This window comes from Phyllobates terribilis, unplaced genomic scaffold (genome assembly GCF_046119375.1).
Source record: "Phyllobates terribilis strain yellow unplaced genomic scaffold, ASM4611937v1 Scaffold_1__5_contigs__length_1240528914, whole genome shotgun sequence".
Taxonomy (NCBI): domain Eukaryota; kingdom Metazoa; phylum Chordata; class Amphibia; order Anura; family Dendrobatidae; genus Phyllobates; species Phyllobates terribilis.
In genome coordinates, this window is record NW_027362761.1 from 599,821,828 (window position 1) to 600,110,185 (window position 288,358).

Genomic DNA, 288,358 nt, shown 5'->3' on the forward strand with positions numbered 1-288,358 from the left:
AGAGGAGGCGTACGCGCTGTACATAGAGGAAGTGTACACGCTGTATATAGAGGAGGTGTTTACAGAGGAGGTGTACACGCTGTATATAGAGGAGGTGTATATAGAGGAGGTGTAAGCGCTGTATATAGAGGAGGAGGTGTACACGCTGTATATAGAGGAGGTAACACACTGTGTATAGAGGAGGTGTACACGCTGTATATAGAGGAGGTGTACACGCTGTATATAGAGGAGGAGGTGTACACGCTGTATATAGAGGAGGTGTATATAGAGGAGGCGTATGCGCTGTATATAGAGGAGGTGTACACGCTGTATATAGAGGAGGTGTATATAGAGGAGGCGTAGGCGCTGTATATAGAGGAGGCGTACACGCTGTATATAGAGGAGGTGTATACACTGTATATAGAGGAGGCGTACACGCTGTATATAGAGGAGGTGTATACACTGTATATAGAGGAGGTGTACACGCTGTAAATAGAGGAGGTGTATACGCTGTAAATAGAGGAGGTGTATACACTGTATATAGAGGAGGTGTAAACGCTGTATATAGAGGAGGTGTATATAGAGGAGGTGTACACGCTGTATATAGAGGAGGCGTACGCGCTGTATATAGAGGAGGCGTACGCGCTGTATATAGAGCAGGTGTTTACAGAGGAGGTGTATATAGAGGAGGCGTCCGCGCTGTATATAGAGGAGGTGTATATAGAGGAGGTGTACACGCTGTATATAGAGGAGGTGTACACGCCGTATATAGAGGAGGTGTATATAGAGGAGGCGTACGCGCTGTATATAGAGGAGGAGGTGTACACGCTGTATATAGAGGAGGTGTACATAGAGCAGGCGTACGCGCTGTATATAGAGGAGGAGGTGTACACGCTGTATATAGAGGAGGTGTATATAGAGGAGGCGTAGGCGCTGTATATAGAGGAGGCGTACATGCTGTATATAGAGGAGGTGTACACGCTGTAAATAGAGGAGGCGTACGCGCTGTATATAGAGGAGGTGTACACGCTGTAAATAGAGGAGGTGTAAACGCTGAATATAGAGGAGGTGTATATAGAGGAGGTGTACACGCTGTATATAGAGGAGGTGTATATAGAGGAGGTGTACACGCTGTATATAGAGGAGGTGTACACGCTGTATATAGAGGAGGTGTACGCGCTGTATATAGAGGAGGCGTACGCGCTGTACATAGAGGAGGTGTACACGCTGTATATAGAGGAGGTGTACACGCTGTATATAGAGCAGGTGTTTACAGAGGAGGTGTATATAGAGGAGGTGTACGTGCTGTATATAGAGGAGGCGTACGCGCTGTATATAGAGGTGTATGTAGAGGAGGAGTACGCGCTGTATATAGAGGAGGTGTACACGCTGTATATAGAGGAGGTGTATATAGAGGAGGCGTACGCGCTGTATATAGAGGAGGAGGTGTACACGCTGTATATAGAGGAGGCGTACGCGCTGTATATAGAGGAGGCGTACACGCTGTATATAGAGGAGGCGTATACACTGTATATAGAGGAGGCGTACACGCTGTATATAGAGGAGGCGTATACACTGTATTTAGAGGAGGTGTACGCGCTGTAGATAGAGGAGGCGTACGCGCTGTAGATAGAGGAGGCGTACGCGCTGTATATAGAGGAGGCGTACGCGCTGTATATAGAGGAGGCGTACGCGCTGTATATAGAGGAGGCGTACGCGCTGTAGATAGAGGAGGCGTACGCGCTGTAGATAGAGGAGGCGTACGCGCTGTAGATAGAGGAGGCGTACGCGCTGTAGATAGAGGAGGCGTACACGCTGTATATAGAGGAGGTGTACGCGCTGTAGATAGAGGAGGCGTACGCGCTGTAGATAGAGGAGGCGTACGCGCTGTAGATAGAGGAGGAGTACACGCTGTATATAGAGGAGGCGTACACGCTGTATATAGAGGAGGCGTACGCGCTGTATATAGAGGAGGCGTACGCGCTGTATATAGAGGAGGCGTACACGCTGTATATAGAGGCGTACGCGCTGTATATAGAGGAGGCGTACACGCTGTATATAGAGGAGGCGTACACGCTGTATATAGAGGAGGTGTACGCGCTGTAGAGGAGGCGTACGCGCTGTATATAGAGGAGGCGTACGCGCTGTAGATAGAGGAGGCGTACGCGCTGTAGATAGAGGAGGTGTACGCGCTGTAGATAGAGGAGGCGTACGCGCTGTATATAGAGGAGGTGTACGCGCTGTAGATAGAGGTGTACACGCTGTATATAGAGGTGTACGTGCTGTATATAGAGGAGGCGTACACGCTGTATATAGAGGTGTACACGCTGTATATAGAGGAGGCGGTGTACGCGCTGTATATAGAGGAGGCGGTGTACGCGCTGTATATAGAGGAGGCGGTGTATGCGCTGTATATAGAGGAGGTGTACGCGCTGTAGAGGAGGCGTACGCGCTGTATATAGAGGAGGCGTACGCGCTGTAGATAGAGGAGGCGTACGCGCTGTATAGAGGAGGCGTACGCGCTGTAGATAGAGGTGTACACGCTGTATATAGAGGTGTACGTGCTGTATATAGAGGAGGCGTACACGCTGTATATAGAGGTGTACACGCTGTATATAGAGGAGGCGGTGTACGCGCTGTATATAGAGGAGGCGGTGTATGCGCTGTATATAGAGGAGGCGTACACGCTGTATATATTTGCGCTCGCAGTGTGTGGAGCTCCGGCCGCTGCCGTCACTGCTCTCTCCTCCCTGCACACAGGAGCAATGTTTCCCTCTAGTGGACGATCCCTCTCAGCACTGATCACCGCTCTGCACCAGCACAGCCGTCAGCTGCCCCGTTATACGGCGCTGAGGAGCGGACACGTGGATCCGGCAGATGAGAGAAAAGGAAGAGAAGACGGAGCGCGCATAACGCCGTGTGCATGGTAACCGCTCTCACCAATCAGGACGTGCATGTTCTGTCATGTGATCATCGCCCCGCCCTCAGGTGGTGTTTACCTTTTCGTCTGGACAGCGCTGGAGTCGCCGTATCCTAGCAACCAGACATCAACTTCCGGCAGCTGCGCAGGGGGACCAGGTGAGTGATCCTCGTTTTATCGTGATGTCATATTGTGATATGTCAGCGGAATGTGCTGTTATCTGTGTATTATGTGTCCATGGCCGTGTGATGTGTTAGCCGAGAAAGGCACAGTAAATGTGTGGTCACCACACAGCGAAGTCAGGAGGTAGATGGGGAGGGTAGAGGTACTAGTACATGTTCTCCTACACCCCCCTATACAGACACCGCCCCCCCACTACACCCCACTATACACACAGCGCCCCCCCACTACACCCCCCTATACACACAGCGCCCCCCCACCACACCCCCCATACACACAGCGCCCCCCCACTACACCCCCCTATACACACAGCGCCCCCCCACCACACCCCCCATACACACAGCGCCCCCCCACTACACCCCCCTATACACACAGCGCCCCCCCACCACACCCCCCTATACACACAGCGCCCCCCCACCACACCCCCCATACACACAGCGCCCCCCCACCACACCCCCCTATACACACAGCGCCCCCCCACCACACCCCCCATACACACAGCGCCCCCCCACTACACCCCCCTATACACACAGCGCCCCCCCACCACACCCCCCATACACACAGCGCCCCCCCACTACACCCCCCTATACACACAGCGCCCCCCCACCACACCCCCCTATACACACAGCGCCCCCCCACCACACCCCCCATACACACAGCGCCCCCCCACTACACCCCCCTATACACACAGCGCCCCCCCACTACACCCCCTATACACACAGCGCCCCCCCACTACACCCCCTATACACACAGCGCCCCCCCACTAAACCCCCCTATACACACAGCGCCCCCCCACTACACCCCACTATACACACAGCGCCCCCCCACTACACCCCACTATACACACAGCGCCCCCCCACCACACCCCCCTATACACACAGCGCCCCCCCCACCACACCCCCCTATACACACAGCGCACCTCCACCACACCCCCCTATACACACAGCGCCCCCCCACTACACACCCCTATACACACAGCGCCCCTCCACCACACCCCCATTTACACGCAGCGCCCCTCCACCACACCCCCCATACACACAGCGCCCCCCCACTACACCCCCCTATACACACAGCGCCCCCCCACCACACCCCCCATACACACAGCGCCCCCCCACTACACCCCCCTATACACACAGCGCCCCCCCACCACACCCCCCTATACACACAGCGCCCCCCCACCACACCCCCCATACACACAGCGCCCCCCCACTACACCCCCCTATACACACAGCGCCCCCCCACTACACCCCCTATACACACAGCGCCCCTCCACCACACCCCCATTTACACGCAGCGCCCCTCCACCACACCCCACTATACACACAGCGCCCCCCCACTACACCCCCCTATACACACAGCGCCCCTCATACACACAGCGCCCCTCCACCACACCCCACTATACACACAGCGCCCCTCCACCACACCCCTCTATACACACAGCGCCCCCCCACTACACCCCCCTATACACACAGCGCCCCCCCACTACACCCCCCTATACACACAGCGCCCCCCCACTACACCCCCCTATACACACAGCGCCCCCCCACTACACCCCCCTATACACACAGCGCCCCCCCACTACACCCCCCTATACACACAGCGCCCTCCTCACTACACCCCACTATACACACAGCGCCCCCCCACTACACCCCCCTATACACACAGCGCCCCCCCACTAAACCCCCCTATACACACAGCGCCCCCCCACCACACCCCCCATACACACACAGCCCCCCCACTACACCCCCCTATACACGCAGCGCCCCTCCACTAAACCCCCCTATACACACAGCGCCCCTCCATTATACCCCCCTATACACACAGCGCCCTCCTCACTACACACAGCGCCCCCCCCACTACACCCCCCCATACACACAGCGCCCCTCCACCACATCCCCCTATACACGCAGCGCCCCTCCACCACACCCCCTGTACACACAGTGCCCCTCCACCACACCCCTCATACACACAGCGCTCCCCCACCACACCCCCCGTACACACAGTGCCCCACCACCACACCCCTCATACACACAGCGCCCCCAACTACACCCCCCTATACACACAGCGCCCCTCCACCACATCCCCCTATACACACAGCGCCCCTCCACCACACCCCTCATACACACAGTGCCCCTCCACCACACCCCTCATACACATAGCGCTCCCCCACCACACCCCCCGTACACACAGTGCCCCTCCACCACACCCCTCATACACAGCGCCCCCCAACCACACACCCCTATACACACAGCGCCCCTCCACCACACCCCCCTATACACGCAGCGCCCCTCCACCACACCCCCCTATACACGCAGCGCCCCTCCACCACACCCCCCTATACACGCAGCGCCCCTCCACCACACCCCCTATACACGCAGCGCCCCTCCACCACACCCCCCTATACACGCAGCGCCCCTCCACCCCATCCCCCTATACACGCAGCGCCCCTCCACCACATCCCCCTATACACGCAGCGCCCCTCCACCACATCCCCCTATACACGCAGCGCCCCTCCACCACACCCCTCTATACACGCAGCGCCCCTCCACCACATCCCCCTATACACACAGCGCACCTCCACCACACCCCCCTATACACACAGCGCCCCCCCACTACACACCCCTATACACACAGCGCCCCTCCACCACACCCCCATTTACACGCAGCGCCCCTCCACCACACCCCCCATACACACAGCGCCCCCCCACTACACCCCCCTATACACACAGCGCCCCCCCACCACACCCCCCATACACACAGCGCCCCCCCACTACACCCCCCTATACACACAGCGCCCCCCCACCACACCCCCCTATACACACAGCGCCCCCCCACCACACCCCCCATACACACAGCGCCCCCCCACTACACCCCCCTATACACACAGCGCCCCCCCACTACACCCCCTATACACACAGCGCCCCTCCACCACACCCCCATTTACACGCAGCGCCCCTCCACCACACCCCACTATACACACAGCGCCCCCCCACTACACCCCCCTATACACACAGCGCCCCTCATACACACAGCGCCCCTCCACCACACCCCACTATACACACAGCGCCCCTCCACCACACCCCTCTATACACACAGCGCCCCCCCACTACACCCCCCTATACACACAGCGCCCCCCCACTACACCCCCCTATACACACAGCGCCCCCCCACTACACCCCCCTATACACACAGCGCCCCCCCACTACACCCCCCTATACACACAGCGCCCCCCCACTACACCCCCCTATACACACAGCGCCCTCCTCACTACACCCCACTATACACACAGCGCCCCCCCACTACACCCCCCTATACACACAGCGCCCCCCCACTAAACCCCCCTATACACACAGCGCCCCCCCACCACACCCCCCATACACACACAGCCCCCCCACTACACCCCCCTATACACGCAGCGCCCCTCCACTAAACCCCCCTATACACACAGCGCCCCTCCATTATACCCCCCTATACACACAGCGCCCTCCTCACTACACACAGCGCCCCCCCCACTACACCCCCCCATACACACAGCGCCCCTCCACCACATCCCCCTATACACGCAGCGCCCCTCCACCACACCCCCTGTACACACAGTGCCCCTCCACCACACCCCTCATACACACAGCGCTCCCCCACCACACCCCCCGTACACACAGTGCCCCACCACCACACCCCTCATACACACAGCGCCCCCAACTACACCCCCCTATACACACAGCGCCCCTCCACCACATCCCCCTATACACACAGCGCCCCTCCACCACACCCCTCATACACACAGTGCCCCTCCACCACACCCCTCATACACATAGCGCTCCCCCACCACACCCCCCGTACACACAGTGCCCCTCCACCACACCCCTCATACACAGCGCCCCCCAACCACACACCCCTATACACACAGCGCCCCTCCACCACACCCCCCTATACACGCAGCGCCCCTCCACCACACCCCCCTATACACGCAGCGCCCCTCCACCACACCCCCCTATACACGCAGCGCCCCTCCACCACACCCCCTATACACGCAGCGCCCCTCCACCACACCCCCCTATACACGCAGCGCCCCTCCACCCCATCCCCCTATACACGCAGCGCCCCTCCACCACATCCCCCTATACACGCAGCGCCCCTCCACCACATCCCCCTATACATGCAGCGCCCCTCCACCACACCCCTCTATACACGCAGCGCCCCTCCACCACATCCCCCTGTACACACAGCGCCCCTCCACCACACACCCCTATACACACAGCGCCCCTCCACCACACCCCCCTATAAACACAGCGCCCCCCACTACACCCCCCTATACACACAGCGCCCCTCCACCACACACCCCCATACACACAGCGCCCCCCCACCAGACCCCCCATACACACACACAGCGCACCTCCATCACACCCCCTATACACAGCGCCCCTCCACCACATCCCCCTATACACACAGCGTCCCTCCACCATAACCCCCTATACACACAGCGTCCCTCCACCACAACCCCCTATACACACACAGCACCCCCCCACCAGACCCCCCTATACACACACAGCGCCCCCCCACCAGACCCCCCATACACACACACACAGCGCCCCCCCACCACACACCCCTATACACACTGCGCCCCCCCACCACACCCCCTATACACACACAGCTCCCCCCCACCACACCCCCCTATACACGCAGCGCCCCTCCACCACACCCCCCTATACATGCAGCGCCCCTCCACCACATCCCCCTATACACGCAGCGCCCCTCCACCACACCCCCTATACACGCAGCGCCCCTCCACCACACCCCCTATACACACAGCGCCCCTCCACCACACCCCCCTATACACACAGCGCACCTCCACCACACCCCCTATACACGCAGCGCCCCTCCACCACACCCCCCTATACACGCAGCGCCCCTCCACCACATCCCCCTATACACACAGCGCCCCTCCACCACACCCCCCTATACAGACAGCGCCCCTCCACCACACCCCCTATACACGCAGCGCCCCTCCACCACACCCCTATACACGCAGCGCCCCTCCACCACATCCCCCTATACACGCAGCGCCCCTCCACCACATCCCCCTATACATGCAGCGCCCCCCACTACACCCCCCTATACACACAGCGCCCCTCCACCACATCCCCCTATACACACAGCGTCCCTCCACCACAACCCCCTATACACACACAGCGCCCCCCTATACACACAGCGCCCCTCCACCACACCCCCCTATACACACACAGCACCCCCCCACCAGACCCCCCTATACACACACAGCGCCCCCCCACCAGACCCCCCATACACACACACAGCGCCCCTCCACCACACCCCCATACACAGTGCCCCTCCACCACACCCCCCCGTACACACAGCACCCCCCCACCACACCCCCCTATACACACAGCGCCCCTCCACCACACCCCCTATACACACAGCGCCCCTCCACCACACACCCCTATACACACAGCGCCCCCCCATACACACAGCGCCCCTCCACCACATACCCCTATACACACAGCGCCCCTCCACCACACCCCCCTATACACACAGCACCCCTCCACCACACCCCTCATACACACACAAAGCGCCCCCGACCACACCCACCCATACACACAGCGCCCCCCACCACACCCCCCTATGCACACAGCGCCCCCCCACCACACCCCCCTATACACACAGCGCCCCCCCATACACACAGCTCCCCTCCACCACACCCCCTATACACACATCACCCCTCCACCACACCCCTCACACACACAGTGCCCCTCCACCACACCCCCCATACACACACAAAGCGCCCCCGACCACACCCACCCATACACACAGCGCCCCCCCACCACACACCCCCATACACACAGCACACCTCCACCACACCCCCCCGTACACACAGCACCCCCCCACCACACCCCCCTATACACACAGCGCCCCTCCACCACACACCCCTATACACACAGCGCCCCCCATACACACAGCGCCCCTCCACCACACCCCCCTATACACACAGCGCCCCTCCACCACACCCCTCATACACACAGCGCCCCTCCACCACACCCCCCATACACACACAAAGCGCCCCCGACCACACCCACCCATACACACACAGCGCCCCTCCACCACACACCCCCATACACACAGCACACCTCCACCACACCCCCCCGTACACACAGCGCCCCTCCACCACACCCCCTATGCACACAGCGCCCCCCCACCACACCCCCCTATACACACAGAGCCCCTCCACCACACACCCCTATACACACAGCGCCCCCCATACACACAGCGCCCCTCCACCACATACCCCTATACACACAGCGCCCCTCCACCACACCCCTCATACACACACAAAGCGCCCCCGACCACACCCACCCATACACACAGCGCCCCCACCACACCCCCCTATGCACACAGCGCCCCCCCACCACACCCCCCTATACACACACAGCGCCCCCCCACCACACCCCCTATACACACTCAGCCCCCCCACCAGACCCCCCTATACACACAGCGCCCCCCACCAGACCCCCCCATACACAGCGCCCCTCTACCACACCCCCCATACACAGCGTCCCTCCACCACACCCCCTATACACACACAGCGTCCCTCCACCACACCCCCCTATACACACAGCGTCCCTCCACCACAACCCCCTATACATACACCGCCCCCCCACCACACACCCCTATACACACTGCGCCCTTCCACCACTCTCCCCATACACACAGCGCCCCCCCACTACACCCCCTATACACTCAGCTCCCCCCAACCACACCCCCCTATACACACACAGCGTCCCTCCACCACAACCCCCTATACACACACCGCCCCCCCACCACACCCCCCTATACACACTGCGCCCTTCCACCACTCTCCCCATACACACAGCGCCCCCCCACTACACCCCCTATACACACTCAGCTCCCCCCCACCACATTCCCCTATACACACAGTGCCCCTCCACCACACCCCCTATACACACAGCGCCCCCACCACATCCCCTGTACACACAGCGCCCCTCCACTACACCCCCTATACACACACAGCGCCCCCCCACTACACCCCCCTATTACACACAGCGCCCCCCAACTACACCCCCCTATACACACACAGCGCCCCTCCACCACACCCCCCTATACACACACAGCACCCCCCCACCAGACCCCCCTATACACACACAGCGCCCCCCCACCAGACCCCCCATACACACACACAGCGCCCCTCCACCACACCCCCATACACAGTGCCCCTCCACCACACCCCCCCGTACACACAGCACCCCCCCACCACACCCCCCTATACACACAGCGCCCCTCCACCACACCCCCTATACACACAGCGCCCCTCCACCACACACCCCTATACACACAGCGCCCCCCCATACACACAGCGCCCCTCCACCACATACCCCTATACACACAGCGCCCCTCCACCACACCCCCCTATACACACAGCACCCCTCCACCACACCCCTCATACACACACAAAGCGCCCCCGACCACACCCACCCATACACACAGCGCCCCCCACCACACCCCCCTATGCACACAGCGCCCCCCCACCACACCCCCCTATACACACAGCGCCCCCCCATACACACAGCTCCCCTCCACCACACCCCCTATACACACATCACCCCTCCACCACACCCCTCACACACACAGTGCCCCTCCACCACACCCCCCATACACACACAAAGCGCCCCCGACCACACCCACCCATACACACAGCGCCCCCCCACCACACACCCCCATACACACAGCACACCTCCACCACACCCCCCCGTACACACAGCACCCCCCCACCACACCCCCCTATACACACAGCGCCCCTCCACCACACACCCCTATACACACAGCGCCCCCCATACACACAGCGCCCCTCCACCACACCCCCCTATACACACAGCGCCCCTCCACCACACCCCTCATACACACAGCGCCCCTCCACCACACCCCCCATACACACACAAAGCGCCCCCGACCACACCCACCCATACACACACAGCGCCCCTCCACCACACACCCCCATACACACAGCACACCTCCACCACACCCCCCCGTACACACAGCGCCCCTCCACCACACCCCCTATGCACACAGCGCCCCCCCACCACACCCCCCTATACACACAGAGCCCCTCCACCACACACCCCTATACACACAGCGCCCCCCATACACACAGCGCCCCTCCACCACATACCCCTATACACACAGCGCCCCTCCACCACACCCCTCATACACACACAAAGCGCCCCCGACCACACCCACCCATACACACAGCGCCCCCACCACACCCCCCTATGCACACAGCGCCCCCCCACCACACCCCCCTATACACACACAGCGCCCCCCCACCACACCCCCTATACACACTCAGCCCCCCCACCAGACCCCCCTATACACACAGCGCCCCCCACCAGACCCCCCCATACACAGCGCCCCTCTACCACACCCCCCATACACAGCGTCCCTCCACCACACCCCCTATACACACACAGCGTCCCTCCACCACACCCCCCTATACACACAGCGTCCCTCCACCACAACCCCCTATACATACACCGCCCCCCCACCACACACCCCTATACACACTGCGCCCTTCCACCACTCTCCCCATACACACAGCGCCCCCCCACTACACCCCCTATACACTCAGCTCCCCCCAACCACACCCCCCTATACACACACAGCGTCCCTCCACCACAACCCCCTATACACACACCGCCCCCCCACCACACCCCCCTATACACACTGCGCCCTTCCACCACTCTCCCCATACACACAGCGCCCCCCCACTACACCCCCTATACACACTCAGCTCCCCCCCACCACATTCCCCTATACACACAGTGCCCCTCCACCACACCCCCTATACACACAGCGCCCCCACCACATCCCCTGTACACACAGCGCCCCTCCACTACACCCCCTATACACACACAGCGCCCCCCCACTACACCCCCCTATTACACACAGCGCCCCCCAACTACACCCCCCTATACACACACAGCGCCCCCCTATACACACAGCGCCCCTCCACCACACCCCCCTATACACACACAGTTCCCCCCCACCACACCCCCCGTACACACAGCGCCCCCCCACCACACCCCCTATACACACACACAGTGCCCCCCACCACACCCCCCTATACACACAGCGTCCCCCAACTACGCCCCCTATACACACACAGCGCCCCCCCCATACACACAGCGCCCCCCACTACACCCCCCGTGCACACAGCGCCCCCCACTACACCCCCCTGTGCACACGGCACCCCCTCACTACACCCCCCCTGTACACACAGCGCCTCCCCACTACACCCCCCCTGTACACACAGCGCCTCCCCACTACACCATCGCCCCCATACACATAGTGCCCCCAACATGCACCCCACCTGCTCACTACATGGCCCCCTCCTGTCCCACTTTCTCTGTGCTCTGCCCCCTCCCCGTGCTTTCCATTACATGTTCCCTATATAGAGGGGCTGTATATACACACACAGCACCCCCAACTATGCACCCCACCTGCTCACTACACGGCCCCTCCTGCCCCACGCACACTCACATCTCTCACTACATCCTGTATATACAGCTCCTACTACATCATACTGAGACCTCCCGTTCACCTGCTTCGGGGGGCTTGTGTAGACGGCTCTCTGGCCTGTGCCGTAATCACAGAACACATCCAGCAGACGAGATCAGAGCAGCCGAGCCATGGGGAACACGCCGCGCCATCGCTCTCCTGTGCGGCCCTGGATAGCACTAGTCAGTCCCCACTAACAACTAAAGACAACAAAGGAGACAACACGGGGGAAAGTAACTTAGCTTGAGCCGACTTCAGGGAGATTACATGTGAACAAGAAAATCAGCTCACCTGGACGGCTTGTGGTGCATGGAAGCAAGGGAAACGTGTGGCCACATGTAAACAGCAAAAAGACGAGAAAATCCAGCTTCCAAAAATCCAAAGCTTATTGATAAAAAAAGTAGCTTCACACAATTAAAAAAAACAAAAAAACCTCCATGGCCTGAGATAATCTTACATAGCAGAGCGACATGTTTCACACACACGGGTGTTTTTTCTCAAAGCTGTCTCTGATATATCTTGTGGTAGTTATATACTTGATGACAACAAATGGGAATGATCCCTGTGATCACATGGAAAACAACCTCATGAATATTTAAAACTCGTAACTTTCAAGAAAAACCTTTGTAAAAAAAAAATACACACAAAACTGAGATATACATAATCAAAGACATGCAATTAGACCAAGGGACAACATGAATATAAGTATTGAAACTTTATCTCTCGGCGCGCATTCAGACCGGCAGGAAAACGTGCCCCAAGATTATAGATCCAGAAAGCCTCTCTTGTAAGTAGCTGTCGTTACACATCTCCACCTCTAGGGGCTTTCTGTATTCTTTCTATGCCAGTTACTTGGAGAGAGTCCGTGCAGCGTTGATGGTAAGAAATGAAGTGTTTGGAGGCTTGCGATACATTGCGGGTATACGGGAAAGAGAGGGAATGTCAGATAAATGCTCAGAAATGCGAACCTTGAGTTTCCTAGTGGCACAACCCCACGTAGATCAAATCACAACTAGCACATAAAACGAAATAAACAACATTTGATGTGTTCCTTAATAATGAAATTCTGTGATTAGTTATGGAAACTACGTGTAACAAGAGATGTATGTACAGGCGCATCTCACTAAATTAGAATATCATCAAAAAGTGAATATATTTCAGTTCTTCAATACAAAAAGTGAAACTCCTATATTATATAGAAACAGAAAAAAACTGGCCAGCACTTCCAAAACAAGGTGTGAACAGGTGCTTACTAGGAGCAGCTACCTCCATGTACAACTAACAAATATATAATATATTGTTATTCATATATTATATAGAGTCATTACACACAGAGGGATCTATTATATAGAGTCATTACACACAGAGGGATCTATTATATAGTCATTACACACAGAGGGATCTATTATATAGAGTTATTACACACAGAGGGATCTATTATATAGAGTCATTACACACAGAGGGATCTATTATATAGAGTCATTACACACAGAGGGATCTATTATATAGAGTCATTACACGCAGAGGGATCTATTATATAGTCATTACACGCAGAGGGATCTATTATATAGAGTCATTACACACAGAAGGATCTATTATATAGAGTCATTACACGCAGAGGGATCTATTATATAGAGTCATTACACGCAGAGGGATCTATTATATAGAGTCATTACACGCAGAGGGATCTATTATATAGAGTCATTACACGCAGAGGGATCTATTATATAGTCATTACACACAGAGGGATCTATTATATAGAGTCATTACAGACAGAGTGATCTATTATATAGAGTCATTACACAGAGGGATCTATTATATAGAGTCATTACACACAGAGGGATCTATTTCACGTGTTTATTTCTGTTAATGTTGATGATTATGGCTTACAGCCAATGAAAACACAAAAGTCATTTATCTCAGTAAATTAGAATAATTTATAACAACACCTGCAAAGGCTTCCTACGCGTTTAAAAAGGTCCCTTAGTCTGTTTCAGTAGGCTCCACAATCACGGGGAAGACTGCTGACTTGACAGATGTCCAGAAGGCAGTCATTGACACACTCCACAAGGTCCCAGAGTCTGGAGGGAGAGTGGAGAGGACACAATTCAAGCTGCTGGAGGTCTAGTGTGAAGTCTCCACAATCAGTGATGGTTTGGGGAGCCATGTCACCTGCTGGTGTAGGTCCACTGTGTTTTATCAAGACCAAAGTCAGCGCAGCCGTCTACCAGGACATTTTACAGCACTTCATGCTTCCCTCTGCCGACAAGCTTTTTGGAGATGGAAATGTCATTCTCCAGCAGGACTTGGCCCCTGTCCACACTGCCAAAAGTACCAATACCTGGTTTAATCGCTTCCCGACCACCCACTGTATATAAACATCAGCGCTGCCTGGGCTCTGTGCAGCGCCAACGTTTATAAATGGTCGGTGGTCCCGCAGCGTTCAGGACCCCCAGGGTCCTGCAAGAACTCTGGGTGCGGTGCAGAGCAGTAGCTCTGACAGGGGACATCATCGGGACCTGATTGGATCAGGTCCCAATGATGTTAACCCTTTGCTATCTTCTAGAAGATAGTGAGAGGAGAGGGGGTGGTCCACTTACCTTTCCGACTGCCCCCGTGATGCCTGAGAGGACCTGGCGTCATGGCAGCCGGAGGTCACATGACCACCTCTGGGTCTGCCATGTACGGTGTCCTGCTAGGCTCAGCCAGCAGCTGAAGTCTAGCAGGAGACACTGTCTGCTCTCATGCAATGCAATACATGTCTATTGCATTGCATGAGACCAGTCATTAGAATAATAAAACTTGAAGTCCCATACAGGGACTAAGTCAAAATGTAAAAATAAATCACAAAATAAAAATAAAAAAAATATTAAACCAATAAATCCGTATATTTATGCAAAAACAAAAAAAGTACACATATTTGGTATCGCCGCGTCCGAAACAACCCGATCTATAAAACTGTCGCACTAATTAACCCCTTCTGTGCACACCGTAAAAAAATAAAAATAAAAAACGGAGCAAAAAACAATGCTTTTTCATCATATCGCCAAACAAAAAGTGGAATAAAATGCGATCAAAAAGCCAAATGGAAATAAATGTGGTATCGCTGTAAACGTACTGACCCAAAAAATAACGCTGCCTTATCAATTTTACCACACTAGGAACAGCATAAAAAAAAATCAAAAAACAAATCCTGAATTGCTGTTTTTTGTTCATTTTACCTCCCAAAAACAGAATAGAAGGCGATCAAAAAATGTCACGTACCCAAAAATGGTACCAATAAAAACGTCAACTTGTCCCGCAAAAAAAAAAGCTATCACATGACTGTCGGCCGAAATATGGAAAAATTATAGCTCTCAAAATATCTCGATGCAAAAACTAGATTTTGCAAAAAAAAAAAGCGTCTTTTAAGTGTGTGATCATAAAAACCCGATATGATTCTGGTATCGCTGTAATCGCACCGACCCGAAGAATAAAGTCGCCTAATCACTTATACCGCACGAGGAACGGCGTAAAAAATAAATAAAACCAATTCTTCACCTGCTGTTGATTTGTTTATTATGTCTCCCAAAGATCGCAGTAAGGCTCTACTCACATTTATCCTGCGCTCTGCGCTGAGCACTTACACCGGGGTTTCCGTGTAAATCTCTGAAATACGTGATTCAGATGGAACCCATGACGGAAGATTCCCTGTAATGAGGCAGATATAGGCCACTGTGGACGCCGTCTAGCCTGGGATCCCACGGTGTCAGTTTTTTTTAGGCGTGCATAAAAGTGCAGTTGACCACAGTTTTGTGCACTTCTGATTAAAAGGACACCGCTAAACAGAGGCCAGACGGAGTCCAGAGTAACTCTGCTGCCTCATTACAGTGAATGGATCCCGCAGGGGTTTCATCTGAATTACATCACTTGGATATTTAGATGGAAACCCCGATGTAAGTGCTCAGCCTAGAGCGCCGGATAAATGTTACGTAAAATGTTCCCAATAAAAGCTTCAACTCAGTCCTCAAAAAAAGCTAGTCCCCACTCAGGTCCGTCATCTGTTAAAAATATAAGGGACTTCCAAGTTACTGGTAGCAGAAAGGCTCTGGAAAATTGAAATGGCCCTTGTCCCCCAAAAGAAATTCAGAAGATTTTGTGCTCCCAAATCCAAATGCCCCCTCCCTTCTGAGCCCCACAATGTGCCTAAACTACATTTCGGGTCCACATGTTTTACATTCCTGTAGCGATGAGAGCTTGCCTAATTTACAGGTGCATGTCTCCAGAAGCACAATCTGGGCACAACATACTGGTCACTACAGCGTACTGGTCACTTCAACGGCAGTTTGAAATTTTCACTCCGCAACATCCAACTGCTGCTTGTTTCTGGAAAAGACCCATGGAGTCAAAATGGTCACTACACCTGTAGGTAAATTCCCAAAGGGGTATAATTTCCAAAATGGAGTCACTTGAGGGGGGATTCTGCTCTTCTAGCACTTAGGGGCTGTGTATGTGGAGTCCGCAAACTATTCTACAATAAGTTGTTCTCCAAGAGTCAAATAGCGCTCCGTCCCTCCCGGGTCTTGCCGTATGGCTAAGCGGTACGATACAGCCACATATCGGGTATTGCCACGTTTAGAAGAAATTGTGTGACACATTTCGGCACCATTTTTAGCCATTGCCCTGTGTGAAAATGTAAAATCTGAGGCTAAAACAATTTTTTTGTGGTAAAAATATAATTATTTTTTCTTCACTGCCCAATGGTATAAATTTAAAAAATAAAAAAATACTCACTACTTCCCTAGATGAGAGGTGTAGTTTACAAAACGGGGTCACTTGTGGGGGTTTCTGCTGTTTCGGCATGTCAGCGACTCTTCAAATGTGACACGGTGTCTGCTGCCTATCCCAACCAACATAGCGCTCCTTTCTCTTACAAGTCCTGCCGTACACCAAAGCAGTGGTTTTCCACCACATATGGGGTATCGGCGTACTCAGGAGAAATTGCACAACAAGTTTCATGGTGCAATTTCTCCTGTTACCCTTATGATAATGCAAAATTAGGGGATGAAGAACATTTTTGTGGGAAAAATGTGAAAATTTTATTTTTACGGCTCAATATTATAAACTTCTGTGAAGCACCTGGGGCTTCAAGGTGCTCACCACACATCTAGATAAGTTCCCTAAGGGGTCTAGTTTCCAAAATGGTGTCACTTGTGGGAGGTTTCCATTGTTTAGGCACATCAGGAGCTCTCCAAACGCAACATGGCATCTGCTAATTATTCAAACAAATTTTACATTCAAAAAGTCTAATGGCGCTCCTTCCCTTCCGAACCCTGCCGTGCGCCCAACAGTGGTTTTACCTCACATATGGGCTATCAGCATGCTCAAGAGAAATTGCACTACAAATTGTGTAGTCCATTTTTTCCTGTTACCCTTGTGAAAATAAAAAAATTGGGTCTAAAGTAACATTTTTGTGAAAAAAGTTAAATGAACATTGCTTTCTTCCACATTCCCAAAATTCCTGTGAAGCACCTAAAGGGTTAATAAACTTCTTGAATGTGGTTTTGAGCACCTTGAGGGATGCAGTTTTTAGAATGGTGTCACTTTTGGGTATTTTCTGTCATAAAGGCTCCTCAAAGTCACTTCAAATAAGATGTGGTCCCTAAAAAAATGGTTTTGTTAATTTTGTTGGAAAAATGAGAAATCGCTGGTCAACTATTAACCCTTATAACTTCCTAACAAAAAAAAAAAATTTGGTTCCAAAATTGTGCTGATGTAAAGTAGACATGTGGGAAATGTTATTTATGATCTATTTTGTGTGACATATCTCTCTGATTTAAGGGCATAAAAATTCAAAGTTTGAAAATTGCAAAATTTTCAAAATTTTTGTCCAATTTTTTTTTTTCCACAAATAAACGCAAGTGATATCGAAGAAATTTTACCACAATCATGAAGTACAATATGTCACGAAAAAACAGTCTCAGAATCAGGGGGATCCGTTGAAGCGTTCCAGAGCTATTACCTCATAAAAGGACAGTGGTTAGAATTTAAAAAATTGGCCTGGTCACAAAGGCGAAAACAGGCTGTGCCACGAAAGGGTTAAAAACAACAGTTTCACTGTGCTTGATTGTTCAGCAAACTCACCTGACCTTAACCCCATAGAGAATCTATTATAGAGAATCTATGGGGTATTGTCAAGAGGAAGATGAGAGACACCAGACGCAACAATGCTGACGAGCTGAAGGCTGCTATCAAAGCAATGGACGGGAGTGCGAAACCTTAGAACGCGTGCAAATACTACAAGCAGCTACGTGTTCAAATACATTCTGATGCAACCCCGGCCACCAAAAACGACGAGAGAGGATGTCCGCGGTTGCCTTACCACCTGGATGTCCAGCAAGCACAGAGTTGTGATGTTCCTTAATTACTTTTCAGCGCTGATTAGATGGTAGAAGCAACCTTCCTGAAGGGCAGAAGGCAGGGGCGTCCCCCTGGGCCTCCAACATCTCACCCTCCAGTTCAGGGTACAATGCCGAAATTACTACCCCCTTCTGTAATATCGGGGCAGGGTTCTCATGGTCACCGCCACCAGGGAATCTCCGAGACAAAGCATCATTCTTGACATTTTTGACCCCTGGACGGAAAGTGATAACAAAATTGAACCTAGTTAAAACAGGCACCATCTGGCTTGCCTAGGGTTGAGATGTTTAGCTGACTGGAGATATGACAGGTTCTTATGGTCAGTAATAACAGTAATAGGATGGACAGCCCCCTCCAACCAATGTCGCCATTCTTCGAATGCCAATTTGATCGCCAAAAGTTCCCTATTAGCCACGTCATAATTTCTCTCAGCCGAAGACAACTTTTTAGAAAAGAAGGCGCATGGACGCTATTTACCAGGGGAACGAAACCTGAGACAATATAGCCCCAACCCCAACATCCGACGCATCAACTTCCACAATAAAGGGTTGGGAAACATCGGGTTGACTGAGTATAGGTGCCGTAGCAAAGCAATTCTTTAAGGAAGAAAAAGCCTGGAGGGAAGCCCCCGACTATTTGGAAAAATCAGTCCCCTTCCTTGTCATGTTAGTAAGGGGTTTCACGATTACTGAGTAATTTTGGATGAATTTCCGGTAAAGATTAGTAAAGCCCAGAAAACGTTGTAGGGCCTTCAGGTTCTCGGGACGGTCCAAATCAAGGACTGCACGGATCTTCTCCGGATCCATCCGAAAACCCGAAGATGACAAGAAATACCCCTAAAACTGGTCCTCCTGAACAGCGAAAACACATTTTTCTGGTTTGGCATAAAGTTTGTTATCCCTTAATATCTGGAGCACCTGTTTGACATGCCCCCGGTGTGTCTTAAAATCAGGTGAGTAAACCAAAATATCGTCCAGATAGACCACCACAAACCTCCCCACCAAATGATGGAAAATATCATTTATGAAATGCTGGAATACCGCAGGTGCATTGGTCAGATCGAAAGGCATAACCAGACTCTCAAAATGCCCTTCATCCCCTTCTCTGATTCTAACCAGATTGTAGGCTCCCCTTAAATCCAGCTTGGAGAATACCTTAGCTCCCACAACCTGGCTGAACAAATCAGGAATCAAAGGAAAAGGGTATGGATCACGGATGGTAATTTGATTTCATTCCCAGAAATCTAAACAGGGATGTAGGCCACCATCCTTTTTCATCACAAAGAAGAACCCAGCCGCCACGGGCGAAGATGAGGGCCTGATGTGTCCCTTCTCTAGACTTTCCGCAATGAAATCCTTCATGGCTTGTCTCTCAGTGGCAGAAAGATTACACAGTCTGGACTTAGGTAGTTTAGCTCTGGGGGTCAGGTTAATAGGACAGTCATAAGCACGATGAGGAGACAAATCCTGACACCCCCTCTCAGAAAAAACATCCTCAAAACCAGACAGAAAAGCAGGTAATATTTCAGTAGAGACTGTAGCAAAGGAAATGGCTAAACAGTTCTCATGGAAGTAATCTCCCCATTCAATGATTTCCCTGGCTTGCCAATCCAACATCGGATTATGTTTCACCAACCAGGGAAGACCCAAAACAATTGGGGTGGGAAGACCCAAAACAATTGGGGTGGGGGAAGACCGTCCAGGGCGTAGCAAGGGATTATCTCACAATGAACTGACTCCACCCTCAGTTTTAAATTATGTACAATCTGGGTTAGTACTTTCTGTGCAAGTGGCGCTGAGTCGATGGCGAAGATGAGAATAGGTTCAGCTAACGTACAGCAAACAAGACAGTCTTCGCAAACTCAGCATCAACCATGCTGATTCCAGCTCCACTGCCAATCACAGAAATTTTCTCGGTTTTGCTTTCTAGCACCACCTCTGCTGTCAGGGCAAACCAGGAACTGCTGGTTGGCGATAAATGCACCCCTTGCTTATTCAACGCCAGACTACTAAGAGTTAATCGAGTCTCCTTTTGCCTTGGAATCGAAGGACGGGCCCTAATAAAATGTCCCCTTTACCCACAAAAAAAGCACACACCTATTTTTCTTGCGAATCTCCGGGAAGGTGTATGATGCAGAGGCACGCCCTAACTGCATGGGTTCCTCTACCTCTCCCAGTACTGGTTCACCACCAGACCGCTCCCCCAGCAGAGGAACACAACACCGACAAGTAGGCCCTGCAGAAGGTGGTCTCACCCGCCTTTCCCGAAGGCGTCTAACAAGACGTATGGCCAACAACATGGCTGCCTCCAAGGACTCAGGGGTTTCATATACTGCCAAAGCATCCTTCAACCTTTCAGCAAGGGCCTCACAAAATTGTCTTCTAAGGGCTGAGTCCTTCCATTTGGAATCCATTGCCCATCTGCTGAATTCAGAACTGTATGTCTCCACTGACCGATTCCCCTGTTGAGTTGAAGGTGATGTAGCCTGGACTCAGCCAAGGTGATTAGGTCAGGGACATCATAGAAGAGTTCCAGGGCCCCAAAAAAACCCTCCACAGATTGGAGACAAACCGACTACTGCGGCAAAGAGAGAGCCCACGACTAAGGATCTCCCTGCAGTAGAGAGATCACAATTCCCACACGTTGCACCTCACTTCTGGAGGAGTAAGGACGAAGTTTAAGGTACAGATTACAGGCCTCCTTGAATACAAAAAACATGTCCCTACCTCCTGAAAACCTTTCCGGGAGGGCAACCTTGGGTTCAGGCTGGACAGGCCTACCTGCAGAGACCTCCACATTGGCGACCTGTAGCTGCTGATGCTGTTGCTGAACCTCACAGCGAAGGTCATTCACCTCCAGAGACAAACAGCACAGCCGGTCTGCGAGCTCTGCAACTGAACTCATCAAAGGAGAAAGGGGAAAAAAAAAACACGCCCTAGAAAAAAAACTACACACAAATAAACCAAAGTGTCAGTTTTTTGTTTTTTATTTCTAAATGTGCACGGCTGGTGATAATGTCACGCAAGGTGAGAGAAAGACTAAGTGCAACACGAAGGGAAGAGGGGAAGGGAGCCCAGACTCTAGGGAAAGGGGTGTGTGGAGACCTCCTAAGCTGATCTGATATCACAGTGTCTCCCCTATTGTCCCTATATTGGTTCCTCACCAATTGCCGCACAGGAACCTAAACCCTGTATTTCCCTAGCGATTGGCCCTGGATAGCACTAATAAGTCCCCACTAACAACTAAAGACAACAAAGGAGACAACATGGGGGGAAAGTAGCTTGGCTTCAGCCAACTTCAGGGAGATTACACCAAACGTCCTCCTAGCACCAAAGACGAAGTAAGCAGACTGCAATAGCTCCAAGCCTTCACAAGAGAGTATGTGAATATCACCAGCGCCTCCCTATAGCAAACAGCAAGTATTTAAACACCCGGGCCTGTGTGTCAATTAGCAGGAGGGTGGTAGCCGCTGGGTCCTAGAGTGAGACAGATCTAAGAAGGTGTCTGTAATGCCAAATGAAGAGATCTTCTGCAACCAACCGCAGTGCGATTGTCACATCTGACACACCCGTGACACTTCTCCATCCACCTGGGGGTGAGGCCGGGCTGCACTGCCGCTGTGGCATCTGTCGAACGATCCATTGAACCATCGTTCACAAGGTGTTGCTGCTACATCGCAGCACAGTTCAAGTGGACGGCGTCATGTTTTTTTTACCTTGGGGTGAAATCTCTGAAATGATCTTTCGTTCTGATAAATAACTAAAATAAAACCTCTGAAATATATATTTTTTCTTCTTTTGCAGAATTGCTTGCTATTTAGAGACTGACAGGACCATGCCGACCAGAGCGAAGCAGGTAATGGTCAGTCTAGTGCGGGCAGCCGACGCCGTGGCCAAATGTGCCGCATAGCATCTGTGTGACCGGTGTGGGCATACGTGGTGTATACTGCAGTCACCCCTCACCTCCCCCGTCTGCTCCATGTGTATCCCAAATCCCTCCACTGCCCTCGGTATTTATGTCCAGACTCTTATCCTGTCTATGCAGGGTGCTGCCCCTGTCCCTCCTCTATCTGTCCCCCTACTACTCCTTACAGCTGACTCTTGTCCTGTCTCCGCAGGGCGCTGCTCTTGTCCCTCCTTCATCTGTGTCCCCCCCACTACTCCTTACAGCTGACTCTTGTCCTGTCTCTGCAGGGCGCTGCTCCTGTCCCTCCGCCGTCTGTGTCCCCACTACTCCTTACAGCTGACTCTTGTCCTGTATCTGCAGGGCGCTGCTCCTGTCCCTCCTCCGTCTGTGTCCCCCCCACTACTCCTTACAGCTGACTCTTGTCCTGTCTCTGCAGTGCGCTGCTCCTGTCCCTCCTCTATCTGTCCCCCCACTACTCCTTACAGCTGACTCTTGTCCTGTCTCTGCAGTGCGCTGCTCCTGTCCCTCCTCTATCTGTCCCCCCACTACTCCTTACAGCTGACTCTTGTCCTGTCTCTTCAGGGCGCTGCTCCTGTCCCTCCTCTATCTGTCCCCCCACTACTCCTTACAGCTGACTCTTGTCCTGTATCTGCAGGGCGCTGCTCCTGTCCCTCCTCCGTCTGTGTCCCCCCTACTACTCCTTACAGCTGACTCTTGTCCTGTCTCTGAAGTGCGCTGCTCCTGTCCCTCCTCTATCTGTCCCCCCACTACTCCTTACAGCTGACTCTTGTCCTGTCTCCGCAGGGCGCTGCTCTTGTCCCTCCTTCATCTGTGTCCCCCCCACTACTCCTTACAGCTGACTCTTGTCCTGTCTCTGCAGGGCGCTGCTCCTGTCCCTCCTCTATCTGTCCCCCCACTACTCCTTACAGCTGACTCTTGTCCTCTCTCTGCAGTGCGCTGCTCCTGTCCCTCCTCTATCTGTCCCCCCACTACTCCTTACAGCTGACTCTTGTCCTGTATCTGCAGGGCGCTGCTCCTGTCCTTCCTCCGTCTGTGCCCCCCCCACTACTCCTTACAGCTGACTCTTGTCCTGTCTCCGCAGGGCGCTGCTCCTGTCCCTCCTCTATCTGTCCCCCCCACTACTCCTTACAGCTGACTCTTGTCCTGTCTCTGCAGGGCGCTGCTCTTGTCCCTCCTTCATCTGTGTCCCCCCCACTACTCCTTACAGCTGACTCTTGTCCTGTCTCTGCAGGGCGCTGCTCCTGTCCCTCCTCTATCTGTCCCCCCACTACTCCTTACAGCTGACTCTTGTCCTCTCTCTGCAGGGCGCTGCTCCTGTCCCTCCTCCGTCTGTGCCCCCCCCACTACTCCTTACAGCTGACTCTTGTCCTGTCTCCGCAGGGCGCTGCCCCTGTCCCTCCTCTATCTGTCCCCCCACTACTCCTTACAGCTGACTCTTGTCCTGTCTCCGCAGGGCGCTGCTCTTGTCCCTCCTTCATCTGTGTCCCCCCCACTACTCCTTACAGCTGACTCTTGTCCTGTCTCTGCAGGGCGCTGCCCCTGTCCCTCCTCTATCTGTCCCCCTACTACTCCTTACAGCTGACTCTTGTCCTGTCTCTGCAGGACGCTGCTCCTGTCTCTCCTCCGTCTGTGTCCCCCCCACTACTCCTTACAGCTGACTCTTGTCCTGTCTCTGCAGGGCGCTGCCCCTGTCCCTCCTCTATCTGTCCCCCTACTACTCCTTACAGCTGACTCTTGTCCTGTCTCTGCAGGACGCTGCCCCTGTCCTTCCTCTATCTGTCCCCCCCCCACTACTCCTTACAGCTGACTCTTGTCCTGTCTCTGCAGGGCGCTGCTCCTGTCCCTCCTCTATCTGTCCCCTCCACTACTCCTTACAGCTGACTCTTGTCCTGTCTCTGCAGGGCGCTGCTCCTGTCCCTCCTCTATCTGTCCCCCCACTACTCCTTACAGCTGACTCTTGTCCTGTCTCCGCAGGGCACTGCTCTTGTCCCTCCTTAATCTGTGTCCCCCCCACTACTCCTTACAGCTGACTCTTGTCCTGTCTCTGCAGGGCGCTGCCCCTGTCCCTCCTCTATCTGTCCCCCTACTACTCCTTACAGCTGACTCTTGTCCTGTCTCTGCAGGGCGCTGCTCCTGTCCCTCCTCCGTCTGTGTCCCCCCACTACTCCTTACAGCTGACTCTTTTCCTGTCTCTGCAGGGCGCTGCCCCTGTCCCTCCTCTATCTGTCCCCCTACTACTCCTTACAGCTGACTCTTGTCCTGTCTCTGCAGGGCGCTGCTCCTGTCTCTCCTCCGTCTGTGTCCCCCCCACTACTCCTTACAGCTGACTCTTGTCCTGTCTCTGCAGGGCGCTGCTCCTGTCCCTCCTCTATCTGTCCCCCCACTACTCCTTACAGCTGACTCTTTTCCTGTCTCTGCAGGGCGCTGCCCCTGTCCCTCCTCTATCTGTCCCCCTACTACTCCTTACAGCTGACTCTTGTCCTGTCTCTGCAGGGCGCTGCTCCTGTCCCTCCTCCGTCTGTGTCCCCCCCACTACTCCTTACTGCTGACTCTTGTCCTGTCTCTGCAGGGCGCTGCTCCTGTCCCTCCTCTATCTGTCCCCCCCCCACTACTCCTTACAGCTGACTCTTGTCCTGTCTCTGCAGGGCGCTGCTCCTGTCCCTCCTCTATCTGTCCCCCCCCACTACTCCTTACAGCTGACTCTTGTCCTGTCTCTGCAGGGCGCTGCTCCTGTCCCTCCTCTATCTGTCCCCCCCACTACTCCTTACAGCTGACTCTTGTCCTCTCTCTGCAGGGCGCTGCTCCTGTCCCTCCTCTATCTGTCCCCCCACTACTCCTTACAGCTGACTCTTGTCCTGTCTCCGCAGGGTGCTGCTCTTGTCCCTCCTTAATCTGTGTCCCCCCCACTACTCCTTACAGCTGACTCTTGTCCTGTATCTGCTGGGCGCTGCTCCTGTCCCTCCTCCGTCTGTGTCCCCCCCACTACTCCTTACAGCTGACTTTTTTCCTGTCTCTGCAGGGCGCTGCTCCTGTCCCTCCTCTGTCTGTGTCCCCCCCACTACTCTTTACAGCTGACTCTTGTCCTGTCTCTGCAGGGCGCTGCTCCTGTCCCCCCTCTATCTGTCCCCCCCACTACTCCTTACAGCTGACTCTTGTCCTGTCTCTGCAGGGCGCTGCTCCTGTCCCTCCTCTATCTGTCCCCCATACTACTCCTTACAGCTGACTCTTGTCCTGTCTCTGCAGGGCGCTGCTCCTGTCCCTCCTCTATCTGTCCCCCCACTACTCCTTACAGCTGACTCTTGTCCTGTCTCTGCAGGGCGCTGCTCCTGTCCCTCCTCTATCTGTCCCCCCACTACTCCTTACAGCTGACTCTTGTCCTGTCTCTGCAGGGCGCTGCTCCTGTCCCTCCTCTATCTGTCCCCCCACTACTCTTTACAGCTGACTCTTGTCCTGTCTCCGCAGGGCGCTGCTCTTGTCCCTCCTTAATCTGTGTCCCCCCCACTACTCCTTACAGCTGACTCTTGTCCTGTCTCTGCAGGGCGCTGCTCCTGTCCCTCCTCCGTCTGTGTCCCCCCCACTACTCCTTACAGCTGACTCTTATCCTGTCTCTGCAGGGCGCTACTCCTGTCTCTCCTCTATCTGTCCCCCCCACTACTCCTTACAGCTGACTCTTGTCCTGTCTCTGCTGGGCGCTGCTCCTGTCCCTCCTCTATCTGTCCCCCGTACTACTCCTTACAGCTGACTCTTGTCCTGTCTCTGCAGGGCACTGCCCCTGTCCCTCCTCTATTTGTCCCCCCCACTACTTCTTACAGCTGACTCTTGTCCTGTCTCTGCAGGGCGCTGCTCCTGTCCCTCCTCTATCTGTCCCCCCACTACTCCTTAAAGCTGACTCTTGTCCTGTCTCCGCAGGGCGCTGCTCTTGTCCCTCCTTAATCTGTGTCCCCCCCACTACTCCTTACAGCTGACTCTTGTCCTGTATCTGCAGGGCGCTGCTCCTGTCCCTCCTCCGTCTGTGTCCCCCCCACTACTCCTTACAGCTGACTCTTGTCCTGTCTCTGCAGGGCGCTGCTACTGTCCCTCCTGTATCTGTCCCCCCACTACTCCTTACAGCTGACTCTTGTCCTGTCTCTGCAGGGCGCTGCTACTGTCCCTCCTCTATCTGTCCCCCCACTACTCCTTACAGCTGACTCTTGTCCTGTCTCTGCAGGGCGCTGCTACTGTCCCTCCTCCGTCTGTGTCCCCCCCACTACTCCTTACAGCTGACTCTTGTCCTGTCTCTGCAGGGCGCTGCTCCTGTCCCTCCTCTATCTGTCCCCCCACTACTCCTTACAGCTGACTCTTGTCCTGTTTCTGCAGGGCGCTGCCCCTGTCCCTCTTCTATCTGTCCCCCCCACTACTCCTTACAGCTGACTCTTGTCCTGTCTCTGCAGGGCGCTGCTCCTGTCCCTCCTCTATCTGTCCCCCCACTACTCCTTACAGCTGACTCTTGTCCTGTCTCTGCAGGGCGCTGCTCTTGTCCCTCCTTAATCTGTGTCCCCCCAACTACTCCTTACAGCTGACTCTTGTCCTGTATCTGCAGGGTGCTGCTCCTGTCCCTCCTTAATCTGTGTCCCCCCCACTACTCCTTACAGCTGACTCTTGTCCTGTATCTGCAGGGCGCTGCTCCTGTCCCTCCTCTATCTGTCCCCCCACTACTCCTTACAGCTGACTCTTGTCCTGTCTCCGCAGGGCGCTGCTCTTGTCCCTCCTTAATCTGTGTCCCCCCCACTACTCCTTACAGCTGACTCTTGTCCTGTATCTGCAGGGCGCTGCTCCTGTCCCTCCTCTATCTCTCCCCCCACTACTCCTTACAGCTGACTCTTGTCCTGTCTCCGCAGGGCGCTGCTCTTGTCCCTCCTTAATCTGTGTCCCCCCCACTACTCCTTACAGCTGACTCTTGTCCTGTATCTGCAGGGCGCTGCTCCTGTCCCTCCTTAATCTGTGTCCCCCTCACTACTCCTTACAGCTGACTCTTGTCCTGTATCTGCAGGGCGCTGCTCCTGTCCCTCCTTAATCTGTGTCCCCCCCACTACTCCTTACAGCTGACTCTTGTCCTGTATCTGCAGGGCGCTGCTCCTGTCCCTCCTTAATCTGTGTCCCCCCCACTACTCCTTACAGCTGACTCTTGTCCTGTCTCTGCAGGGCGCTGCTCCTGTCCCTCCTCCGTCTGTGTCCCCCCCCACTATTCTTTACAGCTGACTCTTATCCTGTCTCTGCAGGGCGCTGCTCCTGTCCCTCCTCCGTCTGTGTCCCCCCCCACTACTCCTTACAGCTGACTCTTGTCCTGTCTCTGCAGGGCGCTGCTCCTGTCCCTCCTCCGTCTGTCCCCCCACTACTCCTTACAGCTGACTCTTGTCCTGTCTCCGCAGGGCGCTGCCCCTGTCCCTCCTCTATCTGTCCCCCCACTACTCCTTACAGCTGACTCTTGTCCTGTCTCCGCAGGGCGCTGCTCCTGTCCCTCCTCTATCTGTCCCCCCCACTACTCCTTACAGCTGACTCTTGTCCTGTCTCTGCAGGGCGCTGCTCTTGTCCCTCCTTCATCTGTGTCCCCCCCACTACTCCTTACAGCTGACTCTTGTCCTGTCTCCGCAGGGCGCTGCCCCTGTCCCTCCTCTATCTGTCCCCCCCACTACTCCTTACAGCTGACTCTTGTCCTGTCTCTGCAGGGCGCTGCTCTTGTCCCTCCTTCATCTGTGTCCCCCCCACTACTCCTTACAGCTGACTCTTGTCCTGTCTCTGCAGGGTGCTGCTCCTGTCCCTCCTCTATCTGTCCCCCCACTACTCCTTACAGCTGACTCTTGTCCTCTCTCTGCAGGGCGCTGCTCCTGTCCCTCCTCCGTCTGTGCCCCCCCCCACTACTCCTTACAGCTGACTCTTGTCCTGTCTCCGCAGGGCGCTGCCCCTGTCCCTCCTCTATCTGTCCCCCCACTACTCCTTACAGCTGACTCTTGTCCTGTCTCCGCAGGGCGCTGCTCTTGTCCCTCCTTCATCTGTGTCCCCCCCACTACTCCTTACAGCTGACTCTTGTCCTGTCTCTGCAGGGCGCTGCCCCTGTCCCTCCTCTATCTGTCCCCCTACTACTCCTTACAGCTGACTCTTGTCCTGTCTCTGCAGGGCGCTGCTCCTGTCCCTCCTCCGTCTGTGTCCCCCCACTACTCCTTACAGCTGACTCTTGTCCTGTCTCTGCAGGGCGCTGCCCCTGTCCCTCCTCTATCTGTCCCCCTACTACTCCTTACAGCTGACTCTTGTCCTGTCTCTGCAGGACGCTGCTCCTGTCTCTCCTCCGTCTGTGTCCCCCCCACTACTCCTTACAGCTGACTCTTGTCCTGTCTCTGCAGGGCGCTGCTCCTGTCCCTCCTCTATCTGTCCCCCCACTACTCCTTACTGCTGACTCTTGTCCTGTCTCTGCAGGGCGCTGCTCCTGTCCCTCCTCTATCTGTCCCCCCCCACTACTCCTTACAGCTGACTCTTGTCCTGTCTCTGCAGGGCGCTGCTCCTGTCCCTCCTCTATCTGTCCCCTCCACTACTCCTTACAGCTGACTCTTGTCCTGTCTCTGCAGGGCGCTGCTCCTGTCCCTCCTCTATCTGTCCCCCCACTACTCCTTACAGCTGACTCTTGTCCTGTCTCCGCAGGGCACTGCTCTTGTCCCTCCTTAATCTGTGTCCCCCCCACTACTCCTTACAGCTGACTCTTGTCCTGTCTCTGCAGGGCGCTGCTCCTGTCCCTCCTCTATCTGTCCCCCTACTACTCCTTACAGCTGACTCTTGTCCTGCCTCTGCAGGGCGCTGCTCCTGTCCCTCCTCCGTCTGTGTCCCCCCACTACTCCTTACAGCTGACTCTTTTCCTGTCTCTGCAGGGCGCTGCCCCTGTCCCTCCTCTATCTGTCCCCCCACTACTCTTTACAGCTGACTCTTGTCCTGTCTCCGCAGGGCGCTGCTCTTGTCCCTCCTTAATCTGTGTCCCCCCCACTACTCCTTACAGCTGACTCTTGTCCTGTCTCTGCAGGGCGCTGCTCCTGTCCCTCCTCCGTCTGTGTCCCCCCCACTACTCCTTACAGCTGACTCTTGTCCTGTCTCTGCAGGGCGCTACTCCTGTCTCTCCTCTATCTGTCCCCCCCACTACTCCTTACAGCTGACTCTTGTCCTGTCTCTGCTGGGCGCTACTCCTGTCCCTCCTCTATCTGTCCCCCGTACTACTCCTTACAGCTGACTCTTGTCCTGTCTCTGCAGGGCACTGCCCCTGTCCCTCCTCTATTTGTCCCCCCCCACTACTTCTTACAGCTGACTCTTGTCCTGTCTCTGCAGGGCGCTGCTCCTGTCCCTCCTCTATCTGTCCCCCCACTACTCCTTAAAGCTGACTCTTGTCCTGTCTCCGCAGGGCGCTGCTCTTGTCCCTCCTTAATCTGTGTCCCCCCCACTACTCCTTACAGCTGACTCTTGTCCTGTATCTGCAGGGCGCTGCTTCTGTCCCTCCTCCGTCTGTGTCCCCCCCACTACTCCTTACAGCTGACTCTTGTCCTGTCTCTGCAGGGCGCTGCTACTGTCCCTCCTGTATCTGTCCCCCCACTACTCCTTACAGCTGACTCTTGTCCTGTCTCTGCAGGGCGCTGCTACTGTCCCTCCTCTATCTGTCCCCCCACTACTCCTTACAGCTGACTCTTGTCCTGTCTCTGCAGGGCGCTGCTCCTGTCCCTCCTCCGTCTGTGTCCCCCCCACTACTCCTTACAGCTGACTCTTGTCCTGTCTCTGCAGGGTGCTGCTCCTGTCCCTCCTCTATCTGTCCCCCCACTACTCCTTACAGCTGACTCTTCTCCTGTTTCTGCAGGGCGCTGCCCCTGTCCCTCTTCTATCTGTCCCCCCCACTACTCCTTACAGCTGACTCTTGTCCTGTCTCTGCAGGGCGCTGCTCCTGTCCCTCCTCTATCTGTCCCCCCCCACTACTCCTTACAGCTGACTCTTGTCCTGTCTCTGCAGGGCGCTGCTCCTGTCCCTCCTCTATCTGTCCCCTCCACTACTCCTTACAGCTGACTCTTGTCCTGTCTCTGCAGGGCGCTGCTCCTGTCCCTCCTCTATCTGTCCCCCCACTACTCCTTACAGCTGACTCTTGTCCTGTCTCCGCAGGGCACTGCTCTTGTCCCTCCTTAATCTGTGTCCCCCCCACTACTCCTTACAGCTGACTCTTGTCCTGTCTCTGCAGGGCGCTGCCCCTGTCCCTCCTCTATCTGTCCCCCTACTACTCCTTACAGCTGACTCTTGTCCTGCCTCTGCAGGGCGCTGCTCCTGTCCCTCCTCCGTCTGTGTCCCCCCACTACTCCTTACAGCTGACTCTTTTCCTGTCTCTGCAGGGCGCTGCCCCTGTCCCTCCTCTATCTGTCCCCCTACTTCTCCTTACAGCTGACTCTTGTCCTGTCTCTGCAGGGCGCTGCTCCTGTCTCTCCTCCGTCTGTGTCCCCCCCACTACTCCTTACAGCTGACTCTTGTCCTGTCTCTGCAGGGCGCTGCTCCTGTCCCTCCTCTATCTGTCCCCCCACTACTCCTTACAGCTGACTCTTTTCCTGTCTCTGCAGGGCGCTGCCCCTGTCCCTCCTCTATCTGTCCCCCTACTACTCCTTACAGCTGACTCTTGTCCTGTCTCTGCAGGGCGCTGCTCCTGTCCCTCCTCCGTCTGTGTCCCCCCCACTACTCCTTACTGCTGACTCTTGTCCTGTCTCTGCAGGGCGCTGCTCCTGTCCCTCCTCTATCTGTCCCCCCCCACTACTCCTTACAGCTGACTCTTGTCCTGTCTCTGCAGGGCGCTGCTCCTGTCCCTCCTCTATCTGTCCCCCCCACCACTCCTTACAGCTGACTCTTGTCCTGTCTCCGCAGGGTGCTGCTCTTGTCCCTCCTTAATCTGTGTCCCCCCCACTACTCCTTACAGCTGACTCTTGTCCTGTCTCTGCAGGGCGCTGCTCCTGTCCCTCCTCCGTCTGTGTCCCCCCCACTACTCCTTACAGCTGACTCTTGTCCTGTCTCTGCAGGGCGCTGCTCCTGTCCCTCCTCTATCTGTCCCCCCACTACTCCTTACAGCTGACTCTTGTCCTGTCTCTGCAGGGCGCTGCTCCTGTCCCTCCTCTATCTGTCCCCCATACTACTCCTTACAGCTGACTCTTGTCCTGTCTCTGCAGGGCGCTGCTCCTGTCCCTCCTCTATCTGTCCCCCCACTACTCCTTACAGCTGACTCTTGTCCTGTCTCTGCAGGGCGCTGCTCCTGTCCCTCCTCTATCTGTCCCCCCACTACTCCTTACAGCTGACTCTTGTCCTGTCTCTGCAGGGCGCTGTTCCTGTCCCTCCTCTATCTGTCCCCCCACTACTCTTTACAGCTGACTCTTGTCCTGTCTCCGCAGGGCGCTGCTCTTGTCCCTCCTCTATCTGTCCCCCGTACTACTCCTTACAGCTGACTCTTGTCCTGTCTCTGCAGGGCACTGCCCCTGTCCCTCCTCTATTTGTCCCCCCCACTACTTCTTACAGCTGACTCTTGTCCTGTCTCTGCAGGGCGCTGCTCCTGTCCCTCCTCTATCTGTCCCCCCACTACTCCTTAAAGCTGACTCTTGTCCTGTCTACGCAGGGCGCTGCTCTTGTCCCTCCTTAATCTGTGTCCCCCCAACTACTCCTTACAGCTGACTCTTGTCCTGTATCTGCAGGGCGCTGCTTCTGTCCCTCCTCCGTCTGTGTCCCCCCCACTACTCCTTACAGCTGACTCTTGTCCTGTCTCTGCAGGGCGCTGCTACTGTCCCTCCTGTATCTGTCCCCCCCACTACTCCTTACAGCTGACTCTTGTCCTGTCTCTGCAGGGCGCTGCTACTGTCCCTCCTCTATCTGTCCCCCCACTACTCCTTACAGCTGACTCTTGTCCTGTCTCTGCAGGGCGCTGCTACTGTCCCTCCTCTATCTGTCCCCCCACTACTCCTTACAGCTGACTCTTGTCCTGTCTCTGCAGGGCGCTGCTCCTGTCCCTCCTCCGTCTGTGTCCCCCCCACTACTCCTTACAGCTGACTCTTGTCCTGTCTCTGCAGGGCGCTGCTCCTGTCCCTCCTCTATCTGTCCCCCCACTACTCCTTACAGCTGACTCTTGTCCTGTTTCTGCAGGGCGCTGCCCCTGTCCCTCTTCTATCTGTCCCCCCCACTACTCCTTACAGCTGACTCTTGTCCTGTCTCTGCAGGGCGCTGCTCCTGTCCCTCCTCTATCTGTCCCCCCACTACTCCTTACAGCTGACTCTTGTCCTGTCTCTGCAGGGCGCTGCTCTTGTCCCTCCTTAATCTGTGTCCCCCCCACTACTCCTTACAGCTGACTCTTGTCCTGTATCTGCAGGGCGCTGCTCCTGTCCCTCCTTAATCTGTGTCCCCCCCACTACTCCTTACAGCTGACTCTTGTCCTGTATCTGCAGGGCGCTGCTCCTGTCCCTCCTTAATCTGTGTCCCCCCCACTACTCCTTACAGCTGACTCTTGTCCTGTATCTGCAGGGCGCTGCTCCTGTCCCTCCTCTATCTGTCCCCCTACTACTCCTTACAGCTGACTCTTGTCCTGTCTCCGCAGGGCGCTGCTCTTGTCCCTCCTTAATCTGTGTCCCCCCACTTCTCCTTACAGCTGACTCTTGTCCTGTATCTGCAGGGCGCTGCTCCTGTCCCTCCTCTATCTGTCCCCCCACTACTCCTTACAGCTGACTCTTGTCCTGTCTCCACAGGGCGCTGCTCTTGTCCCTCCTTAATCTGTGTCCCCCCACTACTCCTTACAGCTGACTCTTGTCCTGTATCTGCAGGGCGCTGCTCCTGTCCCTCCTTAATCTGTGTCCCCCCCACTACTCCTTACAGCTGACTCTTGTCCTGTCTCTGCAGGGCGCTGCTCCTGTCCCTTCTCCGTCTGTGTCCCCCCCACTACTCTTTACAGCTGACTCTTATCCTGTCTCTGCAGGGCGCTGCTCCTGTCCCTCCTCCGTCTGTGTCCCCCCCACTACTCCTTACAGCTGACTCTTGTCCTGTCTCTGCAGGGCGCTGCTCCTGTCCCTCCTCCGTCTGTCCCCCCACTACTCCTTACAGCTGACTCTTGTCCTGTCTCTGCAGGGCACTGCTCCTGTCCCTCCTCTATCTGTCCCCCCACTACTCTTTACAGCTGACTCTTGTCCTGTCTCTGCAGGGCGCTGCTCCTGTCCCTCCTCCGTCTGTCCCCCCACTACTCCTTACAGCTGACTCTTGTCCTGTCTCTGCAGGGCGCTGCCCCTGTCCCTCCTCTATCTGTCCCCCCACTACTCTTTACAGCTGACACTTGTCCTGTCTCTGTAGGGCGCTGCTCCTGTCACTCCTCCGTCTGTGTTCCCCCCACTACTCCTTACAGCAGACTCTTGTCCTGTCTCTGCAGGGCGCTGCTCTTGTCCCTCCTCCGTCTGTCCCCCCACTACTCCTTACAGCTGACTCTTGTCCTGTCTCTGCAGGGCGCTGCTCCTGTCCCTCCTCCGTCTGTCCCCCCACTACTCCTTACAACTGACTCTTCTCCTGTCTCTGCAGGGCGCTGCCCCTGTCCCTCCTCTATCTGTCCCCCCCACTACTCCTTACAGCAGACTCTTGTCCTGTCTCTGCAGGGCGCTGCTCCTTTCCCTCCTCCGTCTGTCCCCCACTACTCTTTACAGCTGACTCTTGTCCTGTCTCTGCAGGGCGCTGCTCCTGTCCCTCCGCCTTCTGTGTCCCCACTACTCCTTACAGCTGACTCTTGTCCTGTCTCTGCAGGGCGCTGCTCCTGTCCCTCCTCTATCTGTCCCCCCACTACTCCTTACAGCTGACTCTTGTCCTGTCTCTGCAGTGCGCTGTTCCTGTCCCTCCTCTAGCTGTCCCCCCACTACTCCTTACAGCTGACTCTTGTCCTGTCTCTGCAGGGCACTGCTCCTGTCCCTCCGCCGTCTGTGTCCCCACTACTCCTTACAGCTGACTCTTGTCCTGTCTCTGCAGGGCGCTGCTCCTTTCCCTCCTCCGTCTGTCCCCCCACTACTCTTTACAGCTGACTCTTGTCCTGTCTCTGCAAGGCACTGCTCCTGTCCCTCCTCTATATGTCCCCCCACTACTCCTTACAGCAGACTCTTGTCCTGTCTCTGCAGGGCGCTGCTCCTGTCCCTCCTCCGTCTGTCCCCCCACTACTCTTTACAGCTGACTCTTGTCCTGTCTCTGCAGGGCACTGCTCCTGTCCCTCCTCTATCTGTCCCCCCACTACTCCTTACAGCTGACTCTTGTCCTGTCTCTGCAGGGCACTGCTCCTGTCCCTCCTCTATCTGTCCCCCCCACTACTCCTTACAGCAGACTCTTGTCCTGTCTCTGCAGGGCGCTGCTCCTTTCCCTCCTCCGTCTGTCCCCCCACTACTCTTTACAGCTGACTCTTGTCCTGTCTCTGCAGGGCGCTGCTCCTGTCCCTCCGCCGTCTGTGTCCCCCCCACTACTCCTTACAGCTGACTCTTGTCCTGTCTCTGCAGGGCGCTGCTCCTGTCCCTCCTCTATCTGTCCCCCCACTACTCCTTACAGCTGACTCTTGTCCTGTCTCTTCAGTGCGCTGCTCCTGTCCCTCCTCTAGCTGTCCCCCCCACTACTCCTTACAGCTGACTCTTGTCCTGTCTCTTCAGGGCGCTGCTCCTGTCCCTCCTCTATCTGTCCCCCCACTACTCCTTACAGCTGACTCTTGTCCTGTCTCTGCAGGGCACTGCTCCTGTCCCTCCGCCGTCTGTGTCCCCACTACTCCTTACAGCAGACTCTTGTCCTGTCTCTGCAGGGCGCTGCCCCTGTCCCTCCTCTATCTGTCCCCCCACTACTCCTTACAGCAGACTCTTGTCCTGTCTCTGCAGGGCGCTGCTCCTTTCCCTCCTCTATCTGTCCCCCCACTACTCCTTACAGCTGACTCTTGTCCTGTTTCTGCAGGGCGCTGCTCCTGTCCCTCCGCCGTCTGTGTCCCCACTACTCCTTACAGCTGACTTTTGTCCTGTCTCTGCAGGGCGCTGCTCCTTTCCCTCCTCCGTCTGTCCCCCCACTACTCTTTACAGCTGACTCTTGTCCTGTCTCTGCAGGGCACTGCTCCTGTCCCTCCTCTATCTGTCCCCCCACTACTCCTTACAGCTGACTCTTGTCCTGTCTCTGCAGAGCACTGCTCCTGTCCCTCCTCTATCTGTCCCCCCACTACTCCTTACAGCTGACTCTTGTCCTGTCTCTGCAGGGCACTGCTCCTGTCCCTCCTCTATCTGTCCCCCCACTACTCCTTACAGCTGACTCTTGTCCTGTCTCTGCAGGGCGCTGCTCCTGTCCCTCCTCTATCTGTCCCCCCCACCACTCCTTACAGCTGACTCTTGTCCTGTCTCCGCAGGGTGCTGCTCTTGTCCCTCCTTAATCTGTGTCCCCCCCACTACTCCTTACAGCTGACTCTTGTCCTGTCTCTGCAGGGCGCTGCTCCTGTCCCTCCTCCGTCTGTGTTCCCCCCACTACTCCTTACAGCTGACTCTTGTCCTGTCTCTGCAGGGCGCTGCTCCTGTCCCTCCTCTATCTGTCCCCCCCACTACTCCTTACAGCTGACTCTTGTCCTGTCTCTGCAGGGCGCTGCTCCTGTCCCTCCTCTATCTGTCCCCCATACTACTCCTTACAGCTGACTCTTGTCCTGTCTCTGCAGGGCGCTGCTCCTGTCCCTCCTCTATCTGTCCCCCCACTACTCCTTACAGCTGACTCTTGTCCTGTCTCTGCAGGGCGCTGCTCCTGTCCCTCCTCTATCTGTCCCCCCACTACTCCTTACAGCTGACTCTTGTCCTGTCTCTGCAGGGCGCTGCTCCTGTCCCTCCTCTATCTGTCCCCCCACTACTCTTTACAGCTGACTCTTGTCCTGTCTCCGCAGGGCGCTGCTCTTGTCCCTCCTCTATCTGTCCCCCGTACTACTCCTTACAGCTGACTCTTGTCCTGTCTCTGCAGGGCACTGCCCCTGTCCCTCCTCTATTTGTCCCCCCCACTACTTCTTACAGCTGACTCTTGTCCTGTCTCTGCAGGGCGCTGCTCCTGTCCCTCCTCTATCTGTCCCCCCACTACTCCTTAAAGCTGACTCTTGTCCTGTCTCCGCAGGGCGCTGCTCTTGTCCCTCCTTAATCTGTGTCCCCCCCACTACTCCTTACAGCTGACTCTTGTCCTGTATCTGCAGGGCGCTGCTTCTGTCCCTCCTCCGTCTGTGTCCCCCCCACTACTCCTTACAGCTGACTCTTGTCCTGTCTCTGCAGGGCGCTGCTACTGTCCCTCCTGTATCTGTCCCCCCACTACTCCTTACAGCTGACTCTTGTCCTGTCTCTGCAGGGCGCTGCTACTGTCCCTCCTCTATCTGTCCCCCCACTACTCCTTACAGCTGACTCTTGTCCTGTCTCTGCAGGGCGCTGCTACTGTCCCTCCTCTATCTGTCCCCCCACTACTCCTTACAGCTGACTCTTGTCCTGTCTCTGCAGGGCGCTGCTCCTGTCCCTCCTCCGTCTGTGTCCCCCCCACTACTCCTTACAGCTGACTCTTGTCCTGTCTCTGCAGGGCGCTGCTCCTGTCCCTCCTCTATCTGTCCCCCCACTACTCCTTACAGCTGACTCTTGTCCTGTTTCTGCAGGGCGCTGCCCCTGTCCCTCTTCTATCTGTCCCCCCCACTACTCCTTACAGCTGACTCTTGTCCTGTCTCTGCAGGGCGCTGCTCCTGTCCCTCCTCTATCTGTCCCCCCACTACTCCTTACAGCTGACTCTTGTCCTGTCTCTGCAGGGCGCTGCTCTTGTCCCTCCTTAATCTGTGTCCCCCCCACTACTCCTTACAGCTGACTCTTGTCCTGTATCTGCAGGGCGCTGCTCCTGTCCCTCCTTAATCTGTGTCCCCCCCACTACTCCTTACAGCTGACTCTTGTCCTGTATCTGCAGGGCGCTGCTCCTGTCCCTCCTTAATCTGTGTCCCCCCCACTACTCCTTACAGCTGACTCTTGTCCTGTATCTGCAGGGCGCTGCTCCTGTCCCTCCTCTATCTGTCCCCCTACTACTCCTTACAGCTGACTCTTGTCCTGTCTCCGCAGGGCGCTGCTCTTGTCCCTCCTTAATCTGTGTCCCCCCACTACTCCTTACAGCTGACTCTTGTCCTGTATCTGCAGGGCGCTGCTCCTGTCCCTCCTCTATCTGTCCCCCATACTACTCCTTACAGCTGACTCTTGTCCTGTCTCTGCAGGGCGCTGCTCCTGTCCCTCCTCTATCTGTCCCCCCACTACTCCTTACAGCTGACTCTTGTCCTGTCTCTGCAGGGCGCTGCTCCTGTCCCTCCTCTATCTGTCCCCCCACTACTCCTTACAGCTGACTCTTGTCCTGTCTCTGCAGGGCGCTGCTCCTGTCCCTCCTCTATCTGTCCCCCCACTACTCTTTACAGCTGACTCTTGTCCTGTCTCCGCAGGGCGCTGCTCTTGTCCCTCCTCTATCTGTCCCCCGTACTACTCCTTACAGCTGACTCTTGTCCTGTCTCTGCAGGGCACTGCCCCTGTCCCTCCTCTATTTGTCCCCCCCACTACTTCTTACAGCTGACTCTTGTCCTGTCTCTGCAGGGCGCTGCTCCTGTCCCTCCTCTATCTGTCCCCCCACTACTCCTTAAAGCTGACTCTTGTCCTGTCTCCGCAGGGCGCTGCTCTTGTCCCTCCTTAATCTGTGTCCCCCCCACTACTCCTTACAGCTGACTCTTGTCCTGTATCTGCAGGGCGCTGCTTCTGTCCCTCCTCCGTCTGTGTCCCCCCCACTACTCCTTACAGCTGACTCTTGTCCTGTCTCTGCAGGGCGCTGCTACTGTCCCTCCTGTATCTGTCCCCCCACTACTCCTTACAGCTGACTCTTGTCCTGTCTCTGCAGGGCGCTGCTACTGTCCCTCCTCTATCTGTCCCCCCACTACTCCTTACAGCTGACTCTTGTCCTGTCTCTGCAGGGCGCTGCTACTGTCCCTCCTCTATCTGTCCCCCCACTACTCCTTACAGCTGACTCTTGTCCTGTCTCTGCAGGGCGCTGCTCCTGTCCCTCCTCCGTCTGTGTCCCCCCCACTACTCCTTACAGCTGACTCTTGTCCTGTCTCTGCAGGGCGCTGCTCCTGTCCCTCCTCTATCTGTCCCCCCACTACTCCTTACAGCTGACTCTTGTCCTGTTTCTGCAGGGCGCTGCCCCTGTCCCTCTTCTATCTGTCCCCCCCACTACTCCTTACAGCTGACTCTTGTCCTGTCTCTGCAGGGCGCTGCTCCTGTCCCTCCTCTATCTGTCCCCCCACTACTCCTTACAGCTGACTCTTGTCCTGTCTCTGCAGGGCGCTGCTCTTGTCCCTCCTTAATCTGTGTCCCCCCCACTACTCCTTACAGCTGACTCTTGTCCTGTATCTGCAGGGCGCTGCTCCTGTCCCTCCTTAATCTGTGTCCCCCCCACTACTCCTTACAGCTGACTCTTGTCCTGTATCTGCAGGGCGCTGCTCCTGTCCCTCCTTAATCTGTGTCCCCCCCACTACTCCTTACAGCTGACTCTTGTCCTGTATCTGCAGGGCGCTGCTCCTGTCCCTCCTCTATCTGTCCCCCTACTACTCCTTACAGCTGACTCTTGTCCTGTCTCCGCAGGGCGCTGCTCTTGTCCCTCCTTAATCTGTGTCCCCCCACTACTCCTTACAGCTGACTCTTGTCCTGTATCTGCAGAGCGCTGCTCCTGTCCCTCCTCTATCTGTCCCCCCACTACTCCTTACAGCTGACTCTTGTCCTGTCTCCACAGGGCGCTGCTCTTGTCCCTCCTTAATCTGTGTCCCCCCACTACTCCTTACAGCTGACTCTTGTCCTGTATCTGCAGGGCGCTGCTCCTGTCCCTCCTTAATCTGTGTCCCCCCCACTACTCCTTACAGCTGACTCTTGTCCTGTCTCTGCAGGGCGCTGCTCCTGTCCCTCCTCCGTCTGTGTCCCCCCCACTACTCTTTACAGCTGACTCTTATCCTGTCTCTGCAGGGCGCTGCTCCTGTCCCTCCTCCGTCTGTGTCCCCCCCACTACTCCTTACAGCTGACTCTTGTCCTGTCTCTGCAGGGCGCTGCTCCTGTCCCTCCTCCGTCTGTCCCCCCACTACTCCTTACAGCTGACTCTTGTCCTGTCTCTGCAGGGCACTGCTCCTGTCCCTCCTCTATCTGTCCCCCCACTACTCTTTACAGCTGACTCTTGTCCTGTCTCTGCAGGGCGCTGCTCCTGTCCCTCCTCCGTCTGTCCCCCCACTACTCCTTACAGCTGACTCTTGTCCTGTCTCTGCAGGGCGCTGCCCCTGTCCCTCCTCTATCTGTCCCCCCACTACTCTTTACAGCTGACACTTGTCCTGTCTCTGTAGGGCGCTGCTCCTGTCACTCCTCCGTCTGTGTTCCCCCCACTACTCCTTACAGCAGACTCTTGTCCTGTCTCTGCAGGGCGCTGCTCTTGTCCCTCCTCCGTCTGTCCCCCCACTACTCCTTACAGCTGACTCTTGTCCTGTCTCTGCAGGGCGCTGCTCCTGTCCCTCCTCCGTCTGTCCCCCCACTACTCCTTACAACTGACTCTTCTCCTGTCTCTGCAGGGCGCTGCCCCTGTCCCTCCTCTATCTGTCCCCCCCACTACTCCTTACAGCAGACTCTTGTCCTGTCTCTGCAGGGCGCTGCTCCTTTCCCTCCTCCGTCTGTCCCCCCACTACTCTTTACAGCTGACTCTTGTCCTGTCTCTGCAGGGCGCTGCTCCTGTCCCTCCGCCTTCTGTGTCCCCACTACTCCTTACAGCTGACTCTTGTCCTGTCTCTGCAGGGCGCTGCTCCTGTCCCTCCTCTATCTGTCCCCCCACTACTCCTTACAGCTGACTCTTGTCCTGTCTCTGCAGTGCGCTGTTCCTGTCCCTCCTCTAGCTGTCCCCCCACTACTCCTTACAGCTGACTCTTGTCCTGTCTCTGCAGGGCACTGCTCCTGTCCCTCCGCCGTCTGTGTCCCCACTACTCCTTACAGCTGACTCTTGTCCTGTCTCTGCAGGGCGCTGCTCCTTTCCCTCCTCCGTCTGTCCCCCCACTACTCTTTACAGCTGACTCTTGTCCTGTCTCTGCAAGGCACTGCTCCTGTCCCTCCTCTATATGTCCCCCCACTACTCCTTACAGCAGACTCTTGTCCTGTCTCTGCAGGGCGCTGCTCCTGTCCCTCCTCCGTCTGTCCCCCCACTACTCTTTACAGCTGACTCTTGTCCTGTCTCTGCAGGGCACTGCTCCTGTCCCTCCTCTATCTGTCCCCCCACTACTCCTTACAGCTGACTCTTGTCCTGTCTCTGCAGGGCACTGCTCCTGTCCCTCCTCTATCTGTCCCCCCACTACTCCTTACAGCTGACTCTTGTCCTGTCTCTGCAGGGCGCTGCCCCTGTCCCTCCTCTATCTGTCCCCCCCACTACTCCTTACAGCAGACTCTTGTCCTGTCTCTGCAGGGCGCTGCTCCTTTCCCTCCTCCGTCTGTCCCCCCACTACTCTTTACAGCTGACTCTTGTCCTGTCTCTGCAGGGCGCTGCTCCTGTCCCTCCTCTAGCTGTCCCCCCCACTACTCCTTACAGCTGACTCTTGTCCTGTCTCTTCAGGGCGCTGCTCCTGTCCCTCCTCTATCTGTCCCCCCACTACTCCTTACAGCTGACTCTTGTCCTGTCTCTGCAGGGCACTGCTCCTGTCCCTCCGCCGTCTGTGTCCCCACTACTCCTTACAGCAGACTCTTGTCCTGTCTCTGCAGGGCGCTGCCCCTGTCCCTCCTCTATCTGTCCCCCCACTACTCCTTACAGCAGACTCTTGTCCTGTCTCTGCAGGGCGCTGCTCCTTTCCCTCCTCTATCTGTCCCCCCACTACTCCTTACAGCTGACTCTTGTCCTGTTTCTGCAGGGCGCTGCTCCTGTCCCTCCGCCGTCTGTGTCCCCACTACTCCTTACAGCTGACTTTTGTCCTGTCTCTGCAGGGCGCTGCTCCTTTCCCTCCTCCGTCTGTCCCCCCACTACTCTTTACAGCTGACTCTTGTCCTGTCTCTGCAGGGCACTGCTCCTGTCCCTCCTCTATCTGTCCCCCCACTACTCCTTACAGCTGACTCTTGTCCTGTCTCTGCAGGGCACTGCTCCTGTCCCTCCTCTATCTGTCCCCCCACTACTCCTTACAGCTGACTCTTGTCCTGTCTCTGCAGGGCACTGCTCCTGTCCCTCCGCCGTCTGTGTCCCCACTACTCCTTACAGCTGACTCTTGTTCTGTCTCTGCAGGGCGCTGCTCCTGTCCCTCCTCCGTCTGTGTCCCCCCCACTACTCCTTACAGCTGACTCTTGTCCTGTCTCCGCAGGACGCTGCTCCTGTCCCTCCTCTATCTGTCCCCCCCACTACTCTTTACAGCTGACTCTTGTCCTGTCTCTGCAGGGCGCTGCTCCTGTCCCTCCTCTATCTGTCCCCCCCACTACTCTTTACAGCTGACTCTTGTCCTGTCTCTGCAGGGCGCTGCTCCTGTCCAGACTCAGAAGCCGAATGTCTCCAAGCCGACGAAGGCCATGACCAGGAGGAGGGTGAGGACAAGGGCTATAGACTCGGGTCCGGGGCTCTACAGACCCTATAGAAGCTCGATACATGATATGGAGTCTGTCTGTAAAGAGGTTCTAATAACATGGCCGCCTTCTTCCAGTAATGGCGCCAGTCCTGAGGGGTTGTGGCTAGTTTGGCAGCTTCGCTTCATTGAAGTGAATGGGACTGGGCTGCAATATCACAAGTAGCCTGGACTCCTCTTTTCCCCAATCCCCGGCCCCCACTGACGAAGCCTTCATGTGTCAGGATGAAGACGACTCCACAGATATGGGGGACGGAGCGGATGAATGGACGCAGCCCAAGACCCTTGTGAAACCCCCGGACCAGCTGGAGCTAACCGAGGCCGTGAGTATACATACTATATGTGCTCTATATACCTGGAGGAGCCGCTATAGCTAACCGAGGCCGTGAGTATATATACTATATGTGCTCTATATACCTGGAGGAGCCGCTATAGCTAACCGAGGCCGTGAGTATATATACTATATGTACTCTATATACCTGGAGGAGCCGCTATAGCTAACCGAGGCCGTGAGTATATATACTATATGTGCTCTATATACCTGGAGGAGCCGCTATAGCTAACCGAGGCCGTGAGTATATATACTATATGTGTGTATATACCTGGAGGAGCCGCTATAGCTAACCGAGGCCGTGAGTATACATACTATATGTGCTCTATATACCTGGAGGAGCCGCTATAGCTAACCGAGGCCGTGAGTATATATACTATATGTACTCTATATACCTGGAGGAGCCGCTATAGCTAACCGAGGCCGAGTATATATACTATATGTGCTCTATATACCTGGAGGAGCCGCTATAGCTAACCAAGGCCGAGTATATATACTATATGTGCTCTATATACCTGGAGGAGCCGCTATAGCTAACCGAGGCCGTGAGTATATATACTATATGTGCTCTATATACCTGGAGGAGCTGCTATACCTAACCGAGGCCGTGAGTATATATACTATATGTGCTCTATATACCTGGAGGAGCCGCTATACCTAACCGAGGCCGTGAGTATATATACTATATGTGCTCTATATACCTGGAGGAGCCGCTATAGCTAACCGAGGCCGAGTATATATACTATATGTGCTCTATATACCTGGAGGAGCCGCTATACCTAACCGAGGCCGTGAGTATATATACTATATGTGCTCTATATACCTGGAGGAGCCGCTATAGCTAACCGAGGCCGAGTATATATACTATATGTGCTCTATATACCTGGAGGAGCCGCTATAGCTAACCGAGGCCGTGAGTATATATACTATATGTGCTCTATATACCTGGAGGAGCCGCTATAGCTAACCAAGGCCGTGAGTATATATACTATATGTGCTCTATATACCTGGAGGAGCCGCTATAGCTAACCAAGGCCGTGAGTATATATACTATATGTGCTCTATATACCTGGAGGAGCTGCTATAGCTAACCGAGGCCGTGAGTATATATACTATATGTGCTCTATATACCTGGAGGAGCTGCTATACCTAACCGAGGCCGAGTATATATACTATATGTGCTCTATATACCTGGAGGAGCTGCTATAGGTAACCGAGGCCGTGAGTATATATACTATATGTACTCTATATACCTGCAGGAGCCGCTATACCTAACCGAGGCCGTGAGTATATATACTATATGTGCTCTATATACCTGGAGGAGCCGCTATACCTAACCGAGGCCGTGAGTATATATACTATATGTGCTCTATATACCTGGAGGAGCCGCTATAGCTAACCGAGGCCGAGTATATATACTATATGTGCTCTATATACCTGGAGGAGCCGCTATACCTAACCGAGGCCGTGAGTATATATACTATATGTGCTCTATATACCTGGAGGAGCCGCTATAGCTAACCGAGGCCGAGTATATATACTATATGTGCTCTATATACCTGGAGGAGCCGCTATAGCTAACCGAGGCCGTGAGTATATATACTATATGTGCTCTATATACCTGGAGGAGCCGCTATAGCTAACCAAGGCCGTGAGTATATATACTATATGTGCTCTATATACCTGGAGGAGCCGCTATAGCTAACCGAGGCCGTGAGTATATATACTATATGTGCTCTATATACCTGGAGGAGCCGCTATAGCTAACCGAGGCCGTGAGTATACATACTATATGTGCTCTATATACCTGGAGGAGCCGCTATAGCTAACCGAGGCCGTGAGTATACATCCTATATGTACTCTATATACCTGGAGGAGCCGCTATAGCTAACCGAGGCCGTGAGTATATATACTATATGTGCTCTATATACCTGGAGGAGCCGCTATAGCTAACCGAGGCCGTGAGTATATATACTATATGTACTCTATATACCTGGAGGAGCTGCTATACCTAACCGAGGCCGTGAGTATACATACTATATGTACTCTATATACCTGGAGGAGCCGCTATACCTAACAGAGGCCGTGAGTATATATACTATATGTACTCTATATACCTGGAGGAGCCGCTATACCTACCCGAGGCCGTGAGTATATATACTATATGTGCTCTATATACCTGGAGGAGCTGCTATAGCTAACCGAGGCCATGAGTATACATACTATATGTACTCTATATACCTGGAGGAGCCGCTATACCTAACAGAGGCCGTGAGTATATATACTATATGTACTCTATATACCTGGAGGAGCCGCTATACCTACCCGAGGCCGTGAGTATATATACTATATGTGCTCTATATACCTGGAGGAGCCGCTATAGCTAACCGAGGCCGTGAGTATACATACTATATGTACTCTATATACCTGGAGGAGCCGCTATAGCTAACCGAGGTCGTGAGTATATATACTATATGTGCTCTATATACCTGGAGGAGCTGCTATAGCTAACCGAGGCCATGAGTATACATCCTATAAGTGCTCTATATACCTGGAGGAGCCGCTATACCTAACCGAGGCCGTGAGTATATATACTATATGTACTCTATATACCTGGAGGAGCTGCTATAGCTAACCAAGGCCGTGAGTATATATACTATATGTGCTCTATATACCTGGAGGAGCTGCTATACCTAACCGAGGCCGTGAGTATATATACTATATGTACTCTATATACCTGGAGGAGCTGCTATAGCTAACCGAGGCCGTGAGTATATATACTATATGTGTGTATATACCTGGAGGAGCCGCTATAGCTAACCGAGGCCGTGAGTATACATCCTATATGTGCTCTATATACCTGGAGGAGCCGCTATAGCTAACCGAGGCCGAGTATATATACTATATGTGCTCTATATACCTGGAGGAGCCGCTATACCTAACCGAGGCCGTGAGTATACATCCTATATGTGCTCTATATACCTGGAGGAGCCGCTATAGCTAACCGAGGCCGTGAGTATACATCCTATATGTGCTCTATATACCTGGAGGAGCCGCTATACCTAACCGAGGCCGTGAGTATACATCCTATATGTGCTCTATATACCTGGAGGAGCCGCTATACCTAACCGAGGCCGTGAGTATACATCCTATATGTGCTCTATATACCTGGAGGAGCCGCTATAGCTAACCGAGGCCGTGAGTATATATACTATATGTGCTCTATATACCTGGAGGAGCCGCTATAGCTAACCGAGGCCGTGAGTATATATACTATATGTGCTCTATATACCTGGAGGAGCCGCTATAGCTAACCGAGGCCGAGTATATATACTATATGTGCTCTATATACCTGGAGGAGCCGCTATAGCTAACCGAGGCCGAGTATATATACTATATGTACTCTATATACCTGGAGGAGCCGCTATAGCTAACCAAGGCCGTGAGTATATATACTATATGTGCTCTATATACCTGGAGGAGCTGCTATACCTAACCGAGGCCGTGAGTATATATACTATATGTGCTCTATATACCTGGAGGAGCCGCTATAGCTAACCGAGGCCGTGAGTATACAGTTATATGAAAAAGTTTGGGCACCCCTATTAATCTTAAGCTTAATGTTTTATAAAAATTGGTGTTTTTGCAGCAGCTATTTCAGTTTGATATATGTAATAACTGTTGGACACAGTAATGTTTCTGCCTTGAAATGAGGTTTATTGTACTAACAGAAAATGTGCAATCTGCATTCAAACAAAATTTGACAGGTGCATAAGTATGGGCACCTCACCAGAAAAGTGACATTAATATTTAGTAGATCCTCCTTTTGCGATAATAACAGCCTCTAGTCGCTTCCTGTAGCTTTTAATGAGTTCCTGGATCCTGGATGAAGGTATTTTTGACCATTCCTCTTTACAAAACAATTCCAGTTCAGATAAGTTTGATGGTTGGCGAGCATGGACAGCCCTCTTCAAATGATCCCACAGATGTTCAATGATATTCAGGTCTGGGGACTGGGATGGCCGTTCCAGAACATTGTAATTGTTCCTCTGCATGAATGCCTGAGTAGATTTGGAGCGGTGGTTTGGATCATTGTCTTGCTGAAAGATCCATCCCCTGCATAACTTCAACTTTATCACTGATTCTTGAACATTATTGTCAAGAATCTGCTGATACTGAGGGGAATCCATGCGTCCCTCAACTTTAACAAGATTCCCGGTGCCGGCATTGGCCACACAGCCCCAAAGCATGATGGAACCTCCACCAAATTTTACTGTGGGTAGCAAGTGTTTTTCTTGGAATGCTGTGTTTTTTTGCCGCCATGCATAACGCCTTTTTGTATGACCAAACAACTCAATCTTGGTTTCATCAGTCCACAGGACCTTCTTCCAAAAAGAAATTGGCTTCTCCAAATGTGCTTTTGCATACCTCAACCGACTCTGTTTGTGGCGTGCTTGCAGAAACGGCTTCTTTCGCATCACTCTCCCATACAGCTTCTCCTTGTGCAAAGTGCGTTGTATAGTTGACCGATGCACAGTGAAACCATCTGCAGCAAGTTGATGCTGCAGCTCTCTGGAGGTGGTCTGAGGATTGTCCTTGACTGATCTCACCATTCTTCTTCTCTGCCTTTCTGATGTTTTTCTTGGCCTGCCACTTCTGGCCTTAACCAGAACTGTCCCTGTGTTCTTCCATTTCCTTACTATGTTCCTCACAGTGGAAACTGACAGGTTAAATCTCTGAGACAGCTTTTTGTATCCTTCCCCTGAACAACTATGTTGAATAATCTTTGTTTTCAGATCATTTGACAGTTGTTTTTAGGAGCCCATGATGCCACTCTTCAGAGGAGATTCAAACAGGAGAACAACTTGCAAGTGGCCACTTTAAGTAGCTTTTCTCATGATTGCATACACCTGGCTATGAAGTTCAAAGCTCAATGAGGTTACAAAACCAAAAAAAGTGCTTTAGTAAGTCAGTAAAAAGTAGGTAGGAGTATTTAAAACAAGAAAATGATAAGGGTGCCCATACTTATGCACCTGTCAAATGTTGTTTGAATGCAGATTGCACATTTTCTGTTAGTACAATAAACCTCATTTCAAGGCAGAAACATTACTGTGTCCAACAGTTATTACATAGATCAAACTGAAATAGCTGTTGCAAAAACACCAATTTTTATAAAACATGAAGCTTAAGATTAATAGGGGTGCCCAAACTTTTTCATATAACTGTATATACTATATGTACTCTATATACCTGGAGGAGCCGCTATAGCTAACCGAGGCCGTGAGTATACATACTATATGTGTGTATATACCTGGAGGAGCCGCTATAGCTAACCGAGGCCGTGAGTATATATACTATATGTGCTCTATATACCTGGAGGAGCTGCTATAGCTAACCGAGGCCGTGAGTATATATACTATATGTGTGTATATACCTGGAGGAGCCGCTATAGCTAACCGAGGCCGTGAGTATATATACTATATGTACTCTATATACCTGGAGGAGCCGCTATAGCTAACCGAGGCCGAGTATATATACTATATGTGCTCTATATACCTGGAGGAGCCGCTATAGCTAACCGAGGCCGTGAGTATATATACTATATGTGTGTATATACCTGGAGGAGCCGCTATAGCTAACCGAGGCCGTGAGTATATATACTATATGTGTGTATATACCTGGAGGAGCCGCTATAGCTAACCGAGGCCGTGAGTATACATCCTATATGTACTCTATATACCTGGAGGAGCCGCATGGGGATCTCTGGACCGACGGCTCATGATGAGGGTAGTAGTCCAGGTGAGACATGATCAGGAGATGGATTGTTATGTTATCATAGTAAAGAGAGTGGAGAGGAGACGCTCTCTGTATAGAGATATCGTCAGGTACACGCGGCCGGTCACCGGCAGGGACACTCGATGGAGTGTTAGCACACACAGATGTATATAAGGTCTATAAGTCAAGTGTACCAACTGTACTCCGTATATACTGCCGCCAGTGCACTCCCACACACCGGAGAAGCGGCAGGAACGCAAGTTCACACTACCACACCACTAACAAGGCCTTTGCCAAGCCAGTATTTCCATTTATCCACTAAGCTTTATCCCCTTTGGATGCAGTGCCGTGCCGCGGGAGGCCTCTGTGCCGTGCCGCGGGAGGCCGCTGTGCCGTGCCACAGGAGGCCGCTGTGCCGTGCCGCGGGAGGCCTCTGTGCCGTGCCGCGGGAGGCCTCTGTGCCGTGCCGCGGGAGGCCTCTGTGCCGTGCCGCGGGAGGCCGCTGTGCCGTGCCGCGGGAGGCCGCTGTGCCGTGCCACGGGAGGCCGCTGTGCCGTGCCGCGGGAGGCCTCTGTGCCGTGCCGCGGGAGGCCGCTGTGCCGTGCCACAGGAGGCCGCTGTGCCGTGCTGCGGGAGGCCTCTGTGCCGTGCCGCGGGAGGCCTCTGTGCCGTGCCGCGGGAGGCCTCTGTGCCGGGCCGCGGGAGGCCGCTGTGCCCGCATTCACCCCGGGCTCTTTATCTCACGTTTACAGGAGCTGAAGGAAGAATTCACCCGTATCCTGACCGCCAATAACCCGCACGCTCCGCAAAACATCGTCAGATACAGCTTCAAAGTGAGTAGTGGTGGAAAGTACAGTAATGTCCAAATCTGATGATCCAGAATGTCTGATAATCCGACACTTGGCGCTATGTACAGTATATATAGGATACAGGTGTATACGGCATATATCCCCTCCGTTGTGTGCAGGAGCGAGCCTACAAGCCCATGAGCATCGTGGACCAGCTGGCCGTACATTTCTCGCTGGACGGGAACATGTTACACAAAGACTCGGACGAGGCGCGGAGACAGCGGGCGAGGATGGGCGTCATTGACGGTAAGTGTGGCTCCATCGCCCCCGTGTGTGCCCTGGACGGGTGATGTGACAGCGCGCCGACTGCCCGTCCATGAAGATGCTGTCGCCTCCTTGTCTGTCATCCACAGGTCTGTCTATAACTGGAGGCGATTGGCGATCACCATGTATACATGTATATACTCATCCTGCACCTCTGCCCCCCACAGAGACCGCGCCGAGTGACGCCCCAGAGGCCGGAGACAGGGAGGCGGATGGGAGAGCCGAGCCTACGGTACTGTATATACATCAGGGTACATGTGCCCCCAGGGGATGACCCCACTGCCCCAATACATGCCTCAGCTGCTCCAGAACCTCATCATACACCTCAGCTGCTGCAGAACCTCATCATACACCAGCTGCTGCACAACCTCATAATACACCTCAGCTGCTGCACAACCTCCCACTACACCTCAGCTGCTGCACAACTTCCCAATACACCTCAGCTGCTGCAGAACCTCATAATACACCTCAGCTGCTGCAGAACCTCATCATACACCTCTGTTGCTGCAGAACCTCATAATACACCTCAGCTGCTGCAGAACCTCATAATACACCTCAGCTGCTGCAGAACCTCATAATACACCTCAGCTGCTGCAGAACCTCATCATCCACCTCAGCTGCTGCAGAACCTCATCATACACCTCAGCGGCTGCAGAACCTCATAATACACCTCAGCTGCTGCAGAACCTCATAATACACCTCAGCTGCTGCAGAACCTCATCATACACTTCAGCTGCTGCAGAACCTCATAATACACCTCAGCTGCTGCAGAACCTCCTAATACATCTCAGCTGCTGCAGAACCTCATACTACACCTCAGCTGCTGCAGAACCTCATCATACACTTCAGCTGCTGCAGAACCTCATACTACACCTCAGCTGCTGCAGAACCTCCTAATACATCTCAGCTGCTGCAGAACCTCATAATACACCTCAGCTGCTGCACAACCTCATCATACACCTCAGCTGCTGCAGAACCTCATCATACACCTCAGCTGCTGGAGAACCTCATCATACACCTCAGCTGCTGCAGAACCTCATAATACACCTCAGCTGCTGCAGAACCTCATCATACACCTCAGCTGCTGCACAACCTCATCATACACCTCAGCTGCTGCACAACCTCATCATACACCTCAGCTGCTGGAGAACCTCATCATACACCTCAGCTGCTGCAGAACCTCATCATACACCTCAGCTGCTGCAGAACCTCATCATACACCTCAGCTGCTGCAGAACCTCATAATACACCTCAGCTGCTGCAGAACCTCATCATACATCTCAGCTGCTGCGGAACCTCATCATACACCTCAGCTGCTGCAGAAGCTCATCATACACCTCAGCTGCTGCAGAACCTCATCATACATCTCAGCTGCTGCAGAACCTCATCATACATCTCAGCTGCTGCAGAACCTCATCATACACCTCAGCTGCTGCAGAACCTCACCATACACCTCAGCTGCTGCACAACCTCATCATACACCTCAGCTGCTGCACAACCTCATCATACACCTCAGCTGCTGCACAACCTCATCATACACCTCAGCTGCTGCACAACCTCATCATACACCTCAGCTGCTGCAGAACCTCCACATTCACCTTGTACTTCCCGCCGTCCTCAGGTCGCCGCTGATGATGGGGCTGAGGCTGAGGGACTTGTCACCAAAAGCAGAAAAGAGCGGAAACTGACCAACCAGTTCAACTTCAGCGAGAGAGCGTCACAGACGTACAACAACCCCCAGCGGGTAAGGTCGGGTTATGTGTGATATATCTGACGGGGGAGGGTAGGAGCCCCCCTAGCGCGGTCACCACATGGGTCCGGGCAGTGACCGCTTCATTATGCTCTGTTCCAGGAAAGAGCGTCACAGACAGAACCGCCACCACGAGCTTCGTTCTCCGGCACCGCCAATCAGGTACATGGTACTGACATTTGTGTGTGCTGACCGTTTGCGTGGCTGTACCGGTCATGCGGCCTCGGTGCGGCACCTCCAGACTTGGCCTCAGCGCGGCGCCTCCAGACTCGGCCTCAGCGCGGCGCCTCCTGACTCGGCCTCAGCGCGGCGCCTCCTGACTCGGCCTCAGCGCGGCGCCTCCTGACTCGGCCTCAGCGCGGCGCCTCCTGACTCGGCCTCAGCGCGGCGCTTCCTGAGTCGGCCTCAGCGCTGCGCCTCCAGACGCGGCCTCGGCGCGGCGTCTCCTGACTCGGCCTCGGCGCGGCGTCTCCTGACTCGGCCTCAGCGCAGAGCTTCCTGAGTCGGCCTCAGCGCTGCGCCTCCAGACGTGGCCTCGGCGCGGCGCCTCCTGACTCGGCCTCGGCGCGGCGTCTCCTGACTCGGCCTCGGCGCGGCGCTTCCTGAGTCGGCCTCAGCGCTGCGCCTCCAGACGCGGCCTCGGCGCGGCGTCTCCTGACTCGGCCTCGGCGCGGCTCTTCCTGACTCGGCCTCGGCGCGGCGTCTCCTGACTCGGCCTCAGCGCGGCTCTTCCTGATTCGGTCTCAGCGCGGTGCTTCCTGATTCGGCCTCAGTGCGGCGCTTCCTGATTCGGCCTCGGCCTCGGCGCGGCGCTTCCTGACTCGGCCTCGGCGCAGCGCCTCCAGACGCGGCCTCGGCGCGGCGCATCCAGACGCGGCCTCAGCTCCGTGCCTCCATCTTTCAGTGGGAGATCTACGACGCTTACATTGCGGAGCTGCAGAAGCAGGAGAAGCTGAAGGAGAAGCAGAAAGCCCCCGCGTCCAAGAAGGAGGACGAGCTCCAGTCCAGGCGGAGGGTGCCCACCTCCGAGTCTCAGGTGAGACCCTGGGGACCCCTATAAGAGGGCAGGGGTCACCCTCCTCCTTATGTAACTGAGTGGTCTCCATGTCTTGTACCGGAGCAGAGTGATGACATCACCAAGGTGGAGAAATCCAGCAAAATCCTGGAGCGGATGGTGAACCAGAATACGTACGATGACGTCACACAAGGTGAGATATATGTATACCGCACGGTGATGACATCACACAAGGTAAGATATATGTATGCCGCACAGCGATGACATCACACAAGGTGAGATATATGTATACCGCACGGCGATGACATCACACAAGGTGAGATATATGTATACCGCACAGCGATGACATCACACAAGGTGAGATATATGTATACCGCACAGCGATGACATCACACAAGGTGAGATATATGTATACCGCACAGCGATGACCTCACACAAGGTGAGATATATGTATACCGCACAGCGATGATATCACACAAGGTGAGATATATGTATACCGCACAGCGATGACATCACACAAGGTGAGATATATGTATACCGCACAGCGATGACATCACACAAGGTGAGATATATGTATACCGCACAGCGATGACCTCACACAAGGTGAGATATATGTATACCGCACAGCGATGACATCACACAAGGTGAGATATATGTATACCGCACAGCGATGACATCACACAAGGTGAGATATATGTATACCGCACAGCGATGACATCACACAAGGTGAGATATATGTATACAGCACGGTGATTACGCTCGCGCAAGGCGGGAAGCCGGTCCTTTACATATAGAGAGTTCTGCACATTTCCTTTACTCATAAAATGACGTAAACGCAACAATAAAGGGAAGTGACCTAGGATTTACAGGGAACCTGACGGCTGACACACAGCCCGAACCACGAGAGCAAGTATCAGAAGATAACTGGTGACGTCACAGCTCACCCCCTCCTCCTCCTGTACAATGACCTCTGCACAGGTCACAGGGCATGCTCACAACACTCTCATGGAGAAGATAACCTGTGATGTCTTAGCTCATCTCCTCTTCGTGTGCTGACGGACACTCTTGTGCTGACGGACGCCCGTATGCTGACAGACGCTCTTGTGCTGATGGACGCCCGTGTGCTGACGGAATCCCGTGTGCTGACGGACGCTCATGCACTTGTTTCTCTTGTTCAGACTTCAGGTACTTTGAGGATGTGGCGGATGAGTTCCGGGAGCAGGAGGGCACGCTGCTGCCGCTGTGGAGGTTCCAGTATGAGAAGGCCAAACGCCTGGCGGTGACTGCCCTCTGCTGGTGAGTGCAGGTATTACATGGTAGCAGGAGTGCGGAGGGGCAGGGAGCTCCCATGCAGCGGGTATTCGGCCATGACGCTGATTTGTGCCAACTAACATAACACAGTAAGCAGAACGGCAGCCATGCCTGGCAACGCCGCCTGTCACTGTGCTGCTCACTGGTTATCATAGTCAGGATGCTCACAGCACACACTGCCGCAGTCGGGACGCTCACAGCACACACTGCCGCAGTCGGGACGCTCACAGCACACACTGCCGCAGTCGGGACGCTCACAGCACACACTGCCGCAGTCGGGACGCTCACAGCACACACGGCCACAGTCGGGACGCTCACAGCACACACTGCCGCAGTCGGGACGCTCACAGCACACACTGCCGCAGTCGGGACGCTCACAGCACACACGGCCGCAGTCGGGACGCTCACAGCACACACTGGCGCAGTCGGGATGCTCACAGCACACACTGGCGCAGTCGGGACACTCACAGCACACACTGGCGCAGTCGGGACGCTCACAGCACACACTGGCCGCAGTCGGGATGCTCACAGCGCCCCTAAAATGAGTCCTAGACCCAATCCCTAAAATGAATCAGACCCTAGACCAACCCCTAAAATAGCATACCCCAGACCAGACCCCCAAAGTGATATCAGACCCCTGACCAGTCCTCCAAGGTCATGTCAGACCCCCAGACCGAGCCACCAGTGTGGGTCAGTTCTGTGTGCGTTGATGTCCCCTGTCCCGTTTTGGACTGATCACATGGGAACTCCTCTGTGTTGCGGCCTGGGCGCAGCCATGTTGTGGTCATTGCTGGTTTATAAGGCCTCGGATCCAGCAGGGGGCAGCAGTGCTGCAATGACCTGCAGCCTGAGAGCCAACAGTCAGGAAGCCACTGACAGGTCTGTTCTAGAGAGCCTGCATGGGTCTGATGCCACAGAAAGCAGAGTGGCCATCATTGTGCCGGCATTATGGCCGGGATTAACCCTTCTATCACCTGACCCTTGTTCTCTCCTCACAGGAGCCCCAAGTACAAGGATCTGTTTGCTGTGGGACACGGATCATGTGAGTGATATATGATGACGCACATGGTCCAGACGGGTGAGGACGCCGTGACTCCTGTCACTGACAGGAAGCAGATTACACCCAGCAGGTGGACGGAGATCACAGAGACGTCCTATAGCAGCAGGGGCCGGGCACCATTACTATTTATGGCCGGCACTGTTGTGGGGGGGGGCTCTCTGGCTGCCACTGTTGTGGGGGGGGGGGCGCTCTGGCCGGCACTGTTGTGGGGGGCGCTCTGGCCGGCACTGTTGTGGGGGGGGGGCGCTCTGGCCGCCACTGTTGTGGGGGGGGGGCGCTCTGGCCGGCACTGTTGTGGGGGGGGGGCGCTCTGGCCGGCACTGTTGTGGGGTGGGGGTTCTCTAGCAGACACTGTTGTGGGGGGGGCGCTCTGGCCGGCACTGTTGTGGGGGGGGGGGGGGCGCTCTGGCCAGCACTGTTGTGGTGGGGGGTTCTCTAGCAGACACTGTTGTGGGGGGGGCGCTCTGGCCGGCACTGTTGTGGGGGGGGGTTCTCTAGCAGACACTGTTGTGGGGGGGGGGGCGCTCTGGCCGTCACTGTTGTGGTGGGGGGTTCTCTAGCAGACACTGTTGTGGGGGGGGGGGCGCTCTGGCCGTCACTGTTGTGGTGGGGGGTTCTCTAGCAGACACTGTTGTGGGGGGGGGGGCGCTCTGGCCGTCACTGTTGTGGTGGGGGGTTCTCTAGCAGACACTGTTGTGGTGGGGGGCGCTCTGGCCGGCACTGTTGTGGTGGGGGGTTCTCTAGCAGACACTGTTGTGGGGGGGGGCGCTCTGGCCGTCACTGTTGTGGTGGGGGGTTCTCTAGCAGACACTGTTGTGGGGGGGGGGCGCTCTGGCCAGCACTGTTGTGGTGGGGGGTTCTCTAGCAGACACTGTTGTGGGGGGGGGGGGGGGCGCTCTGGCCGGCACTGTTGTGGTGGGGGGCGCTCTGGCCGGCACTGTTGTGGTGGGGGGTTCTCTAGCAGACACTGTTGTGGGGGGGGGGGGCGCTCTGGCCGTCACTGTTGTGGTGGGGGGTTCTCTAGCAGACACTGTTGTGGGGGGGGGGGCGCTCTGGCCGTCACTGTTGTGGTGGGGGGTTCTCTAGCAGACACTGTTGTGGGGGGGGGGGCGCTCTGGCCGGCACTGTTGTGGTGGGGGGTTCTCTAGCAGACACTGTTGTGGGGGGGGGGGCGCTCTGGCCGGCACTGTTGTGGTGGGGGGTTCTCTAGCAGACACTGTTGTGGGGGGGGCGCTCTGGCCGGCACTGTTGTGGGGGGGGGGTTCTCTAGCAGACACTGTTGTGGGGGGGGGGGGCGCTCTGGCCGTCACTGTTGTGGTGGGGGGTTCTCTAGCAGACACTGTTGTGGGGGGGGGGGCGCTCTGGCCGGCACTGTTGTGGTGGGGGGCTCTCTGGCCGGCACTGTTGTGGGGGGGGGGCGCTCTGGTTGGCACTGTTGTGGGGGGGGCGCTCTGGCTGGCACTGTTGTGGGGGGGGGGCGCTCTGGTTGGCACTGTTGTGGGGGGGGCGCTCTGGCCGGCACTGTTGTGGGAGCAGTAACTGTCCTATTATGTATCAGCAGGGCCCGCAGTGACGGGGTATATGTAATGAGGGTCCTGTACAGTGGGGGTCTTGCGCGGAGCAGCCTTTGTCGGGGTCACTGTCCAGTCCCATCTCTCAGCACTGGAGCAGAGCATTGCTCCGCCGCCCCCGGGACACGCAGGACTCCGCCCGCGACTTCTCCCACAATGGAGGATGATCGGGCGCTGAACCAAGAGGCTGCTCCTCCGATCCGGTCAGCGTCAAGCTGTTACACGCTGTGATCACATCAGCGCCTCATTAGTCAGGATGTGACCGCCATCTCCTGTAATGGCAGAATAGGAGGGCACCACTGTACAGGCGGCTACACAATCAGACCACGTCATGTGTATATACTGTATACAGCCTCTGAACACAGGCCATGACCATTACAGATGACCACAGGGAGTCACTGCTGTCTTTCCACTCTGATTTACTGGGTGCAGGGTAGAGGTGAGCAGCGGGTGCAGGGTAGAGGTGAGCAGCGGGTGCAGGGTAGAGGTGAGCAGCGGGTGCAGGGTAGAGGTGAGCAGCGGGTGCAGGGTAGGGGTGAGCAGCGGGTGCAGGGTAGAGGTGAGCAGCGGGTGCAGGGTAGAGGTGAGCAGCGGGTGCAGGGTAGAGGTGAGCAGCGGGTGCAGGGTAGAGGTGAGCAGCGGGTGCAGGGTAGAGGTGAGCAGCGGGTGCAGGGTAGAGGTGAGCAGCGGGTGCAGGGTAGAGGTGAGCAGCGGGTGCAGGGTAGGGGTGAGCAGCGGGTGCAGGGTAGGGGTGAGCAGCGGGTGCAGGGTAGAGGTGAGCAGTGGGTGCAGGGTAGGGGTGAGCAGCGGGTGCAGCGTAGAGGTGAGCAGCGGGTGCAGCGTAGAGGTGAGCAGCGGGTGCAGCGTAGAGGTGAGCAGCGGGTGCAGGGTAGGGGTGAGCGGCGGGTGCAGGGTAGGGGTGAGCGGCGGGTGCAGGGTAGAGGTGAGCAGTGGGTGCAGGGTAGAGGTGAGCGGCGGGTGCAGGGTAGAGGTGAGCGGCGGGTGCAGGGTAGCGTTCAGCGGCGGGTGCAGGGTAGCGTTCAGCGGCGGGTGCAGGGTAGCGTTCAGCGGCGGGTGCAGGGTAACGTTTAGCAGCGGGTGCAGGGTAGCGTTTAGCGGCGGGTGCAGGGTAGCGTTCAGCGGCGGGTGCAGGGTAGCGTTCAGCGGCGGGTGCAGGGTAACGTTTAGCGGCGGGTGCAGGGTAGCGTTTAGCGGCGGGTGCAGGGTAGCTTTCAGCAGCGGGTAGAGGTGAGCAGCGGGTGCAGCGTAGAGGTGAACGGCGGGTGCAGGGTAGCGTTCAGCGGCGGGTGCAGGGTAGCGTTCAGCGGCGGGTGCAGGGTAGCGTTCAGCGGCGGGTGCAGGGTAACGTTTAGCGGTGGGTGCAGGGTAGCGTTTAGTGGCGGGTGCAGGGTAGCGTTCAGCAGCGGGTAGAGGTGAGCGGCGGGTGCAGCGTAGAGGTGAGCTGCGGGTGCAGGGTAGAGGTGAGCAGCGGGTGCAGGGTAGAGGTGAGCAGCGGGTGCAGGGTAGAGGTGAGCAGCGGGTGCAGCGTAGAGGTGAGCGGCGGGTGCAGGGTAGGGGTGAGCGGCGGGTGCAGGGTAGGGGTGAGCGGCGGGTGCAGGGTAGCGTTCAGCGGCGGGTGCAGGGTAGCGTTCAGCGGCGGGTGCAGGGTAACGTTTAGCGGCGGGTGCAGGGTAGCGTTTAGTGGCGGGTGCAGGGTAGCGTTCAGCAGCGGGTAGAGGTGAGCGGCGGGTGCAGCGTAGAGGTGAGCTGCGGGTGCAGGGTAGAGGTGAGCAGCGGGTGCAGCGTAGAGGTGAGCTGCAGGTGCAGGGTAGAGGTGAGCGGCGGGTGCAGGGTAGAGGTGAGCGGCGGGTGCAGCGTAGAGGTGAGCAGCGGGTGCAGGGTAGAGGTGAGCAGCGGGTGCAGGGTAGCGTTCAGCTGCGGGTGCAGGGTAGCGTTCAGCTGCGGGTGCAGGGTAGCGTTCAGTGGCGGGTGCAGGGTAGCGTTCAGCGGCGGGTGCAGGGTAGCGTTTAGCGGTGGGTGCAGGGTAGCGTTCAGCAGCGGGTGCAGCGTAGAGGTGAGCAGCGGGTGTAGGGTAGAGTTCAGCAGCGGGTGCAGCGTAGAGGTGAGCAGCGGATGCAGGGTAGAGGTGAGCAGCGGGTGCAGGGTAGAGGTGAGCAGCGGGTGCAGGGTAGAGGTGAGCAGCGGGTGCAGGGTAGAGTTGAGCGGCGGGTGCAGGGTAGAGGTGAGCTGCAGGTGCAGGGTAGGGGTGAGCAGTGGGTGCAGGGTAGAGGTGAGCAGCGGGTGCAGGGTAGCGTTCAGCAGCGGGTGCAGGGTAGCGTTCAGCAGCGGGTGCAGGGTAGCGTTTAGCAGCGGGTGCAGGGTAGCGTTTAGCAGCGGGTGCAGGGTAGCGTTTAGCAGCGGGTGCAGGGTAGCGTTTAGCAGCGGGTGCAGGGTAGCGTTCAGCAGCGGGTGCAGGGTAGCGTTCAGCAGCGGGGGCAGGGTAGCGTTCAGCAGCGGGTGCAGCGTAGCGGTCCGCAGCGTAGCGGTCTGCAGGGTAGCGGTCAGGTCTAAGCTGCCCTCAGGGGCGTGGCTTATAGTGGCAGCTCTGTATTAGCCCCTCCCATCCCTCTTGTCTCCTCCAATCACTTTCTTCTGTCATACAGATGACTTCATGAAGCAGACCCGGGGGCTGCTGCTCCTTTACTCCCTGAAGAACCCCTCGTACCCCGAGTACATCTTCAGCACGGAGAGCGGCATCATGTGCCTGGACATCCACAAGGATCACCCCTACCTGGTGGCCGCCGGCTTCTATGATGGGAACGTGGCAATCTTCAACCTGAAGTCTGACTCCCCGCAGCCGAAGTGCGCGAGCTCCGCAAAGTCCGGCAAACACACCGACCCCGTGTGGCAGGTGAGGGCCCGCCACCCCCTACAGTCACAGTGCGCGGACCGTGTACCTGCTGCTGACAATCACCAAGAACATGGTGACCCTGGTCTCATCAGGGCAAGAGACCCCCCTCATGTACCAGTCGCCTGGGGGTCCCCTCTCTGTACCACCAGAATCTCAGCACATGCCCAGAAACCTCCTCAAATATCCATCCATCAATGTAAGCCAGTAACTGAGGGGGAGAAGAACGGTGTGAGAGGTTTCCAGGTATCCAGACCCCTCTCCAAAGGAAGACATCAAGCTGTCACCAACAGGGGGAGCTCCTGCTGCAGACAGTCTTATCCTGTATCTCTGTATACAGGGAGCTCCCCCTAGTGGTGGCTGCAGACAGAATCTTATCATGTATCTCTGTATACAGGGAGCTCCCCCTAGTGGTGGCTGCAGACAGGATCTTATCATGCATCTCTGTATACAGGGAGCTCCCCCTAGGGGTGGCTGCAGACAGGACCTTATCATGTATCTCTGTATACAGGGAGCTCCCCCTAGTGGTGGCTGCAGACAGAATCTTATCATGCATCTCTGTATACAGGGAGCTCCCCCTAGGGGTGGCTGCAGACAGGACCTTATCATGTATCTCTGTATACAGGGAGCTCCCCCTAGTGGTGGCTGCAGACAGAATCTTATCATGTATCTCTGTATACAGGGAGCTCCCCCTAGTGGTGGCTGCAGACAGAATCTTATCATGTATCTCTGTATACAGGGAGCTCCCCCTAGTGGTGGCTGCAGACAGAATCTTATCATGTATCTCTGTATACAGGGAGCTCCCCCTAGTGGTGGCTGCTGACAGGATCTTATCATGTATCTCTGTATACAGGGAGCTCCCCCTAGTGGTGGCTGCAGACAGAATCTTATCATGTATCTCTGTATACAGGGAGCTCCCCCTAGTGGTGGCTGCAGACAGAATCTTATCATGTATCTCTGTATACAGGGAGCTCCCCCTAGTGGTGGCTGCAGACAGGATCTTATCATGTATCTCTGTATACAGGGAACTCCCCCTGGTGGTGGCTGCAGATAGGATCTTATCATGTATCTCTGTATACAGGGAGCTCCCCCTAGTGGTGTCTGCAGACATAATCTTATCATGTATCTCTGTATACAGGGAGCTCCCCCTGGTGGTGGCTGCAGACAGAATCTTATCATGTATCTCTGTATACAGGGAGCTCCCCCTGGTGGTGGCTGCAGACAGAATCTTATCATGTATCTCTGTATACAGGGAGCTCCCCCTAGTGGTGGCTGCAGACAGAATCTTATCATGTATCTCTGTATACAGGGAACTCCCCCTGGTGGTGGCTGCAGACAGGATCTTATCATGTATCTCTGTATACAGGGAGCTCCCCCTAGTGGTGGCTGCAGACAGAATCTTATCATGTATCTCTGTATACAGGGAGCTCCCCCTAGTGGTGGCTGCAGACAGGATCTTATCATGTATCTCTGTATACAGGGAGCTCCCCCTAGTGGTGGCTGCAGACAGAATCTTATCATGTATCTCTGTATACAGGGAGCTCCCCCTAGTGGTGGCTGCTGACAGGATCTTATCATGTATCTCTGTATACAGGGAGCTCCCGCTAGTGGTGGCTGCAGACAGGATCCTATCATGTATCTCTGTATACAGGGAGCTCCCGCTAGTGGTGGCTGCAGACAGGATCTTATCATGTATCTCTGTATACAGGGAGCTCCCCCTAGTGGTGGCTGCAGACAGAATCTTATCATGTATCTCTGTATACAGGGAGCTCCCCCTAGTGGTGGCTGCTGACAGGATCTTATCATGTATCTCTGTATACAGGGAGCTCCCCCTAGTGGTGGCTGCAGACAGAATCTTATCATGTATCTCGGTATACAGGGAGCTCCCCCTAGTGGTGGCTGCAGACAGAAACTTATCATGTGTCTCTGTATACAGGGACCTCCCCCTAGTGGTGGCTGCTGACAGGATCTTATCATGTATCTCTGTATACAGGGAGCTCCCCCTAGTGGTGGCTGCAGACATGATCTTATCATGTATCTCTGTATACAGGGAGCTCCTCCTAGTGGTGGCTGCAGACAGAATCTTATCATGTATCTCTGTATACAGGGAGCTCCCCCTAGTGGTGACTGCAGACAGGATCTTATCATGTATCTCTGTATACAGGGAGCTCCTCCTAGTGGTGGCTGCAGACAGAATCTTATCATGTATCTCTGTATACAGGGAGCTCCCCCTAGTGGTGGCTGCAGACAGAATCTTATCATGTATCTCTGTATACAGGGAGCTCCTCCTAGTGGTGGCTGCAGACAGGATCTTATCATGTATCTCTGTATACAGTGAGCTCCCCCTAGTGGTGACTGCAGACAGGATCTTATCATGTATCTCTGTATACAGTGAGCTCCGCCTAGTGGTGGCTGCAGACAGAATCTTATCATGTATCTCTGTATACAGGGAGCTCCTCCTAGTGGTGGCTGCAGACAGGATCTTATCATGTATCTCTGTATACAGGGAGCTCCCCCTAGTGGTGGCTGCAGACAGAATCTTATCATGTATCTCTGTATACAGGGAGCTCCCCCTAGTGGTGGCTGCAGACAGAATCTTATCATGTATCTCTGTATACAGGGAGCTCCTCCTAGTGGTGACTGCAGACAGAATCTTATCACGTATCTCTGTATACAGTGAGCTCCCCCTAGTGGTGACTGCAGACAGAATCTTATCATGTATCTCTGTATACAGGGAGCTCCCCCTAGTGGTGGCTGCAGACAGAATCTTATCATGTATCTCTGTATACAGGGAGCTCCCCCTAGTGGTGGCTGCAGACAGAATCTTATCATGTATCTCTGTATACAGGGAGCTCCCCCTAGTGGTGGCTGCAGACAGAATTTTATCATGTATCTCTGTATACAGGGAGCTCCCGCTAGTGGTGGCTGCAGACAGGATCTTATCATGTATCTTTGTATACAGGGAGCTCCTCCTAGTGGTGACTGCAGACAGGATCTTATCATGTATCTCTGTATACAGTGAGCTCCCCCTAGTGGTGGCTGCAGACAGGATCTTATCATGTATCTCTGTAAACAGGGAGCTCCCCCTAGTGGTGGCTGCAGACAGGATATTATCATGTATCTCTGTATACAGGGAGCTCCCGCTAGTGGTGGCTGCAGACAGAATCTTATCATGTATCTCTGTATACAGGGAGCTCCCCCTAGTGGTGGCTGCAGACAGGATCTTATCATGTATCTCTGTATACAGGGAGCTCCCCCTAGTGGTGGCTGCAGACAGAATCTTATCATGTATCTCTGTATACAGGGAGCTCCCCCTAGTGGTGGCTGCAGACAGAATCTTATCATGTATCTCTGTATACAGGGAGCTCCCCCTAGTGGTGGCTGCAGACAGAATCTTATCATGTATCTCTGTATACAGGGAACTCCCCCTAGTGGTGGCTGCAGACAGAATCTTATCATGTATCTCTGTATACAGGGAGCTCCCTCTAGTGGTGGCTGCAGACAGAATCTTATCATGTATCTCTGTGTACTGGGAGCTCCCCCTAGTGGTGGCTGCAGACAGAATCTTATCATGTATCTCTGTATACAGGGAGCTCCCCCTAGTGGTGGCTGCAGACAGAATCTTATCATGTATCTCTGTATACAGGGAGCTCCCCCTAGTGGTGGCTGCAGACAGGATCTTATCATGTATCTCTGTATACAGGGAGCTCCCCCTAGTGGTGGCTGCAGACATGATCTTATCATGTATCTCTGTATACAGGGAGCTCCTCCTAGTGGTGGCTGCAGACAGGATCTTATCATGTATCTCTGTATACAGGGAGCTCCCCCTAGTGGTGGCTGCTGACAGGATCTTATCATGTATCTCTGTATACAGGGAGCTCCCCCTAGTGGTGGCTGCAGACAGCATCTTATCATGTATCTCTGTATACAGGGAGCTCCCCCTAGTGGTGGCTGCAGACAGGATCTTATCATGTGTCTCTGTATACAGGGAGCTCCCCCTAGTGGTGGCTGCTGACAGGATCTTATCATGTATCTCTGTATACAGGGAGCTCCCCCTAGTGGTGGCTGCAGACAGAATCTTATCATGTATCTCTGTATACAGGGAGCTCCCGCTAGTGGTGGCTGCAGACAGGATCTTATCATGTATCTCTGTATACAGGGAGCTCCCCCTAGTGGTGGCTACAGACAGAATCTTATCATGTATCTCTGTATACAGGGAGCTCCCCCTAGTGGTGGCTGCAGACAGGATCTTATCATGTATCTCTGTATACAGGGAGCTCCCCCTAGTGGTGGCTGCAGACATGATCTTATCATGTATCTCTGTATACAGGGAGCTCCTCCTAGTGGTGGCTGCAGACAGAATCTTATCATGTATCTCTGTATACAGGGCGCTCCCCCTAGTGGTGGCTGCAGACAGGATCTTATCATGTATCTCTGTATACAGGGAGCTCCCCCTAGTGGTGGCTGCAGACAGAATCTTATCATGTATCTCTGTATACAGGGAGCTCCCGCTAGTGGTGGCTGCAGACAGGATCTTATCATGTATCTCTGTATACAGGGAGCTCCCCCTAGTGGTGGCTGCAGACAGAATCTTATCATGTATCTCTGTATACAGGGAGCTCCTCCTAGTGGTGACTGCAGACAGAATCTTATCATGTATCTCTGTATACAGTGAGCTCCCCCTAGTGGTGGCTGCAGACAGGATCTTATCATGTATCTCTGTATACAGGGAGCTCCCCCTAGTGGTGGCTGCAGACAGGATCTTATCATGTATCTCTGTATACAGTGAGCTCCCCCTAGTGGTGACTGCAGACAGAATCTTATCATGTATCTCTGTATACAGTGAGCTCCCCCTAGTGGTGACTGCAGACAGAATCTTATCATGTATCTATGTATACAGGGAGCTCCTACTAGTGGTGGCTGCAGACAGGATCTTATCATGTATCTCTGTATACAGGGAGCTCCTCCTAGTGGTGGCTGCAGACAGGATCTTATCATGTATCTCTGTATACAGTGAGCTCCCCCTAGTGGTGACTGCAGACAGGATCTTATCATGTATCTCTGTATACAGGGAGCTCCCCCTAGTGGTGGCTGCAGACAGAATCTTATCATGTATCTCTGTATACAGGGAGCTCCCCCTAGTGGTGGCTGCAGACAGAATCTTATCATGTATCTCTGTATACAGGGATCTCCCGCTAGTGGTGGCTGCAGACAGGATCTTATCATGTATCTCTGTATACAGGGAGCTCCTCCTAATGGTGACTGCAGACAGAATCTTATCATGTATCTCTGTATACAGTGAGCTCCCCCTAGTGGTGGCTGCAGACAGGATCTTATCATGTATCTCTGTATACAGGGAGCTCCCCCTAGTGGTGGCTGCAGACAGGATCTTATCATGTATCTCTGTATACAGTGAGCTCCCCCTAGTGGTGACTGCAGACAGGATCTTATCATGTATCTCTGTATACAGTGAGCTCTCTGTAACGGGTCTGGGAGGCGGAACCTCTGGGCTACTATACAAGGGAGCGGTCCTTGTAAGGGAGCGGGTGGCGACCAGGCAGGCAGTCACAGCAGGTGACCGGGACAGTCTCTGGGTGTACGGGCAGGAGGTCACGGCAAGTGATCAGGGCAGTCTCTGGAAGAACGGGCTGGAGGTCACGGCAAGTGACCGGGGCAGTCTCTGGAAGAACGGGCTGGAGGTCACGGCAAGTGACCGGGGCAGTCTCTAGGTAAAGGGTAGGTACGACCTGTGATGGCTGAACCTCCAGGTAGGCTAGCAAGGCAGATGGAGGATGTGTGCTCCCAGGTGAGCAAGCGAGAGTCTCTGGAATAGCAGGTGGTCACAGCACGTGACGGCGGAGCCTCCAGGTAGGCAAGCAGGCAGGTAGCGGAGAAGCGCTCCCAGGTGAGCGGGCAAGCTGGTCCATAGACAGACTGACCGGAGTTCTAAGGCAGACCGTCGGACCTCAGGCAGGCAGGCAGGTAACAGGAAATCAGGCAGGATTAGGACAGCAAGCTGGCAGGAATCTGGCAGGTAACTGGCAGGTAACTGGCAACGGGACCTGAGGGCTGAAGCAGAGTAGAACAGTGCAACAACATTGCTCGGGCACCTCCATTTTGGAGGAGGTGCCTTATATATGGTAAAGTCCTCCGGCCATTGGCCGGGGACTCCTTAGGACGGCGCGCGCGGCCCCTTTAAGAGGGAGGGAGGGCGCGCGCGCGCGCGCCCTAAACACAGTGGCCGGGAAGGAGCGCGCGCTGCCAGCAGAGCGGGAGAGGGACGCCGGGCACGGAGCAGAGCGGTGAGGGGAACAGCGTCCCTGCCTAGCAGAGGGCAGGGACGCCGGCACTACACTCTCCATAGTCGTGGCTGCAGACAGGATCTTATCATGTATCTCTGTATACAGGGAGCTCCTCCTAGTGGTGGCTGCAGACAGGATCTTATCATGTATCTCTGTATACAGGGAGCTCCCCCTAGTGGTGGCTGCAGACAGAATCTTATCATGTATCTCTGTATACAGGGAGCTCCCCCTAGTGGTGGCTGCAGACAGAATCTTATCATGTATCTCTGTATACAGGGAGCTCCCGCTAGTGGTGGCTGCAGACAGGATCTTATCATGTATCTCTGTATACAGGGAGCTCCTCCTAGTGGTGACTGCAGACAGAATCTTATCATGTATCTCTGTATACAGTGAGCTCGCCCTAGTGGTGACTGCAGGCAGAATCTTATCATGTATCTCTGTATACAGGGAGCTCCCCCTAGTGGTGACTGCAGGCAGAATCTTATCATGTATCTCTGTATACAGGGAGCTCCTCCTAGTGGTGACTGCAGACAGAATCTTATCACGTATCTCTGTATACAGTGAGCTCCCCCTAGTGGTGACTGCAGGCAGAATCTTATCATGTATCTCTGTATACAGGGAGCTCCCCCTAGTGGTGGCTGCAGACAGAATCTTATCATGTATCTCTGTATACAGGGAGCTCCCCCTAGTGGTGGCTGCTGACAGGATCTTATCATGTATCTCTGTATACAGGGAGCTCCCCCTAGTGGTGGCTGCAGACAGCATCTTATCATGTATCTCTGTATACAGGGAGCTCCCCCTAGTGGTGGCTGCAGACAGGATCTTATCATGTGTCTCTGTATACAGGGAGCTCCCCCTAGTGGTGGCTGCTGACAGGATCTTATCATGTATCTCTGTATACAGTGAGCTCCCCCTAGTGGTGGCTGCAGACAGGATCTTATCATGTATCTCTGTATACAGGGAGCTCCCGCTAGTGGTGGCTGCAGACAGGATCTTATCATGTATCTCTGTATACAGGGAGCTCCCCCTAGTGGTGGCTACAGACAGAATCTTATCATGTATCTCTGTATACAGGGAGCTCCCCCTAGTGGTGGCTGCAGACAGGATCTTATCATGTATCTCTGTATACAGGGAGCTCCCCCTAGTGGTGGCTGCAGACATGATCTTATCATGTATCTCTGTATACAGGGAGCTCCCCCTAGTGGTGGCTGCAGACAGAATCTTATCATGTATCTCTGTATACAGGGAGCTCCCCCTAGTGGTGACTGCAGACAGGATCTTATCATGTATCTCTGTATACAGGGAGCTCCCCCTAGTGGTGGCTGCAGACAGGATCTTATCATGTATCTCTGTATACAGGGAGCTCCCCCTAGTGGTGGCTACAGACAGAATCTTATCATGTATCTCTGTATACAGGGAGCTCCCCCTAGTGGTGGCTGCAGACAGGATCTTATCATGTATCTCTGTATACAGGGAGCTCCCCCTAGTGGTGGCTGCAGACATGATCTTATCATGTATCTCTGTATACAGGGAGCTCCTCCTAGTGGTGGCTGCAGACATAATCTTATCATGTATCTCTGTATACAGGGAGCTCCCCCTAGTGGTGGCTGCAGACAGAATCTTATCATGTATCTCTGTATACAGGGAGCTCCCGCTAGTGGTGGCTGCAGACAGGATCTTATCATGTATCTCTGTATACAGGGAGCTCCCCCTAGTGGTGGCTGCAGACAGAATCTTATCATGTATCTCTGTATACAGGGAGCTCCCCCTAGTGGAGGCTGCAGACAGAATCTTATCATGTATCTCTGTATACAGGGAGCTCCCGCTAGTGGTGGCTGCAGACAGGATCTTATCATGTATCTCTGTATACAGGGAGCTCCTCCTAGTGGTGACTGCAGACAGAATCTTATCATGTATCTCTGTATACAGTGAGCTCACCCTAGTGGTGGCTGCAGACAGGATCTTATCATGTATCTCTGTATACAGGGAGCTCCACCTAGTGGTGACTGCAGGCAGAATCTTATCATGTATCTCTGTATACAGGGAGCTCCCCCTAGTGGTGGCTGCAGACAGAATCTTATCATGTATCTCTGTATACAGGGAGCTCCCCCTAGTGGTGGCTGCAGACAGGATCTTATCATGTATCTCTGTATACAGGGAGCTCCCCCTAGTGGTGGCTGCAGACAGGATCTTATCATGTATCTCTGTATACAGGGAGCTCCCCCTAGTGGTGACTGCAGGCAGAATCTTATCATGTATCTCTGTATACAGGGAGCTCCCCCTAGTGGTGACTGCAGGCAGATTCTTATCACGTATCTCTGTATACATGGAGCTCCTCCTAATGGTGACTGCAGACAGAATCTTATCACGTATCTCTGTATACAGTGAGCTCCCCCTAGTGGTGACTGCAGGCAGAATCTTATCATGTATCTCTGTATACAGGGAGCTCCCCCTAGTGGTGGCTGCAGACAGAATCTTATCATGTATCTCTGTATACAGGGAGCTCCCCCTAGTGGTGGCTGCAGACAGAATCTTATCATGTATCTCTGTATACAGGGAGCTCCTCCTAGTGGTGACTGCAGACAGAATCTTATCACGTATCTCTGTATACAGTGAGCTCCCCCTAGTGGTGACTGCAGGCAGAATCTTATCATGTATCTCTGTATACAGGGAGCTCCCCCTAGAGGTGGCTGCAGACAGAATCTTATCATGTATCTCTGTATACAGGGAGCTCCCCCTAGTGGTGGCTGCAGACAGAATCTTATCATGTATCTCTGTATACAGGGAGCTCCCCCTAGTGGTGGCTGCAGACAGAATTTTATCATGTATCTCTGTATACAGGGAGCTCCTGCTAGTGGTGGCTGCAGACAGGATCTTATCATGTATCTTTGTATACAGGGAGCTCCTCCTAGTGGTGACTGCAGACAGGATCTTATCATGTATCTCTGTATACAGTGAGCTCCCCCTAGTGGTGGCTGCAGACAGGATCTTATCATGTATCTCTGTAAACAGGGAGCTCCCCCTAGTGGTGGCTGCAGACAGGATATTATCATGTATCTCTGTATACAGGGAGCTCCCGCTAGTGGTGGCTGCAGACAGAATCTTATCATGTATCTCTGTATACAGGGAGCTCCCCCTAGTGGTGGCTGCAGACAGGATCTTATCATGTATCTCTGTATACAGGGAGCTCCCCCTAGTGGTGGCTGCAGACAGAATCTTATCATGTATCTCTGTATACAGGGAGCTCCCCCTAGTGGTGGCTGCAGACAGAATCTTATCATGTATCTCTGTATACAGGGAGCTCCCCCTAGTGGTGGCTGCAGACAGAATCTTATCATGTATCTATGTATAGAGGGAGCTCCCTCTAGTGGTGGCTGCAGACAGAATCTTATCATGTATCTCTGTATACTGGGAGCTCCCCCTAGTGGTGGCTGCAGACAGAATCTTATCATGTATCTCTGTATACAGGGAGCTCCCCCTAGTGGTGGCTGCAGACAGAATCTTATCATGTATCTCTGTATACAGGGAGCTCCCCCTAGTGGTGGCTGCTGACAGGATCTTATCATGTATCTCTGTATACAGGGAGCTCCCCCTAGTGGTGGCTGCAGACAGCATCTTATCATGTATCTCTGTATACAGGGAGCTCCCCCTAGTGGTGGCTGCAGACAGGATCTTATCATGTGTCTCTGTATACAGGGAGCTCCCCCTAGTGGTGGCTGCTGACATGATCTTATCATGTATCTCTGTATACAGTGAGCTCCCCCTAGTGGTGGCTGCAGACAGGATCTTATCATGTATCTCTGTATACAGGGAGCTCCCGCTAGTGGTGGCTGCAGACAGGATCTTATCATGTATCTCTGTATACAGGGAGCTCCCCCTAGTGGTGGCTACAGACAGAATCTTATCATGTATCTCTGTATACAGGGAGCTCCCCCTAGTGGTGGCTGCAGACAGGATCTTATCATGTATCTCTGTATACAGGGAGCTCCCCCTAGTGGTGGCTGCAGACAAGATCTTATCATGTATCTCTGTATACAGGGAGCTCCCCCTAGTGGTGGCTGCAGACAGAATCTTATCATGTATCTCTGTATACAGGGAGCTCCCCCTAGTGGTGACTGCAGACAGGATCTTATCATGTATCTCTGTATACAGGGAGCTCCCCCTAGTGGTGGCTGCAGACAGGATCTTATCATGTATCTCTGTATACAGGGAGCTCCCCCTAGTGGTGGCTACAGACAGAATCTTATCATGTATCTCTGTATACAGGGAGCTCCCCCTAGTGGTGGCTGCAGACAGGATCTTATCATGTATCTCTGTATACAGGGAGCTCCCCCTAGTGGTGGCTGCAGACATGATCTTATCATGTATCTCTGTATACAGGGAGCTCCTCCTAGTGGTGGCTGCAGACATAATCTTATCATGTATCTCTGTATACAGGGAGCTCCCCCTAGTGGTGGCTGCAGACAGAATCTTATCATGTATCTCTGTATACAGGGAGCTCCCGCTAGTGGTGGCTGCAGACAGGATCTTATCATGTATCTCTGTATACACTGAGCTCCCCCTAGTGGTGGCTGCAGACAGAATCTTATCATGTATCTCTGTATACAGGGAGCTCCCCCTAGTGGAGGCTGCAGACAGAATCTTATCATGTATCTCTGTATACAGGGAGCTCCCGCTAGTGGTGGCTGCAGACAGGATCTTATCATGTATCTCTGTATACAGGGAGCTCCTCCTAGTGGTGACTGCAGACAGAATCTTATCATGTATCTCTGTATACAGTGAGCTCACCCTAGTGGTGGCTGCAGACAGAATCTTATCATGTATCTCTGTATACAGGGAGCTCCACCTAGTGGTGACTGCAGGCAGAATCTTATCATGTATCTCTGTATACAGGGAGCTCCCCCTAGTGGTGGCTGCAGACAGAATCTTATCATGTATCTCTGTATACAGGGAGCTCCCCCTAGTGGTGGCTGCAGACAGGATCTTATCATGTATCTCTGTATACAGGGAGCTCCCCCTAGTGGTGACTGCAGGCAGAATCTTATCATGTATCTCTGTATACAGGGAGCTCCCCCTAGTGGTGACTGCAGGCAGAATCTTATCACGTATCTCTGTATACATGGAGCTCCTCCTAGTGGTGACTGCAGACAGAATCTTATCACGTATCTCTGTATATAGTGAGCTCCCCCTAGTGGTGACTGCAGGCAGAATCTTATCATGTATCTCTGTATACAGGGAGCTCCCCCTAGTGGTGGCTGCAGACAGAATCTTATCATGTATCTCTGTATACAGGGAGCTCCCCCTAGTGGTGGCTGCAGACAGAATCTTATCATGTATCTCTGTATACAGGGAGCTCCTCCTAGTGGTGACTGCAGACAGAATCTTATCACGTATCTCTGTATACAGTGAGCTCCCCCTAGTGGTGACTGCAGGCAGAATCTTATCATGTATCTCTGTATACAGGGAGCTCCCCCTAGTGGTGGCTGCAGACAGAATCTTATCATGTATCTCTGTATACAGGGAGCTCCCCCTAGTGGTGGCTGCAGACAGAATCTTATCATGTATCTCTGTATACAGGGAGCTCCCCCTAGTGGTGGCTGCAGACAGAATTTTATCATGTATCTCTGTATACAGGGAGCTCCTGCTAGTGGTGGCTGCAGACAGGATCTTATCATGTATCTTTGTATACAGGGAGCTCCTCCTAGTGGTGACTGCAGACAGGATCTTATCATGTATCTCTGTATACAGTGAGCTCCCCCTAGTGGTGGCTGCAGACAGGATCTTATCATGTATCTCTGTAAACAGGGAGCTCCCCCTAGTGGTGGCTGCAGACAGGATATTATCATGTATCTCTGTATACAGGGAGCTCCCGCTAGTGGTGGCTGCAGACAGAATCTTATCATGTATCTCTGTATACAGGGAGCTCCCCCTAGTGGTGGCTGCAGACAGGATCTTATCATGTATCTCTGTATACAGGGAGCTCCCCCTAGTGGTGGCTGCAGACAGAATCTTATCATGTATCTCTGTATACAGGGAGCTCCCCCTAGTGGTGGCTGCAGACAGAATCTTATCATGTATCTCTGTATACAGGGAGCTCCCCCTAGTGGTGGCTGCAGACAGAATCTTATCATGTATCTATGTATACAGGGAGCTCCCTCTAGTGGTGGCTGCAGACAGAATCTTATCATGTATCTCTGTATACTGGGAGCTCCCCCTAGTGGTGGCTGCAGACAGAATCTTATCATGTATCTCTGTATACAGGGAGCTCCCCCTAGTGGTGGCTGCAGACAGAATCTTATCATGTATCTCTGTATACAGGGAGCTCCCCCTAGTGGTGGCTGCAGACAGGATCTTATCATGTATCTCTGTATACAGGGAGCTCCCCCTAGTGGTGGCTGCAGACATGATCTTATCATGTATCTCTGTATACAGGGAGCTCCTCCTAGTGGTGGCTGCAGACAGAATCTTATCATGTATCTCTGTATACAGGGAGCTCCCCCTAGTGGTAGCTGCTGACAGGATCTTATCATGTATCTCTGTATACAGGGAGCTCCCCCTAGTGGTGGCTGCAGACAGAATCTTATCATGTATCTCTGTATACAGGGAGCTCCCCCTAGTGGTGGCTGCTGACAGGATCTTATCATGTATCTCTGTATACAGGGAGCTCCCCCTAGTGGTGGCTGCAGACAGCATCTTATCATGTATCTCTGTATACAAGGAGCTCCCCCTAGTGGTGGCTGCAGACAGGATCTTATCATGTGTCTCTGTATACAGGGAGCTCCCCCTAGTGGTGGCTGCTGACAGGATCTTATCATGTATCTCTGTATACAGTGAGCTCCCCCTAGTGGTGGCTGCAGACAGGATCTTATCATGTATCTCTGTATACAGGGAGCTCCCGCTAGTGGTGGCTGCAGACAGGATCTTATCATGTATCTCTGTATACAGGGAGCTCCCCCTAGTGGTGGCTACAGACAGAATCTTATCATGTATCTCTGTATACAGGGAGCTCCCCCTAGTGGTGGCTGCAGACAGGATCTTATCATGTATCTCTGTATACAGGGAGCTCCCCCTAGTGGTGGCTGCAGACATGATCTTATCATGTATCTCTGTATACAGGGAGCTCCTCCTAGTGGTGGCTGCAGACAGAATCTTATCATGTATCTCTGTATACAGGGAGCTCCCCCTAGTGGTGGCTGCTGACAGGATCTTATCATGTATCTCTGTATACAGGGAGCTCCCGCTAGTGGTGGCTGCAGACAGGATCTTATCATGTATCTCTGTATACAGGGAGCTCCCCCTAGTGGTGGCTGCAGACAGAATCTTATCATGTATCTCTGTATACAGGGAGCTCCCGCTAGTGGTGGCTGCAGACAGGATCTTATCATGTATCTCTGTATACAGGGAGCTCCCCCTAGTGGTGGCTACAGACAGAATCTTATCATGTATCTCTGTATACAGGGAGCTCCCCCTAGTGGTGGCTGCAGACAGGATCTTATCATGTATCTCTGTATACAGGGAGCTCCCCCTAGTGGTGGCTGCAGACATGATCTTATCATGTATCTCTGTATACAGGGAGCTCCTCCTAGTGGTGGCTGCAGACATAATCTTATCATGTATCTCTGTATACAGGGAGCTCCCCCTAGTGGTGGCTGCAGACAGAATCTTATCATGTATCTCTGTATACAGGGAGCTCCCGCTAGTGGTGGCTGCAGACAGGATCTTATCATGTATCTCTGTATACAGGGAGCTCCCCCTAGTGGTGGCTGCAGACAGAATCTTATCATGTATCTCTGTATACAGGGAGCTCCCCCTAGTGGTGGCTGCAGACAGAATCTTATCATGTATCTCTGTATACAGGGAGCTCCCCCTAGTGGTGGCTGCAGACAGAATCTTATCATGTATCTCTGTATACAGGGAGCTCCCCCTAGTGGAGGCTGCAGACAGAATCTTATCATGTATCTCTGTATACAGGGAGCTCCCGCTAGTGGTGGCTGCAGACAGGATCTTATCATGTATCTCTGTATACAGGGAGCTCCTCCTAGTGGTGACTGCAGACAGAATCTTATCATGTATCTCTGTATACAGTGAGCTCACCCTAGTGGTGGCTGCAGACAGGATCTTATCATGTATCTCTGTATACAGGGAGCTCCCCCTAGTGGTGGCTGCAGACAGGATCTTATCATGTATCTCTGTATACAGTGAGCTCCCCCTAGTGGTGACTGCAGACAGAATCTTATCATGTATCTCTGTATACAGTGAGCTCCCCCTAGTGGTGACTGCAGACAGAATCTTATCATGTATCTCTGTATACAGGGAGCTCCTCCTAGTGGTGGCTGCAGACAGAATCTTATCATGTATCTCTGTATACAGGGAGCTCCCCCTAGTGGTGGCTGCTGACAGGATCTTATCATGTATCTCTGTATACAGGGAGCTCCCCCTAGTGGTGGCTGCAGACAGAATCTTATCATGTATCTCTGTATACAGGGAGCTCCCGCTAGTGGTGGCTGCAGACAGGATCTTATCATGTATCTCTGTATACAGGGAGCTCCCCCTAGTGGTGGCTGCAGACAGGATCTTATCATGTATCTCTGTATACAGGGAGCTCCCCCTAGTGGTGGCTGCAGACAGGATCTTATCATGTATCTCTGTATACAGGGAGCTCCCGCTAGTGGTGGCTGCACACAGAATCTTATCATATATCTCTGTATACAGGGAGCTCCCCTTAGTGGTGGCTGCAGACAGGAGATTATCATGTATCTCTGTATACAGGGAGCTCCCCCTAGTGGTGGCTGCAGACAGAATCTTATCATGTATCTCTGTATACAGGAAGCTCCCCATAATGGTGGCTGCAGACAGGATCTTATCATGGATCTCTGTATACAGGGAGCTCCTCCTAGTGGTGGCTGCAGACAGGATCTTATCACGTATCTCTGTATACAGGGAGCTCCCCCTAGTGGTGGCTGCAGACAGGATCTTATCATGTATCTCTGTATACAGGGAACTCCCCCTGGTGGTGGCTGCAGACAGGATCTTATCATGTATCTCTGTATACAGGGAGCTCCCCCTAGTGGTGGCTGCAGACAGGATCTTATCATGTATCTCTGTATACAGGGAGCTCCCCCTAGTGGTGGCTGCAGACAGGATCTTATCATGTATCTCTGTATACAGGGAACTTCCCCTGGTGGTGGCTGCAGACAGGATCTTATCATATATCTCTGTATACAGGGAGCTCCCCCTAGTGGTGGCTGCAGACAGGATCTTATCATGTATCTCTGTATACAGGGAGCTCCCCCTAGTGGTGGCTGCAGACAGGATCTTATCATGTATCTCTGTATACAGGGAGCTCCCCCTAGTGGTGGCTGCAGACAGGATCTTATCTTGTATCTCTGTATACTGGGAGCTCCCCCTAGTGGTGGCTGCAGACAGGGTCTAATCATGTATCTCTGTATACAGGGAGCTCCTCCTAGTGGTGTCTGCAGACAGAATCGTATCATGTATCTCTGTATACAGGGAGCTGCCCCTAGTGGTGGCTGCAGACAGGATCTTATCATGTATCTCTGTATACAGGGAGCTCCCCCTAGTGGTGGCTGCAGACAGAATCTTATCATGTATCTCTATATACAGGGAGCTCCCCCTAGTGGTGGCTGCAGACAGGATCTTATCGTGTATCTCTGTATACAGGGAGCTCCCTCTAGTGGTGGCTGCAGACAGAATCTTATCATGTATCTCTGTATACTGGGAGCTCCCCCTAGTGGTGGCTGCAGACAGGGTCTAATCATGTATCTCTGTATACAGGGAGCTCCCCCTAGTGGTGGCTGCAGACAGAATCTTATCATGTATCTCTATATACAGGGAGCTCCCCCTAGTGGTGACTGCAGACAGAATCTTATCATGTATCTCTGTATACTGGGAGCTCCCCCTAGTGGTGGCTGCAGACAAGATCTTATCATGTATCTCTGTATACAGGGAGCTCCCCCTAGTGGTGGCTGCAGACAGGATCTTATCATGCATCTCTGTATACAGGGAGCTCCCCCTAGGGGTGGCTGCAGACAGGATCTTATCATTTATCTCTGTATACAGGGAGCTCCCCCTAGTGGTGGCGGCAGACAGAATCTTATCATGTATCTCTGTATACTGGGAGCTCCCCCTAGTGGTGGCTGCTGACAGTATCTTATCATGTATCTCTGTATACAGGGAGCTCCCCCTAGTGGTGGCTGCAGACAGAATCTTATCATGTATCTCTGTATACAGGGAGCTCCCCCTAGTGGTGGCTGCAGACAGAATCTTATCATGTATCTCTGTATGCAGGGAGATCCCCCTAGTGGTGTCTGCAGACAGGATCTTATCATGTATCTCTGTATACAGGGAGCTCCCCCTAGTGGTGGCTGCTGACAGGATCTTATCATGTATCTCTGCATACAGGGAGCTCCCCCTAGTGGTGGCTGCAGACAGAATCTTATGTATCTCTGTATACAGGGAGCTCCCGCTAGTGGTGGCTGCAGACAGGATCTTATCATGTATCTCTGTATACAGGGAGCTCCCCCTAGTGGTGACTGCAGATAGGATCTTATCATGTATCTCTGTATACAGGGAGCTCCCCCTAGTGGTGACTGCAGACAGGATCTTATCATGTATCTCTGTATACAGGGAGCTCCCCCTAGTGGTGACTGCAGACAGAATCTTATCATGTATCTCTGTATACAGGGAGCTCCCCCTGGTGTTGGCTGCAGACAGGAGATTATCATGTATCTCTGTATACAGGGAGCTCCCCCTAGTGGTGGCTGCTGACAGGAGATTATCATGTATCTCTGTATACAGGGAGCTCCCCTTAGTGGTGGCTGCAGACAGGAGATTATCATGTATCTCTGTATACAGGGAGCTCCCCTTAGTGGTGGCTGCAGACAGGATCTTATCATGTATCTCTGTATACAGGGAGCTCCCCCTAGTGGTGGCTGCTGACAGGAGATTATCATGTATCTCTGTATACAGGGAGCTACCCTTAGTGGTGGCTGCAGACAGGAGATTATCATGTATCTCTGTATACAGGGAGCTCCCCTTAGTGGTGGCTGCAGACAGTATCTTATCATGTATCTCTGTATACAGGGAGCTCCCCTTAGTGGTGGCTGCAGACAGGAGATTATCATGTATCTCTGTATACAGGGAGCTCCCCCTAGTGGTGACTGCAGACAGAATCTTATCATGAATCTCTGTATACAGGGAGCTCCTCCTAGTGGTGACTGCAGACAGAATCTTATCACGTATCTCTGTATACAGGGAGCTCCCCCTAGTGGTGGGTGCAGACAGAATCTTATCATGTATCTCTGTATACAGGGAGCTCCCCCTAGTGGTGGCTGCAGACAGAATCTTATCATGTATCTCTGTATACAGGGAGCTCCTCCTAGTGGTGGCTGCAGACAGGATCTTATCACGTATCTCTGTATACAGGGAGCTCCCCCTAGTGGTGGCTGCTGACAGGATCTTATCATGTGTCTCTGTATACAGGGAGCTCCCCCTAGTGGAGGCTGCAGACAGGATCTTATCATGTATCTCTGTATACAGGGAGCTCCCCCTAGTGGTGGCTGCAGACAGAATCTTATCATGTATCTCTGTATACAGGGAGCTCCCGCTAGTGGTGGCTGCAGACAGGATCTTATCATGTATCTCTGTATACAGGGAGCTCCCCCTAGTGGTGGCTGCAGACAGAATCTTATCATGTATCTCTGTATACAGGGAGCTCCCCCTAGTGGTGGCTGCAGACAGAATCTTATCATGTATCTCTGTATACAGGGAGTTCCCCCTAGTGGTGGCTGCAGACAGAATCTTATCATGTATCTCTGTATACAGGGAGCTCCCCCTAGTGGAGGCTGCAGACAGAATCTTATCATGTATCTCTGTATACAGGGAGCTCCCGCTAGTGGTGGCTGCAGACAGGATCTTATCATGTATCTCTGTATACAGAGAGCTCCTCCTAGTGGTGACTGCAGACAGAATCTTATCATGTATCTCTGTATACAGTGAGCTCCCCCTAGTGGTGGCTGCAGACAGGATCTTATCATGTATCTCTGTATACAGGGAGCTCCCCCTAGTGGTGGCTGCAGACAGGATCTTATCATGTATCTCTGTATACAGTGAGCTCCCCCTAGTGGTGACTGCAGACAGAATCTTATCATGTATCTCTGTATACAGTGAGCTCCCCCTAGTGGTGACTGCAGACAGAATCTTATCATGTATCTCTGTATACAGGGAGCTCCCCCTAGTGGTGGCTGCAGACAGGATATTATCATGTATCTCTGTATACAGGGAGCTCCCGCTAGTGGTGGCTGCAGACAGAATCTTATCATGTATCTCTGTATACAGGAAGCTCCCCCTAGTGGTGGTTGCAGACAGGATCTTATCATGTATCTCTGTATACAGGGAGCTCCCCCTAGTGGTGGCTGCAGACAGAATCTTATCATGTATCTCTGTATACAGGGAGCTCCCCCTAGTGGTGTCTGCAGACAGAATCTTATCATGTATCTCTGTATACAGGGAGCTCCCCCTAGTGGTGGCTGCAGACAGAATCTTATCATGTATCTCTGTATACAGGGAGCTCCCCCTAGTGGTGGCTGCAGACAGAATCTTATCATGTATCTCTGTAAACAGGGAGCTCCCCCTAGTGGTGGCTGCAGACAGAATCTTATCATGTATCTCTGTATACAGGGAGCTCCCCCTAGTGGTGGCTGCAGACAGAATCTTATCATGTATCTCTGTATACAGGGAGCTCCCCCTAGTGGTGGCTGCTGACAGGATCTTATCATGTATCTCTGTATACAGGGAGCTCCCCCTAGTGGTGGCTGCAGACAGTATCTTATCATGTATCTCTGTATACAGGGAGCTCCCGCTAGTGGTGGCTGCAGACAGGATCTTATCATGTATCTCTGTATACAGGGAGCTCCCCCTAGTGGTGGCTACAGACAGGATCTTATCATGTATCTCTGTATACAGGGAGCTCCCCCTAGTGGTGGCTGCAGACAGGATCTTATCATGTATCTCTGTATACAGGGAGCTCCCCCTCGTGGTGGCTGCAGACATGATCTTATCATGTATCTCTGTATACAGGGAGCTCCTCCTAGTGGTGGCTGCAGACAGAATCTTATCATGTATCTCTGTGTACAGGGAGCTCCCCCTAGTGGTGGCTGCTGACAGGATCTTATCATGTATCTCTGTGTACAGGGAGCTCCCCCTAGTGGTGGCTGCAGACAGAATCTTATCATGTATCTCTGTATACAGGGAGCTCCCGCTAGTGGTGGCTGCAGACAGGATCTTATCATGTATCTCTGTATACAGGGAGCTCCCCCTAGTGGTGGCTGCAGACAGGATCTTATCATGTATCTCTGTATACAGGGAGCTCCCCCTAGTGGTGACTGCAGGCAGAATCTTATCACGTATCTCTGTATACATGGAGCTCCTCCTAGTGGTGACTGCAGACAGAATCTTATCACGTATCTCTGTATATAGTGAGCTCCCCCTAGTGGTGACTGCAGGCAGAATCTTATCATGTATCTCTGTATACAGGGAGCTCCCCCTAGTGGTGGCTGCAGACAGAATCTTATCATGTATCTCTGTATACAGGGAGCTCCCCCTAGTGGTGGCTGCAGACAGAATCTTATCATGTATCTCTGTATACAGGGAGCTCCTCCTAGTGGTGACTGCAGACAGAATCTTATCACGTATCTCTGTATACAGTGAGCTCCCCCTAGTGGTGACTGCAGGCAGAATCTTATCATGTATCTCTGTATACAGGGAGCTCCCCCTAGTGGTGGCTGCAGACAGAATCTTATCATGTATCTCTGTATACAGGGAGCTCCCCCTAGTGGTGGCTGCAGACAGAATCTTATCATGTATCTCTGTATACAGGGAGCTCCCCCTAGTGGTGGCTGCAGACAGAATTTTATCATGTATCTCTGTATACAGGGAGCTCCTGCTAGTGGTGGCTGCAGACAGGATCTTATCATGTATCTTTGTATACAGGGAGCTCCTCCTAGTGGTGACTGCAGACAGGATCTTATCATGTATCTCTGTATACAGTGAGCTCCCCCTAGTGGTGGCTGCAGACAGGATCTTATCATGTATCTCTGTAAACAGGGAGCTCCCCCTAGTGGTGGCTGCAGACAGGATATTATCATGTATCTCTGTATACAGGGAGCTCCCGCTAGTGGTGGCTGCAGACAGAATCTTATCATGTATCTCTGTATACAGGGAGCTCCCCCTAGTGGTGGCTGCAGACAGGATCTTATCATGTATCTCTGTATACAGGGAGCTCACCCTAGTGGTGGCTGCAGACAGAATCTTATCATGTATCTCTGTATACAGGGAGCTCCCCCTAGTGGTGGCTGCAGACAGAATCTTATCATGTATCTCTGTATACAGGGAGCTCCCCCTAGTGGTGGCTGCAGACAGAATCTTATCATGTATCTATGTATACAGGGAGCTCCCTCTAGTGGTGGCTGCAGACAGAATCTTATCATGTATCTCTGTATACTGGGAGCTCCCCCTAGTGGTGGCTGCAGACAGAATCTTATCATGTATCTCTGTATACAGGGAGCTCCCCCTAGTGGTGGCTGCAGACAGAATCTTATCATGTATCTCTGTATACAGGGAGCTCCCCCTAGTGGTGGCTGCAGACAGGATCTTATCATGTATCTCTGTATACAGGGAGCTCCCCCTAGTGGTGGCTGCAGACATGATCTTATCATGTATCTCTGTATACAGGGAGCTCCTCCTAGTGGTGGCTGCAGACAGAATCTTATCATGTATCTCTGTATACAGGGAGCTCCCCCTAGTGGTAGCTGCTGACAGGATCTTATCATGTATCTCTGTATACAGGGAGCTCCCCCTAGTGGTGGCTGCAGACAGAATCTTATCATGTATCTCTGTATACAGGGAGCTCCCCCTAGTGGTGGCTGCTGACAGGATCTTATCATGTATCTCTGTATACAGGGAGCTCCCCCTAGTGGTGGCTGCAGACAGCATCTTATCATGTATCTCTGTATACAAGGAGCTCCCCCTAGTGGTGGCTGCAGACAGGATCTTATCATGTGTCTCTGTATACAGGGAGCTCCCCCTAGTGGTGGCTGCTGACAGGATCTTATCATGTATCTCTGTATACAGTGAGCTCCCCCTAGTGGTGGCTGCAGACAGGATCTTATCATGTATCTCTGTATACAGGGAGCTCCCGCTAGTGGTGGCTGCAGACAGGATCTTATCATGTATCTCTGTATACAGGGAGCTCCCCCTAGTGGTGGCTACAGACAGAATCTTATCATGTATCTCTGTATACAGGGAGCTCCCCCTAGTGGTGGCTGCAGACAGGATCTTATCATGTATCTCTGTATACAGGGAGCTCCCCCTAGTGGTGGCTGCAGATATGATCTTATCATGTATCTCTGTATACAGGGAGCTCCTCCTAGTGGTGGCTGCTGACAGGATCTTATCATGTATCTCTGTATACAGGGAGCTCCCGCTAGTGGTGGCTGCAGACAGGATCTTATCATGTATCTCTGTATACAGGGAGCTCCCCCTAGTGGTGGCTGCAGACAGAATCTTATCATGTATCTCTGTATACAGGGAGCTCCCGCTAGTGGTGGCTGCAGACAGGATCTTATCATGTATCTCTGTATACAGGGAGCTCCCCCTAGTGGTGGCTACAGACAGAATCTTATCATGTATCTCTGTATACAGGGAGCTCCCCCTAGTGGTGGCTGCAGACAGGATCTTATCATGTATCTCTGTATACAGGGAGCTCCCCCTAGTGGTGGCTGCAGACATGATCTTATCATGTATCTCTGTATACAGGGAGCTCCTCCTAGTGGTGGCTGCAGACATAATCTTATCATGTATCTCTGTATACAGGGAGCTCCCCCTAGTGGTGGCTGCAGACAGAATCTTATCATGTATCTCTGTATACAGGGAGCTCCCGCTAGTGGTGGCTGCAGACAGGATCTTATCATGTATCTCTGTATACAGGGAGCTCCCCCTAGTGGTGGCTGCAGACAGAATCTTATCATGTATCTCTGTATACAGGGAGCTCCCCCTAGTGGTGGCTGCAGACAGAATCTTATCATGTATCTCTGTATACAGGGAGCTCCCCCTAGTGGTGGCTGCAGACAGAATCTTATCATGTATCTCTGTATACAGGGAGCTCCCCCTAGTGGAGGCTGCAGACAGAATCTTATCATGTATCTCTGTATACAGGGAGCTCCCGCTAGTGGTGGCTGCAGACAGGATCTTATCATGTATCTCTGTATACAGGGAGCTCCTCCTAGTGGTGACTGCAGACAGAATCTTATCATGTATCTCTGTATACAGTGAGCTCACCCTAGTGGTGGCTGCAGACAGGATCTTATCATGTATCTCTGTATACAGGGAGCTCCCCCTAGTGGTGGCTGCAGACAGGATCTTATCATGTATCTCTGTATACAGTGAGCTCCCCCTAGTGGTGACTGCAGACAGAATCTTATTATGTATCTCTGTATACAGTGAGCTCCCCCTAGTGGTGACTGCAGACAGAATCTTATCATGTATCTCTGTATACAGGGAGCTCCTCCTAGTGGTGGCTGCAGACAGAATCTTATCATGTATCTCTGTATACAGGGAGCTCCCCCTAGTGGTGGCTGCTGACAGGATCTTATCATGTATCTCTGTATACAGGGAGCTCCCCCTAGTGGTGGCTGCAGACAGAATCTTATCATGTATCTCTGTATACAGGGAGCTCCCGCTAGTGGTGGCTGCAGACAGGATCTTATCATGTATCTCTGTATACAGGGAGCTCCCCCTAGTGGTGGCTGCAGACAGGATCTTATCATGTATCTCTGTATACAGGGAGCTCCCCCTAGTGGTGGCTGCAGACAGGATCTTATCATGTATCTCTGTATACAGGGAGCTCCCGCTAGTGGTGGCTGCACACAGAATCTTATCATATATCTCTGTATACAGGGAGCTCCCCTTAGTGGTGGCTGCAGACAGGAGATTATCATGTATCTCTGTATACAGGGAGCTCCCCCTAGTGGTGGCTGCAGACAGAATCTTATCATGTATCTCTGTATACAGGAAGCTCCCCATAATGGTGGCTGCAGACAGGATCTTATCATGGATCTCTGTATACAGGGAGCTCCTCCTAGTGGTGGCTGCAGACAGGATCTTATCACGTATCTCTGTATACAGGGAGCTCCCCCTAGTGGTGGCTGCAGACAGGATCTTATCATGTATCTCTGTATACAGGGAACTCCCCCTGGTGGTGGCTGCAGACAGGATCTTATCATGTATCTCTGTATACAGGGAGCTCCCCCTAGTGGTGGCTGCAGACAGGATCTTATCATGTATCTCTGTATACAGGGAGCTCCCCCTAGTGGTGGCTGCAGACAGGATCTTATCATGTATCTCTGTATACAGGGAACTTCCCCTGGTGGTGGCTGCAGACAGGATCTTATCATATATCTCTGTATACAGGGAGCTCCCCCTAGTGGTGGCTGCAGACAGGATCTTATCATGTATCTCTGTATACAGGGAGCTCCCCCTAGTGGTGGCTGCAGACAGGATCTTATCATGTATCTCTGTATACAGGGAGCTCCCCCTAGTGGTGGCTGCAGACAGGATCTTATCTTGTATCTCTGTATACTGGGAGCTCCCCCTAGTGGTGGCTGCAGACAGGGTCTAATCATGTATCTCTGTATACAGGGAGCTCCTCCTAGTGGTGTCTGCAGACAGAATCGTATCATGTATCTCTGTATACAGGGAGCTGCCCCTAGTGGTGGCTGCAGACAGGATCTTATCATGTATCTCTGTATACAGGGAGCTCCCCCTAGTGGTGGCTGCAGACAGAATCTTATCATGTATCTCTATATACAGGGAGCTCCCCCTAGTGGTGGCTGCAGACAGGATCTTATCGTGTATCTCTGTATACAGGGAGCTCCCTCTAGTGGTGGCTGCAGACAGAATCTTATCATGTATCTCTCTATACTGGGAGCTCCCCCTAGTGGTGGCTGCAGACAGGGTCTAATCATGTATCTCTGTATACAGGGAGCCCCCCCTAGTGGTGGCTGCAGACAGAATCTTATCATGTATCTCTATATACAGGGAGCTCCCCCTAGTGGTGACTGCAGACAGAATCTTATCATGTATCTCTGTATACTGGGAGCTCCCCCTAGTGGTGGCTGCAGACAAGATCTTATCATGTATCTCTGTATACAGGGAGCTCCCCCTAGTGGTGGCTGCAGACAGGATCTTATCATGCATCTCTGTATACAGGGAGCTCCCCCTAGGGGTGGCTGCAGACAGGATCTTATCATTTATCTCTGTATACAGGGAGCTCCCCCTAGTGGTGGCGGCAGACAGAATCTTATCATGTATCTCTGTATACTGGGAGCTCCCCCTAGTGGTGGCTGCTGACAGTATCTTATCATGTATCTCTGTATACAGGGAGCTCCCCCTAGTGGTGGCTGCAGACAGAATCTTATCATGTATCTCTGTATACAGGGAGCTCCCCCTAGTGGTGGCTGCAGACAGAATCTTATCATGTATCTCTGTATGCAGGGAGATCCCCCTAGTGGTGTCTGCAGACAGGATCTTATCATGTATCTCTGTATACAGGGAGCTCCCCCTAGTGGTGGCTGCTGACAGGATCTTATCATGTATCTCTGCATACAGGGAGCTCCCCCTAGTGGTGGCTGCAGACAGAATCTTATGTATCTCTGTATACAGGGAGCTCCCGCTAGTGGTGGCTGCAGACAGGATCTTATCATGTATCTCTGTATACAGGGAGCTCCCCCTAGTGGTGACTGCAGATAGGATCTTATCATGTATCTCTGTATACAGGGAGCTCCCCCTAGTGGTGACTGCAGACAGGATCTTATCATGTATCTCTGTATACAGGGAGCTCCCGCTAGTGGTGGCTGCAGACAGAATCTTATCATGTATCTCTGTATACAGGGAACTCCCCCTAGTGGTGACTGCAGACAGAATCTTATCATGTATCTCTGTATACAGGGAGCTCCCCCTGGTGTTGGCTGCAGACAGGAGATTATCATGTATCTCTGTATACAGGGAGCTCCCCCTAGTGGTGGCTGCTGACAGGAGATTATCATGTATCTCTGTATACAGGGAGCTCCCCTTAGTGGTGGCTGCAGACAGGAGATTATCATGTATCTCTGTATACAGGGAGCTCCCCTTAGTGGTGGCTGCAGACAGGATCTTATCATGTATCTCTGTATACAGGGAGCTCCCCCTAGTGGTGGCTGCTGACAGGAGATTATCATGTATCTCTGTATACAGGGAGCTACCCTTAGTGGTGGCTGCAGACAGGAGATTATCATGTATCTCTGTATACAGGGAGCTCCCCTTAGTGGTGGCTGCAGACAGTATCTTATCATGTATCTCTGTATACAGGGAGCTCCCCTTAGTGGTGGCTGCAGACAGTATCTTATCATGTATCTCTGTATACAGGGAGCTCCCCTTAGTGGTGGCTGCAGACAGTATCTTATCATGTATCTCTGTATACAGGGAGCTCCCCCTAGTGGTGACTGCAGACAGAATCTTATCATGAATCTCTGTATACAGGGAGCTCCTCCTAGTGGTGACTGCAGACAGAATCTTATCACGTATCTCTGTATACAGGGAGCTCCCCCTAGTGGTGGGTGCAGACAGAATCTTATCATGTATCTCTGTATACAGGGAGCTCCCCCTAGTGGTGGCTGCAGACAGAATCTTATCATGTATCTCTGTATACAGGGAGCTCCTCCTAGTGGTGGCTGCAGACAGGATCTTATCACGTATCTCTGTATACAGGGAGCTCCCCCTAGTGGTGGCTGCTGACAGGATCTTATCATGTGTCTCTGTATACAGGGAGCTCCCCCTAGTGGAGGCTGCAGACAGGATCTTATCATGTATCTCTGTATACAGGGAGCTCCCCCTAGTGGTGGCTGCAGACAGAATCTTATCATGTATCTCTGTATACAGGGAGCTCCCGCTAGTGGTGGCTGCAGACAGGATCTTATCATGTATCTCTGTATACAGGGAGCTCCCCCTAGTGGTGGCTGCAGACAGAATCTTATCATGTATCTCTGTATACAGGGAGCTCCCCCTAGTGGTGGCTGCAGACAGAATCTTATCATGTATCTCTGTATACAGGGAGCTCCCCCTAGTGGTGGCTGCAGACAGAATCTTATCATGTATCTCTGTATACAGGGAGCTCCCCCTAGTGGAGGCTGCAGACAGAATCTTATCATGTATCTCTGTATACAGGGAGCTCCCGCTAGTGGTGGCTGCAGACAGGATCTTATCATGTATCTCTGTATACAGAGAGCTCCTCCTAGTGGTGACTGCAGACAGAATCTTATCATGTATCTCTGTATACAGTGAGCTCCCCCTAGTGGTGGCTGCAGACAGGATCTTATCATGTATCTCTGTATACAGGGATCTCCCCCTAGTGGTGGCTGCAGACAGGATCTTATCATGTATCTCTGTATACAGTGAGCTCCCCCTAGTGGTGACTGCAGACAGAATCTTATCATGTATCTCTGTATACAGTGAGCTCCCCCTAGTGGTGACTGCAGACAGAATCTTATCATGTATCTCTGTATACAGGGAGCTCCCCCTAGTGGTGGCTGCAGACAGTATCTTATCATATATCTCTGTATACAGGGAGCTCCCCCTAGTGGTGGCTGCAGACAGGATATTATCATGTATCTCTGTATACAGGGAGCTCCCGCTAGTGGTGGCTGCAGACAGAATCTTATCATGTATCTCTGTATACAGGAAGCTCCCCCTAGTGGTGGTTGCAGACAGGATCTTATCATGTATCTCTGTATACAGGGAGCTCCCCCTAGTGGTGGCTGCAGACAGAATCTTATCATGTATCTCTGTATACAGGGAGCTCCCCCTAGTGGTGTCTGCAGACAGAATCTTATCATGTATCTCTGTATACAGGGAGCTCCCCCTAGTGGTGGCTGCAGACAGAATCTTATCATGTATCTCTGTATACAGGGAGCTCCCCCTAGTGGTGGCTGCAGACAGAATCTTATCATGTATCTCTGTAAACAGGGAGCTCCCCCTAGTGGTGGCTGCAGACAGAATCTTATCATGTATCTCTGTATACAGGGAGCTCCCCCTAGTGGTGGCTGCAGACAGAATCTTATCATGTATCTCTGTATACAGGGAGCTCCCCCTAGTGGTGGCTGCTGACAGGATCTTATCATGTATCTCTGTATACAGGGAGCTCCCCCTAGTGGTGGCTGCAGACAGTATCTTATCATGTATCTCTGTATACAGGGAGCTCCCGCTAGTGGTGGCTGCAGACAGGATCTTATCATGTATCTCTGTATACAGGGAGCTCCCCCTAGTGGTGGCTACAGACAGGATCTTATCATGTATCTCTGTATACAGGGAGCTCCCCCTAGTGGTGGCTGCAGACAGGATCTTATCATGTATCTCTGTATACAGGGAGCTCCCCCTCGTGGTGGCTGCAGACATGATCTTATCATGTATCTCTGTATACAGGGAGCTCCTCCTAGTGGTGGCTGCAGACAGAATCTTATCATGTATCTCTGTGTACAGGGAGCTCCCCCTAGTGGTGGCTGCTGACAGGATCTTGTCATGTATCTCTGTGTACAGGGAGCTCCCCCTAGTGGTGGCTGCAGACAGAATCTTATCATGTATCTCTGTATACAGGGAGCTCCCGCTAGTGGTGGCTGCAGACAGGATCTTATCATGTATCTCTGTATACAGGGAGCTCCCCCTAGTGGTGGCTGCAGACAGGATCTTATCATGTATCTCTGTATACAGGGAGCTCCCCCTAGTGGTGGCTGCAGACAGGATCTTATCATGTATCTCTGTATACAGGGAGCTCCCGCTAGTGGTGGCTGCAGACAGAATCTTATCATATATCTCTGTATACAGGGAGCTCCCCCTAGTGGTGGGTGCAGACAGAATCTTATCATGTATCTCTGTATACAGGAAGCTCCCCATAGTGCTGGCTGCAGACAGGATCTTATCATGTATCTCTGTATACAGGGAGCTCCTCCTAGTGGTGGCTGCAGACAGGATCTTATCACGTATCTCTGTATACAGGGAGCTCCCCCTAGTGGTGGCTGCAGACAGGATCTTATCATGTATCTCTGTATACAGGGAACTCCCCCTGGTGGTGGCTGCAGACAGGATCTTATCATGTATCTCTGTATACAGGGAGCTCCCCCTAGTGGTAGCTGCAGACAGTATCTTATCATGTATCTCTGTATACAGGGAGCTCCCCCTAGTGGTGGCTGCAGACAGGATCTTATCATGTATCTCTGTATACAGGGAACTTCCCCTGGTGGTGGCTGCAGACAGGATCTTATCATATATCTCTGTATACAGGGAGCTCCCCCTAGTGGTGGCTGCAGACAGGATCTTATCATGTATCTCTGTATACAGGGAGCTCCCCCTAGTGGTGGCTGCAGACAGGATCTTATCATGTATCTCTGTATACAGGGAGCTCCCCCTAGTGGTGGCTGCAGACAGGATCTTATCATGTATCTCTGTATACTGGGAGCTCCCGCTAGTGATGGCTGCAGACAGGGTCTAATCATGTATCTCTGTATACAGGGAGCTCCTCCTAGTGGTGTCTGCAGACAGAATCGTATCATGTATCTCTGTATACAGGGAGCTGCCCCTAGTGGTGGCTGCAGACAGGATCTTATCATGTATCTCTGTATACAGGGAGCTCCCCCTAGTGGTGGCTGCAGACAGGATCTTATCATGTATCTCTGTATACAGGGAGCTCCCCCTAGTGGTGGCTGCAGACAGAATCTTATCATGTATCTCTGTATACAGGGAGCTCCCCCTAGTGGTGGCTGCAGACAGTGTCTAATCATGTATGTCTGTATACAGGGAGCTCCCCCTAGTGGTGGCTGCAGACAGAATCTTATCATGTATCTCTGTATACTGGGAGCTCCCCCTAGTGGTGGCTGCAGACAGGATCTTATCATGTATCTCTGTATACAGGGAGCTCCCCCTAGTGGTGGCTGCAGACAGGATCTTATCATGCATCTCTGTATACAGGGAGCTCCCCCTAGGGGTGGCTGCAGACAGGATCTTATCATTTATCTCTGTATACAGGGAGCTCCCCATAGTGGTGGCGGCAGACAGAATCTTATCATGTATCTCTGTATACTGGGAGCTCCCCCTAGTGGTGGCTGCTGACAGTATCTTATGTATCTCTGTATACAGGGAGCTCCCCCTAGTGGTGGCTGCAGACAGAATCTTATCATGTATCTCTGTATACAGGGAGCTCCCCCTAGTGGTGGCTGCAGACAGAATCTTATCATGTATCTCTGTATGCAGGGAGATCCCCCTAGTGGTGTCTGCAGACAGGATCTTATCATGTATCTCTGTATACAGGGAGCTCCCCCTAGTGGTGGCTGCTGACAGGATCTTATCATGTATCTCTGTATACAGGGAGCTCCCCCTAGTGGTGGCTGCAGACAGAATCTTATGTATCTCTGTATACAGGGAGCTCCCGCTAGTGGTGTCTGCAGACAGGATATTATCATGTATCTCTGTATACAGGGAGCTCCCGCTAGTGGTGGCTGCAGACAGAATCTTATCATGTATCTCTGTATACAGGGAGCTCCCCCTAGTGGTGGCTGCAGACAGGATCTTATCATGTATCTCTGTATACAGGGAGCTCCCCCTAGTGGTGGCTGCAGACAGAATCTTATCATGTATCTCTGTATACAGGGAGCTCCCCCTAGTGGTGGCTGCAGACAGAATCTTATCATGTATCTCTGTATACAGGGAGCTCCCCCTAGTGGTGGCTGCAGACAGAATCTTATCATGTATCTCTGTATACAGGGAGCTCCCTCTAGTGGTGGCTGCAGACAGGATCTTATCATGTATCTCTGTATACAGGGAGCTCCCCCTAGTGGTGGCTACAGACAGAATCTTATCATGTATCTCTGTATACAGGGAGCTCCCCCTAGTGGTGGCTGCAGACAGGATCTTATCATGTATCTCTGTATACAGGGAGCTCCCCCTCGTGGTGGCTGCAGACATGATCTTATCATGTATCTCTGTATACAGGGAGCTCCTCCTAGTGGTGGCTGCAGACAGAATCTTATCATGTATCTCTGTGTACAGGGAGCTCCCCCTAGTGGTGGCTGCTGACAGGTTCTTATCATGTATCTCTGTATACAGGGAGCTCCCCCTAGTGGTGGCTGCAGACAGAATCTTATCATGTATCTCTGTATACAGGGAGCTCCCGCTAGTGGTGGCTGCAGACAGGATCTTATCATGTATCTCTGTATACAGGGAGCTCCCCCTAGTGGTGGCTGCAGACAGGATCTTATCATATATCTCTGTATACAGGGAGCTCCCCCTAGTGGTGGCTGCAGACAGGATCTTATCATGTATCTCTGTATACAGGGAGCTCCCGCTAGTGGTGGCTGCAGACAGAATCTTATCATATATCTCTGTATACAGGGAGCTCCCCCTAGTGGTGGGTGCAGACAGAATCTTATCATGTATCTCTGTATACAGGAAGCTCCCCATAGTGGTGGCTGCAGACAGGATCTTATCATGTATCTCTGTATACAGGGAGCTCCTCCTAGTGGTGGCTGCAGACAGGATCTTATCACGTATCTCTGTATACAGGGAGCTCCCCCTAGTGGTGGCTGCAGACAGGATCTTATCATGTATCTCTGTATACAGGGAACTCCCCCTGGTGGTGGCTGCAGACAGGATCTTATCATGTATCTCTGTATACAGGGAGCTCCCCCTAGTGGTAGCTGCAGACAGGATCTTATCATGTATCTCTGTATACAGGGAGCTCCCCCTAGTGGTGGCTGCAGACAGGATCTTATCATGTATCTCTGTATACAGGGAACTTCCCCTGGTGGTGGCTGCAGACAGGATCTTATCATATATCTCTGTATACAGGGAGCTCCCCCTAGTGGTGGCTGCAGACAGGATCTTATCATGTATCTCTGTATACAGGGAGCTCCCCCTAGTGGTGGCTGCAGACAGGATCTTATCATGTATCTCTGTATACAGGGAGCTCCCCCTAGTGGTGGCTGCAGACAGGATCTTATCATGTATCTCTGTATACTGGGAGCTCCCGCTAGTGGTGGCTGCAGACAGGGTCTAATCATGTATCTCTGTATACAGGGAGCTCCTCCTAGTGGTGTCTGCAGACAGAATCGTATCATGTATCTCTGTATACAGGGAGCTGCCCCTAGTGGTGGCTGCAGACAGGATCTTATCATGTATCTCTGTATACAGGGAGCTCCCCCTAGTGGTGGCTGCAGACAGGATCTTATCATGTATCTCTGTATACAGGGAGCTCCCCCTAGTGGTGGCTGCAGACAGAATCTTATCATGTATCTCTGTATACAGGGAGCTCCCCCTAGTGGTGGCTGCAGACAGGGTCTAATCATGTATGTCTGTATACAGGGAGCTCCCCCTAGTGGTGGCTGCAGACAGAATCTTATCATGTATCTCTGTATACTGGGAGCTCCCCCTAGTGGTGGCTGCAGACAGGATCTTATCATGTATCTCTGTATACAGGGAGCTCCCCCTAGTGGTGGCTGCAGACAGGATCTTATCATGCATCTCTGTATACAGGGAGCTCCCCCTAGGGGTGGCTGCAGACAGGATCTTATCATTTATCTCTGTATACAGGGAGCTCCCCCTAGTGGTGGCGGCAGACAGAATCTTATCATGTATCTCTGTATACTGGGAGCTCCCCCTAGTGGTGGCTGCTGACAGTATCTTATGTATCTCTGTATACAGGGAGCTCCCCCTAGTGGTGGCTGCAGACAGAATCTTATCATGTATCTCTGTATACAGGGAGCTCCCCCTAGGGGTGGCTGCAGACAGGATCTTATCATTTATCTCTGTATACAGGGAGCTCCCCCTAGTGGTGGCGGCAGACAGAATCTTATCATGTATCTCTGTATACTGGGAGCTCCCCCTAGTGGTGGCTGCTGACAGTATCTTATGTATCTCTGTATACAGGGAGCTCCCCCTAGTGGTGGCTGCAGACAGAATCTTATCATGTATCTCTGTATACAGGGAGCTCCCCCTAGTGGTGGCTGCTGACAGGATCTTATCATGTATCTCTGTATACAGGGAGCTCCCCCTAGTGGTGGCTGCAGACATGATCTTATCATGTATCTCTGTATACAGGGAGCTCCTCCTAGTGGTGGCTGCAGACAGAATCTTATCATGTATCTCTGTATACAGGGAGCTCCCCCTAGTGGTAGCTGCTGACAGGATCTTATCATGTATCTCTGTATACAGGGAGCTCCCCCTAGTGGTGGCTGCAGACAGAATCTTATCATGTATCTCTGTATACAGGGAGCTCCCCCTAGTGGTGGCTGCTGACAGGATCTTATCATGTATCTCTGTATACAGGGAGCTCCCCCTAGTGGTGGCTGCAGACAGCATCTTATCATGTATCTCTGTATACAAGGAGCTCCCCCTAGTGGTGGCTGCAGACAGGATCTTATCATGTGTCTCTGTATACAGGGAGCTCCCCCTAGTGGTGGCTGCTGACAGGATCTTATCATGTATCTCTGTATACAGTGAGCTCCCCCTAGTGGTGGCTGCAGACAGGATCTTATCATGTATCTCTGTATACAGGGAGCTCCCGCTAGTGGTGGCTGCAGACAGGATCTTATCATGTATCTCTGTATACAGGGAGCTCCCCCTAGTGGTGGCTACAGACAGAATCTTATCATGTATCTCTGTATACAGGGAGCTCCCCCTAGTGGTGGCTGCAGACAGGATCTTATCATGTATCTCTGTATACAGGGAGCTCCCCCTAGTGGTGGCTGCAGACATGATCTTATCATGTATCTCTGTATACAGGGAGCTCCTCCTAGTGGTGGCTGCAGACAGAATCTTATCATGTATCTCTGTATACAGGGAGCTCCCCCTAGTGGTGGCTGCTGACAGGATCTTATCATGTATCTCTGTATACAGGGAGCTCCCCCTAGTGGTGGCTGCAGACAGAATCTTATCATGTATCTCTGTATACAGGGAGCTCCCGCTAGTGGTGGCTGCAGACAGGATCTTATCATGTATCTCTGTATACAGGGAGCTCCCCCTAGTGGTGGCTGCAGACAGGATCTTATCATGTATCTCTGTATACAGGGAGCTCCCCCTAGTGGTGGCTGCAGACAGGATCTTATCATGTATCTCTGTATACAGGGAGCTCCCGCTAGTGGTGGCTGCACACAGAATCTTATCATATATCTCTGTATACAGGGAGCTCCCCTTAGTGGTGGCTGCAGACAGGAGATTATCATGTATCTCTGTATACAGGGAGCTCCCCCTAGTTGTGGCTGCAGACAGAATCTTATCATGTATCTCTGTATACAGGAAGCTCCCCATAATGGTGGCTGCAGACAGGATCTTATCATGGATCTCTGTATACAGGGAGCTCCTCCTAGTGGTGGCTGCAGACAGGATCTTATCACGTATCTCTGTATACAGGGAGCTCCCCCTAGTGGTGGCTGCAGACAGGATCTTATCATGTATCTCTGTATACAGGGAACTCCCCCTGGTGGTGGCTGCAGACAGGATCTTATCATGTATCTCTGTATACAGGGAGCTCCCCCTAGTGGTGGCTGCAGACAGGATCTTATCATGTATCTCTGTATACAGGGAGCTCCCCCTAGTGGTGGCTGCAGACAGGATCTTATCATGTATCTCTGTATACAGGGAACTTCCCCTGGTGGTGGCTGCAGACAGGATCTTATCATATATCTCTGTATACAGGGAGCTCCCCCTAGTGGTGGCTGCAGACAGGATCTTATCATGTATCTCTGTATACAGGGAGCTCCCCCTAGTGGTGGCTGCAGACAGGATCTTATCATGTATCTCTGTATACAGGGAGCTCCCCCTAGTGGTGGCTGCAGACAGGATCTTATCTTGTATCTCTGTATACTGGGAGCTCCCCCTAGTGGTGGCTGCAGACAGGGTCTAATCATGTATCTCTGTATACAGGGAGCTCCTCCTAGTGGTGTCTGCAGACAGAATCGTATCATGTATCTCTGTATACAGGGAGCTGCCCCTAGTGGTGGCTGCAGACAGGATCTTATCATGTATCTCTGTATACAGGGAGCTCCCCCTAGTGGTGGCTGCAGACAGAATCTTATCATGTATCTCTATATACAGGGAGCTCCCCCTAGTGGTGGCTGCAGACAGGATCTTATCATGTATCTCTGTATACAGGGAGCTCCCTCTAGTGGTGGCTGCAGACAGAATCTTATCATGTATCTCTGTATACTGGGAGCTCCCCCTAGTGGTGGCTGCAGACAGGGTCTAATCATGTATCTCTGTATACAGGGAGCTCCCCCTAGTGGTGGCTGCAGACAGAATCTTATCATGTATCTCTATATACAGGGAGCTCCCCCTAGTGGTGACTGCAGACAGAATCTTATCATGTATCTCTGTATACTGGGAGCTCCCCCTAGTGGTGGCTGCAGACAAGATATTATCATGTATCTCTGTATACAGGGAGCTCCCCCTAGTGGTGGCTGCAGACAGGATCTTATCATGCATCTCTGTATACAGGGAGCTCCCCCTAGGGGTGGCTGCAGACAGGATCTTATCATTTATCTCTGTATACAGGGAACTCCCCCTAGTGGTGGCGGCAGACAGAATCTTATCATGTATCTCTGTATACTGGGAGCTCCCCCTAGTGGTGGCTGCTGACAGTATCTTATCATGTATCTCTGTATACAGGGAGCTCCCCCTAGTGGTGGCTGCAGACAGAATCTTATCATGTATCTCTGTATACAGGGAGCTCCCCCTAGTGGTGGCTGCAGACAGAATCTTATCATGTATCTCTGTATGCAGGGAGATCCCCCTAGTGGTGTCTGCAGACAGGATCTTATCATGTATCTCTGTATACAGGGAGCTCCCCCTAGTGGTGGCTGCTGACAGGATCTTATCATGTATCTCTGCATACAGGGAGCTCCCCCTAGTGGTGGCTGCAGACAGAATCTTATGTATCTCTGTATACAGGGAGCTCCCGCTAGTGGTGGCTGCAGACAGGATCTTATCATGTATCTCTGTATACAGGGAGCTCCCCCTAGTGGTGACTGCAGATAGGATCTTATCATGTATCTCTGTATACAGGGAGCTCCCCCTAGTGGTGACTACAGACAGGATCTTATCATGTATCTCTGTATACAGGGAGCTCCCGCTAGTGGTGGCTGCAGACAGAATCTTATCATGTATCTCTGTATACAGGGAACTCCCCCTAGTGGTGACTGCAGACAGAATCTTATCATGTATCTCTGTATACAGGGAGCTCCCCCTGGTGGTGGCTGCAGACAGGAGATTATCATGTATCTCTGTATACAGGGAGCTCCCCCTAGTGGTGGCTGCTGACAGGAGATTATCATGTATCTCTGTATACATGGAGCTCCCCTTAGTGGTGGCTGCAGACAGGAGATTATCATGTATCTCTGTATACAGGGAGCTCCCCTTAGTGGTGGCTGCAGACAGGATCTTATCATGTATCTCTGTATACAGGGAGCTCCCCCTAGTGGTGGCTGCTGACAGGAGATTATCATGTATCTCTGTATACAGGGAGCTCCCCTTAGTGGTGGCTGCAGACAGGAGATTATCATGTATCTCTGTATACAGGGAGCTCCCCTTAGTGGTGGCTGCAGACAGTATCTTATCATGTATCTCTGTATACAGGGAGCTCCCCTTAGTGGTGGCTGCAGACAGGAGATTATCATGTATCTCTGTATACAGGGAGCTCCCCCTAGTGGTGACTGCAGACAGAATCTTATCATGAATCTCTGTATACAGGGAGCTCCTCCTAGTGGTGACTGCAGACAGAATCTTATCATGTATCTCTGTATACAGGGAGCTCCCCCTAGTGGTGGGTGCAGACAGAATCTTATCATGTATCTCTGTATACAGGGAGCTCCCCCTAGTGGTGGCTGCAGACAGAATCTTATCATGTATCTCTGTATACAGGGAGCTCCTCCTAGTGGTGGCTGCAGACAGGATCTTATCACGTATCTCTGTATACAGGGAGCTCCCCCTAGTGGTGGCTGCAGACAGGATCTTATCATGTATCTCTGTATACAGGGAGCTCCCCCTAGTGGTGGCTGCAGACAGAATCTTATCATGTATCTCTGTATACAGGGAGATCCCCCTAGTGGTGTCTGCAGACAGGATCTTATCATGTATCTCTGTATACAGGGAGCTCCCCCTAGTGGTGGCTACAGACAGGATCTTATCATGTATCTCTGTATACAGGGAGCTCCCCCTAGTGGTGGCTACAGACAGAATCTTATCATGTATCTCTGTATACAGGGAGCTCCCCCTAGTGGTGGCTGCAGACAGGATCTTATCATGTATCTCTGTATACAGGGAGCTCCCCCTAGTGGTGGCTGCAGACATGATCTTAGCATGTATCTCTGTATACAGGGAGCTCCTCCTAGTGGTGGCTGCAGACAGAATCTTATCATGTATCTCTGTATACAGGGAGCTCCCCCTAGTGGTGGCTGCTGACAGGATCTTATCATGTATCTCTGTATACAGGGAGCTCCACCTAGTGGTGGCTGCAGACAGAATTTTATCATGTATCTCTGTATACAGGGAGCTCCCCCTAGTGGTGACTGCAGACAGAATCTTATCATGTATCTCTGTATACAGGGAGCTCCCCCTAGTGGTGGATGCTGACAGGATCTTATCATGTATCTCTGTATACAGGGAGCTCCCCCTAGTGGTGGCTGCAGACAGAATCTTATCATGTATCTCTGTATACAGGGAGCTCCCCCTAGTGGTGGCTGCAGACAGGATCTTATCATGTGTCTCTGTATACAGGGAGCTCCCCCTAGTGGTGGCTGCTGACAGGATCTTATCATGTGTCTCTGTATACAGGGAGCTCCCCCTAGTGGAGGCTGCAGACAGGATCTTATCATGTATCTCTGTATACAGGGAGCTCCCCCTAGTGGTGGCTGCAGACAGAATCTTATCATGTATCTCTGTATACAGTGAGCTCCCCCTAGTGGTGACTGCAGACAGAATCTTATCATGTATCTCTGTATACAGTGATCTCCCCCTAGTGGTGACTGCAGACAGAATCTTATCATGTATCTCTGTATACAGGGAGCTCCCCCTAGTGGTGGCTGCAGACAGTATCTTATCATGTATCTCTGTATACAGGGAGCTCCCCCTAGTGGTGGCTGCAGACAGGATATTATCATGTATCTCTGTATACAGGGAGCTCCCGCTAGTGGTGGCTGCAGACAGAATCTTATCATGTATCTCTGTATACAGGAAGCTCCCCCTAGTGGTGGTTGCAGACAGGATCTTATCATGTATCTCTGTATACAGGGCGCTCCCCCTAGTGGTGGCTGCAGACAGGATCTTATCATGTATCTCTGTATACAGGGAGCTCCTCCTAGTGGTGGCTGCAGACAGGATCTTATCACGTATCTCTGTATACAGGGAGCTCCCCCTAGTGGTGGCTGCAGACAGGATCTTATCATGTATCTCTGTATACAGGGAACTCCCCCTGGTGGTGGCTGCAGACAGGATCTTATCATGTATCTCTGTATACAGGGAGCTCCCCCTAGTGGTAGCTGCAGACAGGATCTTATCATGTATCTCTGTATACAGGGAGCTCCCCCTAGTGGTGACTGCAGACAGGATCTTATCATGTATCTCTGTATACAGGGAACTTCCCCTGGTGGTGGCTGCAGACAGGATCTTATCATATATCTCTGTATACAGGGAGCTCCCCCTAGTGGTGGCTGCAGACAGGATCTTATCATGTATCTCTGTATACAGGGAGCTCCCCCTAGTGGTGGCTGCAGACAGGATCTTATCATGTATCTCTGTATACAGGGAGCTCCCCCTAGTGGTGGCTGCAGACAGGATCTTATCATGTATCTCTGTATACTGGGAGCTCCCGCTAGTGATGGCTGCAGACAGGGTCTAATCATGTATCTCTGTATACAGGGAGCTCCTCCTAGTGGTGTCTGCAGACAGAATCGTATCATGTATCTCTGTATACAGGGAGCTGCCCCTAGTGGTGGCTGCAGACAGGTTCTTATCATGTATCTCTGTATACAGGGAGCTCCCCCTAGTGGTGGCTGCAGACAGGATCTTATCATGTATCTCTGTATACAGGGAGCTCCCCCTAGTGGTGGCTGCAGACAGAATCTTATCATGTATCTCTGTATACAGGGAGCTCCCCCTAGTGGTGGCTGCAGACAGGGTCTAATCATGTATGTCTGTATACAGGGAGCTCCCCCTAGTGGTGGCTGCAGACAGAATCTTATCATGTATCTCTGTATACTGGGAGCTCCCCCTAGTGGTGGCTGCAGACAGGATCTTATCATGTATCTCTGTATACAGGGAGCTCCCCCTAGTGGTGGCTGCAGACAGGATCTTATCATGCATCTCTGTATACAGGGAGCTCCCCCTAGGGGTGGCTGCAGACAGGATCTTATCATTTATCTCTGTATACAGGGAGCTCCCCATAGTGGTGGCGGCAGACAGAATCTTATCATGTATCTCTGTATACTGGGAGCTCCCCCTAGTGGTGGCTGCTGACAGTATCTTATGTATCTCTGTATATAGGGAGCTCCCCCTAGTGGTGGCTGCAGACAGAATCTTATCATGTATCTCTGTATACAGGGAGCTCCCCCTAGTGGTGGCTGCAGACAGAATCTTATCATGTATCTCTGTATGCAGGGAGATCCCCCTAGTGGTGTCTGCAGACAGGATCTTATCATGTATCTCTGTATACAGGGAGCTCCCCCTAGTGGTGGCTGCTGACAGGATCTTATCATGTATCTCTGTATACAGGGAGCTCCCCCTAGTGGTGGCTGCAGACAGAATCTTATGTATCTCTGTATACAGGGAGCTCCCGCTAGTGGTGTCTGCAGACAGGATATTATCATGTATCTCTGTATACAGGGAGCTCCCGCTAGTGGTGGCTGCAGACAGAATCTTATCATGTATCTCTGTATACAGGGAGCTCCCGCTAGTGGTGGCTGCAGACAGAATCTTATCATGTATCTCTGTATACAGGGAGCTCCCCCTAGTGGTGGCTGCAGACAGGATCTTATCATGTATCTCTGTATACAGGGAGCTCCCCCTAGTGGTGGCTGCAGACAGAATCTTATCATGTATCTCTGTATACAGGGAGCTCCCCCTAGTGGTGGCTGCAGACAGAATCTTATCATGTATCTCTGTATACAGGGAGCTCCCCCTAGTGGTGGCTGCAGACAGAATCTTATCATGTATCTCTGTATACAGGGAGCTCCCTCTAGTGGTGGCTGCAGACAGGATCTTATCATGTATCTCTGTATACAGGGAGCTCCCCCTAGTGGTGGCTACAGACAGAATCTTATCATGTATCTCTGTATACAGGGAGCTCCCCCTAGTGGTGGCTGCAGACAGGATCTTATCATGTATCTCTGTATACAGGGAGCTCCCCCTCGTGGTGGCTGCAGACATGATCTTATCATGTATCTCTGTATACAGGGAGCTCCTCCTAGTGGTGGCTGCAGACAGAATCTTATCATGTATCTCTGTGTACAGGGAGCTCCCCCTAGTGGTGGCTGCTGACAGGATCTTATCATGTATCTCTGTATACAGGGAGCTCCCCCTAGTGGTGGCTGCAGACAGAATCTTATCATGTATCTCTGTATACAGGGAGCTCCCGCTAGTGGTGGCTGCAGACAGGATCTTATCATGTATCTCTGTATACAGGGAGCTCCCCCTAGTGGTGGCTGCAGACAGGATCTTATCATGTATCTCTGTATACAGGGAGCTCCCCCTAGTGGTGGCTGCAGACAGGATCTTATCATGTATCTCTGTATACAGGGAGCTCCCGCTAGTGGTGGCTGCAGACAGAATCTTATCATATATCTCTGTATACAGGGAGCTCCCCCTAGTGGTGGGTGCAGACAGAATCTTATCATGTATCTCTGTATACAGGAAGCTCCCCATAGTGGTGGCTGCAGACAGGATCTTATCATGTATCTCTGTATACAGGGAGCTCCTCCTAGTGGTGGCTGCAGACAGGATCTTATCACGTATCTCTGTATACAGGGAGCTCCCCCTAGTGGTGGCTGCAGACAGGATCTTATCATGTATCTCTGTATACAGGGAACTCCCCCTGGTGGTGGCTGCAGACAGGATCTTATCATGTATCTCTGTATACAGGGAGCTCCCCCTAGTGGTAGCTGCAGACAGGATCTTATCATGTATCTCTGTATACAGGGAGCTCCCCCTAGTGGTGGCAGCAGACAGGATCTTATCATGTATCTCTGTATACAGGGAACTTCCCCTGGTGGTGGCTGCAGACAGGATCTTATCATATATCTCTGTATACAGGGAGCTCCCCCTAGTGGTGGCTGCAGACAGGATCTTATCATGTATCTCTGTATACAGGGAGCTCCCCCTAGTGGTGGCTGCAGACAGGATCTTATCATGTATCTCTGTATACAGGGAGCTCCCCCTAGTGGTGGCTGCAGACAGAATCTTATCATGTATCTCTGTATACAGGGAGCTCCCCCTAGTGGTGGCTGCAGACAGGGTCTAATCATGTATGTCTGTATACAGGGAGCTCCCCCTAGTGGTGGCTGCAGACAGAATCTTATCATGTATCTCTGTATACTGGGAGCTCCCCCTAGTGGTGGCTGCAGACAGGATCTTATCATGTATCTCTGTATACAGGGAGCTCCCCCTAGTGGTGGCTGCAGACAGGATCTTATCATGCATCTCTGTATACAGGGAGCTCCCCCTAGGGGTGGCTGCAGACAGGATCTTATCATTTATCTCTGTATACAGGGAGCTCCCCCTAGTGGTGGCGGCAGACAGAATCTTATCATGTATCTCTGTATACTGGGAGCTCCCCCTAGTGGTGGCTGCTGACAGTATCTTATGTATCTCTGTATACAGGGAGCTCCCCCTAGTGGTGGCTGCAGACAGAATCTTATCATGTATCTCTGTATACAGGGAGCTCCCCCTAGTGGTGGCTGCAGACAGAATCTTATCATGTATCTCTGTATGCAGGGAGATCCCCCTAGTGGTGTCTGCAGACAGGATCTTATCATGTATCTCTGTATACAGGGAGCTCCCCCTAGTGGTGGCTGCTGACAGGATCTTATCATGTATCTCTGTATACAGGGAGCTCCCCCTAGTGGTGGCTGCAGACAGAATCTTATGTATCTCTGTATACAGGGAGCTCCCGCTAGTGGTGGCTGCAGACAGGATATTATCATGTATCTCTGTATACAGGGAGCTCCCGCTAGTGGTGGCTGCAGACAGAATCTTATCATGTATCTCTGTATACAGGGAGCTCCCCCTAGTGGTGGCTGCAGACAGGATGTTATCATGTATCTCTGTATACAGGGAGCTCCCCCTAGTGGTGGCTGCAGACAGAATCTTATCATGTATCTCTGTATACAGGGTGCTCCCCCTAGTGGTGGCTGCAGACAGAATCTTATCATGTATCTCTGTATACAGGGAGCTGCCCCTAGTGGTGGCTGCAGACAGAATCTTATCATGTATCTCTGTATACAGGGAGCTCCCTCTAGTGGTGGCTGCAGACAGAATCTTATCATGTATCTCTGTATACTGGGAGCTCCCCCTAGTGGTGGCTGCAGACAGAATCTTATCATGTATCTCTGTATACAGGGAGCTCCCCCTAGTGGTGGCTGCAGACAGAATCTTATCATGTATCTCTGTATACAGGGAGCTCCCCCTAGTGGTGGCTGCAGACAGGATCTTATCATGTATCTCTGTATACAGGGAGCTCCCCCTAGTGGTGGCTGCAGACATGATCTTATCATGTATCTCTGTATACAGGGAGCTCCTCCTAGTGGTGGCTGCAGACAGAATCTTATCATGTATCTCTGTATACAGGGAGCTCCCCCTAGTGGTAGCTGCTGACAGGATCTTATCATGTATCTCTGTATACAGGAAGCTCCCCCTAGTGGTGGCTGCAGACAGAATCTTATCATGTATCTCTGTATACAGGGAGCTCCCCCTAGTGGTGGCTGCTGACAGGATCTTATCATGTATCTCTGTATACAGGGAGCTCCCCCTAGTGGTGGCTGCAGACAGCATCTTATCATGTATCTCTGTATACAGGGAGCTCCCCCTAGTGGTGGCTGCAGACAGGATCTTATCATGTGTCTCTGTATACAGGGAGCTCCCCCTAGTGGTGGCTGCTGACAGGATCTTATCATGTATCTCTGTATACAGGGAGCTCCCCCTAGTGGTGGCTGCAGACAGAATCTTATCATGTATCTCTGTATACAGGGAGCTCCCGCTAGTGGTGGCTGCAGACAGGATCTTATCATGTATCTCTGTATACAGGGAGCTCCCCCTAGTGGTGGCTACAGACAGAATCTTATCATGTATCTCTGTATACAGGGAGCTCCCCCTAGTGGTGGCTGCAGACAGGATCTTATCATGTATCTCTGTATACAGGGAGCTCCCCCTAGTGGTGGCTGCAGACATGATCTTATCATGTATCTCTGTATACAGGGAGCTCCTCCTAGTGGTGGCTGCAGACAGAATCTTATCATGTATCTCTGTATACAGGGAGCTCCCCCTAGTGGTGGCTGCTGACAGGATCTTATCATGTATCTCTGTATACAGGGAGCTCCCCCTAGTGGTGGCTGCAGACAGAATCTTATCATGTATCTCTGTATACAGGGAGCTCCCGCTAGTGGTGGCTGCAGACAGGATCTTATCATGTATCTCTGTATACAGGGAGCTCCCCCTAGTGGTGGCTACAGACAGAATCTTATCATGTATCTCTGTATACAGGGAGCTCCCCCTAGTGGTGGCTGCAGACAGGATCTTATCATGTATCTCTGTATACAGGGAGCTCCCCCTAGTGGTGGCTGCAGACATGATCTTATCATGTATCTCTGTATACAGGGAGCTCCTCCTAGTGGTGGCTGCAGACAGAATCTTATCATGTATCTCTGTATACAGGGAGCTCCCCCTAGTGGTGGCTGCTGACAGGATCTTATCATGTATCTCTGTATACAGGGAGCTCCCCCTAGTGGTGGCTGCAGACAGAATTTTATCATGTATCTCTGTATACAGGGAGCTCCCGCTAGTGGCTGCAGACAGGTCTTATCATGTATCTCTGTATACAGGGAGCTCCCCCTAGTGGTGGCTGCAGACAGAATCTTATCATGTATCTCTGTATACAGGGAGCTCCCCCTAGTGGTGGCTGCAGACAGAATCTTATCATGTATCTCTGTATACAGGGAGCTCCCCCTAGTGGTGGCTGCAGACAGAATCTTATCATGTATCTCTGTATACAGGGAGCTCCCCCTAGTGGAGGCTGCAGACAGAATCTTATCATGTATCTCTGTATACAGGGAGCTCCCGCTAGTGGTGGCTGCAGACAGGATCTTATCATGTATCTCTGTATACAGGGAGCTCCTCCTAGTGGTGACTGCAGACAGAATCTTATCATGTATCTCTGTATACAGTGAGCTCCCCCTAGTGGTGGCTGCAGACAGGATCTTATCATGTATCTCTGTATACAGGGAGCTCCCCCTAGTGGTGGCTGCAGACAGGATCTTATCATGTATCTCTGTATACAGTGAGCTCCCCCTAGTGGTGACTGCAGACAGAATCTTATCATGTATCTCTGTATACAGGGAGCTCCCCCTAGTGGTGGCTGCTGACAGGATCTTATCATGTATCTCTGTATACAGGGAGCTCCCCCTAGTGGTGGCTGCAGACAGAATCTTATCATGTATCTCTGTATACAGGGAGCTCCCGCTAGTGGTGGCTGCAGACAGGATCTTATCATGTATCTCTGTATACAGGGAGCTCCCCCTAGTGGTGGCTGCAGACAGGATCTTATCATGTATCTCTGTATACAGGGAGCTCCCCCTAGTGGTGACTGCAGACAGGATCTTATCATGTATCTCTGTATACAGGGAGCTCCCGCTAGTGGTGGCTGCACACAGAATCTTATCATATATCTCTGTATACAGGGAGCTCCCCTTAGTGGTGGCTGCAGACAGATTATCATGTATCTCTGTATACAGGGAGCTCCCCCTAGTGGTGGGTGCAGACAGAATCTTATCATGTATCTCTGTATACAGGGAACTCCCCCTGGTGGTGGCTGCAGACAGGATCTTATCATGTATCTCTGTATACAGGGAGCTCCCCCTAGTGGTGGCTGCAGACAGGATCTTATCATGTATCTCTGTATACAGGGAGCTCCCCCTAGTGGTGGCTGCAGACAGGATCTTATCATGTATCTCTGTATACAGGGAACTTACCCTGGTGGTGGCTGCAGACAGGATCTTATCATATATCTCTGTATACAGGGAGCTCCCCCTAGTGGTGGCTGCAGACAGGATCTTATCATGTATCTCTGTATACAGGGAGCTCCCCCTAGTGGTGGCTGCAGACAGGATCTTATCATGTATCTCTGTATACAGGGAGCTCCCCCTAGTGGTGACTGCAGACAGGATCTTATCATGTATCTCTGTATACTGGGAGCTCCCCCTAGTGGTGGCTGCAGACAGGGTCTAATCATGTATCTCTGTATACAGGGAGCTCCTCCTAGTGGTGTCTGCAGACAGAATCGTATCATGTATCTCTGTATACAGGGAGCTGCCCCTAGTGGTGGCTGCAGACAGGATCTTATCATGTATCTCTGTATACAGGGAGCTCCCCCTAGTGGTGGCTGCAGACAGAATCTTATCATGTATCTCTATATACAGGGAGCTCCCCCTAGTGGTGGCTGCAGACAGGATCTTATCATGTATCTCTGTATACAGGGAACTCCCTCTAGTGTTGGCTGCAGACAGAATCTTATCATGTATCTCTGTATACTGGGAGCTCCCCCTAGTGGTGGCTTCAGACACTGTCTAATCATGTATCTCTGTATACAGGGAGCTCCCCCTAGTGGTGGCTGCAGACAGAATCTTATCATGTATCTCTATATACAGGGAGCTCCCCCTAGTGGTGACTGCAGACAGAATCTTATCATGTATCTCTGTATACTGGGAGCTCCCCCTAGTGGTGGCTGCAGACAGGATCTTATCATTTATCTCTGTATACAGGGAGCTCCCCCTAGTGGTGGCTGCAGACAGGATCTTATCATGCATCTCTGTATATAGGGAGCTCCCCCTAGGGGTGGCTGCAGATAGGATCTTTTCATTTATCTCTGTATACAGGGAGCTCCCCCTAGTGGTGGCTGCAGACAGAATCTTATCATGTATCTCTGTATACAGGGAGCTCCCCCTAGTGGTGGTTGCAGACAGAATCTTATCATGTATCTCTGTATACAGGGAGCTCCCCCTAGTGGTGTCTGCAGACAGAATCTTATCATGTATCTCTGTATACAGGGAGCTCCCCCTAGTGGTGGCTGCAGACAGAATCTTATCATGTATCTCTGTATACAGGGAGCTCCCCCTAGTGGTGGCTGCAGACAGAATCTTATCATGTATCTCTGTATACAGGGAGCTCCCCCTAGTGGTGGCTGCAGACAGAATCTTATCATGTATCTCTGTATACAGGGAGCTCCCCCTAGTGGTGGCTGCAGACAGAATCTTATCATGTATCTCTGTATACAGGGAGCTCCCCCTAGTGGTGGCTGCTGACAGGATCTTATCATGTATCTCTGTATACAGGGAGCTCCCCCTAGTGGTGGCTGCAGACAGTATCTTATCATGTATCTCTGTATACAGGGAGCTCCCGCTAGTGGTGGCTGCAGACAGGATCTTATCATGTATCTCTGTATACAGGGAGCTCCCCCTAGTGATGGATACAGACAGAATCTTATCATGTATCTCTGTATACAGGGAGCTCCCCCTAGTGGTGGCTGCAGACAGGATCTTATCATGTATCTCTGTATACAGGGAGCTCCCCCTAGTGGTGGCTGCAGACAGGATCTTATCATGTATCTCTGTATACAGGGAGCTCCTCCTAGTGGTGGCTGCAGACAGAATCTTATCATGTATCTCTGTATACAGGGAGCTCCCCCTAGTGGTGGCTGCTGACAGGATCTTATCATGTATCTCTGTATACAGGGAGCTCCCCCTAGTGGTGGCTGCAGACAGAATCTTATCATGTATCTCTGTATACAGGGAGCTCCCGCTAGTGGTGGCTGCAGACAGGATCTTATCATGTATCTCTGTATACAGGGAGCTCCCCCTAGTGGTGGCTGCAGACAGGATCTTATCATGTATCTCTGTATACAGGGAGCTCCCCCTAGTGGTGGCTGCAGACAGGATCTTATCATGTATCTCTGTATACAGGGAGCTCCCGCTAGTGGTGGCTGCAGACAGAATCTTATCATATATCTCTGTATACAGGGAGCTCCCCTTAGTGGTGGCTGCAGATAGGAGATTATCATGTATCTCTGTATACAGGGAGCTCCCCCTAGTGGTGGGTGCAGACAGAATCTTATCATGTATCTCTGTATACAGGGAGCTCCTGCTAGTGGTGGCTGCTGACAGGATCTTATCATGTATCTCTGTATACAGGGAGCTCCCCCTAGTGGTGGCTGCAGACAGAATCTTATGTATCTCTGTATACAGGGAGCTCCCGCTAGTGGTGGCTGCAGACAGGATCTTATCATGTATCTCTGTATACAGGGAGCTCCCCCTAGTGGTGACTGCAGACAGGATCTCATCATCTATCTCTGTATACAGGGAGCTCCCCCTAGTGGTGACTGCAGACAGGATCTTATCATGTATCTCTGTATACAGGGAGCTCCTGCTAGTGGTGACTGCAGACAGGATCTTATCATGTATCTCTGTATACAGGGAGCTCCCCCTAGTGGTGGCTACAGACAGAATCTTATCATGTATCTCTGTATACAGGGAGCTCCCCCTAGTGGTGGCTGCAGACAGGATCTTATCATGTATCTCTGTATACAGGGAGCTCCCCCTAGTGGTGGCTGCAGACATGATCTTATCATGTATCTCTGTATACAGGGAGCTCCTCCTAGTGGTGGCTGCAGACAGAATCTTATCATGTATCTCTGTATACAGGGAGCTCCCCCTAGTGGTGGCTGCTGACAGGATCTTATCATGTATCTCTGTATACAGGGAGCTCCCCCTAGTGGTGGCTGCAGACAGAATTTTATCATGTATCTCTGTATACAGGGAGCTCCCGCTAGTGGCTGCAGACAGGTCTTATCATGTATCTCTGTATACAGGGAGCTCCCCCTAGTGGTGGCTGCAGACAGAATCTTATCATGTATCTCTGTATACAGGGAGCTCCCCCTAGTGGTGGCTGCAGACAGAATCTTATCATGTATCTCTGTATACAGGGAGCTCCCCCTAGTGGTGGCTGCAGACAGAATCTTATCATGTATCTCTGTATACAGGGAGCTCCCCCTAGTGGAGGCTGCAGACAGAATCTTATCATGTATCTCTGTATACAGGGAGCTCCCGCTAGTGGTGGCTGCAGACAGGATCTTATCATGTATCTCTGTATACAGGGAGCTCCCCCTAGTGGTGGCTGCAGACAGAATCTTATCATGTATCTCTATATACAGGGAGCTCCCCCTAGTGGTGGCTGCAGACAGGATCTTATCATGTATCTCTGTATACAGGGAACTCCCTCTAGTGTTGGCTGCAGACAGAATCTTATCATGTATCTCTGTATACTGGGAGCTCCCCCTAGTGGTGGCTTCAGACACTGTCTAATCATGTATCTCTGTATACAGGGAGCTCCCCCTAGTGGTGGCTGCAGACAGAATCTTATCATGTATCTCTATATACAGGGAGCTCCCCCTAGTGGTGACTGCAGACAGAATCTTATCATGTATCTCTGTATACTGGGAGCTCCCCCTAGTGGTGGCTGCAGACAGGATCTTATCATTTATCTCTGTATACAGGGAGCTCCCCCTAGTGGTGGCTGCAGACAGGATCTTATCATGCATCTCTGTATATAGGGAGCTCCCCCTAGGGGTGGCTGCAGATAGGATCTTTTCATTTATCTCTGTATACAGGGAGCTCCCCCTAGTGGTGGCTGCAGACAGAATCTTATCATGTATCTCTGTATACAGGGAGCTCCCCCTAGTGGTGGTTGCAGACAGAATCTTATCATGTATCTCTGTATACAGGGAGCTCCCCCTAGTGGTGTCTGCAGACAGAATCTTATCATGTATCTCTGTATACAGGGAGCTCCCCCTAGTGGTGGCTGCAGACAGAATCTTATCATGTATCTCTGTATACAGGGAGCTCCCCCTAGTGGTGGCTGCAGACAGAATCTTATCATGTATCTCTGTATACAGGGAGCTCCCCCTAGTGGTGGCTGCAGACAGAATCTTATCATGTATCTATGTATACAGGGAGCTCCCCCTAGTGGTGGCTGCAGACAGAATCTTATCATGTATCTCTGTATACAGGGAGCTCCCCCTAGTGGTGGCTGCTGACAGGATCTTATCATGTATCTCTGTATACAGGGAGCTCCCCCTAGTGGTGGCTGCAGACAGTATCTTATCATGTATCTCTGTATACAGGGAGCTCCCGCTAGTGGTGGCTGCAGACAGGATCTTATCATGTATCTCTGTATACAGGGAGCTCCCCCTAGTGATGGATACAGACAGAATCTTATCATGTATCTCTGTATACAGGGAGCTCCCCCTAGTGGTGGCTGCAGACAGGATCTTATCATGTATCTCTGTATACAGGGAGCTCCCCCTAGTGGTGGCTGCAGACAGGATCTTATCATGTATCTCTGTATACAGGGAGCTCCTCCTAGTGGTGGCTGCAGACAGAATCTTATCATGTATCTCTGTATACAGGGAGCTCCCCCTAGTGGTGGCTGCTGACAGGATCTTATCATGTATCTCTGTATACAGGGAGCTCCCCCTAGTGGTGGCTGCAGACAGAATCTTATCATGTATCTCTGTATACAGGGAGCTCCCGCTAGTGGTGGCTGCAGACAGGATCTTATCATGTATCTCTGTATACAGGGAGCTCCCCCTAGTGGTGGCTGCAGACAGGATCTTATCATGTATCTCTGTATACAGGGAGCTCCCCCTAGTGGTGGCTGCAGACAGGATCTTATCATGTATCTCTGTATACAGGGAGCTCCCGCTAGTGGTGGCTGCAGACAGAATCTTATCATATATCTCTGTATACAGGGAGCTCCCCTTAGTGGTGGCTGCAGATAGGAGATTATCATGTATCTCTGTATACAGGGAGCTCCCCCTAGTGGTGGGTGCAGACAGAATCTTATCATGTATCTCTGTATACAGGGAGCTCCTGCTAGTGGTGGCTGCTGACAGGATCTTATCATGTATCTCTGTATACAGGGAGCTCCCCCTAGTGGTGGCTGCAGACAGAATCTTATGTATCTCTGTATACAGGGAGCTCCCGCTAGTGGTGGCTGCAGACAGGATCTTATCATGTATCTCTGTATACAGGGAGCTCCCCCTAGTGGTGACTGCAGACAGGATCTCATCATCTATCTCTGTATACAGGGAGCTCCCCCTAGTGGTGACTGCAGACAGGATCTTATCATGTATCTCTGTATACAGGGAGCTCCTGCTAGTGGTGACTGCAGACAGGATCTTATCATGTATCTCTGTATACAGGGAGCTCCCCCTAGTGGTGGCTACAGACAGAATCTTATCATGTATCTCTGTATACAGGGAGCTCCCCCTAGTGGTGGCTGCAGACAGGATCTTATCATGTATCTCTGTATACAGGGAGCTCCCCCTAGTGGTGGCTGCAGACATGATCTTATCATGTATCTCTGTATACAGGGAGCTCCTCCTAGTGGTGGCTGCAGACAGAATCTTATCATGTATCTCTGTATACAGGGAGCTCCCCCTAGTGGTGGCTGCTGACAGGATCTTATCATGTATCTCTGTATACAGGGAGCTCCCCCTAGTGGTGGCTGCAGACAGAATTTTATCATGTATCTCTGTATACAGGGAGCTCCCGCTAGTGGCTGCAGACAGGTCTTATCATGTATCTCTGTATACAGGGAGCTCCCCCTAGTGGTGGCTGCAGACAGAATCTTATCATGTATCTCTGTATACAGGGAGCTCCCCCTAGTGGTGGCTGCAGACAGAATCTTATCATGTATCTCTGTATACAGGGAGCTCCCCCTAGTGGTGGCTGCAGACAGAATCTTATCATGTATCTCTGTATACAGGGAGCTCCCCCTAGTGGAGGCTGCAGACAGAATCTTATCATGTATCTCTGTATACAGGGAGCTCCCGCTAGTGGTGGCTGCAGACAGGATCTTATCATGTATCTCTGTATACAGGGAGCTCCTCCTAGTGGTGACTGCAGACAGAATCTTATCATGTATCTCTGTATACAGTGAGCTCCCCCTAGTGGTGGCTGCAGACAGGATCTTATCATGTATCTCTGTATACAGGGAGCTCCCCCTAGTGGTGGCTGCAGACAGGATCTTATCATGTATCTCTGTATACAGCGAGCTCCCCCTAGTGGTGACTGCAGACAGAATCTTATCATGTATCTCTGTATACAGGGAGCTCCCCCTAGTGGTGGCTGCTGACAGGATCTTATCATGTATCTCTGTATACAGGGAGCTCCCCCTAGTGGTGGCTGCAGACAGAATCTTATCATGTATCTCTGTATACAGGGAGCTCCCGCTAGTGGTGGCTGCAGACAGGATCTTATCATGTATCTCTGTATACAGGGAGCTCCCCCTAGTGGTGGCTGCAGACAGGATCTTATCATGTATCTCTGTATACAGGGAGCTCCCCCTAGTGGTGACTGCAGACAGGATCTTATCATGTATCTCTGTATACAGGGAGCTCCCGCTAGTGGTGGCTGCACACAGAATCTTATCATATATCTCTGTATACAGGGAGCTCCCCTTAGTGGTGGCTGCAGACAGATTATCATGTATCTCTGTATACAGGGAGCTCCCCCTAGTGGTGGGTGCAGACAGAATCTTATCATGTATCTCTGTATACAGGGAACTCCCCCTGGTGGTGGCTGCAGACAGGATCTTATCATGTATCTCTGTATACAGGGAGCTCCCCCTAGTGGTGGCTGCAGACAGGATCTTATCATGTATCTCTGTATACAGGGAGCTCCCCCTAGTGGTGGCTGCAGACAGGATCTTATCATGTATCTCTGTATACAGGGAACTTACCCTGGTGGTGGCTGCAGACAGGATCTTATCATATATCTCTGTATACAGGGAGCTCCCCCTAGTGGTGGCTGCAGACAGGATCTTATCATGTATCTCTGTATACAGGGAGCTCCCCCTAGTGGTGGCTGCAGACAGGATCTTATCATGTATCTCTGTATACAGGGAGCTCCCCCTAGTGGTGACTGCAGACAGGATCTTATCATGTATCTCTGTATACTGGGAGCTCCCCCTAGTGGTGGCTGCAGACAGGGTCTAATCATGTATCTCTGTATACAGGGAGCTCCTCCTAGTGGTGTCTGCAGACAGAATCGTATCATGTATCTCTGTATACAGGGAGCTGCCCCTAGTGGTGGCTGCAGACAGGATCTTATCATGTATCTCTGTATACAGGGAGCTCCCCCTAGTGGTGGCTGCAGACAGAATCTTATCATGTATCTCTATATACAGGGAGCTCCCCCTAGTGGTGGCTGCAGACAGGATCTTATCATGTATCTCTGTATACAGGGAGCTCCCTCTAGTGGTGGCTGCAGACAGAATCTTATCATGTATCTCTGTATACTGGGAGCTCCCCCTAGTGGTGGCTTCAGACACTGTCTAATCATGTATCTCTGTATACAGGGAGCTCCCCCTAGTGGTGGCTGCAGACAGAATCTTATCATGTATCTCTATATACAGGGAGCTCCCCCTAGTGGTGACTGCAGACAGAATCTTATCATGTATCTCTGTATACTGGGAGCTCCCCCTAGTGGTGGCTGCAGACAGGATCTTATCATGTATCTCTGTATACAGGGAGCTCCCCCTAGTGGTGGCTGCAGACAGGATCTTATCATGCATCTCTGTATATAGGGAGCTCCCCCTAGGGGTGGCTGCAGATAGGATCTTTTCATTTATCTCTGTATACAGGGAGCTCCCCCTAGTGGTGGCTGCAGACAGAATCTTATCATGTATCTCTGTATACAGGGAGCTCCCCCTAGTGGTGGTTGCAGACAGAATCTTATCATGTATCTCTGTATACAGGGAGCTCCCCCTAGTGGTGTCTGCAGACAGAATCTTATCATGTATCTCTGTATACAGGGAGCTCCCCCTAGTGGTGGCTGCAGACAGAATCTTATCATGTATCTCTGTATACAGGGAGCTCCCCCTAGTGGTGGCTGCAGACAGAATCTTATCATGTATCTCTGTATACAGGGAGCTCCCCCTAGTGGTGGCTGCAGACAGAATCTTATCATGTATCTCTGTATACAGGGAGCTCCCCCTAGTGGTGGCTGCAGACAGAATCTTATCATGTATCTCTGTATACAGGGAGCTCCCCCTAGTGGTGGCTGCTGACAGGATCTTATCATGTATCTCTGTATACAGGGAGCTCCCCCTAGTGGTGGCTGCAGACAGTATCTTATCATGTATCTCTGTATACAGGGAGCTCCCGCTAGTGGTGGCTGCAGACAGGATCTTATCATGTATCTCTGTATACAGGGAGCTCCCCCTAGTGGTGGCTACAGACAGAATCTTATCATGTATCTCTGTATACAGGGAGCTCCCCCTAGTGGTGGCTGCAGACAGGATCTTATCATGTATCTCTGTATACAGGGAGCTCCCCCTAGTGGTGGCTGCAGACAGGATCTTATCATGTATCTCTGTATACAGGGAGCTCCTCCTAGTGGTGGCTGCAGACAGAATCTTATCATGTATCTCTGTATACAGGGAGCTCCCCCTAGTGGTGGCTGCTGACAGGATCTTATCATGTATCTCTGTATACAGGGAGCTCCCCCTAGTGGTGGCTGCAGACAGAATCTTATCATGTATCTCTGTATACAGGGAGCTCCCGCTAGTGGTGGCTGCAGACAGGATCTTATCATGTATCTCTGTATACAGGGAGCTCCCCCTAGTGGTGGCTGCAGACAGGATCTTATCATGTATCTCTGTATACAGGGAGCTCCCCCTAGTGGTGGCTGCAGACAGGATCTTATCATGTATCTCTGTATACAGGGAGCTCCCGCTAGTGGTGGCTGCAGACAGAATCTTATCATATATCTCTGTATACAGGGAGCTCCCCTTAGTGGTGGCTGCAGATAGGAGATTATCATGTATCTCTGTATACAGGGAGCTCCCCCTAGTGGTGGGTGCAGACAGAATCTTATCATGTATCTCTGTATACAGGGAGCTCCTGCTAGTGGTGGCTGCTGACAGGATCTTATCATGTATCTCTGTATACAGGGAGCTCCCCCTAGTGGTGGCTGCAGACAGAATCTTATGTATCTCTGTATACAGGGAGCTCCCGCTAGTGGTGGCTGCAGACAGGATCTTATCATGTATCTCTGTATACAGGGAGCTCCCCCTAGTGGTGACTGCAGACAGGATCTCATCATCTATCTCTGTATACAGGGAGCTCCCCCTAGTGGTGACTGCAGACAGGATCTTATCATGTATCTCTGTATACAGGGAGCTCCTGCTAGTGGTGACTGCAGACAGAATCTTATCATGTATCTCTGTATACAGGGAACTCCCCCTAGTGGTGACTGCAGACAGAATCTTATCATGTATCTCTGTATATAGGGAGCTCCCCCTGGTGGTGGCTGCAGACAGGAGATTATCATGTATCTCTGTATACAGGGAGCTCCCCTTAGTGGTGGCTGCAGACAGGAGATTTTCATGTATCTCTGTATACAGGGAGCTCCTCCTAGTGGTGACTGCAGACAGAATCTTATCATGTATCTCTGTATACAGGGAGCTCCCCGTAGTGATGACTGCAGACAGAATCTTATCATGTATCTCTGTATACAGGGAGCTCCCCTTAGTGGTGGCTGCAGACAGGATCTTATCATGTATCTCTGTATACAGGGAGCTCCCCTTAGTGGTGGATGCAGACAGGAGATTATCATGTATCTCTGTATACAGGGAGCTCCCCCTAGTGGTGACTGCAGACAGAATCTTATCATGAATCTCTGTATACAGGGAGCTCCTCCTAGTGGTGACTGCAGACAGAATCTTATCATGTATCTCTGTATACAGGGAGCTCTTCCTAGTGGTGGCTGCAGACAGGATCTTATCACGTATCTCTGTATACAGGGAGCTCCCCCTAGTGGTGGCTGCAGACAGGATCTTATCATGTATCTCTGTATACAGGGAACTCCCCCTGGTGGTGGCTGCAGACAGGATCTTGTCATGTATCTCTGTATACAGGGAGCTCCCCCTAGTGGTGGCTGCAGACAGAATCTTATCATGTATCTTTGTATACAGGGAGCTCCCCCTAGTGGTGGCTGCAGACAGAATCTTATCATGTATCTCTGTATACAGGGAGATCCCCCTAGTGGTGTCTGCAGACAGGATCTTATCATGTATCTCTGTATACAGGGAGCTCCCCCTAGTGGTGGCTGCTGACAGGATCTTATCATGTATCTCTGTATACAGGGAGCTCCCCCTCGTGGTGGCTGCAGACAGAATCTTATCATGTATCTCTCTTTACAGGGAGCTCCCGCTAGTGGTGGCTGCAGACAGGATCTTATCATGTATCTCTGTATACAGGGAACTCCCCCTGGTGGTGGCTGCAGACAGGATCTTATCATGTATCTCTGTATACAGGGAGCTCCCCCTAGTGGTGGCTGCAGACAGGATCTTATCATGTATCTCTGTATACAGGGAGCTCCCCCTAGTGGTGGCTGCAGACAGGATGTTATCATGTATCTCTGTATACAGGAAGCTCCCCCTAGTGGTGGCTGCAGACAGAAACTTATCATGTATCTCTGTATACAGGGAGCTCCCCCTAGTGGTGGCTGCTGACAGGATCTTATCATGTATCTCTGTATACAGGGAGCTCCCCCTAGTGGTGGCTGCAGACAGAATCTTATCATGTACCTCTGTATACAGGGAGCTCCCGCTAGTGGTGACTGCAGACAGGAGATTATCATGTATCTCTGTATACAGGGAGCTCCCCTTAGTGGTGGCTGCCGACAGGAGATTATCATGTATCTCTGTATACAGGGAGCTTCTCCTAGTGGTGACTGCAGACAGGATCTTATCATGTATCTCTGTATACAGGGAGCTACCCTTAGTGGTGGCTGCAGACAGGAGATTATCATGTATCTCTGTATACAGGGAGCTCCCCCTAGTGGTGACTGCAGACAGAATCTTATCATGAATCTCTGTATAGAGTGAGCTCCTCCTAGTGGTGACTGCAGACAGAATCTTATCATGTATCTCTTTATACAGGGAGCTCCCCCTAGTGGTGGCTGCAGACAGAATCTTATCATGTACCTCTGTATACAGGGAGCTCCCGCTAGTGGTGGCTGCAGACAGGAGATTATCATGTATCTCTGTATACAGGGAGCTCCCCTTAGTGGTGGGTGCAGACAGGAAATTATCATGTATCTCTCTATACAGGGAGCTCCCCCTAGTGGTGGCTGCAGACAGAATCTTATCATGTACCTCTGTATACAGGGAGCTCCCGCTAGTGGTGGCTGCAGACAGGAAATTATCATGTATCTCTCTATACAGGGAGCTCCCCCTAGTGGTGGCTGCAGACAGAATCTTATCATGTACCTCTGTATACAGGGAGCTCCCGCTAGTGGTGGCTGCAGACAGGAAATTATCATGTATCTCTCTATACAGGGAGCTCCCCCTAGTGGTGGCTGCAGACAGAATCTTATCATGTATCTCTGTATACTGGGAGCTCCCCCTAGTGGTGGCTGCAGACAGGATCTTATCATGTATCTCTGTATACAGGGAGCTCCCCCTAGTGGTGGCTGCAGACAGTTTCTTATCATGTATCTCTGTATACTGGGAGCTCCCGCTAGTGGTGGCTGCAGACAGGGTCTAATCATGTATCTCTGTATACAGGGAGCTCCTCCTAGTGGTGTCTGCAGACAGAATCGTATCATGTATCTCTGTATACAGGGAGCTGCCCCTAGTGGTGGCTGCAGACAGGATATTATCATGTATCTCTGTATACAGGGAGCTCCCCCTAGTGGTGGCTGCAGACAGGATCTTATCATGTATCTCTGTATACAGGGAGCTCCCCCTAGTGGTGGCTGCAGACAGAATCTTATCATGTATCTCTGTATACTGGGAGCTCCCCCTAGTGGTGGCTGCAGACAGGGTCTAATCATGTATCTCTGTATACAGGGAGCTCCCCCTAGTGGTGGCTGCAGACAGAATCTTATCATGTATCTCTGTATACTGGGAGCTCCCCCTAGTGGTGGCTGCAGACAGGATCTTATCATGTATCTCTGTATACAGGGAGCTCCCCCTAGTGGTGGCTGCAGACAGGATCTTATCATGCATCTCTGTATACAGGGTGCTCCCCCTAGGGGTGGCTGCAGACAGGATCTTATCATTTATCTCTGTATACAGGGAGCTCCCCCTAGTGGTGGCGGCAAACAGAATCTTATCATGTATCTCTGTATACTGGGAGCTCCCCCTAGTGGTGGCTGCTGACAGTATCTTATCATGTATCTCTGTATACAGGGAGCTCCCCCTAGTGGTGGCTGCAGACAGAATCTTATCATGTATCTCTGTATACAGGGAGCTCCCCCTAGTGGTGGCTGCAGACAGGATCTTATCATGTATCTCTGTATACAGGGAGCTCCCCCTAGTGGTGACTGCAGACAGGATCTTATCATGTATCTCTGTATACAGGGAGCTCCCCCTAGTGGTGACTGCAGACAGGATCTTATCATGTATCTCTGTATACAGGGAGCTCCCGCTAGTGGTGGCTGCAGACAGAATCTTATCATGTATCTCTGTATACAGGGAACTCCCCCTAGTGGTGACTGCAGACAGAATTTTATCATGTATCTCTGTATATAGGGAGCTCCCCCTGGTGGTGGCTGCAGACAGGAGATTATCATGTATCTCTGTATACAGGGAGCTCCCCTTAGTGGTGGCTGCAGACAGGAGATTTTCATGTATCTCTGTATACAGGGAGCTCCTCCTAGTGGTGACTGCAGACAGAATCTTATCATGTATCTCTGTATACAGGGAGCTCCCCGTAGTGATGACTGCAGACAGAATCTTATCATGTATCTCTGTATACAGGGAGCTCCCCTTAGTGGTGGCTGCAGACAGGATCTTATCATGTATCTCTGTATACAGGGAGCTCCCCTTAGTGGTGGCTGCAGACAGGAGATTATCATGTATCTCTGTATACAGGGAGCTCCCCCTAGTGGTGACTGCAGACAGAATCTTATCATGAATCTCTGTATACAGGGAGCTCCTCCTAGTGGTGACTGCAGACAGAATCTTATCATGTATCTCTGTATACAGGGAGCTCCCCCTAGTGGTGGGTGCAGACAGAATCTTATCATGTATCTCTGTATACAGGGAGCTCCCCCTAGTGGTGACTGCAGACAGAATCTTATCATGTATCTCTGTATACTGGGAGCTCCCCCTAGTGGTGGCTGCAGACAGGATCTTATCATGTATCTCTGTATACAGGGAGCTCCCCCTAGTGGTGGCTGCAGACAGGATCTTATCATGCATCTCTGTATACAGGGAGCTCCCCCTAGTGGTGGCGGCAGACAGAATCTTATCACGTATCTCTGTATATTGGGAGCTCCCCCTAGTGGTGGCTGCTGACAGTATCTTATCATGTATCTCTGTATACAGGGAGCTCCCCCTAGTGGTGGCTGCAGACAGAATCTTATCATGTATCTCTGTATACAGGGAGCTCCCCCTAGTGGTGGCTGCAGACAGAATCTTATCATGTATCTCTGTATGCAGGGAGATCCCCCTAGTGGTGTCTGCAGACAGGATCTTATCATGTATCTCTGTATACAGGGAGCTCCCCCTAGTGGTGGCTGCTGACAGGATCTTATCATGTATCTCTGTATACAGGGAGCTCCCCCTAGTGGTGGCTGCAGACAGAATCTTATGTATCTCTGTATACAGGGAGCTCCCGCTAGTGGTGGCTGCAGACAGGATCTTATCATGTATCTCTGTATACAGGGAGCTCCCCCTAGTGGTGACTGCAGACAGGATCTTATCATGTATCTCTGTATACAGGGAGCTCCCCCTAGTGGTGACTGCAGACAGGATCTTATCATGTATCTCTGTATACAGGGAGCTCCCGCTAGTGGTGGCTGCAGACAGAATCTTATCATGTATCTCTGTATACAGGGAACTCACCCTAGTGGTGACTGCAGACAGAATCTTATCATGTATCTCTGTATATAGGGAGCTCCCCCTGGTGGTGGCTGCAGACCGGAGATTATCATGTATCTCTGTATACAGGGAGCTCCCCTTAGTGGTGGCTGCAGACAGGAGATTTTCATGTATCTCTGTATACAGGGAGCTCCTCCTAGTGGTGACTGCAGACAGAATCTTATCATGTATCTCTGTATACAGGGAGCTCCCCTTAGTGGTGGCTGCAGACAGGATCTTATCATGTATCTCTGTATACAGGGAGCTCCCCTTAGTGGTGGCTGCAGACAGGAGATTTTCATGTATCTCTGTATACAGGGAGCTCCCCGTAGTGATGACTGCAGACAGAATCTTATCATGTATCTCTGTATACAGGGAGCTCCCCTTAGTGGTGGCTGCAGACAGGATCTTATCATGTATCTCTGTATACAGGGAGCTCCCCTTAGTGGTGGCTGCAGACAGGAGATTATCATGTATCTCTGTATACAGGGAGCTCCCCCTAGTGGTGACTGCAGACAGAATCTTATCATGAATCTCTGTATACAGGGAGCTCCCCCTAGTGGTGGGTGCAGACAGAATCTTATCATGTATCTCTGTATACAGGGAGCTCCCCCTAGTGGTGGCTGCAGACAGAATCTTATCATGTATCTCTGTATACAGGGAGCTCTTCCTAGTGGTGGCTGCAGACAGGATCTTATCACGTATCTCTGTATACAGGGAGCTCCCCCTAGTGGTGGCTGCAGACAGGATCTTATCATGTATCTCTGTATACAGGGAACTCCCCCTGGTGGTGGCTGCAGACAGGATCTTGTCATGTATCTCTGTATACAGGGAGCTCCCCCTAGTGGTGGCTGCAGACAGAATCTTATCATGTATCTCTGTATACAGGGAGCTCCCCCTAGTGGTGGCTGCAGACAGAATCTTATCATGTATCTCTGTATACAGGGAGATCCCCCTAGTGGTGTCTGCAGACAGGATCTTATCATGTATCTCTGTATACAGGGAGCTCCCCCTAGTGGTGGCTGCTGACAGGATCTTATCATGTATCTCTGTATACAAGGAGCTCCCCCTCGTGGTGGCTGCAGACAGAATCTTATCATGTATCTCTGTTTACAGGGAGCTCCCGCTAGTGGTGGCTGCAGACAGGATCTTATCATGTATCTCTGTATACAGGGAACTCCCCCTGGTGGTGGCTGCAGATAGGATCTTATCATGTATCTCTGTATACAGGGAGCTCCCCCTAGTGGTGGCTGCAGACAGGATCTTATCATGTATCTCTGTATACAGGGAGCTCCCCCTAGTGGTGGCTGCAGACAGGATGTTATCATGTATCTCTGTATACAGGAAGCTCCCCCTAGTGGTGGCGGCAGACAGAAACTTATCATGTATCTCTGTATACAGGGAGCTCCCCCTAGTGGTGGCTGCTGACAGGATCTTATCATGTATCTCTGTATACAGGGAGCTCCCCCTAGTGGTGGCTGCAGACAGAATCTTATCATGTACCTCTGTATACAGGGAGCTCCCGCTAGTGGTGACTGCAGACAGGAGATTATCATGTATCTCTGTATACAGGGAGCTCCCCTTAGTGGTGGCTGCCGACAGGAGATTATCATGTATCTCTGTATACAGGGAGCTCCTGCTAGTGGTGACTGCAGACAGGATCTTATCATGTATCTCTGTATACAGGGAGCTCCCCTTAGTGGTGGCTGCAGACAGGAGATTATCATGTATCTCTGTATACAGGGAGCTCCCCCTAGTGGTGACTGCAGACAGAATCTTATCATGAATCTCTGTATAGAGGGAGCTCCTCCTAGTGGTGACTGCAGACAGAATCTTATCATGTATCTCTGTATACAGGGAGCTCCCCCTAGTGGTGGCTGCAGACAGAATCTTATCATGTACCTCTGTATACAGGGAGCTCCCGCTAGTGGTGGCTGCAGACAGGAGATTATCATGTATCTCTGTATACAGGGAGCTCCCCTTAGTGGTGGCTGCAGACAGGAAATTATCATGTATCTCTCTATACAGGGAGCTCCCCCTAGTGGTGGCTGCAGACAGAATCTTATCATGTACCTCTGTATACAGGGAGCTCCCGCTAGTGGTGGCTGCAGACAGGAGATTATCATGTATCTCTGTATACAGGGAGCTCCCCTTAGTGGTGGGTGCAGACAGGAAATTATCATGTATCTCTCTATACAGGGAGCTCCCCCTAGTGGTGGCTGCAGACAGAATCTTATAATGTACCTCTGTATACAGGGAGCTCCCGCTAGTGGTGGCTGCAGACAGGAAATTATCATGTATCTCTCTATACAGGGAGCTCCCCCTAGTGGTGGCTGCAGACACAATCTTATCATGTACCTCTGTATACAGGGAGCTCCCGCTAGTGGTGGCTGCAGACAGGAAATTATCATGTATCTCTCTATACAGGGAGCTCCCCCTAGTGTTGGCTGCAGACAGAATCTTATCATGTACCTCTGTATACATGGAACTCCCCTTAGTGGTGGCTGCAGACAGGAAATTATCATGTATCTCTCTATACAGGGAGCTCCCCCTAGTGGTGGCTGCAGACAGAATCTTATCATGTATCTCTGTATACTGGGAGCTCCCGCTAGTGGTGGCTGCAGACAGGAAATTATCATGTATCTCTGTATACAGGGAGCTCCCCCTAGTGGTGGCTGCAGACAGAATCTTATCATGTATCTCTATATACAGGGAGCTCCCCCTAGTGGTGGCTGCAGACAGGATCTTATCATGTATCTCTGTATACAGGGAGCTCCCCCTAGTGGTGGCTGCAGACAGAATCTTATCATGTATCTCTGTATAATGGGAGCTCCCCCTAGTGGTGGCTGCAGACAGGGTCTAATCATGTATCTCTGTATACAGGGAGCTCCCCCTAGTGGTGGCTGCAGACAGAATCTTATCATGTATCTCTGTATACTGGGAGCTCCCCCTAGTGGTTTCTGCAGACAGGATCTTATCATGTATCTCTGTATACAGGGAGCTCCCCCTAGGGGTGGCTGCAGACAGGATCTTATCATGTATCTCTGTATATAGGGAGCTCCCCCTAGTGGTGGCTGCAGACAGAATCTTATCATGTATCTCTGTATACTGGGAGCTCCCCCTAGTGGTGGCTGCTGACAATATCTTATCATGTATCTCTGTATACAGGGAGCTCCCCCTAGTGGTGGCTGCAGACAGAATCTTATCATGTATCTCTGTATACAGGGAGCTTCCCCTAGTGGTGGCTGCAGACAGAATCTTATCATGTATCTCTGCATACAGGGAGCTCCCCCTAGTGGTGGCTGCAGACAGAATCTTATCATGTATCTCTGTATAGAGGGAGCTCCCCCTAGTGGTGTCTGCAGACAGGATCTTATCATGTATCTCTGTATACAGGGAGCTCCCCCTAGTGGTGGCTGCTGACAGGATCTTATCATGTATCTCTGTATACAGGGAGCTCCCCCTAGTGGTGGCTGCAGACAGAATCTTATCATGTATCTCTGTATACAGGGAGCTCCCGCTAGTGGTGGCTGCAGACAGGATCTTATCATGTATCTCTGTATACAGGGAGCTCCCCCTAGTGGTGACTGCAGACAGGATCTTATCATGTATCTCTGTATACAGGGAGCTCCCGCTAGTGGTGGCTGCAGACAGAATCTTATCATGTATCTCTGTATACAGGGAGCTCCCCTTAGTGGTGACTGCAGACAGAATCTTATCATGTATCTCTGTATACAGGGAGCTCCTCCTAGTGGTGGCTGCAGACAGGATCTTATCATGTATATCTCTACACAGGGAGCTCCTCCTAGTGGTGGCTGCAGACAGGATCTTATCATGTATCTCTGTATACAGGGAGCTCCTCCTAGTGGTGGCTGCAGACAGGATCTTATCATGTATCTCTGTATACAGGGAGCTCCCCCTAGTGGTGTCTGTAGACAGGATCTTATCATGTATCTCTGTATACAGGAAGCTCCCCCTATTGGTGGCTGCAGACAGGATCTTATCATGTATCTCTGTATACAGTGACCTCCCCCTAGTGGTGTCTGTAGACAGGATCTTATCATGTATCTCTGTATACAGGGAGCTCCCCCTAGTGGTGGCTGCAGACAGAATCATATCATGTATCTGTGTATACAGGGAGCTCCCCCTAGTGGTGGCTGCAGACAGAATCATAGCATGTATCTCTGTATACCGGGAGCTCCCCCTAGTGGTGGCTGCAGACAGGATCTTATCATGTATCTCTGTATACAGGGAGCTCCCCCTAGTGGTGGCTGCAGACAGAATCATAGCATGTATCTGTGTATACAGGGAGCTCCCCCTAGTGGTGGCTGCAGACAGAATCATAGCATGTATCTTTGTATACCGGGAGCTCCCCCTAGTGGTGACTGCAGACAGAATCTTATCATGTATCTCTGTATACAGGGAGCTCTCCCTAGTGGTGGTTGTAGGCAGAATCTTATCATGTATCTCTGTATACAGGGAGCTCCTCCTAGTGGTGGCTGCAGACAGGATCTTATCACGTATCTCTGTATACAGGGAGCTCCCCCTAGTGGTGGCTGCAGACAGAATCTTATCATGTATCTCTGTATACAGGGAGCTCCCCCTAGTGGTGGCTGCAGACAGAATCTTATGATGTATCTCTGTATACAGGGAGATCCCCCTAGTGGTGTCTGCAGACAGGATCTTATCATGTATCTCTGTATACAGAGTCCCCTTAGTGGTGGCTGCTGACAGGATCTTATCATGTATCTCTGTATACAGGGAGCTCCCCCTAGTGGTGGCTGCAGACAGAATCTTATCATGTATCTCTGTATACAGGGAACTCCCCCTGGTGGTGGCTGCAGACAGGATCTTATCATGTATCTCTGTATACAGGGAACTCCCCCTGGTGGTGGCTGCAGACAGGATCTTATCATGTATCTCTGTATACAGGGAGCTCCCCCTAGTGGTGGCTGCAGACAGGATCTTATCATGTATCTCTGTATACAGGGAGCTCCCCCTAGTGGTGTCTGCAGACAGGATCGTATCATGTATCTCTGTATACTGGGAGCTGCCCCTAGTGGTGGCTGCAGACAGGATCTTATCATGTATCTCTGTATACTGGGAGCTCCCCCTAGTGGTGACTGCAGACAGGATCTTATCATGTATCTCTGTATACAGGGAGCTCCTCCTAGTGGTGGCTGCAGACAGGATCTTATCATGTATCTCTGTATACTGGGAGCTCCCCCTTGTGGTGACTGCTGACAGGATCTTATCATGTAGCTCTGTATACAGGGAGCTCCCCCTAGTGGTGGCTGCAGACAGGGTCTAATCATGTATCTCTGTATAGAGGGAGCTCCTCCTAGTGGTGTCTGCAGACAGAATCGTATCATGTATCTCTGTATACTGGGAGCTGCCCCTAGTGGTGGCTGCAGACAGGATCTTATCATGTATCTCTGTATACTGGGAGCTCCCCCTAGTGGTGACTGCAGACAGGATCTTATCATGTATCTCTGTGTACAGGGAGCTCCCCCTAGTGGTGGCTGCAGACAGGATCTTGTCATGTATCTCTGTATACAGTGAGCTCCCCCTGGTGGTGGCTGCAGACAGGATCTTATCATGTATCTCTGTATACAGGGAGCTCCCCCTAGTTGTGGCTGCAGACAGGATCTTATCATGTATCTCTGTATACAGGGAGCTCCCCCTAGTGGTGGCTGCAGACAGGATCTTATCATGTATCTCTGTATACAGGGAGCTCCTCCTAGTGGTGGCTGCAGACAGGATCTTATCATGTATCTCTGTATACAGTGAGCTCCCCCTAGTGGTGTCTGTAGACAGGATCTTATCATGTATCTCTGTATACAGGGAGCTCCCCCTAGTGGTGGCTGCAGACAGGATCTTATCATGTATCTCTGTATACAGGGAGCTCCTCCTAGTGGTGGCTGCAGACAGGATCTTATCATGTATCTCTGTATACAGGGAGCTCCCCCTAGTGGTGGCTGCAGACAGAATCATATCATGTATCTGTGTATACAGGGAGCTCCCCCTAGTGGTGGCTGCATACAGAATCATAGCATGTATCTCTGTATACCGGGAGCTCCCCCTAGTGGTGGCTGCAGACAGAATCATAACATGTATCTGTGTATACAGGGAGCTCCCCCTAGTGGTGGCTGCAGACAGAATCATAGCATGTATCTTTGTATACCGGGAGCTCCCCCTAGTGGTGGCTGCAGACAGGATCTTATCATGTATCTCTGTATACAGAGAGCTGCCCCTAGTGGTGACTGCAGACATGATCTTCTCAGGTATCTCTGTATACAGGGAGCTCTCCCTAGTGGTGGTTGTAGGCAGAATCTTATCATGTATCTCTGTATACAGGGAGCTCCCCCTAGTGGAGACTGCAGACAGAATCTTATCATGTATCTCTGTATATAGGGAGCTCCCCCTAGTGGTGGCTGTAGACAGGATCTTATCATGTATCTCTGTATACAGGGAGCTCCCCCTTGTGGTGGCTGCAGACAGGATCTTATCATGTATCTCTGTATACAGGGAGCTCCCCCTAGTGGAGACTGCAGACAGAATCTTATCATGTATCTCTGTATACAGGGAGCTCCCCCTAGTGATGGCTGCAGACAGGATCTTATCATGTGTCTCTGTATACAGGGAGCTCCCCCTTGTGGTGGCTGCAGACAGGATCTTATCATGTATCTCTGTATACAGGGAGCTCCCCCTACTGGTGGCTGCAGACAGGATCTTATCATGTATCTCTGTATACAGGGAGCTCCTCCTAGTGGAGACTGCAGACAGAATCTTATCATGTATCTCTGTATACAGGGAGCTCCCCCTACTGGTGGCTGCAGACAGGATCTTATCATGTATCTCTGTATACAGGGAGCTCCTCCTAGTGGTGACTGCAGACAGAATCTTATCATGTTTCTCTGTATACAGGGAGCTCCCCCTACTGGTGGCTGCAGACAGGATTTTATCATGTGTCTCTGTATACAGGGAGCTCCCCCTTGTGGTGGCTGCAGAGAGGATCTTATCATGTATCTCTGTATACAGGGAGCTCCCCCTAGTGGTGGCTGTAGACAGGATCTTATCATGTATCTCTGTATACAGGGAGCTCCCCCTTGTGGTGGCTGTAGAGAGAAACAGTAGATTTGTACTGAAAAGAAAAGAATACGTTGTCACTTTTAACCCTTCACCGTTGAACAATAGGAATACTAGAAATGAATCTGAATCCTTAAACCGCTCCAGTCTGTCATGGATATAAGTGACCCCAGAATCGTGGTTCTCATTATTAAAGGAGTTGTCCACTGCTTTTTAAGAGACCCCCAGTGATTATAAGACGTATTGTATAAACGTTTGGTTGTCCTTCTTGCCTGTGAGAGGCGCTATCACTGGCCGCTCACAGGCATCACGTGACCCCCGGCTGCAGCTGATGTAACGTCATGTTCCGGATTCAGCCGGGGGTCTCTCACTTCTGCGATCCACAGTGGATGTTGGGTTGTGGACGGGGTCACAACGCGCGTCACACCCGGCATCCACCGCGCGCTCTCCCTCTCCTCATTCATCGTGAAAGCTCGTGGTGGATGCCGGGTGTGACGCGCAGGGTAACTCCGCCAACAGCCCAGTAGCCGCCGCGGGGACCGCCACACTTGACGTGGCATCAGCGGGGGGTCACGTGATGCCACTGAGCGGCCAAGGATAGCGCCGCTCACAGGCAAGAAGGACACAGCAAGGTATTTACAAAACATCTTATAATCACTGGGGTAATACATTGGGGGACTCTTAAAAAGTTGTCGACAACTTCTTTAACTTCTTTCTTACTATCGACCACCAGAGACGCTGGGAGTTAGGTAGTGAAGCAGTTTAATACCAGTCTGCTGTAATCCGGGTTCACTGTGATGCCTGTTACCTATCAGACCAGGTGAGACGTAGGAGGCGCAGATTCCTTCATACATTTTGGGATACCCCAGCCCTGATTATGGAGAGTAACCCGTTATTTCGGGGTCACGCTGGGCTATTCCCTTCATGGCTGCAGTCTCTGTGGTGACCACTGGGTGGATCTTGGAGATGATAATAATATCCCCCGTATTCGCTGCCGGGTCTTCTGGATCTGATTATCTCATGTTTCGGTTCTGGGTAACGTCTCGTGCTCATCTGTCTCCGGCTCAGTGAGAACGTGTCCCCCCTGTTTCTCACGCTCAATGATTTCTGGATGTTAAAAAATGTAGAAATAGAGAATTACAGGACTGGAGCTGCTACTAAGCTTTATTAGTGACCGGGAGACACAGGAGCCATGTGCAAAAGTAAGTGCCCCCCCCAGGGCTGAAGTGGTGATATCTGCTGAGAGTTACCTTCCTCAATGTTATTATATCTTCTCCTTCAAGGTGGGGTGGGGGGTATCTGAGGTCAGCGACCCCCAGCCTGGCCGGATTATGTATGTGGGGTGTGAAGACTTCTGCACAGTCCCGGGGATATTGCGGTTATCTCCTGTGGTGATGACGGCGGCCGCGCTGATTAACATCCTCGCAGGCGCTGATTGGTAATTTCAGTTAATGTTCAGCCTGTTTATGGCGGCTGAGATAATGCTGTCTGTACACGCTGCCTGCGCTGACATCACCCAGACGGAGGCGGCCGCCGCTCACATGTGTGATATTAATATTACGGTCACACGTCTCATAAACGGAAGAAATACTAATGTGTGACGTGGAGAAGACCCTCACCCACTCCCCGCTTATCCCACCCTGTATCCTGCATATTGTCCCTGTATCCTCCGTATCTCTCCCCTGTATCCTCCATATCGCCCCCTGTATCCTCCGTATCTCTCCCCTGTGTCCTCCGTATCTCTCCCCTGTGTCCTCCGTATCTCTCCCCTGTGTCCTCCGTATCTCTCCCCTGTGTCCTCCGTATCTCTCCCCTGTGTCCTCCGTATCTCTCCCCTGTGTCCTCCGTATCTCTCCCCTGTGTCCTCCGTATCTCTCCCCTGTGTCCTCCGTATCTCTCCCCTGTGTCCTCCGTATCTCTCCCCTGTGTCCTCTGTATCTCTCCCCTGTGTCCTCCGTATCTCTCCCCTGTGTCCTCCGTATCTCTCCCCTGTGTCCTCCGTATCTCTCCCCTGTGTCCTCCGTATCTCTCCCCTGTGTCCTCCGTATCTCTCCCCTGTGTCCTCCGTATCTCTCCCCTGTGTCCTCCGTATCTCTCCCCTGTGTCCTCCGTATCTCTCCCCTGTGTCCTCTTTATCGCCCCCTGTATCATCTATTTCATCCTCTGTATCGCCCTCGTATTCTCCGTGTTGCCGCCCCCCCTTGTATACTCCATTTCATCCCCCGTTTCCTCCTTATTCTTTGTAAGAAAAGGCTTCCACAGGCTGGACATATGAAGATTATGGTCACATGCAGGACACAACCAGGACTGGTCAGAAACTCCTGCAGCTTCTTTAATGTTGCTAGCGATCTCTTGGCAGCTTCCTGGACCAGCTTGTAGATCTAATGCCTGGGAAATGTTTTTGTACCTTCTCCTGACTGATAACTTTCCACAGTGAGATCATTTGCTGTGTTGTCAGCTGTTTACAGAAAATGTAATGAAAATCCTCCTAGAACAGCGACACGTTCTCTGGGGTTAATCAGGATCTCTGTGAATGACGGTAGCCGAGCGCTGACTACTTTGTGGAAAAAGTTCTGAAATTCTTCTTCTTGGTAGGATGACAAATTATAGTTATTTTATATCCACTGTGTGTATATTAATAATATATATGCCTGTACTGTCTATAACCCAGTCTCTCTGTATATGCTGCCCCCCGGGCTGGTGATCTCCTCACTGTACGGCCGGCACACACCCGGGGCTGGCGAGCTCCTCATTTTACGGCCGGCACACACCCCGAGCTGGTGAGCTCCTAATAGTATGGCCGACACACACCCCGGGCTGGCGAGCTCCTCATTGTACGGCCGGCACACACCCCGAGCTGGTGATCTCCTAATAGTATGGCTGGCACACACCCCGGGCTGGCGAGCTCCTCATTGTACGGCCGGCACACACCCCGGGCTGGCGAGCTCCTCATTGTACGGCCGGCACACACCCCGGGCTGGCGAGCTCCTCATTGTACGGCCGGCACACACCCCGGGCTGGTGATCTCCTAACAGTATGGCTGGCACACACCCAGGGCTGGTGAGCTCCTCATTGTATGGCCGGCACACACCCCAAGCTGGTGAGCTCCTTATTGTATGGCCGGCACAAACCCCGGGCTGGTGAGCTCCTCATTGTACGGCCGGCACACATCCCAAGCTGGTGAGCTCCTCATTGTACGGCCGGCACACATCCTGGGCTGGCGAGCTCCTCATTGTATGGCTGGCACAAATCCCGGGCTGGTGAGCTCCTCATTGTACGGCCGGCACACACCCCGAGCTGGCGAGCTCCTCATTGTACGGCCGTCACACACCCCGAGCTGGCGAGCTCCTCATTGTACGGCCGCCACACACCCTGAGCTGGTGAGCTCCTTTTTGTATGGCTGGCGAGCTCCTCATTGTATGGCTGGCGAGCTCCTCGTTGTATGGCTGGCGAGCTCCTCGTTGTATGGCTGGCGAGCTCCTCGTTGTATGGCTGGCGAGCTCCTCGTTGTATGGCTGGCGAGCTCCTCGTTGTACGGCTGGCGAGCTCCTGATTGTACGGCTGGCGAGCTCCTGATTGTACGGCTGGCGAGCTCCTGATTGTACGGCTGGCGAGCTCCTGATTGTACGACTGGCGAGCTCCTGATTGTACGGCTGGCGAGCTCCTCACTGTACGGCTGGCGAGCTCCTCACTGTACGGCTGGCGAGCTGCTCATTGACATTCTGCGGCATCTCCGCGGCTTAGTCCATTAATTGCGCGGCTCTGTAGGGAGACGGATCCTCTCATTGATTTCCTCACTTCCTGCAGAAGCTTCTAATGGAGTAAATATTAACCATCCGGATAAAAAATCCCAACTTTAATTAATAGGGATGAGGAGAGGATTGTAGGAGGAAATAGTGAGGACGCCTTAAAGGGCCGGTACTCCCCCTGAGGCTGGCAGCCTCTCACTGGCATCTGCCCTCACCATGATTGTGCCAGTGACAAGGCTGCATTAGAGGAAACCAGCCAAAGCCGCAGAGAAGAGGTGGCCGCACCGTGTAATGTAATACTCACCCTTTACTTTACATAACTTCTAATCACATCCAGAGCTGCATTCACCATGCTGATGGTTTCCTTTTAGGCTGCAGGACCTCGCATCCCTCTCCTGCCCCCTGCTGGTCTGTGCTGTGGCAGTGGATGGTGGGAGGTGTAGTGTTTGGACTGCGCTATGCGCAGTGATAGAAGCGGACTGACACCACAGTGCTATCCGGACTGAGCGACATCCAGCAGAATAGTGAGTGCAGCTCTGGATATGACTAGAGTATAGCTCCGCATTAGTACAATTATCAGGGGTGTCGGAGCGGCAGCGAATGCGGCGTCTGCCTTATACTCCTAAAAATATTCCAGTGACGATAAAGATGGTGACGGAGCACCGAGAACATGAGACCTCCGGGGCTGATCCTTCTCTCTTCCAGGTGAAATGGCAGAAAGACGACCTGGACAAGAACCTGAACTTCTTCTCTGTGTCTTCAGACGGCCGCGTCGTGTCCTGGACACTGATTAAGGTGAGTGGCTCCTGACTACCCAGCAGCAGCGCCCCCTGCCTGTCATTAACCGCAGGCACTTCACTGCCAAACTGGGAACTTGGCTCCTAAAGTGACCTAATTTGTATTAAAAACAAAACAGCAGAATAGTGAGTGCAGCTCTGGAGTATAATACGGGATGTAACTCAGGATCAGTAATGTAATGTATGTATACAGTGACTGCACCAGCAGAATAGTGAGTGCAGCTCTGGAATATAATACAGGATGTAACTCGGGATCAGTAATGTAATGTATGTACACAGTGACTGCACCAGCAGAATAGTGAGTGCAGCTCTGGAGTATAATACGGGATGTAACTCAGTATCAGTAATGTAATGTATGTACACAGTGACTGCACCAGCAGAATAGTGAGTGCAGCTCTGGAGTATAATACAGGAGATAACTCAGGATCAGTAATGTAATGTATGTACACAGTGACTCCACCAGCAGAATAGTGAGTGCAGCTCTGGAGTATAATACAGGATGTAACTCAGGATCAGTAATGTAATGTATGTATACAGTGACTGCACCAGCAGAATAGTGAGTGCAGCTCTGAGGTATAATACAGGATATAACTCAGGATCAGTAATGTAATGTATGTACACAGTGACTGCACCAGCAGAATAGTGAGTGCAGCTCTGGAGTATAATACAGGATGTAACTCAGGATCAGTAATGTAATGTATGTACACAGTGACTGCACCAGCAGAATAGTGAGTGCAGCTCTGGAGTATAATACAGCATGTAACTCAGGATCAGTAATGTAATGTATGTACACAGTGACTCCACCAGCAGAATAGTGAGTGCAGCTCTGGAGTATAATACAGGATGTAACTCAGGATCAGTAATGTAATGTATGTACACAGTGACTGCACCAGCAGAATAGTGAGTGCAGCTCTGGAGTATAATACAGGATGCAACTCAGGATCAGTACAGGATCAGTAATGTAATGTATGTACACAGTGACTGCACCAGCAGAATAGTGAGTGCAGCTCTGGAGTATAATACAGGATGTAACTCAGGATCAGTAATGTAATGTATGTACACAGTGACTGCACCAGCAGAATAGTGAGTGCAGCTCTGGAGTATAATACAGGATGTAACTCAGGATCAGTAATGTAATGTATGTACACAGTGACTGCACCAGCAGAATAGTGAGTGCAGCTCTGGAGTATAATGCAGGATGTAACTCAGGATCAGTAATGTAATGTATGTACACAGTGACTGCACCAGCAGAATAGTGAGTGCAGCTCTGGAGTATAATACAGGATGTAACTCAGGATCAGTACAGGATCAGTAATGTAATGTATGTACACAGTGACTGCACCAGCAGAATAGTGAGTGCAGCTCTGGAGTATAATACAGGAGGTAACTCAGGATCAGTAATGTAATGTATGTACACAGTGACTGCACCAGCAGAACAGTGAGTGCAGCTCTGGAGTATAATGCAGGAAGTAACTCAGGATCAGTAATGTAATGTATGTACACAGTGACTGCACCAGGAGAATAGTGAGTGCAGCTCTGGAGTATAATACAGGATGTAACTCAGGATCAGTAATGTAATGTATGTACACAGTGACTGCACCAGCAGAATAGTGAGTGCAGCTCTGGAGTATAATACAGGATGTAACTCAGGATCAGTAATGTAATGTATGTACACAGTGACTGCACCAGCAGAATAGTGAGTGCAGCTCTGGAGTATAATACAGGATGTAACTCAGGATCGGCAATATTTGGCGGACTGCTTCTTTGCTGGTATTAGCTCGTTCTCTCTGACATGAGATTATTTGCCAGCTGCTGCCATGTGGAATAATACCCGTCATGTCTTCTGTTGCAGAATGAGCTGGTTCACACGGACGTCATCAGGTTGTCAGTGGAAAGATCTGCACAGGACGCTGTGGAGGGGCTCCAGCTGCAGACACCAGGTACGAGCCCCCGAGCCCCCTGCTAATCACTATGACCAGTGTATCGACTGTGAGCAGCACTGGGTATACGGACAGTACAGCCCGACATCCAGTATACAGACGCTACGTGGACGACGCTGACTGTAGTGGCTGTCAGTATAGCCAGTGCCGTACACTTGCCGCGCACATATACACATGCTGTATATCAGGATGGGGCTCAGGATACTTGATTCACAGTGACATGTAAAAGTTTGGGCACCCCTGGTCAAAATGACTGTTATTGTGAACAGTTAAGCAAGTTGAAGATTAAATGATCTCTAAAAGGCCTAAAGTTACAGATGACACATTTCCTTTATATTTTAGGCAAAAAAATATATAGCTATATTTTCATCATTTACATTTTAAAAATTACAAAAAGGAAAATGGGCCGATGCAAAAGTTTGGGCGCCCTTGGAGATTTGTGTGCTCAGATAAGTTTGACCAAGGTCTCAGACCTTAATTAGCCTCTTAGGGTTATGGCTCGTTCACTATCATCTTAGGAAAGTCCAGGTGATGAAAACTTCCCAGCTTTATAAAATCCCAGCCTCCTCTAACCTTGTGCCAAAAACCAGCAGCCATGGGGTCTTCTAAGCAGCTGCCGAGCACTCCGAGAATGGAGGAGGCCACAAAGCACGAGAAGGCTATAAGAAGATAGCAAAGAGTTTCCAAGTTGCCCTGTCCTCATTTCAAAATATTAAGACATGGCTGTTACCAGGAACAGTGGAGATCAAGATAAGGTATGGAAGACCAAGCAAAATTTCAGTGAACACTTCTCGTAGGATTGCTAGGAGAGGCAAATCAGAACCCCCGCTTGACTGCAAAAGACCTTCAGAAAGATTTAGCAGACTCTGGAGTTGTGGCACATTGTTCTACTGTTCAGAGACACCTGCACAAATATGGCCTTCATGGAAGAGTCATCAGAAGAAAACCTCTCCTGCGTCCTCACCACAAAATTCAGCGTCAGAAGTGCAAAAGAATATCAAAACAAGCCTGAATCATTTTGGAAACAAGTCCTGTTGACCGATGAGGGTAAAATAGAACTCTGTGGCCACAATGATCAAAGCTATGTGTGGAGAGAAAAGGGCACAGAATTTCAGGAAAAGAACATCCCGCTAACCATTAAGCATGGGCGAGGATCAGTCATGCTTTGGAGTTATGTTTCAGCCAATAGCCACAGAAAAAAACTGTCCGGCACTTCCAGAACAAGAAATAGGTGAGAACAGGTGCTTACTAGGAGCTGCTACCTCCATATGCAACTAACAAACAAAGTAGCACTCTGCAACGCTAAGTATGCGAACATGAAATATATGAGATTTGAATAGATGTTTCAGACAATGGCACGGGGAACATTTCACGGGTAGAGGGAAGAATGGGTTCAATGAAATTTCAACAAATTCTTGATGCAAGAATAACACCATCTGTAAAAAAGCTGGAGGTGAAAAGAGGATGATTCTACAAATGGATAATGATCCTAAACTCATGTCACAATCCACCATAGACGACCTCAAAAGGCTCAAGCTGAAGGTTTTACAATGGCCCTCACAGTCCCCTGATCTGAACATCATTGAAAATCTGTGGCTAGACCTCAAAATAGCAGAGGATGCAAGACGACCCAGGAATCTCACAGAACTGGAGGAATTGTCCAAGGAAGAAAGGATGAAAATCCCTCAAAGAAGAACTGAAAGACTCTTGTTTGGCTACAAAAAGCGTTTACAAGCTGTGATACTTGAAAAGGGGGCACTAACCGTGCAGGGCGCCCAAACTTATGTATCGGCCCATTTTCCTTTTTGTAATTTTTAAAATGTAAAAGATTAATGATTTCCTCCCCACATTCTCCTCCTTTGTCCCATCTTGCAGGGAGCGGAACGGCCTTCGATTTCCACAGTCAGATCGATTACCTATTCCTGGTTGGCACAGAAGAAGGGAACATCCATAAGGTGAGAGTCACCGCAACTTTATATTAATATAATGTTACACACCCGCTAAGAAACCATTAGTAGTTTTGTGGCTGAACCAGGTGCAGGGTTTGAGAAATGTCCCGTTCTTCATCCTTGACCCCTGCGAAGATGTGCGCACTACAGAGGTAGGTGTCTAGTCCCCAGGATGCCCATCGATGATGGCCGGAGAGGATTGTAGTGCATTGAGGAGCAGATCCTGGGGACGGACTGCCGGTCAACACCAGGAGAATAACAACAGGTACTAAGAAGCGACATAGGAGCCGAGTGCCGGAACCGGATCACAGTCAGGGTTAGAGACAGGAGCTGCGATCAGGGTCAAGAGCCAAGGACATCTGGAGGAGAAGTGTGATAGTCTGAGGGTCCTCTAGACTGACCGTAGTAATGTTATCACCGAGCTTCGGTCAGGACCAGCAGGGTCACCATTGATCCCTGAGAGACCAGTCCAATCATCAAGGATCAGAAGTGGTGGACGGCTAATGCCACGACCAGGACCATCCAGACTCATCACTGGACCCAAGGGAGGCGAGTCCAATCTTAAAGGACCAGCGAGGACCGGAACTACTGGAATATGAAGAGGGAAGTGTTATGAAGCCCTTCATCCAAATGTAGGGAAAAAACGTGATCATGCCACACAAACCTGACTGAGGTGTGCGAAGATGGTCCTGAAGAAGAAGGGGCCCCTGATATCCCAAGGCTGAGGTTACATTACAAGCCCTGAATAAGTCGTCTACCATGATCTGCCCAGAAGTCACCACTTTAGAGAAACGTTCACTCACCGGCCCCATGGCATGATTAGGTAACCCCTACAGGCACTGGAGCGGTGGGCTCATCCTTGTGGACCCCTACAGGCACTGGAACGGTGAGCTCATCCTCGTGGACCCGTACAGTCACTGTAGTGGTGGGACCATCCTCTTGGACCCCTACAGTCATTGCTGTGGTGGGGTCATCCTCGTGGACCCCTACAGTCACTGTAGTGGTGGAGTAATCCTCGTGGACCCCTACAGGCACTGGAGCGTTGGGCTCATCCTTGTGGACCCCTACAGGCACTGGAGCGGTGGGCTCATCCTTGTGGACCCCTACAGGCACTGGAGCGGTGGGCTCATCCTTGTGGACCCCTACAGTCACTGCGGTGGTGGGGTCATCCTCGTGGACCCCTACAGTCACTGTAGTGGTGGAGTAATCCTCGTGGACCCCTACAGGCACTGGAGTGTTGGGCTCATCCTTGTGGACCCCTACAGGCACTGGAGCGGTGGGCTCATCCTTGTGGACCCCTACAGGCACTGGAGCGGTGGGCTCATCCTTGTGGTCTTCTACAGGCACTGGAGCGGTGGGCTCATCCTTGTGGTCTCCTACAGTCACTGCGGTGGTGGGGTCATCCTCGTGGACCTCTACAGTCACTGTGGTGGTGGGTTCATCCTCGTGGACCCCTACCATCACTGTGGCGGTGGGGCCATCATCTTGCACCTCTACAGTCACTGTGGTGGTGGGGTCATCCTCGTGGACCCCTACCGTCACTGTGGTGGTGGGGCTATCTTCGTGGACCTCTACAGTCACTGTGGTGGTGGGGTCATCCTCTTGGACCTCTACAGTCACTGTGGTGGTGAGTTCATCCTCGTGGACCCCTACCGTCACTATGGTGGTGGGGCCATCCTCGTGCACCTCTACAGTCACTGTGGTGGTGGGTTCATCCTCGTGGACCCCTACTGTCACTGTGGTGGTGGGGCCATCCTCGTGCACCTCTACAGTCACTGTGGTGGTGGGGCCATCCTCGTGCACCTCTACAGTCATTGTGGTGGTGGGTTCATCCTCGTGGACCCCTACAGTCACTGTGGTGGTGGGTTCATCCTCGTGGACCTCTACAGTCACTGTGGTAGTGGGTTCATCCTCGTGGACCTCTACAGTCACTGTGGTGGTGGGGCCATCCTCATGGACCTCTACAGTCACTGTGGTGGTGGGTTCATCCTCGTGGACCCCTACCGTCACTGTGGTGGTGAGTTCATCCTCGTGGACCCCTACCGTCACTGTGGTGGTGGGGCTATCCTCGTGCACCTCTACAGTCACTGTGGTAGTGGGGCCATCCTCGTGCACCTCTACAGTCACTGTGGTGGTGGGGTCATCCTCGTGGACCCCTACAGTCACTGTGGTGGTGAGTTCATCCTCGTGGACCCCTACCGTCACTGTGGTGGTGGGGCCATCCTCGTGCACCTCTACAGTCACTGTGGTGGTGGGGCCATCCTCGTGCACCTCTACAGTCACTGTGGTGGTGGGGTCATCCTCGTGGACCCCTACCGTCACTGTGGTGGTGAGTTCATCCTCGTGGACCCCTACCGTCACTGTGGTGGTGGGGCCATCCTCGTGCACCTCTACAGTCACTGTGGTGGTGAGTTCATCCTCGTGGACCCCTACCTTCACTGTGGTGGTGGGGCTATCCTCGTGCACCTCTACAGTCACTGTGGTGGTGGGGCCATCCTCGTGCACCTCTACAGTCACTGTGGTGTAGGGGTCATCCTCGTGGACCCCTACAGTCACTGTGGTGGTGAGTTCATCCTCGTGGACCCCTACCGTCACTGTGGTGGTGGGGCCATCCTCGTGCACCTCTACAGTCACTGTGGTGGTGGGGCCATCCTCGTGCACCTCTACAGTCACTGTGGTGGTGGGGTCATCCTCGTGGACCCCTACAGTCACTGTGGTGGTGAGTTCATCCTCGTGGACCCCTACCGTCACTGTGGTGGTGGGGCCATCCTCGTGCACCTCTACAGTCACTGTGGTGGTGGGTTCCTCCTCGGGGACCCCTACAGTCACTGTAGTGGTGGGGTCATCTTCGTAGACCCCTACAGTCACTGTAGTGGTGGGGCCATCCTCGTGGACCTCTACAGTCACTGTGGTGGTGAGTTCATCCTCGTGGACCCCTACCGTCACTGTGGTGGTGGGGCCATCCTCGTGCACCTCTACAGTCACTGTGGTGGTGGGGCCATCCTCGTGGACCTCTACAGTCACTGTGGTGGTGGGGTCATCATTGTGGACCCCTACCGTCACTGTGGTGGTGGGGCCATCCTCGTGCACCTCTACAGTCACTGTGGTGGTGGGGCCATCCTCGTGCACCTCTACAGTCACTGTGGTGGTGGGGCCATCCTCGTGCACCTCTACCGTCACTGTGGTGGTGGGGCCATCCTCGTGCACCTCTACAGTCACTGTGGTAGTGGGGCCATCCTCGTGGACCTCTACAGTCACTGTGGTGGTGGGGTCATCCTTCTGGACCCCTACCGTCACTGTGGTGGTGGGGCCATCCTCGTGCACCTCTACAGTCACTGTGGTGGTGAGTTCATCCTCGTGGACCCCTACCTTCACTGTGGTGGTGGGGCTATCCTCGTGCACCTCTACAGTCACTGTGGTGGTGGGGCCATCCTCGTGCACCTCTACAGTCACTGTGGTGTAGGGGTCATCCTCGTGGACCCCTACAGTCACTGTGGTGGTGAGTTCATCCTCGTGGACCCCTACCGTCACTGTGGTGGTGGGGCCATCCTCGTGCACCTCTACAGTCACTGTGGTGGTGGGTTCCTCCTCGGGGACCCCTACAGTCACTGTAGTGGTGGGGTCATCTTCGTAGACCCCTACAGTCACTGTAGTGGTGGGGCCATCCTCGTGGACCTCTACAGTCACTGTGGTGGTGAGTTCATCCTCGTGGACCCCTACCGTCACTGTGGTGGTGGGGCCATCCTCGTGCACCTCTACAGTCACTGTGGTGGTGGGGCCATCCTCGTGGACCTCTACAGTCACTGTGGTGGTGGGGTCATCATTGTGGACCCCTACCGTCACTGTGGTGGTGGGGCCATCCTCGTGCACCTCTACAGTCACTGTGGTGGTGGGGCCATCCTCGTGCACCTCTACAGTCACTGTGGTGGTGGGGCCATCCTCGTGCACCTCTACCGTCACTGTGGTGGTGGGGCCATCCTCGTGCACCTCTACAGTCACTGTGGTGGTGGGGCCATCCTCGTGCACCTCTACAGTCACTGTGGTGGTGGGGTCATCCTCGTGGACCCCTACAGTCAATGTGGTGGTGGGGTCATCCTCGTGGACCCCTACAGTCACAGCTAGTCCTAGACGACCTGTCGGGTTTTAGCTTTGTGCCATTGTAGTGTATTTCCTCCTTTTTAAGCTTTGAATTAATTTCACATATTTTCCTCTAGTCACATCCAGATCTGCTGTTGAAGTTCTTTAGAAGCTTACCTCCCATTTGCTGCTCGGTGTTGATTAGGTAGTCATTGTCCCATCATGCCCTGCACTGATCTTGGGAAGGACATTTGTGAATGCAGCTCTGGATGTGACTACTGATCATAGAAGCAAAACATTGATACAATTCCTCAACATGAAGCAGAGATATTAACTGCGAAGTGTCCAGCAATCAGGGGAGATTTCCTTTAAGGATTTCTCAGTTCTTGAGAAAATTGCCCCTTACTTCTAATCCCACTTGCCGGCCCCCCGTCCGTCAGGACCGATGCCGTAATCCCTCCTGGATCCGTGTAATGGGATTTGGTTGTGATTCAGAAACCTTCCTGGAAATGGCAGATAATCTGTGGGAGCAGGAGGCGCTCCGGAGCCGTCCGGGGAGGGTTCCTCATCAGCTGGACTAGCGCTGCCATAATACACAGCGGGGGGACGAGTGCTGCCTATAGAGGGGCCGTATAATGACGGCACGGGGTGAAGGAGCGGACACTGCGGGGGGACGAGTGCTGCCTATAGAGGGGCCTTATAATGACGGCACGGGGTGGAGGAGCTGACGCTGCGGGGGGACGAGTGCTGCCTATAGAGGGGCCGTATAATGACGGCACGAGGTGGAGGAGCGGACGCTGTGGGGGAACGAGTGCTACCTATAGAGGGGCCATATAATGACGGCACGGGGTGGAGGAGCGGATGCTGCGGGGGAACGAGTGCTGCCTATAGAGGGGCCGTATAATGACGGCACGAGGTGGAGGAGCGGACGCTGTGGGGGAACGAGTGCTGCCTATAGAGGGGCCGTATAATGACGGCACGGGGTGAAGGAGCGGACGCTGCGGGGGGACGAGTGCTACCTATAGAGGGGCCGTATAATGACGGCACGGGGTGGAGGAGCGGATGCTGCGGGGGAACGAGTGCTGCCTATAGAGGGGCCGTATAATGACGGCACTGGGTGGAGGAGTGGACGCTGTGGGGGAGCGAGTGCTGCCTATAGAGGGGCCTTATAATGACGGCACGAGGTGGAGGAGCGGACGCTGCGGGGGGGACGAGTGCTGCCTATAGAGGGGCCGTATAATGACGGCACGGGGTGGAGGAGCGGATGCTGCGGGGGAACGAGTGCTGCCTATAGAGGGGCCGTATAATGACGGCACGAGGTGGAGGAGCGGACGCTGCGGGTGGACGAGTGCTGCCTATAGAGGGGCCGTATAATGACGGCACCGGGTGGAGGAGTGGACGCTGTGGGGGAACGAGTGCTGCCTATAGAGGGGCCGTATAATGACGGCACGAGGTGGAGGAGCGGACGCTGCGGGTGGACGAGTGCTGCCTATAGAGGGGCCGTATAATGACGGCACCGGGTGGAGGAGTGGACGCTGTGGGGGAACGAGTGCTGCCTATAGAGGGGCCGTATAATGACGGCACGAGGTGGAGGAGCGGACGCTGCGGGGGGACGAGTGCTGCCTATAGAGGGGCCGTATAATGACGGCACGGGGTGGAGGAGCGGATGCTGCGGGGGAACGAGTGCTGCCTATAGAGGGGCCGTATAATGACGGCACGAGGTGGAGGAGCGGACGCTGCGGGGGGGACGAGTGCTGCCTATAGAGGCGCCGTATAATGACGGCATGGGTTGGAGGAGCAGACGCTGCGGGGGGGCGAGTGCTGCCTATAGAAGGGCCGTATAATGACGGCACGGGGTGAAGGAGCGGACGCTGCGGGGGGACGAGTGCTGTCTATAGAGGGCCGTATAATGACGGCACGGGGTGGAGGAGCGGACTCTGCGGGGGGGACGAGTGCTGCCTATAGAGGGGCCGTATAATGACGGCATGAGGTGGAGGAGCGGACGCTGCGGTGGGACGAGTGCTGGCTATAGAGGGGCCGTATAATGACGGCACGGGGTGAAGGAGCGGACGCTGCGGGGGGACGAGTGCTGCCTATAGAGGGGCCGTATAATGACGGCACGGGGTGAAGGAGCGGACGCTGCGGTGGGACGAGTGCTGCCTATAGAGGGGCCGTATAATGACGGCACGGGGTGAAGGAGCGGACACTGCGGGGGGACGAGTGTTTCCTCTGTAGAGGGACCGTATAATGACAGCATGAGGTGGAGGAGCGGACGCTGTGGTGGGACGAGTGCTGGCTATAGAGGGGCCGTATAATGACGGCATGAGGTGGAGGAGCGGACGCTGCGGTGGGACGAGTGCTGGCTATAGAGGGGCCGTATAATGACGGCACAGGGTGGAGGAGCGGACGCTGCCGTGGGACGAGTGCTGCCTATAGAGGGGCCGTATAATGACGGCACGGGGTGAAGGAGCGGACACTGCGGGGGAACGAGTGCTGCCTATAGAGGGGCCGTATAATGACGGCACGGGGTGAAGGAGCGGACGCTGCGGGGGGACGAGTGCTGCCTATAGAGGGGCCGTATAATGACGGCACGAGGTGGAGGAGCGGACACTGCGGGGGGGCGAGTGCTGCCTATAGAGGGGCCGTATAATGACGACACGGGGTGGAGGAGCGGACGCTGTCGGGGGGCGAGGGCTGTCTATAGAGGGGCCGTATAATGACGGCACGGGGTGGAGGAGCGGACGCTGCGGAGGAACGAGTGCTGCCTCTGTAGAGGGGCCGTATAATGACAGCATGGGGTGGAGGAGCGGACGCTGCGGGGGGACGAGTGCTGCCTCTGTAGAGGGGCCGTATAATTACGGCACGGGATGGAGGAGCGGACGCTGCGGAGGAACGAGTGCTGCCTCTGTAGAGGGGCCGTATAATGACGGCACTGGGTGGAGGAGCGGACGCTGCGGGGGGACAAGTGCTGCCTATAGAGGGGCCGTATAATGACGGAACAGGTTGAAGGAGCGGACACTGCGGGGGGACGAGTGCTGTCTATAGAGGGGCTATATAATGACGGCACGGGGTGAAGGAGCGGACGCTGCGTTGGACGAGTGCTGCCTATAGAGGCGCCGTATAATGACGACACGGAGTGAAGGAGCGGACACTGCGGGGGGACGACTGCTGCCTATAGAGGGGTCGTATAATGACGGCACTGGGTGAGGGAGCGGACGCTGCGTGGGGACAAGTGCTGCCTATAGAGGGGCCGTATAATGACGGCACAGGGTGAAGGAGCGGACGCTGCGGGGGGGCGAGTGCTGCCTATAGAGGGGCCGTATAATGACGGCACGGGGTGAAGGAGCGGACGCTGCGGGGGGACGAGTGCTGCCTATAGAGGGGCCGTATAATGACGGCACGGGGTGAAGGAGCGGACGCTGCGGGGGGGGCGAGTGCTGCCTATAGAGGGGCCGTATAATGAGGACACGGGGTGGAGGAGCGGACGTTGTCGGGGGATGAGTGCTGTCTATAGAGGGGCCGTATAATGACCGCACGAGGTGGAGGAGCTGACGTTGTCGGGGTACGAGTGCTGTCTATAGAGGGGCCGTATAATGACGGCACGGGGTGGAGGAGCGGACGCTGCCGGGGGACGAGTGCTGCCTATAGAGGGGCCGTATAATGACGGCATGAGGTGGAGGAGCGGACGCTGCGGGGGGGCGAGTGCTGCCTATAGAGGGGCCGTATAATGACGACACTGGGTGGAGGAGCGGACGTTGTCGGGGTACGAGTGCTGTCTATAGAGGGGCCGTATAATGACAGCATGGGGTCACCAGAGAGCAGTAAGATCGTTTGGTCATGCGCAGTGCATGACCAAACGATCTTCTACCTGTGCAGCGGTGACAGCCTGCATGGCACAGGGATGGTGCTCCATCCCTATGCTATGCAGGCGATCAGAATGAAAAAAGTGAAAGTCCCATAGTGGGACAAAGTATAAAAGTAAAAATACTTTCAGAAAGTGAAAAAAAATAAAAATAAATAAATAATCCGCCAAAAATAAAAATATAATGTACCCATCAATAAACATTATTATGAAAAAAAAACAACAAACAATAAAAGTACACATATTTGGTATCGCCGCGTCCGGAACAACCTGACCTATAAAACTATCCCACTAGTTAACCCCTTCAGTGAACACGGTAAAAAAATAAAATAAAAAACGAAGCAAAAACAATGCTTTATCATCATACCGCCAAACAAAAAATGGAATAACACGCGATCAAAAATACGGAAGTAAATAAAAATATTACCGCTGAAAACGTCATCTTGTCCCGCAAAAAACAAGCCGCCATACAGCTCCATCATCCGAAAAATAAAAAAGTTATAGCTCTCAGAATAAAGCGATGCAAAAAAATAATTTTTTCTATGAAATATCTTTTATTGTGTAAAAGTGCAAAACATGGAAAAACTATATAAATGTGGTACCGCTGTAAACGTACTGACCCGAAGAATAAAGCTGCCTTATCAATTTTACCACACGCGGAACAGCATAAAAAAAAAACCCCCAAAAAAACAATTCCTGAATTGTTGGTTTTTGTTTATTCTGCCTCCCAAAAATCGGAATAGAAAGCGATCAAAAAATGTCACGTGCCCGAAAATGGCACCAATAACAACGTCAACTCATCCTGCAAAAAACAAGCCGTCAAATGACTCTGTCGGCCAAAATATGGAAAAATTATAGCTCTCAAAATATGGCGATGCAAAAACTAGATTTTACAAAAAATGCGTCTTTTAGTGTGTGACAGCTGTCAATCATAAACATATGATTCTGGTATCGCTGTAGTCTCACCGACCCGAAGAATAAGGTCGTCTAATCACTTATACCGCATGAGGAACGGCGTAAAAAATAAACGCTAGGGCTGGGGTTGGTGTTAGGGTTGGGATTGGGGTTAGGGTTTGGGTTAGGGTTAGAGTTGTTTTTTTTTTTTAAAAAATGACTATATGGCGACTAGTGTTGAGCGCAAGTGCTCGCTACTTGAGTTTGCATCGGGTACTCGGGTATGCACTGAGTATCGCGGGTGCTCGAGTGACTTGCATACTCAAGTACCCGATGCAAACTCAAGTAGCGAGCACTTGCGCTCAAGACTAATGACAACTTATTCAATATGATGACCTAATGTTATCAAATTCTATGTCGTACCTCTGGGTTCAAAATGTTCACTATACCCCTTAATAAAATCCTTGAAGAGTGTAGTTTCCAAAATGGGGTCACTTGTGGGGGGTTTCCACTATTTAGGCAGCCGATTTTGCGTTCAAAAAGTCACACAGTGCTCCTTCCCTTCTGAACTCTGCCGTGCGCCCAAGCACTGTATTTTCCCCACATATGTGTTTTTTGTCGTACTCAGGAGAAATTGCCCAAAAGTTTTTTGGGGTCCATTTTCTCCTCTTACCCTTGTGAAAATAAAAAAATTGGGGCTAAAACATAATTTTTGTGGAAAAAGTTTGATTTCTTTATTTTCACGGCTCCATGTTATAAACTTCTGTAAAGGACTTGGGGGTTCAAGGTGCTCACCACACATCTAGGTAAGTTTCCTGAGGGGTATAGTTTCCAAAATGGTGTCACTTGTGGGGGGTTTCCACTGTTTAGGCACATCAGGGGCACATCCGCTAATTATTCAAGCAAATTTTACAATCAAAAAGTCAAATGGTGCTCCTTCCCTTCTGAACCCTGCCGTGCGCCCAAACAGTGGTTTTCCCCCACATATGGGGTATCTGCTTACTCAGGAGAAATTGTACAACAAACTGCATGGTGCGATTTCTCCTGTTACCCTTATGAAAATGCAAAAGTGGGGGCTGAAAAACATTTTTGTTGGAAAAATGTGAACATTTTATTTTTACGGCTCAATGTTATAAACTTTTGTGAAGCACCTGGGGGTTCAAGGTGCTCACCATACATCTAGATAAGTTCCCTGAGGGGTCCAGTTTCCAAAATGGTGTTACTTGTGGGGGTTTCCACCGTTTAGGCACATCAGGGGCTCCCCAAATGCAACATGGCGTCTGCTAATTATTCAAACAAATTTTACATTAAAAAAGTCAAATGGTGCTCCTTCCCTTCCGAGCCCTGCCGTGCGCCCAAACAGTGGTTTTTCCCCACATATGGGGTATCTGGGTGCCCAGGGGAAATTGCACAACAAATTTTGGGGTCCATTTTTTCCTGTTACCCCTGCGAAAATAAAAAAAATTGGGTCTAAAGTAACATTTTTGTGAAAAAAGTTAAATGTTAATTTTTTTCTTCCACATTCCATAAATTCCTGTGAAGCACCTGAAGGGTTAATAAACTTCTTGAATGTGGTTTTGAGCACCTTGAGGGGTGCAGTTTTTAGAATGGTGTCACTTTTGGGTATTTTCTGTCATAAAGACCCCTCAAAGTCACTTCAAATATGATGTGGTCCCTAAAAAAATGGTTTTGTAAATTTTGTTGGAAAAAAAGAGAAATCGCTGGTCAACTTTTAACCCTTATAGCTCCCTAACAAAGAAAAAATTTGGTTCCAAAATTGTGCTGATGTAAAGTAGACATGTGGGAAATGTTATTTATTAACTCTTTTGTGTGACATATCTCTCTGATTTAAGGGCATAAAAATTCAAATTTTGAAAATTGCAAAATTGTCAACATTTTTGCCAAATTTCCGTTTTTTTCACAAATAAACGCAAGTGATATCGAAGAAATGTTACCACAATCATGAAGGACAATATGTCACGAAAAAACACTCTCAGAATCAGGGGGATCCGTTGAAGCGTTCCAGAGTAATTACCTCATAAAGTGACAGTGGTCAGAATTGTAAAAATTGGCCTGGTCATTAACGTGCAAACCACCTTGGGTTGTAAAGGGGTTAAATGGAAGAAGTTTGGGACCACCAGAAGTCTTCCTAGACCTGGCCGTCCAGCCACACTGAGCAATCATGGGAGGAGAGCCTTGGTGAGAGATGTAAAGAAGAACCCCAAGATCACTGTGGCTGAGCTCCAGAGATGCAGTAGGGAGATGGGAGAAAGTTCCACAAAGTCAACTATCACTGCAGCCCTCCACCAGTCGGACCTTTATGGCAGAGTGGCCAGACGGAAGCCTCTCCTCAGTGCAAGACATATGAAAGCCCGCATAGAATTTGCTCAAAAACACATGAAGGACTCCCAGACTATGAGAAATAAGATTCTCTGCTCTGATGAGACGAAGATAGAACTTTTTGGTGATAATTCTAAGTGTGTGGAGAAAACCAGGCACTGCTCATCACCTGCCCAATACAATCCCAACAGTGAAACATGGTGGTGGCAGCATCATGCTATGGGGGTGTTTTTCAGCTGCAGGGACAGGACGACTGGTTGCAATTGAAGGAAACATGAATGCGGCCAAGTACAGAGATATCCTGGATGAAAACCTCTTCCAGAGTGCTCTGGACCTCAGACTTGGCCGCAGGTTCACCTTCCAACAAGATAATGACCCTAAGCACACAGCTAAAATAACAAAGGAGTGGCTTCAGAACAACTCTGTGACCATTCTTGACTGGCCCAGCCAGAGCCCTGACCTAAACCCAATTGAGCATCTCTGGAGAGACCTGAAAATGGCTGTCCACCAACGTTCACCATCCAACCTGACGGAACTGGAGAGGATCTGCAAGGAAGAATGGCAGAGGATCCCCAAATCCAGGGGTGAAAAACGTGTTGCATCATTCCCAAGAAGACTCATGGCTGTACTAGCTCAAAAGGGTGCTTCTACTCAATACTGAGCAAAGGGTCTGAATACTTATGACCATGTGATATTTCAGATTTTCTTTTTTAATAAATTTGCAAATGATTGAAAAATGTAAAGGGGTCTGAAAACTTTCCGTACCCACTGTTTATAGGGGCAGACAGCAGTGTGTAAATGTCATGACCTTCTCCCTCCATCTCTGGTCCTGTCTCCTTGAGGAGCACAGTGTGGCCGCCCCCATGTCCGGGCACCACTGCACCTGCTCTCGGCCTGTCTACACTCGCGCTCTGCTGCTGTCTCTTATTGGATGTCTCTTTATCTCTGGCAGTGCTCCAAGGCGTATTCCAGCCAGTTCCTGGACACGTTCGATGCTCACAATATGGCGGTGGACACCGTGCGATGGAATCCGTTCCACCCCAAAGTCTTCATCACCTGCAGCTCCGACTGGACTGTGAAGATCTGGGAACACAGCGTCAAGTATGTCCTGGCATTGTAGACCCCCCAATGTACCAGAGACCCCCAGAAGCATAGCAGTGTTACTGACAGCTGTATGGTATGGGGGTCCCTGCCCCAATACAACACATAGAGAGGGGATCTAAAGTGTGAGGACACCCAGATTGTGACATATGTCAGTACGCCATTGCTATCATATCTGCCCCGTCCCCATCACTCACAGCTGATGGTTTGTTACAGTGTATTCTGCCCCATCCCCATCACTCACAGCTGATGGTTTGTTACAGTGTATCCTGCCCCGTCCTCATCACTCACAGCTGATGGTTTGTTACAGTGTATCCTGCCCCGTCCCCATCACTCACAGCTGATGGTTTGTTACAGTGTATCCTGCCCCGTCCCCATCACTCACAGCTGATGGTTTGTTACAGTGTATCCTGCCCCGTCCCCATCACTCACAGCTGATGGTTTGTTACAGTGTATCCTGCCCCGTCCTCATCACTCACAGCTGATGGTTTGTTACAGTGTATCCTGCCCCGTCCCCATCACTCACAGCTGATGGTTTGCTACAGTGTATCCTGCCCCGTCCTCATCACTCACAGCTGATGGTTTGTTACAGTGTATCCTGCCCCGTCCCCATCACTCACAGCTGATGGTTTGCTACAGTGTATCCTGCCCCGTCCTCATCATTCACAGCTGATGGTTTGTTACAATGTATCCTGCCCCGTCCCCATCACTCACAGCTGATGGTTTGTTACAGTGTATCCTGCCCCGTCCCCATCACTCACAGCTGATGGTTTGTTACCGTGTATCCTGCCCCGTCCCCATCACTCACAGCTGATGGTTTGTTACAGTGTATCCTGCCTCGTCCTCATCACTCACAGCTGATGGTTTGTTACAGTGTATCCTGCCCCGTCCTCATCACTCACAGCTGATGGTTTGTTACAGTGTATCCTGCCTCGTCCTCATCACTCACAGCTGATGGTTTGTTACAGTGTATCCTGCCCCGTCCTCATCACTCACAGCTGATGGTTTCTTACAGTGTATCCTGCCCCGTCCTCATCACTCACAGCTGATGGTTTGTTACAGTGTATCCTGCCCCGTCATCTTCTTATTGCAGGACTTTGTATCAAATGTTGATTATTATTTATATTACTTGATTGTAAGAAACCCTGATAAAGGTAAGCTAGTGGTGGTCTCAGAATAAGCCCACCGTGTATGGCACTTATCATGTGTACGGCCTGACCTGCCCCGGACCCCGCTGATGTCCAGGAAGGAGCAGCATCTCTGGGCACGGTGTTGTTGAGGGTTGTAGTCCCCTTATATTTAGATGCGTTGCCTCCTCGTGGACCCCCTGACAGACCTGGGGAAAGTTCCTGCTGTCCAGTGAATCACCTGATGGTGCAGGGATGTGAGTGATGCGGTGACCCCGATCGTCCAGTGACACTGACCGTCCTTCATCTCCGCAGGAAGCCCATGTTCGTGTTTGACCTAAACTCCGCCGTAGGAGACGTGGCGTGGGCGCCGTACTCCTCCACCGTGTTTGCAGCGGTTACTACGGATGGCAAGGTAAGGAAGGCCGCCTCCGCCATCTGCGCCTCCTGTGCGGAGCCGGAGCTACGGTTTATTGCTCGGCTCACACAGCTGATGGTTTGTTACAATGTATCATTGTAGATCCTGATTAACCTGGAGTCCAGAACAGAAGGACTAACATTGTCTGCACTGATACTTTGTAACAAAACCATGCTGTGGTCAGAGCTCTGATTCCTCTGTGCTGCTGTGTATTATAGAGAAATAATTATTGTACCTCTGTTATTAGTGCGTGATTGTATCAGCGAAGCCTCCATCAGTCACCGGGGCGTTATCTGTGGATTATACCTCTCCGTCTTCCTGCATCATTCTACCTTTCTCCCTTCTTCCCTGCCTATTTTCTTTTATTCTTTTCTTTCTCCCTTCCTTCCCCCTTTCCTCTTTTGCTTCCATCCTCTTTTCTTCATTTTTTTCCTTCCTCCCTTTATTCCTCCCTTCCCACGTTCCCCCTTTATATTCCTTCCTTCTGCCTGCTATTCCTCTTCCTTCCTTTTCTTCCTTCATCCCTTTCTCTTTTTCCTTCCTTCTTTCTTTCTTCCCACTTCTCCTTCCTCTCTTCCTTCATTTTCTTCCTTCCCTCTCTTCCTTCATTTTCTTCCTTCCCCTCTCTCCCTTCCCCTCTCCCCCTTCCCCTTCCACTCTCCCCCTTCCCCTCTCCCCCTTCCCCTCTCCCCCTTCCCCTCTCCCCCTTCCCCTCTCTCCCTTCCCCTCTCTCCCCTTCCCCTCTCTCCCCTTCCCCTCTCTCCCCTTCCCCTCTCTCCCCTTCCCCTCTCTCCCCTTCCCCTCTCTCCCCTTCCCCTTCCCCCCTTCCCCTTCCCCTCTCCCCCTTCCCCTCTCCCCCTTCCCCTCTCCCCCTTCCCCTCTCTCCCCTTCCCCTCTCTCCCCTTCCCCTCTCTCCCCTTCCCCTCTCTCCCCTTCCCCTCTCTCCCCTTCCCCTCTCTCCCCTTCCCCTCTCTCCCCTTCCCCTCTCTCCCCTTCCCCTCTCTCCCCTTCCCCTCTCTCCCCTTCCCCTCTCTCCCCTTCCCCTCTCCCCCTTCCCCTCTCTTATTCTCTGGGCTCGTCCTCCCTGCCGTGTTCCTCCTCTTCCTCGCATTTCAGGCTTGTATTGTGTTTTCTGGTGGATTCTCCTGGGTGACTGTGGGATTTCGCTGACTCCACCATCCTCCTTCTCCTCCTTCCTATAATCTTATTTCCTTCCTTGTGGTGTAGACAGACGTCTGGGGGTCTCCGCCAGGGATCGCTCATCCCACATTACCACTTACCGACAATAACCCCCATCATAGCTGTGGTCTGTGCGGTTGGGGTGGCCATAGCTGGTGCTGCGTCCATGAAGGGGGAAGGTGAGGGGCGCACACTGGGGGAACTTCCAGGTTCATGAATACAATGACTAAACTGGAGTAAAGACTGACACAGACCGTGTTGATGAAGTGATGGATGCTGCAAATGTTTTCAAACCTGCAACAAAGCAACTAGATGGAGCCGCCGGAGCATGCTGAGAGTAGTACTGAACATGATGGGACTTGTAGTCTACACGCAAAGTCTGGAGTGGTCTGCAGCTGGCGACCTCAGGGGGTCCACAGCTGCTCTGCCTCAGACGACACCGGCATTGTAGGAGGTGGACTGTACGAAAGATGGAGATTCAGAGCTCCTCCTGGCAGCGGCAGCACAAGGGGTTAACAGCGAGACGCAACTACGGGCTCAGTAATCTGGATAAAAGTCATTTAGAGGCGACTGAAGACACAAAGTGATTTATCCGTGTGATGATTCTGCTCCGGAGCGGCGTCCTCCGGCCCCCGAGGAATCTGTCCCTGCCTGCGGTCCCATCATGTGCTCGGCCCCCGAGGAGTCTGTCCCTGTACACGGTCCCATCATGTGCTCGGCCCCCGAGGAGTCTGTCCCTGCCCGTGGTCCTATCATGTGCGCGGCCCCCGAGGAGTCTGTCCCTGCCTGCGGTCCCATCATGTGCGCGGCCCCAGTGGAGTCTGCCCCTGCCCGTGGTCCCATCATGTGCACCGCCCTAGTGGAGTCTGTCCCTGCCCGTGGTCCCATCATGTGCGCAGCACTAGAGGAGTCTGTCCCTGTCCGCTGTCCCATTATGTGCACGGTCCTAGAGGAGTCTGTCCCTGCCCGCAGTCCCATCATGTGCTCTGCCTGCGAGGAGCCTGTCCCTGCCCGTTGTCCCATCATGTGCTCTGCCTGCGAGGAGCCTGTTCCTGCCCGTTGTCCCATCATGTGCTCGGCCCCCGAGGAGTCTGTCCCTGCCCGTGGTCCCATCATGTGCACCGCCCTAGTGGAGTCTGTCCCTGCCCGCGGTCCCATCATGTGCGCAGCACTAGAAGAGTCTGTCCCTGCCCGCGGTCCCATCATGAGCGCGGCCCTAGAGGAGTCTGTCCCTGCCCGCGGTCCCATCATGAGCGCGGCCCTAGAGGAGTCTGTCCCTGCCCTCAGTCCCATCATGTGCACGGCCCTAGAGGAGTCTGTCCCTGCCCGCGGTCTCATCATGTGCTCGGCCCTAGAGGAGTCTGTCCCTGCCCGTTGTCCCATCATGTGCTCTGCCTGCGAGGAGCCTGTCCCTGCCCGTTGTCCTATCATGTGCTCATCCCCCGAGGAGTCTGTCCCTGCCCGCTTTCCCATCATGTGCTCGGCCCCCGAGGAGTATGTCCCTGCCCGCGGTCCCATCATGTGCGCGGCCCTAGAGATATCTGTCCCTGCCTGCGGATCCATCGTGTGCTCGGCCCCCGAGGAGTCTGTCCCTGCCTGCGGACCCATTATGTGCTCTGCCCCCGAGGAGTCTGTCCTTGCCCGCGGTCCCATCATGTCCTCGGCCCGTGAGGAGTCTGTCCCTGCCTGTGGTCCCATCATGTGTGCGGCCCTAGAGGAGTCTGTACCTGCCCGCGGTCTCATCATGTGTGCGGCCCCCAAGGAGTCTGTCCCTGCCCGCAGTCCCATCATGTGCGCGGCCCTAGAGGAGGCTGTCCCTGCCCGCGGTCCCATCATGTGAGCGGCCCTAGAGGAGGCTGTCCCTGCCCGCGGTCCCATCATGTGAGCAGCCCTAGAGGAGTGTGTCCCCGCCCGCTTTTCCATCATGTGCACGGCCCTAGAGGAGTCTGTCCCTGCCTGTGGTTCCATCATGTGCACGGCCCTAGAGGAGTCTGTCCCTGCCCGCGGTCCCATAATGTGCGCGGCCCTAGAGGAGTCTGTCCCTGCCCGCAGTCCCATCATGTGCTCGGCCCCCGAGGAGTCTGTCCCTGCCCGCGGTCTCATCATGTGCTCGACCCCCGAGGAGTCTGTCCCTGCTCGCGGTCTCATCATGTGCTCGACCCCCGAGGAGTCTGTCCCTGCTCGCGGTCTCATCATGTGCTCGACCCCCCGAGGAGTCTGTCCCTGCCCGCGGTCCCATCATGTGCTCGGCACCCGAGGAGTCTGTCCCTGCCCGCGGTCCCATCATATGCGCGGCCCTAGAGGAGTCTGTCTGTGAAGACCTGGTGTCTTCCGTGGGCGTAACGCTACTCAGACAACGCAGGGTGAGGGTAATACAGTGTGGTAATGCTTTATTGAACCACAAAGTGGACAATAAACACATAGAACAGTCCCAGCAAATACCCAAGATGGTAGAACATTACACAGTCTCACCCTTCCTTCTCCGCCCTCCTGGGATAGAACAACTGCGACTTTGGAGACTTCCAGGGCCGACTACCTCAACCAGGGGCCCAATGCTTCTGGCGGGCCCCCACAGAGAGGAGGTAGTGGCAAGCTTAGGAAGCTAGCAGTCCATTGAGGTACAAGGCCAGGAGACCCGAGGGTCCCAACCTGGCTTCTCCGAATGTCTCCGGGGGTTGCAGGCGATCGGTGGGTCCCTCCTGGCAACCCCAAACAACATATCCATGGGGCCAGTTAACTTCTTTGTTCCACCCTGGTCTCCCCAAAATGTATCCATGTCTCTCTGATGGTTAATGGAGCAGATCCAAATCTTTACAGTCAGGGCTGATACCCTTAGACTAGAATCATATAGAATACAAATCTGTGTCTCTTAGGGTAATGCCATGCAATCCATCTGCTGTACTGAAGGATGTCTCTCATTCTCCTTGTAAAGTCTTTCTGGTGCACCTTGATTCTGCTCCCAAGTCTGACTGCTACAGAAACACATGTCCCTTCTGCTTCTCTGGGCTCAGCCCCCTGAATGGCAGAACTGCTCTCACACCCACCCCTCCCCCTAAAGCTCAGTGTGCATTGGTGAGGTATCTTTCTCATGTGGACCGCATCACCTGGGTTTACATGTGAGACTCCCTCTGGTGAAGGCTCCGTCGAATCTTCTTTCATCACTTACACAATGTCCCCTAGATGATTTTTGCACAATGGTTAGAGGCTCCTGGGATAATAATGAGATTAGTGGAATGCTGGATACTTTACAAGTTAAATTAGTGTACATAAACTGACGAGCAAGCAGAACATTAATAAAACACAGCCATCAATCTCTAATAAAACACAATAAGGTATTTCTCTTGGATTAACAAATCTAAATGTCTGGTTTATTAAGATTTTAGGCTGTATCTTCACACTGTCCCTGCCCTCGGTCCCATCATGTCCTCGGCCCTTGAGGATTCTGTCCCTGCCCGCGGTCCCATCATGTGCTCGGCCCCCGAGGAGTCTGTCCCTGCCCGCAGTCCCATCATGTGCTCGGCCCCCGAGGAGTCTGTCCCTGCCCGCAGTCCCATCATGTGCTCGGCCCCGAGGAGTCTGTCACTGCCCGCGGTCCCATCATGTGCTCGACCCTCAAGGAGTCTGTCACTGCCCGCGGTCCCATCATGTGCTCGGCCCTCAAGGAGTCTGTCCCTGGCCGCGGTCCCATCATGTGCTCGGCCCCAAGGAGTCTGTCCCTACCCGCAGTCCAATCATGTGCTCGGCCCCCGAGGAGTGTGTCCCTGCCCGCGGTCCCATCATGTGCTCGGCCCCCGAGGGTCTCACAAGATGTCACTGTGACCCCGGCAGTGATATAAATAGAGCGGCGCCAGATCTCGGAAGAGGCGAGAACGCTCCGGCAGCTGAGAGTACACACCGCAGGATGGAACGTGTAGATTATGGGGGTTATACTGTGATCAGAGCCTGGCTATGCTGCAGCGTGAACTACACAGGTTCATTCCCGGCCTCCATACAAGAGGGCCCCTAATACTATCACCGGTATAGGGCCCCCAATACTGTAACCGACATAGGGTCCCAAATACTATAACTGCTATAGGGCCCCAAATTTGGGCGCCTGGGAGAGTATATCTGGTGCTGAACCCGTATATCTGGCACTGGGCCCGGGAGCGTATAGTCTGCCGATGGGCCCGGGAGCGTATGGTCTGCCTATGGGCACGGGAGCTTATGGTCTGCCGATGGGCCTGGGAGCTTATGGTCTGCCGATGGGCCCGGGAGCGTATGGTCTGTCGATGGGCCCGGGAGCGTATGGTCTGCTGATGGGCCTGGGAGCGTATGGTCTGCCGATGGGCCTGGGAACGTATGGTCTGCCGATGGGCCTGGGAACGTATGGTCTGCCGATGGGCCTGGGAACGTATGGTCTGCCGATGGGCCCGGGAGCGTATGGTCTGCCGATGGGCCCAGGATCGTATTGTCTGCCAATGGGCCCGGGAGCGTATGGTCTGCCGATGGGCCCGGGAGCGTATGGTCTGCCGATGGGCCTGGGAGCGTATGGTCTGCCGATGGGCCCGGGTGCGTATGTCTGGGCTCAGGAGCGTATCACATTTGGTCTGCAGTATATAAGTGCTTTAGCTCCGGAATGGCATAGTGGATGCCGGGCCGGGGACCCTACGTGCTGCCTGTGGCCATATATTAATAGATGCCGAGGTGAAGAGATGGATCATGGAGTGACGACACATGGCGGTATCTTCAGTCATTAGTACGAGGGTCTCTACCGGCAGCTCAGGCCCCTTCATCTCAGCATCCGCCATTATTCCTGCATGCCCCCTCACATCTTCTGAATTTTCATCACATCCTCGGTTAATTCATTTTGCTTCAGGGGAAAATATTGCGATCCGTACTCCGGCTCCCGCAGGTCAGGTACAATCACATTACCATACTTTAATATGTATTTCCTCCATTTCATGCACACGGAGGACTAACGAGCCGAGGACGGGGAGCGGGTCACATGATAGCACGGTTATTACAGATCCAGGTGAGCGCCATTCTCCTGTATAATCAGGGAAGCTTCAGACTCGCCCGTTGAGCTCACAGACTGGGCCGTCAGGAATTGTAGAGCTAGATCATTAATAATGACTGTCATGTCATGGAGAACTAGGTCATGATCAGTGGTCTCCATGGATGTGATGACATATAGAGCTAGGCCATAATCAATGGTCGCCATGAGTGTGATGCCAATATAGATCTAGGTCATGATCAATGGTCACCATGGATGTGATGACATGTAGCGCAAAGCCATGATCAATGGTCTCCATGAATGTGATGACTGCGTTGAGCTAGGCCATGATCAATGGTCGCCATGAATATGATGACATGTAGAGTTAGGCCATGATCAATGGTCTACATGAAGTATTGATGTGATGACATATAGAGCGAAGCCATGATCAATGGTTTCCATGAATGTGATGACTGCTTTGAGCTAGGCCATGATCAATGGTCGCCATGAATGTGATGACATGTAGAGTTAGGCCATGATCAATGATCAACATGAAGTATTGATGTGATGACATATAGAGCGAAGCCATGATCAATGGTTTCCATGAATGTGATGACATATAGAGCGAAGCCATGATCAGTCGTCTCCATGAATGTGATGACATCGTGGAGCTAGGCCATGATCAATTTGTCGGCATGAATGTGAAGACAATATAGAGCTAGGCCATGATCAGTGGTGTCCATGAATGTGATGTCATGTAGAGCTAGATGATCAAAGGTCTCCATAAATGTGATGAGTAACACACCACGGTATATCAGGTGGGTTGACGCCTAAGTAGGATCCTATCCTGTTAATCAATAATCATAAACTTGACACTCGCTAGTGATTCAGAAGGACGATTCTTTATTTTTGATACCTCTCACAAATAAAGAATCATCCTTTTGAATCACCAGCGAATGCCAAGTTGATCATTATCCATGAATGTGATTTCCTGTAGAGCTAGGCCATAATCAATGGTCTCCATGGATGTGGTGACATGTAGAGGTAAGCCATGATCAGTGGTCTCCAGGAATGTGATGACATGTAGAGCTAGATCATGATCAATGGTCTCCATGAATGTGATGACGTGCAGAGCTAGGTCATGATCAGTGGTTGCCGTGAACATCATGAATTGTAGCGCTAGATCATTAATGATGATTGTCATGACATGTAGAGCTAGGTCATGATCAGTGATCTCCATGAATGTGATGACAATATAGAGTTAGACCATGATCAATCGTCGCCATGGATGTGGTGACATGTAGAGGTAAGCCATGATCAGTGGTCTCCAGGAACGTGATGACGTGCAGAGCTAGGTCATGATCAGTGGTTGCCGTTAACATCATGAATTGTAGAGCTAGATCATTAATAATGATTGTCATGACATGTAGAGTTAGGTCATGATCAGTGGTCTTCAGGAATGTGATGACATGTAGAGCTAGATCATGATCAACACTGAGGATTGCCTCTGATGGTGGATAGTGCTCTGGTGAAGACTCAGTAAGTAACAGCTAATCTGAGTTAGTACTTTAGGTATCATCACTTCACAATACCAAATCAGGAGAGTGAATAGTAGTTAATGATGCAAAAGTTCAGAACAGGCAGCAGACTAGAGAATTGAGGTTGGGAACAAGGCTAGTCTTTACCAGGATTCCCAGAAAAGCAGTACCAGCAAAAGCCTTGATGAGCTAGTGCCTAGACTTTGGATTGTGTGAAATAGGTATCTTAAATAGTGGGTCTTGACATAAAATAGGTATCTGAAATAGTGGGTCTTGTAATTGATCCAGAAAACAATACAGCCTCAGAACACCGACCAGAGAAGGTTGACTGTAGACCTGATGGGAGCAGCTGAGTGTGGTATAACAGAGTCAAGGTGTACACTAGATTGCAGACTGAGCTATGGCTATCCTGTGCTGAGTAGTACTGAATGCGTCACTTGGAAGATATAGCTTCGAGTCAGCGACTGCAGGGCAAGTGGTGAACATCACAGATCCATAGATACTTTCAAGGTTGGAAATAGTCATGTAATTTTCAATTAAGTCAAGATTAATGTCTACAAAAAGTATACAGATTAGTCATGATCTATGGGGACTCAAAGTCATGGAAAGTACAGGAGGTAAAAGCACAGATGAGTAATGGTTGATTGATGGTATGAAAGTTACAAACAGTAAGGTTAGGTCACGATGGATGGGTGATATAAAAGTCATGGAATATAGAGCTGGAAGAAGTATGGAAGTCATGATGAAGCTGATGGTTACTGGCATCTCTTAAACTTCAGTGGTGGAAATGTCAGCCATGAAATGTAGAGCTAGATCCCGATCCATCAACACTGGTGTCTCTCATACTTTAGTGGTGGGTTTGTCAGCCATGAAATTTAGAGCCAGGTCACGATCAATGGATACTGATGTCTCTCATACTTCAGTGGTGGGAATGTCAGCCATGACATGTAAAGTTAGGTCACGATCCGTCGACATTGGTGTCTTTCCTACTTCAGTGGTGGGAATGTCAGTGTTACGGATCCGGGTGGTGGAACCTCTGTGCTGTGGTGCAAGGAGGGACCAGAGGGGCGTAACTAGTTATCAACTCGGACCGACCAAGGTCGTACGGCGGCTCAATCGACTCCGTGACCAGAGAAGGACCGAGCAGAGGGACCAGGTGCTGCTCTGGGGACCCACCTTGTATGAGAGCAGGTGACTCCCACGGGTCAGAAGGCAGGGTCTGACCGGTACAGCAGATGAGCACTGCAGGCAGGCTGACGGGTGATCTGGGCAGACGGACTGGCAGACATGGCAGGTAACAAGCAGGAGCCTCCAGGTAGGCTGGCTGGTAGGCACGGCAGGTAACAGGCAGGTGCTTCTAGGTAAGCGGGCTGGCAGGCACGGCAGGTAACCGGCAGGTGCTTTTAGGTAAGCGGGCTGGCAGGCACGGCAGGTAACAGGCAGGTGCTTCCAGGTAAGCGGGCTGGCAGGCACAGAAGGTAACGGGCAGGTGCTTCCAGGTAAGCAGGCGGGCAGAGCCCATAGAGTGGCGGACTGGACTGTAGACAGACTGTCGGGCTGGAGAGTAGACAAGCTGGCGGACTGGACTTGTAGTCAGGCTGGCGGGCCGGACTTGTAGTCAGGCTGGTGGGCCGGACTTGTAGTCAGGCTGGCGGGCCGGACTGGTAGTCAGGCTTGCGGGCTGGACTGGTAGTCAGGCTTGCGGGCTGGACTGGTAGTCAGGCTGGCGGGCTGGACTGGTAGTCAGGCTGGCGGGCTGGACTTGTAGTCAGGCTGGCAGGCTGGACTTGTAGTCAGGCTGGCGGGCTGGACTTGAAGTCAAGCTGGCGGGCTGGACTGGTAGTCAGGCTAGCAGCGGGACCTGAGGGCTGAAGCAGAGTATAACACACAAAGCTACAACCTTGCACGGGCACCTCCATTTTGGAGGAGGTGCCTTTTATATGAAAGGTCCTCCAGCCATTGGCCGGGGACTCCTTAGGACAGCGCACGTGGCCCCTTTAAGAGGGAGGGAGCGCGCGCCCTAAGCACAGTGCCCGGAAAGCTGCGCGTGCCGGCAGCAACAGAGGCCGGAGCGCCGGAGGACGCCGGGCAGGGAGCGCGGCGGTAAGTGGGACGGCGTCTCTGCCTGTCATGGGGGCAGAGACGCCGATACTACAGTACCCCCCCCTTTACGCCCCCTCTTTTTTAGGCCTGAAAGAAATTTTTTAAGGAGAAGCGGGGCGTGGATGTTCTCCCTGGGTTCCCAAGTTCTCTCCTCTGGGCTTAACCCCTTCCAATCCACCAGAAAAAAGGTTTTTCCTCTTACCCTCTTGGTGGCCAGAATGTTCTCTACCTCATAGACGTCCTCAGCGGAGACCGGAGCTGGGGAGGTACCTGGATTGTCGGAAAAAGAATTAAGCACAACTGGTTTGAGGAGAGATACGTGGAAGGAGTTGGGAATCCGTAAGGTGGCCAGGAGTTTTAACTTGTAAGCTACTGGGTTGATTCGCTGGAGGACTTCAAATGGGCCGATGAACCGTGGGCGCAACTTATAGGAGGGTATTTTGAGACGAACATGTTTGGAGGAGAGCCACGCCTTGTCTTCCGGACGTAATTGAGGCGGATCCAGACGTCTCTTATCAGCATGTCTCTTCATCCGCTCGGAGGATTGAAGAAGTGCGGACCTAGTGCCCTCCCAAATGGTAGAAAATTTACTGACCAGAGACTCCGCAGCAGGGTTGTCCACAGCAGCGGAAACGGGAAACGGAATCCGGGGATGTTGACCGTAGACCACAAAGAACGGGGACTTGGAAGAAGATTCGCTCTCATGATTGTTGTAGGAGAACTCGGCCCATGGTAGGAGCTCCACCCAATCGGTATGGTGAACATTGAAGTGGTAAGGATCTTATTGATACGTTTCATTTGGCCATTGGACTGCGGATGGTAAGCAGAGGAGAAATCCAGGGTGACATCCAGCAGTTTACATGTAGCTCTCCAGAAGCGCGAAGTGAACTGGACCCCTCGATCAGACACTATGTGGAGGGTTAGGCCGTGGAGACGAAAGATATGATGGATGAAATCCTTAGCCAGAACAGATGCAGACGGGAGACCAGGCAAAGGGATGAAGTGGGCCATTTTAGAAAAGCGATCAGCGACCACCCAAATCACCGTACAACCGGTAGAAACAGGGAGATCAGTAATAAAGTCCATAGCAATGTGTTGCCACGGGGCAGCTGGTACTGGAAGAGGCAGGAGACGGCCGGCTGGAAGATGTCTGGGAACTTTATAGCGAGCACAGAACGAACAGGCCGTGACTAAGTCTACCACATCCTGGCGCAGGGTAGGCCACCAGTAATGCCGGGTAATGAGCAGGAAGGTCTTCTTCTGGCCAGCATGGCCGGCTAGTTTGGATGAATGACCCCAGTGAAGAACCTTCTTACGATCTGGAACCGCTACAAACGTCTTACCGGGTGGGAGACGAGAAAGGTCCAAGGGGGCCTCATACATCACTTTGGAGGGGTCGATGATGTGCATAGGCTCCTCCTCTTGATCGGACCACTGGAAGGATCGGGACAAGGCGTCGGCTTTAACGTTCTTGTCCGCCGGGCGGTAATGTAGGGTAAAGTTGAAGCGGGCGAAGAACAAAGACCACCGGGCCTGACGCGGATTGAGTCTCTGGGCATTCTGTAGATAAGCCAGGTTTTTGTGGTCAGTATAGATGACCACCGGGTGCAGAGTCCCATCGAGCAGGTAACGCCACTCCTCCAGCGCCAATTTGATGGCTAGCAGTTCTAGGTCTCCTATGGAGTAGTTGCGCTCAGACGAGGAGAAGAGTTTGGAGAAGAAGCCGCAGGTTACCATTCTCCCGGACGGAGATTTCTGGGTGAGCACCGCTCGGGAAGAGGAAGCAACAACCTCCAGAAAGAACTGTTTGTTGCAATCTGAGCGGTGCAGCACTGCGGCAGAAGGGAAGGCTTGTTTTAAGGAGAGAAAGGCCTCCTCCTCTTTAGACGGCCATTCCTTAGGATTTGCTCTCTTTCGGGTGAGCGCAGACATGGGAGCAGTCCGGGAAGAGAAATATGGAATGAAGAGACGGTAATAGTTGGCGAAGCCCAGGAATCGCTGAATCGCCTTCAACCCCTCCGGACGGGGCCACTTTAAGACGGCAGAGACCTTCTCGGGGTCCATCTGTAGACCAGTCTTAGAGATAATATAGCCCAGGAACAGAAGGGAGGTCTGCTCGAAGAGGCACTTCTCAAATTTTGCATAAAGGTGATTCTGCCTGAGCCTAAGCAGGACCTGACGGACATCCCTCCGGTGTGGGAAGATCCGGAGAGAAGACCAAGATGTCGTCCAGGTACACCACCACGCAAGAATATAAGAGGTCACGGAAGATGTTGTTAACTAATTCTTGGAAGACGGCGGGAGCATTACAGAGGCCGAAGGGCATCACACGGTATTCATAGTGACCGTCCCGGGTATTGAATGCCGTCTTCCACTCTTCTCCTTGGCGGATCCGGACCAAGTTATACGCCCCACGAAGATCGAGCTTGGTGAAGATCTTCGCGCCTTTAAGGCGGTCGAACAGCTCAGAGATGAGCGGCAGGGGGTATTTGTTTTTGATAGTGATTTGGTTGAGACCTCTATAATCGATACATGGGCGTAGTGAACCGTCTTTCTTTTTTACGAAGAAACATCCGGAAGATTTCCGGATGAATCCCCTAGCTAGATTTTCTTTGATGTATTCCGACATGGCCCGGGTTTTGGCCAACGACAACGAGTAAATACGCCCACGGGGTGGAGTGGCACCGGGTATCAGGTCGATAGGGCAGTCATATGGCCTATGAGGTGGCAGTGTCTCTGCCTCCTTCTTGTCGAAGACATCGGCATAGGACCAGTAAGGTGCCGGTAGACCGGGTAAATTAGTCGGAGTTGATGGAGGTCGAGCCGGGCGAACCGAAACCAGGCAGGTCTTATGGCAATCCTGCCCCCAACGGAGCACCTCACCGGATTGCCAGTTCAGAACGGGTTCATGTCTCTGTAGCCAGGGTAGACCTAGCAAAAGAGGGTGAGAGAGTCCGGAAAGCACATGGAAGGAGATCCTCTCTGAGTGCAGCATTCCCACCTGCAGGGTTACGGGCTCTGTGACGAGCAAAATGGTCACCGGAAGGAGTCTTCCATCCACGGAAATGACTGCCAATGGTTCAGCCAGAGATTTGGTAGGAATCTGATATTTCTCTACAAGGGACAGGGAAATGAGATTCCCAGCGGCTCCGGAGTCCAGATGGGCGGTCTCAAAGAAGCGGTTCTCTCCACAGGAGATGGAGACGGACAAAGTCAAGAACAGAGAGGATTTACTCTTTCCCAGGACGACCTCTCCGAGCGGTCCTAGACACTGGAGTTTCCAGGCTTCACCGGGCAGGAACGGATCAGGTGCTCCTTACTACCACAGTAGAAGCAGCTCCCCTCGGCTCGACGTGTTTCTTGGCGAGACTTGACCATCTTGGTCTGGTCGATCTGCGTAGGTTCGGGCGAGCGTGCCCGGGGAGTTGCTGATTGGGAAGCCGGTTTCTGGAAAACAGGAGCAAGACGAGGAAATCTTCTCTCCCGGGTAGTCTCCTTAGCACGTTCTAGGAAATGGATGTTAATCCGGGTTGCTAGTGACACCAGGTCATCCAGGGTGGTAGGAATGTCCCGGCCGGCTAACTCGTCCTTAATCCGACCGGAAAGGCCCTCCCAGAAGGTGGACACCAGGGCCTTGTTGTCCCAGGCAAGCTCCGAAGCGAGGGTATGGAACCGTATGGCATACTGGGCCACGGTGAGACTCCCTAGGCGGAGACGGAGCAATGAGGAGGCAGTAGAAATGCTTCGTCCGGGTTCATCGAAGACCTTCCGGAAGGCAGTGAGGAAAGCCGGAAGATCGGACACCAGGGAATCCCCTCTCTCCCATAGAGGGTTAAGCCATGCCAATGCTTCCCCGTTGAGGTGAGACATGACGAACTCCACCTTGGCCTGGTCAGAGGGAAACTGATGTGGCAGAAGTTCAAAGTGCAGCGTGCACTGGTTCAGAAAGCCCCGACATAGGACGGGGTCACCTCCAAAACGAGGAGGCGCAGAAAGCCGGGGTCCTAGGCTGGATGCCGTGGTATTGGTAGGCAGCGGCGCTGCCGGAGCGGGTGTCGCTCGACTTGGGGCGGACACAGGTGGAACAGACAGCGTGTCCAGGCGAGAGTTGACAGACCGCAGGTAGGTCAGGATGGTTTCCTGTTGGGATCTCTGATTAGAAACCTCCTGGTACAGGTCAGCAAGCGAAGGGGCCTGGGGGCCACCAGGTTCCATGGCCCGTGCAAACTGTTACGGATCTGGGTGGTGGAACCTCTGTGCTGCGGTGCAAGGAGGGACCAGAGGGGCGTAACTAGGTATCCACTCGGACCGACCAAGGTCTTACGGCGGCTCAATCGACTCTGTGACCACGGAAGGACCGAGCAGAGGGACCAGGTGCTACTCTGGGGACCGACCTTGTATGAGAGCAGGTGACTCCCACGGGTCATAAGGCAGGGACTGACCAGTGCAGCAGATGAGCACGGCATGCAGGCTGACAGGTGATCCCGGCAGACGGACTGGCAGACACGGCAGGTAACAAGCAGGAGCCTCCAGGAAGGCTGGCTGGTAGGCACGGCAGGTAACAGGCAGGTGCTTTTAGGTAAGCGGGCTGGCAGGCACGGCAGGTAACAGGCAGGTGCTTCTAGGTAAGCGGGCAGGCAGGCACGGCAGGTAACGGGCAGGTGCTTCCAGGTAAGCAGGCGGGCTGAGCCCATAGACAGACTGGCGGACTGGACTGTAGACTGGACTGTAGTCAGGCCGGCGGGCCGGACTTATAGTCTGGCCGGCGGGCCGGACTTGTAGTCAGGCCGGCGGGCCGGACTTGTAGTCAGGCCGGCGGGCCGGACTTGTAGTCAGGCTGGCGGGCCGGACTTGTAGTCAGGCTTGCGAGCTGGACTGGTAGTCAGGCTGGCGGGCTGGACTGGTAGTCAGGCTGGCGGGCTGGACTTGAAGTCAGGCTAGCAGCGGGACCTGAGGGCTGAAGCAGAGTATAACACACAAAGCTACAACCTTGCACGGGCACCTCCATTTTGGAGGAGGTGCCTTTTATATGAAAGGTCCTCCGGCCATTGGCTGGGGACTCCTTAGGACGGTGCGCACGGCCCCTTTAAGAGGGAGGGAGCACGCGCGCGCCCTAAGCACAGTTCCCGGGAAGCTACGCATGCCGGCAGCAACAGAAGCAGGAGCGCCGGGGGACGCCGGGCAGGGAGCGCGGCTGTAAGTGGGACGGAGTCTCTGCCTGTCAGGGGGCAGAGACGCCGATACTACAGTTAGCCATGAAATGTAGAGCTAGATCACAATCCATCGACACTGATGTCTCTCATACTTCAGTGGTGGGAATGTCGGCCATGAAATGTAGAGCCAGGTCACGACCATGGATACCGGTGTCTTATACTTCCGTGGTGGGAATGTCAGCCATGAAATGTAGAGCTAGGTCATGATCAATGTATACTGGTGTCTCTCATACTTCAGTGGTGGGAATGTCGGCCATGAAATGTAGAGCTAGGTCATGATCAATGGATACTGGTGTCTCTCATACTTCAGTGGTGGGAATGTCGGCCATGAAATGTAGAGCCAGGTCACGACCATGGATACCGGTGTCTTATACTTCAGTGGTGGGAATGTCAGCCATGAAATGTAGAGCCAGGTCACGACCATGGATACCGGTGTCTTATACTTCAGTGGTGGGAATGTCAGCCATGAAATGTAGAGCCAGGTCACGACCATGGATATCGGTGTCTTATACTTCAGTGGTGGAAATGTCGGCCATGAAATGTAGAGCCAGGTCACGACCATGGATACCGGTGTCTTATACTTCAGTGGTGGGTCTCTGAGCTAGATCATGATCGATGATAACTGGAATTGTCATGGAAAGTACAGACTGTGAAGGTCCATGGTGGAAACGGCCCTCATGTACTGCACAGCTAGGGTTATGGTCTATGGTTAGTATTTTAAGTCTTGCAATGTAAATCTAGGTTAGTAGAAAAGTCACGGATGTCATATGTGATCATTATCTGAAGTAGAGCTCAGTAATGACTATTGACCTTTCGTAGTGTTGCTTCACCATTTACAGTGGGGAAAATAAGTATTTGATCCGCTGCTGATTTTGCAAGTTTTCCCACCTACAAAGAATGGAGAGGTCTGTAATTTTTATCGTAGGTACCTTTCACCTGTGAGAGAGAATCTTAAGAAAATCCAGAAAATCACATTGCGTGATCTTTACATAATTAATTTGCATTTTATTACATGAAGTAAGTATTTGATACAATAGAAAAACAAAACTTAATATTTGGTCCAGAAACCGTTGTTTGCAATTACAGAGGTCAGACGTTTCCTGTAGTTCTGGACCAGGTTTGCACACACTGCAGCAGGGATTTTGGCCCCCTCCTCTTCTCCAGATCGTTCAGGTTTCGGGGCTGTCGTTGGGCAACATTGAGTTTCAGCTCCCTCCAAAGATTTTCTATTGGGTTCAGGTCTGGAGACTGGCTAGGCCACACCAGGACCTTGAAATGCTTCTTATGGAGCCACTGCTTAGTTGCCCTGGTGTGTGTTTCGGGTCATTGTCATGCTGGAAGACCCAGCCATGACTCATCTTCAATACTCTTACTTAGGGAAGAAGGTTGTTGGCCAAAATCTCGTGATACATGACCCCATCCATCCTCCCTCCAGTACGGTGCAGTCGTCCTGTCCCCTTTGCAGTAAAGCACCACGAAAGTATGATGTTTACCCCACCATGCTTAACAGTTGGGGCGGTGTTCCCCAAGGTTGTACTCATCCTTCTTCCTCCAAACACGGTGAGTGGAGAGGATACCAAAAAGTTCTATTTTGGTCTCATCTGACCACATGGCCTTCTCCCATGCCTCCTCTGGATCATCCAGATGGTCATTGGTGAACTTCTAATGGGCCTGGACATGTGCTGGCGTGAGCAGGGGGACATTGCGTGTCCTGCGGGATTTTAATCCAAGACTGTGTAGTGTGTTACTAACGGTAATGTTTGAGACTGTGGTCCCAGCTCTCTTCAGGTCATTGACCAGGTCCTCCCGTGTAGTTCTGGGCTGATTCCTGACCTTTATCAGAATCATCCTTACCCCACGAGGCGAGATCTTGCATGGAGCCCCAGACCGAAGAAGATTGACAGTCATCTTGTGTTTCTTCCATGGTCTAATAATTGTGCCAACAGTTGTTGCCTTGCCACCAAGCAGCTTGCCTATTGTCCTGTAGCTTGTCCCAGCCTTGTGCAAGTCTACAATTTTGTCCCTGGTGTCCTTAGACAGCTCTTTGGTCTTGGCCATGGTGGAGAGGTTGGAGTGTGATTGATTGAGTGTCTTTTATATAACGAGTTGTCTTTTATATAACGAGTTCAAACAATTAATACAGGTAATGAGTGCGAAGTAGGACTGCTTCTTAAAGAGGACCTTTTCTAGATTTGTATGTTTTTATACCACTCTCGTAAAACCTCCATCCCAGAGGTGATTTTTTTTTTGCACGTGAAATGCCACAACTTATTATACAAAGCCACAGGCTGCTACGGCTCCACCGTTCTCATGAGATTGACCTTTATCTGATGAAGAAGCACAACCAAGTGGAAAACGAACTGGGACTGTAGAAAGCTCTCGGTGTGTTGGTCTTCGTCACCGCCCCGGGCCGACCCTTCATCACGATCAGTAAATGTTGTGTATGAACCATGAGCCGATCCTCGAGATTCCAGGAAAATAATCCGAGGACCGTTTCCCTGGAATAGCTGCTCTGATCATGGCAGTCCCAGGGTTGATGCAGCGAGAACTCATTACGGGAGATGATGAGGCTCTCTCTTAACCTGAGATAATTAGTGTTTTCCAGGCATCAATCACAAACAAGAATTCAGTTTGCTGCACGCTGCGATGACTCCATCTGATAATGCGATGAGTAGCGGTACCTGACATTACTCATTAACTTGCCATCAATGGGATCAGATGAATGCGATCATGAATGTTCTGCAGCTTGGACTTGAGGGCTGAGGCCTTCAAACAATTACGACTACGTTGTCCTTTGAGACGAGAGCTCAATTTATTTTAGGAGGAAAGTAATCTTATGGAGGAGACCCGGGCCTGGGTAAGACTGACAAGCTGATAGCACGAGATAGACCATGAGTTGTGGATCCTCAATGATGGTTAGAATAATCGGGCCCATGCCCAGGTTTTTGTCATGTATCAGAATCATTTTAGAATTTTTTCCAGAACTTTACTGTTGCCCATAATCTGTACAAATCCATATCCTCGCCTGGAGATTGGCGAGGAGTCCAGGTGAGATTTACAAGCTAAGTTTTTCCTTGTGAACTCTGATATTATGGGCATTGTATGAACACAAAGGCTTAGACTCTTTGACAGTGTTATATGTGCACTGTATGGCAGTTATACATTCAGGGTATAGCGGTATTATGTGGATATGTATAGCACTGTCATGGGTTCAAAACATCACAGTATAATGTGCGCTCTATACAGTCTCCATATAGCAGTATAATGTGGGCTCTATATCGTCAGCATATAGCGGTATAATGTTCACTATACAGTCTCCATATAGCGGTATAATGTGCACTATACAGTCTCCATATAGCAGTATAATGTGGGCTCTATATCGTCAGCATATAGCGGTATAATATGCACTATACAGTCTCCATATAGCGGTATAATGTGCTCTATACAGTCTCCATATAGCGGTATAATGTGCACTATACAGTCTCCATATAGCTGTATAATGTGGGCTCTATACAGTCTCCATATAGCGGTATAATGTGCTCTATACAGTCTCCATATAGCGGTATAATGTGGGCTCTATATCGTCAGCATATAGCGGTATAATGTGCACTATACAGTCTCCAGATAGCGGTATAATGTGGGCTCTATATCATCAGCATATAGCGGTATAATGTGGGCTCTATACAGTCTCCATATAGCGGTATAATGTGCACTATACAGTCTCCATATAGCGGTATAATGTGGGCTCTATACAGTCTCCATATAGCGGTATAATGTGGGCTCTATATATCGCTATATGGAGACTGTATAGAGCTCACATTATACCGCTATATGGAGACTGTATAGAGCCCACATTATACCGCTATATGGAGACTGTAATGTGGGCTCTATACAGTCACCATATAGCGGTATAATGTGGGCTCTATACAGTCACCATATAGCGGTATAATATGGGCTCTATACAGTCTCCATATAGCGGTATAATGTGAACTATACAGTCTCCATATAGCGGTATAATGTGGGCTCTATACAGTCTCCATATAGCGGTATAATGTGGGTTCTACACACTCACCATATAGCTGTATAATGTGGGCTCTATACAGTCTCCATATAGCGGTATAATGTGGGCTCTACACACTCACCATATAGCTGTATAATGTGGGCTCTATACAGTCACCATATAGCGGTATAATGTGGGCTCTACACAGTCACCATATAGCGGTATAATGTGGGCTCTATACAGTCACCATATAGCGGTATAATGTGGGCTCTATATCGTCAGCATATAGCGGTATAACGTGGGCTCTACACAGTCACCATATAGCGGTATAATGTGGGCTGTATACAGTCACCATATAGCGGTATTACAAGGATGGAGCCACTTGTTTTCTGTATACAATATTATATTAATGTTATTGAAATAATGGTGTAGAGTGAGAGTGTAGTGTGGCGGTATTATGTATTACATTTCTGTATGACGCTATCATGTGGGCTCTATACGGCACCGTAACTCTGTCGCCGCCACCACCTGCCGCCTTGTACTCCAGGTTCACAGTCCGAACCTTGACACGATTTGCATGTGACGGATCACACAGCAGCCATTGTACAGGGAAGATTTGCTTAATGGAAATGTGTGTTCCCATTGTCACCTCTGTGCATGGCAGGAGCGTAAAACCATAGAAGGATGATGGGGGTAGAGGAGGAGACGGGCAGCCTGTGCAGGATGATGGGGGTAGAGGATGCGACGGGCAGCCTGTGGAGGATGATGGGGGTAGAGAAGGAGACGGGCAGCCTGTGCAGGATGATGGGGGTAGAGGAGGAGACGGGCAGCCTGTACAGGACAATGGGGGTAGAGGAGGAGACGGGCAGCCTGTGCAGGATGATGGGGGTAGAGGAGGAGACGGGCAGCCTGTGCAGGATGATGGGGGTAGAGGAGGAGACGGGCTGCCTGTACAGAATGATGGGGGTAGAGGAGGAGACAGGCAGCCTGTACAGGACGATGGCTGTAGAGGAGGAGACGGGCAGCCTGTGCAGGATGATGGGGGTAGAGGAGGAGACGGGCAACCTGTGCAGGATGATGGGGGTAGAGGAGGAGACGGGCTGCCTGTACAGGATGATGGTGGTAGAGGAGGAGACAGGGGTGCCTGTACAGGATGATGGTGGTAGAGGAGGAGACGGGGGTGCCTGTACAGGATGATGGGGGTAGAGGAGGAGACGGGCAACCTGTACCGGATGATGGGGGTAGAGGAGGAGACGGGCAGCCTGTACAGGGATGATGGGGGTAGAGGAGGAGACGGGCAGCCTGTACAGGATGATGGTGGTAGAGGAGGAGACGGGGGTGCCTGTACAGGATGATGGTGGTAGAGGAGGAGACGGGCAGCCTGTACAGGATGATGTGGGTAGAGGAGGAGACGGGCAGCCTGTACAGGATGATGGTGGTAGAGGAGGAGACGGGGGTGCCTGTACAGGATGATGGTGGTAGAGGAGGAGACGGGCAGCCTGTACAGGATGATGGGGGTAGAGGAGGAGACGGGCAGCCTGTACAGGATGATGGTGGTAGAGGAGGAGACGGGGGTGCCTGTACAGGATGATGGTGGTAGAGGAGGAGACGGGCAGCCTGTACAGGATGATGGGGGTAGAGGAGGAGACGGGCAGCCTGTACAGGATGATGGCTGTAGAGGAGGAGACGAGCAGCCTGTGCAGGATGATGGCTGTAGAGGAGGAGACGGGCACCCTGTGCAGGATGATGGGGGTAGAGGAGGAGACGGGCAGCCTGTGCAGGATGATGAGGGTAGAGGAGGAGATGGGCAGCCTCTGCAGGATGATGGGGGTAGAGGAGCAGACGGGCAGCCTGTGCTGGATGATGAGGGTAGAGGAGGAGACGGGCAACCTGTACAGGGATGATGGGGGTAGAGGAGGAGACGGGCAGCCTGTACAGGGATGATGGGGGTAGAGAAGGAGACAGGCAGCCTGTACAGGGATGATGGGGGTAGAGGAGGAGACGGGCAGCCTGTACAGGATGATTGGGGTAAAGGAGGAGACGGGCAGCCTGTACAGGATGATGGTGGTAGAGGAGGAGACTGGCAGCCTGTACAGGATGATGGTGGTAGAGGAGGAGACGGGCAGCCTGTACAGGATGATGGGGGTAGGGGAGGAGACGGGGAGCCTGTACAGGATGATGGGGGTAGAGGAGGAGACGGGGAGCCTGTACAGGATGATAGGGGTAGAGGAGGAGACGGGCAGCCTGTACAGAATGATGGGGGTAGAGGAGGAGACGGGCATCCTGTACAGGATGATTGGGGTAGAGGAGGAGACGGGCAGCCTGTACAGGGATGATGGGGGTAGAGGAGGAGATGGGCAGCCTGTGCAGAGATGATGGGGGTAGAGGAGGAGACGGGCGGCCTGTACAGGATGATGGGGGTAGAGGAGGAGACGGGCAGCCTGTACAGGGATGATGGGGGTAGAGGAAGAGACGGGCAGCCTGTACAGGATGATGGGGGTAGAGGAGCAGACGGACTGCCTGTACAGGGATGATGGGGGTAGAGGAGGAGACGGGCAGCCTGTACAGGGATGATGGGGGTAGAGGAGGAGACGGGCAGCCTGTACAGGGATGATGGGGGTAGAGGAGGAGACAGGCAGCCTGTACAGGGATGATGGGGGTAGAGGAGGAGACAAGCAGCCTGTACATCACTGATCATACATATGGGGCACAGGGGCAGCTGCTGTTACCATGTGGGCACCGCATTACCCAGTGTGTATGGTACAGAGCTTTTCGCAGACCCCCAGCAGCAGACCATAAGTGTCGCACTCTATCAGGAGACCTTTGCATGTTTCCCTCCTGGTCGCACACACCTCGCAGCACTACACTCCGCAGATTGTGTTGTGGTATATTGTGCATCGTTGTCCCGTCCTGCTTCAGGACTTTGTGATGTTGCTGTTTGTTCCGCTCCTTCTTCACTGCGTTCCTCGGGAAGAGCGGATCCATTATTCAGCAGTCGTCGTCGGTGGAGCGTGCAGATTGAAGCGCAGTCTGGCGTGAAATATTCAATGTGTTGCTTTTCTTTCCTATTAGCGGCGTCCCCCGATGATCAGCGCCGTATTTGGGATCTGTATGAGGCCAGGTCCACTCTGTGCTTCATGGTGGATCCAGTCAGATCGGGAAATGGCTCCCGAAATGCAGATTTTATGCGCTGAGCTGTAAATAAGGCTGGAGGTAGACGTGACATTTCATGAACTTAGGGCCCCAACATAAAGTCAGTCACTATCTATCCCCAGAGTCTAGGACAGAGGGGGTCTGGAGGAGGGCAGAGGGGGTCTGGAGGAGGAGGGCAGAGGGGGCCTGGAGGAGGAGGGCAGAGGGGGCCTGGAGGAGGAGGGCAGAGGGGGCCTGGAGGAGGACAGAAGGGGCCTGGAGGAGGAGGGCAGAGGGGGCCTGGAGCAGGACAGAAGGGGCCTGGAGGAGGAGGACAGAAGGGGCCTGGAGGAGGAGGGCAGAGGGGGCCTGGAGGAGGAGGGCAGAGGGGGCCTGGAGAAGGAGGGCAGAGGGGGCCTGGAGAAGGAGGGCAGAGGGGGCCTGGAGGAGGACAGAGGGGGCCTGGAGGAAGAGGGCAGAGGGGGCCTGGAGGAAGAGGGCAGAGGGGGTCTGGAGGAGGAGAGAGGGGGTCTGGAGGAGGAGGGCAGAGGGGGCCTGGAGGAGGAGGGCAGAGGGGGCCTGGAGGAGGAGGGCAGAGGGGGCCTGGAGGAGGACAGAAGGGGCCTGGAGGAGGAGGGCAGAGGGGGCCTGGAGCAGGACAGAAGGGGCCTGGAGGAGGAGGAGGACAGAAGGGGCCTGGAGGAGGAGGGCAGAGGGGGCCTGGAGGAGGAGGGCAGAGGGGGCCTGGAGAAGGAGGGCAGAGGGGGCCTGGAGAAGGAGGGCAGAGAGGGCCTGGAGGAAGAGGGCAGCGGGGGCCTGGAGGAAGAGGGCAGAGGGGGCCTGGAGGAAGAGGGCAGAGGGGGCCTGGAGGAAGAGGGCAGAGGGGGCCTGGAGGAGGACGGCAGAGGCAGCCTGGAGGAGGAGGACAGAGGGGGCCTGGAGGAGGAGGGCAGAGGGGGCCTGGAGGATGACAGAGGGGGCCTGGAGGATGACAGAGGGGTCCTGGAGGAGGAGGGCAGAGGGGGCCTGGAGGAGGAGGGCAGAGGGGGCCTGGAGGAGGAGGGCAGAGGGGGCCTGGAGGAGGAGGGCAGAGGGGGCCTGGAGGAGGAGGAGGACAGAGGGGTCCTGGAGGAGGAGGGCAGAGGGGGCCTGGAGGAGGAGGGCAGAGGGGGCCTGGAGGAGGAGGACAGAGGGGGCCTGGAGGAGGAGGGCAGCGGGGGCCTGGAGGAGGACAGAGGGCGCCTGGAGGATGACAGAGGGGTCCTGGAGGATGACAGAGGGGGCCTGGAGGAGGACAGAGGGGTCCTGGAGGATGAAAGAGGGGTCCTGGAGGAGGAGGGCAGAGGGGGCCTGGAGGAGGACAGAGGGGGCCTGGAGGAGGAGGGCAGAGGGGGCCTGGTGGAGGAGGGCAGAGGGGGCCTGGTGGAGGAGGGCAGAGGGGGCCTGGTGGAGGATGGCAGAGGGGGCCTGGAGGAGGACAGAGGGGGCCTGGAGGAGGAGGGCAGAAGGGGCCTGGAGGAGGAGGACAGAAGGGGTCTAGAGGAGGACAGAGGGGGCCTGGAGGAGAACAGAGGGGGTCAGGAGGAGGACAGAGGGGATCTGGAGGACAGAAGGGGCCTGGAGGAGGGCAGAGTGTGCCTGGAGGAGGGCAGAGGGTGCCCGGAGGAGGAGGACAGAGGGTGTCTAGTGAAGGAGGACAGAGGGGGCTTGGAGGAGGACAGAAGGGGTCTGGAGGAGGAGGACAGGGGGGGCCTGGAAGAGGAGGGCAGAGGGGGCCTGGAGGACAGAGGGTGCCTGGAGGAGGAGGGCAGAGGGTGCCTAGTGGAGGAGGACAGAGGGGGCTTGGAGGAGGACAGAGGGGGCTTGGAGGAGGACAGAAGGGGCCTGGAGGAGGAGGACAGAGGGGGCCTGGAGGAGGAGGACAGAGGGGGCCTGGAGGGCAGAGGGGGCCTGGCAAAAGGCAGAGGGGGCCTGGTGGAGGAGAACAGAGGGGGGCTGGAGGAGGAGGACAGAGGGGGCCTGGAGGAGGAGGACAGAGGGTGCCTGAAGGAGGAGGGCAGAGGGTGCCTAGTAGAGGAGGACAGAAGGGGTCTGGAGGAGGAGGGCAGAGGGGGCCTGGAGGAGGAGGGCAGAGGGGGCCTGGAGGAGGAGGACAGAGGGAGCCTGGAGGAGGAGGGCAGAGGGTGCCTAGTGGAGGAGGACAGAAGGGGTCTGGAGGAGGAGGACAGAGGGGGCCTGGAGGAGGAGGACAGAGGGGGCCTGGCGGAAGGCTGAGGGGGCCTGGAGGAGGGGAACAGAGGGGGCCTGGATAGGACAGAGGAGACTGGAGAAGGGCATACAGGGCCAGGAGGACAGAAGAATCTGGAGGAGGACTAAGAGGGTTGGGAGAAGACAGAAGGGGCCTGGAGGAGGACAGAGTTATCTGGAGGAGTACAGCGGGGTTTGGAGATGGAGTCTGGACGGAGGGTTTGGACAGAGGAGTCTGCGGGTAATATTTACAGGGTCTGACCCCCTCGGACTCCGGGTAAAGATTATGGGTGTGACCCCCCTCAGACTATAGTGAGTGATTTCATGACCGGAGTGGCGTGTGACGTTCTGCGGGGGCACCACGTCCTGCAGACGTCCCCTCGGCTTGCGCAGACATATTTTTAGAAGCCGGCTGACATATGGTTGGGTGCATGAATTATACACGGCTCTGGGGGATCTGGCGGCCCGTGCATCGTGTACATGGCCACATGTGACTGTCGCCACACACTGCAGAGCATGAATATTTCACTGCACCCAACTGAAAGTGACAGGAGGGCGATCCCGCGGCCCCCATTAACCCCTCCTGTGTCGGGAGATAATAAGATCATCTATCAATGCAGTAAATATCCGGGAAAGATGGGTGACGGCCACAGGTACAGGACCCCCAGGTCTAGACTCGCGCCCGTCTCTTGCATTAATTGTAAGGTGTTAGGTTTGTGTGGCGTCCTCCCGGGGACCCTCCATTCTGGGGTCTCGCTGCATGCAGCCACCATGTAAATCCATAAATAGAGGATCTGGTGGCGACCAGGCAGAAAATCCCAGATTATCATCCGCTGCCCTGATAATGTGGAAATAATGCAGATTATCTCCCAGCCCCCACACGCCATTAACGCTTTCATGTACCTCCATCAGTTGAGTCGCCAGGAGCCACGTTCCCATGGTTCTGTCCCACAGGGACCATCCTCAGAGAGGTCTCAGGACCACCGCTCTGCCCTGCTGGGAAAGTAAGAGGAGGCTCCGCTGATGGAGCCGGGCACCTCCATCTAAATGCAGGCCGATACTGGAGCCTCAGGGGCAGAGTAGTGATGTGCGTGCAGCTTTGGTTGTGACTAGAGTAGAGCACAGCAATGTACAAGATAATAAAGCCATGGTCCTGGCCGAGTGGCCTGTGACTCCCACCTCTCACGTCTTCCATTATCCCCCCCAGGTCCACGTGTTCGATCTGTCCGTCAACAAGTACGAGGCGCTGTGTCAGCAGGCCGTGGTGGCCAAGAAGAAAACCAAACTGACTCACATTGAGTTCAATCCCATCTACCCGGTGATTATCATCGGCGATGACCGCGGACACGTCATATGTCTGAAGCTGTCTCCCAACCTGCGCAAGATGCCAAAGGTAAGAGGTCCCCGGCCTGCCCCGGCCGAGGGGTGCGGGGGGCTCTGGGGCTGGAGAAGGTCATCTAAGGAAACATCAGCCGCCTCCAAGAAGGATACAGGGACCGTACATGATGTGTGACCCCAGCGACCTCTTATTCTGTGCCCTAATGTGCCCACTCATTACCCCCGAAATCACACACTCTCCTGCAACCACTAGGGGGAGCTCAGGGGCTTGGTATGTACTTATAGTAACACAAAATACAGAGAGCTCCCCCTAGTGGTGGCTGCAGACAGGATCTTATTATGTATCTCTGTATACAGGGAGCTCCCCCTAGTGGTGGCTGCAGACAGGATCTTATCATGTATCTCTGTATACAGAGAGCTCCCCCTAGTGGTGGCTGCAGACAGGATCTTATCATGTATCTCTGTATACAGGGAGCTCCCCCTAGTGGTGGCTGTAGACAGAATCTTATCAGGTATCTCTGTATACAAGGAGCTCCTCCTAGTGGTGGCTGAAGAGAGGATCTTATCATGTATCTCTGTATACAGGGAGCTCCCCCTAGTGGTGGCTGCAGACAGGATCTTATCATGTTTCTCTGTATACAGGGAGCTCCCCCTAGTGGTGGCTGCAGACAGAATCTTATCATGCATCTCTGTATACATTGAGCCCCTCCTAGTGGTGGCTGCAGACAGGATCATATCATGTATCTCTGTATACAGGGAGCTCCCCCTAGTGGTGGCTGCAGACAGCATCTTATCATGCATCTCTGTATACATTGAGCCCCTCCTAGTGGTGGCTGTAGACAGAATCTTATCATGTATCTCTGTATACAGGGAGCTCCCTCTAGTGGTGACTGCAGACAGAATCTTATCACGTATCTCTGTATACAGGGAGCTCCCCCTAGTGGTGACTGCAGACAGGATCTTATCATGTATCTCTGTATACAGGGAGCTCCCCCTAGTGGTGACTGCAGACAGGATCATATCATGTATCTCTGTATACAGGGAGCTCCCCCTAGTGGTGACTGCAGACAGAATCTTATCATGTATCTCTGTATACAGGGAGCTCCCCCTAGTGGTGACTGCAGACAGGATCTTATCATGTATCTCTGTATACAGGGAGCTCCCCCCTAGTGGTGGCTGCAGACAGGATCTTATCATGTATCTCTGTATACAGGGAGCTCCCCCTAGTGGTGGCTGCAGACAGGATCTTATCATGTATCTCTGTATACAGGGTGCTCCCCCTAGTGGTGGCTGCAGACAGGATCTTATCATGTATCTCTGTATACAGGGAGCTCCCCCTAGTGGTGACTGCAGACAGGATCTTATCATGTATCTCTGTATACAGGGAGCTCCCGCTAGTGGAGGCTGCAGAGAGAATCTTATCATGTATCTCTGTATACAGGGAGCTCCCCCTAGTGGTGGCTGCAGACAGGATCTTATCATGTATCTCTGTATACAGGGAGCTCCCCCTAGTGGTGGCTGCAGACAGGATCTTATCATGTATCTCTGTATACAGGGAGCTGTCCCAGACAGGATCTTATCATGTATCTCTGTATACAGGGAGCTCCCCCCTAGTGGTGGCTGCAGACAGGATCTCATCATGTATCTCTGTATACAGGGAGCTCCCCCTAGTGGTGGCTGCAGACAGAATCTTATCATGTATCTCTGTATACAGGGAGCTCCTCCTAGTGGTGACTGCAGACAGAATCTTATCATGTATCTCTGTATACAGGGAGCTTCCCCTAGTGGTGGCTGCAGACAGGATCTTATCATGTATCTCTGTATACAGGGAGCTCCCCCTACTGGTGGCTGCTGACAGAATCTTATCATGCATCTCTGTATACAGGGATCTCCCCCTAGTGGTGGCTGCAGAGAGGATCTTATCATGTATCTCTGTATACAGGGAGCTCCCCCTAGTGGTGGCTGCAGACAGGATCTTATCATGTATCTCTGTATACAGGGAGCTCCCCCTAGTGGTGACTGCAGACAGAAGCTTATCATGTATCTCTATATACAGGGAGCTCCCCCTAGTGGTGGCTGCAGACAGGATCTTATCATGTATCTCTGTATACAGGGAGCTCCCCCTAGTGGTGACTGCAGACAGAAGCTTATCATGTATCTCTATATACAGGGAGCTCCCCCTAGTGGTGGTTACAGACAGCATCTTATCATGTATCTCTATATACAGGGAGCTCCCCCTAGTGGAGGCTGCAGACAGAATCTTATCATGTATCTCTGTATACAGGGAGCTCCCCCTAGTGGTGGCTGCAGACAGGATCTTATGCATCTGTATACAGGGGAATTAGAACTATGTATAAGAAGACAGAGTTGTGACCATTATAGCGATATGTTATGACAGTAATTAGCAGAGGATTTGTACCTATATTAGGGATTATCTGGGTGATCAGGTCTGTTCACCTGATTAGGTAGGAGATAAGCGTCTTCCCGGCCGGTTTCCCGCTGCTCAGGGTGATTATAGTGACGGGTTATCAGTGACACCGTTGTCTGCGGTCTGATGTCTCGTGTGTTTCCCGGTGCTGCTCTGCTGATGATGGCGCCTCGCTCCGCTGATTGCGGATGATTATATGATGCGGAGCTGATGATGATGATGATAAGGTATGATCCTGGAGAGACGTCGTCACACTGCACCCAGCTGCACACAGACTTTATAATCTGTGTTTCGGGGTCTCAGGGTTTCGGGTGCAGGTCCTCTGCTCTCTGATGGAGCAGCCTGTAGCAGAGATGTCGTCCGGGTCTGTAGCGCAGGTTCAGCTGTTCTTCCGTTTTATGAACCGGGGGGCTTAAAGGGGAAGTCCACTTTCTGCTAATATTTTAGAGAAGCTGTGCAGTGTAATGGTGTAGGAAAGGAGAAACGCTTTAGAGCCCACGTTATTCCCAGGGTGAAGCCCCCGGTGCCCCGGGGTAAGACAGGCAAACAAACCGCAGCGTCCACATCTAGTGATGCTGATGGCGGCGGCGGATCCCTCCAGTGTATCACTACTCTCATCATCCCTGACCCCAGAGCTCACAGTCTAATCTCCTATCACACAGTGTATCACTACTCCCATCATCCCTGACCCCAGAGCTCACAATCTAATCTCCTGTCACACAATGTATCACTACTCCCATCATCCCTGACCTCAGAGCTCACAATCTAATCTCCTGTCACACAGTGTATCACTACTCTCATCATCCCTGACCCCAGAGCTCACAGTCTAATCTCCTATCACACAGTGTATCACTACTCCCATCATCCCTGACCCCAGAGCTCACAATCTAATCTCCTGTCACACAATGTATCACTACTCCCATCATCCCTGACCCCGGAGCTCACAATCTAATCTCCTATCACACAGTGTATCACTATTCCCATCATCCCTGACCCCGGAGCTCACAATCTAATCTCCTATCACACAATGTATCACTACTCCCATCATCCCTGACCCCAGAGCTCACAATCTAATCTCCTATCACACAATGTATCACTACTCCCATCATCCCTGACCCCGGAGCTCACAATCTAATCTCCTATCACACAATGTATCACTACTCCCATCATCCCTGACCCCAGAGCTCACAATCTAATCTCCTATCACACAGTGTATCACTACTCCCATCATCCCTGACCCCGGAGCTCACAATCTAATCTCCTATCACACAATGTATCACTACTCCCATCATCCCTGACCTCAGAGCTCACAATCTGATCTCCTATCACCCAGTGTATCACTACTCCCATCATCTCTGACCTCAGAGCTCACAATCTAATCTCCTGTCACACAATGTATCACTACGCCCATCATCCCTGACCCCAGAGCTCACAATCTAATCTCATATCACACAATGTATCACTACTCCCATCATCCCTGACCCCAGAGCTCACAATCTAATCTCCTGTCACACAATGTATCACTACTCCCATCATCCCTGACCCCGGAGCTCACAATCTAATCTCCTATCACACAATGTATCACTACTCCCATCATCCCTGACCCCAGAGCTCACAATCTAATCTCCTATCACACAGTGTATCACTACTCCCATCATCCCTGACCCCGGAGCTCACAATCTAATCTTCTGTCACACAGTGTATCACTACTCTCATCATCCCTAACCCCAGAGCTCACAATCTAATCTCCTATCACACAGTGTATCACTACTCCCATCATCCCTGACCCCGGAGCTCACAATCTAATCTTCTGTCACACAGTGTATCACTACTCCCATCATCCCTGACCCCAGAGCTCACAATCTAATCTCCTATCACACAATGTATCACTACTCCCATCATCCTTGACCCCGGAGCTCACAATCTAATCTTCTGTCACACAGTGTATCACTACTTCCATCATCCCTGACCCCGGAGCTCACAATCGAATCTCCTATCACACAGTGTATCACTACTCCCATCATCCCTGACCCCAGAGCTCACAATCTAATCTCCTATCACACAGTGTATCACTACTCCCATCATCCCTGACCCCGGAGCTCACAATCTAATCTTCTGTCACACAGTGTATCACTACCTCCATCATCCCTGACCCCGGAGCTCACAATCTAATCTCCTATCACACAATGTATCACTACTCCCATCATCCCTGACCCCAGAGCTCACAATCTAATCTCCTATCACACAGTATATCACTACTCCCATAATCCCTAACCCCGGAGCTCACAATCTAATCTCCTATCACCCAGTGTATCACTACTCCCATCATCCTTGACCCCGGAGCTCACAATCGAATCTCCTATCACACAGTGTATCACTACTCCCATCATCCCTGACCCCAGAGCTCACAATCTAATCTCCTATCACCCAGTGTATCACTACTCCCATCATCCTTGACCCCGGAGCTCACAATCTAATCTTCTGTCACACAGTGTGTCACTACTTCCATCATCCCTGACCCCGGAGCTCACAATCTAATCTCCTATCACACAATGTATCACTACTCCCATCATCCCTGACCCCAGAGCTCACAATCTAATCTCCTATCACACAGTATATCACTACTCCCATCATCCCTGACCCCGGAGCTCACAATCTAATCTCCTATCACACAGTATATCACTACTCCCATCATCCCTGACCCCAGAGCTCACAATCTAATCTCCTATCACACAATGTATCACTACTCCCATCATCCCTGACCCCAGAGCTCACAATCTAATCTCCTATCACACAGTGTATCACTACTCCCATCATCCCTGACCCCGGAGCTCACAATCTAATCTCCTATCACACAGTGTATCACTACTTCCATCATCCCTGACCCCGGAGCTCACAGTCTAATCTCCTATCACACAGTATATCACTACTCCCATCATCCCTGACCCCGGAGCTCACAATCTAATCTCCTATCACACAGTGTATCACTACTCCCATCATCCCTGACCCCGGAACTCACAATCTAATCTCCTATCACACAATGTATCACTACTCCCATCATCCCTGACCCCAGAGCTCACAATCTAATCTCCTATCACACAGTGTATCAATACTCCCATCATCCCTGACCCCAGAGCTCACAATCTAATCTCCTATCACACAGTGTATTACTACTCTCATCATCCCTGACCCCGGAGCTCACAATCTAATCTCCTATCACACAATGTATCACTACTCCCATCATCCCTGACCCCGGAGCTCACAATCTAATCTCCTGTCACACAGTGTATCACTACTCTCATCATCCCTGACCCCAGAGCTCACAGTCTAATCTCCTATCACACAGTGTATCACTACTCCCATCATCACTGACCCCAGAGCTCACAATCTAATCTCCTGTCACACAATGTATCACTACTCCCATCATCCCTGACCCCAGAGCTCACAATCTAATCTCCTGTCACACAATGTATCACTACTCTCATCATCCCTGACCCCGGAGCTCACAATCTAATCTCCTATCACACAGTGTATCACTACTTCCATCATCCCTGACCCCGGAGCTCACAGTCTAATCTCCTATCACACAGTGTATCACTACTCCCATCATCCCTGACCCCGGAGCTCACAATCTAATCTCCTATCACACAATGTATCACTACTCCCATCATCCCTGACCCCAGAGCTCACAATCTAATCTCCTATCACACAATGTATCACTACTCCCATCATCCCTGACCCCGGAGCTCACAATCTAATCTCCTATCACACAGTGTATCACTACTCCCATCATCCCTGACCCCGGAGCTCACAATCTAATCTCCTATCACACAATGTATCACTACTCCCATCATCCCTGACCCCAGAGCTCACAATCTAATCTCCTATCACACAGTGTATCAATACTCCCATCATCCCTGACCCCAGAGCTCACAATCTAATCTCCTATCACACAGTGTATCACTACTCTCATCATCCCTGACCCCAGAGCTCACAATCTAATCTCCTATCACACAGTGTATCACTACTCCCATCATCCCTGACCCCGGAGCTCACAATCTAATCTCCTATCACACAATGTATCACTACTCCCATCATCCCTGACCCCGGAGCTCACAATCTAATCTCCTATCACACAATGTATCACTACTCCCATCATCCCTGACCCCAGAGCTCACAATCTAATCTCCTATCACACAGTGTATCACTACTCCCATCATCCCTGACCCCGGAGCTCACAGTCTAATCTCCTATCACACAGTGTATCACTACTCCCATCATCCCTGACCCCGGAACTCACAATCTAATCTTCTGTCACACAGTGTATCACTACTCCCATCATCCCTGACCCCAGAGCTCACAATCTAATCTCCTATCACACAGTGTATCACTACTCCCATCATCCCTGACCCCGGAGCTCACAATCTAATTTCCTATCACACAGTGTATCACTACTCCCATCATCCTTGACCCCGGAGCTCACAATCTAATCTCCTATCACACAGTGTATAACTACTCCCATCATCCTTGACCCCGGAGCTCACAATCTAAGCTCCTATCACACAGTGTATCACTACTCCCATCATCCCTGACCCCAGAGCTCACAGTCTAATCTCCTATCACACAGTGTATCACTACTCCCATCATCCCTGACCCCGGAGCTCACAGTCTAATCTCCTATCACACAGTGTATCACTACTCCCATCATCCCTGACCCCGGAACTCACAATCTAATCTTCTGTCACACAGTGTATCACTACTCCCATCATCCCTGACCCCAGAGCTCACAATCTAATCTCCTATCACACAGTGTATCACTACTCCCATCATTCCTGACCCCGGAGCTCACAATCTAATTTCCTATCACACAGTGTATCCCTACTCCCATCATCCTTGACCCCGGAGCTCACAATCTAATCTCCTATCACACAGTGTATAACTACTCCCATCATCCTTGACCCCGGAGCTCACAATCTAATCTCCTATCACACAGTGTATCACTACTCCCATCATCCTTGACCCCGGAGCTCACAATCTAATTTCCTATCACACAGTATATCACTACTCCCATCATCCCTGACCCCAGAGCTCACAATCTAATCTCCTATCACACAGTGTATCAGTACCCCCATCATTCCTGACCTCAGAGCTCACAATCTAATCTCCTATCACACAGTGTATCACTACTCCCATCATCCTTGACCCCGGAGCTCACAATCTAATCTCCTTTCACCCAGTGTATCACTACTCTCATCATCCCTGACCCCAGAGCTCACAATCTAATCTCCTGTCACACAATGTATCACTACTCCCATCATCCCTGACCCCAGAGCTCACAATCTAATCTCCTATCACACAATGTATCACTACTCCCATCATCCCTGACCCCAGAGCTCACAATCTAATCTCCTGTCACACAATGTATCACTACTCCCATCATCCCTGACCCCGGAGCTCACAATCTAATCTCCTATCACACAATGTATCACTACTCCCATCATCCCTGACCCCAGAGCTCACAATCTAATCTCCTATCACACAGTGTATCACTACTCCCATCATCCCTGACCCCGGAGCTCACAATCTAATCTTCTGTCACACAGTGTATCACTACTCCCATCATCCCTGACCCCGGAGCTCACAATCTAATCTTCTGTCACACAGTGTATCACTACTCCCATCATCCCTGACCCCAGAGCTCACAATCTAATCTCCTATCACACAATGTATCACTACTCCCATCATCCTTGACCCCGGAGCTCACAATCTAATCTTCTGTCACACAGTGTATCACTACTCCCATCATCCCTGACCCCGGAGCTCACAATCTAATCTCCTATCACACAGTGTATCACTACTCCCATCATCCCTGACCCCAGAGCTCACAATCTAATCTCCTATCACACAGTGTATCACTACTCCCATCATCCCTGACCCCAGAGCTCACAATCTAATCTCCTATCACACAGTGTATCACTACCTCCATCATCCCTGACCCCGGAGCTCACAATCTAATCTCCTATCACACAATGTATCACTACTCCCATCATCCCTGACCCCAGAGCTCACAATCTAATCTCCTATCACACAGTATATCACTACTCCCATCATCCCTGACCCCGGAGCTCACAATCTAATCTCCTATCACACAGTATATCACTACTCCCATCATCCCTGACCCCAGAGCTCACAATCTAATCTCCTATCACACAATGTATCACTACTCCCATCATCCCTGACCCCAGAGCTCACAATCTGATCTCCTATCACACAGTGTATCACTACTCCCATCATCCCTGACCTCAGAGCTCACAATCTAATCTCCTATCACACAGTGTATCACTACTCTCATCATCCCTGACCCCAGAGCTCACAGTCTAATCTCCTATCACACAGTGTATCACTACTCCCATCATCCCTGACCCCAGAGCTCACAATCTAATCTCCTGTCACACAATGTATCACTACTCCCATCATCCCTGACCCCGGAGCTCACAATCTAATCTCCTGTCACACAGTGTATCACTACTCTTATCATCCCTGACCCCAGAGCTCACAGTCTAATCTCCTATCACACAGTGTATCACTACTCCCATCATCCCTGACCCCAGAGCTCACAATCTAATCTCCTGTCACAAAATGTATCACTACTCCCATCATCCCTGACCCCAGAGCTCACAATCTAATCTCCTGTCACACAATGTATCACTACTCTCATCATCCCTGACCCCGGAGCTCACAATCTAATCTCCTATCACACAGTGTATCACTACTTCCATCATCCCTGACCCCGGAGCTCACAGTCTAATCTCCTATCACACAGTGTATCACTACTCCCATCATCCCTGACCCCGGAGCTCACAATCTAATCTCCTATCACACAGTGTATCACTACTCCCATCATCCCTGACCCCGGAGCTCACAATCTAATCTCCTATCACACAATGTATCACTACTCCCATCATCCCTGACCCCAGAGCTCACAATCTAATCTCCTATCACACAGTGTATCACTACTCCCATCATCCCTGACCCCGGAGCTCACAATCTAATCTCCTATCACACAATGTATCACTACTCCCATCATCCCTGACCCCGGAGCTCACAATCTAATCTCCTATCACACAGTGTATCACTAGTCCCATCATCCCTGACCCCGGAGCTCACAATCTAATCTCCTATCACACAATGTATCAATACTCCCATCATCCCTGACCCCAGAGCTCACAATCTAATCTCCTATCACACAGTGTATCACTACTCTCATCATCCCTGACCCCGGAGCTCACAATCTAATCTCCTATCACACAATGTATCACTACTCCCATCATCCCTGACCCCGGAGCTCACAATCTAATCTCCTGTCACACAGTGTATCACTACTCTCATCATCCCTGACCCCAGAGCTCACAGTCTAATCTCCTATCACACAGTGTATCACTACTCCCATCATCCCTGACCCCAGAGCTCACAATCTAATCTCCTGTCACACAATGTATCACTACTCCCATCATCCCTGACCCCAGAGCTCACAATCTAATCTCCTGTCACACAATGTATCACTACTCTCATCATCTCTGACCCCGGAGCTCACAATCTAATCTCCTATCACACAGTGTATCACTACTCCCATCATCCCTGACCCCAGAGCTCACAATCTAATCTCCTGTCACACAATGTATCACTACTCCCATCATCCCTGACCCCGGAGCTCACAATCTAATCTCCTGTCACACAGTGTATCACTACTCTCATCATCCCTGACCCCAGAGCTCACAGTCTAATCTCCTATCACACAGTGTATCACTACTCCCATCATCCCTGACCCCAGAGCTCACAATCTAATCTCCTGTCACACAATGTATCACTACTCCCATCATCCCTGACCCCAGAGCTCACAATCTAATCTCCTGTCACACAATGTATCACTACTCTCATCATCCCTGACCCCGGAGCTCACAATCTAATCTCCTATCACACAGTGTATCACTACTTCCATCATCCCTGACCCCGGAGCTCACAGTCTAATCTCCTATCACACAGTGTATCACTACTCCCATCATCCCTGACCCCGGAGCTCACAGTCTAATCTCCTATCACACAGTGTATCACTGCTCCCATCATCCCTGACCCCGGAGCTCACAATCTAATCTCCTATCACACAGTGTATCACTACTCCCATCATCCCTGACCCCGGAGCTCACAATCTAATCTCCTATCACACAATGTATCACTACTCCCATCATCCCTGACCCCGGAGCTCACAATCTAATCTCCTATCACACAGTGTATCACTACTCCCATCATCCCTGACCCCGGAGCTCACAATCTAATCTCCTATCACACAATGTATCACTACTCCCATCATCCCTGACCCCAGAGCTCACAATCTAATCTCCTATCACACAGTGTATCAATACTCCCATCATCCCTGACCCCAGAGCTCACAATCTAATCTCCTATCACACAGTGTATCACTACTCTCATCATCCCTGACCCCAGAGCTCACAATCTAATCTCCTATCACACAATGTATCACTACTCCCATCATCCCTGACCCCGGAGCTCACAATCTAATCTCCTGTCACACAGTGTATCACTACTCTCATCATCCCTGACCCCAGAGCTCACAGTCTAATCTCCTATCACACAGTGTATCACTACTCCCATCATCCCTGACCCCAGAGCTCACAATCTAATCTCCTGTCACACAATGTATCACTACTCCCATCATCCCTGACCCCAGAGCTCACAATCTAATCTTCTGTCACACAATGTATCACTACTCTCATCATCCCTGACCCCGGAGCTCACAATCTAATCTCCTATCACACAGTGTATCACTACTTCCATCATCCCTGACCCCGGAGCTCACAGTCTAATCTCCTATCACACAGTGTATCACTACTCCCATCATCCCTGACCCCGGAGCTCACAATCTAATCTCCTATCACACAGTGTATAACTACTCCCATCATCCTTGACCCCGGAGCTCACAATCTAATCTCCTATCACACAGTGTATCACTACTCCCATCATCCTTGACCCCGGAGCTCACAATCTAATCTCCTATCACACAGTATATCACTACTCCCATCATCCCTGACCCCAGAGCTCACAATCTAATCTCCTATCACACAGTGTATCACTACTCCCATCATTCCTGACCTCAGAGCTCACAATCTAATCTCCTATCACACAGTGTATCACTACTCCCATCATCCTTGACCCCGGAGCTCACAATCTAATCTCCTGTCACCCAGTGTATCACTACTCTCATCATCCCTGACCCCAGAGCTCACAATCTAATCTCCTGTCACACAATGTATCACTACTCCCATCATCCCTGACCCCAGAGCTCACAATCTAATCTCCTATCACACAATGTATCACTACTCCCATCATCCCTGACCCCAGAGCTCACAATCTAATCTCCTGTCACACAATGTATCACTACTCCCATCATCCCTGACCCCGGAGCTCACAATCTAATCTCCTATCACACAATGTATCACTACTCCCATCATCCCTGACCCCAGAGCTCACAATCTAATCTCCTATCACACAGTGTATCACTACTCCCATCATCCCTGACCCCGGAGCTCACAATCTAATCTTCTGTCACACAGTGTATCACTACTCCCATCATCCCTGACCCCGGAGCTCACAATCTAATCTTCTGTCACACAGTGTATCACTACTCCCATCATCCCTGACCCCAGAGCTCACAATCTAATCTCCTATCACACAATGTATCACTACTCCCATCATCCTTGACCCCGGAGCTCACAATCTAATCTTCTGTCACACAGTGTATCACTACTCCCATCATCCCTGACCCCGGAGCTCACAATCTAATCTCCTATCACACAGTGTATCACTACTCCCATCATCCCTGACCCCAGAGCTCACAATCTAATCTCCTATCACACAGTGTATCACTACTCCCATCATCCCTGACCCCGGAGCTCACAATCTAATCTTCTGTCACACAGTGTATCACTACCTCCATCATCCCTGACCCCGGAGCTCACAATCTAATCTCCTATCACACAATGTATCACTACTCCCATCATCCCTGACCCCAGAGCTCACAATCTAATCTCCTATCACACAGTATATCACTACTCCCATCATCCCTGACCCCGGAGCTCACAATCTAATCTCCTATCACACAGTATATCACTACTCCCATCATCCCTGACCCCAGAGCTCACAATCTAATCTCCTATCACACAATGTATCACTACTCCCATCATCCCTGACCCCAGAGCTCACAATCTAATCTCCTATCACACAGTGTATCACTACTCCCATCATCCCTGACCTCAGAGCTCACAATCTAATCTCCTATCACACAGTGTATCACTACTCTCATCATCCCTGACACCAGAGCTCACAGTCTAATCTCCTATCACACAGTGTATCACTACTCCCATCATCCCTGACCCCAGAGCTCACAATCTAATCTCCTGTCACACAATGTATCACTACTCCCATCATCCCTGACCCCGGAGCTCACAATCTAATCTCCTGTCACACAGTGTATCACTACTCTTATCATCCCTGACCCCAGAGCTCACAGTCTAATCTCCTATCACACAGTGTATCACTACTCCCATCATCCCTGACCCCAGAGCTCACAATCTAATCTCCTGTCACAAAATGTATCACTACTCCCATCATCCCTGACCCCAGAGCTCACAATCTAATCTCCTGTCACACAATGTATCACTACTCTCATCATCCCTGACCCCGGAGCTCACAATCTAATCTCCTATCACACAGTATATCACTACTCCCATCATCCCTGACCCCAGAGCTCACAATCTAATCTCCTATCACACAATGTATCACTACTCCCATCATCCCTGACCCCAGAGCTCACAATCTAATCTCCTATCACACAGTGTATCACTACTCCCATCATCCCTGACCCCGGAGCTCACAATCTAATCTCCTATCACACAATGTATCACTACTCCCATCATCCCTGACCCCGGAGCTCACAATCTAATCTCCTATCACACAGTGTATCACTACTCCCATCATCCCTGACCCCGGAGCTCACAATCTAATCTCCTATCACACAATGTATCAATACTCCCATCATCCCTGACCCCAGAGCTCACAATCTAATCTCCTATCACACAGTGTATCACTACTCTCATCATCCCTGACCCCGGAGCTCACAATCTAATCTCCTATCACACAATGTATCACTACTCCCATCATCCCTGACCCCGGAGCTCACAATCTAATCTCCTGTCACACAGTGTATCACTACTCTCATCATCCCTGACCCCAGAGCTCACAGTCTAATCTCCTATCACACAGTGTATCACTACTCCCATCATCCCTGACCCCAGAGCTCACAATCTAATCTCCTGTCACACAATGTATCACTACTCCCATCATCCCTGACCCCAGAGCTCACAATCTAATCTCCTGTCACACAATGTATCACTACTCTCATCATCTCTGACCCCGGAGCTCACAATCTAATCTCCTATCACACAGTGTATCACTACTCCCATCATCCCTGACCCCAGAGCTCACAATCTAATCTCCTGTCACACAATGTATCACTACTCCCATCATCCCTGACCCCGGAGCTCACAATCTAATCTCCTGTCACACAGTGTATCACTACTCTCATCATCCCTGACCCCAGAGCTCACAGTCTAATCTCCTATCACACAGTGTATCACTACTCCCATCATCCCTGACCCCAGAGCTCACAATCTAATCTCCTGTCACACAATGTATCACTACTCCCATCATCCCTGACCCCAGAGCTCACAATCTAATCTCCTGTCACACAATGTATCACTACTCTCATCATCCCTGACCCCGGAGCTCACAATCTAATCTCCTATCACACAGTGTATCACTACTTCCATCATCCCTGACCCCGGAGCTCACAGTCTAATCTCCTATCACACAGTGTATCACTACTCCCATCATCCCTGACCCCGGAGCTCACAGTCTAATCTCCTATCACACAGTGTATCACTGCTCCCATCATCCCTGACCCCGGAGCTCACAATCTAATCTCCTATCACACAGTGTATCACTACTCCCATCATCCCTGACCCCGGAGCTCACAATCTAATCTCCTATCACACAATGTATCACTACTCCCATCATCCCTGACCCCAGAGCTCACAATCTAATCTCCTATCACACAATGTATCACTACTCCCATCATCCCTGACCCCGGAGCTCACAATCTAATCTCCTATCACACAGTGTATCACTACTCCCATCATCCCTGACCCCGGAGCTCACAATCTAATCTCCTATCACACAATGTATCACTACTCCCATCATCCCTGACCCCAGAGCTCACAATCTAATCTCCTATCACACAGTGTATCAATACTCCCATCATCCCTGACCCCAGAGCTCACAATCTAATCTCCTATCACACAGTGTATCACTACTCTCATCATCCCTGACCCCAGAGCTCACAATCTAATCTCCTATCACACAATGTATCACTACTCCCATCATCCCTGACCCCGGAGCTCACAATCTAATCTCCTGTCACACAGTGTATCACTACTCTCATCATCCCTGACCCCAGAGCTCACAGTCTAATCTTCTGTCACACAATGTATCACTACTCTCATCATCCCTGACCCCGGAGCTCACAATCTAATCTCCTATCACACAGTGTATCACTACTTCCATCATCCCTGACCCCGGAGCTCACAGTCTAATCTCCTATCACACAGTGTATCACTACTCCCATCATCCCTGACCCCGGAGCTCACAATCTAATCTCCTATCACACAGTGTATCACTACTCCCATCATCCCTGACCCCAGAGCTCACAATCTAATCTCCTATCACACAGTGTATCACTACTCCCATCATCCCTGACCCCAGAGATCACAATCTAATCTCCTATCACACAATGTATCACTACTCCCATCATCCCTGACCCCGGAGCTCACAATCTAATCTCCTATCACACAGTGTATCACTACTCCCATCATCCCTGACCCCGGAGCTCACAATCTAATCTCCTATCACACAATGTATCACTACTCCCATCATCCCTGACCCCAGAGCTCACAATCTAATCTCCTATCACACAGTGTATCAATACTCCCATCATCCCTGACCCCAGAGCTCACAATCTAATCTCCTATCACACAGTGTATCACTACTCTCATCATCCCTGACCCCAGAGCTCACAATCTAATCTCCTATCACACAGTGTATCACTACTCCCATCATCCCTGACCCCGGAGCTCACAATCTAATCTCCTATCACACAATGTATCACTACTCCCATCATCCCTGACCTCAGAGCTCACAATCTAATCTATCACACAATGTATCACTACTCCCATCATCCCTGACCCCAGAGCTCACAATCTAATCTCCCATCACACAGTGTATCACTACTCCCATCATCCCTGACCCCGGAGCTCACAATCTAATCTCCTATCACACAGTGTATCACTACTCCCATCACCCCTGACCCCAGAGCTCACAATCTAATCTCCTATCACACAATGTATCACTACTCCCATCATCCCTGACCCCGGTGCTCACAATCTAATCTCCTATCACACAGTGTATCAATACTCCCATCATCCCTGACCCCAGAGCTCACAATCTAATCTCCTATCACACAGTGTATCACTACTCATCATCCCTGACCCCAGAGCTCACAATCTAATCTCCTATCACACAGTGTATCACTACTCCCATCATCCCTGACCCCGGAGCTCACAATCTAATCTCCTATCACACAATGTATCACTACTCCCATCATCCCTGACCTCAGAGCTCACAATCTAATCTCCTGTCACACAATGTATCACTACTCCCATCATCCCTGACCCCAGAGCTCACAGTCTAATCTCCTATCACACAGTGTATCACTACTCCCATCATCCCTGACCCCAGAGCTCACAATCTAATCTCCTGTCACACAATGTATCACTACTCCCATCATCCCTGACCCCAGAGCTCACAATCTAATCTTCTGTCACACAATGTATCACTACTCTCATCATCCCTGACCCCGGAGCTCACAATCTAATCTCCTATCACACAGTGTATCACTACTTCCATCATCCCTGACCCCGGAGCTCACAGTCTAATCTCCTATCACACAGTGTATCACTACTCCCATCATTCCTGACCCCGGAGCTCACAATCTAATCTCCTATCACACAGTGTATCACTACTCCCATCATCCCTGACCCCGGAGCTCACAATCTAATCTCCTATCACACAGTGTATCACTACTCCCATCATCCCTGACCCCAGAGATCACAATCTAATCTCCTATCACACAATGTATCACTACTCCCATCATCCCTGACCCCGGAGCTCACAATCTAATCTCCTATCACACAGTGTATCACTACTCCCATCATCCCTGACCCCGGAGCTCACAATCTAATCTCCTATCACACAATGTATCACTACTCCCATCATCCCTGACCCCAGAGCTCACAATCTAATCTCCTATCACACAGTGTATCAATACTCCCATCATCCCTGACCCCAGAGCTCACAATCTAATCTCCTATCACACAGTGTATCACTACTCTCATCATCCCTGACCCCAGAGCTCACAATCTAATCTCCTATCACACAGTGTATCACTACTCCCATCATCCCTGACCCCGGAGCTCACAATCTAATCTCCTATCACACAATGTATCACTACTCCCATCATCCCTGACCTCAGAGCGCACAATCTAATCTCCTATCACACAATGTATCACTACTCCCATCATCCCTGACCCCAGAGCTCACAATCTAATCTCCCATCACACAATGTATCACTACTCCCATCACCCCTGACCCCAGAGCTCACAATCTAATCTCCTATCACACAATGTATCACTACTCCCATCATCCCTGACCCCGGAGCTCACAATCTAATCTCCTATCACACAATGTATCACTACTCCCATCATCCCTGACCCCAGAGCTCACAATCTAATCTCCTATCACACAGTGTATCAATACTCCCATCATCCCTGACCCCAGAGCTCACAATCTAATCTCCTATCACACAGTGTATCACTACTCTCATCATCCCTGACCCCAGAGCTCACAATCTAATCTCCTATCACACAGTGTATCACTACTCCCATCATCCCTGACCCCGGAGCTCACAATCTAATCTCCTATCACACAATGTATCACTACTCCCATCATCCCTGACCTCAGAGCTCACAATCTAATCTCCTGTCACACAATGTATCACTACTCCCATCATCCCTGACCCCAGAGCTCACAATCTAATCTCCTATCACACAAGGTATCACTACTCCCATCATCCTTGACCCCGGAGCTCACAATCTAATCTTCTGTCACACAGTGTATCACTACTCCCATCATCCCTGACCCCGGAGCTCACAATCTAATCTCCTATCACACAATGTATCACTACTCCCATCATCCCTGACCTCAGAGCTCACAATCTAATCTCCTGTCACACAATGTATCACTACTCCCATCATCCCTGACCCCAGAGCTCACAATCTAATCTCCTATCACACAATGTATCACTACTCCCATCATCCTTGACCCCGGAGCTCACAATCTAATCTCCTATCACACAATGTATCACTACTCCCATCATCCCTGACCCCGGAGCTCACAATCTAATCTCCTATCACACAGTGTATCACTACTTCCATCATCCCTGACCCCGGAGCTCACAATCTAATCTCCTATCACACAATGTATCACTACTCCCATCATCCCTGACCCCAGAGCTCACAATCTAATCTCCTATCACACAGTGTATCACTACTCCCATCATCCCTGACCCCGGAGCTCACAGTCTAATCTCCTATCACACAGTGTATCACTACTCCCATCATCCCTGACCCCGGAACTCACAATCTAATCTCCTATCACACAGTGTATCACTACTCCCATCATCCCTGACCCCAGAGCTCACAATCTAATCTCCTATCACACAGTGTATCACTACTCCCATCATCCCTGACCCCAGAGCTCACAATCTAATCTCCTATCACACAGTGTATCACTACTCCCATCATCCCTGACCCCAGAGCTCACAATCTAATCTTCTGTCACACAGTGTATCACTACTCCCATCATCCCTGACCCCAGAGCTCACAATCTAATCTTCTGTCACACAATGTACTGTTGCTACAGACCCCGCGTTCAGTATTGGCTTCCTCCGGGGGTGTTGGGGTCCGGCCTGCGATAATCACTTGGGACAGGATATAATTTGCGTTCCGCACGGCGGCGTTCTCTCCGGGCAGCAGGCGGCGGTGTAATTTATTAGCTCTGCTGGCCGAGGACAACGAGCCGCAGCGTGGACACGTTAACCCCTTCCCCCCTCAGCTATTGACTGAGCGACGTCACTGCGTCCTGAACAGCTCTGCTCCCGAGGCGAGATCTCTGCTTGCTGACAGTGACGATCATTGCTGACATTCAGAGCTGAAGACGTCTCCTGACCGGCTGCCGCGTCTCCTGACCCACCTCGTCTTCACAGCTGATGGTTTGTTACAATGCTGCCTGAGATGATCATGGACTCCTGACTGTTCCAGGTTCCTGCACTGATACATTGTTACAAACTGTCAGGACAGGAGAGATTTGTGCTGTAGTTCACACACAGAGTATTAAAAAAATCACAGGTGAGGATCCTTACCTGTCTGTGAATGATTCCATTCATTGAGAGCAAGCAAAAAATTACAGCCAGGATGTAGGACCTCTGCCATGTAGGATCTCTGCCGCTCTGCGATCTAGGACCTCTGCCGCTCTGCCATGTAGGATCTCTACCACTCTGCCATGTAGGATCTCTGCCGCTCTGCCATGTAGGATCTCTACCGCTCTGCCATGTAGGATCTCTGCCGCTCTGCCATGTAGGATCTCTACCGCTCTGCCATGTAGGATCTCTACCGCTCTGCCATGTAGGATCTCTGCCGCTCTGCCATGTAGGATCTCTACCGCTCTGCCATGTAGGATCTCTGCCGCTCTGCCATGTAGGATCTCTGCCGCTCTGCCATGTAGGATCTCTGCCGCTCTGCCATGTAGGATCTCTACCGCTCTGCCATGTAGGATCTCTACCGCTCTGCCATGTAGGATCTCTGCCGCTCTGCCATGTAGGATCTCTACCGCTCTGCCATGTAGGATCTCTGCCGCTCTGCGATGTAGGACCTCTGCCGCTCTGCGATGTAGGATCTCTGCCGCTCTGCGATGTAGGATCTCTACCGCTCTGCCATGTAGGATCTCTACCGCTCTGCGATCTAGGACCTCTGCCGCTCTGCCATGTAGGATCTCTACCGCTCTGCCATGTAGGATCTCTGCCGCTCTGTGATCTAGGACCTCTGCCGCTCTGCCATGTAGGATCTCTACCGCTCTGCCATGTAGGATCTCTGCCGCTCTGCCATGTAGGATCTCTACCGCTCTGCCATGTAGGATCTCTGCCGCTCTGCCATGTAGGATCTCTACCGCTCTGCCATGTAGGATCTCTGCCGCTCTGCGATGTAGGACCTCTGCCGCTCTGCGATGTAGGATCTCTACCGCTCTGCCATGTAGGATCTCTGCCGCTCTGCGATCTAGGACCTCTGCCGCTCTGCCATGTAGGACTTCTGCCGCTCTGCGATGTAGGACCTCTGACGCTCTGCCATGTAGGATCTCTACCGCTCTGCGATCTAGGGACCTCTGCCGCTTTGCCATGTAGGACCTCTGCCGCTCTGCCATGTAGGACCTCTGCCGCTCTGCCATGTAGGACCTCTACCGCTCTGCCATGTAGGACCTTAGCCGCTCTGCGATGTAGGACCTTAGCCGCTCTGCGATGTAGGACCTCTGCCGCTCTGCGATGTAGGATCTCTACCGCTCTGCCATGTAGGATCTCTGCCGCTCTGCGATCTAGGACCTCTGCCGCTGTGCCATGTAGGACTTCTGCCGCTCCGCGATGTAGGACCTCTGACGCTCTGCCATGTAGGATCTCTACCGCTCTGCGATCTAGGGACCTCTGCCGCTCTGCCATGTAGGACCTCTGCCGCTCTGCCATGTAGGACCTCTGCCGCTCTGCCATGTAGGACCTCTGCCGCTCTGCCATGTAGGACCTTAGCCGCTCTGCGATCTAGGACCTCTGCCGCTCTGCGATGTAGGACCTCTGCAGCTCTGCGATCTAGGACCTCAGCCGCTCTGCGATCTAGGACCTCTGCCGATCTGCGATCAAGGACCTCTGCCGCTCTGCGATCTAGGACCTCTGCCTCTCTGCGATCTAGGACCTATGCCTCTCTGCGATCTAGGACCTCTGCCTCTCTGCGATGTAGGACCTTAGCCGCTCTGCGATCTAGGACCTCTGCCGCTCTGCGATGTAGGACCTCTGCGATGTAGGACCTCAGCCGCTCTGCGATCTAGGACCTCTGCCACTCTGCGATCTAGGACCTCTGCCGCTCTGCGATCTAGGACCTCTGCCGCTCTGCGATCTAGGACCTCTGCCTCTCTGCGATGTAGGACCTCTGCCTCTCTGCGATGTAGGACCTCTGCCGCTCTGCGATGTAGGACCTCTGCCGCTCTGCGATGTAGGACCTCTGCCGCTCTGCGATGTAGGACCTCTGCCGCTTTGTGATGTAGGACCTCTGCCGCTCTGTGATGTAGGACCTCTGCGATGTAGGACCTCAGCCGCTCTGCGATGTAGGACCTCAGCCGCTCTGCGATGTAGGACCTCTGCCGCTCTGCGATGTAGGACCTCAGCCGCTCTGCGATGTAGGACCTCTGCCGCTCTGCGATGTAGGACCTCTGCCGCTCTGCGATGTAGGACCTCTGCCGCTCTGCGATGTAGGACCTCTGCCGCTCTGCCATGTAGGACCTCTGCCGCTCTGCCATGTAGGACCTCTGCCGTTCTGCCATGTAGGACCTCTGCCGCTCTGCCATGTAGGACCTCTGCCGCTCTGCCATGTAGGACCTCTGCCGCTCTGCCATGTAGGACCTCTGCCGCTCTGCCATGTAGGACCTCTGCCGCTCTGCGATGTAGGACCTCTGCCGCTTTGTGATGTAGGACCTCTGCCGTTCTATGATGTAGGACCTCTGCGATGTAGGACCTCTGCGATGTAGGACCTCAGCCGCTCTGCGATGTAGGACCTCTGCCGCTCTGCGATGTAGGACCTCTGCCGCTCTGCGATGTAGGACCTCTGCTGCTCTGCGATGTAGGACCTCTGCCGCTCTGCGATGTAGGACCTCTGCCGCTCTGCGATGTAGGACCTCTGCCGCTCTGCGATGTAGGACCTCTGCCGCTCTGCGATGTAGGACCTCTGCGATCTAGGACCTCAGCCGCTCTGCGATCTAGGACCTCTGCCGCTCTGCGATCTAGGACCTCTGCCGCTCTGCCATGTAGGACCTCTGCCGTTCTGCCATGTAGGACCTCTGCCGCTCTGCCATGTAGGACCTCTGCCGCTCTGCCATGTAGGACCTCTGCCGCTCTGCGATGTAGGACCTCTGCGATGTAGGACCTCTGCGATGTAGGACCTCTGCCGCTCTGAGATGTAGGACCTCTGCCGCTCTGCGATGTAGGACCTCTGCCGCTCTGCGATGTAGGACCTCTGCCGCTCTGCGATGTAGGACCTCTGCCGCTCTGCGATGTAGGATCTCTACCGCTCTGCCATGTAGGATCTCTGCTGCTCTGCGATCTAGGACCTCTGCCGCTCTGCCATGTAGGACCTCTGCCGCTCTGCCATGTAGGACCTCTGCCGCTCTGCCATGTAGGACCTCTGACGCTCTGCCATGTAGGATCTCTACCGCTCTGTGATCTAGGGACCTCTGCCTCTCTGCCATGTAGGACCTCTGCCGCTCTGCCATGTAGGACCTCTGCCGTTCTGCCATGTAGGACCTCTGCCGCTCTGCCATGTAGGACCTCTGCCGCTCTGCCATGTAGGACCTTAGCCGCTCTGCGATCTAGGACCTCTGCCGCTCTGCGATGTAGGACCTCTGCGATGTAGGACCTCAGCCGCTCTGCGATGTAGGACCTCTGCCGCTCTGCGATCTAGGACCTCTGCCACTCTGCGATCTAGGACCTCTGCCGCTCTGCGATCTAGGACCTCTGCCGCTCTGCGATCTAGGACCTCTGCCGCTCTGCGATCTAGGACCTCTGCCTCTCTGCGATCTAGGACCTCTGCCTCTCTGCGATCTAGGACCTCTGCCTCTCTGCGATGTAGGACCTCTGCCGCTCTGCGATGTAGGACCTCTGCCGCTCTGCGAAGTAGGACCTCTGCCGCTCTGCGATGTAGGACCTCTGCCGCTCTGCGATGTAGGACCTCTGCCGCTCTGCGATGTAGGACCTCTGCCGCTCTGCGCTCTCGGCCCTCGTACATTTCCTGCTCCTTTCTGTAGCCGTTCTCTGTCGCTGTGCTCTGATGTCACGCCGCTGCTTTACATTCCGCCTGCTCTGATGATGTCATGGCCTCCTGTTATTCGGCGCGGGTGCGGTGACGTCGGGGGTGAGGCTCGGGTCTCTGATGATTAATGGGGATGAGTGCGGCTCGCCGTGTTCAGTCACGTCGGGGTAATTGACTGTAATAGGTTTATTATTGGAGGCCGCGTCCTCGCAGGTAACGAGCGGATTAATCTCGCGCTGCCGCCACCGCCGTCCTCACACTTTATACAACGCTGATTGCTGAATCATTTTCCTGGAGCAATTACACACGGAGCCGGCAGACGTGATGTGTGCGGAGCGTTACAGAGCGAGAGCTGCCCGCCGCGATGGAGGGAGCGAGGAGGCTGCAGATATCTGATCCTCCAGTCACCTCCAGAGCTGCGCTCACTATTCTGCTGTTACATCATGTCTCCAGTCACCTCCAGAGCTGCTCTCACTATTCTGCTGTTACATCGTGTCTTATCCTCCAGTCACCTCCAGAGCTGCAGTCTCTATTCTGCTGTTACATCATGTCTTATCCTCCAGTCACCTCCAGAGCTGCGCTCACTATTCTGCTGTTACATCGTGTCTTATCCTCCAGTCACCTCCAGAGCTGCAGTCTCTATTCTGCTGTTACATCGTGTCTTATCCTCCAGTCACCTCCAGAGCTGCAGTCTCTATTCTGCTGTTACATCGTGTCTTATCCTCCAGTCACCTCCAGAGCTGCAGTCTCTATTCTGCTGTTACATCGTGTCTTATCCTCCAGTCACCTCCAGAGCTGCAGTCTCTATTCTGCTGTTACATCATGTCTTATCCTCCAGTCACCTCCAGAGCTGCAGTCTCTATTCTGCTGTTACATCATGTCTTATCCTCCAGTCACCTCCAGAGCTGCAGTCTCTATTCTGCTGTTACATCATGTCTTATCCTTTAGTCACCTCCAGAGCTGCGGTCACTATTTTGCTGTTACATCGTGTCTTCTCCTTCAGTCACCTCCAGAGCTGCGGTCACTATTTTGCTGTTACATCGTGTCTTTTCCTCCAGTCACCTCCAGAGCTGCGGTCACTATTCTGCTGTTACATCGTGTCTTTTCCTCCAATCACCTCCAGAGCTGCGGTCTCTATTCTGCTGTTACATCATGTTTTATCCTCCAGTCACCTCCAGAGCTGTGGTCACTATTCTGCTATTACATTATGTCTTATCCTCCAGTCACCTCCAGAGCTGCGGTCACTATTCTGCTGTTACATCATGTCTTATCCTCCAGTCACCTCCAGAGCTGCTGTCACTATTCTGCTGTTACATCATGTCTTATCCTCCAGTCACCTCCCGAGCTGCAGTCACTATTCTGCTGTTACATCATGTCTTATCCTCCAGTCACCTCCAGAGCTGCTGTCACTATTCTGCTGTTACATCATGTCTTATCCTCCAGTCACCTCCAGAGCTGCTGTCACTATTCTGCTGTTACATCTTGTCTTATCCTCCAGTCACCTCTAGAACTGCAGTCACTATTCTGCTGTTACATCATGTCTTATCCTCTAGTCACCTCCAGAGCTGCAGTCACTATTTTGCTGTTACATCATGTTTTATCCTCCAGTCACCTCCAGAGCTGCAGTCACTATTCTGCTTTTACATCATATCTTATCCTCCAGTCACATCCAGAGCTGCGGTTCCCTGTAAGCTGACAGGACCTGACATGTTCCTACAACCTGCGGCTCTCCATATCTTGCGGCTTGCTCTGTGTCAGGTTGTGCTAGGTGTGTTGTGACTGCAGCTTGTGATGTGACTTGTGACACATAATGAACGTCGCTGGTCCGGACTTGTCTGCACCTTACCGTTATGTGGGGATATCCCGGAGGCTCCGGGGAGAAGCTGCAGATCTCCACTGTCAGCACCGCCGCAGACAGCGCCCGGACCCCAGGATCATGGTGTGCAGCCCAGAAGTAACTGTACAACACAGCTGGGGTCTTTACACTGGGGGTCTGTATATGGAGGTCTGACCTGCAGTCTGTATATAGAGGGTCTGGTCTGGGGCCTGTAATAAGGGGTCTGGTCTGGGGCCTGTAATAGGGAGTCTGGTCTGGGGTCTGTATATAGGGAGTCTGGTCTGGGGACTGTATACAAAGGGTCTGGTCTGGGGTCTGTACACAGGGGAGTCTGGTCTGGGGTCTGTACACAGGGGAGTCTGGTCTGGGGTCTGTACACAGGGGAGTCTGGTCTGGGGTCTGTACACAGGGGGGTCTGGTCTGGGGTCTGTACACAGGGGGGTCTGGTCTTGGGTCTGTATATAGGGGGTCTGGTCTGGGGTCTGTATATAGGGGGTCTGTAATAGGGGGTCTGGTCTGGGGTCTGTATATAGGGGGTCTGGTCTGGGGTCTGTAAATAGGGGGTCTGTATATAGGGAGTCTGGTCTGGGGTCTGTATATAGGGAGTCTGGTCTGGGGTCTGTATACAAGTGGTCTGGTCTGGGGTCTGTATATGGAGGTCTGGTCTGGGGTCTGTATACAAGTGGTCTGGTCTGGGGTCTGTATATGGAGGTCTGGTCTGGGGTCTGTATATAGGGAGTCTGGTCTGGGGTCTGTATATAGGGGGTCTGGTGTGGGGTCTGTATATAGGGGGTCTGGTGTGGGGTCTGTATATAGGGGGTCTGGTCTGGGGTCTGTACAGGAGGGTCTGGTCTGGGGTCTGTATATAGGGGGTCTGGTCTCGAGTCTGTATATAGGGGGTCTGGTCTGGGGTCTGTATATAGGGGGTCTGGTGTGGGGTCTGTATATAGGGGGTCTGGTCTGGGGTCTCTATATAGGGGGTCTGCTCTGGGGTTTGCATATAGGGGGTCTGGTCTGGGGTTTGCATATAGGGTGTCTGGTCTGGGGTCTGTATAGGGGTCTGTATATAGGGAGTCTGGTCTGGGGTCTGTATACAAGTGGTCTGGTCTGGGGTCTGTACACAGGGGAGTATGGTCTGGGGTCTGTACACAGGGGAGTCTGGTCTGGGGTCTGTACACAGGGGGGTCTGGTCTGGGGTCTGTATATAGGGGGTCTGGTCTGGGGTCTGTATATAGGGGGTCTGGTCTGCGGTCTGTATGTAGGGGGTCTGGTCTGGGGTCTGTAATAGGGGCTCTGGTCTGGGGTCTGTAATAGGGGGTCTAGTCTGGGGTCTGTATATAGGGGAGTCTGGTCTGGGGTCTGTATATAGGGCAGTCTGGTCTGGGGTCTGTAAATAGGGGGTCTGTATATAGGGAGTCTGGTCTGGGGTCTGTATACAAGGGGTCTGGTCTGGGGTCTGCACACAGGGGGGTCTGGTCTGGGGTCTGTATATGGGGGGTCTGGTCTGGGGTCTGTATATAGGGGGTCTGGTCTGAGGTCTGTATATAGGGGGTATATAGGGGGTCTAGTCTGGGGTCTGTATATAGGGGGTCTGGTCTGGGGTCTGTATAGGGGGTCTGGTCTGGGGTCTGTATATAGGGGGTCTGGTCTGGGGTCTGTACACAGGGGAGTCTGGTCTGGGGTCTGTATATAGGGGATCTGGTCTGGGGTCTGCTCTGGAGTTTGCATATAGGGGGTCTGCTCTGGGGTCTGTATAGGGGGTCTGTATATAGGGGGTCTGGTCTGAGGTCTGTATATAGGGGGTTTGGTCTGGGGTCTGCATATAGGGGGTCTGGTCTGGGGTCTGCATATAGGGGGTCTGGTGTCTATATAGGGGGTCTGGTCTGGGGTCTGTATATAGGGCGTCTGGTGTCTGCATATAGGAGGTCTGTATTTAGGGGGTCTGGTCTGGGGTCTGTATATAGGGGGTCTGGTCTGGGGTTTGCATTTAGGGGGTCTGGTCTGTGGTCTGTATATAGGGGGTCTGGTCTGAGGTCTGTATATAGGGGGTCTGGTCTGTATATAGGGGGTCTGGTCTGAGGTCTGTATATAGGGGGTCTGGTCTGTGGTCTGTATATAGGGGGTCTGGTCTGGGGTCTGTATATAGGGGGTCTGCTCTGGGGTTTGCATATAGGGGGTCTGTATAGGGGGTCTGGTCTGGTCTGGGGTCTGCATATAGGGGGTCTGGTCTGGGGTCTGTATATAGGGGGGTCTGGTCTGGGGTCTGTATATAGGGGGGTCTGGTCTGGGGTCTGTATATAGGGGGGTCTGGTCTGGGGTCTGTATATAGGGGGGTCTGGTCTGGGGTCTGTATATAGGGGGTCTGGTCTGAGGTCTGTATATAGGGGATCTGGTCTGTGGTCTGTATATAGGGGGTCTGGTCTGGGGTCTGTATATAGGGGGTCTGGTCTGGGGTCTGCATATAGGGGGTCTGTATAGGGGGTCTGGTCTGGTCTGGGGTCTGCATATAGGGGGTCTGGTCTGGGGTCTGTATATAGGGGGGTCTGGTCTGGGGTCTGTATATAGGGGGGTCTGGTCTGGGGTCTGTATATAGGGGGTCTGGTCTGTGGTCTGTATATAGGGGGTCTGGTCTGAGGTCTGTATATAGGGGATCTGGTCTGGGGTCTGTATATAGGGGGTCTGGTCTGGGGTCTGTATATAGGGGGTCTGGTCTGGGGTCTGCATATAGGGGGTCTGTATAGGGGGTCTGGTCTGGTCTGGGGTCTGCATATAGGGGGTCTGGTCTGAGGTCTGTATATAGGGGGGTCTGGTCTGGGGTCTGTATATAGGGGGGTCTGGTCTGGGGTCTGTATATAGGGGGTCTGGTGTCTGTATATAGGTGGTCTGTATATAGGGCGTCTGGTCTGGGGTCTGTATATAGGGGGTCTGGTCTGGGGTCTGTATATAGGGGGTCTGGTCTGGGGTTTGCATATAGGAGGTCTGGTCTGGGGTCTGTATATAGGGGGTCTGGTCTGGGGTCTGTATATAGGGCGTCTGGTCTGGGGTCTGTATATAGGGGGTCTGGTCTGGGGTCTGTATATAGGGGGTCTGGTCTGGGGTTTGCATATAGGAGGTCTGGTGTGGGGTCTGTACACTCGGGGTCCAAATGCAGGGGGTAAATATAGATGGGGGTATATTGTATTTTGGGGGCTGGATGATCTCCATGGAGGGTTACCGGGACTCGTCACCATGAGGGGGCCCTGAACGTTAGACTGTGGCTCTGGGACCCCCGTGCTGTCTCTCTGCAGCAGGTGATGACTGACTCCATACTGACACTCGCACATTGTAACGACACCTCTTCTCTATAAGGCTGTGAGCTGTATGTAGTGAGTCGGTCGGAGACCCCCTCAGTCCTGGAGCCCATATCACATTTGTTGCCCAGTTAGCTCCCCCAGTAATCGCCAGAGACCCCCAGTGACCCCGCTCATATTTCCATCGTCTACTCGTCCTTTCCAGAAAAACTGTGTGTCCGCCGTTATTACCAGCCTGACGGAACATGGCGGCACAGGGGTTAATGTCCGCTAATAGGGGATTGGTGAGAACGGTGACGGCCATGGAGGGGGTAATTAGTTTCTGTGATTGTTTAGCGCCTCCATTAACCTTTTCCTGCTGGTCTCTTTGTTGTGTGGAGTGCGCTCTTCATGTAACACTCCCCCCATCCTGCGGAGAGCGCCGCGGGGCGGCGAGATGGCGCTATCGGGGAGAACACTCGCCACACGCCTCTAATAAGCCGCTCAGGACGGCTGTAATCTCACAGGAACACTCGCCGCGCTCGTTACATTGTATCCAGTGTGACCGTCCTCTGCCAGCTGATCACAGCAGCACAGAGCTGCCCTGAGCGTTACAGTGTGTCAGTGCAGGCAACTGTCAGTCTGGACCTATCCACGGGCACTCCTGTGGCACCTCATCCCGCTCCACCTGTGTAATCTGCTCTGTGCGGAGCTGTGACCCTTAATAACCTGACAGTAATGAGATTACAAGACACAATAATCCGAGAGCAAAAGTCAAAGACATTGCCCGGGGCACAGAGACTGGCACCGTCCGGGGCATTGTGATGCGCAGAGACTGGCACCGTCCGGGGCAGAGACTGGCACCGTCCGGGGCATTGTGCGCCCAGAGACTGGCACCATCCGGGGCATTGTGCGCCCAGAGACTGGCACCGTCCGGGGCGTTGTGCGCCCAGAGACTGGCACCTTCCGGGGCATTGTGCGCGCAGAGACTGGCACCTTCCGGGGCATTGTGCACACAGAGACTGGCACCGTCCGGGGCATTGTGCGCGCAGAGACTGGCACCGTCCGGGGCATTGTGCGCGCAGAGACTGGCACCGTCCGGGGCATTGTGCGCAGAGAGACTGGCACCGTCCGGGGCATTGTGCGCAGAGAGACTGGCACCGTCCGGGGCATTGTGCGCCCAGAGACTGGCACCGTCCGGGGCATTGTGCGTGCAGAGACTGGCACCGTCCGGGTCATTGTGCGCGCAGAGACTGGCACCTTCCTGGGCATTGTGCGCGCAGAGACTGGCACCTTCCTGGGCATTTTGCGCCCAGAGACTGGCACCGTCCGGGGCATTGTGCGCAGAGAGACTGGTACCGTCCGGGGCATTGTGCGCCCAGAGACTGGCACCGTCCGGGGCATTGTGCGTGCAGAGACTGGCACCGTCCGGGGCATTGTGCGCGCAGAGACTGGCACCGTCCGGGGCATTGTGCGTGCAGAGACTGGCACCGTCCGGGGCATTGTGCGTGCAGAGACTGGCAGCATCCGGGGCATTGTGCGTGCAGAGACTGGCAGCATCCGGGGCATTGTGCGTGCAGAGACTGGCACCTTCCTGGGCATTGTGTGCAGAGAGACTGGCACCGTCCGGGGCATTGTGCGCGCAGAGACTGGCACCGTCCGGGGCATTGTGCGCGCAGAGACTGGCACCTTCCTGGGCATTGTGTGCAGAGAGACTGGCACCGTCCGGGGCATTGTGCGTGCAGAGATTGGCACCGTCCGGGGCATTGTGCGTGCAGAGACTGGCACCGTCCGGGGCATTGTGCGTGCAGAGACTGGCACCTTCCTGGGCATTGTGTGCAGAGAGACTGGCACCGTCCGGTGCATTGTGTGCGCAGAGACTGGCACCATCTTTCTATTTTGGGGCTATTGCTCATTATTTTACACATCATGATGTCCCCGTAACAACCGGGCACCAGGCTAATCCATAAGGAGAGATGCAGAGATGCTGTATTGCGGGCAGTACGCCCATTAAACGGCCGAATATTATGATCAGGACAATCTGATAAAAGATCCACCGCCGTGCCCAGGACAATGCCACAGCGCAGCAGACGTCACATCGCCCGGGAGCGAGCAAAATCCTCACAGACGTCCTCAATAGTCTGAAGATCTGAACGGCATCAAAAGCCCCAGAACTAATGACAATAAAGAGCTGTGAGTCAGAAGGGGCTACAGAGGGCAGACCTGTGCCCGGAGGGGCTACAGAGGGCAGACCTGTGCCCGGAGGGGCTACAGAGGGCAGACCTGTGCCCGGAGGGGCTACAGGTAGCAGTGTTACTGGAAGCTGCAGGCGTATCGGAGATGTCCAGGAGACTGCTGAGAGGTAGCAAAGATGCTGGAAATCACAGGCAAACAGAAGACCTCTGGAGACTGCAGACAGGTAGTGGAGGTCCTACAAACTGCAAACAAGTAGCAGAGATACTGGAAGCCGCAGGTGGTCTGGAAATGTTTGGGAGACCACAGACAGGTAGCAGAGATACTGGAAACTGCAGGCAGACATGAGATGTCCGGGAGATCCCCCACAGGTAGCAGAGGTCCTGATGTGGAAGCTGCAGGCACACAGGACTCCAGAGACCCAGGTGTGTGTTGCTGGGCCTTATATAGGTCTAGGTAGACAATCACATGGGAGTGCGCTGGACCACCTGCAAGGCCTGACCTGGAGCCCCATAGAGTTTAGCGCACTGGGGTGAAGGGAGCAGAGCCTGGACCCGGGTCAGGTGTGTAACAAAGTCACTGTACAGCGCTGCTGACTACGATGGCGATATACATGAGCACCAGCACAGACCTTGGCGGCTAGGCTGGGTATACAGATGACTGGAGCAGAGCGGAAGGGATGTTGGGAGTGTTGCTCGTCGTCTCCACATTGACCCGTTGTGTGAGGGTGGAGCGGTGTTACTATTTTCGGGGGGATTACTCCCGTCCCCCCAGTCCGTGCTGCCATTATTTCCCTGCTGGACATTCCATCTATCGACTAATTCCTGGGAAATGGCATCTCTCCCAGGAGCCGCACGCCTCGCATTCATCATATCCGCAGATCAGCGCTCTCGCCCAGCCTGCTTCTCTACGTTAATGGCGGCCCCAGAGGCGAGGGGGAATCCTGCAGGATGGCGTTTGGCAGCAGACACATAACAGAAGTGAAATCTCCCACCTGGGCTTGCGGAGCCCGTGATTGTGCGGAAAGCTGGCTAGTAATTGCCATATGGTCACCCAGTGCCACCTTCCCTTCCCCCACCGCACGGCCAATGTGTCTGTGACTGGTGCATATATCTAGAGAGGACCCCGCTCTATGCGGCCGAGATATTCCCTCTCACAGAGGCCATTACCTTGGCGGCCCTGTACATCACCGGGGTCCACATCCCATCTGCTGCCGTCATCACCACGGACAGCTCCACGTGCGGCCATCACTGAATGGGGCAGAATACAGGACCCATTACCCATAACCCCCTGCCTTATGTGTCCCTTTAATAAACGTGCAATGTGCGCAGATGTGGCGACGCCGTGTCCGCTGCACTGCCAGCGATCGAGGCATTAATACGGCACCTGTTTGATGAATGGCGTCTATTTGTGGCATCAATGCAAAGAGCAGCGTCTTCAAAATCAGAGAAAAAATGTATTTATCGGCCGGCGAGGCACGGAGCCTTTGTGCAGAGCGAATGCACGTTGTTCCCATTGTGCCAGTGTCTCAGGATGTGGCGCCCGCTTCTGGAGATGGCTGAGCTCGGGTCCTATTGTCATGGCGTGCACAATTCTGCAGAGCGATAATTTATAGTGTAATAATATTGTGTATTGTGCGCACAGCGGGCCGTTATCTGGGTAATTGTGCCCGTGCCATACAGCACCCGTCAGGAGGGCACCGCTAATTGGATCAGTGAATCATCCCGGTGCAGCAGGTTATCCCGTACACAATGAGGCAGAAGGAAACCCAGGAAACCTGCACATCACACATGTCCGACAAAGTGTCCCCAAACACCGGCCACCATCAGGATCTATAGGGAGGCTGCCGGGAGGGCTTCTCACTGTCCAGCACGGAGAGGCTCTGACATTATTATTAGTGACCACCGGCCACCATCAGGATCTATAGGGAGGCTGCCGGGAGGGCTTCTCACTGTCCAGCACGGAGAGGTCTCGACATTATTATTAGTGACCACCGGCCACCATCAGGATCTATAGGGAGGCTGCCGGGAGGGCTTCTCACTATCCAGCACGGAGAGGCTCTGACATTATTATTAGTGACCACCGGCCACCATCAGGATCTATAGGGAGGCTGTCGGGAGGGCTTCTCACTGTCCAGCACAGAGAGGTCTCGACATTATTATTAGTGACCACCGGCCACCATCAGGATCTATAGGGAGGCTGCCGGGAGGGCTTCTCACTATCCAGCACGGAGAGGCTCTGACATTATTATTAGTGACCACCGGCCACCATCAGGATCTATAGGGAGGCTGTCGGGAGGGCTTCTCACTGTCCAGCACAGAGAGGTCTCGACATTATTATTAGTGACCACCGGCCACCATCAGGATCTATAGGGAGGCTGCCGGGAGGGCTTCTCACTGTCCAGCACGGAGAGGTCTCGACATTATTATTAGTGACCACCGGCCACCATCAGGATCTATAGGGAGGCTGCCGGGAGGGCTTCTCACTGTCCAGCACGGAGAGGTCTCGACATTATTATTAGTGACCACCGGCCACCATCAGGATCTATAGGGAGGCTGCAGGGTGGGCTTCTCACTGTCCAGCACAGAGAGGCTCTGACATTATTATTAGTGACCACCGAGGATCAGGATTCCCAGAAATCCAACATGACATTCACAGCTCCAAAGTGCCATTGGCTGGGTGTCTGCCTTGTGTGTAACTTTAATAATAGGAGAAACAGAGTACGTATAGGCGTAAAAACAGTATAACTTTATTAAATGTCAAATATAAAAGCGGCCACTAAAGGTGGCGGCATAAAATAGACAATAGATTACAAAATGCAGCACATAGTAATGTGTATACAGGGTATATATACTTAGGGAAAAGCTTCCTCAAGGAGGAGGAGGAAGGAAGAGGCAAGCACAAAAAGATATAGTACACATCATACAAATGCCCAACTCCATACAAGTGTACAGATGAATATACAATGTCAATATAAGTACCAATATCGCTTACCAGACACAATTATAAATAGAGGTAAGAGACAGGCCAAGGACCAGGAGAAACAAAAGTATACCAGGTGGCCCCAATAGCGCCTCGACGTGCGTTTCGCCCCTTAAATAGAGGGCTTTCTCAAGAGGCATAGAAAGCCCTCTATTTAAGGGGCGAAACGCGCGTCGAGGCGCTATTGGGGCCACCTGGTATACTTTTGTTTCTCCTGGTCCTTGGCCTGTCTCTTACCTCTATTTATAATTGTGTCTGGTAAGCGATATTGGTACTTATATTGACATTGTATATTCATCTGTACACTTGTATGGAGTTGGGCATTTGTATGATGTGTACTATGTCTTTTTGTGCTTGCCTCTTCCTTCCTCCTCCTCCTCGAGGAAGCTTTTCCCTAAGTATATATACCCTGTATACACATTACTATGTGCTGCATTTTGTAATCTATTGTCTATTTTATGCCGCCACCTTTAGTGGCCGCTTTTATATTTGACATTTAATAAAGTTATACTGTTTTTACGCCTATACGTACTCTGTTTCTCCTATTATTATATTTAATGTTGAGTAGGCTTGTGGTAATTATTAGCCATGTATTCTTTAAACTGGCGCTTTGCCACGATTATTTAAAACATGAAGGCCCTTCTGTGTATATTGACTTGTGTGTAACTTGCCTGTTGTCGGGTGTAATCCATTTCTAGCAGAAGAGACATCGGGAAGTATTACAGGAAGCAGAGGAAGTGCTGTGTCTCTCTAAAGGAAGTAGGGGCCGGTCTGTGTCTCTTTACAGGAAGTACGGTCCGGTCCGTGTCTCTCTACAGGAAGTACCGGCCGGTTCCTGTCTCTGCAGGAAGTGGGGGCGGGTCTGTGTCTCTCTGCAGGAAGTGGGGGCGGGTCTGTGTCTCTCTGCAGGAAGTGGGGGTGGCTTTGTGTCTCTCTACAGGAAGTAGGGGGCTGGTCCTTGTCTCTACAAGAAATGAGGGGGTTCCATGTCTCTCTGTGGAAAGTGGGCGCGGCTCTGTGTCTTTCTGCAGGAAGTGGGGGCGGCGCCGTGTCTCTCTACAGGAAGTAGGGGCAGCGCTGTATCTCTCTTCAGGAAGTGGGGACGGGCCTGTGTCTCTCTACAGGAAGTAGGTGCAGGGCGGGTCTGTGTCTTTACAGGAAGCGGGGGCGGGTCTGTGTCTCTACAGGAAGCGGAGGCGGGTCTGTGTCTCTACAGGAAGCGGTGGGCGGGTCTATGTGTCTACAGGAAGCGGGGGCTCGTCTGTGTCTCTACAGGGAGCGGGGGCAGGTCTGTGTCTTTACAGGAATAGGGGGGCTGGTCTGTGTCTTTACAGGAAGCGGGGGTGGGTCTGTGTCTTTACAGGAAGCGGGGGCGGGTCTGTGTCTTTACAGGAAGCGGGGGTGGGTCTGTGTCTTTACAGGAAGTGGGGGTGGGTCTGTGTCTCTACAGGAAGCGGGGGTGGGTCTGTGTCTTTACAGGAATGGGGGGGCTGGTCTGTGTCTTTACAGGAAGCGGGGGCGGGTCTGTGTCTCTACAGGAAGTGGGGGTGTATATTTTTAATAGAACGGTGGACTGTTGAGACATTGGGCAATGGAAGGAGTAATGCTTGCTGAGAAAGGAGGGAAAGGATTTTTTTCTTTTTATTGTGGGGGTGAGGGCCACAAGCCCGCGCTTTTCTACAGGTTACTGTGAGATGACAGGTTCACTTTACGAGCTTTGTAACCCTGCAGTAGCCTTATATTAGATCACCGTGAACAATCACCATGGGCTGGCCGGCAATTTATAGCTTGAGGGACGAGCACACAGCCTGGCCCATGAGTGGCACAGCTCATCCTTAGACTTGGGTCTCATGTACTGTGTGTCTGAGGTGCGGCCCATCCTTGGGTCTCATGTACTGTGTGTCCATGGTGCGGACCATCCTTGGGTCTCATGTACTGTGTGTCCATGGTGCGGCCCATCCTTGGGTCTCATGTACTGTGTGTCCATGGTGCGGCCCATCCTTGGGTCTCATGTACTGTGTGTCTGAGGTGCGGCCCATCCTTTGGTCTCATGTACTGTGTGTCCATGGTGCGGCCCATCCTTGGGTCTCATGTACTGTGTGTCTGAGGTGCAGCCTATCCTTGGGTCTCATGTACTGTGTGTCCATGGTGCGGCCCATCCTTGGGTCTCATGTACTGTGTGTCTGAGGTGCGGCCCATCCTTTGGTCTCATGTACTGTGTGTCCATGGTGCGGCCCATCCTTTGGTCTCATGTACTGTGTGTCCATGGTGCGGCCCATCCTTGGGTCTCATGTACTATGTGTCCATGGTGCGGCTCATCCTTGGGTCTCATGTACTGTGTGTCTGAGGTGAGGCCCATCCTTGGGTTTCATGTACTGTGTGTCCATGGTGCGGCCCATCCTTGGGTCTCATGTACTGTGTGTCCATGGTGCGGCCCATCCTTGGGTCTCATGTACTGTGTGTCCATGGTGCGGCCCATCCTTGGGTCTCATGTACTGTGTGTCCATGGTGCGGCCCATCCTTGGGTCTCGTGTACTGTGTGTCTGAGGTGCGGCCCATCCTTGGGTCTCATGTACTGTGTGTCCATGGTGCGGCCCATCCTTGGGTCTCACGTACTGTGTGTCCATGGTGCGGCCCATCCTTGGGTCTCATGTAGTGTGTGTCCATGGTGCGGCCCATCCTTGGGTCTCATGTACTGTGTATCTGAGGTGCGGCCCATCCTTGGGTCTCATGTACTGTGTGTCCATGGTGCGGCCCATCCTTGGCTCTCATGTACTGTGTGTCCATGGTGCGGCCCATCCTTGGGTCTCATGTACTGTGTGTCTGAGGTGCAGCCTATCCTTGGGTCTCATGTACTGTGTGTCCATGGTGCGGCCCATCCTTGGGTCTCATGTACTGTGTGTCCATGGTGCGGACTGTAGTACATAGCTCATCCCATTCCTTTATATACAGCCCCATTCTGCAATACATCACTCCTCTCAGCCCCTGTATATACAGCCCCATTATGCAGTATATCGCTCCTCAGCCCCTCTATATAGAGCCCCATCCTGCTGTACATCACTCCTCATTCCTTTATATACAGCCCCATCCTGCAGTACATCACTCATCTCATTCCTTTATGTATAGCCCCATTCTGCAGTACATCACTCATCTCATTCCTTTATATACAGCCCCATTCTGCAGTACATCACTCTTCTCATTCCTTTATGTACAGCCCCATTCTGCAGTACATCACTCCTCTCAGCCCCTGTATATACAGCCCCATTATGCAGTAAATCGCTCCTCAGCCCTTCTATATACAGCCCCATCCTGCAGTACATCACTCATCTCATTCCTTTATATACAGCCCCATCCTGCAGTACATCACTCATAACATATTAACATATTTTCCTGCCCTAATCAGCCGCCCTAATATATTTATCATATATCCCCCACCCCATGCACCCAGTGTATAGATATGTACATTTCACCAAAATCAGTCACGTAACCCTCATCCCAAAAGAGCTTGAGTGCTGCTGCGCCACATTAAATACATAACCAGCTGAGCGCTGCGTCCGGTGTGACACATCGGGACATACAGAGACCAGGGGTCGACTGACTGCAGCGCTTACCAACCTGAGTACTGCTGTGTGATCGATCTCACCTGGCGTCACAGCCTACAAGCGCTGCGCTCTGGTAGCACGAAGAGCCGGCTGCTGTGGGGACTTGTCTTACAGATTGTGATGTGACTGTATGTGGTTTCCTCCTCTCAGTCCCACTCTGCAGTACATCAGTCCCCAGCCCCATCATGCAGTCACATCACTACTCTCAGCCACTCTATGTACAATCCCATCCTGTAATACATCGTTCCTCAACCCCATCATGCAAACATCACTCCTCTCAGCCCCTCTATGTACAGCCCCATTATGCAGTACATCTCTCCTCTCAGCTCCAGTAGATAAAGTTTTATTCTGCAGTACATCACACCTCTCAGCTTGAGTAGATGGTGCACCAATCTGCGGTACATCACCACTATCAACCCTTTTATAAACAGCCCTATTGTGCAGTACATCAATCCTCAGCCCCTCTATATACAGCCCCATCCTGCTATACATCACTCCTCTGGGCTTATCTATGTACAGCCCCATCTTGCAGTACATCACTCCTCTCAGCCCCTGTATATACAGCCCCATTCTGCAGTACATCACTGGTCTCATTCCTTTATCTACAGGCCCAAACTGCAGTTAATCACTCTTTTCTGCCCCTCTATATACAGCCCCATTTTTCAGCACATCACTTCTCTCAGCCCCTCTATATACAGCCCCATACTGCAGTACATAACTCATCTCATTCCTTTATATACAGCCCCATTCTGCAGTACATCACTCCTCTCAGCCCCTGTATATACAGCCACATCATGCAGTGCATCACTCCTCAGCCCCTCTATATACAGCCCCCATACTGTAGTACATCACTCCTCTCAGCCCCTGTATATACAGCCCCATCATGCAGTACATCGTGCCTCAGCCCCTCTATATACAGCCCCATACTGTAGTACATAGCTCATCCCATTCCTTTATATACAGCCCCATTCTGCAATACATCACTCCTCTCAGCCCCTGTATATACAGCCCCATTATGCAGTATATCGCTCCTCAGCCCCTCTATATAGAGCCCCATCCTGCTGTACATCACTCCTCATTCCTTTATATACAGCCCCATCCTGCAGTACATCACTCATCTCATTCATTTATGTATAGCCCCATTCTGCAGTACATCACTCATCTCATTCCTTTATATACAGCCCCATTCTGCAGTACATCACTCTTCTCATTCCTTTATGTACAGCCCCATTCTGCAGTACATCACTCCTCTCAGCCCCTGTATATACAGCCCCATTATGCAGTAAATCGCTCCTCAGCCCTTCTATATACAGCCCCATCCTGCAGTACATCACTCATCTCATTCCTTTATATACAGCCCCATCCTGCAGTACATCACTCATCTCATTCCTTTATGTACAGCCCCATCCTGCAGTACATCACTCATCTCATTCCTTTATATACAGCCCCATCCTGCAGTACATCACTCATCTCATTCCTTTATATACTGCCCCATCCTGCAGTACATCACTCATCTCATTCCTTTATATACAGCCCCATCCTGCAGTACATCACTCATCTCATTCCTTTATATACAGCCCCATCCTGCAGTACATCACTCATCTCATTCCTTTATATACAGCCCCATCCTGCAGTACATCACTCATCTCATTCCTTTATATACAGCCCCATCCTGCAGTACGTCACTCATCTCATTCCTTTATATACAGCCCCATCCTGCAGTACGTCACTCATCTCATTCCTTTATATACAGCCCCATTCTGCAGTACGTCACTCATCTCATTCCTTTATATACAGCCCCATTCTGCAGTACGTCACTCATCTCATTCCTTTATATACAGCCCCATTCTGCAGTACGTCACTCATCTCATTCCTTTATATACAGCCCCATCCTGCAGTACGTCACTCATCTCATTCCTTTATATACAGCCCCATTCTGCAGTACGTCACTCATCTCATTCCTTTATATACAGCCCCATTCTGCAGTACGTCACTCATCTCATTCCTTTATATACAGCCCCATTCTGCAGTACGTCACTCATCTCATTCCTTTATATACAGCCCCATTCTGCAGTACATCACTCATCTCATTCCTTTATATACAGCCCCATTCTGCAGTACATCACTCATCTCATTCCTTTATATACAGCCCCATTCTGCAGTACGTCACTCATCTCATTCCTTTATATACAGCCCCATCCTGCAGTACATCACTCATCTCATTCCTTTATGTACAGCCCCATCCTGCGGTACATCATTCTTCGCAGCCCTCTCTTGAAGTACATCACTCCTATATATGCAGCCTTCTGGACAGTACAGCTTGATGAAAGCAACAGCTGGCTGGTGACCCTGAACAATTGCTAGTTTAGGAACTGTTTAGCGCCACCTGGCTGTCAGGTGCTTTAGCTGCTCTGCACCTTGCAGCCGCACATGATTTAAATCTGTAACGTGCTCTGCACCTTTAACGGGTTATGATGCAGCCGCAGGTGATGTAAAGGTACATGCTGCTGAAACACCCAGTAGCTTGGTGACCCTAAACTGTTACCAGAGTACCGAACCAGGGGGGGCATTTGCCTCTGCCCCCCAGCTCTGCCCACTCCCGACCAACCACATTGTCTGTGTGGAGGAAAGGCAGCTCCTTGATCAGTATAGGACAGGATTCTTTACAGTAAAAGCGGTCCATCCCTGGCGATTCCTCTTATTGAACCAGTGACCTTTGTCCCTTCTACTGACCCATCACAACTCCTGAGTGCGGGATCTAGGCCAGCCCGTCATCATTCTGCAGCCGCCCCCGCTCCCCTCGCTGTGAGGATCCGTGTTTTCGCTGGACTATAATCTGCATTATTCCCATCCCAGGTTCTCCGCACTCAGCACATCTCCGGCTGCAGATAACTGATGCCGCTCACCCCGGGGGGCTACGTGCTATTACCGGCCGAGTGCAGCAACGGAGAGCTTTCTGCACGGATCACCCGGACCTCCACCGACGTGATTAATGAGGCTTTTATCCGGACCCTTGATGTCTTCATATAAAGTAAAACCTTCCATTAGAGCTGAATGTGTGACCTATATATTCATCCCCGAAACACCGCCCCCCCCCAATACAGCCGGCAGTGAGTGTAAGGAGGAGAGGAGGACATGGAGGAAGGGGTTACTAATATACTGCACCATAGTGACCCCACCGTATATTATTACATAGTGACCCCCCACCTGTATATTATTACATGATGACCCCCCACCTGTATATTATCACATGGTGACCCCCCCACCTGTATATTATTACATGATGACCCCCCACCTGTATATTATTACATAGTGACCCCCCACCTGTATATTATTACATGATGACCCCCCACCTGTATATTATTACATAGTGACCCCCCCACCTGTATATTATTACATGATGACCCCCCACCTGTATATTATTACATAGTGACCCCCCCACCTGTATATTATTACATGATGACCCCCCACCTGTATATTATTACATGATGACCCCCCACCTGTATATTATCACATGGTGACCCCCCCACCTGTATATTATTACATGATGACCCCCCACCTGTATATTATTACATAGTGACCCCCCCACCTGTATATTATTACATGATGACCCCCCACCTGTATATTATAACATGGTGACCCCCCCACCGTATATTATTACATGGTGACCCCCCACCTGTATATTATTACATGATGACCCCCCACCTGTATATTATCACATGGTGACCCCCCCACCTGTATATTATTACATGATGACCCCCCACCTGTATATTATTACATAGTGACCCCCCACCTGTATATTATTACATGATGACCCCCCACCTGTATATTATTACATAGTGACCCCCCCACCTGTATATTATTACATGATGACCCCCCACCTGTATATTATTACATAGTGACCCCCCCACCTGTATATTATTACATGGTGACCCCCCCACCTGTATATTATTACATGGTGACCCCCCACCTGTATATTATCACATGGTGACCCCCCCACCTGTATATTATTACATGATGACCCCCCCACCTGTATATTATCACATGGTGACCCCCCCACCTGTATATTATCACATGGTGACCCCCCCACCTGTATATTATTACATGGTGACCCCCCACCTGTATATTATTACATGATGACCCCCCACCTGTATATTATTACATGGTGACCCCCCACCTGTATATTATTACATAGTGACCCCCCACCTGTATATTATTACATGATGACCCCCCACCTGTATATTATTACATGATGACCCCCCACCTGTATATTATTACATGGTGACCCCCCCACCTGTATATTATTACATGATGACCCCCCACCTGTATATTATTACATGGTGACCCCCCACCTGTATATTATTACATAGTGACCCCCCACCTGTATATTATTACATAGTGACCCCCCCACCTGTATATTATTACATAGTGACCCCCCCACCTGTATATTATTACATGATGACCCCCCACCTGTATATTATTACATGGTGACCCCCCACTTGTATATTATTACATGGTGACCCCCACACCTGTATATTATTACATAGTGACCCCCCCACCTGTATATTATTACATGATGACCCCCCACCTGTATATTATTAAATGGTGACCCCTCCACCTGTATATTATTACATAGTGACCCCCCACCTGTATATTATTACATGATGACCCCCCACCTGTATATTATTACATGGTGACCCAACCGTATATTATTACATAGTGACCCAACCGTATATTATTACATAGTGACCCCCCCACCTGTATATTATTACATGGTGACCCCCCCACCTGTATATTATTACATGGTGACCCCCCCACCTGTATATTATTACATGGTGACCCCCCCACCTGTATATTATTACATGGTGACCCCCCCCACCTGTATATTATTACATGGTGACCCCCCCACCTGTATATTATTACATAGTGACCCCCCACCTGTATATTATTACATAGTGACCCCCCCCTGTATATTATTACATAGTGACCCCCCCCCTGTATATTATTACATGGTGACCCCCCCACACCTGTATATTATTACATGGTGACCCCCCCCACCTGTATATTATTACATAGTGACCCCCCCACCTGTATATTATTACATGGTGACCCCCCCACCTGTATATTATTACATAGTGACCCCCCCCTGTATATTATTACATAGTGACCCCCCCACCTGTATATTATTACATGGTGACCCCACCACCTCTATATTATTACATGGTGACCCCCACCCCACCTCTATATTATTACATAGTGACCCCCACCTGTATATTATTACATGGTGACCCCCCACCTGTATATTATTACATGGTGACCATCCCCACCTCTATATTATTACATGGTGACCCCCCCACCTCTATATTATTACATGGTGAACCCCCCACCTGTATATTATTACATGGTGACCCCCCCACCTGTATATTATTACATAGTGACCCCCCCACCTGTATATTATTACATAGTGACCCCCCACCTGTATATTATCATATAGTGACCCCCCCACCTGTATATTATTACATGGTGACCCCCCCCCACCTGTATATTATTACATGGTGACCCCCCCCACCTCTATATTATTACATGGTGACCCCCCCACCTCTATATTATTACATGGTGACCCCCCCACCTCTATATTATTACATGGTGACCCCCCCACCTGTATATTATTACATAGTGACCCCCCCACCTGTATATTATTACATGGTGACCCCCCCACCTGTATATTATTACATGGTGACCCCCCCACCTGTATATTATTACATAGTGACCCCCCCACCTGTATATTATTACATGGTGACCCCCACACCTGTATATTATTACATGGTGACCCCCCCCCACCTGTATATTATTACATGGTGACCCCCACCTGTATATTATTACATAGTGACCCCCCCACCTGTATATTATTACATGGTGACCCCCCCCACCTGTATATTATTACATAGTGACCCCCCCCTGTATATTATTACATAGTGACCCCCCCCACCTGTATATTATTACATGGTGACCCCACCACCTCTATATTATTACATGGTGACCCCCACCCCACCTCTATATTATTACATAGTGACCCCCACCTGTATATTATTACATGGTGACCCCCCACCTGTATATTATTACATGGTGACCATTCCCACCTGTATATTATTACATGGTGACCCCCCCCACCTCTATATTATTACATGGTGAACCCCCCACCTGTATATTATTACATGGTGACCCCCCCACCTGTATATTATTACATGGTGACCCCCCCACCTGTATATTATTACATGGTGACCCCCCCACCTGTATATTATTACATAGTGACCCCCCCACCTGTATATTATTACATGGTGACCCCCCACCTGTATATTATTACATGGTGACCCCCCACACCTGTATATTATTACATGATGACCCCCCCCACCTCTATATTATTACATGGTGACCCCCCCACCTCTATATTATTACATGGTGACCCCCCCACCTGTATATTATTACATGGTGACTCCCCCACCTGTATATTATTACATAGTGACGCCCCCACCTGTATATTATTACATAGTGACCCCCACACCTGTATATTATCATATAGTGACCCCCACACCTGTATATTATCACATGGTGACCCCCCCACACCTGTATATTATCACATGGTGACCCCCCCACACCTGTATATTATCACATGGTGACCCCCCCACACCTGTATATTATCACATGGTGACCCCCCCACCTGTATATTATTACATGGTGACCCCCCCCACCTGTATATTATTACATGGTGACCCCCCCCACCTGTATATTATTACATGGTGACCCCCCACCTGTATATTACATGGTGACCCCCCCACCTGTATATTATTACATGGTGACCCCCCCACCTGTATATTATTACATGGTGACCCCCCCACCAGTATATTATTACATGGTGACCCCCCCACCTGTATATTATTACATGGTGACCCCCCCACCTGTATATTATTACATAGTGACCCCCCCCCACCTGTATATTATTACATAGTGACCCCCCCCACCTGTATATTATTATATAGTGACCCCCACACCTGTATATTATTACATGGTGACCCCCACACCTGTATATTATCACATGGTGACCCCCCACCTGTATATTATCACATGGTGACCCCCCACCTGTATATTATTACATAGTGACCCCCCCACCTGTATATTATTACATGGTGACCCCCCCACCTGTATATTATTACATGGTGACCCCCCCACCTGTATATTATTACATGGTGACCCCCCCACCTGTATATTATTACATGGTGACCCCCCCACCTGTATATTATTACATGGTGACCCCCCCACCTGTATATTATTACATGGTGACCCCCCCACCTGTATATTATTACATGGTGACCCCCCCACCTGTATATTATTACATGGTGACCCCCCACCTGTATATTATTACATGGTGACCCCCCCACCTGTATATTATTACATGGTGACCCCCCCCACCTGTATATTATTACATGGTGACCCCCCCACCTGTATATTATTACATGGTGACCCCCCCACCTGTATATTATTACATAGTGACCCCCCCACCTGTATATTATTACATGGTGACCCCCCACCTGTATATTATTACATGGTGACCCCCCACCTGTATATTATTACATGGTGACCCCCCACCTGTATATTATTACATAGTGACCCCCCCACCTGTATATTATTACATGGTGACCCCCCACCTGTATATTATTACATGGTGACCCCCCACCTGTATATTATTACATGGTGACCCCCCACCTGTATATTATTACATAGTGACCCCCCCACCTGTATATTATTACATGGTGACCCCCCACCTGTATATTATTACATGGTGACCCCCCACCTGTATATTATTACATGGTGACCCCCCACCTGTATATTATTACATGGTGACCCCCCCACCTGTATATTAGGAATCAGATTGTCACAGGTCGTTAACTCTTCACTTCTTGAACCCTCGGTTCCCACAGTAGTGGAGGTGACTCGTGTGGAGAGGACTCGGAGTATCACTCTCATCGGGTTCACACCTCCATCCACTCAGTTATCTCCCATCATCGCCGGGAAGACGACACTGAAGCCAGGGAAGAAGACAGGAGGAACTATCTGCTCCCCAGACAGATCCGCAGCTCCGGAGTCATTATCTGACATCTTACATCTCTTCATCTGGCCATGACCATGTATTTACACCTTCCAGGCGGCTGTTACTGTCATACTGACCGACCCTCAGCGTCTAGGAAGGACTGTATACCACGGTTGAAACACGGGGATGGCGAAAGTGTCAACAGGTGGATATGTCACCACCGAAACCGGTATCAGAAGAGCACAGAACAGCCCAGAAAAGTGTCCAGTGCCAGATTTACACCCTGTATTATACTCCAGAGCTGCACTCACTATTCTGCTGGTGCAGTCACTGTGTACATACATTACATTACTGATCCTGAGTTACATCCTGTATTATACTCCAGAGCTGCACTCACTATTCTGCTGGTGCAGTCACTGTGTACATACATTACATTACTGATCCTGAGTTACATCCTGTATTATACTTCAGAGCTGCACTCACTATTCTGCTGGTGCAGTCACTGTGTACATACATTACATTACTGATCCTGAGTTACATCCTGTATTATACTCCAGAGCTGCACTCACTATTCTGCTGGTGCAGTCACTGTGTACATGCATTACATTACTGATCCTGAGTTACATCCTGTATTATACTCCAGAGCTGCACTCACTATTCTGCTGGTGCAGTCACTGTGTACATACATTACATTACTGATCCTGAGTTACATCCTGTATTATACTCCAGAGCTGCACTCACTATTCTGCTGGTGCAGTCACTGTGTACATACATTACATTACTGATCCTGAGTTACATCCTGTATTATACTCCAGAGCTGCACTCACTATTCTGCTGGTGCAGTCACTGTGTACATACATTACATTACTGATCCTGAGTTACATCCTGTATTATACTCCAGAGCTGCACTCACTATTCTGCTGGTGCAGTCACTGTGTACATACATTACATTACTGATCCTGAGTTACATCCTGTATTATACTCCAGAGCTGCACTCACTATTCTGCTGGTGCAGTCACTGTGTACATACATTACATTACTGATCCTGAGTTACATCCTGTATTATACCCCAGAGCTGCACTCACTATTCTGCTGGTGCAGTCACTGTGTACATACATTACATTACTGATCCTGAGTTACATCCTGTATTATACTCCAGAGCTGCACTCACTATTCTGCTGGTGCAGTCACTGTGTACATACATTACATTACTGATCCTGAGTTACATCCTGTATTATACTCCAGAGCTGCGCTCACTATTCTGCTGGTGCAGTCACTGTGTACATACATTACATTACTGATCCTGAGTTACCTCCTGTATTATACTCCAGAGCTGCACTCACTATTCTGCTGGTGTAGTCACTGTGTACATACATTACATTACTGATCCTGAGTTACATCCTGTATTATACTCCAGAGCTGCACTCACTATTCTGCTGGTGCAGTCACTGTGTACATACATTACATTACTGATCCTGAGTTACCTCCCGTATTATACTCCAGAGCTGCACTCACTATTCTGCTGGTGCAGTCACTGTGTACATACATTACATTACTGATCCTGAGTTACCTCCTGTATTATACTCCAGAGCTGCACTCACTATTCTGCTGGTGCAGTCACTGTGTACATACATTACATTACTGATCCTGAGTTACCTCCTGTAGATCTTTTATTATAAAAATGAAAAACATAACAATAATAATAACAGAAACATAAGAAAATTAATAACCAGAAAAAAAACAATGTAATGAACTGGTCCAGCCGCTCCCTCTCTCCTCACACACATATTATACATATATACACAATAATAACTACCTACACCATGACATCTGGTCCGGTTACCAAACAAATACTAATATAATAAATAACCGACAAATAATATACAAACTAATATATACATTTTTTTTTTAAATAAAATAAATACTAACTATACAAATATATACAAGACAAAACAAAACCCCCCACACTCGAGCCCACCAGTCCCTCCCCGGCACTGACCTGAGAGCTGGTTCTGCGCCTCATGCCTCAGTCCATGTCCAACGTCCATAGGCCAGATCAGGCAGTGCCAGTTTTTCACCCAAATAACCAGTGTCCCACAAGATGAACCCACCTCCCCCCTTTTCCCACCACCCAACCTAACACCTACACCCAAACCCATATATACAATATATACAGAAACAAACAATACAATAACCACAACTGACAAAGCCCAAGTTCGGCGCCTGCAGCCCTACATCACTGTCTACTGATCAAAAACAAAACAAAAATCTATGGTGTCAGCAGCAGCAGCCCACCACCAGGAGAGGAGATGACCAGACTAGGGCACACTAAAAGAAAAGCCCCTCCAGAGGAGAGCGGCCCTCCGTGTACCCAGTCTCTCATACTCCAGAGAACGCACCTTCACCAGGTGACCGAGTATGGTCCTAAACACATCGTCCACTGGGAGGATTTTCCGCTGCGTCGATACTAAGCACCGTGCGTTCCACGTGTGATACCTAACCACTGCGCTAACTAGAAATAAGGTGCAGCGGTCCCGACCACCCAGGTCCCCGAATGCTCCATAGGCCCATTCCGCATAAGAGAGACCGGCCAGCCGGGGCCAGCCAATGGAGGCGCCCACCCTGTTGTACACCTCTGTGTTAAAGGGACAACGAAGCAGGAAGTGGTCCATGCTTTCAAGCATGGTACCACAATGCTCCCGAGGACAGTTCCTGTCTTCCAGAGCTCCTACACTTCAGATTGTCCCTCACACACAGTTTCCCATGGAAGCAGCGCCAAGCCAAGTCCCAAATCTTCGAGGGGATCCTGATAGAATTCAAAAGATGCAGACCCACCCCAAGATCCCGACTTGGGCAATCCCTGAGCGCCAGAGGCCTCTGAAAATGGGTCAACAGAACCCTTTTGTCAAGGAGCTTCCTTGGCAGAGTCCTGACCTCCCACATTCCCAGACCCCACTGGCGAATTACCTTCAGAACCACGGTAGCGTAAGCCGGGAGATGTCCATGCGGTGTGCGGAGATCCTTCACTTGCCCTCCTGTCTCCCATTCCTGGAAGAAAGGCTGAAACCATCCCTTACAGGAGAATACCCACGGAGGAGCCCTCTCTTTCCAGAGGTCTGCAATATTGATCTTAATGAAGGTATTCACAAGGAATACCACAGGGTTGACCATACCCAACCCTCCTAGTCTCCTCGTACGGTAAGTAACCTCCCTCTTGACCAGGTTCAGTCTATTCCCCCATAACAGTTGGAAGAACAAACTGTAGACCCGAGTCTAGAGAGGCTCCGGCAAGATGCACACACTGCCCAGATAGATCAGCAAAGGGAGCAGGTAAGTTTTGATCAGGTTTACCCTTTCCCTTAGGGTCAAAGACCAACCCTTCCATTGGTTCACCTTCTGAGTGGCGATCTCTAGCCTGCTGTCCCAATTTTGTTTGGGGTAATCCCCCTGGCCAAATTCGATGCCAAGAACTTTTGCAGAGACTTTGGGTTCTGGAAGGGTGTCCGGGAGATCAAAACCAGGATCTCCTCCTCCCAGCCAGAGACTCTCACACTTATCCCGGTTGATCTTAGACCCGGATGCCTCCGAGTAGCGATTTACCTCTGACATCAGCCATTCTGCCTCCCCATCAGAGGAAACAAAAACGGTGACGTCATCGGCATACGCCACCACTCTGAGTGGCTTCCGGTGCTGCCCGGTCCATCCCGATCCCAGCCAACGGTCCACGCTCCACCCTCCTAAGAAGTGGGTCAATCGCAAACACGTACAGTAGCGGGCTCAAGGGACAACCCTGGCGAACACCACACCCAACCTCAAAAGAGCTGCCAATCCAACCGTTCACAAGCGGGAAACTCTCTGCCCCAGCGTACAAGGTCTTAAGCCAATCAACGAACCCCCCCGGCAGGCCATACCTCAGAAGGACAGACCAGAGGTACTCATGATTAACCCGATCAAACGCTTTTGCTTGGTCCAATGACAGCATGTACCCCTTCCAGTGACCAGCCCTACCCTGCTCCACCGCCTCTCGGACACAGAGTACAGCACTAATTGTACTGCGGCCCGGAACACAGCAATGCTGGGCCCCCGAAAGGAGTTGGGGTGCAAGTTTCACCAGCCGATTAAACAGCACCTTTGCCAAAACCTTCCTGTCTGCATTGAGAAGCGCTATGGGATGCCAATTCTCAATGCAAGATGGGTCCTTACCCTTTGACAAGATGATCAGGGCAGACCTCCTCATTGACTTTGGCAGAGTGCCCGAGGAAAGACACTCATTGAATACCTCAGTCAAGAGGGGAACCAAGGCGTCCTTAAAGGTCTTATAGAATTCAGATGTTAAGCCATCTGGACCGGGAGATTTCTTTAGGGCAAGCCCTTCAATCACCAACTTAACTTCCTCTTCCCTGATCATCTCTGTCAAAACGCCAAGAGAGGGATCTACCCCTGTTTCGGGGACGGCTTCAGCCAGAAAAGCCGACATCTCATCCCAATCCAGATCCCTCTTCCCCAAGAGGTGCGAGTAGAAGGATCTGACGACCTCCAGGATCCCTGATCTGGATCTTTTCAGGGACCCCGCAGTGTCAACCAGTCCTGTAACAACTTTACTATTCACTGACATCTTGCAGTTTCTGTAATGGTCGGGCGAGCGGTACTTCCCGTAATCCCTCTCAAAAACCAAAGATGCGTGTCTATCATACTGACACCTCATTAGCAAAGATTTCACTCTGGAGATCTCCTCACGGCTACCTCCAATTGAGACAAGATGCTCGAGTTTCCTCCTCAGGCCCTGATACAGGCGGTACCTGTCCAGGCTCCTGAGGCTCGAGAGCTGGCGGAAGAATCTCGCCACCCTTTTCTTAAACATCTCCCACCACTCTGACTTACTACTACAAAGATCCAGTAAGGGTACCTGGCTCTGAAGAAAATCCTCAAAGGACTGTCTTATCTCCGCTTCTTCCAAGAGAGACGAATTGAGCCTCCAAAAGCCTCTTCCCATCCGGGGGGTCTCTGTAACATTCAGGGAAAACAAAATCATACAGTGATCGGAGAACTCCACCTCAACAACAGATACTGCTGAAGAGACGGCTTCCTCCTTTAAATAAAACCTGTCTATCCTGGACCTACAGTTACCTCTATGATAGGTGAACCCCTCGTGGCCTGCGGTGCGCCAGATGTGGACATCCACCAGGCGAGCCTCACTAGCTATACTATTAAGGGCGACACTATCCTAAGTCATCTTGTCTCTGGAACCTCCTCTATCCCGGGGCCTCGTGACAGTGTTGAAGTCCCCTCCAAAGACGACCTGCCGACTCGTAAAAAGGTAGGGCTTGATCCTTGTAAAGAGACACTTCCGGTCCCACTTAGATTGGGGACCATAGATGTTAATGAGCCGGAGCTCTTGTCCCTTCATGAGGACATCTAATATCAGGCACCTCCCCATTTCTAACTCAATAACCCGTTGGCATTCTACCGGTGCGGTAAAAAGGACCGCCACTCCGCTATACGGCTCGGCCGCAAGAGACCAATAGGAGGGCCCGAGTCTCCACTCCCTCTTAGCTATAAACACCTCTGCCATATTTGGCAGCCTGGTCTCTTGCAAAAAGAAAATGTCAGCTTCAACCCGGCTGAGAAAATCAAAGGCCGCAAATCTACCCATATTTGACTTAATGCTGGTGACATTAATGGACGCCAGCGTCAACGGAGTGGGTACTGCTATCATTGGTGATTAAGTTCGACGGCTTTCCTCTTCCCACTCCCCTTATCCTCTGCCTCAAACGAGGAATCCTTCCCCCTCTTTAATGACACAGAGGTGTCCATTTCAGCATTTTTCCTTCTTTTCTCGTCTCCCGACTCTGGGCCAGTCCCTCCCCCCAAGGACCTTGCATCCCCAGGAGAAGGAGACTCGGCGCCCCCTGTAAGCTCCGCTGAAGCCGGAACCTCACCCTCAGCCTCCTCCTCAGAGGAAGAGATGTTATCAAGGGCTTAGAACCGGTTAGAAAGACCAACCAGAGGGGAGTCTGTTTTACCTTCCTTAGGTACCTTGGTCAGAGCGGGAGAAGATGTTTTATCTCCCTGTGGATCCTCCTGATTCTGAGGCAGAGGCAGTTTCCTCCCTGTGGATCCTCCTGACCTCCTCATCCAACTCATCATCCCTCGGGGCCTCAGCAGCAAGACTGGCATCCAGGACAGGGGCTGCCCCGGTAGTCTGGGTCTCGCCCCGCTCCCTCTCCTGTCTGCGCTTGTCTAGACGCCTCAGCTGGGCAGGCGTCTTTTTATTGCTTTTCTTCCCTGGCCCCTCAGCTCCCTCACCCCTGCTAGTCCCCTCCCCAGCAGAATCGGCCTCACGGCTTTCTCCCACCGGGGTCTCGACTGCATTAGCGAAGGAGTGAGGACAACGGCTGAATGGGTGACCTAACTCACCACACAGGTGGCACCTAATCTCCACACAAGAGGCAGCAAGATGGCCGACACCCCCACACAACGCGCATTTCTGCACAGTGCAGTTTGCACTGAAGTGTGTGGGGTCGCCGCACCTGTGACAGAGCTTCCGTTGCCCCTGGTAGAAGACCAGGATACGATCCCTACCCAGGAAGGCAGACGATGGAATGTGGGCAACCGTACCACCTGAACGCTTAAGTTTTACCATAAACGTCCAGGCCCCTGACCAGATACCAAACTCGTTGCGGTTTTTCTTTGGCATCTCCACCACCTCTCCATACCGACCAAACCACGTCATGATGTCATTGCAAGAAAGCGACTCGTTACGAGTCATCACGGTCACTTTCTTGATCTGGTTTTGGCGAGACATTGCCTGAACGGCAAAGTCTCGCCAGCCGGGCTCATTTTTTGCCAACTCATAATTCGCCCAGAAGAGCTCAAGCCCCTCCGGCCGAACAAAGCTGACATCAAACTCAGGCGTGGAATAGGGATGTATCAAGGCGTAGATGTCAATCGCCTTGAAGCCCATCCTCAGCAGGAGCTCCACAACTTTAGACCTTGGCGGACATGCATCACTGCCCCTCCACCGAAGACGGACCACATTCCTACGCACACTGCCTGGCCCGGCTGTTGGGAGGGACCACACTGTATCTCCCCCTTTTTGCTCTCGGAAGGCCCCGAGGCCATGCCTCTCTATCCAGAAGGATAGATCAACCTCTTGACCCTCTACCATTAGTGATCTCTCCCCCTTCTTTAGAGCCTCCAGAAGGCGCCGTTGCAACATGCCGTCCCCAAAGCCCGGAGACGAGGCGGATGCCCTATTTGCCCCGGAGGTAACACTGGCATAACTCTGGACAGGTGTTGCCACCCCCGGGGGGGCAACCGGACCAGTGACCACATCAGCCCCAACAGTATCACCATTACCCACCTCCATCTCACCCTCCACCAAAGCAGCAACCACACCACTAGACAATGAATTATCCTCATTCACCTCCACCACCACATTCATTCCTGCTGGACCAGTAACAATGGTGGATGACCTTTTGACCTCCGCATCAGGCACAAGGGGCTCAGTCACCTCCATAGAACTGGAGGCGACCTCACCCCCGGTCTTATGTGTGCCCTCCACATCATTGGTCGGTAATTTCCGCTGTTTGGCATTCGGAATAATGTGCCGCTGATCTTTAGATGCTGTTAGGCGCCGCTGATCTTTAGCATCAGGATCTTCCGGACCAGCGACGCCAACACAAAATAGCACTTTCGTGGGAGGACCGGAACGCTCAGCCCCGACAGCCCCCTCACACTGCCGCCGCTTCTCAACTAAGTGATCAGCGGCAACAGCATTCAGAGGCGCCGAGGCTACCGGAGCTGCCCCCGACACCGGGCTGCTACCCCCTCCCACTGAGGAGCGCACCACAGCATCGTGGCCTGACGGAACGCCCGCCGCCGGGCCGCCCTCACTGTCCAGCCTCTCGGCTGATGCACCTACTGCTGCGTCCCCACTACTACAAGCAGAGACGGAGCTCTGCGCCTCACTACCGCTCTCTGTAATCTCCCCGCGCCTTTGCACCGGATCCACAGCAGAACCCGAGCTGGGCTGGGCAACGGGGCTTATACAGCGAGCTGAGCCTGCCGCCGACTCAGGGGGTACAGGGAGGGGGGCATATACGTATCTTACCGCTTCCTGCAGCTTTGGCTTGGTCTTCTTTGCCTTTTTGTGGCCCCCAGGTGCCTTTTCTGGTAGATCGTCACCAAGATGGAAGTTTTGGAGGCACACTGGGGACTCCAGGAGCTTAATCTCCGCCATTAGCGCCCCTCCCTGGCCGCTGCTGTCACTGTCCTCCCCAGAGCCAGCAGAACTGCGACCGGATGTCACTGTCGCCTGTCCTGCAGGGAGCTCGCTGCACGTGGCCTGCGGGTGACTTTGCAGGCTGCCAGGTGGGGCTTGCTGCTGGTCATCATCACTCTCATCATCCACCTGGCTCTCAGGCTGCAGCCCTATCTGCCTTTGCTCTCTGGTATCAGCCATTTCTCTTTAGCGGTCTTCATTTATAAGTTTTTCTTTGAAAGGACCACTCTGCTCCCTGATGGTGGCTTTCCTAAGTTCCAGGTGTTGAATTTCACTGCTCAGTCTTTTTACCTCGGCTTGGAGTTTTGCCTTCCTTGGTTTGGAGGCCCCCGCAGCTTTGGCGCTTGTGCAGCGCAGCTCCTCCCGGAGCCTCCTGATGAGCTTACTGGCATCTTCATACTCACGGAGGTGGATCATGACCCGGGAGGCATAGGTGGACACAGACTCCCGGGGTCCCTGCAGCGCCCATTCCCCCTCAGGGAGGTCGGCCTCACCTCCGTGAGCACTCAGCTTTCCTCCGGAAGGAGCGCCATCTTGCACGCCGCTGTCAGGCTTTTCCTCCATGCTGGAAGCCTTGCGGCTTCTGGGGGTCTCCACAATGCCGGGGGGAATAGGAGCCACATTGCTGCGACTCCTGGTGCAGCGTCTCACCCCCGAGTCCTCTGATGTGCAGGCCGGTTGCTGGTTTCTTCTGCCCCCCACCGGCCTGGTTCGGGAAGCAGAAGCCTGGGACTTGGCTCCATCACTCATCCCAGAAACCCGCTCCCTCCCTGGGAAAGAGAGAAAGCAGGTCCCCAGGTGGAGAGGTGTTGGTTTCTCAGAGATCAGGAGCTCACAGCAGGATCTGCAGCCACCACACCCGTAATCAGCACACTGACTAGCAGCTGATCAGAGCTGCACCCAGTATGCTGCTGGTGGAGTCACTGTGTACAGACATTACTGATCCTGAGTTACATCCTGTATTATACTCCGGAGCTGCACTCACTATTCTGCTGGTGCAGTCACTGTGTACATACATTACATTACTGATCCTGAGTTACATCTTGTATTATACTCCAGAGCTGCACTCACTATTCTGCTGGTGCAGTCACTGTGTACATACATTACATTACTGATCCTGAGTTACCTCCTGTATTATACCACAGAGCTGCACTCACTATTCTGCTGGTGCAGTCACTGTGTACATACATTACTGATCCTGAGTTCCATCCTGTATTATACTCCAGAGCTGCACTCACTATTCTGCTGGTGCTGTCACTGTGTACATACATTACGTTACTGATCCTGAGTTACATCCTGTATTATACTCCAGAGCTGCACTCACTATTCTGTTGGTGCAGTCACTGTGTACATACATTACATTCCTGATCCTGAGTTACATCCTGTATTATACTCCAGAGCTGCACTCACTATTCTGTTGGTGCAGTCACTGTGTACATACATTACATTCCTGATCCTGAGTTACATCCTGTATTATACTCCAGAGCTGCACTCACTATTCTGCTGGTGCAGTCACTGTGTACATACATTACATTACTGATCCTGAGTTACCTCCTGTATTATACTCCAGAGCTGCACTCACTATTCTGCTGGTGCAGTCGCTGTGTACATACATTACATTCCTGATCCTGAGTTACATCCTGTATTATACTCCAGAGCTGCACTCACTATTCTGCTGGTGCAGTCACTGTGTACATACATTACATTCCTGATCCTGAGTTACATCCTGTATTATACTCCAGAGCTGCACTCACTATTCTGCTGGTGCAGTCACTGTGTACATACATTACATTACTGATCCTGAGTTACCTCCTGTATTATACTCCAGAGCTGCACTCGCTATCTTGCCGCTTCAGAGCTGAATTCTCGCTCTCCTCGCTCATTAGCAGTGATTTGCGATCTGTTGTTGCGTGGAGCGCGGTGTAATAATCTGCAGAATATACGGCTGCACTTGGAGCTGCTCGTCATATAATCCGGTAATGAAGGAGACGAGATCCCTTTATTAACTATTTACGCCCCTCGGGATCCTCTGGTTACGGAGTCATTAGGAATGTGCTGCGTTCATCGCTGGTGGATAATTATATCACTGTGTGCGGAGTCCGGGCTCGGACAGACGTCAGTCCCTGCAGTGGATGCTCAGCAGCAGCTGTAGACCGATATCGGTCCAGTAACAAGTCCGCCACTCGTTTCCTATGGACGCAGTGAGAGGTTCTGATGTTCCCGGGACTCAAACCTCTGAGACTCCAGCTACAGTTAGGTCCATATATATTTGGACAGAGACAACATTTTTCTAATTTTGGTTCTAGACATTACCACAATGAATTTTAAACAAAACAATTCAGATGCAGTTGAAGTTCAGACTTTCAACTTTCATTTGAGGGTGTCCACATTAAAATTGGATGAAGGGTTTAGGAGTTTCAGCTCCTTAACATGTGCCACCCTGTTTTTAGAAGGGACCAAAAGTAATTGGACAGATTAAATAATTGTACATAAAATGTTCATTTCTAGTACTTCGTTGAAAACCCTTTGTTGGCAATGACTGCCTGAAGTCTTGAACTCATGGACATCACCAGACTCTGTGTTTCCTCCTTTTTGATGCTCGGCCAGGCCTTCACTGCGGTGGTTTTCAGTTGCTGTTTGTTTGTGGGCCTTTCTGTCTGAAGTTTAGTCTTTAACAAGTGAAATGCATGCTCAATTGGCTTGAGATCAGGTGACTGACTTGGCCATTCAAGAATATTCCACTTCTTTGCTTTAATAAACTCCTGGGTTGCTTTGGCTTTATGTTTTGGGTCATCGTCCATCTGTAGTATGAAACGACGACCAATCAGTTTGGCTGCATTTGGCTGGATCTGAGTACACAGTATGGCTCTGAATACATCAGAATTCATTTGGCTGCTTCTGTCCTGTGTCACATCATCAATAAACACTAGTGACCCAGTGCCACTGGCAGCCATGCATGCCCAAGCCATCACACTGCCTCCGCCGTGTTTTACAGATGATGTGGTATGCTTTGGATCATGAGCTGTACCACGCCTTCGCCATACTTTTCTCTTTCCATCATTCTGGTACAGGTTGATCTTGGTTTCATCTGTCCAAAGAATGTTCTTCCAGAACTGTTCTGGCTTTTTTAGATGTTTTTTAGCAAAGTCCAGTCTAGCCTTTTTCTTCTTGATGCTTATGAGTGGCTTGCACCGTGCAGTGAACCCTCTGTATTTACTTTCACGCAGTCTTCTCTTTATGGTAGATTTGGATATTGATACGCCTACCTCCTGGAGAGTGTTGTTCCCTTGGTTGGCTGTTGTGAAGGGGTTTCTCTTCACCATGGAGATTATTCTGCGATCATCCACCACTGTTGTCTTCCGTGGGCGCCCAGGTCTTTTTGCATTGATGAGTTCACCAGTGCTTTCTTTCTTTCTCAGGATGTAGCAAACTGTAGATTTTGCCACTCCTAATATTGTAGCAATTTCTCGGATGGGTTTTTTCTGTTTTTGCAGCTTAAGGATGGCTTGTTTCACCTGCATGGAGAGCTCCTTTGACCTCATGTTTACTTCACAGCAAAACCTTCCAAATGCAAGCACCACACCTCAAATCAACTCCAGGCCTTTTATCTGCTTAATTGAGAATGACATAACGAAGGGATTGCCCACACCTGTCCATGAAATAGCCTTGGAGTCAATTGTCCAATTACTTTTGGTCCCTTTAAAAACAGGGTGTCACATGTTAAGGAGCTGAAACTCCTAAACCCTTCATCCAATTTTAATGTGGATACCCTCAAATGAAAGCTGAAAGTCTGAACTTCAACTGCATCTGAATTGTTTTGTTTAAAATTCATTGTGGTAATGTCTAGAACCAAAATTAGAAAAATGTTCTCTCTGTCCAAATATATATGGACCTAACTGTAATAAGTAACTACAACCCCCATCATCATCTGCAGAATCATCATTACGCCTTTAGTTTTAATGGTTATTTTTTTTTGTTACGTTTCAGGAGAAGAAGGGACAAGAAGCTCCCAAAGGTCCAGAGGTAGAAGTGGCCAAACTGGACAAGTTACTGGCCCTGGTCCGAGAACCGGACGACAAACCTGAGAAGTAACGGCCAATCAATACCAAATCTGGGAAATATCCTCTGCTCCGTCTGTTTATAATAAACCCTTATGGTATGTGTTAGAGGTGTGTGGCGTCTTCTATCTCACCCAGACATCACGTTGCCCTGGGGTCACTGCCCACCATTACCATGTCACCGGTCTGCAGGTCATACATATACAATCGGCTGCCTAACGTAAGGAGGACGAGGCGCCCACCAAGATTACATGACCTATGATCCCCAGAAGAGCAGAGTCAGGGATGTGCCCTGCAAGGGCTTGCAGATAGTGGAAGGAGCGGTTGGATCTCCCCTTTTTGTCAGTGGTGACCACTGTACATTGACAGCTTTTCAGATGCAGACTGGCATTGAGCTGACGTCTGCAGCCTTGATCTACCCCAGTCAGTGACTACTCTGCCCCTCTGCCATATCCTTCCAATCCCTCTGCTGTCATTAAGAATGGCATTGGCTCCTTGTAGATTGCAGCATAAATCAAGATGAGAAGAAGACACCAAACCAGGTGGAAAACATCTCTCCAAGATGTGAAGGATTGGCAAAGAGGTGTAGATGTCAGTGTGACCCAACCTCCTTGACCTCAATCAGAAGTCCCATCATTCACATCAGTGGTATGAACACAAAGGGAGATGCACCAGAACTGCTGAAGTCAAGCCCTTGTATGGTGCCCGTGAAGAGAAAGTTGGCCCCATTCATCTTCTCCATGGACCATGTGAACCTTCCTGGGCTTTTCTGTTCACTTGTAACAGAAGATCTTTCCAAACCTTCACCAGTCTGACAAAGGCCCAAAGGACAGTCTTTTACCCTCCTCTCTACGGTAGACAATGATGACTAGTGCTTTTCAGTGAGATGTGTAAAGCCTCCTGTACACCTTAGATAAATGTACTAAAACCACCTCATACACAAACACTCAGTGCGGGCAAGAAGAAGAGGGAAAGAGGCTGACAGATCCCTCTGTTATCTCCTCCATACCAATATGGCCTCTTCTTTTGAGACCTCCATCTTACCCAGATTCCTACACCCCCTCCGCTAGACCCCTCTTTCCCGCCTATCAAAACTTCCGTCCCCTGCTCCAGACTACTCTGTCCTCTCCTCCAGGCCATAGTGTCTCCTCTTACAGACCCCTCTGTCCCCCTATTAAGACCTCTCTGTCCCCTGCTCCAGACTCCTCTGTCCTCTCCTCCAGACCATAGTGTCTCATCCTATAGACCACTTTGTCCCCCTGCCTCCAGACTCCTCTGTCACCCATCAAGACCTCTCTCCTCTGCTCCATACTCCTCTGCCCTCTCCTCCAGACCATAGTGTCTCATCCTAAAGACCCCTCTGTCCCCCCGCCTCCAGACTCCTCTGTCACACATCAAGACCGCTCTCCTCTGCTCCAGACTCCTCTGCCCTCTCCTCCAGACCATAGTGTCTCCACTCACAGACCCCTTCGTCCATTCCACTGGTCACCTCTGTCCGCTCCTCCAGACTCTCACTCTTCTGTCCCCTCCACTGGAAACATCTGTCCCTGAAACCAGACCATTTTTTCCCATCCTCCAGACCTCATTGTCCCCTTATCCAGGTTCTCTCTGCGAGACTCCATCTCCTCACTCCTTTTCTCTGTCCCCTCCAGACTCCTCTGGCAGCGGTTATCTCTGGTGAGAACAAAGGGATCAGGCTTTGTAATTCGGCATGCCCGATCCGTATCCCCTATCATCAGGGAGAGTTGATAGGCCCCATACACATTAGATGCTCGGCTGGTCCTGCTGAAATCTCTGGGTTCGGCTGACTTTAATGTATATAGGAACCTTCACTTCCTAGAAATATTGTTGCCCCATGTTCCCTGCACACATTTCCAGTACTGATATATTCTATATATAGTAGATATAAAATGTATACACACCCCTGTTAAAATGGCAGGTTTTTCACCTGTACAAAAAAATTCTATCAAGAAGAATCATTTCAGATATTTTCCCCCTTTAGTGTCAGCCATAATCCGTACTAATCAATTAAGAAACAAACTGAAATCTTTTTGAGGGGTAAATAAAAATATCAAAACTAAAATAATGTGATTGCATAAGTGTGAGCACCCTCTTATAATTGGGGATGTGGTTCTATTCAGAATCAGCCAATCACATTTCCCCTCATGTTACATAGTAGTCAGTGCTCGGCCGCCGTCATTTCCGGTGATCCTGATTAACCCCAGAGAAAGTGTCACATTCTAGGAGGATTTTCTTGAAATTTCCTGGTCCATAAACAGCTGACAACACAGCAAATGATCTCATTGTGGAAAGCTGTCGGTCAGGAGACGGGAACAAAAACATTTCCCAGGCAATAGATCTACCATGGACACTGTGAAGAAGTCATCAAGAAGGGGCTTACATTTGACGCAACAGTGATATTACCTAGAACTGGTTCTCCCTCAGAAATTGATGAAAGAAGAAATTTGGTCCAGGAGGCTGCTGAGAGGTCTACAGCAACATTAAATGAGCCGCAGGGATTTCTGGCTAGTCCTGGTTGTGTCCTGCATGTGAAAACAATCTCCCGTATTATTCATATGTCCGGCCTGTGGGGTCGGGGGCAAGATGGAAGCTTTTTCTAACAAAGAAATACATCTAAGCTTGGCTATGTTCTGTCAAAACCTACATCATGTTTGCCAGAAGGCTGTGGATGTCTGATGAGACCGAGGTGGAACTTTTTGTCCATAATTCCAAAAGGTGCAAAGCTGACATAGGTCATCACCAGATCACCATCCCCACAGTGAGGTATGATGGAGGCAGCATTGTGCTTTGGGGCTGTTTTTAGACTGCTGGAACTGGAGCTTTAGTGATGGTGGAGGGAATTATGGACAGTTACAGATATCATTTTGTCAAAAAAATTTCCGACCTCTGCTAAAAAGCTGAAGATGAGGAGGAATTTCACCTTTCAGTGCGACAATGACTCTAAGCAACCTACAAATCACCAAAAGAACGGCTTCACCAGAAGAAGATGGAAATTTTGGAATGGCCGAGCCGAGACCTGAACCCAAGTGACAATGTGTGGGGACCTGAAGATGGCGCTGTAGACAGGACATTCCCCCGCAATCTGACAGATGTGGAGCTGCGGCAAGGAGGAACCGGTAATGATCGCCAATTCTAGACGTGCCGCGCTGATAGACCCCGACCTAAACAGCCTGAACGCTGCCAGAAATTCACAGGGCTTCAGCAAAGTATTGGTGTAAGGGTGTGCAGATTTATGCAACCACATTGTTTTACTTATTTTCTTTTTCCACTCGAGAAGAGTTTAGTTTCTTTCTCAATGGATTATGGGCGACATTAAAGGTGGAAAAAGCTCTGAAATAATTCTTTTACATGACAAAGATTTTATCAGGGGTGTGAAGACTTTTTGTATCCACGGTATGTATCTCTGATGTCAGCTGTGCCTCATTACGCTCCAGCGATTGTCTCATCTATATCTCGTCTCTGAGGTGGAGCACGGCTTCATATAATAAACCGCAGCCTACTACTCATCAGTCCTGGCCTCCATTGCAATGTGATCCCGGCGACCCTTGACCTGACACTAGATCACAGGCTACGAGGGGTTAACGTGACTTTGTGCTGAAGCAGCTGGATGATTCTGTGCGGTAAAGCTGCTGCGTGTGCGGAACAGACGCGTCTCTTCCTGCTGGATAAACAGGACGGCGGCCCCCCGGGCAGGGACGCGGCCGGCGCTCACTCCGCTGCTCCACATGTTCTCTCCTCCATTGTTATTTTATTTCTGAGCTCATTTATCCAGAAAGAAATCATCTCCGGAGAATCCCGAGCAGCGAGAACTGTCACCACCATGGGGTACGACGCCACAAGACCACCGGGGAAATCAACCACAGGTCCCTCCTCGTGGCACAACCTGAAGCTCGTGGGCCCCAATGTAAAATCTCCGACAATGGCGCCCGTGGGGTGCGGAGCAGGGAAAAGAGCGATCGCGAGTATCGAGGCGACCGACAGCCAAGCTGTGTAGACAGACTCCTCGTCGTATCATTATTTGTGACTGCAGGTCTGGATGTAACCGGAGCAGAGGCAGCAGATCTGGATGTGACCGGAGCAGAGGCAGCAGATCTGGATGTGACCGGAGCAGAGGCCGCAGATCTGGATGTGACCGGAACAGAGGCCGGAGATCTGGATGTGACTGAAGCAGAGGCCAGAGATCTGGATGGCAGGAGCAGAGGCCGGAGATCTGGATGACCGGAGCAGAGGCCGGAGATCTGGATGACCGGAACAGAGGCCGGAGATCTGGATGACCGGAGCAGAGGCCGGAGATCTGGATGGCAGGAGCAGAGGCCGGAGAACTGGATGTCACTGAAGCAGAAGCCGGAGATCTGGATGGCAGGAGCAGAGGCCAGAGATCTGGATGGCAGGAGCAGAGGCCGGAGATCTGGATGACCGGAGCAGAGGCCGGAGATCTGGATGGCAGGAGCAGAGGCCGGAGATCTGGATGACCGGAGCAGAGGCCGGAGATCTGGATGGCAGGAGCAGAGGCCGGAGATCTTGATGACCGGAGCAGAGGCCAGAGATCTGGATGGCAGGAGCCGAGGCCGGAGATCTGGATGACCGCAGCAGAGGCCGGAGATCTGGATGGCAGGAGCAGAGGCCGGAGATCTGGATGACCGGAGTAGAGGCCGGAGATCTGGATGACCGGAGCAGAAGCCGGAGATCTGGATGGCAGGAGCAGAGGCCGGAGATCTGGATGGCAGGAGCAGAGGCCGGAGATCTGGATGACCGGAGCAGAGGCCGGAGATCTGGATGACCGGAGCAGAGGCCGGAGATCTGGATGGCAGGAGCAGAGGCCGGAGATCTGGATGACCGGAGTAGAGGCCGGAGATCTGGATGGCCGGAGCAGAAGCCGGAGATCTGGATGGCAGGAGCAGAGGCCGGAGATCTGGATGGCAGGAGCAGAGGCCGGAGATCTGGATGACCGGAGCAGAGGCCGGAGATCTGGATGACCGGAGCAGAGGCCGGAGATCTGGATGGCAGGAGCAGAGGCCGGAGATCTGGATGACCGGAGCAGAGGCCGGAGATCTGGATGGCAGGAGCAGAGGCCGGAGATCTGGATGGCAGGAGCAGAGGCTGGAGATCTGTTGTTTTTTTTATGCAAAGAACTTTTGGCGACAGATTTCAGATTTTTTTCCGTGTTTATTAAAGTGTCAGTACAGAATATAAAGTGTTCAGTGGAAGGTGCCGACATAGGACGCTCAGTGACCACCGTGAGGGGCTGATATCGGGGTTGCACCCTCACATCCTGAATCCCCCCATGATCCCACCTGATTACGACCAAATCATCCCATAAGGCAGCGGTAGAGACGATCTTGTGCCCCCAGGGACCCCCCCTAAATCATGGTTTGTCCACAATGCCGCCATACTGGATGACGTAACGTACCGTGACATATGATATGACACCATGTGGCGGTGGATATAAGGCTGGGGCTCCGCGCCCGCTGCATATATTAGTATGTGATTTACGTGGTCCGTGGACAAGTGACATGCACGCGCGTTACGCCCACACGATGGGGCTGTATTGGATTAATACTGAGGGGGCAGCAGAGACTTCCTCTGGCCCCAGGAGGGCTGGGACCCCTAATCGGACCATGGTATCAGGGGCTACACCTCCCAGTATATTACAGTACAGGGTCACATGCGGGGATGCCCCATGCTCGCGGGGTCCTGGGTGCAGGTGGAAGCTTGGGGGATTGTTGCATTCTTGTCTGAAGAGGGATGTGAGAAGATCCGGTGCCAGCCGCCCATGAGCAGGACCATCCCTGATTTCATTTCCCATTATTGCTTTTTTAGGTCAATTATTGATACATATTAACCCCTTCCCTCCTGCAATGCATCTACTACCTAACAGTGCGTTGCCTCCTACCACGCACCTGCTGGCCCTTTAAGAGCATCAGCCCTGGTGCTACACGGAGGGACCGCTGTAGTCCGCGTCCCCCCCAGGACTCCGGTGCACAGTGAGGAGGTCAGCCGCAGCTGGACAGCCCAGGGACCAATCACGAGCCCCGGACCAGGAGTGACGGCTCCACCAGACATGACTTCTCGGGAGCAGCAGAATCTAGGCCACAGGAGGTTGTCGGAAGGAAGACGTTGCGGGATCTCATTATTCCCTTTGCGTTTTCAGCTTTGTTTATGGCTCCAGGGATTTGTCGCCACTTGCAGGGTTAATATTCGCCGCCGAGGAGACATGAATCCGGCAGAATCCGAGATAGAAGAAATGTAGGTGCAGCGTCAGGAGCCCCCCGCCGTCCGCAGGGTCCTCGGCAGGTGATGGGTCAGGGCTGGAGCAGGTACTTCTCCTCGTTCCTCTTGTCGGAGTCGGGCGAGGGGCTGGAGTTAGGGCAGGACGGGGTCTGACATGCCTTACACAGGATGAGGAAGAGGATGAGGATCAGTAACGCAATCACACAGTTAAAGGAGATGGCGACCACTGCTCCGGTGGACAGCCCCGAACCCATCGCAGGTCCTCCGCGTCCCTGGAGAAGGTGTTGTGGTGGTCCGGTCAATGGTGGATGTAGCAGTGATATGAGATGATGACGCCTGGTCCAGTGGTGGTCCTACATCTCCACCCTCAGAGGCAGAACTTCATATTGGGGGTCACCCAACGAAAACTGCTCAATCGGGGACCCACAAAACAATCGCGAGGATCAACTATGGATCATCCCAGGGGGTCGGGTCAGCGAGGTCCAGACCCTTCAACACGACCGGACCTGCAAAAGAACAAAACCATTAGGATTGGGCCGTCCACCTCCATCAGTCTCAGAACTGCCCTGGTATATCCATGTGAGAGAGTCCGTCATAGAGACACGCAGGGCCTAAAGTGTGTGGACACCTTGGGGCTTTGTTTGTAATTAAATGCAGGAATTTGGGGGCTAAAATCATTTTTGCAATTAAACATTTTGTACCGTTTGTCTTTTATAAGCTCAATGTTACATCACTGGCTGCAAAACTGATAGATGAGGTAACTGAGCAGCTGTCAGTGAGCTCGCACTGTAGAGTTTATAAGCCTTCTTTTCCTCCCTGCTGACTTCTGAACACATGAAAGTAGCGCTCAACTTGAACAAAGAGGATAAAAGAGATAAGCGCACTGACAGATTCACAGTTAACTCATTCTGCAGCCAGCAATAGACAGTGCAACACAGCGGCGGCAGAAGGCAAACAATGCAAAAGGTTTTTTGAAAACCAATTGCAAAAATAGGTTTCAGCCCCAAATGCACAGATCTAAGTAAAAAAAAAAACTGCCCCCCCCAAAGGACTGGAAGTGAAGACTCCGCTCTGCCAGATACACACGAGCCCTCCGGTGTGCCATTCTCCTGTATCAGTCTGGAGTCACCGCACTGTCTGCACTGACACATTGTATCCACATCTCAGCTCTGCGCAGGACGACTGCGGACAGGGATACTGCACATCAAGACCTTGTGGAAAGCTGGTTTTGACACAATGCTTCTCATGCAGCTCAGTGTTCGTTGCAATGTATCAGTGCAGACAATCCTCTCCATTCCTGCTCTGCGCAGCTTCTCTCAGTCACTGACTGCGAGCAGAGATCTTGAAAACGGAGCTGAAGAGAAACACAAAGGATCCGATTCATCATTTTGTTTTCTTTTAAGTCACTTTCCTTTTTTTGTCTTGTGTTATATTTGCTGACTTTTTTTTTTTTTTCTCACCAAATTCATTAAAAATGGCGCCGGCGGCTCCTGAACATCGCGCAAAATAAAAAATCCTCTTTATTTTCGTCTTTAATCTGTTTCAAAACATTTTAGCGCAAACCGTCTCATGTTCAGCTAAAATGCTGCAAAAATTGCCCCAAAATTTGTCATGAACATAAAACATAAAAACGCTGCGAGAGACAACAAAAAAGTGCGACTCTAAAAATATGCAACACATGAATCGGCCACAAACCTCGAAAAACCCCAAACCTCGGCCACAGAACCTCGACCACTAAACCTCGACTGCCGAGCCTCGACCGCCAAATCTTGGCCACTAAACCTCGACTGCTGATCTTCGAACGCCAAATCTTGGCCACTAAACCTCGACTGCTGATCCTCAGCCACCGAACCTCGACCACCGATCCTCGGCCACCAAACCGCGACTGCTGATCCTCGGCCACCAAACCTCGACCACCAAATCTCGGCCACTAAACCTCGACTGCTGATCCTCGACCGCCAAATCTTGGCCACTAAACCTCGACTGCTGATCCTCGGCCACCAAACCTTGACCACCAAATCTCGGCCACTAAACCTTGACTGCCGAACCTCGGCCGCCAAATCTCGACCACTAAACCTCGACCACTGAACCTCGGCCGCCAGATTTCAACCACCGAACCTCGGCCGCCCAATCTCGTCACTAAACCTCGACTGCCGAGCCTCGGCCGCCAAATCTTAGCCACTAAATCTTAACTGCCGATCCTCGGCCACCAAACCTTGCCCACCAGTCCTCAGCCGCCAACCTCGGCCACCAAATCTCAGCCACTAAACCTCGACTGCCGAACGTCAGTCGCCAAATCTCTACCACCAATCCCCAGCCGCCAAATCTTGGCCACCAAACCTCGACCACCGAACCTCGGCCGCCAAATCTCGGCCACTAAACCTCGACTGCCGAACCTCGGCCGCCAAATCTCGACCACCGAACCTCGGCCGCCAAATCTCGACCACTGAACCTCAGCCGCCAAATCTCGACCACCGAACTTCGGCTGCCAAATCTCGTCACTAAACCTCGACTGCCGAGCCTCGGCCGTCAAATCTCGGCCACTAAATCTCAACTGCCGAACCTCGGCCGCCAAATCTCGACCACCGAACCTCGGCCGCCAAATCTCGACCACTGAACCTCGGCCGCCAAATCTCGACCACCGAACTTCGGCCGCCAAATCTCGTCACTAAACCTCAACTGCCGAGCCTCGGCCGCCAAATCTCGGCCACTCAACCTCGACTGCCGATCCTTGGCCACCAAATCTCGGCCACTAAACCTCGACTGCCGAACGTCAGTCACCAAATCTCGACCACCAATCCACAGCTGCCAACCTTGGCCGCCAAATCTCGGCCACCAAACCTCGACTGCCGATCCTCGGCCACCAAACCTCAGCTGCCGATCCTCGGCCACCAAACCTCGACTGCCGATCCTCGGCCACCAAACCTCGACTGCCGATCCTCGGCCACCAAACCACGGCTGCGAAGGTGATAAAGAAACGAAAAAACAGGAGAACAGATAGACAATAGAATGTAAAAGTGCAAATAAAAAAACAGGCAAAAAACACAAAAAAGGGGCAAATCCACATGTAAGGGGCCCAAAGTCTGCAAGAAAACTACTGGATGATGATTGCTTTATTTATTGGGGTCTCACAGGGTGCGTACCCCCATATTATGGGGGATAGTGACAGATGATGGGACTGGAGGGCTCATCCAAGGTCATGTGTTGCTCCCCGGACCTTCAGACACGTCCTCATGTGGCCCCTGGTGCTGATAGTAGGGGAGCAAGGGGTTAACAGATCGTTCTCAGCCATCAGCAGGTTGGGATCCCTCGTGTGCGGGCGGCTCATACATTATAGATCATCGCTAAAAGGTTTCTACAGAAAACAGGACGGGTCAGAGAGAATCCGAGCGAGCGGGAGACGTCCCCGTCACTGGATGGAGCCCCCGAAACACCACAATGGCCGAATTATCCCATGGAGATTATGCTATCAGGATGAACACAGGGCGTCCCGCACTCAGCTGAGGGTCTGGTACAGTGGCATCCAGTGTGGACAACGTTCTGAACACATCTCTGATGGGCTTTATTCACACATCAGGGTTTTGATTGTTTCCATTTTTTAAAACAGATTTCCTCTGTAAATATAAACACCGATGCAGAATCCTGACCAAATCGCTCCAGATCGGGCGCCTCGTTCACACCTGTATATACAGTGGTGTTAAAAAGTTTTTGCCCTCTTTCTGATTTTTTATTCTTTTGAATGTTTGTGACTTAAATGTTTCAGATCACAAAAACACATTTAAATATTAGAGAAAGATAACACGAGTAACCACAAAATGCAGGTTATAAATTAAGGGAAAAAGAAATCCAAACCTACAGGGTCCTGTGTGAAAAAGTGATTCCCCCCCTAAAACAAAAATTACCTGTGGTTTATCACATCTTTGGGAAGCTGAGTACAAATTCCCTAGACACACACAGGCCTTATTACTGCCACACCTGTTCTCAATCAAGAAATCACTTAAATAGGACCTGCCTGACAAAGTGAAGTAGTCCAAAAGACCCTCAAAAGCTAGACATCATGCTGCGATCCAAAGAAATTCAGGAACAAATGAAAAACAAAGTAATTGAGATCTATCAGCCTGGAAAAGGTTCTAAAACTATTTCTAAAGCTTTGAGTCTCCAGTGAACCACAGTGAGAGCCATTATCCACAAATGGCGAAAACATGGAACAGTGGTGAATTTTCCCAGGAGTGGCCAGCTGACCAAAATTACCCCAAGAGCGCAGCGATGACTCATCCAAGAGGTCACAAAAGACCCCACAACAACATCCAAAGAACTGCAGGCCTCACTTGCCTCAGTTAAGGTCAGTATTCATGACTCCACCATAAGAAAGAGACTGGACAAAAATAGCATGCATGGCAGAGTTCCAAGACGAAAACCACTGCTGAGCAAAAAGAACATAAAGGCTCGTCTCAGTTTTGCCAGAAAACATCTTGATGATAGCCAAGACTTTTGGGAGAATATTCTGTGGACTGACGAGACAAAAGTTGAACTTTTTGGAAGGTGTATGTCCCATTACATCTGGCGTAAAAGTAACACAGCATTTCAGAAAAGAAACATCATACCAACAGTTAAACATGGTGGTGGTAGTGTCATGGTCTGGGGCTGTTTTGCTGCTTCAGGATCTGGAAGACTTGCTGTGGTAAATGGAACCATGAATTCTGTGGTCTACCAAAATATCCTGAAGGAGAATGTCCGGCGATCTGTTCATGACCTCAAGCTGAAGCGCATTTGGGTTATGAAGCAGGACAATGATCCAAAACACGCCAGCAAGTCCACCTCTGAATGGTTTAAGAAAAGCAAAATGAAGGCTTTGGAGTGGCCTAGTCAAAGTCCTGACCTTAATCCGATTGAGATGCTATGGCCGGACCTTAAAGGGATTGTGCGGTACTTTAGATTACCCCCCCCATGTATTCACCCCCAAGGCGCTATCGGTGGCCGCTCACAGGCATCACGTGATCCCTGGCTGCAGCCGGCTCTGACATCCGCTAATGTCACGATAAGTGCTGGCAGCAGCCGGGGGCCACGATCTTCATAGGGGGGTAATCTAAAGTACCGCACAACCCCTTTAAAAAAGGCGGTTCATGCTCGGAAACCCTCCAATGTGGCTGAATTACAACAATTCTGCAACGATGAGCGGCCAAAATTCCTCCAGAGCGTTGTAAAGACTCATTGCCAGTTATCGCAAACGCTTGATTGCAGTTGTTGCTGCTAAGAGCCCAACCTGTTATTAGGTTTTGGGGGCAATCACTTTCTCACACAGGGCCCTGTAGGTTTGGATTTCTTTTTTCTCTTAATAATAAAGAACTTCCTTTATAACCTGCATTCTGTGGTTTCTTGTCTTTCTCTAATATTCACATTTGCTTTGTGATCTGAAACATTTAAGTAATAAACATGCAAAAGAATAAGAGATCAGGAGGGGGGCAAAGACTTTTTCCCACCAATGTAGCAACCGCGCGGATCCATTGACTTCTATGAGAGGGAGGTGGCGCCCCCTGGGGTTCCTGCTTCTTACTAATACGGTTTCTATGTTTAGAACGTAACAACTGATGACTTTTCGGTGGGCGTCAAGCACCCGACCCCCCACTGTCAGACCTGCACTTTATCTCCCGTCCTGCTTGCTGTCAGTGACTGGAAACATTCTGCTTTACATCCAGCAGCCTCAACACTTGTAATAAGACTAATACTTCTCACAGCTGAGGGTCCGTTACAGTGAATAATGAGAGGCAGAGACTCCTCTGTCCGGAGTAGCTCTGCTGCTCCGACATCAGCTCACTGCCTCCTCCAGGGAAATACGGGACATGCAAATAACTCACCTGGATTTACATAAGTGCAAGTGCATTCTGGGTGATGTGCTCCACAGGGGCCAACACAACTCCCACAATGCACTGCAGCCCGGCATGCAACATACAGAAGTGACAGAGGCAGATCTGAGGTCCTGCAGACTGAGAGCTAACAGTGAAGCAGCAGAACTATGAATGCAGCTCTGGATGTGACCGGAGTACACAGATAGTTTCCCAATTAAGGAATGATCCCGCGATCCATCACCAGTGGACGCCGTCTGCTCCTCAGACCTGACCTGGACTCTGCTGACGGATCTGCAGGCAGGGGCAGAACTACAATAGGTGCAGGAGTTGCAATCGCATCGGGCCCCGGAGCCTGAGGGGCCCGAAAGGTCTCTTTAGGCCAAATGAAAAGATTTGCCATAATTTTGCATTGTGGCCCTGGAGCTTCAGTCGGCAGGTCATGGTGGGATCCCGGCCTCAGATCCGGGGCCGCAGCTGATTATCACATAATGGACGGAGCTCGTTATATAAGATCTGATCACCGGGATCTGCAGCGGCTCCGGGATCTGCGTCATCGGCAGAATCTCACCCATCGCTCTGCGGCGCCGACTGCAATCCACTGATTTCTCCTTATAATTGCACAGTCAATTAGAGAAGCCCTGAGGACGACAGAGGGTTAAAGACGCAGCATAGAATCCCCCAAATAATGTCCTATCGGGGGCAGAAGTAGAATAGGTGCGGGGGTCACACTTGGGGCCCCATATGTGAGGGTATTATAGGACTGATAGTCGGGGTCTGGTAGAGATCTTGTATTGGGGACATGAGCTTCAGCCTCTCGCCGTGTCCTCCTCTTATGTGTCCCCCATGTCCTCCTCTTATGCATCCCCCGTGTCCTCCTCTTATGCGTCCCCCGTGTCCTCCTCTTATGCGTCCCCCGTGTCCTCCTCTTATGCATCCCCCATGTCCTCCTCTTATGCGTCCCCCGTGTCCTCCTCTTATGCGTCCCCCGTGTCCTCCTCTTATGGGTCCCCCGTGTCCTCCTCTTATGGGTCCCCCGTGTCCTCCTCCTATGTGGCCCCCGTGTCCTCCTCTTATAAGTCCCCGTGTTCTCTTACGTGTCCCCTGTGTCCTCTTATTACGTGTCCCTGTGTCCTCCTCTTATGCGTCCCCCGTGTCTTCCTCTTATGTGTCCCCTGAGTCCTCTTATGGGTCCCCCGTGTCCTCCTCCTATGTGGCCCCGTGTCCTCCTCTTATGTGTCCCCCGTGTCCTCCTCTTATGCATCCCCCGTGTCCTCCTTTCATGGGTCCCCGGTGTCCTCCTCCTATGTGGCCCCCGTGTCCTTTTATAAGTCCCCGTGTCCTCCTCTTATGCGTCCCCGTGTCCTCCTCTTATGTGACCCCGTGTCCTCCTCTTACACATCCCTGTGTCCTCCTATGTGTCCCCGTGTCCTCCTATGTGTCCCCGTGTCCTCCTATTATGCTTCCCCCGTGTCCTCCTCTTATGGGTCCCCCGTGTCCTCCTCCTATGTGGCCCCTGTGTCCTCCTCTTATAAGTCCCCATGTCCTCCTCTTATGTGACACCATCCTCCTCTTATGTGACCCCCGTGTCCTCCTCTTACACATCCCTGTGTCCTCCTCTTATGTGTCCTCCTATGTGTCCCCGTGTCCTCCTATTATGCTTCCCCCGTGTCCTCTTATGGGTCCCCCGTGTCCTCCTCCTATGTGGCCCCTGTGTCCTCCTCTTATAAGTCCCCGTGTCCTCCTATTATGTGACCCCCGTGTCCTCCTATGTGGCCCCGTGTCCTCCTCTTATGTGTCCCCCGTGTTCTCCTCCTATGTGGTCCCTGTGTCCTCCTCTTATGTGACCCCGTGTCCTCCTGTGTCCCCGTGTCCTCCTCTTATGCTTCCCCCGTGTCCTCCTCTTATGGGTCCCCCGTGTCCTCCTCCTATGTGGCCCCTGTGTCCTCCTCTTATAAGTCCCCGTGTCCTCCTCTTATGTGTCCCCGTGTCCTCCTATGTGTCCCCGTGTCCTCCTCTTATGCTTCCCCCGTGTCCTCCTCTTATGGGTCCCCCGTGTCCTCCTCCTATGTGGCCCCTGTGTCCTCCTCTTATAAGTCCCCGTGTCCTCCTCTTATGTGACACCGTCCTCCTCTTATGTGACCCCCGTGTCCTCCTCTTATGTGACCCCCGTGTCCTCCTCTTATAAGTCCCCGTGTCCTCCTCTTGTGACCCCGTGTCCTACTATGTGACCCCCGTGTCCTCCTCTAATGTGACCCCCGTGTCCTCCTCTAATGTGACCCCCATGTCCTCCTCCTATGTGGCCCCTGTGTCCTCCTCTTATAAGTCCCCGTGTCCTCCTCTTATGTGACACCGTCCTCCTCTTATGGGTCCCCCGTGTCCTCCTCTTATGGGTCCCCCGTGTCCTCCTCCTATGTGGCCCCCGTGTCCTCCTCTTATAAGTCCCCGTGTTCTCTTACGTGTCCCCTGTGTCCTCTTATTACGTGTCCCTGTGTCCTCCTCTTATGCGTCCCCCGTGTCTTCCTCTTATGTGTCCCCTGAGTCCTCTTATGGGTCCCCCGTGTCCTCCTCCTATGTGGCCCCGTGTCCTCCTCTTATGTGTCCCCCGTGTCCTCCTCTTATGCATCCCCCGTGTCCTCCTTTCATGGGTCCCCGGTGTCCTCCTCCTATGTGGCCCCCGTGTCCTTTTATAAGTCCCCGTGTCCTCCTCTTATGCGTCCCCGTGTCCTCCTCTTATGTGACCCCGTGTCCTCCTCTTACACATCCCTGTGTCCTCCTATGTGTCCCCGTGTCCTCCTATGTGTCCCCGTGTCCTCCTATTATGCTTCCCCCGTGTCCTCCTCTTATGGGTCCCCCGTGTCCTCCTCCTATGTGGCCCCTGTGTCCTCTTATAAGTCCCCATGTCCTCCTCTTATGTGACACCATCCTCCTCTTATGTGACCCCCGTGTCCTCCTCTTACACATCCCTGTGTCCTCCTCTTATGTGTCCTCCTATGTGTCCCCGTGTCCTCCTATTATGCTTCCCCCGTGTCCTCCTCTTATGGGTCCCCCGTGTCCTCCTCCTATGTGGCCCCTGTGTCCTCCTCTTATAAGTCCCCATGTCCTCCTCTTATGTGACACCATCCTCCTCTTATGTGACCCCCGTGTCCTCCTCTTACACATCCCTGTGTCCTCCTCTTATGTGTCCTCCTATGTGTCCCCGTGTCCTCCTATTATGCTTCCCCCGTGTCCTCCTCTTATGGGTCCCCCGTGTCCTCCTCCTATGTGGCCCCTGTGTCCTCCTCTTATAAGTCCCCGTGTCCTCCTATTATGTGACCCCCGTGTCCTCCTATGTGGCCCCGTGTCCTCCTCTTATGTGTCCCCCGTGTTCTCCTCCTATGTGGTCCCTGTGTCCTCCTCTTATGTGACCCCGTGTCCTCCTATGTGTCCCCGTGTCCTCCTCTTATGCTTCCCCCGTGTCCCCCTCTTATGGGTCCCCCGTGTCCTCCTCCTATGTGGCCCCTGTGTCCTCCTCTTATAAGTCCCCGTGTCCTCCTCTTATGTGTCCCCGTGTCCTCCTATGTGTCCCCGTGTCCTCCTCTTATGCTTCCCCCGTGTCCTCCTCTTATGGGTCCCCCGTGTCCTCCTCCTATGTGGCCCCTGTGTCCTCCTCTTATAAGTCCCCGTGTCCTCCTCTTATGTGACACCGTCCTCCTCTTATGTGACCCCCGTGTCCTCCTCTTATGTGACCCCCGTGTCCTCCTCTTATAAGTCCCCGTGTCCTCCTCTTGTGACCCCGTGTCCTACTATGTGACCCCCGTGTCCTCCTCTAATGTGACCCCCGTGTCCTCCTCTAATGTGACCCCCATGTCCTCCTCTTATGTGACCACCGTGTCCTCTTACGTGTCCCCCGTGTCCTCCTCTTACGTGTCCCCGTGTCCTCCTCTTATGGGTCCTCCGTGTCCTCCTCTTATGGGTACCCCGTGTCCTCCTCTTATGGGTCCCCCGTGTCCTCCTTTCATGGGTCCCCAGTGTCCTCCTCCTATGTGACCGCCGTGTCCTCCTCTTATGTGACCCCCGTGTCCTCCTCTTACGTGTCTCCCTCTTATGTGTCCCCCGTGTCCTCTTACGTGTCCCCTGTGTCCTCCTCTTACGTGTCCCCCTATGCCCTAGATATCTGTACCTATCCGGAGCGGGGGGGTGTCTGCGGACGGACTCCTCATACCCAGTGGTCGGTGGTCTCACTTCTGTATAGTCCTCCCCACTGAAGTCCATGGAGGTCACAGAATGAGCTGAGCGAGCAGATACTGGCCTCCTGCAGATGCTGAGCGCCCACCATGACCGGAGACCCCCGTGCCGCTGCTCTACACTGTCCTGCAGGAAGGGGGCGCCCCGACTCTTCTATTCTTTACATCAGTCCCCTTCATCCTCCTACGGAGATCTCCGTCCACAGCGGCATCCTCCGATACCAGTGCAGCCTGTGGGGCCGCGGAGAAAGGGCCCGAGGGCAGAGGCACCGGACACAGCCCAACAATAGCCAAAGGGGCGGTGCCTAACCCAGAGGAGCAGTGGGGGTACTCCCATCAACACTTTGAAGGTCTTCAAGGGGGCAATGATCAGAAGTTTATGGCAGATCCATAGCCAAATTTGTAAAGAGGGCGCAGCTCCTACATGGGGGGGGGGGGGGGGGGTCACCGCCCCATAACAAGGGTGTGAGGGGAGTACACAGGACCCCCCACCCCAGACCCTCGCTACACTGCATTACACTGACCTCAGCTGTCACCAAGTGCTGGGAAAAATCCGCTGTGTGTTTCTCAGGGGATCACGGATTCAGCCCAGAAACCTGCGGTAAAACCCCAGTGTGAACAGACGCTTAGTGACGAGCCCAGATTCATCGTTTGTGCTACATTGTCGCCCAAATGTCGTTTCCTGGATGAGAAGATCCGTCCGGCGTTAATTCTGAGCAGTTTAAGACTAAGATGCGACATAAAATGGCTCAAAAACGTAAAAGACAAGAAGAAAAAAACATCTTTGATTTTGTGCAGAATTCATCGAGCCGCGGCCGCCATTTATAAGGATTTCATACAAAAACGTCAAGATGAAAAGGAAATGACTCGGGGTCCGCAGCTGATATTTACTCATCTATTCTGGAGAAAAGGAGCAAAAACAATGATAAGCTGCAGAAATAATGGCGCCCCAGGTCCAGTGTGCAGGCGGCGGGTCCCGGGACCCTCCTGGGGGTGCAGGGTTATGAGAAGGGTCTGGATTTAAAGATTTGCTTGAAGTTGATACATTGTTATTATGTTGATACTTTGTGGCTTTAGATTTTTGGAAGCCGGAGTCACGTGTTTCTCAAAAGAAAAATGTCCCAACATCTTCAGCCTGAAAAGAGAATGTCCGCTTCCCTTCCCTCCGTGCACAGCGCAGCACGGATCAGTCCTGAACAACAACTCCCATCATCAGAGCATGGCACAGCATCACGGTCCTGATCACACAGCTGCACGGTCCTGATCACACAGCTGCACGGTCCTGATCACACAGCTGCACGGTCCTGATCACACAGCTGCACGGTCCTGATCACACAGCTGCACGGTCCTGATCACACAGCTGCACACGGTCCTGATCACACAGCTGCACGGTCCTGATCACACAGCTGCACGGTCCTGATCACACAGCTGCACGGTCCTGATCACACAGCTGCACGGTCCTGATCACACAGCTGCACACGGTCCTGATCACACAGCTGCACACGGTCTTGATCACACAGCTGTACACGGTCCTGATCACACAGCTGCACACGGTCCTGATCACACAGCTGCACACGGTCCTGATCACACAGTGCACACGGTCCTGATCACACAGCTGCACACGGTCCTGATCACACAGCTGCACACGGTCCTGATCACACAGCTGCACGGTCCTGATCACACAGCTGCACACGGTCCTGATCACACAGCTGCACACGGTCCTGATCACACAGCTGCACACGGTCCTGATCACACAGCTGCACACGGTCCTGATCACACAGCTGCACGGTCCTGATCACACAGCTGCACGGTCCTGATCACACAGCTGTACGGTCCTGATCACACAGCTGCACAAGGTCCTGATCACACAGCTGCACACGGTCCTGATCACACAGCTGCACACGGTCCTGATCACACAGCTGCACGGTCCTGATCACACAGCTGCACGGTCCTGATCACACAGCTGTACACGGTCCTGATCACACAGCTGCACACGGTCCTGATCACACAGCTGCACACGGTCCTGATCACACAGCTGCACGGTCCTGATCACACAGCTGCACACGGTCCTGATCACACAGCTGCACACGGTCCTGATCACACAGTGCACACGGTCCTGATCACACAGCTGCACACGGTCCTGATCACACAGCTGCACGGTCCTGATCACACAGCTGCACACGGTCCTGATCACACAGCTGCACGGTCCTGATCACACAGCTGTACGGTCCTGATCACACAGCTGCACACGGTCCTGATCACACAACTGCACGGTCCTGATCACACAGCTGCACACGGTCCTGATCACACAGCTGCACGGTCCTGATCACACAGCTGCACACGGTCCTGATCACACAGCTGCACACGGTCCTGATCACACAGCATCACGGTCCTGATCACACAGCTGTACGGTCCTGATCACACAGCTGCACACGGTCCTGATCACACAGCTGCACACGGTCCTGATCACACAGCTGCACACGGTCCTGATCACACAGCTGTACGGTCCTGATCACACAGCTGCACACGGTCCTGATCACACAACTGCACGGTCCTGATCACACAGCTGCACACGGTCCTGATCACACAGCTGCACGGTCCTGATCACACAGCTGCACACGGTCCTGATCACACAGCTGCACACGGTCCTGATCACACAGCTGCACGGTCCTGATCACACAGCTGCACGGTCCTGATCACACAGCTGCACACGGTCCTGATCACACAGCTGCACGGTCCTGATCACACAGCTGCACACGGTCCTGATCACACAGCTGCACGGTCCTGATCACACAGCTGCACACGGTCCTGATCACACAGCTGCACACGGTCCTGATCACACAGCTGCACGGTCCTGATCACACAGCTGCATGGTCCTGATCACACAGCTGCACACGGTCCTGATCACACAGTGCACACGGTCCTGATCACACAGCTGCACACGGTCCTGATCACACAGCTGCACACGGTCCTGATCACACAGCTGCACGGTCCTGATCACACAGCTGCACGGTCCTGATCACACAGCTGTACGGTCCTGATCACACAGCTGCACAAGGTCCTGATCACACAGCTGCACACGGTCCTGATCACACAGCTGCACACGGTCCTGATCGCACAGCTGCACGGTCCTGATCGCACAGCTGCACACGGTCCTGATCACAAAGCTGCACACGGTCCTGATCACAAAGCTGCACACGGTCCTGATCACACAGCTGCACACGGTCCTGATCACACAGCTGCACACGGTCCTGATCGCACAGCTGCACACGGTCCTGATCACACAGCTGCACACGGTCCTGATCACACAGCTGCACACGGTCCTGATCACACAGCTGCACGGTCCTGATCACACAGCTGCACACGGTCCTGATCACACAGCTGCACGGTCCTGATCACACAGCTGCACACGGTCCTGATCACACAGCTGCACGGTCCTGATCACACAGCTGCACGGTCCTGATCACACAGCTGCACACAGTCCTGATCACACAGCTGCACGGTCCTGATCACACAGCTGCACACGGTCCTGATCGCACAGCTGCACGGTCCTGATCGCACAGCTGCACACGGTCCTGATCGCACAGCTGCACGGTCCTGATCGCACAGCTGCACACGGTCCTGATCGCACAGCTGCACGGTCCTGATCACACAGCTGCACGGTCCTGATCACACAGCTGCACAAGGTCCTGATCACACAGCTGCACGGTCCTGATCACACAGCTGCACACGGTCCTGATCACACAGCTGCACGGTCCTGATCACACAGCTGTACGGTCCTGATCACACAGCTGCACACGGTCCTGAACACACAGCTGCACGGTCCTGATCACACAGCTGCACACGGTCCTGATAACACAGCTGTACACGGTCCTGATCACACAGCTGCACGGTCCTGATCACACAGCTGCACGGTCCTGATCACACAGCTGCACGGTCCTGATCACACAGCTGCACACGGTCCTGATCACACAGCTGCACGGTCCTGATCACACAGCTGCACACGGTCCTGATCACACAGCTGCACACGGTCTTGATCACACAGCTGTACACGGTCCTGATCACACGGCTGCACACGGTCCTGATCACACAGCTGCACACGGTCCTGATCACACAGCTGCACGGTCCTGATCACACAGCTGCACGGTCCAGATCACACAGCTGCACGGTCCTGATCACACAGCTGCACGGTCCTGATCACACAGCTGCACACGGTCCTGATCACACAGCTGCACGGTCCTGATCACACAGCTGCACACGGTCCTGATCACACAGCTGCATGGTCCTGATCACACAGCTGCACACGGTCCTGATTACACAGCTGCACGGTCCTGATCACACAGCTACACGGTCCTGATCACACAGCTGCACGATCCTGATCACACAGCTGCACGGTCCTGATCACACAGCTGCACGGTCCTGATCACACAGCTGCACACGGTCCTGATCACACAGCTGCACGGTCCAGATCACACAGCTGTACGGTCCTGATCACACAGCTGCACGGTCCTGATCACACAGCTGCACGGTCCTGATCACACAGCTGCACACGGTCCTGATCACACAGCTGCACGGTCCTGATCACACAGCTGCACACGGTCCTGATCACACAGCTGCACACGGTCCTGATCACACAGCTGCACGGTCCTGATCACACAGCTGCACGGTCCTGATCACACAGCTGCACGGTCCTGATCACACAGCTGCACGGTCCAGATCACACAGCTGCACGGTCCTGATCAGACAGCTGCACACGGTCCTGATCACACAGCTGCACGGTCCTGATCACACAGCTGCACGGTCCTGATCACACAGCTGCACACGGTCCTGATCACACAGCTGCACGGTCCTGATCACACAGCTGCACGGTCCTGATCACACAGCTGCACACGGTCCTGATCACACAGCTGCACACGGTCCTGATCACACAGCTGCACGGTCCTGATCACACAGCTGCACGGTCCTGATCACACAGCTGCACGGTCCTGATCACACAGCTGCACGGTCCTGATCACACAGCTGCACGGTCCTGATCACACAGCTGCACGGTCCTGATCACACAGCTACACGGTCCTGATCACACAGCTGCACGGTCCTGATCACACAGCTGCACACGGTCCTGATCACACAGCTGCACGGTCCTGATCACACAGCTGCACACGGTCCTGATCACACAGCTGCACACGGTCCTGATCACACAGCTGCACGGTCCTGATCACACAGCTGCACACGGTCCTGATCACACAGCTGCACGGTCCTGATCACACAGCTGCACACGGTCCTGATCACACAGCTGCACACGGTCCTGATCACACAGCTGCACACGGTCCTGATCACACAGCTGCACGGTCCTGATCACACAGCTGCACACGGTCCTGATCACAAAGCTGCACACGGTCCTGATCACACAGCTGCACGGTCCTGATCACACAGCTGCACACGGTCCTGATCACACAGCTGCACACGGTCCTGATCACACAGCTGCACACGGTCCTGATCACACAGCTGCACGGTCCTGATCACACAGCTGCACGGTCCTGATCACACAGCTGCACACGGTCCTGATCACACAGTGCACACGGTCCTGATCACACAGCTGCACACGGTCCTGATCACACAGCTGCACACGGTCCTGATCACACAGCTACACGGTCCTGATCACACAGCTGCACGGTCCTGATCACACAGCTGTACGGTCCTGATCACACAGCTGCACAAGGTCCTGATCACACAGCTGCACACGGTCCTGATCACACAGCTGCAAACGGTCCTGATCGCACAGCTGCACGGTCCTGATCGCACAGCTGCACACGGTCCTGATCGCAAAGCTGCACACGGTCCTGATCGCAAAGCTGCACACGGTCCTGATCGCACAGCTGCACACGGTCCTGATCGCACAGCTGCACACGGTCCTGATCGCACAGCTGCACACGGTCCTGATCGCACAGCTGCACACGGTCCTGATCGCACAGCTGCACACGGTCCTGATCGCACAGCTGCACGGTCCTGATCACACAGCTGCACACGGTCCTGATCACACAGCTGCACGGTCCTGATCACACAGCTGCACACGGTCCTGATCACACAGCTGCACGGTCCTGATCACACAGCTGCACGGTCCTGATCACACAGCTGCACGGTCCTGATCACACAGCTGCACACAGTCCTGATCACACAGCTGCACGGTCCTGATCACACAGCTGCACACGGTCCTGATCGCACAGCTGCACGGTCCTGATCGCACAGCTGCACACGGTCCTGATCGCACAGCTGCACGGTCCTGATCGCACAGCTGCACACGGTCCTGATCACACAGCTGCACGGTCCTGATCACACAGCTGCACGGTCCTGATCACACAGCATCACGGTCCTGATCACACAGCTGCACGGTCCTGATCACACAGCTGCACGGTCCTGATCACACAGCTGTACACGGTCCTGATCACACAGCTGCACACGGTCCTGATCACACAGCTGCACGGTCCTGATCGCACAGCTGCACACGGTCCTGATCGCACAGCTACACGGTCCTGATCGCACAGCTGCACGGTCCTGATCGCACAGCTGCACACGGTCCTGATCACACAGCTGCACACGGTCCTGATCACACAGCTGCACACGGTCCTGATCACACAGCTGCACACGGTCCTGATCACACAGCTGCACGGTCCTGATCACACAGCTGCACGGTCCTGATCACACAGCTGCACACGGTCCTGATCACACAGCTGCACACGGTCTTGATCGCACAGCTGCACGGTCCTGATCGCACAGCTGCACGGTCCTGATCACAGCTGCACGGTCCTGATCACACAGCTGCACACGGTCTTGATCGCACAGCTGCACGGTCCTGATCGCACAGCTGCACGGTCCTGATCACCCAGCTGCACAGTCCTGATCACACAGCTGCACACGGTCCTGATAGCACAGCTGCACACGGTCCTGATCACACAGCTGCACACGGTCCTGATCACACAGCTGCACACGGTCCTGATCACACAGCTGCACGGTCCTGATCACACAGCTGCACACAGTCCTGATCACACAGCTGCACGGTCCTGATCGCACAGCTGTACACGGTCCTGATCGCACAGCTGCACGGTCCTGATCACACAGCTGCACGGTCCTGATCACACAGCTGCACGGTCCTGATCACACAGCTGCACGGTCCTGATCACACAGCTGCACACGGTCCTGATCACACAGCTGCACGGTCCTGATCACACAGCTGTACGGTCCTGATCACACAGCTGCACACGGTCCTGAACACACAGCTGCACGGTCCTGATCACACAGCTGCACACGGTCCTGATAACACAGCTGTACACGGTCCTGATCACACAGCTGCACGGTCCTGATCACACAGCTGCACGGTCCTGATCACACAGCTGCACACGGTCCTGATCACACAGCTGCACGGTCCTGATCACACAGCTGCACACGGTCCTGATCACACAGCTGTACACGGTCCTGATCACACAGCTGTACACGGTCCTGATCACACAGCTGCACACGGTCCTGATCACACAGCTGCACACGGTCCTGATCACACAGCTGCACGGTCCTGATCACACAGCTGCACACGGTCCTGATCACACAGCTGCACGGTCCTGATCACACAGCTGCACGGTCCAGATCACACAGCTGCACGGTCCTGATCACACAGCTGCACACGGTCCTGATCACACAGTTGCACGGTCCTGATCACACATCTGCACACGGTCCTGATCACACAGCTGCACACGGTCCTGATCACACAGTTGCACGGTCCTGATCACACATCTGTACACGGTCCTGATCACACAGCTGCACGGTCCTGATCACATAGCTGCACACAGTCCTGATCACACAGCTGCGCACGGTCCTGATCACACAGCTGCACACGGTCCTGATCACACAGCTGCATACGGTCCTGATCACACAGCTGTACGGTCCTGATCACACAGCTGCACGGTCCTGATCACACAGCTGTACACGGTCCTGATCACACAGCTGTACGGTCCTGATCACACAGCTGTACGGTCCTGATCACACAGCTGCACGGTCCTGATCACACAGCTGCACGGTCCTGATCACACAGCTGTACGGTCCTGATCACACAGCTGCACGGTCCTGATCACACAGCTGCACACGGTCCTGATCACACAGCTGCACGGTCCTGATCACACAGCTGTACGGTCCTGATCACACAGCTGCACGGTCCTGATCACACAGCTGCGCACGGTCCTGATCACACAGCTGCACGGTCCTGATCACACAGCTGCACGGTCCTGATCACACAGCTGCACGGTCCTGATCACACAGCTGTACACGGTCCTGATCACACAGCTGCACACGGTCCTGGTCACACAGCTGTACGGTCCTGATCACACAGCTGCACACGGTCCTGATCACACAGCTGCACGGTCCAGATCACACAGCTGCACGGTCCAGATCACACAGCTGTACACAGTCCAGATCACACAGCTGCACGGTCCTGATCACACAGCTGCACACGGTCCTGATCACACAGCTGCACACGGTCCTGATCACACAGCTGTACGGTCCTGATCACACAGCTGCACACGGTCCTGATCACACAGCTGCACGGTCCTGATCACACAGCTGTACACGGTCCAGATCACACAGCTGTACACGGTCCTGATCACACAGCTGTACGGTCCTGATCACACAGCTGCACGGTCCTGATCACACAGCTGTACGGTCCTGATCACACAGTGCACACGGTCCTGATCACACAGCTGCACACGGTCCTGATCACACAGCTGCACGGTCCTGATCACACAGCTGTACGGTCCTGATCACACAGCTGCACGGTCCTGATCACACAGCTGTACGGTCCTGATCACACAGCTGCACACGGTCCTGATCACACAGCTGTACGGTCCTGATCACACAGCTGCACACGGTCCTGATCACACAGCTGTACGGTCCTGATCACACACGGATCAGTCAGTGTAGATGGATATAACCATTTACCTTCTCTGGACGCCCAGTCTGCACGAGCTCCACCAGCGGTACCGCACTGACCCAGAAACCGCAGCTCACTGGCGGCATCTCTGCAGTGTGGAGATCGGGGTCAGGACTCGTTCTGCTCTGTGCCCGGGTCTGCATGGAGCTCAGGAGTCAGGACGGCGGAAAACAGACCGGTGCCCGGGGCTGGAGACGGTGCAAGAGACCGCAACGTGCCGGAGACCTCAGCTGCGGATCCGCATGTCGGCGGCGGTGCCAGCTCTGACCCGGAGGCTCCTCACAGCGCAGCACCTGATGATGCCGGGGGTCCAGAGTCTGACCGACCAGTGGTGCCAGGCAGGGTGGGCACCTGGGATATCCAGCGCTGATGGGTCCAGTGCCCCCAGCAGTCAGTGCAGGTCCGGTGCCCCCAGCAGTCAGTACAGGTCCGGTGCCCCCAATAGTCAGTGATGGGTCCGGTGTCCCCAGCAGTCGGTGCAGGGTCCGGTGCCCCCAGCAGTCAGTGCAGGTCCGGCGCCCCCAGCAGTCAGTGCAGGTCCGGTGCCCCCAGCAGTCAGTGATGGGTCCGGTGCCCCCAGCAGTCAGTGATGGGTCCGATGCCCCCAATAGTCAGTGATGGGTCCGGTGTCCCCAGCAGTCGGTGCAGGGTCCGGTGCCCCCAGCAGTCAGTGCAGGTCCGGCGCCCCCAGCAGTCAGTGCAGGTCCGGTGCCCCCAGCAGTCAGTGCAGGTCCGGTGCCCCCAGCAGTCAGTGCAGGTCCGGTGCCCCCAGCAGTCAGTGCAGGGTCCGGTGTCCCCAGCAGTCAGTGCAGGTCCGGTGCCCCCAGCAGTCAGTGCAGGTCCGGCGCCCCCAGCAGTCAGTGCAGGTCCGGTGCCCCCAGCAGTCAGTGCAGGTCCGGTGCCCCCAGCAGTCAATGCAGGTCCGGTGCCCCCAGCAGTCAGTGCAGGGTCCGGTGCCCACAGCAGTCAGTGCAGGTCCGGTGCCCCCAGCAGTCAGTGCAGGGTCCGGTGCCCCCAGCAGTCAGTGCAGGTCCGGTGCCCCCAGCAGTCAGTGCAGGTCCGGTGCCCCCAGCAGTCAGTGCAGGGTCCGGTGCCCCCAGCAGTCAGTGCAGGTCCGGTGCCCCCAGCAGTCAGTGCAGGGTCCGGTGCTCCCAGCAGTCAGTGATGGGTCCGGTGTCCCCAGCAGTCAGTGCAGGGTCCGGTGTCCCCAGCAGTCAGTGCAGGGTCCGGTGCCCCCAGCAGTCAGTGCAGGGTCCGGTGCCCCCAGCAGTCAGTGCAGGTCCGGTGCCCCCAGCAGTCAGTGCAGGGTCCGGTGCTCCCAGCAGTCAATGCAGGTCCGGTGCCCCCAGCAGTCAGTGCAGGGTCCGGTGCCCCCAGCAGTCAGTGCAGGTCCGGTGCCCCCAGCAGTCAGTGCAGGGTCCGGTGCCCCCAGCAGTCAGTGCAGGGTCCGGTGTCCCCAGCAGTCAGTGCAGGGTCCGGTGCTCCCAGCAGTCAGTGATGGGTCCGGTGTCCCCAGCAGTCAGTGCAGGTCCGGTGCCCCCAGCAGTCAGTGCAGGGTCCGGTGCTCCCAGCAGTCAGTGATGGGTCCGGTGTCCCCAGCAGTCGGTGCAGGGTAAGGTGTCCTCAGCAGTCAGTGATGGGTCCGGTGTCCCCAGCAGTCGGTGCAGGGTCCGGTGTCCCCAGCAGTCAGTGCAGGTCCCCAGCAGTCAGTGCAGGGTCCGGAGTCCCCAGCAGTCGGTGCCTCTCGCGCTCCCGGTGCAGGACGTCACTTGTTCTCGCAGTGAAGTTGTGAGTCGCCTCCTCCGGTGTCGGTGCCGGGGGGAGAGGGCGCCGTAGGTCCGGGATTGGCCGCTGCCGCGATCGTCATTGCGGGGACATTGCTGCCACCCAGCGGCCACAGCGGGCACTGCAGGAGGGTGATGTCCTCAGGATCAGCGGTAATTAGCGGTGATCCCGGTGTGGACAGGGACGTGTTATTCTAGGTATTGTTATATAACTGCTGGGACATAATGTACAGAGTATACAGCAAAACCGCCCGGTGCTCATCACACCGACTGCCCCAACATAAAGGGACTGAACCACAGGACACCAGGGACCTAGAGACTGAACCACCGGACACCAGGGACCTAGAGACGGATCCACCGGACACCAGAGACCGAGAGACTGAACCACCTGACACCAGGGACCGATAGACTGAACCACCGGACACCAGGGACCGAGAGACTGAACCACCGGACACCAGGGACCGAGAGACTGAACCACCGGACACCAGAGACCGAGAGACTGAACCACAGGACACCAGGGACCTAGAGACTGAACCACCGGACACCAGGGACCTAGAGACTGAACCACCGGACACCAGGGACCTAGAGACTGATCCACCGGACACCAGAGACCGAGAGACTGAACCACCGGACACCAGGGACCGAGAGACTGAACCACCGGACACCAGGGACCGAGAGACTGAACCACCGTACCCCAGGGACCGAGAGACTGAATCACTGGACACCAGTGACCGAGAGACTGAACCACCGGACACCAGGGACCGACAGACTGAACCACAGGACACCAGAGACCGAGAGACTGAACCACCGGACACCAGGTACCTAGAGACTGAACCACCGGACACCAGAGACCGAGAGACTGAACCAGCGGACACCAAGGACCGAGAGACTGAACCACCGGACACCAGGGACCTAGAGACTGATCCACCGGACACCAGAGACCGAGAGACTGAACCACCTGACACCAGGGACCGATAGACTGAACCACCGGACACCAGGGACCGAGAGACTGAACCACCGGACACCAGGGACCGAGAGACTGAACCACCGGACACCAGAGACCAAGAGACTGAACCACAGGACACCAGGGACCTAGAGACTGAACCACCGGACACCAGGGACCTAGAGACTGAACCACCGGACACCAGGGACCTAGAGACTGATCCACCGGACACCAAAGACCGAGAGACTGAACCACCGGACACCAGGGACCGAGAGACTGAACCACTGGACACCAGGGACCGAGAGACTGAACCACCGGACCCCAGGGACCGAGAGACTGAACCACCGGACACAAGTGACCGAGAGACTGAACCACCGGACACCAGAGACCGACAGACTGAACCACAGGACACCAGAGACCGAGAGACTGAACCACCGGACACCAGGGACGTAGAGACTGAACCACCGGACACCAGAGACCGAGAGACTGAACCACCGGACACCAGGGACCGAGAGACTGAACCACAGGACACCAGGGACCGAGAGACTGAACCACCGGACACCAGGGACCGAGAGACTGAACCACCGGACACCAGAGACCGAGAGACTGAACCACCGGACACCAGAGACCTAGAGACTGAACCACAGGACACCAGGGATCGAGAGACTGAACCACAGGACACCAGGGACCGAGAGACTGAACCACCGGACACCAGAGACCGAGAGAATGAACCACCGGACACCAAGGACCGAGAGACTGAACCACCGGACACCATGGACCGAGAGACTGAACCAACAGACACCAGGGACCGAGAGACTGAACCACCGGACACCAGGGACAGAGAGACTAAACTACCGGACACCAGAGACCAAGAGACTGAACCACCGGACACCAGAGACCGAGAGACTGAACCAACGGACACCAGGGACCGAGAGACTGAACCACCGGACACCAGGGACCGAGAGACTGAACCACCGGACTCCAGAGACCGAGAGACTGAATCACCAGAGACCGAGAGACTGAACGAACGGACACCAGGGACTGAGAGACTGAACTACCGGACACCAAGGACCGAGAGACTGAACCACCGGACACCAGGGACAGAGAGACTGAACCACCGGACACCAGAGACCGAGAGACTGAACCATCGGACACCAGGGACAGAGAGACTGAACCACCGGACACCAGAGACCTAGAGACTCAACCACAGGACACCAGGCAACGAGAGACTGAACCACCGGACACGAGGGAACGAGAGACTGAATCACCGGACACCAGAGACCGAGAGACTGAACCAACGGACACCAGAGACCTAGAGACTGAACCACCGGACACCAGGGATCGAGAGACTGAACCACAGGACACCAGGGACCGAGAGACTGAACCACCGGACACCAGAGACCGAGAGACTGAACCACAGGACACCAGAGACCGAGAGACTGAACCACCGGACACCAGGGACCGAGAGACTGAACCACCGGACACCAGAGACCGAGAGACTGAACCACCGAACACCAGGGACCGAGAGACTGAACCAACAGACACCAGGGACCGAGAGACTGAACCACCGGACACCAGAGACCGAGAGACTGAACCAGCGGACACCAGAGACCGAGAGACTGAACCACCGGACACCAGGGACCGAGAGACTGAACCAACAGACACCAGGGACGGAGAGACTGAACCACCGGACACCAGGGACCGAGAGACTGAACCACCGGACACCAGAGACCGAGAGACTGAACCACCGGACACCAGGGACCTAGAGACTGAACCACCGGACACCAGGGACCTAGAGACTGAACCACCGGACATCAGAGACCGAGAGATTGAACCACCGGACACAAGGGACCGAGAGACTGAACCACCGGACACCAGAAACCGAGAGACTGAATCACCGAACACCAGAGACCGAGAGACTGAACCACCGGACACCAGAGACCGAGAGACTGAACCACCGGACACCAGGGACAGAGATACTAAACCATCGGACACCAGGGACCGAGAGACTGAACCACCGGACACTAGAGACCTAGAGACTGAACCACCGGACACCAGAGACCGAGAAACTGAACCACCGGACACCAGGGACAGAGATACTAAACCATCGGACACCAGGGACCGAGAGACTGAACCACCGGACACTAGAGACCTAGAGACTGAACCACCGGACACCAGAGACCGAGAAACTGAACCACCGGACACCAGAGACCAAGAGACTGAACCACCGGACACCAGGGACCGAGAGACTGAACCACCGGATACCAGGGGCCGAGCGACTAAACCATCGGACACCAGGGACCGAGAGACTGAACCACCGGACACCAGCGACCGAGACACTGAATCACAGGACACCAGGGATCGAGAGACTGAACCACCGGACACAGGGACCGAGAGACTGAGCCACAGGACACCAGGGACCGAGACTGAACCACCGGACACCAGAGACCGAGAGACTGAACCACCGGACACCAGGGACCGAGAGACTGAACCACCGGACACCAGAGACCGAGAGACTGAACCACCGAACACCAGGGACCGAGAGACTGAAGCAACAGACACCAGGGACCGAGAGACTGAACCACCGGACACCAGAGACCGAGAGACTGAACCAGCGGACACCAGAGACCGAGAGACTGAACCACCGGACACCAGGGACCGAGAGACTGAACCAACAGACACCAGGGACGGAGAGACTGAACCACCGGACACCAGGGACCGAGAGACTGAACCACCGGACACCAGAGACCGAGAGACTGAACCACCGGACACCAGGGACCTAGAGACTGAACCACCGGACACCAGGGACCTAGAGACTGAACCACCGGACATCAGAGACAGAGAGATTGAACCACCGGACACAAGGGACCGAGAGACTGAACCACCGGACACCAGAAACCGAGAGACTGAATCACCGAACACCAGAGACCGAGAGACTGAACCACCGGACACCAGAGACCGAGAGACTGAACCACCGGACACCAGGGACAGAGATACTAAACCATCGGACACCAGGGACCGAGAGACTGAACCACCGGACACTAGAGACCTAGAGACTGAACCACCGGACACCAGAGACCGAGAAACTGAACCACCGGACACCAGGGACAGAGATACTAAACCATCGGACACCAGGGACCGAGAGACTGAACCACCGGACACTAGAGACCTAGAGACTGAACCACCGGACACCAGAGACCGAGAAACTGAACCACCGGACACCAGAGACCAAGAGACTGAACCACCGGACACCAGGGACCGAGAGACTGAACCACCGGATACCAGGGGCCGAGCGACTAAACCATCGGACACCAGGGACCGAGAGACTGAACCACCGGACACCAGCGACCGAGACACTGAATCACAGGACACCAGGGATCGAGAGACTGAACCACCGGACACAGGGACCGAGAGACTGAGCCACAGGACACCAGGGACCGAGACTGAACCACCGGACACCAGAGACCGAGAGACTGAACCACAGGACACCAGGCCCCGAGAGACTGAAACACCGGACACCAGGGACCGACAGACTGAACCACCGGACACCAGGGACCGAGAGACTGAACCACCGGACTCCAGGGACCGAGAGACTGAACCACCGGACACCAGGGACCGAGAGACTGAACCATCGGACACCAGGGACCGAGAGACTGAACCACCGGACACCAGCGACCGAGACACAGAATCACAGGACACCAGGGATCGAGAGTCTGAACCATCAGACACAGGGACCGAGAGACTGAACCACAGGACACCAGGGACCGAGACTGAACCACCGGACACCAGAGACCGAGAGACTGAACCACCGGACACCAGGGCCCGAGAGACTGAACCACCGGACACCAGGGACTGAGAGACTGAACCACAGGACACCAGGGACCGAGAGACTGAACCACCGGACACCAAGTACCTAGAGACTAAACCACCGGACACCAGACACCGAGAGACTGAACCACCGGACACCAGGGACCGAGAGACTAAACCAACGGATACCAGGGAGCGAGAGCCTGAACCACAGGACACCAGGGACCAAGAGACTGAACCACTGGACACGAGGGACCGAGAGACTGAACCACCGGACACCAGGGACCGAGAGACTGAACCACCGGACACCAGAGACCGTGAGACTGAACCACCGAACACCAGGGACCGAGAGACTGAACCAACAGACACCAGGGACCGAGAGACTGAACCACCGGACACCAGAGACCGAGAGATTGAACCAGCGGACACCAGAGACCGAGAGACTGAACCACCGGACACCAGGGACCGAGAGACTGAACCAACAGACACCAGGGACGGAGAGAATGAACCACCGGACACCAGGGACCGAGAGACTGAACCACCGGACACCAGAGACCGAGAGACTGAACCACCGGACACCAGGGACCTAGAGACTGAACCACCGGACACCAGGGACCTAGAGACTGAACCACCGGACACCAGAGACCGAGAGATTGAACCACCGGACACAAGGGACCGAGAGACTGAACCACCGGACACCAGAAACCAAGAGACTGAATCACCGAACACCAGAGACCGAGAGACTGAACCACCGGACAACAGAGACCGAGAGACTGAACCACTGGACACCAGGGACAGAGATACTAAACCATCGGACACCAGGGACCGAGAGACTGAACCACAGGACACTAGAGACCTAGAGACTGAACCACCGGAAACCAGAGACCGAGAAACTGAACCACCGGACACCAGAGACCAAGAGACTGAATCACCGGACACCAGAGACCGAGAGACTGAACCAGCAGACAACAGGGACCGAGAGACTGAACCACCGGACACCAGGGACAGAGAGACTGAACCACCGGACACCAGAGACCGAGAGACTGAACCATCGGACACCAGGGACAGAGAGACTGAACCACCGGACACCAGAGACCTAGAGACTGAACCACAGGACACCAGGCAACGAGAGACTGAACCACCGGACACGAGGGACCGAGAGACTGAATCACCGGACAACAGAGACCGAGAGACTGAACCAACGGACACCAGAGACCTAGAGACTGAACCACCGGACACCAGGGAACGAGAGACTGAACCACAGGACACCAGGGACCGAGAGACTGAACCACCGGACACCAGAGATCGAGAGACTGAACCACAGGACACCAGAGACCGAGAGACTGAACCACCGGACACCAGGGACCGAGAGACTGAACCACCGGACACCAGAGACCGAGAGACTGAACCACCGAACACCAGGGACCGAGAGACTGAACCAACAGACACCAGGGACCGAGAGACTGAACCACCGGACACCAGAGACCGAGAGACTGAACCCGCGGACACCAGAGACCGAGAGACTGAACCACCGGACACCAGGGACCGAGAGACTGAACCAACAGACACCAGGGACGGAGAGACTGAGCCACCGGACACCAGGGACCGAGAGACTGAACCACCGGACACCAGAGACCGAGAGACTGAACCACCGGACACCAGGGACCTAGAGACTGAACCAACGGACACCAGGGACCTAGAGACTTGACCACCGGACATCAGAGACCGAGAGATTGAACCACCGGACACAAGGGACAGAGAGACTGAACCACCGGACACCAGAAACCGAGAGACTGAATCACCGAACACCAGAGACCGAGAGACTGAACCACCGGACACCAGAGACCGAGAGACTGAACCACTGGACACCAGGGACCGAGATACTAAACCATCGGACACCAGGGACCGAGAGACTGAACCACCGGACACTAGAGACCTAGAGACTGAACCACCGGACACCAGAGACCGAGAAACTGAACCACCGGACACCAGAGACCAAGAGACTGAACCACCGGACACCAGGGACCGAGAGACTGAACCACCGGATACCAGGGGCCGAGCAACTAAACCATCGGACACCAGGGACCGAGAGACTGAACCACCGGACACCAGCGACCGAGACACTGAATCACAGGACACCAGGGATCGAGAGACTGAACCACCGGACACAGGGACCGAGAGACTGAGCCACAGGACACCAGGGACCGAGACTGAACCACCGGACACCAGAGACCGAGAGACTGAACCACAGGACACCAGGCCCCGAGAGACTGAACCACCGGACACCAGGGACCGACAGACTGAACCACCGGACACCAGGGACCGAGAGACTGAACCACCGGACACCAGGGACCTAGAGACTAAACCACCGGACACCAGGGACCGAGAGACTGAACCATCGGACACCAGGGACCGAGAGACTGAACCACCGGACACCAGCGACCGAGACACTGAATCACAGGACACCAGGGATCGAGAGTCTGAACCATCAGACACAGGGACCGAGAGACTGAACCACAGGACACCAGGGACCGAGACTGAACCACCGGACACCAGAGACCGAGAGACTGAACCACCGGACACCAGGGCCCGAGAGACTGAACCACCGGACACCAGGGACCGAGAGACTGAACCACAGGACACCAGGGACCGAGAGACTGAACCACCGGACACCAAGTACCTAGAGACTAAACCACCGGACACCAGACACCGAGAGACTGAACCACCGGACACCAGGGACCGAGAGACTAAACCACCGGATACCAGGGAGCGAGAGCCTGAACCACAGGACACCAGGGACCGAGAGACTGAACCACCGGACACGAGGGACCGAGAGACTGAACCACCGGACACCAGGGACCGAGAGACTGAACCACCGGACACCAGAGACTGAGAGACTGAACCAACAGACACCAGGGACCGAGAGACTGAACCACCGGACACCAGAGACCGAGAGACTGAACCAGCGGACACCAGAGACCGAGAGACTGAACCACCGGACACCAGGGACCGAGAGACTGAACCAACGGACACCAGGGACGGAGAGAATGAACCACCGGACACCAGGGACCGAGAGACTGAACCACCGGACACCAGAGACGGAGAGACTGAACCACCGGACACCAGGGACCTAGAGACTGAACCACCGGACACCAGGGACCTAGAGACTGAACCACCGGACACCAGAGACCGAGAGATTGAACCACCGGACACAAGGGACCGACAGACTGAACAACCGGACACCAGAAACCAAGAGACTGAATCACCGAACACCAGAGACTGAGAGACTGAACCACCGGACACCAGAGACCGAGAGACTGAACCACTGGACACCAGGGACAGAGATACTAAACCATCGGACACAAGGGACCGAGAGACTGAACCACCGGACACTAGAGACCTAGAGACTGAACCACCGGACACCAGAGACCGAGAAACTGAACCACCGGACACCAGAGACCAAGAGACTGAATCACCGGACACCAGAGACCAAGAGACTGAATCACCGGACACCAGAGACCGAGAGACTGAACCAGCAGACAACAGGGACCGAGAGACTGAACCACCGGACACCAGGGACCGAGAGACTGAACCACCGGACATCAGGGACCGAGAGACTGAACTACCGGACACCAGGGACTGAGAGACTGAACCACCGGACACCAGGGACCGAGAGACTGAACCACCGGACACCAGAGACCGAGAGACTGAACCACCGAACACCAGGGACCGAGAGACTGAACCAACAGACACCAGGGACGGAGAGACTGAGCCACCGGACACCAGGGACCGAGAGACTGAACCACAGGACACCAGGCCCCGAGAGACTGAAACACCGGACACCAGGGACCGACAGACTGAACCACCGGACACCAGGGACCGAGAGACTGAACCACCGGACTCCAGGGACCGAGAGACTGAACCACCGGACACCAGGGACCGAGAGACTGAACCATCGGACACCAGGGACCGAGAGACTGAACCACCGGACACCAGCGACCGAGACACAGAATCACAGGACACCAGGGATCGAGAGTCTGAACCATCAGACACAGGGACCGAGAGACTGAACCACAGGACACCAGGGACCGAGACTGAACCACCGGACACCAGAGACCGAGAGACTGAACCACCGGACACCAGGGCCCGAGAGACTGAACCACCGGACACCAGGGACTGAGAGACTGAACCACAGGACACCAGGGACCGAGAGACTGAACCACCGGACACCAAGTACCTAGAGACTAAACCACCGGACACCAGACACCGAGAGACTGAACCACCGGACACCAGGGACCGAGAGACTAAACCAACGGATACCAGGGAGCGAGAGCCTGAACCACAGGACACCAGGGACCAAGAGACTGAACCACTGGACACGAGGGACCGAGAGACTGAACCACCGGACACCAGGGACCGAGAGACTGAACCACCGGACACCAGAGACCGTGAGACTGAACCACCGAACACCAGGGACCGAGAGACTGAACCAACAGACACCAGGGACCGAGAGACTGAACCACCGGACACCAGAGACCGAGAGATTGAACCAGCGGACACCAGAGACCGAGAGACTGAACCACCGGACACCAGGGACCGAGAGACTGAACCAACAGACACCAGGGACGGAGAGAATGAACCACCGGACACCAGGGACCGAGAGACTGAACCACCGGACACCAGAGACCGAGAGACTGAACCACCGGACACCAGGGACCTAGAGACTGAACCACCGGACACCAGGGACCTAGAGACTGAACCACCGGACACCAGAGACCGAGAGATTGAACCACCGGACACAAGGGACCGAGAGACTGAACCACCGGACACCAGAAACCAAGAGACTGAATCACCGAACACCAGAGACCGAGAGACTGAACCACCGGACAACAGAGACCGAGAGACTGAACCACTGGACACCAGGGACAGAGATACTAAACCATCGGACACCAGGGACCGAGAGACTGAACCACAGGACACTAGAGACCTAGAGACTGAACTACCGGAAACCAGAGACCGAGAAACTGAACCACCGGACACCAGAGACCAAGAGACTGAATCACCGGACACCAGAGACCGAGAGACTGAACCAGCAGACAACAGGGACCGAGAGACTGAACCACCGGACACCAGGGACAGAGAGACTGAACCACCGGACACCAGAGACCGAGAGACTGAACCATCGGACACCAGGGACAGAGAGACTGAACCACCGGACACCAGAGACCTAGAGACTGAACCACAGGACACCAGGCAACGAGAGACTGAACCACCGGACACGAGGGACCGAGAGACTGAATCACCGGACAACAGAGACCGAGAGACTGAACCAACGGACACCAGAGACCTAGAGACTGAACCACCGGACACCAGGGAACGAGAGACTGAACCACAGGACACCAGGGACCGAGAGACTGAACCACCGGACACCAGAGATCGAGAGACTGAACCACAGGACACCAGAGACCGAGAGACTGAACCACCGGACACCAGGGACCGAGAGACTGAACCACCGGACACCAGAGACCGAGAGACTGAACCACCGAACACCAGGGACCGAGAGACTGAACCAACAGACACCAGGGACCGAGAGACTGAACCACCGGACACCAGAGACCGAGAGACTGAACCCGCGGACACCAGAGACCGAGAGACTGAACCACCGGACACCAGGGACCGAGAGACTGAACCAACAGACACCAGGGACGGAGAGACTGAGCCACCGGACACCAGGGACCGAGAGACTGAACCACCGGACACCAGAGACCGAGAGACTGAACCACCGGACACCAGGGACCTAGAGACTGAACCAACGGACACCAGGGACCTAGAGACTTGACCACCGGACATCAGAGACCGAGAGATTGAACCACCGGACACAAGGGACAGAGAGACTGAACCACCGGACACCAGAAACCGAGAGACTGAATCACCGAACACCAGAGACCGAGAGACTGAACCACCGGACACCAGAGACCGAGAGACTGAACCACTGGACACCAGGGACCGAGATACTAAACCATCGGACACCAGGGACCGAGAGACTGAACCACCGGACACTAGAGACCTAGAGACTGAACCACCGGACACCAGAGACCGAGAAACTGAACCACCGGACACCAGAGACCAAGAGACTGAACCACCGGACACCAGGGACCGAGAGACTGAACCACCGGATACCAGGGGCCGAGCAACTAAACCATCGGACACCAGGGACCGAGAGACTGAACCACCGGACACCAGCGACCGAGACACTGAATCACAGGACACCAGGGATCGAGAGACTGAACCACCGGACACAGGGACCGAGAGACTGAGCCACAGGACACCAGGGACCGAGACTGAACCACCGGACACCAGAGACCGAGAGACTGAACCACAGGACACCAGGCCCCGAGAGACTGAACCACCGGACACCAGGGACCGACAGACTGAACCACCGGACACCAGGGACCGAGAGACTGAACCACCGGACACCAGGGACCTAGAGACTAAACCACCGGACACCAGGGACCGAGAGACTGAACCATCGGACACCAGGGACCGAGAGACTGAACCACCGGACACCAGCGACCGAGACACTGAATCACAGGACACCAGGGATCGAGAGTCTGAACCATCAGACACAGGGACCGAGAGACTGAACCACAGGACACCAGGGACCGAGACTGAACCACCGGACACCAGAGACCGAGAGACTGAACCACCGGACACCAGGGCCCGAGAGACTGAACCACCGGACACCAGGGACCGAGAGACTGAACCACAGGACACCAGGGACCGAGAGACTGAACCACCGGACACCAAGTACCTAGAGACTAAACCACCGGACACCAGACACCGAGAGACTGAACCACCGGACACCAGGGACCGAGAGACTAAACCACCGGATACCAGGGAGCGAGAGCCTGAACCACAGGACACCAGGGACCGAGAGACTGAACCACCGGACACGAGGGACCGAGAGACTGAACCACCGGACACCAGGGACCGAGAGACTGAACCACCGGACACCAGAGACTGAGAGACTGAACCAACAGACACCAGGGACCGAGAGACTGAACCACCGGACACCAGAGACCGAGAGACTGAACCAGCGGACACCAGAGACCGAGAGACTGAACCACCGGACACCAGGGACCGAGAGACTGAACCAACGGACACCAGGGACGGAGAGAATGAACCACCGGACACCAGGGACCGAGAGACTGAACCACCGGACACCAGAGACGGAGAGACTGAACCACCGGACACCAGGGACCTAGAGACTGAACCACCGGACACCAGGGACCTAGAGACTGAACCACCGGACACCAGAGACCGAGAGATTGAACCACCGGACACAAGGGACCGACAGACTGAACAACCGGACACCAGAAACCAAGAGACTGAATCACCGAACACCAGAGACTGAGAGACTGAACCACCGGACACCAGAGACCGAGAGACTGAACCACTGGACACCAGGGACAGAGATACTAAACCATCGGACACAAGGGACCGAGAGACTGAACCACCGGACACTAGAGACCTAGAGACTGAACCACCGGACACCAGAGACCGAGAAACTGAACCACCGGACACCAGAGACCAAGAGACTGAATCACCGGACACCAGAGACCAAGAGACTGAATCACCGGACACCAGAGACCGAGAGACTGAACCAGCAGACAACAGGGACCGAGAGACTGAACCACCGGACACCAGGGACCGAGAGACTGAACCACCGGACATCAGGGACCGAGAGACTGAACTACCGGACACCAGGGACTGAGAGACTGAACCACCGGACACCAGGGACCGAGAGACTGAACCACCGGACACCAGGGACCAAGAGACTGAACCACCGGACACCAGAGACTGAACCACCGGACACCAGGGACCGAGAGACTGAACCACCGGACATCAGGGACGGAGAGACTGAACTGCCGGACACCAGGGACCGAGAGACTGAACCACCGGACACCAGGGACCGAGAGACTTAACCACCGGACACCAGGGACCGAGAGACTGAACCACCGGACACCAGGGACCGAGAAACTGAACCACAGGACACCAGAGACCGAGACACTGAACCACCGGACACCAGGGACCGAGAGACTAAACCACCGGATACCAGGGACCGAGAGACTGAACCACCGGATACCAGGGGCCGAGGGACTAAACCATCGGACACCAGGGACCGAGAGACTGAACCACCGGACACCAGCGACCGAGACACTGAATCACAGGACACCAGGGATCGAGAGACTGAACCACCGGACACAGGGACCGAGAGACTGAGCCACAAGACACCAGGGACCGAGACTGAACCACCGGACACCAGAGACCGAGAGACTGAACCACCGGACACGAGGCCCCGAGAGACTGAACCACCGGACACCAGGGACCGACAGACTGAACCACCGGACACCAGGGACCGAGAGACTGAACCACCGGACACCAGGGACCGAGAGACTGAACCACCGGACACCAGGGACCTAGAGACTAAACCACCGGACACCAGGGACCGAGAGACTGAACCATCGGACACCAGGGACCGAGAGACTGAAGCACCAGACACCAGCGACCGAGACACTGAATCACAGGACACCAGGGATCGAGAGTCTGAACCATCAGACACAGGGACCGAGAGACTGAACCACAGGACACCAGGGACCGAGACTGAACCACCGGACACCAGAGACCGAGAGACTGAACCAAAGGACACCAGGGCCCGAGAGACTGAACCACCAGACACCAGGGACCGAGAGACTGAACCACCGGACACCAGGGACCGAGAGACTGAACCACCGGACACCAGTGACCGAGAGACTGAACCATCGGACACCAGGGACCGAGAGACTAAACCACCGGATACCAGGGAGCGAGAGCCGGAACCAAAGGACACCAGGAACCGAGAGACTGAACCACCGGACACCGGGGACCGAGAGACCGAAACACCGGACACCAGGGACCGAGAGACTGAACCACTGGACATCAGGGACAGAGAGACTAAACCATCGGACACCAGGGACTGAGAGACTGAACCAACAGACACCAGGGACCGAGAGACTGAACCACCGGACACCAGAGACCAAGAGACTGAACCACAGGACACCAGGGTCCGAGAGACAGTACCACTGGACACCAGGGACCGAGAGACTAAACCACCGGATACCAGGGAGCAAGAGCCGGAACCAAAGGACACCAGGATCCGAGAGACCGAACCACCGGACACCAGGGACCGAGAGACCGAAACACCGGACACCAGGGACCGAGAGACTGAACCACCGGACACCAGGGACCGAGAGACTAAGCCACCGGACACCAGTGACCGATTTACTGAACCACTGGACACCAGGGGCGAGATACTGAACCACTGGACACCAGGGACCTAGAGACTAAACCACCGGACACCAGAGACCGAGAGACTGAACCACAGGACACCAGGGCCCGATTCACAGTACCACCGAAGACCATGGACCGAGAGACCGAGAGACTGAACCACCGGACACCAGAGACAGAGAGACTGAACCACCGGACACCAGAGACCTAGAGACTGAACCTCAGGACACCAGGGATCGAGAGACTGAACCACAGGACACCAGGGACCGAGAGACTGAACCAACGGACACCAGTGACCGATTGACTGAACCACCGGACACCAGGGACAGAGAGACCAAACCACTGGACACCAGGGAGCGAGATACTGAACCACTGGACACCAGGGACCTAGAGACTAAACCACCGGACAGCAGAGACCGAGAGACTGAACCACAGGACACCAGGGCCCGATTCACAGAACCACAGAACACCATGGACCGAGAGACCGAGAGACTGAACCACCGGACACCAGAGACAGAGAGACTGAACCACCGGACACCAGAGACAGAGAGACTGAACCACCGGACACCAGAGACCTAGAGACTGAACCACAGGTCACCAGGGATCGAGAGACTGAACCACAGGACACCAGGGACCGAGAGACTGAACCACCGGACACCAGAGACCGAGAGACTGAACCACCGGACACCAGAGACCGAGAGACTGAACCACCGGACACGAGGGACCGAGAGACTGAACCACCGGACACCAGGGACCGAGAGACTGAACAACCGGACACCAGTGACCGAGAGACTGAACCAACAGACACCAGGGACCAAGAGACTGAACCACCGGATACCAGAGACCGAGAGACTGAACCACCGGACACCAGAGACAGAGAGACTGAACCACCGGACACCAGAGACCTAGAGACTGAACCTCAGGACACCAGGGATCGAGAGACTGAACCACAGGACACCAGGGACCGAGAGACTGAACCACCGGACACCAGTGACCGATTGACTGAACCACCGGACACCAGGGACAGAGAGACCAAACCACTGGACACCAGGGAGCGAGATACTGAACCACTGGACACCAGGGACTTAGAGACTAAACCACCGGACAGCAGAGACCGAGAGACTGAACCACAGGACACCAGGGCCCGATTCACAGAACCACAGAACACCATGGACCGAGAGACCGAGAGACTGAACCACCGGACACCAGAGACAGAGAGACTGAACCAACGGACACCAGAGACAGAGAGACTGAACCACCGGACACCAGAGACCTAGAGACTGAACCACAGGTCACCAGGGATCGAGAGACTGAACCACAGGACACCAGGGACCGAGAGACTGAACCACCGGACACCAGAGACCGAGAGACTGAACCACCGGACACCAGAGACCGAGAGACTGAACCACCGGACACGAGGGACCGAGAGACTGAACCACCGGACACCAGGGACCGAGAGACTGAACAACCGGACACCAGTGACCGAGAGACTGAACCAACAGACACCAGGGACCAAGAGACTGAACCACCGGATACCAGAGACCGAGAGACTGAACCACCGGACACCAGAGACCGAGAGACTGAACCACCGGACACCAGAGACCGAGAGACTGAACCACCGGACACCAGAGTCCGAGAGACTGAACCACCGGACACCAGAGACCGAGAGACTGAACCACCGGACACCAGAGACCGAGAGACTGAACCACCGGACACCAGAAACCGAGAGACTGAACCAACGAACACCAGAGACCGAGAGACTGAACCACCGGACACCAGAGACCGAGAGACTGAACCACCGGACACCAGGGACCGAGAGACTGAACCACCGGACACCAGGGACCTAGAGACTGAACCACCGGACAACAGGGACCTAGAGACTGAACCACCGGATACCAGAGACCGAGAGACTGAACCACCGGACACAAGGGACCGAGAGACTGAACTACCGGACACCAGAAACCGAGAGACTGAATCACCGAACACCAGAGACCGAGAGACTGAACCACCGGACACCAGAGACCGAGAGACTGAACCACCGGACACCAGGGACCGAGAGACTGAACCACCGGACACCAGGGACCGAGAGACTGAACCACCGGACACCAGGGACAGAGAGACTAAACCATCGGACACCAGGGACCGAGAGACTGAACCACCGGACTCCAGAGACCGAAAGACTGTACCACCGGACACCAGGGACAGAGAGACTAAACCATCGGACACCAGGGACCGAGTGACTGAACCAACAGAGAACAGGGACCGAGAGACTGAACCACCGGACACCAGGGACCTAGACACTAAACCACCGGACACCATAGACCGAGAAACTGAACCACAGGACACCAGGGCCCGAGAGACTAAACCACCGAACACCAGGGACCGAGAGACTGAACCACCGGACACCAGGGTGCGAGAGCCAGAACCAAAGGACACCAGGGACCGAGAGACTGAACCACCGGACACCAGGGAACGAGAGACTGAGCCACCAGACACCAGGGACCGAGAGAGTGAACCACCGGACACCAGAGACCGAGAGACTGAACCACCGGACACCAGGGACCGAGAGACTGAACCACCGGACACCAGGCACCGAGAGACTAAACCACCGGAAACCAGGGACCGAGAGACTGAACCACCGGACACCAGCGACCGAGACACTGAATCACCGGACACCAGGGACCTAGAGACAGAAGCACCGGACACCAGGGACCGAGAGACTGAACCACCGGACACCAGGGACCGAGAGACTGAACCAGCGGACACCAGAGACCGAGAGACTGAACCACCGGACACCAGGGATCGAGAGACTGAACCACTGGACACCAGGAACAGAGACAGAGAGACTAAACCATCGGACAACAGGGACCGAGAGACTGAACCACCGGACACCAGAGACAGAGAGACTGAACCACCGGACACCAGAGACCGAGAGACTGAACCACCGGACACCAGAGACCGAGAGACTGAACCACGAGACCACAGGGACCGAGAGACTGAACCACCGGACACCAGGGACCGAGAGAATGAACCACCGGACATCAGGGACCGAGAGACTGAACTACCGGACACCAGGGACCGAGAGACTGAACCACCGGACACGAGGGACCGAGAGACTGAACCACCGGACAATAGGGACCGAGAGACTGAACCACTGGACACCAGAGACTGAACCACCAGACACCAGAGACCGAGAGACTGAACCACCGGACACCAAAGACCGAGAGACTGAACCACCGGACACCAGAGACCGAGAGACTGAACCACCAGACCACAGGGCACGAGAGACTGAACCACCGGACACCAGGGACCCAGAGAATGAACCAACAGACACAAGGGACCGAGAGACTGAACCACCGGACACCAGGGACCGAGAGACTAAACCACCGGACACCAGGGACCGAGAGACTGAACCACCGGACACCAGCGACCGAGAGACTGAATCACCGGACACCAGGGATCGAGAGACTGAACCATCGGACACAGGGACCGAGAGACTGAACCACCGGACACCAGGGACCGAGAGACTGAACCACTGGACATCAGGGACCGAGAGACTGAACCAACAGACACCAGGGACCGAGAGACTGAACCACCGGACACCAGAGACCGAGAGACTGAACCACAGGACACCAGGGCCCGAGAGACAGTACCACTGGACACCAGGGACCGAGAGCCTAAACCACCGGATACCAGGGAGCGAGAGCCGGAACCAAAGGACACCAGGAACCGAGAGACCAAACCACCGGACACCAGGGACCGAGAGACCGAAACACCGGACACCAGGGACCGAGAGACTGAACCACCGGACACCAGGGACAGAGAAACTAAACCACCGGACACCAGTGACCGATTGACTGAACCACCGGACACCAGGGACAGAGAGACAAAATCACTGGACACCAGGGAGCGAGATACTGAACCACCGGACACCAGGGACCTAGAGACTAAACCAACGTACACCAGAGACCGAGAGCCTGAACCACAGGACACCAGGGCCCGATTCACAGAACCACCGAACACCATGGACCGAGAGACCGAGAGACTGAACCACCGGACACCAGAGACAGAGAGACTGAACCACCGGACACCAGAGACCTAGAGACTGAACCACAGGACACCAGGGATCGAGAGACTGAACCACCGGACACCAGGGACCGAGAGACTGAACCACCGGACACCAGAGACCGAGAGACTGAACCACCGCACACCAGAGACCGAGAGACTGAACCACCGGACACGAGGGACCGAGAGACTGAACCACCGGACACCAGGGACCGAGAGACTGAACAACCGGACACCAGTGACCGAGAGACTGAACCAACAGACACCAGGGACCGAGAGACTGAACCACAGGACACCAGAGACCGAGAGACTGAACCACCGGACACCAGAGACCGAGAGACTGAACTACCGGACACCAGGGACCGAGAGACTGAACCACCGGACACGAGGGACCGAGAGACTGAACCACTGGACACCAGAGACTGAACCACCGGACACCAGAGACCGAGAGACTGAACCACCGGACACCAAAGACCGAGAGACTGAACCACCGGACACCAGAGACCGAGAGACTGAACCACCAGACCACAGGGACCGAGAGACTGAACCACCGGACACAAGAGACCGAGAGACTGAACCACCGGACACCAGAGACCGAGAGACTGAACCACCGGACACCAGAGACCGAGAGACTGAACCACCGTACACCAAAGACCGAGAGACTGAACCACCGGACACCAGAGACCGAGAGACTGAACCACCAGACCACAGGGACCGAGAGACTGAACCACCGGACACGAGGGACCGAGAGACTGAACCACCGGACACCAGGGACCGAGAGACTGAAACACCGGACACCAGGGACCGAGAGACTAAACCATCGGACACCAGGGACCGAGAGACTGAACCACCGGACACCAGCGACCGAGAGACTGAATCACCGGACACCAGGGATCGAGAGACTGAACCATCGGACACAGGGACCGAGAGACTGAATCATCGGACACCAGGGACCGAGAGACTGAACCAACAGACACCAGGGACCGAGAGACCGAAACACCGGACACCAGGGACCGAGAGACTGAACCACCGGACACCAGAGACCGATAGACTGAACCACCGGACTCCAGTGACCGATTGCCTGAACCACCGGACACCAGGGACCAAGAGACTGAACCACCGGACACCAGGGACCAAGAGACTGAACCACCGTACACCAAAGACCGAGAGACTGAACCACCGGACACCAGAGACCGAGAGACTGAACCACTGGACACCAGAGACCGAGAGACTGAACCACCGTACACCAAAGACTGAGAGACTGAACCACCAGACACCAGAGACCGAGAGACTGAACCACCAGACCACAGGGACCGAGAGACTGAACCACCGGACACGAGGGACCGAGAGACTGAACCACCGGAGACCAGGGACCGAGAGACTGAACCACCGGACACCAGGGACCGAGAGACTAAACCATCGGACACCAGCGACCGAGAGACTGAATCACCGGACACCAGGGATCGAGAGACTGAACCATCGGACACAGGGACCGAGAGACTGAACCATCGGACACCAGGGACTGAGAGACTGAACCAACAGACACCAGGGACCGAGAGACTGAACCATCGGACACCAGGGACCGAGAGACTGAACCAACAGACACCAGGGACCGAGAGACTGAACCACCGGACACCAGAGACTAAGAGACTGAACCACAGGACACCAGGGTCCGAGAGACAGTACCACTGGACACCAGGGACCGAGAGACTAAACCACCGGATACCAGGGAGCGAGAGACGGAACCAAAGGACACCAGGAACCGAGAGACCGAACCACCGGACACCAGGGACCGAGAGACCGAAACACCGGACACCAGGGACCGAGAGACTGAACCACCGGACACCAAGGACCGAGAGAATAAACCACCGGACACCAGTGACCGATTGACTGAACCACCGGACACCAGGGACCAAGAGACTGAACCACCGTACACCAAAGACTGCGAGACTGAACCACCGGACACCAGAGACCGAGAGACTGAACCACCGGACACCAGAGACCGAGAGACTGAACCACCGTACACCAAAGACCGAGAGACTGAACCACCGGACACCAGAGACCGAGAGACTGAACCACCAGACCACAGGGACCGAGAGACTGAACCACCGGACACCAGGGACCGAGAGAATGAACCACCAGAAATGAGGGACCGAGAGACTGAACTACCAGACACCAGGGACCGAGAGACTGAACCACCGGACACCAGGGACCGAGACACTGAACCCACGGACACCATGGACCGAGAGACTAAACCACCGGACACCAGGGACCGACAGACTGAACCACCGGATACCAGGGACCGAGGGACTAAACCATCGGACACCAGCGACCGAGAGACTGAACCACCGGACACCAGCGACCGAGACACTGAACCATTGGACACAGGGACTGAGAGACTGAACCAGAGGACACCAGGGACCGAGACTGAACCACCGGACACCAGAGACCGAGAGACTGAACCACCGGACACCAGGGACCGAGAGACTGAACCACCGGAAACCAGGGACCGAGAGACTGAACCACCGGACTCCAGGGACCGAGAGACTGAACCACCAGACACCAGGGACCGAGAGACTGAACCATCGGACACCAGGGACCGAGAGACTGAACCACCGGACACCAGCGACCGAGACACTGAATCACAGGACACCAGGGATCGAGAGCCTGAACCATCAGACACAGGGACCGAGAGACTGAACCACAGGACACCAGGGACCGAGACTGAACCACCGGACACCAGGGACCGAGAGACTAAACCACCGGATACCAGGGAGCGAGAGCCTGAACCACAGGACACCAGGGACCGAGAGACTGAACCACCGGACACCAGGGAATGAGAGACTGAACCATCGGACATGAGGGACCGAGAGACTGAACCACCGGACACCAGGGACCGAGAGACTGAACCACCGGACACCAGGGACCGAGAGACTAAACCATCGGACACCAGGGACCGAGAGACTGAACCACCGGACACCAGCGACCGAGAGACTGAATCACCGGACACCAGGGATCGAGAGACTGAACCATCGGACACAGGGACCGAGAGACTGAACCACCGGACACCAGGGACCGAGAGACTGAACCACTGGACCCCAGGGACCGAGAGACTAAACCATCGGACACCAGGGACCGAGATACTGAAACAACAGACACCAGGGACCGAGAGACTGAACCACCGGACACCAGAGACCGAGAGACTGAACCACAGGACACCAGGGTCCGAGAGACAGTAGCACTGGACACCAGGGACCGAGAGACTAAACCACCGGATACCAGGGAGCGAGAGCCGGAACCAAAGGACACCAGGAACCGAGAGACCGAACCACCGGACACCAGGGACCGAGAGACCGAAACACCGGACACCAGGGACCGAGAGACTGAACCACCGGACACCAGGGACCGAGAGACTAAACCACCGGACACCAGTGACCGATTGACTGAACCACCGGACACCAGGGACAGAGAGACCAAACCACTGGACACCAGGGAGCGAGACACTGAACCCACGGACACCATGGACCGAGAGACTAAACCACCGGACACCAGGGACCGACAGACTGAACCACCGGATACCAGGGACCGAGGGACTAAACCATCGGACCCCAGCGACCGAGAGACTGAACCACCGGACACCAGCGACCGAGACACTGAACCATTGGACACAGGGACTGAGAGACTGAACCAGAGGATACCAGGGACCGAGACTGAACCACCGGACACCAGAGACCGATAGACTGAACCACCGGACACCAGGGACCGAGAGACTGAACCACCGGAAACCAGGGACCGAGAGACTGAACCACCGGACTCCAGGGACCGAGAGACTGAACCACCGGACACCAGGGACCGAGAGACTGAACCATCGGACACCAGGGACCGAGAGACTGAACCACCAGACACCAGCAACCGAGACACTGAATCACAGGACACCAGGGATCGAGAGCCTGAACCATCAGATACAGGGACCGAGAGACTGAACCACAGGACACCAGGGACCGAGACTGAACCACCGGACACCAGGGACCGAGAGACTAAACCACCGGATACCAGGGAGCGAGAGCCTGAACCACAGGACACCAGGGACCGAGAGACTGAACCACCGGACACCAGGGCATGAGAGACTGAACCATCGGACACGAGGGACCGAGAGACTGAACCACCGGACACCAGGGACCGAGAGACTGAACCACCGGACACCAGGGACCGAGAGACTAAACCACCGGACACCAGGGACCGAGAGACTAAACCATCGGACACCAGGGACCGAGAGACTGAACCACCGGACACCAGCGACCGAGAGACTGAACCACTGGACCCCAGGGACCGAGAGACTAAACCATCGGACACCAGGGACCGAGAGACTGAAACAACAGACACCAGGGACCGAGAGACTGAACCACCGGACACCAGCGACCGAGAGACTGAATCACAGGACACCAGGGTCCGAGAGACAGTACCACTGGACACCAGAGACCGAGAGACTAAACCACCGGATACCAGGGAGCGAGAGCCGGAACCAAAGGACACCAGGAACCGAGAGACCGAACCACCGGACACCAGGGACCGAGAGACCGAAACACCGGACACCAGGGACCGAGAGACTGAACCACCGGACACCAGGGACCGAGAGACTAAACCACCGGACACCAGTGACCGATTGACTGAACCACCGGACACCAGGGACAGAGAGACCAAACCACTGGACACCAGGGAGCGAGATACTGAACCACCGGACACCAGGGACCTAGAGACTAAACCACCGGACACCAGAGACTGAGAGACTGAACCACAGGACACCAGGGCCCGATTCACAGAACCACTGAAGACCATGGACCGAGAGACCGAGAGACTGAACCACCGGACACCAGAGAAAGAGAGACTGAACCACCGGACATCAGAGACCGAGAGACTGAACCACCGGACACCAAGGACCTCGAGACTGAACCACCCGATACCAGAGACCGAGAGACTGAACCACCGGACACAAGGGACCGAGAGACTGAACTACCGGACACCAGAGACCGAGAGACTGAATCACCGAACACCAGAGACCGAGAGACTGAACCACCGGACACCAGAGACCGAGAGACTGAACCACCGGACACCAGGGACCGAGAGACTGAACCACCGGACACCAGGGACCGAGAGACTGAACCAACAGAGTACAGGGACCGAGAGACTGAACCACCGGACACCAGGGACCTAGAGACTAAACCACCGGACATCAGAGACCGAGAGACTGAACCACCGGACACCAGGGACCTCGAGACTGAACCACCGGACACCAGAGACCGAGAGACTGAATCACCGAACACCAGAGACCGAGAGACTGAACCACCCGACACCAGAGAACGAGAGACTAAACCATCGGACACCAGGGACCGAGAGACTGAACCACCGGACACCAGAGACTGAAAGACTATACCACCGGACACCAGGGACAGAGAGACTAAACCATCGGACACCAGGGACCGAGTGACTGAACCAACAGAGTACAGGGACCGAGAGACTGAACCACCGGACACCAGGGACCTAGAGACTAAACCACCGGACACCAGAGACCGAGAAACTGAACCACAGGACACCAGGGCCCGAGAGACAGTACCACCGAACACCAGGGACCGAGAGACTAAACCACCGGACACCAGGGTGCGAGAGCCAGAACCAAAGGACACCAGGGACCGAGAGACTGAACCACCGGACACCAGGGAACGGGAGACTGAACCACCGGACACCAGGGACCGAGAGACTGAACCATCGGACACCAGAGACCGAGAGACTGAACCACCGGACACCAGGGACCGAGAGACTAAACCACCGGACACCAGAGTCCGAGAGACTGAACCACCGGACACCAGGGACCGAGAGACTAAACCACCGGACACCAGTGACCGATTGACTGAACCACCAGACACCAGGGACAGAGAGACCAAACCACTGGACACCAGGGAGCGAGATACTGAACCACCGGATACCAGGGACCTAGAGACTAAACCACCGGACACCAGAGACCGAGAGACTGAACCACAGGACACCAGGGCCCGATTCACAGAACCACTGAAGACCATGGACCGAGAGACCGAGAGACTGAACCACCGGACACCAGAGAAAGAGAGACTGAACCACCGGACACCAGAGACCTAGAGACTGAACCACAGGACACCAGGGATCGAGAGACTGAACCACAGGACACCAGGGACCGAGAGACTGAACCACCGGACACCAGTGACCGATTGACTGAACCACCGGACACCAGGGACAGAGAGACCAAACCACTGGACACCATGGAGCGATATACTGTACCACTGGACACCAGGGACCTAGAGACTAAACCACCGGACAGCAGAGACCGAGAGACTGAACCACAGGACACCAGGGCCCGAGTCACAGAACCACAGAACACCATGGACCGAGAGACCGAGAGACTGAACCACCGGACACCAGAGACAGAGAGACTGAACCACCGGACACCAGAGACCTAGAGACTGAACCACATGACACCAGGGATCGAGAGACTGAACCACAGGACACCAGGTACCGAGAGACTGAACCACCGGACACCAGAGACCGAGATACTGAACCACCGGACAACAGAGACCGAGAGACTGAACCACCGGACACGAGGGACCGAGAGACTGAACCACCGGACACCAGGGACCGAGAGACTGAACAACCGGACACCAGTGACCGAGAGACTGAACCAACCGGACACCAGGGACCGAGAGACTGAACCACCGGACACCAGAGACCGAGAGACTGAACCACCGGACACCAGAGACCGAGAGACTGAACTACCGGACACCAGAGACCGAGAGACTGAACCACCGGACACCAGAGACCGAGAGACTGAACCACCGGACACCAGAGACCGAGAGACTGAACCACCGGACACCAGAGACCAAGAGACTGAACCACCGGACACCAGAAACCGAGAGACTGAACCAACGAACACCAGAGACCGAGAGACTGAACCACCGGACACCAGAGACCGAGAGACTGAACCACCGGACATCAGAGACTGAGAGACTGAACCACCGGACACCAAGGACCTTGAGACTGAACCACCGGATACCAGAGACCGAGAGACTGAACCACCGGACACAAGGGACCGAGAGACTGAACTACCGGACACCAGAGACCGAGAGACTGAATCACCGAACACCAGAGACCGAGAGACTGAACCACCGGACACCAGAGACCGAGAGACTGAACCACCGGACACCAGGGACCGAGAGACTGAACCAACAGAGTACAGGGACCGAGAGACTGAACCACCGGATACCAGGGACCTAGAGACTAAACCACCGGACATCAGAGACCGAGAGACTGAACCACCGGACACCAGGGACCTCGAGACTGCACCACCGGACACCAGAGACCGAGAGACTGAATCACCGAACACCAGAGACCGAGAGACTGAACCACCGGACACCAGAGAACGAGAGACTAAACCATCGGACACCAGGGACCGAGAGACTGAACCACCGGACACCAGAGACTGAAAGACTGTACCACCGGACACCAGGGACAGAGAGACTAAACCATCGGACACCAGGGACCGAGTGACTGAGCCAACAGAGTACAGGGACCGAGAGACTGAACCACCGGACACCAGGGACCTAGAGACTAAACCACCGGACACCAGAGACCGAGAAACTGAACCACAGGACACCAGGGCCCGAGAGACAGTACCACCGAACACCAGGGACCGAGAGACTGAACCACCGGACACCAGAGACCGAGAGACTGAACCACCGGACACCAGGGACCGAGAGACTAAACCACCGGACACCAGGCACCGAGACTAAACCACGGGAAACCAGGGACCGAGAGACTGAACCACCGGAAACCAGGGACCGAGAGACTGAACCACCGGACACCAGCGACCGAGACACTGAATCACCGGACACCAGGGACCGAGAGACTGAACCACCGGACACCAGGGACCGAGAGACTGAACCACCGGACACCAGGGACCGAGAGACTGAACCAGCGGACACCAGAAACCGAGAAACTGAACCACCGGACACCAGGGACCGAGAGACTGAACCACTGGACACCAGGGACAGAGAGACTAAACCACCGGACAACAGGGACCGAGAGACTGAACCACCGGACACCAGAGACCGAGAGACTGAACCACCGGACACCAGAGACCGAGAGACTGAACCACCGGACACCAGAGACCGAGAGACTGAACCACGGGACACCAAAGACCGAGAGACTGAACCACCGGACACCAGAGACCGAGAGACTGAACCACGAGACCACAGGGACCGAGAGACTGAACCACCGGACACCAGGGACCGAGAGAATGAACCACCGCACATCAGGGACCGAGAGACTGAACTACCGGACACCAGGGACCGAGAGACTGAACCACCGGACACGAGGCACCGAGAGACTGAACCACCGGACACCAGGGACCGAGAGACTGAACCACCGGACACCAGAGACCGAGAGCCTGAACCACCGGACACCAGGGACCGAGAGACTGAACTACCGGACACCAGAGACCGAGAGACTGAATCACCGAACACCAGAGACCGAGAGACTGAACCACCGGACACCAGAGACCGAGAGACTGAACCACCGGACACCAGGGACCGAGAGACTGAACCAACAGAGTACAGGGACCGAGAGACTGAACCACCGGATACCAGGGACCTAGAGACTAAACCACCGGACATCAGAGACCGAGAGACTGAACCACCGGACACCAGGGACCTCGAGACTGAACCACCGGACACCAGAGACCGAGAGACTGAATCACCGAACACCAGAGACCGAGAGACTGAACCACCGGACACCAGAGAACGAGAGACTAAACCATCGGACACCAGGGACCGAGAGACTGAACCACCGGACACCAGAGACTGAAAGACTGTACCACCGGACACCAGGGACAGAGAGACTAAACCATCGGACACCAGGGACCGAGTGACTGAGCCAACAGAGTACAGGGACCGAGAGACTGAACCACCGGACACCAGGGACCTAGAGACTAAACCACCGGACACCAGAGACCGAGAAACTGAACCAAAGGACACCAGGGCCCGAGAGACAGTACCACCGAACACCAGGGACCGAGAGACTAAACCACCGGACACCAGGGTGCGAGAGCCAGAACCAAAGGACACCAGGGACCGAGAGATTGAACCACCGGACACCAGGGAACGGGAGACTGAACCACCGGACACCAGGGACCGAGAGACTGAACCACCGGACACCAGAGACCGAGAGACTGAACCACCGGACACCAGGGACCGAGAGACTAAACCACCGGACACCAGGCACCGAGAGACTAAACCACCGGAAACCAGGGACCGAGAGACTGAACCACCGGAAACCAGGGACCGAGAGACTGAACCACCGGACACCAGCGACCGAGACACTGAATCACCGGACACCAGGGACCGAGAGACTGAACCACCGGACACCAGGGACCGAGAGACTGAACCACCGGACACCAGGGACCGAGAGACTAAACCAGCGGACACCAGAAACCGAGAAACTGAACCACCGGACACCAGGGACCGAGAGACTGAACCACTGGACACCAGGGACAGAGAGACTAAACCACCGGACAACAGGGACCGAGAGACTGAACCACCGGACACCAGAGACCGAGAGACTGAACCACCGGACACCAGAGACCGAGAGACTGAACCACCGGACACCAGAGACCGAGAGACTGAACCACGGGACACCAAAGACCGAGAGACTGAACCACCGGACACCAGAGACCGAGAGACTGAACCACGAGACCACAGGGACCGAGAGACTGAACCACCGGACACCAGGGACCGAGAGAATGAACCACCGGACATCAGGGACCGAGAGACTGAACTACCGGACACCAGGGACCGAGAGACTGAACCACCGGACACGAGGCACCGAGAGACTGAACCACCGGACACCAGGGACCGAGAGACTGAACCACCGGACACCAGAGACCGAGAGCCTGAACCACCGGACACCAGGGACCGAGAGACTGAACCACCGGACACGAGGGCCCGAGAGACTGAACCACCGGACACCAGGGACCGAGAGACTGAACCACCGGACACCAAGGAGCGAGAGACTGTACCACCGAACACCAGAGACCGAGAGACTGAACCACCGGACACCAGGGACCGAGAGACTGAACGAATGGACACCAGGGACCGAGAGTCTGAACCACCGGACACCAGGGACCGAGAGACTGAACCACCGGACACCAGGAAGCGAGAGACTGAACCACCGGACACCAGGGACCTAGAGACTGAACCACCAGAGACCGAGAGACTAAACCACCGGACACCAGGGACCGAGAGACTGAACCACAGGACACCAGGGATCAAGAGACTAAACCACCGGACACCAGAGACTGAGAGACTGATCCACCGGACATTAGAGACCGTGAGACTGAACCAACAGACACCAGGGACCGCGACTGAACCACCGGACACCAGGGACCGAGAGACTGAACCACATGACACCAGGGACCGAGAGACTGAACCACCGGACACCAGGGACAAAGATACTAAACCACAGGACACCAGGGAGCAAGAGACTGAACGACCGGACATCAGGGACCGAGAGACTGAACCACCGGACAACAAGGACAGAGAGACTAAAGCACCGGACACCAGGGAGCGAGAAACTGGACCACCGGACACCAGGGACCTAGAGACTGAACCACCGGACACCAGAGACCGAGAGACTGAACGATCGGACACCAGAAACCGAGAGACTGAACGAGCGGACACCAGGGACCGAGACACTGAACCACCGGACACCAGAGACCGAGAGACTGAACCACCGGACACCAGGGACCGAGAGACTGAACCACCGTACACCAGGGACCTAGAGACTAACCACCGGACACCAGAGACCGAGACACTGAATCACCGAACAGCAGGGACCGAGAGACTAAACCACCGGATACCAGGGGCCGAGAAACTAAACCACCGGACACCAGCGACCGAGACACTGAATCACCGGACACCAGGAATTAAGAGACTGAACCAACGGACACAGGGACCGAGAGACTGAACCACCGGACACCAGGGACCGAGACTGAACCACCGGACACCAGGGACCGAGAGACTGAACCACCGGATACCAGGGAGGGAGAGACTAAACCACCGGACACCATAGACCGAGAAACTGAACCACCGGACACCAGGGACAAAGATACTTAACCACCGGACACCAGGGACCGAGAGACTAAACCACCGGACACCAGGGTGCGAGAGCCAGAACCACAGGACACCACGGACCGAGAGACTGAACCACCGGACACCAGGGAACGAGAGACTGAACCACCGGACACCAGGGACCGAGAGACTGAACCACCGGACACCAGAGACCGAGAGACTGAACCACCGGACACCAGGGACCGAGAGACTGAACCACCGGACACCAGGCACCGAGAGACTGAACCACCGGACACCAGCGACCGAGAGACTGAACCACCGGACACCAGCGACCGAGACACTGAATCACCGGACACCAGGGACCGAGAGACTGAACCACCGGACACCAGGGACCGAGAGACTGAACCACCGGACACCAGAGACCGAGAGACTGAACCACCGGACACCAGGGACCGAGAGACTGAACCACCGGACACCAGGGACAGAGAGACTAAACCATCGGACAACAGGGACCGAGAGACTGAACCACCGGACACCAGAGACCGAGAGACTGAACCACCGGACACCAGAGACCGAGAAACTGAACCACCGGACACCAAAGACCGAGAGACTGAACCACCGGACACCAGAGACCGAGAGACTGAACCACCAGACCACAGGGACCGAGAGACTGAACCACCGGACACCAGGGACCGAGAGAATGAACCACCGGACATCAGGGACCGAGAGACTGAACTACCGGACACCAGGGACCGAGAGACTGAACCACCGGACACGAGGGACCGAGAGACTGAACCACCGGACACCAGGGACCGAGAGACTGAACCACCGGACACCAGGGACCGAGAGACTAAACCACCGGACACCAGGGACCGAGACACTGAACCACCGGACTCCAGGGACCGAGAGACTAAACCACCGAACACCAGAGACAGAGAGACAACACCACCGGACACTAGGGACCGAGAGACTGAACCACCGGACACCAGAGACCGAGAGCCTGAACCACCGGACACCAGGGACCGAGAGACTGAACCACCGGACACGAGGGCCCGAGAGACTGAACCACAGGACACCAGGGAACGAGAGACTGAACCACCGGACACCAGGGAGCGAGAGACTGTACCACCGAACACCAGAGACCAAGAGACTGAACCACCGGACACCAGGGACCGAGAGACTGAATGAATGGACACCAGGGACCGAGAGTCTGAACCACCGGACACCAGGGACCGAGAGACTGAACCACCGGACACCAGGAAGCGAGAGACTGAACCACCGGACACCAGGGATCCTAGAGACTGAACCACCAGACACCATGGACCTAGAGACTGAACCACCAGAGACCGAGAGACTAAACCACCGGAAACCAGGGACCGAGAGACTGAACCACAGGACACCAGGGACCAAGAGACTAAACCACCGGACACCAGAGACCGAGAGACTGAACCACCGGACATTAGAGACCATGAGACTGAACCAACAGACACCAGGGACCGAGACTGAACCACCGGACACCAGGGACCGAAAGACTGAATCACTGGACACCAGGGACCGAGAGACTGAACCACATGACACCAGGGACCGAGAGACTGAACCACCGGACACCAGGGACAAAGATACTAAACCACCGGACACCAGGGACCGAGAGACTGAACCACCGGACACCAGGGACCGAAAGACTGAACCACCGGACACCAGGGACCGAGAGACTGAACCACATGACACCAGGGACCGAGAGACTGAACCACCGGACACCAGGGACAAAGATACTA

At 53.0% G+C, this 288,358-nt stretch overlaps 1 protein-coding gene across 1 annotated transcript; it reads left to right on the forward strand.

Moving 5' to 3' along the window:
* The first annotated feature begins 2,962 nt into the window (after positions 1-2,962).
* On the forward strand, positions 2,963-230,326 carry DNAI1 (dynein axonemal intermediate chain 1). Its single transcript, XM_073655111.1, has 21 exons — positions 2,963-3,057; positions 22,864-22,915; positions 42,532-42,600; positions 42,863-42,961; positions 49,497-49,577; positions 49,712-49,838; positions 50,024-50,088; positions 51,478-51,600; positions 51,709-51,768; positions 52,511-52,642; positions 52,730-52,814; positions 53,800-53,917; positions 54,931-54,974; positions 59,227-59,474; positions 129,595-129,684; positions 131,539-131,626; positions 133,502-133,581; positions 145,701-145,849; positions 147,292-147,391; positions 172,986-173,171; positions 230,148-230,326. Exons 2-21 carry the CDS (start codon positions 22,895-22,897, stop codon positions 230,250-230,252), a joined length of 2,070 nt encoding a protein of 689 aa, XP_073511212.1. The 5' UTR covers positions 2,963-3,057; positions 22,864-22,894; the 3' UTR covers positions 230,253-230,326.
* Positions 230,327-288,358: the final 58,032 nt, after the last annotated feature.

Bases quoted from the DNA above. Each gene is read 5' to 3' on its own strand.
- DNAI1 (XM_073655111.1), top strand. From the start codon at position 22,895: ATGCCGACCAGAGCGAAGCAG. The intron at 54,975-59,226 runs GTGAGTGATATA...TCTGTCATACAG, and splicing joins TGCTGTGGGACACGGATCAT to ATGACTTCATGAAGCAGACC. The intron at 145,850-147,291 runs GTATGTCCTGGC...TCATCTCCGCAG, and splicing joins ATCTGGGAACACAGCGTCAA to GAAGCCCATGTTCGTGTTTG.